The sequence below is a fragment of the Engystomops pustulosus genome, chromosome 7, assembly GCF_040894005.1.
Source record: "Engystomops pustulosus chromosome 7, aEngPut4.maternal, whole genome shotgun sequence".
Taxonomy (NCBI): Eukaryota; Metazoa; Chordata; class Amphibia; order Anura; family Leptodactylidae; genus Engystomops; species Engystomops pustulosus.
Genome location: NC_092417.1, coordinates 178,367,973 through 178,611,765, shown reverse-complemented (window position 1 = coordinate 178,611,765; position 243,793 = coordinate 178,367,973). Strand labels below are relative to the sequence as shown.

General features: G+C 48.6%; 3 protein-coding genes and 2 long non-coding RNA genes across 6 annotated transcripts; 4 read left to right on the top strand and 1 right to left on the bottom strand.

The window, feature by feature from the left end:
* Window positions 1-6,583: 6,583 nt before the first annotated feature.
* APIP (APAF1 interacting protein) lies at window positions 6,584-14,829 on the bottom strand. Its single transcript, XM_072119061.1, has 7 exons — window positions 14,599-14,829; window positions 13,268-13,368; window positions 13,113-13,161; window positions 9,480-9,597; window positions 8,125-8,260; window positions 7,879-8,046; window positions 6,584-6,906 (listed from the first exon to the last, which is right to left on the bottom strand). The coding sequence occupies exons 1-7, from the start codon at window positions 14,644-14,646 to the stop codon at window positions 6,807-6,809; spliced, it is 720 nt and encodes a 239-aa protein (XP_071975162.1). The 5' UTR covers window positions 14,647-14,829; the 3' UTR covers window positions 6,584-6,806.
* A 332-nt stretch (window positions 14,830-15,161) lies between these two features.
* On the top strand, window positions 15,162-98,060 carry LOC140071385 (pyruvate dehydrogenase protein X component, mitochondrial-like). Of its 2 annotated transcripts, none has more exons than XM_072119058.1 (11): window positions 15,162-15,417; window positions 22,985-23,068; window positions 24,136-24,236; window positions 44,792-44,979; window positions 48,644-48,742; window positions 75,319-75,493; window positions 77,012-77,159; window positions 83,736-83,794; window positions 85,880-86,038; window positions 97,144-97,208; window positions 97,677-98,060. In XM_072119058.1, exons 1-11 carry the CDS (start codon window positions 15,300-15,302, stop codon window positions 97,939-97,941), a joined length of 1,461 nt encoding a protein of 486 aa, XP_071975159.1. In that variant the 5' UTR covers window positions 15,162-15,299; the 3' UTR covers window positions 97,942-98,060. The 2 variants fall into 2 exon arrangements, with proteins under 2 accessions (XP_071975159.1, XP_071975160.1); XM_072119059.1 differs by lacking the exon at window positions 15,162-15,417 and adding an exon at window positions 22,160-22,272.
* Window positions 98,061-98,396: 336 nt separating this feature from the next.
* LOC140069078 (uncharacterized) lies at window positions 98,397-129,205 on the top strand. The gene is made up of 3 exons (XR_011848711.1): window positions 98,397-98,479; window positions 128,321-128,385; window positions 128,856-129,205. It is a non-coding gene; the product is annotated as an uncharacterized lncRNA (long non-coding RNA).
* A 372-nt stretch (window positions 129,206-129,577) lies between these two features.
* LOC140069077 (uncharacterized) lies at window positions 129,578-170,339 on the top strand. Its single transcript, XR_011848710.1, has 3 exons — window positions 129,578-129,660; window positions 169,468-169,532; window positions 170,003-170,339. It is a non-coding gene; the product is annotated as an uncharacterized lncRNA (long non-coding RNA).
* A 45,512-nt stretch (window positions 170,340-215,851) lies between these two features.
* Window positions 215,852-218,169, top strand: LOC140070281 (pyruvate dehydrogenase protein X component, mitochondrial-like). The gene is made up of 3 exons (XM_072116634.1): window positions 215,852-215,869; window positions 217,257-217,321; window positions 217,792-218,169. The coding sequence occupies exons 1-3, from the start codon at window positions 215,852-215,854 to the stop codon at window positions 218,054-218,056; spliced, it is 348 nt and encodes a 115-aa protein (XP_071972735.1). The 3' UTR covers window positions 218,057-218,169.
* Window positions 218,170-243,793: the final 25,624 nt, after the last annotated feature.

The following is a 243,793-nucleotide window of genomic DNA, read 5'->3' as shown; positions in this document are numbered from 1 at the left end:
TCACAGCAGTGTGAGGTCTGATTAAACATCTCTCCAGGGACAATACATAACACTGGCTGCAGAGAGCACAGAGCACAGCAGTGTGAGGTCTGATTACACATCTCTCCAGGGACAATACATAACACTGGCTGCAGAGAGCACAGAGCACAGCAGTGTGAGGTCTGATTACATCTCTCCAGGGACAATACATAACACTGGCTGCAGAGAGCACAGAGCACAGCAGTGTGAGGTCTGATTACACATCTCTCCAGGGACAATACATAACACTGGCTGCAGATGTTAGATGCTGACACATTCCCTTTAAGCAAGTGCTTTTGCACGTTTTCTCTGTGCATTGTACATGTCCGTGTCATGAGTTCTGCTTGTCCTTGCTCTCAGCTGCTCATCATTGTGGGGCCCCTCGGTCCCCGGCGGAGGGCCCATTTAACATCCTGCTCCAAACCCTTCCCATGTGATTGGAGAATTAATGAGCAGGAGCCTCGTTAATGTCATTTCCAGTAACTTTACAACAGTCACATTTATGTAAATCCCTAAGTACATATTTACTCCATGGAGGACGAAAATAAACCTATGGCGATCATCCTCCCAAATAACGGAGATAGGATCAGCGCGGGGACAATGCTGCAGTGTGTGGTGTCCCTGGCAGGGGCAGGCGGCCACATTCTGCCCCCTACTGGTGCAAACATGACAATTCCTACAAATAACCAATTATTAGTAACACGGAGGACCATGGGGGGGGGGGGGATTATACTACGAGACCCTCCCCCATAGAAATGATCCTTTCCCTGGGGCCCCAATACAGTTATATAGGGGGCCCCTAAGGCTCTTCTCTGAATGGAGTCTAGATCTCTCTGCTTTGCAGTAGTTTTTCACACCGATTTCAAGGGGCCCCATGACTTGCTTAGACTCCTTATAGTAAATCCAGCCCCTATAGACACGTATATGTCCTGCATGTACAGACCTTTCCTCTCACATGTTAACAAAGTCATCAGAATTAACTTTTCGGGTCAAATATTAGAATTAAGAATTCTCAGGGAAAAAAACCCGATACATTTGATACAATTTAACGCAATGTATCTCTGATGCCACCTAGTGGAGGAAAGAGCCTGAGCGCCACCTATGGGTTACACTGGAGCGGGTGTGCATTTTTTACATTGCATCCCCTTTAACGGCCCTACAGAGACTCCTGGGGTCTTATAGGACGTCCTGGATGTCCCATTCACTACGGTCCAGTTCAGAGGGACTTTTGGAGGTCCTAGAATCCCTGGAGATCATATTGGGGGTATACTTGGCATATCTAGAATAGTGGACGCCTATACAGCGGTTTTAGGGTTTCCCTACAAGTGTATAGGACTCCCTACTCGAGCTGTGAGGTCATGTGGGTGGAGACTTTGCCCCCTGTGACCCCACTGACACTTGTTGCCCAATTCCATATACATCACAACCTTCTCCCTTTTCCGATGCTTCTGCTCCTCTCCAGCACTTGGCAGCGGTGCCCGACCTGAGCCATTAGCCTTGTGCCCGCTGCAGCAGGATGTGCCCGATGCCTCGGGGGGACGTGAGGATCAGGAAATGTGCGCGACTATAATAAACACGATTTTACGAAGGTTCATTGTTAGAGGCGCTTGTTTACTCTCCATCCGGGGCGGGGGCCATTATACTATGCAAATGTCTGGATGTTGTGCAAATTCCAGGGCAGCGGGTGCCAGCTGTGCCCTCTGTGTCTGAAGGGCTGGGGGTCCCTGCTGTGCCCGAGGGCTGCTGGGTGCCAGCTATGCCCCTGTGCCTGAGGGACTACAAGGTGCCGGCCATGCCTCCTATGTCTGAGGGGCTTCAGGCTGTGCCCCCTGTGTCTGAGGGGCTAGGGGGGTGCCTGCTGTACCCTGTGTGCCTGAGGGGCTAGGGGGTGGTGCCAGCTGTGCCCCTTGTGCCTGAGGGGCTGGAGGGTGGTGCCAGCTGTGCCTGAGGGTCTGGGGGGGTGGTGCCAGCTGTGCCCCCTGTGCCTGAGGGGCTGCGGGGTGCCAGCTGTACCCCCTGTGCCTGAGGGGCTAGGGAAGGGGGGTACCAGCTGCGTCCCCTGTGTCTGCAGCAGGTGTGAACACGTGTGACATATTATTCTTGGCTGTGGTCGGGTTGTGCAATGATCGCGGTGTCACATGTTGTGTAACATTACAGGTCACCGATTATTCTGTTCTCTCCTGACGTCACAAATATCTAAAAGTTTCATCATTGGAAGAGAAGGTTCTGCTGTTATTGGCACCGGGAGAGACGCGTCATTTACTGCAGACAACACACCTGCAATGGAAAAACTGATCTTTAGCCAGAACCATAGGTTCACCAAGTGCACTGGGGGTGTGTCCTCACACTGCTGTGCTCTGTGCTCCCTGCAGCTAGTGTTCTGTATTGTCCCTGGAGAGATGTGTAATCAGACCTCACACTTCTGTGCTCTGTGCTCTCTGCAGCCAGTGTTATGTATTGTCCTCACACTGCTGTGTTCTGTGCTCTCTGCAGCCAGTGTTATGTATTGTCCTCACACTGCTGTGTTCTGTGCTCTCTGCAGTCAGTGTTATGTATTGTCCCTGGAGAGATGTGTAATCAGACCTCACACTGCTGTGCTCTCTGCAGCCAGTGTTATGTATTGTCCCCGGAGAGATGTGTAATCAGACCTCACACTGCTGTGCTCTGTGCTCTCTGCAGCCAGTGTTATGTATTGGCCCCGTAGAGATGTGTAATCAGACCTCACACTGCTGTGCTCTGTGCTCCCTGCAGCTAGTGTTCTGTATTGTCCCAGGATAGATGTGTAATCAGACCTCACACTGCTGTGCTCTGTGCTCTCTGCAGCCAGTGCTATGTATTGTCCCTGGAGAGATGTGTAATCAGACCTCACACTGCTGTGCCCTGTGCTCTCTGCAGCCAGTGTTATGTATTGTCCCTGGAGAGATGTGTAATCAGACCTCACACTGCTGTGCTCTGTGCTCTCTGCAGCCAGTGTTATGTATTGTCCCTGGAGAGATGTGTAATCAGACCTCACACTGCTGTGCTCTGTGCTCCCTGCAGCCAGTGTTATGTACTGTCCCTGGAGAGATGTGTAATCAGACCTCACACTGCTGTGCTCTGTGCTCTCTGCAGCCAGTGTCATGTATTGTCCCTGGAGAGATGTGTAATCAGACCTCACACTGCTGTGCTCTGTGCTCTCTGCAGCCAGTGTTATGTATGGACCCTGGAGAGATGTGTAATCAGACCTCACACTGCTGTGCTCTGTGCTCTCTGCAGCCAGTGTTATGTATGGTCCCTGGAGAGATGTGTAATCAGACCTCACACTGCTGTGCTCTGTGCTCCCTGCAGCCAGTGTTATGTATTGTCCCTGGATAGATGTGTAATCAGACCTCACACTGCTGTGCTCTGTGCTCCCTGCAGCCAGTGTTCTGTATTGTCCCTGGAGAGATGTGTAATCAGACCTCACACTGCTGTGCTCTGTACTCTCTGCAGCCAGTGTTATGTATTGTCCCTGGAGAGATGTGTAATCAGACCTTTGTGTATGTTGTTAGTAGCAGCAGGACTGTGATTTATGGATTTATATTCCAGGATTGTAGCTTCTCCTAGTGCACTGGTGCCGTTTCCCCACACTGCTGTACTCTGTGCTCCCTGCAGTCAGTGCCTGGAGAGACTTTTCATTTGAGCTTTCTGTATGTCTATAGTAGCAGCAGGACTGTGATATATGGTTTTTTTTTTTTTAATTCCATGATTGTAGCATCTCCAAGTAAACTGGGGAGATGTCCTCACACTGCTGTGCTCTGTGCTCCCTGCAGTCAGTTCCTGGAGAGATGTGTAATGTGATCTTTCTGTATAGTAGCAGCAGGACTGTGATCTATGGATTTATATTCCGGGATTGTAGCTCCTCACACTGCTGTGCTCTGTACACTGAGATGCAGGGCCTCTCCTGAATGATCCCACATGATGTCACTACATGTCAAACCTGATAGCGGATGTCCCTGGTACCGTGTCCTAACAGCCTTATGGGTCGCTCACGGTCCCAATCCTACCAGGGGGTTGCATCAGGGAGGGGAGCTCTTGGCTTATGGGCAGGATCCCTTTAAGTGTCTGCGCGCCCTCCCCTCACCCACCTGTCAGCGTTCCCGGCCGTGTTGACATTGTGTGACAGACTGAAGCCTCAGCCGAGCTCCGGTTTGTATTGTTGGGCGGAGGCGACAGGTTGGGAATAATTTATAGACGAGCGCGGTCTCTGCCAGAACTTGTAAATCTCTGGGCCAAGATCCTCTCCGAAATAAACACGTTCTACGAGAGGGAGAGGGAATCAGATTATACACCGCCTCCAAAAACTACAGAAAAACTAATATCCCATCCAACCCCTTACTGAATAGAGACACAACCCCCAGGCAAAATAAAAGGTTAGCGTCTCTCTGACCAATGCACAGAGAGGAGTCACTTTTTGCCTGAGATGAGTCACTTTTCGAGGGGCGAAATGCAAGTGCCACTTCAGACATGGCATCTGGAGCAGCTAGAACCTGTCATTCCAGTGTCATTGAAAGATGAAATTTTTAACTTTACAAACTTCAAAAATTGGATCTCCTCCTGCAGGTCACATCCCCTACAAGGTGTTTATTTGCCCACAGAATAAAAATCCGGGGGTTGCGATTTATTATAGGGGGAAGGTTGTGCCCGTGCATCCTGGAGTAAACAGGAAGACAACACAGGCCTTAAAGGGTTGTACCAGACTTTACATTCACCCCACCCCCCTATTCCATAGCAGAGGCTCCCATAGGAGGAGGACTCCTAGAAGTCAATGGAGTGAAGGACACAGCCAGATTGGGAGTCCTGATAGTATTGGGGAAGGTCTGGGGGTCGTGTGATCCTCGATTTTGTTGGCTGTGAATAGGATAGAATATATAAGTTCTGAGTTTAGTGGTTTTGCTCTGCTCGAGGATGTACAAGGTCAGAGTAACACCTGCAAAGGGGCAAGTTGAAAACTCACTGAGCTCTCATATCCATGGAACAACCACTGAGCTCTGAACCTGCAGGACTACAAGCAGGGAGCAGCCACTGAGCTCTGAACCTGCAGGACTACAAGCAGGGAGCAGCCACTGAGCTCTGAACCTGCAGGACTACAAGCAGGGAGCAGCCACTGAGCTCTGAACCTGCAGGACTACAAGCAGGGAGCAGCCACTGAGCTCTGAACCTGCAGGACTACAAGCAGGGAGCAGCCACTGAGCTCTGAACCTGCAGGACTACAAGCAGGGAGCAGCCACTGAGCTCTGAACCTGCAGGACTACAAGCAGGGAGCAGCCACTGAGCTCTGAACCTGCAGGACTACAAGCAGGGAGCAGCCACTGAGCTCTGAACCTGCAGGACTACAAGCAGGGAGCAGCCACTGAGCTCTGAACCTGCAGGACTACAAGCAGGGAGCAGCCACTGAGCTCTGAACCTGCAAGACTACAAACAGGGAGCACCCACTGAGCTCTGAACCTGCAGGACTACAAGCAGGGAACAGCCACTGAGCTCTGAACCCGCAGGACTACAAGCAGGGAGCAGCCACTGAGCTCTGAACCTGTAGGACTACAAGCAGGGAGCAGCCACTGAGCTCTGAACCTGCAGGACTACAAGCAGGGAGCAGCCACTGAGCTCTGAACCTGCAGGACTACAAGCAGGGAGCACCCACTGAGCTCTGAACCTGCAGGACTACAAACAGGGAGCACCCACTGAGCTCTGAACCTGCAGGACTACAAACAGGGAGCACCCACTGAGCTCTGAACCTGCAGGACTACAAACAGGGAGCACCCACTGAGCTCTGAACCTGCAGGATTACAAACAGGGAGCACCCACTGAGCTCTGAACCTGCAGGATTACAAACAGGGAGCACCCACTGAGCTCTGAACCTGCAGGATTACAAACAGAGAGCACCCACTAAGCTCTGAACTTTAAGATTCCCAAGCAAAGAACACCGAATAGGCTCTGAACCGGCAGATACACAGTGAGGGTACAATCACAGAGATCTGAACGTCCATATACCACTGTGCCCTGAACTTGCAGCTCCACAAGGAGGAAACATCCACTGAGCTCTGAATTTGCAGCTTGGATAGGAGATACAAGGTTAACCTGATGCAACCCTTTTAAACAATGCAGCCACCTATCTCCCATCTTATGCATCTGTATCATCACAGTCACTGTAGCTCAGCTCCCATTTACATATAAAGCAGTATTTGTCTCCATGGTAACAGACTACAAACAAATACTGTGCAGTCAGCAATTACACCAATCAGCCTCTGTTTGGGGCAAATGTTTATTCCCCACATTTCAGTGCACTTTGTGTCTTCAGGGAGGGCGGAAAGAGCAGACAGAACAGGGAAGACAGTGTAACAGCCTGTGAAGCTACAGCATAGAGGGGCTCTGGTAACACCCCAGGACAATTTTAAAAGTGCATTTTAGAAGGAAGAAGGACGTTGAGGGTGGCGTAGCCACTGGCTACGGTGGATTATTAGGGGGGACCCCACTCCTCCCCATTACCCCGTATATAACACCACTATGTGCATGACTGGGGGCAGATCAGCAGCAGGCACACACCACATACCTCCTTCAAAAGTTTATTAAAAACGTCACTGGCCGCATCTCGGACGACGCGACATCGGGAATCGCCGGCGGATGTTACTAAGTAATGGACGAGGATGAGAGGAGCCGAGAGCCGGATGTAGGAACTAGAAATAAAATCACAGTGAGAGATGAACGTTGTGCGGGGCCTCGCAGGTCTCCTGCGCAGGGGCTCATGAGTCGGGGAGTCCAGGGGGAGGGGCTTAGACTATTCCATTCTCCTCTGCAGGAAGAGCCGCGGGGTCCAGGCCGAGTTGTTTCATCTGCACCGCAACGTCAAAGAGGTAATCGTAACACTCGCACCTGGGAGGGGGGAGACATAAGGGGGGGGGGGGGGGTTAGAGGGGGTCTCCACACCTGCACATACCCGCAGCCCACCACCTATACAAAGCATCTCACACCCCCCTTTAGTAGTTGGGGTCTGTTCCTATCACTGCACACCTGATGGAACATTAATAATGTGTTACTATGGAATCCTCCCACCATAGCGAGACCCCCCCCCTAACAAGTGACTGGCTCCGGGGTCTCCTCCTACATCATCGGGGCAGGAGAAGTTCTTCTTTTTACAGATATTAACCTCTGATGGGCAGGAGACAGACACCACCAATCAGCTGTGAGCTCCATACTAAGAACAGCGCCACTCCTTGTATAGTGGGCGTCCTAGGTATTGCAGCTCAGTCTGATTCATTTTGGAAGTGCACCGTGCAAGACTTTGCCCAATACGATTATTGATGACCGATCATTAGGATAGACCATCAAAAAAATTTGGATTGAGGAGTTGGATCAGTTTGGCAGTGGGGTCCTCCAGTCTAGATCTATAGGTGTGGGGGTGGATATACAAGGCTTAGTGAGCAGCGCCCTCTATAGGTGTGGGGGTGGATATACAAGGCTTAGTGAGCAGCGCCCTCTATAGGTGTGGGGGGTGGATATACAAGGCTTAGTGAGCAGCGCCCTCTATAGGTGTGGGGGTGGATATACAAGGCTTAGTGAGCAGCGCCCTCTATAGGTGTGGGGGTGGATATACAAGGCTTAGTGAGCAGCGCCCTCTATAGGTGTGGGGGTGGATATACAAGGCTTAGTGAGCAGCGCCCTCTATAGGTGTGGGGGTGGATATACAAGGCTTAGTGAGCAGCACCCTCTATAGGTGTGGGGGTGGATATACAAGGCTTAGTGAGCAGCGCCCTCTATAGGTGTGGGGGTGGATATACAAGGCTTAGTGAGCAGCGCCCTCTATAGGTGTGCGGTGGATTAGTGTATGGCTTGGGCATTACATACATTGTCTTTGCCTTCTCCCACGTCTCCCCCCAGACGTAGACCCCGTGGCGTCGGACCAGCACAGCGCAGGAGTCGGGATACTCTTCCATGGCTCTCGCCATTCGCTCTTTCAGGTCTTTCTCTTCGGGGGTGTTCTCCACGATGGGGACCACCAGCAGGTCGTCGTATCTAGGAGACCGGAGCCTAAAATGTATCACCTTACATTCTGCATTCCCTGGATAGTAAATATCAGCCGCCCCCCATTACCTGTAATACCCCCCGCTGCTGCACTTCCGGATTCCTTTGATCATCTCCTGGTGCGTGATCCGGAATTCCTTCCCGGGATATAACAGCGTGGCCAGGACCGCCGCCTTAGAGTGCGTGTGGATCACAGCGCCGGCACCTGCAAGGACACGAGACCCTCAGAACACCTGGCGGAAGGAGAACGGGGGCCAGACAGGTGTAACGTTCCGGATTGGAGAGAAAATCGGAGACATCTTATGGAACTTGTACAATACGGATCAAGCCGCGCCAAAACTTCAGTAGGAAGAGCGAAGAATTGTAACAATATTATATTGTAAGAATACGAGGGACATTTATAAGTTATAGGTTGTAGTGTCACATTGTAGTCTCTAGACAAGGGGCATAACCTGGTGAATGTGGGGGGCAGCAGGAATGGGGGTTCTACCCTAATAAAGAAGCAGGTGAAACGCATTGGCCTCTGCCCACATCCCTGCTCAGCCCTTAACTACTGCTGGTCTGGGGCTTCACAGGCTGTTACACTGTCTCCCCCTAAGCACTTCGCCCCTTCCTCTGCCTGATTTAATGTCACACAGAGGGAGGAGGAAAGTGCTCCGTCACAGTGTAATAGCCAGTGAAGCGACAGCACGGAGGGGTTCTGGTAACGCTCCCCGGAACCCTTCAGGCTCATTAGTATAATTATGTAGGTTTTGGCATTTTCTATTTTCTGCAGTTTAAAAAAAAAAATATATATATATTTTTTTTTTAATCACTTATGGGTTTAAAAGGAAAACATCACAATCCATCCTGATAAACCAGGGACATTACTCCTAGATCCAGGCACCGGGACTGTGGGATCTTCTTATATGTGTTATCCATGGCCTCCTCCCTTCCAATATCAACTTTTACAATTATGCTAATAAGCCTGAAAGACTCTGGTGGTATTACCAGAGCCCCTCCATGCTGTAGCTTCACTGGATTTTTCACCCCCCCTCCCCCAGCACTTAAAATCCTAACCCCTCACTGCTAGATGTAAACTCACACAGTGGAAGGGTGGAAGCGCTCCTGCACAGTGTAACAGCCTGTGAAGCTACAGTACAGAGGAGCTCTGGTAACACCCCAGTAGCCCTTCTCGCTTATTAACATAAATATAACAGTTGATTTTAGAAGGAAGAAGTCCATGGATCCCACAGTCCCGGTGCCTGGATCTAGGAGTAATGTCCCTGGTTTATCAGGATGGATTGTGATGGGAGATTTCCTTTACGGCTACATGTTCTCACAGCCGGTGACCTCACTATATATTATATATCTATATCCCTCTATTATATCTTACATCACCACCTGTAAAACCTGTAAGATAAAAGCGGATGAAAGCTACTTACCTCTCAGGGTGTACGCGTTCATGAACAGAGGGGTGCACTGACTTTTCTTCAGATTCTTGTAGGGCGGGGGGCAGCTGATGTCACGCTCATCGATATCGCAGATAAAGAGGTCATCTGGCTGCAGGAAGGGAATGTAGCGAGAGGTCAGTGTGTGGCCCGGGGTCATCTGCATCGTCTAGGGGGACGGTCATACATCACGATAGCCATAGAGCACAACTATTTAAAAGGACATTTAAAGGACCTTGAGAATGCAGCAGCTACACTGATGCAGAAACATATCTTGTTCATTCCCTGAGCTGAGCCGTTTTGCTGAAAAATCAGTAATAATATTAAGGATCTTGGGAAAGCTGGATTGCTTCAGCCTGCACGTTACACACTGAGCTTCTTCAGCTGCCCAGACAGGGCTAATCAACCTGGGCCAGATGACTCACACAGCAGCTGAGGGATGGTGCAGCAATTACTTCTGCCTGTCAGGGACAACATCATACCATTCCCTGAAGCAGTGAATACTTAAAGGATATCTACCACCCGGATGAAAGATTGCATGCAAATGAGCCTGAGGGGCTCCACTCTCCATTAACACCTATGGAGCCTGGAGCCCCTCAGCCTCATTTGCATAGAGTTCTTCATCCTGGTGGTCGATGCCCTTTTATGTGAAAGAAGAAGCGCCGAGCCCAAGCACAGAAGCGACAGAGCTTCATTATCATAATTTCATAATTGTTTTTTCAGCAAAACCACTCAGATTAAACAAGATATGTCTCTGCATCAGCATTCTCAAGGTATGTTTCGTTCATAATGCACGAAATCTAATTCTGCTTCCAGTGCTGTCATCTGACATAATGTGAGGGGGGGGGGGGGGGGGTGCTCCTGAACATTGTATCAGCCTGTGAAGCAACAGCACGGAGGAGCTCTAGTAAAATCCCCCCACCTCAGATGCCTTTCTGGTTCATTTGCATAATTATAAAAGTTGATTTTAGAAGGAAGGAGACCATGGATATCACATATAAGGAGATACCACAGTCCCGGTGCCTGGATCTAGGAGTAATGTCCCTGGTTTATCAGGATGGATTCTGATGGGAGTTTTCGAGGGACCCTCCTTGCTTCACTCCCCTCCCCATATATCTAGCTAAGCCTATAAAGGAAGATGGGCCTCATATACTTAAACCACAGTGGAACTACAATTCCCAGCAAGCCCTGGATGTTGCTACATGACGCCATAGAAGATGATGAGGTCACTGGGTGACAACCTGCAGATGTGGTAGAAAAACTAATAAAAACACTAAATCTCCAGAATTTGATGCGGCTTCTATGTTTCCATGATTTTGGGGGAGAAGGACGCGTCAGGACCACCCCCCCCCCCCCACTGGGGCTTCGCAGCCTCTCCTGAGATGACGCCATTGTGACGGCTGGACCGCCATAACAATAGTTGAGTCCGTGTAGATGTCACGGCCGGAGGTCGGACCTGTCACCCTGTATTATCGTTGTCGCCCTCCTCTTATATTTATATCCGTCCTCTGCTGCCGGCGCCGTATGCAAATGAGGACAAACTCGCAATTATCCGGTGATATCAGCACAATAATATCAAAGGCTCAGCTCCGGACACTACACGACCGTCATTGTACGGTTCATGTAGGAAGTTGTAATCGCCCCCTCCCCTGTGCATGTGCAGCGCGTGGCCAGGAAAGGGTTAACTATACAGAACCTGCGGCTAGAGGTCACATCCTGCTGATAGATTCATTACTGTGCTCCATGGGGGCTGTAAGAATCCACAGACAGCCGGCTCCCCCTAGTGGCAGCACCAGGTGACAACAGGAATGTATTTTTTCTATCTTTGCAAGTTACAGAAGTTTTGCAAGAATTTCTTCCCTTCCTTCCCTCATTGCTTTGTGCAGAGAGTGAGAGACACTTATTTACCTGCAGAGCAGCCTCTGCCCGGATTTCACTACCTCGAGGCCTTAAATTATTAATCCCATGATGCTTCAGCCCAGAAGTTCACTACCTTATTAATCCCATGATGCTTCAGCCCAGAATTTAACTACCTTATTAATCCCATGATGCTTCAGCCCAGAATTTCACTACTTTATTAATCCCATAATGCTTCAGCCCAGAATTTCACTACCTTATTAATCCCATGATGCTTCAGCCCAGAAGTTCACTACTTTATTAATCCCATAATGCTTCAGCCCAGAATTTCACTACCTTATTAATCCCATGATGCTTCAGCACATAATTTCACTACTTTATTAATCCCATAATGCTTCAGCCCAGAATTTCACTACCTTATTAATCCCATGATGCTTCAGCACATAATTTCACTATGTTAATAATCCCATGATGCTTCAGCACAGAATTTCACTACTTTATTAATCCCATAATACTTCAGCCCAGAATTTCACTACTTTATTAATCCCATAATGCTTCAGCCAAGAAGTTCACTACCTTATTAATCCCATGATGCTTCAGCCCAGAAGTTCACTACCTTATTAATCCCATGATGCTTTAGCCCAGAAGTTCACTACCATATTAATCCCATGATGCTTCAGCCCAGAAGTTCACTACCATATTAATCCCATGATGCTTCAGCCCAGAATTTCACTACTTTATTAATCCCATGATGCTTCAGCCCAGAATTTCACTACTTTATTAATACCATGATGCTTCAGCCCAGAATTTCACTACCTTATTAATCCCATAATGCTTCAACCCAGAATTTCACTACTTTATTAATCCCATGATGCTTCAGCCCAGAATTTCACTACTTTATTAATCCCATAATGCTTCAGCCCAGAATTTCACTACCTTATTAATCCCATGATGCTTCAGCACATAATTTCACTATGTTAATAATCCCATGATGCTTCAGCACAGAATTTCACTACTTTATTAATCCCATAATGCTTCAGCCCAGAAGTTCACTACCTTATTAATCCCATAATGCTTCAGCCCAGAATTTCACTACCTTATTAATCCCATGATGCTTCAGCCCAGAATTTCACTACTTTATTAATCCCATAATGCTTCAGCCCAGAATTGCACTACCTTATTAATCCCATGATGCTTCAGCCCAGAATTTCACTACCTTATTAATCCCATAATGCTTTAGCCCAGAATTTCCCTACCTTATTAATCCCATGATGCTTCAGCACAGAATTTCCCTACCTTAATAATCCCATGATGCTTCAGCACAGAATTTCCCTACCTTAATAATCCCATGATGCTTCAGCACAGAATTTCACTACCTTATTAATCCCATGATGCATCAGCACAGAATTTCACTACCTTATTAATCCCATGATGCTTCAGCACAGAATCACATTAGCAGCTACAAGCGGTATCATCTCTGTCTGTTGGGACGATGAGTGCAAGCATCTTACTCATCATAGATACCATAAGTATACAGTCAGGGAGGATATGCCCTATCCAATTGCTGGCACCCAGGGGGGTCTGGAGGTCTCCTAGGGTGCCCCATGTGAATGTGGTGCAGGCGGCGCACACATAACTAGTGCTCCAGTCACTTCTATGCAGATCCTGCACAATGCTGCGGTGCAGGGTTGTCTGTACGGTAGGTATCGCTGCACAGGGCAGTTGCGGAAAGCTACGGGATCAGCGACCCTGCGCCGGGACGCCTCCTACCTGGATCCTTTCTTTCTGGACTCCGGAAGGTGCGATGTAAATTTCATCCCTGTTGACATGAAACAAAAGGCAGGAAGCGTTACAATGAGCACAGACATCGCTCAGCAGGGGAGCTGCATACACCACATAATAGGATTGGGGGGTTTACAACTTACTCATATTTAATGCTGACCCCTCCTCCGGTTCCGGTGACCCATCCCAGATTGTAGAACTGTCTGCACAGCTCCGGGATCAGGTTTCTTGGGTGTCCCTTCTCCTGGAAGATAAAAAAAAAAAATCATCTCAATCATCCAATTATTGAAAACATAAGAGAAGTTATAGGGGGGGGGGGGGGGGCAGAGCGCCCAAAACTAGGGGGGGCAGACTAGACCTGCAAAGATCTATAGGGGGCTGCATCAGAACCACCACTGCCGTCTGTATTCACTCATCACTATCAGACAGGGGTCCCATTAATAATAAACCTACCACTTACCCTTAAACCCAGGCCCTGGGACTGTGGTATCTTCTTATATTTGTTATCTATGGCCTCCTCCCTTCTAAAATCAACTTTCAAAATGATGGCGTTACCAGAGTCCCTCTGTGCTGTAGCTTCAAAAGGTTGTTAAACTGTAAAAGGAGCACTTCCCCCTCCCACTGTGTGAGATTACAGCAGGCAGAGGGAAAGGGAAGTGCTGAGGTCACAGAGGGGGAGACAGTGTAACAGCCTTTGAAGCTACAACACAGAGGGGCTTTGGTAACACCTCAGGAGCCCTTCTGGCTCATTAGCCTAATTATAAAAGTTGATTTTAGAAGGAAGACGACCATGGATAATAAATATAAGAAGATATCACAGTCCCGGTGCCTGGATCTAGGAGTAATGTCCCTGATTTATCAGGATGGATTGTGATGGGAGATTTCTTTTAAAGGGATTGCCCAGGATTAGACACACACATCCACCATCTTCTTAAAACAGCGCCACGCTTGTCTGCAGGTTGTGACAGATATTACAGCCCAGTTCTCTTGAAGTGGAAGGGGCTGAGGTGTAGACGCCATACGTTTTTCCCCATTGTGGACATCCCCTTTAAGCTCTCTCTGGACGGAGAGCGACGTCTTCGCCACAGGGAGCGGTTCTGCCCAATTCCTAAAGGTGATCGGGTAATAATTAGCATAACTAGGGTTAAATACAACAATAACCGGCACACACTTTCTAGATTTTGGGGCGGCCTTTACCTCCCGTCTACCCATGAGGCTGATGTAACCGACCACCGGCCTCAGCGGAGGAGCTGCGCTGTCCGGCAGGTGACCGCTGAGGCCAGTGATTGCCTGCATCGCTCAGGAGGGTGCGCGGCGCCTCAACCGTGCAGATAAATCACCTATTTTACATGTAATGTAACATTTTCCTTCTAATCCCAGGAATTCCTGCAACCGCAGCTTCCGGAACATCATCGCCCCGGCCGCTATTGGCGCCGATGAGGTTTCTGACACCCACAGATCCTTTTTACGGTACCTTGGCGTTATCGGTCTGGTTGCAGTTGTCCCCATTGCAGTAGTACATGTCTCCCAGGATTGTCGCTGCTCGGCCTGTGATATTGTGCTTGTAGTCTGTGCTGTGCTGGGCACCGGGTGTTACATGCCAGGGCAGTGTGTGCTGCCTCTAACCTGGGCTCTGGCCGCTGTCACTCTCCTATTACCGCAGTAAAGCAATCACTGCTGCAAAATGTACAGAAACCACACACTCACGCACTAGAGGTCGCACAATCACCTAACTGCAGTCTCCAGCGCCACCAAGGGTGGGTTTCATAGCATTTGTATCACATTTGGTCTTCAACAAAATGGCGCCCGAGCCTAGATTAACGCTGCGGGGATGAGGACATTTTTCATAGTATTTGTAAGAGAGTTGGTCTTCAACAAAATGGCGTCCGTATAGAGATTAACACTGCGGTGATGAGGACATTTTCGCATGAACCTCTTATTGATCACTTTGCCCCTAGTGTTCGAAATTGGAATTATATGTCCACATAAAACGTTAATTTTAACATTATAATTATAAGACGAGCGTTATCAGGTTTCTATGGATTTGATACGAGGCGGAGTTGTGGGGGAAGCGGCTGTTGTTTTGTGAAGGGCAGCCATATTTATGAGGAGATATCCAGTCAGGCGCGGGGGTGACAGCTCCTGACAGGGACCTGCGGGCGGTGGTGCAGGAAGATGGCGGCCTCCTTGAGACTTGGCTGCCAGGGGATCTTCAGGTCACTGGTCGCGGGTGTCAGGAGCCGGGGTCGGGTCGGAGGTTTCAGGCTTCTTCACACGACTGAGAGGCAATGGGGTAAGATGTGCAGAGCTGTCAGTCATAGCCAGAGAGGATGCTGGGACTTGTAGTCTTAGAGCAGGAGGTGGCGGGAATTGTATGATACAACCTAACTGTGTGGGAGAAGTGGTCCCAGAGCAACCAATCACATAGGTGCTTTCATTTCCAGTGGAGAGAGCTAAGATCCGATTGGTTGGTACGTTCCTTAGAGATGGAGTCTGATTGTGTAAAATATGAGAGCAGGAGTCTTATTGGTCAATTCGGACTGTTGAAATGAGAGCAGGAATCTGGTTGGTTGCTATGTGCGTCTCTATGAATGAGAGATACAATATGATTGGGTGTTTCGGTCGTTTGACGGAATGACAGTTGGAATATGATTGGTTTGTATGGGACGCTCAAAATATAGCTGGAATCTGATTGGTTGTTATTCACCTGTGAACCAATAAGAACAGAAATCTGCTTTGTACAGACCTGTTTAGCATGAGAGCTGGAATCTGATTGGTTGATCGGAACATCTGTATAAATAGGTTTTTTTTTAGGACCTTGAAGTAATGAGAGCTGGAATGGTATTGGTTGGTATTGAGCGGTGTAGTATGAGACCTAGAATATGGTTGACACCTGAACCTCTACCCTAAGGGTGCTGGCACATGTTTGAACGCGTTTTTGGCCCGTTTTTAAGCAGTCCGTCAAAAAAAGCATTCGTTTGAATTAAGATAATTGGTCAAACCTGTCAAAAAACGGATCCGTTATTAACGGACCAAAAACGCGTTCAAAACCGCACGTGTGCCACCACCCTTATGTGAGCTGGACTGTGATTGGTTCATGCCTGAAAATAATGGAGCTGGAATCTGATAGGTTGCATTGGCCTGAAATAATGAATAAATATTCATATGTACAAATATATTTATATAAAAAATAATGAAAATTAACGGGAGAAGATTCACTTTAAAGGACATCTACCACCAGGATGAAGAGCTGTATGCAAATGAGCCTGAGGGGCTCCAGGCTGCATTAACGCCTATGAAACCTGGAGCCCCTCAGGCTCATTTGCATCCAATCCTTCACCCTTGAAGCTTGATTCTGATTGGTTGCTCTGGGCCTCTGTGTAAATAGGAAATTCAGTCTTATTGGTTGTTATGAAGAAATGAGAGCTTGATTCCCATAGGTTCCTTCAAACCAGTGTAATACAGAGCCAAAACCTGATTGGTTGCTGAAAATTTTAGACCTAAAATCTTATTGGTTGTTAAAAATAGGAGAGAGACTATCTAACAAATGTGAACTGTAATGTGATAGATTTGCATGGACCTGTGTGATATGAGAGATGGAATCTGATTGGTGGCTATATTAACGGGATAAGGGTTAAACTGCCTGAACTGCCAGTATATATATATATATATATATATATATATATATACTGTCCAATGGTTGCATGAAGTCATGGAGGCGGAGAGTTTAGTCCTGAAGACAAGACAAAACACCTCCTCCTCTGTGATTGATATCAGGAGATCTGGTTAGTGATGTCTCTGGATGCAGAACCAGCAATTACAGTGAAAGGAGAGCTTGACTTCAGACTTAAACTCCTCCTCCTTGACTTTATACAATCAATTTACATCTCACTTCAAAGTAGATTTCCTGGATGATGCCACCGCACCGGACCATGAAAGAAACCTGACCTGGAAGGTGTTCAGCTGCTTAATAATTCTTTATTTGTATAGCGCCTACAGATTCCGCAGCGCTGCACAAAGCTTTACATATCGGTGCCTGTCCCCATGGGGCTCACAATCTAATCACCCTACCAGTGTGTTTTGGAGTGTGGGAGGAAACCGGAGGACCCGGAGGAAACCCACGCAAACACGGAGAGAACATACAAACTCTTTGCAGATGTTGACCTAGGTGGGATTAGAACACAGGACCCCAGCGCTGCAAGGCTGTAGTCCTAACCACCGAGCCAACGTGCTGGTGTAGAACCTCACACCTTGACGCCCCTGCACGCATAGTAACCATGATTCAATTGTTACTAATAATTTTGGCTATTTTGTTGCCCAGTCTTTAAAATATATTAAAAAAATTTTTTAATCTATTTAAATGTTCACATTTCAGGCAGTTTAACCCTTATCTTAGAACGTAAATTCTCCATATTTTTGACACAAATGTTTAAAATTTTCTATAAGTGAGATATGTCTCGTAATTAGTGCTGGAATCTGGTTGGTTGGTAAGAGCGGTGAAATATTTGAGGGCTGGAATCTCATTGGCTGCTGTGGTCGGATGTATAAATGAGATGTAATTGGATGTGATTGTTGTGTATAGGGGCAGATATTTTAGCTTCTTCATTTATTTAAAGGTCCAGAACAACCATTCAGATTGTCTCTCTCAGTAACCAATCGGATTCCAGAGCTATTTGTTAAAAAGCTCCTAACGACCAACCAGATTCCAGTTCTCACATTGATAACAGCCATATAGACCGGGGTGGGGGGGGAGGGGGGTGCGGAGGTGGGGATAGAGACCATTTTATGCTCTGGGGCGATAAAATGGACAGACCAAAGAGACCCCCGGAGCAGACAGCAATAGCCCCGGAGACCCCCCCCCCCCCCCCCCCCGGAGCAGAGAGAAATAGCCCCGGAGAAACCCCCCCCCCCCCCCCCGGAGCAGACAGCAATGGTCCCAGAGACCCCCCGGAGCAGACAACTGTCCACAGCCATAGCTGTCTGCTCCGGGGGGGGGGTGTGTCTCTTAGCTATTGCTGTCTGCTCCGGGGGGGTCTCCGGGGCTATTGCTGTCTGCTCCGGGGGGGGGGGGGGGTCTCCGGGGCTATTGCTGTCTGCTCCGGGGGGGGGGGGGGGGGAGTCTCCGGGGCTATTGCTGTCTGCTCCGGGGGGGGGGGGGGGGGGGGGTCTCCGGGGCTATTGCTGTCTGCTCCGGGGGTCTCTTTGGTCTGTCCATTTTATCGCCCCAGAGCATAAAATGGTCTCTATCCCCACCTCCGCACCAACACCCCCCCCCCGGTCTATATGGCAGTTATCAATGTGAGAACTGGAATCTGGTTGGTTACTGAGAGAGACAATCCGAATGGTTGTTCTGGACCTTTAAATAAATGAAGACGCTAAAATAACCAATAACTGGAATCTAATTGTCTTCAATGTGGGAAACTAAAAATATATAAAAACTGGAATCTGATTGATTGGTTAACGCAGATGACGGAGACAGATGACCAAGAGACGGAGTCTGATTGGTTATTCTTGGCCTCGATTAATGAGAGACACAATCCAATTGGTCCTTTGATCAATTGTAAGGCAGGCTCTGACCCCCTGCAATCCTTCCCTATTTGACCCGGACTAGGTAGGTTTCCAGTAACAGCGCCTCCCCTGTCCTCATGTAACGTCTGGTATTGCTGCTGAATTCTAACAGAAGGAAGTTTGTCTAATCTGTAATACCGCACCCGACCTGTGCACAGAGGTGGCGCTATATATCCATAAGTAAACAGCCTTGTATTTCTATCCTTTTACAGCTGTAACGCCTCTTTCTCACCACTAGATGGCGCCGTGTGCCCAGTGTGTGTGAGCGGCCTGCGGGGGATGTGATATAATGAGGTCAGTCCTCAGTAGGTCGGCAGCACAGCAGGGGGCTCAGCAGGGTACAAAACACTGCGCCAGAACATCACCTGTGACCCGCACCAGCCCCAATCATATAAATGTCTCATTGGAACTTTTTGTTCTCCTTCTGTCGCCCCTTCATTCATAGTCGTCAGAACTCGCCCTGACAGGGTGTACATGGGCACCCGGCAGCATCAGCGGCTCGTGCTGCCTCCACCTGACGTGTGCAGCCATTCATTCACCTGCCAGCAGACAGACGCGGCTCTTCTTAAAGGCGCAGCCACGCTATAGAACTCCTGAGACTGCTCAGTACTCAGCCCGGGCCCAATCGGGTCAGAATCCAATGTTACACATTCCAGGGAATCGCAACAAAATATTTCATTGCAAAAAAAAAAAATTCTTGGTGTTTTTGAATTACTGTAAGTACACCTGCACTCACTGACCTCTAATAAGGCTCCTATAGAAGGGATTCCCTATGGATCATTCCCCACATACCTAGGTTCCTCACACTGCTGTGCTCTGTACTCTCTGCAGCCAGTGTTATGTATTGTCCCTGGAGACATGTATAATCAGACCTCACACTGCTGTGCTCTGTGCTCTCTGCAGCCAGTGTTATGTATTGTCCCTGGAGAGATGTGTAATCAGACCTCACACTGCTGTGCTCTGTGATCTCTGCAGCCAGTGTTATGTATTATCCCTGGAGAGATGTGTAATCAGACCTCACACTGCTGTGCTCTGTACTCTCTGCAGCCAGTGTTATGTATTGTCCCTGGAGACATGTATAATCAGACCTCACACTGCTGTGCTCTGTGCTCTCTGCAGCCAGTGTTATGTAGTGTCCCTGGAGAGATGTATAATCAGACCTCACACTGCTGTGCTCTGTGCTCTCTGCAGCCAGTGTTATGTACTGTCCCTGGAGAGATGTATAATCAGACCTCACACTGCTGTGCTCTGTGCTCTCTGCAGCCAGTGTTATGTATTGTCCCTGGAGAGATGTGTAATCAGACCTCACACTGCTGTGCTCTGTGCTCTCTGCAGCCAGTGTTATGTATCATCCCTGGAGGGATGTGTAATCAGACCTCACACTGCTGTGCTCTGTGCTCTCTGCAGCCAGTGTTATGTATCATCCCTGGAGGGATGTGTAATCAGACCTCACACTGCTGTGCTCTGTACTCTCTGCAGCCAGTGTTATGTACTGTCCCTGGAGAGATGTGTAATCAGACCTCACACTGCAGAGAGCACAGAGCACAGCAGTGTGAGGTCTGATTACACATCTCTCCAGGGAGTATACATAACACTGGCTGCAGAGAGCACCGAGCCCAGCAGTGTGAGGTCTGATTACACATCTCTCCAGGGACAATACATAACACTGGCTGCAGAGCGCACAGAGCACAGCAGTGTGAGGTCTGATTACACATCTATCCAGGGACAATACATAACACTGGCTGCAGAGAGCACAGAGCACAGCAGTGTGAGGTCTGATTACACAGCTCTCCAGGGACAATACATAACACTGGCTGCAGAGAGCACAGAGCACAGCAGTGTGAGGTCTGATTACACAGCTCTCCAGGGACAATACATAACACTGGCTGCAGAGAGCACAGAGCACAGCAGTGTGAGGTCTGATTACACATCTCTCCAGGGACAATACATAACACTGGCTGCAGAGAGCACAGAGCACAGCAGTGTGAGGTCTGATTACACAGCTCTCCAGGGACAATACATAACACTGGCTGCAGAGAGCACAGAGCACAGCAGTGTGAGGTCTGATTACACATCTCTCCAGGGACAATACATAACACTGGCTGCAGAGAGCACAGAGCACAGCAGTGTGAGGTCTGATTACACATCTCTCCAGGGACAATACATAACACTGGCTGCAGAGAGCACAGAGCACAGCAGTGTGAGGTCTGATTACACAGCTCTCCAGGGACAATACATAACACTGGCTGCAGAGAGCACAGAGCACAGCAGTGTGAGGTCTGATTACACATCTCTCCAGGGACAATACATAACACTGGCTGCAGAGAGCACAGAGCACAGCAGTGTGAGGTCTGATTACACATCTCTCCAGGGACAATACATAACACTGGCTGCAGAGAGCACAGAGCACAGCAGTGTGAGGTCTGATTACACATCTCTCCAGGGACAATACATAACACTGGCTGCAGAGAGCACAGAGCACAGCAGTGTGAGGTCTGATTACACATCTTTCCAGGGAGTATACATAACACTGGCTGCAGAGAGCACAGAGCACAGCAGTGTGAGGCCTGATCACACATCTCTCCAGGGACAATACATAACACTGGCTGCAGAGAGCACAGAGCACAGCAGTGTGAGGTCTGATTACACATCTCTCCAGGGACAATACATAACACTGGCTGCAGAGAGCACAGAGCACAGCAGTGTGAGGTCTGATTACACATCTCTCCAGGGACAATACATAACACTGGCTGCAGAGAGCACAGAGCACAGCAGTGTGAGGTCTGATTACACAGCTCTCCAGGGACAATACATAACACTGGCTGCAGAGAGCACAGAGCACAGCAGTGTGAGGTCTGATTACACAGCTCTCCAGGGACAATACATAACGCTGGCTGCAGAGAGCACAGAGCACAGCAGTGTGAGGTCTGATTACACATCTCTCCAGGGACAATACATAAGGGTGATGCCACACGTTGCGTTTTTGGTACGTTTTAAAGCATGCGTTTTCTGTCCGTTTTTAAAACGCATGCGTTTTTGAATGTTTATCATGCGTTTGGCTGCTTTGAACCTGTTTATCTTCATTTCTAGAAGTCTTGGCAGCTGTGAAACAGAGTAATGGCAGCCAGACGCATGGTAAATGGTCAAAAACGTATGAGTTTTTTTTTAAACGGACTGAAAACGCACGCTTTAAAACAGTCCAAAAACAGGACGTGTGGCATCACCCTAACACTAGCTGTAATCTGTATGGTCACACCTGCTGACGGGTTCCCTTTAATTTGGCATTCGGAGGCTGTGACCTCCTGACTTCTCTGTATCCTGCCCCTAGTGTTAGACTCTCAGAGACTGCACTGAAATGTGACAAGTAGTTGCGCCCGTGGCTAGTGTCCGGGGCGACGCCATCGTCCTGGGTCAATGTCACGGAGGACGCGCGTCGGATGCCATTACGCGGAGCGGCGAGTGATGTGACACGATGTGAGGGGTCATCCGCTGCATGTGCAGATCCTGTGCTTTTGACCTGCTAAGACCGGTTACATGTAATCCCCCTCATCCAATTACACGGCTGCCTCCCTGCGAGCAGGTAGAACGCCGCGCGCCTGCCCCACATGGCTGCTTAACAATGGGGGGAGGGGCCCCGTGCCAGGGAGCGTCCACCAATCACACGCTCCGTGCGGGAAGGAAACAATCCCGTTATCTTGCCCAGTTTGTTGCGATTTTCCATACTTTGGCTGCTACTATTCTCTGTTATCAGCCCATAAAGGTCGGGTCCTGACTACATCCCCTGCTCACTGTAGCTCCTATAGAAATAAATGACACACAGAAAACCATGCTTTAAGCGATATGCAAATTAGACTGCAAGTGCCTAGTGGGCGGTCCTTATTGTGGCAAGTGCTCGTGCTCCTCCCCTCCTTCGTCCTTCCTTGTGCTTCTACCTCTTCATTGGCGGACGGGTCATGTTTAAGTGATCTCTGATGGCAAAGGAAGCGAGCACTTGTCACAATAGGCCCCGCCCTCTGGGCACTTGCATGTTTGGATTGCATTGTTTGGTCCTCCTGGCACAGAGAGCGATAGATGAAGATTTAACTTTGAATGAAGTTTATGAAGTCTCCATGGCAACAGACTACAATGAAGTACTGTGTAGTCAGATGCAGTTGTCCTGGTGATATAGTGATGTGTATGCCCCCCACTAGTCCTCTATAGATGCTATTGTCACGAGATCCTCAGCTGTTTATGGCTGATGGGTGTATTATATGACTATTTGCACTTGCTGATGTGGTCCATGTGTCTTGCAGGGGCGCCGTCCGTCCAGGTCTGTATGCCGGCGCTGTCCCCCACTATGGAGGAAGGAAACATTGTCAAGTGGCTGAAGAAGGAAGGTGAGAAGAGACTCTGATAAAGCCTAAAACCCAGTGCGGACCCCGTTATCTGGATGAGAAGTCTCACAGCTGAGGTTTTGCTACAGTTGCATCCAGTCATCAGCAACAGTAGCCTAAATCCCCTTCTTGATGTGACAGTTTGCTACAATGTATCAGCTCTGCAGTGCATTCTGCCAGCAGCCAGCAGGGGGCAGCGTGACATCGAGTCATCAGGATTCTGTTTTTTTCACATTTACTTTTTTAGCTTAATTTTTAACCCCTTGTGCTTTGGTTTTTACTTAACACAAAGACTCCTCCAACCAGGGAGCTGCAGAGGGTACACGGGGGGGGGGGGGGGGGGGGTCTTATACACAACAAACATCACAAACCATGGAAGCTCCCCCCCCCCGATAGAGAGATCACCCAGCTTTCCGAAGACCCTGAATAGTTGATAAGTCTAAGGGCTCATTTTTGATGTCCGTACACTATAAATTTTTTTTTTTTTTTTGGGGCGCATGGCATATGGACCCATTTATTCCTATGGGTCTGTTCACACATTAGTTATTTTTTACCGATGCGCAGACATTGCTGCATGCGCCACTTGCAGACCACGGGCCTCCATGGAAGATAATGGATCCGCAAAAAAAAAAAAAACGGATGACCTCCATATTTTGGTCCGTTTTTTTTTCTCAAATGTTGCTAGATTACTATTTTTTTTTTCTGGATGTGAAAAAAACTGATGTGGATACAACACGGACTGAACACAGATATCACACATCCGCTGAATAAGCCCTGAGAGTTGCTTTCCATATATCTGCTGATGTACAGAGTTTGTAAAAAGCGGTTTCTTCCAAAATTGCGCCCCACCTGCCTACAGTTGGTATTACAGCTCACACTGCTGTGCTCTGTGCTCTGTGCATAGTCCTTCTGCTGCGGTATCCAGACATGAGCATGCTCCAGCGTTCATTACTGGAGCTACAGTGTAGCACAGTGCAAAGCAGTGTGAGGACATGTCAGATACTTTACAGACTCCCTTTAAGAAATTTTGCCTCTTCATTAGTGACATGCGCCTATTCCTTCTTCCGCAGGCGAGACGGTGAGCGCAGGAGACGCCCTGTGCGAGATCGAGACCGATAAAGCGGTGGTCACTATGGAGTCCAGCGACGATGGGATCCTGGCAAAGATTATGGTGAGAGCTGTCGCCTTGTTTGTCTAATCCTGGACAACCCCTTTAAGATGGGGTGGGGAATGGGGACCCCTGGGGAATTATTCATGAGGACATCACCACCACAGCACGCTACAGCGCCACCACAGGGCAGTGCAGGCATTACACAGCTCCCAGTGCAGTCAGTCATTGTGTGCGCCCCCTAGTGGCCGGGCAGTACAGTAGCCCCCGGGTGCAGGCTGTGATGTGTCGGCCTGTGCTGCTCCGGGTCTGTTCCTGATCCGCGGTTCCTCCCTTTGTATTATTCATGTCGCTGTAATGAAAGCTGCAGATCTCGGCCGCTTCCCTCCGGAGGGACATTTATTCATATTGTGCCGCAGATCCGACCCTCCGTCTTCTGGAGGAAAGGATTAAAGATGCAGAAGAGTATTACATGATCTTATGTACCCGCTCACCCCGAAACCATGAATAACGCCCAAGACTGTGCAGGGAGGGGGTAAAGGGAACCTGTCAGCAGGAGAGACCTTACAGACTGCAGCCAGTGTTATGTATTGTTCCTGGAGAGATGTGTAATCAGACCTTTGTACACTGGCTGCAGAGAGTACAGAGCACAGCAGTGTGAGGTCTGATTACACATCTCTCCAGGGACAGTACATAACACTGGCTGCAGAGAGCACAGAGCACAGCAGTGTGAGGTCTGATTACACATCTCTCCAGGGACAATACATAACACTGGCTGCAGAGAGTACAGAGCACAGCAGTGTGAGGTCTGATTACACATCTCTCCAGGGACAATACATAACACTGGCTGCAGAGAGCACAGAGCACAGCAGTGTGAGGTCTGATTACACATCTCTCCAGGGACAATACATAACACTGGCTGCAGAGAGCACAGAGCACAGCAGTGTGAGGTCTGATTACACATCTCTCCAGGGACAATACATAACACTGGCTGCAGAGAGCACAGAGCACAGCAGTGTGAGGTCTGATTACACATCTCTCCAGGGACAATACATAACACTAGCTGCAGAGAGCACAGAGCACATCAGTGTGAGGTCTGATTACACATCTCTCCAGGGACCATACATAACACTAGCTGCAGAGAGCACAGAGCACAGCAGTGTGAGGTCTGATTACACATCTCTCCAGCGACAGTACATAACACTGGTTGCAGAGAGCACAGAGCACAGCAGTGTGAGGTCTGATTACACATCTCTCCAGGGACAATACATAACACTGGCTGCAGAGAGCACAGAGCACAGCAGTGTGAGGTCTGATTACACATCTCTCCAGGGACAATACATAACACTGGCTGCAGAGAGCACAGAGCACAGCAGTGTGAGGTCTGATTACACATCTCTCCAGGGACAATACATAACACTGGCTGCACAGAGCACAGAGCACAGCAGTGTGAGGTCTGATTACACATCTCTCCAGGGACAATACATAACACTGGCTGCAGAGAGCACAGAGCACAGAAGTGTGAGGTCTGATTACACATCTCTCCAGGGACAATACATAACACTGGCTGCAGAGAGCACAGAGCACAGCAGTGTGAGGTCTGATTACACATCTCTCCAGGGACAATACATAGCACTGGCTGCAGAGAGCACAGAGCACAGCAGTGTGAGGTCTGATTACACCTCTCTCCAGGGACAATATCTAGCTCTGACTGCAGTCTCTTCCTTACTGGCTGATGAGGGGTTAATAATTCTCCACTTCTGTGCGTAGTTCTGCCTCGGAGGTGACGTGTAGCTTTGTATATGAAGATGTTTTGTGCCTTTTGTTGCTATTTGCAGCTGTTTTTCTGCTGTCTCTGCGCTTCCCTTTATCTCGTGTGTGTGACTCCTCCGCTGCTGGATGTTCTTACTCTCCCGCTTTTATCTACCATAGAACAGACGTGGCCAGAGCCTCTGTACTCCGTGTAATGGCCTGAGAGGAGGAGCCTCTGTACTCTGTGTAATGGCCTGAGAGGAGGAGCCTCTGTACTCTGTGTAATGGCCTGAGAGGAGGAGCCTCTGTACTCTGTGTAATGGCCTGAGAGGAGGAGCCTCTGTACTCCGTGTAATGGCCTGAGAGGAGGAGCCTCTGTACTCCGTGTAATGGCCTGAGAGGAGGAGCCTCTGTACTCCGTGTAATGGCCTGAGAGGAGGAGCCTCTGTACTCTGTGTAATGGCCTGAGAGGAGGAGCCTCTATGCTCCGTGTAATGGCCTGAGAGGAGGAGGCTCTATGCTCCGTGTAATGGCCTGAGAGGAGGAGGCTCTATGCTCCGTGTAATGGCCTGAGAGGAGGAGCCTCTGTACTCTGTGTAATGGCCTAAGAGGAGGAGCCTCTGTACTCTGTCTAATGGCCTGAGAGGAGGAGCCTCTGTACTCTGTGTAATGGCCTGAGAGGAGCAGCCTCTGTACTCTGTGTAATGGCCTGAGAGGAGGAGCCTCTGTACTCTGTGTAATGGCCTGAGAGGAGGAGCCTCTGTGTAATGGCCTGAGAGGAGGAGCCTCTGTACTCTGTGTAATGGCCTGAGAGGAGGAGCCCCTGTACTCTGTGTAATGGCCTGAGAGGAGGAGCCCCTGTACTCTGTGTAATGGCCTGAGAGGAGGAGCCCCTGTACTCTGTGTAATGGCCTGAGAGGAGGAGCCTCTGTACTCTGCGTAATGGCCTGAGAGGAGGAGCCCCTGTACTCTGTGTAATGGCCTGAGTGGAGGAGCCTCTGTACCTAGCTGCAGTGACTCGCTGCTCCCCCTCCTCTCCCCATAGACCTCTATAACATACTGGTAGGAGACCTAGCTGCTGTGACTCATGGCTCCCTCTCCCCTTCTCAGATATAGCCACTATACAGCGTATGGCACTGTAGCTCAGTCCGACTACAATTAATGGGTTTGAGATGTAATACCAATCACAGCCACTGTACTTTGAATGGCACTGTAGCTTAGATGGTGTTAATGGTGTTGAGGAACAGCCACTATACAATGCACATCGCTGTGACGCCGGGCAGGACAGTCCTCCAGGGCACGTGACACTGGGGTAACCAACCAAGTTGCAAGGTACTATACTGACAAGTGGGTGGGCCAGGGGCGGGGCTTAGCAGAAGTTTTGCAGATGAGGTGCGCCTCACGATGTGACTCGTGATTCGTTGCCTCCCCTCTGTGCACCGTCGGCAATTTTTTGAGCAAAAATTAGCATTTTCTAAGAAGTTTTTGTTTTAATCTTCACTCGGAGGTGACAGCGATCGCGCGTTGCGGTTATTTTGTTGGGGTTTTTTTTGCAATTTTTTCTTTTATTTTACAAGATGGCAGATCTTGCAGATAAAGGAGGGTCTGACATGTTGGATTTCAGTTCCTTAGACCATAGAGAACACATGCATGCTCTGCCGAGAGTGCGTGTACGTGGAGGAAGTCACAGGGAATAGCTGATATTACAGGTCGCATTGGCCCGCAGATCTAGAGGGTCTTCTTGGATGTCAGCCGACACATGACGTCTCTCTGTAGGACTTTGATGGTCATGTCAGTCCGGCAGAGCCGGTCCCGCATCTTAAAGGGGTTGGCCAGAAATAGTAAAACATGACTTCTTTCTTCCAAAACCAGCGCCCCACCTGCCCATGGCCGGTGCCGGTATTGCACCTCAGCTGTACAGAGATGAATGGAGCCGAGTTATAATACCAGCCATGTTTTTTAACCTCTGGACAATCCCTTTAAATACAAAGGAAACCTCCGACTATGACATGGATTTTAAGGCTCCTGTGGTGTCTCCGGGGAAGGATTCCCTTTAACCGCTCACATCCCTCTCTGTGTGTGATTGATCCGGTCTGATCCGGTTGCGGCAGGCGGTATTGGCTATCGTCAGCCGGTGTCAGCGGGTCAATAGGAGCCATTCATCAGATCTCTCCGAGCAGGAGGACGATCGATAGTCTCATTATGTGCGGCAGATGCTACTGCGACGACACCTCTCCTCTCCTGCTCCCTGCTCCCTCATTGTGTGATGGAATCTATTGTGCAGGTTATTTCTGGAGGCGGCCAGATCACAAGAAACCGGTTATGTGAAGAGGTGAAGACTCTCCAAGGGGTTTTCTGGCCCCCTGTACTATTAACCAATCGTATTCCCCACAGGCACCGCTCTCATTATAGTCAATGAAATGAGTCACTAATGGAGGCTAAAAACTCTTCAGAATAGGATTATATTATCTATCTCATATCTATCTATCTATCTCATATCTATCTATCTCATATCTATCTATCTCCTGTCTATCTATCTCCTGTCTATCTATCTCCTGTCTATCTATCTCCTGTCTATCTATCTCCTGTCTATCTATCTCCTGTCTATCTATCTCCTATCTATCTATCTATCTATCTATCTATCTATCTATCTATCTATCTATCTATCTCTCTCCTGTCTATCTATCTCCTATCTATCTATCTATCTATCTATCTATCTATCTCCTATCTATCTATCTCCTGTCTATCTATCTCCTGTCTATCTATCTCCTATCTATCTATCTCCTATCTATCTATCTCCTATCTATCTATCTATCTATCTATCTATCTATCTATCTATCTATCTATCTCTCTCCTATCTATCTATCTCCTGTCTATCTATCTCCTATCTATCTATCTATCTATCTATCTATCTATCTATCTATCTATCTATCTATCTATCTCTCTATCTCCTGTCTATCTATCTCCTGTCTATCTATCTCCTGTCTATCTATCTATCTATCTATCTATCTATCTATCTATCTATCTATCTATCTATCTATCTCTCTATCTCCTGTCTATCTATCTCCTGTCTATCTATCTCCTGTCTATCTATCTCCTGTCTATCTATCTCCTATCTATCTATCTATCTATCTATCTATCTATCTCTCTATCTCCTGTCTATCTATCTCCTATCTATCTATCTATCTATCTATCTATCTATCTATCTATCTATCTATCTATCTCTCTATCTCCTGTCTATCTATCTCCTGTCTATCTATCTCCTGTCTATCTATCTATCTATCTATCTATCTATCTATCTATCTATCTATCTATCTCTCTATCTCCTGTCTATCTATCTCCTGTCTATCTATCTCCTGTCTATCTATCTCCTATCTATCTATCTATCTATCTATCTATCTATCTATCTCTCTATCTCCTGTCTATCTATCTCCTATCTATCTATCTATCTATCTATCTATCTATCTATCTATCTATCTATCTCTCTATCTCCTGTCTATCTATCTCCTGTCTATCTATCTCCTGTCTATCTATCTCCTGTCTATCTATCTCCTATCTATCTATCTATCTATCTATCTATCTATCTATCTATCTATCTCTCTCTCTCCTGTCTATCTATCTCCTGTCTATCTATCTCCTGTCTATCTATCTCCTGTCTATCTATCTCCTGTCTATCTATCTCCTATCTATCTATCTCCTATCTATCTATCTCCTATCTATCTATCTATCTATCTATCTATCTATCTATCTATCTATCTATCTCTCTATCTCCTGTCTATCTATCTCCTGTCTATCTATCTCCTGTCTATCTATCTCCTGTCTATCTATCTCCTGTCTATCTATCTATCTATCTATCTATCTATCTATCTATCTATCTATCTCTCTATCTCCTGTCTATCTATCTCCTGTCTATCTATCTCCTGTCTATCTATCTCCTGTCTATCTATCTCCTATCTATCTATCTATCTATCTATCTATCTATCTCTCTATCTCCTGTCTATCTATCTCCTATCTATCTATCTATCTATCTATCTATCTATCTCTCTATCTCCTGTCTATCTATCTCCTGTCTATCTATCTCCTGTCTATCTATCTCCTGTCTATCTATCTCCTATCTATCTATCTATCTATCTATCTATCTATCTATCTATCTATCTATCTCTCTATCTCCTGTCTATCTATCTATCTCTCTATCTCCTGTCTATCTATCTCCTGTCTATCTATCTCCTGTCTATCTATCTCCTGTCTATCTATCTCCTGTCTATCTATCTCCTGTCTATCTATCTCCTATCTATCTATCTCCTATCTATCTATCTCCTATCTATCTATCTATCTATCTATCTCTCTATCTCCTGTCTATCTATCTCCTGTCTATCTATCTCCTGTCTATCTATCTCCTATCTATCTATCTATCTATCTATCTATCTATCTATCTATCTCTCTATCTCCTGTCTATCTATCTCCTGTCTATCTATCTCCTGTCTATCTATCTCCTATCTATCTATCTATCTATCTATCTATCTATCTATCTATCTATCTCTCTCTCTCTCTCCTATCTATCTATCTCCTGTCTATCTATCTCCTGTCTATCTATCTCCTATCTATCTATCTATCTCCTGTCTATCTATCTCCTGTCTATCTATCTCCTGTCTATCTATCTCCTGTCTATCTATCTCCTGTCTATCTATCTATCTATCTATCTATCTATCTATCTATCTATCTATCTCTCTCCTGTCTATCTATCTATCTCCTATCTATCTCCTATCTATCTATCTATCTATCTATCTATCTATCTATCTATCTATCTATCTCTCTCCTGTCTATCTATCTATCTCCTATCTATCTATCTATCTATCTATCTATCTATCTATCTCTCTATCTCCTGTCTATCTATCTCCTGTCTATCTATCTCCTGTCTATCTATCTATCTATCTATCTATCTATCTATCTATCTATCTATCTATCTATCTATCTATCTCTCTATCTCCTGTCTATCTATCTCCTGTCTATCTATCTCCTGTCTATCTATCTCCTGTCTATCTATCTCCTGTCTATCTATCTCCTGTCTATCTATCTATCTATCTATCTATCTATCTCTCTATCTCCTGTCTATCTATCTCCTATCTATCTATCTATCTATCTATCTATCTATCTATCTATCTCTCTATCTCCTGTCTATCTATCTCCTGTCTATCTATCTCCTATCTATCTATCTATCTATCTATCTTTCTATCTCTCTCTCTCCTGTCTATCTATCTCCTGTCTATCTATCTCCTGTCTATCTATCTCCTGTCTATCTATCTCCTGTCTATCTATCTCCTGTCTATCTATCTCCTATCTATCTATCTCCTATCTATCTATCTATCTATCTATCTATCTATCTATCTATCTATCTCTCTATCTCCTGTCTATCTATCTCCTGTCTATCTATCTCCTGTCTATCTATCTCCTGTCTATCTATCTCCTGTCTATCTATCTCCTGTCTATCTATCTCCTGTCTATCTATCTCCTATCTATCTATCTATCTATCTATCTATCTATCTATCTATCTATCTATCTCTCTCTCTCCTATCTATCTATCTCCTGTCTATCTATCTCCTGTCTATCTATCTCCTATCTATCTATCTCCTGTCTATCTATCTCCTGTCTATCTATCTCCTGTCTATCTATCTCCTATCTATCTCCTATCTATCTATCTCCTATCTATCTCTCTCCTGTCTATCTATCTGTCTATCTATCTAATTCCACAAATAGGCAGCACTCCTGGTTAGTGTTCAAAAGCGGTGGGGTATCTTTATTCCACGTGCAACGTTTCAGCTCACGCAGAGCCTTTATCAAGCATAGTGTGTATGGCCAGTGGACAAACATATAAGGGCCAAGATTACATCTCATTGGTCCACAACCGGACCGTGCCAATTACATTCAATAGGTTACAAAACATGATAAAGTACTTAGTACAAGTGCAAGGGTAATACATCAAAACTAATCAATAGTTGGTACTGTGAAAATATAGCATTAAATCAGTGAACAATGCAAAAGTATGTGTAGTTAAGTGAGTAAATACCCTCCCATCTGGGATCGGACCGCCTATCTATCTCATATCTATCTATCTCCTATCTATCTATCTATCTCCTATCTCATATCTATCTATCTCCTATCTATCTATCTATCTATCTATCTATCTATCTCCTATCTGTCTATCTCCTATCTATCTATCTCCTATCTATCTATCTCCTATCTATCTATCTCCTATCTATCTCCTATCTATCTATCTATCTATCTCCTATCTATCTATCTCATATCTATCTCCTATCTATCTATCTATCTATCTCCTATCTCCTATCTATCTATCTATCTATCTATCTATCTATCTATCTATCTCCTATCTATCTATCTCATATCTATCTCCTATCTATCTATCTATCTCATATCTATCTCCTATCTATCTATCTCCTATCTATCTATCTATCTCCTATCTCATATCTATCTATCTATCTATCTATCTATCTATCTATCTATCTATCTATCTATCTATCTATCTCCTATCTATCTATCTATCTCATATCTATCTCCTATCTATCTATCTCCTATCTATCTATCTATCTATCTCCTATCTATCTATCTATCTCATATATATCTATCTCCTATCTATCTATCTCATATCTATCTCCTATCTATCTATCTCATATCTATCTCCTATCTATCTATCTCATATCTATCTCCTATCTATCTATCTCATATCTATCTCCTATCTATCTATCTCATATCTATCTCCTATCTATCTATCTCATATCTATCTCCTATCTATCTATCTCATATCTATCTCCTATCTATCTATCTCCTATCTATCTATCTCCTATCTATCTATCTCCTATCTATCTATCTCCTATCTATCTATCTCCTATCTATCTATCTATCTCCTATCTCCTATCTATCTATCTATCTATCTATCTATCTATCTATCTATCTCCTATCTATCTATCTCATATCTATCTCCTATCTATCTATCTATCTATCTATCTATCTATCTATCTATCTATCTATCTCCTATCTATCTATCTATCTATCTATCTATCTATCTCCTATCTATCTATCTATCTATCTCCTATCTATCTCATATCTATCTCCTATCTATCTATCTCCTATCTATCTCATATCTATCTCCTATCTATCTATCTCCTATCTATCTATCTATCTCCTATCTATCTCCTATCTATCTCCTATCTATCTCCTATCTATCTATCTCATATCTATCTATCTCCTATCTATCTCCTATCTATCTATCTATCTATCTCCTATCTATCTATCTCATATCTATCTATCTCCTATCTATCTCCTATCTATCTATCTCATATCTATCTATCTCCTATCTATCTCCTATCTATCTCCTATCTATCTCCTATCTATCTCCTATCTATCTATCTCATATCTATCTATCTCATATCTATCTATCTCCTATCTATCTATCTATCTATCTATCTCCTATCTATCTATCTATCTATCTATCTATCTCCTATATCTATCTATCTATCTATCTATCTATCTATCTCCTATCTATCTATCTCCTGTCTATCTATCTATCTATCTATCTATCTATCTCATATCTATCTATCTCCTATCTATCTCCTATCTATCTATCTCATATCTATCTATCTCCTATCTATCTCCTATCTATCTATCTATCTATCTCCTATCTATCTATCTCATATCTATCTATCTCCTATCTATCTCCTATCTATCTATCTCATATCTATCTATCTCCTATCTATCTCCTATCTATCTCCTATCTATCTCCTATCTATCTCCTATCTATCTATCTCATATCTATCTATCTCATATCTATCTATCTCCTATCTATCTATCTATCTATCTATCTCCTATCTATCTATCTATCTATCTATCTATCTATCTCCTATATCTATCTATCTATCTATCTATCTATCTATCTCCTATCTATCTATCTCCTGTCTATCTATCTCCTGTCTATCTATCTCCTGTCTATCTATCTCCTGTCTATCTATCTCCTGTCTATCTATCTCCTGTCTATCTATCTCCTGTCTATCTATCTATCTATCTATCTCCTATCTATCTCCTATCTATCTATCTATCTATCTATCTATCTATCTATCTATCTATCTCTCTCCTGTCTATCTATCTATCTCCTATCTATCTATCTATCTATCTCTCTATCTCCTGTCTATCTATCTCCTGTCTATCTATCTCCTGTCTATCTATCTCCTGTCTATCTATCTATCTATCTCTCTATCTCCTGTCTATCTATCTCCTGTCTATCTATCTCCTGTCTATCTATCTCCTGTCTATCTATCTCCTGTCTATCTATCTCCTATCTATCTATCTATCTATCTATCTATCTATCTCTCTATCTCCTGTCTATCTATCTCCTGTCTATCTATCTCCTATCTATCTATCTATCTATCTATCTATCTATCTATCTATCTATCTATCTCTCTCTCTCCTGTCTATCTATCTCCTGTCTATCTATCTCCTGTCTATCTATCTCCTGTCTATCTATCTCCTGTCTATCTATCTCCTGTCTATCTATCTCCTGTCTATCTATCTCCTGTCTATCTATCTCCTGTCTATCTATCTCCTATCTATCTATCTCCTATCTATCTATCTCCTATCTATCTATCTATCTATCTATCTCTCTATCTCCTGTCTATCTATCTCCTGTCTATCTATCTCCTGTCTATCTATCTCCTATCTATCTATCTATCTATCTATCTATCTATCTATCTCTCTCTCTCCTATCTATCTATCTCCTATCTATCTATCTCCTATCTATCTATCTATCTATCTATCTATCTATCTCTCTATCTCCTGTCTATCTATCTCCTGTCTATCTATCTCCTGTCTATCTATCTCCTGTCTATCTATCTCCTGTCTATCTATCTCCTGTCTATCTATCTCCTATCTATCTATCTATCTATCTATCTATCTATCTATCTATCTATCTCTCTCTCTCCTATCTATCTATCTCCTGTCTATCTATCTCCTGTCTATCTATCTCCTGTCTATCTATCTCCTATCTATCTATCTATCTATCTATCTATCTATCTATCTATCTATCTATCTATCTATCTATCTCTCTCTCTCCTATCTATCTATCTCCTATCTATCTATCTCCTGTCTATCTATCTCCTATCTATCTATCTCCTGTCTATCTATCTCCTGTCTATCTATCTATCTATCTATCTATCTATCTCTCTCCTGTCTATCTATCTATCTATCTATCTATCTATCTATCTATCTATCTATCTCCTATCTATCTCTCTCCTGTCTATCTATCTCCTATCTATCTATCTCCTATCTATCTATCTCCTATCTATCTCTCTCCTGTCTATCTATCTGTCTATCTATCTAATTCCACAAATAGGCAGCACTCCTGGTTAGTGTTCAAAAGCGGTGGGGTATCTTTATTCCACGTGCAACGTTTCAGCTCACGCAGAGCCTTTATCAAGCATAGTGTGTATGGCCAGTGGACAAACATATAAGGGCCAAGATTACATCTCATTGGTCCACAACCGGACCGTGCCAATTACATTCAATAGGTTACAAAACATGATAAAGTACTTAGTACAAGTGCAAGGGTAATACATCAAAACTAATCAATAGTTGGTACTGTGAAAATATAGCATTAAATCAGTGAACAATGCAAAAGTATGTGTAGTTAAGTGAGTAAATACCCTCCCATCTGGGATCGGACCGCCTATCTATCTCATATCTATCTATCTCCTATCTATCTATCTATCTCCTATCTCATATCTATCTATCTCCTATCTATCTATCTATCTATCTATCTATCTATCTATCTATCTCCTATCTGTCTATCTCCTATCTATCTATCTCCTATCTATCTATCTCCTATCTATCTATCTCCTATCTATCTCCTATCTATCTATCTATCTATCTCCTATCTATCTATCTCATATCTATCTCCTATCTATCTATCTCATATCTATCTCCTATCTATCTATCTCATATCTATCTCCTATCTATCTATCTCCTATCTATCTATCTCCTATCTATCTATCTATCTATCTCCTATCTATCTATCTATCTATCTATCTCCTATCTCCTATCTATCTATCTATCTATCTATCTATCTATCTATCTATCTATCTCCTATCTATCTCATATCTATCTCCTATCTATCTATCTATCTCCTATCTATCTATCTATCTATCTATCTATCTCCTATCTCCTATCTATCTATCTATCTATCTATCTATCTATCTATCTATCTCCTATCTATCTCCTATCTATCTCCTATCTATCTCCTATCTATCTCCTATCTATCTCCTATCTATCTCCTATCTATCTCCTATCTATCTCCTATCTATCTATCTCCTATCTATCTCCTATCTATCTATCTCCTATCTATCTATCTCCTATCTATCTATCTCATATCTATCTATCTCCTATCTATCTCCTATCTATCTCCTATCTATCTCCTATCTATCTCCTATCTATCTCCTATCTATCTATCTCCTATCTATCTCCTATCTATCTATCTCCTATCTATCTCCTATCTATCTATCTATCTATCTCCTATCTATCTATCTCATATCTATCTCCTATCTATCTATCTCCTATCTATCTATCTCCTATCTATCTATCTATCTATCTCCTATCTATCTATCTATCTATCTATCTCCTATCTCCTATCTATCTATCTATCTATCTATCTATCTATCTATCTATCTATCTCCTATCTATCTATCTCATATCTATCTCCTATCTATCTATCTATCTATCTCCTATCTATCTATCTATCTATCTATCTCCTATCTCCTATCTATCTATCTATCTATCTATCTCCTATCTATCTATCTCCTATCTATCTATCTCCTATCTATCTCCTATCTATCTCCTATCTATCTCCTATCTATCTCCTATCTATCTCCTATCTATCTATCTCCTATCTATCTCCTATCTATCTATCTCCTATCTATCTATCTCCTATCTATCTATCTCATATCTATCTATCTCCTATCTATCTCCTATCTATCTCCTATCTATCTCCTATCTATCTCCTATCTATCTCCTATCTATCTATCTCCTATCTATCTCCTATCTATCTATCTCCTATCTATCTCCTATCTATCTATCTCCTATCTATCTCCTATCTATCTATCTATCTATCTATCTCCTATCTATCTATCTCCTATCTATCTATCTCATATCTATCTATCTCCTATCTATCTCCTATCTATCTCCTATCTATCTCCTATCTATCTCCTATCTATCTATCTCATATCTATCTATCTCATATCTATCTATCTCCTATCTATCTATCTCCTATCTATCTATCTCCTATCTATCTCCTATCTATCTCCTATCTATCTCCTATCTATCTATCTATCTATCTATCTATCTATCTATCTATCTATCTATCTCCTATCTATCTATCTATCTATCTATCTCCTATCTATCTATCTATCTATCTATCTCCTATCTATCTATCTATCTATCTATCTATCTCCTATCTATCTATCTCCTGTCTATCTATCTCCTGTCTATCTATCTCCTGTCTATCTATCTCCTGTCTATCTATCTCCTGTCTATCTATCTCCTGTCTATCTATCTATCTATCTATCTCCTATCTATCTATCTATCTATCTATCTATCTATCTATCTATCTATCTATCTATCTATCTCCTGTCTATCTATCTATCTATCTATCTATCTATCTCTCTCCTGTCTATCTATCTATCTCCTATCTATCTCCTATCTATCTATCTATCTATCTATCTATCTATCTATCTATCTATCTATCTATCTATATATCTCCTATCTATCTCTCTCCTGTCTATCTATCTCCTATCTATCTATCTCCTATCTATCTATCTCCTATCTATCTCTCTCCTGTCTATCTATCTGTCTATCTATCTAATTCCACAAATAGGCAGCACTCCTGGTTAGTGTTCAAAAGCGGTGGGGTATCTTTATTCCACGTGCAACGTTTCAGCTCACGCAGAGCCTTTATCAAGCATAGTGTGTATGGCCAGTGGACAAACATATAAGGGCCAAGATTACATCTCATTGGTCCACAACCGGACCGTGCCAATTACATTCAATAGGTTACAAAACATGATAAAGTACTTAGTACAAGTGCAAGGGTAATACATCAAAACTAATCAATAGTTGGTACTGTGAAAATATAGCATTAAATCAGTGAACAATGCAAAAGTATGTGTAGTTAAGTGAGTAAATACCCTCCCATCTGGGATCGGACCGCCTATCTATCTCATATCTATCTATCTCCTATCTATCTATCTATCTCCTATCTCATATCTATCTATCTCCTATCTATCTATCTATCTATCTATCTATCTATCTATCTATCTATCTCCTATCTGTCTATCTCCTATCTATCTATCTCCTATCTATCTATCTCCTATCTATCTATCTCCTATCTATCTCCTATCTATCTATCTATCTATCTATCTCCTATCTATCTATCTCCTATCTATCTATCTATCTATCTCCTATCTGTCTATCTCCTATCTATCTATCTATCTATCTATCTATCTATCTCCTATCTGTCTATCTCCTATCTATCTATCTCCTATCTATCTATCTCCTATCTATCTATCTCCTATCTATCTCCTATCTATCTATCTATCTCCTATCTATCTATCTCATATCTATCTCCTATCTATCTATCTCATATCTATCTCCTATCTATCTATCTCATATCTATCTCCTATCTATCTATCTCCTATCTATCTATCTCCTATCTATCTATCTCCTATCTATCTATCTATCTATCTCCTATCTATCTATCTATCTATCTATCTCCTATCTATCTATCTCATATCTATCTCCTATCTATCTATCTATCTCATATCTATCTCCTATCTATCTATCTCCTATCTATCTATCTATCTATCTCCTATCTATCTATCTATCTATCTATCTCCTATCTCATATCTATCTATCTATCTATCTATCTATCTATCTATCTATCTATCTATCTATCTCCTATCTATCTATCTATCTCATATCTATCTCCTATCTATCTATCTCCTATCTATCTATCTATCTATCTCCTATCTATCTATCTATCTCATATATATCTATCTCCTATCTATCTATCTCATATCTATCTCCTATCTATCTATCTCCTATCTATCTCCTATCTATCTATCTCATATCTATCTCCTATCTATCTATCTCATATCTATCTCCTATCTATCTATCTCATATCTATCTCCTATCTATCTATCTCATATCTATCTCCTATCTATCTATCTCATATCTATCTCCTATCTATCTATCTCATATCTATCTCCTATCTATCTATCTCATATCTATCTCCTATCTATCTATCTCATATCTATCTCCTATCTATCTATCTCATATCTATCTCCTATCTATCTATCTCATATCTATCTCCTATCTATCTATCTCATATCTATCTCCTATCTATCTATCTCATATCTATCTCCTATCTATCTATCTCATATCTATCTCCTATCTATCTATCTCATATCTATCTCCTATCTATCTATCTCATATCTATCTCCTATCTATCTATCTCATATCTATCTCCTATCTATCTATCTCCTATCTATCTATCTCCTATCTATCTATCTATCTATCTCCTATCTATCTATCTATCTATCTATCTATCTATCTCCTATCTATCTCATATCTATCTCCTATCTATCTATCTCATATCTATCTCCTATCTATCTATCTCATATCTATCTCCTATCTATCTATCTCCTATCTATCTATCTATCTCCTATCTATCTATCTATCTATCTATCTATCTATCTATCTATCTCCTATCTATCTATCTCATATCTATCTATCTCCTATCTATCTCCTATCTATCTCCTATCTATCTCCTATCTATCTATCTCATATCTATCTATCTCCTATCTATCTCCTATCTATCTATCTATCTATCTATCTCCTATCTATCTATCTCATATCTATCTATCTCCTATCTATCTCCTATCTATCTATCTATCTATCTATCTATCTATCTATCTATCTCCTATCTATCTATCTCATATCTATCTATCTCCTATCTATCTCCTATCTATCTCCTATCTATCTCATATCTATCTATCTCATATCTATCTATCTCATATCTATCTATCTCCTATCTATCTCCTATCTATCTCCTATCTATCTCCTATCTATCTCCTATCTATCTCCTATCTATCTATCTATCTATCTATCTATCTATCTATCTATCTATCTATCTATCATCTATCTATCTATCTATCTCCTATCTATCTATCTATCTATCTATCTATCTCCTGTCTATCTATCTCCTGTCTATCTATCTCCTGTCTATCTATCTCCTGTCTATCTATCTCCTGTCTATCTATCTCCTGTCTATCTATCTCCTGTCTACCTATCTATCTATCTATCTCCTATCTATCTATCTATCTATCTATCTCCTGTCTATCTATCTATCTATCTATCTATCTCCTATCTATCTATCTATCTATCTATCTCCTGTCTATCTATCTATCTATCTATCTATCTATCTATCTATCTCTCTCCTGTCTATCTATCTATCTCCTATCTATCTATCTATCTATCTATCTATCTATCTATCTATCTCCTATCTATCTCTCTCCTGTCTATCTATCTCCTATCTATCTATCTCCTATCTATCTATCTCCTATCTATCTCTCTCCTGTCTATCTATCTGTCTATCTATCTAATTCCACAAATAGGCAGCACTCCTGGTTAGTGTTCAAAAGCGGTGGGGTATCTTTATTCCACGTGCAACGTTTCAGCTCACGCAGAGCCTTTATCAAGCATAGTGTGTATGGCCAGTGGACAAACATATAAGGGCCAAGATTACATCTCATTGGTCCACAACCGGACCGTGCCAATTACATTCAATAGGTTACAAAACATGATAAAGTACTTAGTACAAGTGCAAGGGTAATACATCAAAACTAATCAATAGTTGGTACTGTGAAAATATAGCATTAAATCAGTGAACAATGCAAAAGTATGTGTAGTTAAGTGAGTAAATACCCTCCCATCTGGGATCGGACCGCCTATCTATCTCATATCTATCTATCTCCTATCTATCTATCTATCTCCTATCTCATATCTATCTATCTCCTATCTATCTATCTATCTATCTATCTATCTATCTATCTATCTATCTATCTCCTATCTGTCTATCTCCTATCTATCTATCTCCTATCTATCTATCTCCTATCTATCTATCTCCTATCTATCTCCTATCTATCTATCTATCTATCTATCTATCTATCTCCTATCTATCTATCTATCTCATATCTATCTCATATCTATCTATCTCCTATCTATCTATCTATCTATCTCCTATCTATCTATCTATCTCATATATATCTATCTCCTATCTATCTATCTCATATCTATCTCCTATCTATCTATCTCATATCTATCTCCTATCTATCTATCTCATATCTATCTCCTATCTATCTATCTCATATCTATCTCCTATCTATCTATCTCATATCTATCTCCTATCTATCTATCTCATATCTATCTCCTATCTATCTCATATCTATCTCCTATCTATCTATCTCATATCTATCTCCTATCTATCTATCTCCTATCTATCTATCTCCTATCTATCTATCTATCTATCTATCTATCTCCTATCTATCTATCTATCTATCTATCTCCTATCTATCTATCTCCTATCTATCTATCTATCTATCTATCTATCTATCTATCTCCTATCTATCTATCTCATATCTATCTCCTATCTATCTATCTCATATCTATCTCCTATCTATCTATCTCCTATCTATCTATCTATCTCCTATCTATCTATCTATCTATCTCCTATCTATCTATCTATCTATCTCCTATCTATCTATCTCCTATCTATCTCCTATCTATCTCCTATCTATCTCCTATCTATCTATCTATCTATCTATCTCCTATCTATCTATCTATCTATCTATCTCCTATCTATCTATCTCATATCTATCTATCTCCTATCTATCTCCTATCTATCTCCTATCTATCTATCTCCTATCTATCTCCTATCTATCTATCTATCTATCTATCTATCTATCTCCTATCTATCTATCTCATATCTATCTATCTCCTATCTATCTCCTATCTATCTCCTATCTATCTCCTATCTATCTATCTCATATCTATCTATCTCATATCTATCTATCTCATATCTATCTATCTCATATCTATCTATCTCATATCTATCTATCTCCTATCTATCTCCTATCTATCTCCTATCTATCTATCTATCTATCTATCTATCTATCTATCTCCTATCTATCTATCTCCTATCTATCTATCTATCTATCTATCTATCTATCTATCTCCTATCTATCTATCTATCTATCTATCTATCTATCTCCTATCTATCTATCTCATATCTATCTATCTCCTATCTATCTCCTATCTATCTATCTCCTATCTATCTCCTATCTATCTCCTATCTATCTCCTATCTATCTCCTATCTATCTATCTCCTATCTATCTATCTATCTATCTATCTATCTATCTCCTATCTATCTATCTCATATCTATCTATCTCCTATCTATCTCCTATCTATCTCCTATCTATCTCCTATCTATCTCCTATCTATCTATCTCATATCTATCTCCTATCTATCTATCTATCTATCTATCTATCTATCTATCTCCTATCTATTTCCTATCTATCTATCTATCTATCTATCTATCTCCTATCTATCTATCTATCTATCTCCTATCTATCTATCTATCTATCTATCTATCTATCTATCTATCTATCTATCTATCTCCTATCTATCTATCTATCTATCTATCTCCTATCTATCTATCTCATATCTATCTATCTCCTATCTATCTCCTATCTATCTATCTCCTATCTATCTCCTATCTATCTCCTATCTATCTCCTATCTATCTCCTATCTATCTCCTATCTATCTATCTATCTATCTATCTCCTATCTATCTATCTCCTATCTATCTCCTATCTATCTCCTATCTATCTCCTATCTATCTCCTATCTATCTCCTATCTATCTATCTCATATCTATCTCATATCTATCTCCTATCTATCTATCTATCTATCTATCTCCTATCTATTTCCTATCTATCTATCTATCTATCTATCTATCTATCTATCTCCTATCTATCTATCTATCTCATATCTATCTATCTCCTATCTATCTATCTATCTCCTATCTATCTATCTATCTCCTATCTATCTATCTCCTATCTATCTATCTCCTATCTATCTCTCTCCTATCTATCTATCTATCTATCTATCTATCTCCTATCTATCTCCTATCTATCTATCTCCTACCTATCTATCTATCTATCTATCTATCTATCTATCTATCTATCTCCTATCTATCTCCTATCTATCTCCTATCTATCTCCTATCTATCTCCTATCTATCTCCTATCTATCTATCTATCTCCTATCTATCTCCTATCTATCTATCTATCTATCTATCTATCTATCTATCTATCTCCTATCTATCTCCTATCTATCTATCTCCTATCTATCTATCTATCTCCTATCTATCTATCTATCTATCTATCTCCTATCTATCTATCTCCTATCTATCTATCTATCTATCTATCTATCTCATATCTATCTATCTCCTATCTATCTCCTATCTATCTCCTATCTATCTCCTATCTATCTCCTATCTATCTCCTATCTATCTCCTATCTATCTATCTATCTATCTATCTATCTCCTATCTATCTATCTCCTATCTATCTATCTATCTATCTCCTATCTATCTATCTATCTCCTATCTATCTATCTATCTCCTATCTATCTATCTCCTATCTATCTCCTATCTATCTCTCTCATATCTATCTATCTCTCTATCTATCTATCTATCTATCTCCTATCTATCTCATATCTATCTATCTCCTATCTATCTATCTATCTCCTATCTATCTATCTATCTATCTATCTCCTATCTATCTATCTATCTATCTATCTATCTATCTCCTATCTATCTATCTATCTATCTATCTCCTATCTATCTATCTCCTATCTATCTATCTATCTCCTATCTATCTATCTCCTATCTATCTATCTATCTATCTATCTATCTATCTCCTATCTATCTATCTATCTATCTATCTATCTATCTCCTATCTATCTATCTATCTATCTATCTATCTATCTATCTATCTATCTATCTCCTATCTATCTATCTATCTATCTATCTCCTATCTATCTATCTCCTATCTATCTATCTATCTATCTCCTATCTATCTATCTCCTATCTATCTATCTATCTATCTATCTATCTCCTATCTATCTATCTATCTATCTATCTATCTCCTATCTATCTATCTATCTATCTATCTATCTATCTATCTATCTATCTCCTATCTATCTATCTATCTCCTATCTATCTATCTATCTCCTATCTCTCTCCCTCTCCCCTCACACTGTGTTGGCCCCTGTATAAATCATGTATGAGGTTGGGGGCAGTATATGAGAATAGAAATGTTGGAGTAAATTATTGATGAGATATAACTGGATGCCGGTGTCCTGTGTGTTATCTACATTGTGATGTCTGGAGGGGGAGGGGGATGGGGGTCCGGTGGTGTGATGGAGGGGGGGACAGAACAAGTCACACTATCTAAGCTGCTGTATCCTCACAGTGTCTACAGGGGGCGTGACATGGGATCAAAAGGTCCATAGAAGAAATTCCACATGGAGAACCTTCTGGTGGTCCTCCAGGGTCATGATGAAGCTTCATCACGGATATGAATATCTCTATAGGTCACCTGGTTAGGGGATCTCCTGGAGGTCCACAACTCCTAACAGGGCGGTGGGGAAGGTGTCATTGGTCCTTATGTCCCTGAGGTTCTTCTCCTACAGGTTCATGAAGGCAGCAGGAACATACGACTTGGATCATTGATCGCTCTGATGGTGGATGAAGGACAGGACTGGACACAGGTGGAGATCCCAAGCGTCCAGAGCCCAACACCCCCAAGTGCCACAACCACAGGCCCTGCTGAAGTCACCGCTCCACCACCCAAGGTCCCAACCCAGCCTGGAAAACTCGGGTAGGTTTCATTATCTATACATAACATGTAGGTTATTATTATAGATATTATTAATCCAACTGTGTGCTCCCCCACAGTAATTATCCAGCTGTCTGCCCCCCATAGTAATAATCCAGCTGTCTGCCCCCCATAGACATAATACGAACCTGTGCCCCCCATAGTAATAATCCAGCTGTCTGCCCCCCATAGTAATAATCCAGCTGTCTGCCCCCCATAGACTTAATACGAACCTGTGCCCCACATAGTTATAATCCAGCTTTTTGCCCCCCATAGTAATAATCCAGCTGCCTGCCCCCCATAGTAATAATCCAGCTGCCTGCCCCCCATAGTAATAATCCAGCTGCCTGCCCCCCATAATAATAATTTGAACCTCTGCCCCCCATAGTAATAATCCAGCCGACTGCCCCCCATAATAATAATTTGAACCTCTGCCCCCCATAGTAATAATCCAACCGGGTGCCCCCATAGAAAACTTCTACACATCTCTGGTTAGAAAGTCCCTCTGTTGACGTAAGTCCCTGCTATTTCTCTGGAATTTCAGCCCTAAGATTCCAGGAGACGCCTGTTCCTCTTTTTTTATTTTTAGTTTTTCATTCATATTTTTTTCCCTTTTCCACCCTGATCTAATTGTGGGCGTCAGCAGCGGCCAGATAGCGAGTCACAGAGGATAATGGATATGATCAGCGACATCACTGGCACAGACTCCGCAGTGAATGACTTCCAAAAACAAGAGGTTAAAAAAAAAAAAAAAAAAAAAAAAAGCACAAGATCCAGTGAATGTATGTGGCAACTAGCAGGCCTCATCCATCCCCGTCCACAAATACATGAACACCTGACAACAGAAAGGGTAGAAAAAATCAGTCTCCTTCCCCCTCAGGCAGCTCTTAGGGGCTGCTGGAGGTGCACTGTACAGAATCAGTCTCCTTCCCCTTCTACAGCTGCTGGGGGAGCTCGGCACAAAACCGGTTTCCTTCCCCCTCTACAGCTGCTGGGGGAGCTCTGTACAGAATCAGTCTCCTTCCCCCTGTACAGCTGCTGGGGACAGGCTCTGCACAAAACCGGTTTCCTTCCCCCTCTACAGCTGCTGGGGGCGCTCTGCACAGAACTGGTCTCCTTCCCCCTCTACAGCTGCTGGGGGCGATCTACACAGAACTGGTCTCCTTCCCCCTCTACAGCTGCTGGGGGAGCTCGGCACAAAACCGGTTTCCTTCCCCCTCTACAGCTGCTGGGGGAGCTCTGTACAGAATCAGTCTCCTTCCCCCTCTACAGCTGCTGGGGACTGGCTCTGCACAAAGCCGGTTTCCTTCCCCCTCTAAAGCTGCTGGGGGCGCTCTGCACAAAACCGGTTTCCTTCCCCCTTTACATCTGCTGGGGGAGCTCTGTACAGAATCAGTCTCCTTCCCCCTCTACAGCTGCTGGGGACAGGCTCTGTACAGAATCAGTCTCCTTCCCCTTCTACAGCTGCTGGGGACAGGCTCTGCACAAAACCGGTTTCCTTCCCCCTCTAGAGCTGCTGGGGGAGCTCTGTACAGAATCAGTCTCCTTCCCCTTCTACAGCTGCTGGGGGCAGGCTCTGCACAAAATCAGTCTCCTTCCCCTTCTACAGCTGCTGGGGGCAGGCTCTGCACAAAATCAGTCTCCTTCCCCTTCTACAGCTGCTGGGGGCAGGCTCTGCACAAAATCAGTCTCCTTCCCCTTCTACAGCTGCTGGGGGCGCTCTGCACAAAACCGGTTTCCTTCCCCCTCTAGAGCTAATGGGGGCAGAGGCTCTGCTCCTGTCCTGACAAGCAGGCCAGAGAGTTATTCCTAATGGGTGGGGATCTGGGTAGCGCCAAAACAGGAGCGGAAAGAAATCCTCTAGTATTTTTGTACTTTTTAGATTTTGCTAAACCCATTGGGGCAGATTTACTTACCCGGTCCTGTCGCGTTCCCGCGGCGCATTGTCCGACGAGGATTCGTGCATCCGTCGTTTCTGCCCCAAGGTCCGCCGGAGTTCACCTGCTTCTTCCCGGTGCATGTGAGTGCTTGATCATGCGACACAATTTTAAATGTTAAATCCCGCGCGTTGTCCGAATCCGTCTGGTTGTCCCCCCGTTTTGTGTCGCGTGCAAGCCGGCGCCGATGCGACACAATCCGATCGCGTGCGCCAAAATCCCGGGGCAATTCGGCGCAAAACGGAAATCGTCAGGAAACCCGAAGAAAATGCGTCCGACGGACCCTTAGCAAATGAGCCCCATTATGTTCATGAGGACCCCCACTCAGTGCATTGAGTACATGTCATATTTATGGAGTGTACCGTTTTTTACCCTGGAGTGTTGCGCGAGGTTTCGCTCACATGTCGTTCCGTTGCGCTCAGACGTGTGAGAATCACAATCGCTCCTTCTAATTGCGGCCCTGAGCCAAGTGCCGGAGCCGGAGCGTGCGCCACTAATGACGTGCGTCCAGCTGTCTCCCTGCTCCGGATCGTGCTGGCCCTGGGCGACCCGGGGGGACTAGAAAAGACACGAAAATCACACGGAAAAGGTCATGACGACACTGCCCGTCCCTGCCGCACTCCCCGCACTGGTGGTGTCTCTACAGCCGTCACTAGCCATGTGTATCATATCATAGGGAACCTGTCAGCAGCTGTGACCATAGACAGCAGACAGTGTTATGTATGGAGAGATGTGTAATCAGACCTTCATGTACATTGTTAGTAGCAGCAGGACTGTGATATATGGATTTATATTCCAGGATTGTACTGGTGACCTCTCCTCTCACTGCTGTGCTCTCTGCAGCCAGTGCCAGGTATTGTCCTTGGAGAGGTGTGTAATCCTAACGTTGTAAAGGTTTTTAGGAGCAGCAGGACTGTGAAATATGTATCTTCACCAAGTGCTCATGAGGTGTTTCCTCACACTGCTGTGCTCTGTGCATTGATCTGACCTACAGACGCTCCCAAAAGTTAGAGCAGAGGTTAGAGGCTGTGGACCTCTTCAATACACAGAGCACAGCAGTGTAAGGACGTAACCCCAGTGCCCTTGGAGAAGCTAAAACTATGCTATATTGATCCATATATCACAGTCCTGCTGCTACTAATAACATACACAAAGGTCTGATTATACACCTCTGCAGGGACAATACCTAACACAGAGCACAGCAGTGTGAGGACACCCCCCAGCCCCCCAGTGCACTTGGAGAAGCTACAATTCTGGAATATAAATCCATATATCACAGTCCTGCTTCTACTAACAACCTACGCAAAGGTCTGATTACTCATTCCTCCAGGAACAATGCATAATACATGGCTGCAGAGAGCACAGAGCACAGCAGTGTAAGGACACGCCCCAGTGCACATGAATTAAACCTCCTTTTTTCGGCTGTTGTTCCTGTGCAGTATACAGCGATGCATTGGAGCAGTATATACAGTAGTGGTCATGTCTCGGGGCTCTGCTTGCTGTCAGTGAATGTGGAGGCTGAATATTTACTGCAGTTACCCGGGGATCTTGTAATTACTTGAGGTCGGTGAACACATCCTAATCTGCTTAAGGGATCAGCTCTAATGAAAGTGTAATTCCCCTTTAACTCGTCAAATACTGCTCAGGGGGGGACGTTGCATAAACAGAGCCACGTGTCCGGCCCCCTGACCCCCGACCTCTGACCCTCATACTTGTCTTCTCTATTCCAGGGTCCGTATAAGCCCCGCAGCGCGACACATCCTGGACACGCACCGGATCGACCCGAAAATCGTCACCCCCTCCGGCCCCCGGGGGATCATCACAAAAGAGTAAGTGTATAGTGTCCCCTCTGTACCTACCTCCACCAACCGAGAGTCCACAGTGGCTGACTACGACTACACGCAGAACCGCAGCCATGCTGGACACAATGAAAAGGTCCTGTAACTATATATCTAGTGGAGGTTCCTTTGCGCGAGGCTCCGCCTACATGCGGGTGATCGCTCTATTCATCACCGGTAATATTCCAGGATTGTAGCTTTTTCAAGTGCTGCGGAGGCATGTCCTCACACTGTGTTAATTATTGACCTTAGAGACAGATGTGTAATCAGACCTTTGTCTATGTTCTTAGTAGCAGCAGGACTGTGATATATGGATTTATATTTTAGGATTGTAACTTATCCAAATGCACTGGGAGAGCGTCCTCACACTGCTGTGCTCTTAAGTTCTGGACACTTTTTTTTTTGTTTGTTTTTTGCTTTGTAACTGCTCTAGTATTAAACCAGACCCATGTTATGCAAAGCAGGGAAATAAGCTGTAAATCGGTTTAATGCACAGAGCACAGCAGTGTGAGGATGCACCTCCAATGCAATTGGACAAACTACAATCCTGGAATATTAAACCATATATCACAGTCCTGCTGCTACTAACAACATATAAAGTTCTGATTACACATCTCTCCAGGGACAATACCGGAGGACACTCCTGCCCCTAAACATTAGGTGAAGTCACCCCCACGCATTACATGGGTGTCCCCGGCGTTGGGGGTACATACTCGGGCTGTACAGCTGGGCTGCTGGGCCCCTGTGCCGGGCCCCGCTCTTGCACAGACACGTGTGGACATGCTTGTCTCTGTGCCCGGGACATTGGGTGTAGAGGATGGCAGAGGTCAGAGGGCGGCTCCATAGATCCATCACCGGTTCCGATGTGTTGGTTCCTCTCCCTGGTCCGGGAGGACACGGTCGCTCCTTGCCGCCGCTGACAGATATTTTGGTATTTTTAGATATTTGGGTGATGGCGCTAATGACTCTCCTGCAGGAAGTGGTGATGTAACCCATATACAGCGAGAAGCCGGAGCCCACACCACCATGTACCCCCAAATCACAGGACCCCCAGAATGTAACCAGGTCCAGGATAGTGAAGAGATCCCATTATAATCCCTGGTGGTGTAGGGTAATGAGGGGGTTACTAGTATAATCCCTGGTGGTGTAGGGTAATGAGGGGGTTACTAGTATAATCCCTGGTGATGTAGGGTAATGAGGGGGTTACTATTATTCTTGGTGAAGCTCATATCCTGGAATATAAATCCATATATCACAGTTCTGCTGCTACTAACAACTTATATGAAGGTCTGATTACACATCTCTCCAGGGACAATACATAACACTGGCTGCAGAGAGCACAGAGCACAGCAGTGTGAGGTCTGATTACACATCTCTCCAGGGACAATACATAACACTGGCTGCACAGAGCACAGAGCACAGCAGTGTGAGGTCTGATTACACATCTCTCCAGGGACAATACATAACACTGGCTGCACAGAGCACAGCAGTGTGAGGTCTGATTACACATCTCTCCAGGGACAATACATAACACTGGCTGCAGAGAGCACAGAGCACAGCAGTGTGAGGTCTGATTACACATCTCTCCAGGGACAATACATAACACTGGCTGCAGAGAGCACAGAGCACAGCAGTGTGAGGTCTGATTACACATCTCTCTAGGGACAATACATAACACTGGCTGCAGAGAGCACAGAGCACAGCAGTGTGAGGTCTGATTACACATCTCTCCGGGGACAATACATAACACTGGCTGCAGAGAGCACAGAGCACAGCAGTGTGAGGTCTGATTACACATCTCTCCAGGGACAATACATAACACTGGCTGCAGAGAGCACAGAGCACAGCAGTGTGAGGTCTGATTACACATCTCTCCAGGGACAATACATAACACTGGCTGCACAGAGCACAGCAGTGTGAGGTCTGATTACACATCTCTCCAGGGACAATACATAACACTGGCTGCAGAGAGCACAGAGCACAGCAGTGTGAGGTCTGATTACACCTCTCTCTAGGGGTAATACATAACACTGGCTGCAGAGAGCACAGAGCACAGCAGTGTGAGGTCTGATTACACATCTCTCCAGGGACAATACATAACACTGGCTGCAGAGAGCACAGAGCACAGCAGTGTAATGACTCACAGCTACAATTACACATTAGCCAGTAAACATGATATTGATTAGAGGATTTGTTACACGTTGCTCTTGGTGCAATTAATTATCATAATCTAATTACCTCCACTCTCCTTAGCCCCTCCCCCACCCAAGAACAAGAAAACCAATATGTTCTTGTTGCCATAGTGATGATAAGCGGTGCCGCACGTTCTGCGTTATTTTCCCTTTTTCATGTTTTTCTCGCCTTGTCGGGGGATGGAGCTCGTTTTGATCCCTCGAAACAGAAAATCGTTTTTAGCGAGTTGCGCTTATTTATAGCGTCCGTGTCGTCCGTGCGTTAGTCATCGCCTCCGCGTTCTTGTAGCTGTCACTTTACATTCCGCACAACCACCCGCTGTGTAACCCCTTCCTCCCCGGACGCCTCCGGCAGCCGCTCTGGCGGCAGAGGTGCGATCAGCGGGGAGAGGGTTAATGCGGCGCAGCTGATCACCGCGCAGATGGCGCGAGCTTCTCGCACAGTAAAAAGCTTTTTCCTAATTTGGGCGCCTCGGGGGTCCGGCGTTACTTCCAGATGAATCGCTAATGAGACCGGAAATTATTTTTAGAATCCAAGAAAAAAAATTCCTATTTCTGTGATTCTGAGGTCTTTGTCTTTATTTACTTTTATTTGGTGAGAGGAAGAGACCGGACCCCCCCCCCAACAGCGAGACGCGAGACCCCCCCCCATATATACACGAGAGAGCGAGACTGTCCCCCCCCCGTATATACATGAGAGAGCGAGACTGTCCCCCCCATATATACATGAGAGAGCGAGACTGTCCCCCCCATATATACATGAGAGAGCGAGACTGTCCCCCACCATATATACATGAGAGAGCGAGACTGTCCCCCCCCCATATATACATGAGAGAGCGAGACTGTCCCCCACCATATACACATGAGAGAGCGAGACTGTCCCCCCCATATATACATGAGAGAGCGAGACTGTCCCCCCCATATATACATGAGAGAGCGAGACTGTCCCCCCCATATATACATGAGAGAGCGAGACTGTCCCCCACCATATACACATGAGAGAGCGAGACTGTCCCCCCCATATATACATGAGAGAGCGAGACTGTCCCCCCCATATATACATGAGAGAGCGAGACTGTCCCCCCCATATATACATGAGAGAGCGAGACTGTCCCCCCCATATATACATGAGAGAGCGAGACTGTCCCCCCCATATATACATGAGAGAGCGAGACTGTCCCCCCCCCCCATATATACATGAGAGAGCGAGACTGTCCCCCCCCCCATATATACATGAGAGAGCGAGACTGTCCCCCCCCCCATATATACATGAGAGAGCGAGACTGTCCCCCCCCCCCATATATACATGAGAGAGCGAGACTGTCCCCCCCCCCCCATATATACATGAGAGAGCGAGACTGTCCCCCCCCCCCATATATACATGAGAGCGAGACTGTCCCCCCCCATATATACATGAGAGAGCGAGACTGTCCCCCCCCATATATACATGAGAGAGCGAGACTGTCCCCCCCCATATATACATGAGAGAGCGAGACTGTCCCCCCCCCCCATATATACATGAGAGAGCGAGACTGTCCCCCCCCATATATACATGAGAGAGCGAGACTGTCCCCCCCCCATATATACATGAGAGAGCGAGACTGCCCCCCCCCCCCATATATACATGAGAGAGCGAGACTGTCCCCCCCCCATATATACATGAGAGAGCGAGACTGTCCCCCCCCCATATATACATGAGAGAGCGAGACTGTCCCCCCCATATATACATGAGAGAGCGAGACTGTCCCCCCCATATATACATGAGAGAGCGAGACTGTCCCCCCCCATATATACATGAGAGAGCGAGACTGCACCCCCCCATATATACATGAGAGAGCGAGACTGCACCCCCCCATATATACATGAGAGAGCGAGACTGTCCCCCCCCCATATATACATGAGAGAGCGAGACTGTCCCCACCATATATACATGAGAGAGCGAGACTGTCCCCCCCCCCCCCCATATATACATGAGAGAGCGAGACTGTCCCCCCCCCCCCATATATACATGAGAGAGCGAGACTGTCCCCCCCCCATATATACATGAGAGAGCGAGACTGTCCCCCCCCCATATATACATGAGAGAGCGAGACTGTCCCCCCCCATATATACATGAGAGAGCGAGACTGTCCCCCCCATATATACATGAGAGAGCGAGACTGTCCCCCCCCCATATATACGTGAGAGAGCGAGACTGTCCCCCCCCCCATATATACATGAGAGAACGAGACTGTCCCCCCCATATATACATGAGAGAGCGAGACTGTCCCCCCCATATATACATGAGAGAGCGAGACTGTCCCCCCCCATATATACATGAGAGAGCGAGACTGTCCCCCCCCCCATATATACATGAGAGAGCGAGACTGTCCCCCCCCCATATATACATGAGAGAGCGAGACTGTCCCCCCCCCCCCCCCATATATACATGAGAGAGCGAGACTGTCCCCCCCCCCATATATACATGAGAGAGCGAGACTGTCCCCCCCCCCCCATATATACATGAGAGAGCGAGACTGTCCGTCCCATATATACATGAGAGAGCGAGACTGTCCCCCACCATATATACATGAGAGAGCGAGACTGTCCCCCACCATATATACATGAGAGAGCGAGACCTCCCCCCCCCATATATACATGAGAGAGCGAGACTGTCCCCCCCCCATATATACATGAGAGCGAGACTGTCCCCCCCCCATATATACATGAGAGCGAGACTGTCCCCCCCCCATATATACATGAGAGAGCGAGACTGTCCCCCACCATATACACATGAGAGCGAGACTGTCCCCCCCCCATATATACATGAGAGCGAGACTGTCCCCCCCCATATATACATGAGAGCGAGACTGTCCCCCCCCCATATATACATGAGAGAGCGAGACTGTCCCCCACCATATATACATGAGAGAGCGAGACTGTCCCCCCCCCCATATATACATGAGAGAGCGAGACTGTCCCCCCCATATATACATGAGAGAGCGAGACTGTCCCCCCCCCATATATACATGAGAGAGCGAGACTGTCCCCCCCCCCATATATACATGAGAGAGCGAGACTGTCCCCACCATATATACATGAGAGAGCGAGACTGTCCCCCCCATATATACATGAGAGAGCGAGACTGCACCCCCCCATATATACATGAGAGAGCGAGACTGTCCCCCCCCCCCCCATATATACATGAGAGAGCGAGACTGTCCCCCCCCCCATATATACATGAGAGAGCGAGACTGTCCCCCACCATATATACATGAGAGAGCGAGACTGTCCCCCTCCCCCCCATATATACATGAGAGAGCGAGACTGTCCCCCCCATATATACATGAGAGAGCGAGACTGTCCCCCACCATATATACATGAGAGAGCGAGACTGTCCCCCACCATATACACATGAGAGAGCGAGACTGTCCCCCCCCCATATATACATGAGAGAGCGAGACTGTCGTCCCCCCCCCCCCATATATACATGAGAGAGCGAGACTGTCCCCCCCCCCATATATACATGAGAGAGCCAGACTGTCCCCCCCCCATATATACATGAGAGAGCCAGACTGTCCGTCCCATATATACATGAGAGAGCGAGACTGTCCCCCCCCCCATATATACATGAGAGAGCGAGACTGTCCCCCCCCCCATATATACATGAGAGAGCCAGACTGCCCCCCCCCCCTTATATACATGAGAGAGCGAGACTGTCCCCCCCACCATATATACATGAGAGAGCGAGACTGTCCCCCCCCATATATACATGAGAGAGCGAGACTGTCCCCCCCACCATATATACATGAGAGAGCGAGACTGTCCCCCCCCATATATACATGAGAGAGCCAGACTGTCCGTCCCATATATACATGAGAGAGCGAGACTGTCCCCCCCCCCATATATACATGAGAGAGCGAGACTGTCCCCCCCCCCATATATACATGAGAGAGCCAGACTGCCCCCCCCCCATATATACATGAGAGAGCGAGACTGTCCCCCCCACCATATATACATGAGAGAGCGAGACTGCACCCCCCCCATATATACATGAGAGAGCGAGACTGTCCCCCCCCCCCCCATATATACATGAGAGAGCGAGACTGTCCCCCCCCATATATACATGAGAGAGCGAGACTGTCCCCACCATATATACATGAGAGAGCGAGACTGCACCCCCCCCATATATACATGAGAGAGCGAAACTGTCCCCCCCCCATATATACATGAGAGAGCGAGACTGTCCCCCCCCATATATACATGAGAGAGCGAGACTGTCCCCCCCCCATATATACATGAGAGAGCGAGACTGCCCCCCCCCATATATACATGAGAGAGCGAGACTGTCCCCCCCCATATATACATGAGAGAGCGAGACTGTCCCCCCCCATATATACATGAGAGAGCGAGACTGTCCCCCCCATATATACATGAGAGAGCGAGACTGCACCCCCCCATATATACATGAGAGAGCGAGACTGTCCCCCCCCCATATATACATGAGAGAGCGAGACTGTCCCCCCCCCCCATATATACATGAGAGAGCGAGACTGTCCCCCACCATATATACATGAGAGAGCGAGACTGTCCCCCTCCCCCCCATATATACATGAGAGAGCGAGACTGTCCCCCCCATATATACATGAGAGAGCGAGACTGTCCCCCACCATATATACATGAGAGAGCGAGACTGTCCCCCACCATATACACATGAGAGAGCGAGACTGTCCCCCCCCCATATATACATGAGAGAGCGAGACTGTCCCCCCCCCCCCCCATATATACATGAGAGAGCGAGACTGTCCCCCCCCCCATATATACATGAGAGAGCCAGACTGTCCCCCCCCCATATATACATGAGAGAGCCAGACTGTCCCCCCCCCATATATACATGAGAGAGCGAGACTGTCCCCCCCCCCATATATACATGAGAGAGCGAGACTGTCCCCCCCCCCATATATACATGAGAGAGCCAGACTGCCCCCCCCCCATATATACATGAGAGAGCGAGACTGTCCCCACCATATATACATGAGAGAGCGAGACTGTCCCCCCCCATATATACATGAGAGAGCGAGACTGTCCCCCCCCCATATATACATGAGAGAGCGAGACTGTCCCCCCCCCATATATACATGAGAGAGCGAGACTGTCCCCACCATATATACATGAGAGAGCGAGACTGTCCCCCACCATATATACATGAGAGAGCGAGACTGTCCCCCACCATATACACATGAGAGAGCGAGACTGTCCCCCCCCCATATATACATGAGAGAGCGAGACTGTCGTCCCCCCCCCCCCATATATACATGAGAGAGCGAGACTGTCCCCCCCCCCATATATACATGAGAGAGCCAGACTGTCCCCCCCCCATATATACATGAGAGAGCCAGACTGTCCGTCCCATATATACATGAGAGAGCGAGACTGTCCCCCCCCCCATATATACATGAGAGAGCGAGACTGTCCCCCCCCCCATATATACATGAGAGAGCGAGACTGCCCCCCCCATATATACATGAGAGAGCGAGACTGTCCCCCCCATATATACATGAGAGAGCGAGACTGTCCCCCCCCATATATACATGAGAGAGCGAGACTGTCCCCCCCCCATATATACATGAGAGAGCGAGACTGTCCCCCCCCCATATATACATGAGAGAGCGAGACTGTCCCCACCATATATACATGAGAGAGCGAGACTGTCCCCCACCATATATACATGAGAGAGCCAGACTGCCCCCCCCCATATATACATGAGAGAGCGAGACTGTCCCCCCCATATATACATGAGAGAGCGAGACTGTCCCCCCCATATATACATGAGAGAGCGAGACTGTCCCCCCCATATATACATGAGAGCGAGACTGTCCCCCCCATATATACATGAGAGAGCGAGACTGTCCCCCCCATATATACATGAGAGAGCGAGACTGTCCCCCACCATATACACATGAGAGAGCGAGACTGTCCCCCACCATATATACATGAGAGAGCGAGACTGTCCCCCCCATATATACATGAGAGCGAGACTGTCCCCCCCATATATACATGAGAGAGCGAGACTGTCCCCCCCATATATACATGAGAGAGCGAGACTGTCCCCCACCATATATACATGAGAGAGCGAGACTGCACCCCCCCATATATACATGAGAGAGCGAGACTGTCCCCCCCATATATACATGAGAGAGCGAGACTGTCCCCCCCCCATATATACATGAGAGAGCGAGACTGTCCCCCCCATATATACATGAGAGCGAGACTGTCCCCCCCATATATACATGAGAGAGCGAGACTGTCCCCCACCATATACACATGAGAGAGCGAGACTGTCCCCCACCATATATACATGAGAGAGCGAGACTGTCCCCCCCATATATACATGAGAGAGCGAGACTGTCCCCCCCATATATACATGAGAGAGCGAGACTGTCCCCCCCATATATACATGAGAGCGAGACTGTCCCCCCCATATATACATGAGAGAGCGAGACTGTCCCCCCCATATATACATGAGAGAGCGAGACTGTCCCCCACCATATACACATGAGAGAGCGAGACTGCCCCCCCATATATACATGAGAGAGCGAGACTGTCCCCCCCCATATATACATGAGAGAGCGAGACTGTCCCCCCCCATATATACATGAGAGAGCGAGACTGTCCCCCCCCATATATACATGAGAGAGCGAGACTGTCCCCCCCCCATATATACATGAGAGAGCGAGACTGTCCCCCCCCCCATATATACATGAGAGAGCGAGACTGTCCCCCCCCCATATATACATGAGAGAGCGAGACTGTCCCCCCCCCATATATACATGAGAGAGCGAGACTGTCCCCCCCCCCATATATACATGAGAGAGCGAGACTGTCCCCACCCCCATATATACATGAGAGAGCGAGCCTTTCCCCCCCCATATATACATGAGAGAGCGAGACTGTCCCCCCCCCATATATACATGAGAGAGCGAGACTGTCCCCCCCCATATATACATGAGAGAGCGAGACTGTCCCCCCCCCATATATACATGAGAGAGCGAGACTGCACCCCCCCATATATACATGAGAGAGCGAGACTGTCCCCCCCCCCCATATATACATGAGAGAGCGAGACTGTCCCCCCCCCCCATATATACATGAGAGAGCGAGACTGTCCCCCCCCCATATATACATGAGAGAGCGAGACTGTCCCCCCCATATATACATGAGAGAGCGAGACTGTCCCCCCCCCATATATACATGAGAGAGCGAGACTGCACCCCCCCATATATACATGAGAGAGCGAGACTGTCCCCCCCCCCCCCCATATATACATGAGAGAGCGAGACTGTCCCCCCCCCCCATATATACATGAGAGAGCGAGACTGTCCCCCCCCCCCCCCCATATATACATGAGAGAGCGAGACTGTCCCCCCCCCCCATATATACATGAGAGAGCGAGACTGTCCCCCCCCCCCATATATACATGAGAGAGCGAGACTGTCCCCCCCCATATATACATGAGAGAGCGAGACTGCACCCCCCCATATATACATGAGAGCGAGACTGTCCCCCCCCATATATACATGAGAGAGCGAGACTGCCCCCCCCATATATACATGAGAGAGCGAGACTGTCCCCCCCATATATACATGAGAGCGAGACTGTCCCCCCCCATATATACATGAGAGAGCGAGACTGCCCCCCCCATATATACATGAGAGAGCGAGACTGTCCCCCCCATATATACATGAGAGAGCGAGACTGTCCCCCCCCCCCCATATATACATGAGAGAGCGAGACTGTCCCCCCCCATATATACATGAGAGAGCGAGACTGTCCCCCCCCCCCCATATATACATGAGAGAGCGAGACTGTCCCCCCCATATATACATGAGAGAGCGAGACTGTCCCCCCCCCATATATACATGAGAGAGCGAGACTGTCCCCCCCATATATACATGAGAGAGCGAGACTGTCCCCCCCATATATACATGAGAGAGCGAGACTGTCCCCCCCATATATACATGAGAGAGCGAGACTGTCCCCCCCATATATACATGAGAGAGCGAGACTGCCCCCCCCCATATATACATGAGAGAGCGAGACTGTCCCCCCCCATATATACATGAGAGAGCGAGACTGTCCCCCCCATATATACATGAGAGAGCGAGACTGTCCCCCCCATATATACATGAGAGAGCGAGACTGTCCCCCACCATATATACATGAGAGAGCCAGACTGCCCCCCCCCCATATATACATGAGAGCGAGACTGTCCCCCCCATATATACATGAGAGAGCGAGACTGTCCCCCCCCATATATACATGAGAGAGCGAGACTGCCCCCCCCCATATATACATGAGAGAGCGAGACTGTCCCCCCCATATATACATGAGAGAGCGAGACTGCCCCCCCCCCATATATACATGAGAGAGCGAGACTGTCCCCCCCCCATATATACATGAGAGAGCGAGACTGTCCCCCCCCCATATATACATGAGAGAGCGAGACTGTCCCCCCCCATATATACATGAGAGAGCGAGACTGTCCCCCCCCATATATACATGAGAGAGCGAGACTGTCCCCCCCCCCATATATACATGAGAGAGCGAGACTGTCCCCCCCCCCCATATATACATGAGAGAGCGAGACTGTCCCCCCCCATATATACATGAGAGAGCGAGACTGTCCCCCCCCCCATATATACATGAGAGAGCGAGACTGCCCCCCCCCCCCATATATACATGAGAGAGCGAGACTGTCCCCCCCCCATATATACATGAGAGAGCGAGACTGTCCCCCCCCCATATATACATGAGAGAGCGAGACTGTCCCCCCCATATATACATGAGAGAGCGAGACTGTCCCCCCCATATATACATGAGAGAGCGAGACTGTCCCCCCCCATATATACATGAGAGAGCGAGACTGCACCCCCCCATATATACATGAGAGAGCGAGACTGTCCCCCCCCCATATATACATGAGAGAGCGAGACTGTCCCCCCCCCATATATACATGAGAGAGCGAGACTGCCCCCCCCCATATATACATGAGAGAGCGAGACTGTCCCCCCCCATATATACATGAGAGAGCGAGACTGTCCCCCCCATATATACATGAGAGAGCGAGACTGTCCCCCCCCATATATACATGAGAGAGCGAGACTGCACCCCCCCATATATACATGAGAGAGCGAGACTGTCCCCCCCCCATATATACATGAGAGAGCGAGACTGTCCCCCCCCCATATATACATGAGAGAGCGAGACTGCCCCCCCCCATATATACATGAGAGAGCGAGACTGTCCCCCCCCATATATACATGAGAGAGCGAGACTGTCCCCCCCATATATACATGAGAGAGCGAGACTGTCCCCCCCATATATACATGAGAGAGCGAGACTGTCCCCCACCATATATACATGAGAGAGCCAGACTGCCCCCCCCCCATATATACATGAGAGCGAGACTGTCCCCCCCATATATACATGAGAGAGCGAGACTGTCCCCCCCCATATATACATGAGAGAGCGAGACTGCCCCCCCCCATATATACATGAGAGAGCGAGACTGTCCCCCCCATATATACATGAGAGAGCGAGACTGCCCCCCCCCCATATATACATGAGAGAGCGAGACTGTCCCCCCCCCATATATACATGAGAGAGCGAGACTGTCCCCCCCCCATATATACATGAGAGAGCGAGACTGTCCCCCCCCATATATACATGAGAGAGCGAGACTGTCCCCCCCCATATATACATGAGAGAGCGAGACTGTCCCCCCCCCCATATATACATGAGAGAGCGAGACTGTCCCCCCCCCCCATATATACATGAGAGAGCGAGACTGTCCCCCCCCATATATACATGAGAGAGCGAGACTGTCCCCCCCCCCATATATACATGAGAGAGCGAGACTGCCCCCCCCCCCCATATATACATGAGAGAGCGAGACTGTCCCCCCCCCATATATACATGAGAGAGCGAGACTGTCCCCCCCCCATATATACATGAGAGAGCGAGACTGTCCCCCCCATATATACATGAGAGAGCGAGACTGTCCCCCCCATATATACATGAGAGAGCGAGACTGTCCCCCCCCATATATACATGAGAGAGCGAGACTGCACCCCCCCATATATACATGAGAGAGCGAGACTGTCCCCCCCCCATATATACATGAGAGAGCGAGACTGTCCCCCCCCCATATATACATGAGAGAGCGAGACTGTCCCCACCATATATACATGAGAGAGCGAGACTGTCCCCCCCCCATATATACGTGAGAGAGCGAGACTGTCCCCCCCCCATATATACATGAGAGAGCGAGACTGTCCCCCCCCCCCATATATACATGAGAGAGCGAGACTGTCCCCCCCCCATATATACATGAGAGAGCGAGACTGTCCCCCCCCCATATATACATGAGAGAACGAGACTGTCCCCCCCATATATACATGAGAGAGCGAGACTGTCCCCCCCATATATACATGAGAGAGCGAGACTGTCCCCCCCCATATATACATGAGAGAGCGAGACTGTCCCCCCCCCCATATATACATGAGAGAGCGAGACTGTCCCCCCCCCATATATACATGAGAGAGCGAGACTGTCCCCCCCCCCCCCATATATACATGAGAGAGCGAGACTGTCCCCCCCCCCCATATATACATGAGAGAGCGAGACTGTCCCCCCCCATATATACATGAGAGAGCGAGACTGTCCCCCCCCATATATACATGAGAGAGCGAGACTGTCCCCCCCCCCATATATACATGAGAGAGCGAGACTGTCCCCCCCCCATATATACATGAGAGAGCGAGACTGTCCCCCCCCCCCCATATATACATGAGAGAGCGAGACTGTCCCCCCCCCCCATATATACATGAGAGAGCGAGACTGTCCCCCCCCCCCATATATACATGAGAGAGCGAGACTGTCCGTCCCATATATACATGAGAGAGCGAGACTGTCCCCCACCATATATACATGAGAGAGCGAGACTGTCCCCCACCATATATACATGAGAGAGCGAGACTGTCCCCCTCCCCCCCATATATACATGAGAGAGCGAGACTGTCCCCCCCCCCCATATATACATGAGAGAGCGAGACTGTCCCCCTCCCCCCCATATATACATGAGAGAGCGAGACTGTCCCCCCCCCCATATATACATGAGAGAGCGAGACTGTCCCCCCCATATATACATGAGAGAGCGAGACTGTCCCCCCCCCATATATACATGAGAGAGCGAGACTGTCCCCCCCCCCATATATACATGAGAGAGCGAGACTGTCCCCACCATATATACATGAGAGAGCGAGACTATCCCCCCCATATATACATGAGAGAGCGAGACTGCACCCCCCCATATATACATGAGAGAGCGAGACTGTCCCCCCCCCCCATATATACATGAGAGAGCGAGACTGTCCCCCACCATATATACATGAGAGAGCGAGACTGTCCCCCCCATATATACATGAGAGAGCGAGACTGTCCCCCACCATATATACATGAGAGAGCGAGACTGTCCCCCACCATATACACATGAGAGAGCGAGACTGTCCCCCCCCCCATATATACATGAGAGAGCGAGACTGTCGTCCCCCCCCCCCCATATATACATGAGAGAGCGAGACTGTCCCCCCCCCCATATATACATGAGAGAGCCAGACTGTCCCCCCCCCATATATACATGAGAGAGCCAGACTGTCCGTCCCATATATACATGAGAGAGCCAGACTGTCCCCCCCCCCATATATACATGAGAGAGCGAGACTGTCCCCCCCCCCATATATACATGAGAGAGCCAGACTGCCCCCCCCCCATATATACATGAGAGAGCGAGACTGTCCCCACCATATATACATGAGAGAGCGAGACTGTCCCCCCCCATATATACATGAGAGAGCGAGACTGTCCCCACCATATATACATGAGAGAGCGAGACTGCACCCCCCCCATATATACATGAGAGAGCGAGACTGTCCCCCCCCATATATACATGAGAGAGCGAGACTGTCCCCACCATATATACATGAGAGAGCGAGACTGCACCCCCCCCATATATACATGAGAGAGCGAAACTGTCCCCCCCCCATATATACATGAGAGAGCGAGACTGTCCCCCCCCATATATACATGAGAGAGCGAGACTGTCCCCCCCCATATATACATGAGAGAGCGAGACTGCCCCCCCCCATATATACATGAGAGAGCGAGACTGTCCCCCCCCATATATACATGAGAGAGCGAGACTGTCCCCCCCCATATATACATGAGAGAGCGAGACTGTCCCCCCCATATATACATGAGAGAGCGAGACTGCACCCCCCCATATATACATGAGAGAGCGAGACTGTCCCCCCCCCCCCATATATACATGAGAGAGCGAGACTGTCCCCCCCCCCCATATATACATGAGAGAGCGAGACTGTCCCCCACCATATATACATGAGAGAGCGAGACTGTCCCCCTCCCCCCCATATATACATGAGAGAGCGAGACTGTCCCCCTCCCCCCCATATATACATGAGAGAGCGAGACTGTCCCCCCCATATATACATGAGAGAGCGAGACTGTCCCCCACCATATATACATGAGAGAGCGAGACTGTCCCCCACCATATACACATGAGAGAGCGAGACTGTCCCCCCCCCATATATACATGAGAGAGCGAGACTGTCCCCCCCCCCCCCCATATATACATGAGAGAGCGAGACTGTCCCCCCCCCCATATATACATGAGAGAGCCAGACTGTCCCCCCCCCATATATACATGAGAGAGCCAGACTGTCCCCCACCATATACACATGAGAGCGAGACTGTCCCCCCCCATATATACATGAGAGAGCGAGACTGTCCCCCCCCCCATATATACATGAGAGAGCGAGACTGTCCCCCCCCCCATATATACATGAGAGAGCGAGACTGTCCCCCCCCCCATATATACATGAGAGAGCGAGACTGTCCCCACCATATATACATGAGAGAGCGAGACTGTCCCCCACCATATACACATGAGAGCGAGACTGTCCCCCCCCATATATACATGAGAGAGCGAGACTGTCCCCCCCCCCATATATACATGAGAGAGCGAGACTGTCCCCCCCCCCATATATACATGAGAGAGCGAGACTGTCCCCCCCCCCATATATACATGAGAGAGCGAGACTGTCCCCCCCCCCATATATACATGAGAGAGCGAGACTGTCCCCACCATATATACATGAGAGAGCGAGACTGTCCCCCCCCATATATACATGAGAGAGCGAGACTGTCCCCACCATATATACATGAGAGAGCGAGACTGTCCCCCATATATACATGAGAGAGCGAGACTGTCCCCACCATATATACATGAGAGAGCCAGACTGTCCCCCCCCCATATATACATGAGAGAGCCAGACTGTCCGTCCCATATATACATGAGAGAGCGAGACTGTCCCCCCCCCCATATATACATGAGAGAGCGAGACTGTCCCCCCCCCCATATATACATGAGAGAGCGAGACTGTCCCCCCCCCCATATATACATGAGAGAGCGAGACTGCCCCCCCCATATATACATGAGAGAGCGAGACTGTCCCCCCCATATATACATGAGAGAGCGAGACTGTCCCCCCCCCATATATACATGAGAGAGCGAGACTGTCCCCACCATATATACATGAGAGAGCGAGACTGTCCCCCACCATATATACATGAGAGAGCCAGACTGCCCCCCCCCCCATATATACATGAGAGAGCGAGACTGTCCCCCCCATATATACATGAGAGAGCGAGACTGTCCCCCCCATATATACATGAGAGAGCGAGACTGTCCCCCCCATATATACATGAGAGCGAGACTGTCCCCCCCATATATACATGAGAGAGCGAGACTGTCCCCCCCATATATACATGAGAGAGCGAGACTGCCCCCCCATATATACATGAGAGAGCGAGACTGCCCCCCCATATATACATGAGAGAGCGAGACTGTCCCCCCCCATATATACATGAGAGAGCGAGACTGTCCCCCCCCATATATACATGAGAGAGCGAGACTGTCCCCCCCCATATATACATGAGAGAGCGAGACTGTCCCCCCCCATATATACATGAGAGAGCGAGACTGTCCCCCCCCCCCATATATACATGAGAGAGCGAGACTGTCCCCCCCATATATACATGAGAGAGCGAGACTGCCCCCCCCCCATATATACATGAGAGAGCGAGACTGTCCCCCCCCCCATATATACATGAGAGAGCGAGACTGTCCCCCCCCATATATACATGAGAGAGCGAGACTGTCCCCCCCCCCATATATACATGAGAGAGCGAGACTGTCCCCCCCCCATATATACATGAGAGAGCGAGACTGTCCCCCCCCCATATATACATGAGAGAGCGAGACTGTCCCCCCCCCATATATACATGAGAGAGCGAGACTGTCCCCCCCCCATATATACATGAGAGAGCGAGACTGTCCCCCCCATATATACATGAGAGAGCGAGACTGTCCCCCCCCCATATATACATGAGAGAGCGAGACTGCACCCCCCCATATATACATGAGAGAGCGAGACTGTCCCCCCCCCCCATATATACATGAGAGAGCGAGACTGTCCCCCCCCCCCATATATACATGAGAGAGCGAGACTGTCCCCCCCCCATATATACATGAGAGAGCGAGACTGTCCCCCCCCATATATACATGAGAGAGCGAGACTGTCCCCCCCCCATATATACATGAGAGAGCGAGACTGCACCCCCCCATATATACATGAGAGAGCGAGACTGTCCCCCCCCCCCCCCATATATACATGAGAGAGCGAGACTGTCCCCCCCCCCCCATATATACATGAGAGAGCGAGACTGTCCCCCCCCCCCCCCCATATATACATGAGAGAGCGAGACTGTCCCCCCCCCCCATATATACATGAGAGAGCGAGACTGTCCCCCCCCCCCATATATACATGAGAGAGCGAGACTGTCCCCCCCCCCCATATATCATGAGAGAGCGAGACTGTCCCCCCCCATATATACATGAGAGAGCGAGACTGCACCCCCCCATATATACATGAGAGCGAGACTGTCCCCCCCCATATATACATGAGAGAGCGAGACTGCCCCCCCCATATATACATGAGAGAGCGAGACTGTCCCCCCCATATATACATGAGAGAGCGAGACTGTCCCCCCCCCCCCATATATACATGAGAGAGCGAGACTGTCCCCCCCCATATATACATGAGAGAGCGAGACTGTCCCCCCCATATATACATGAGAGAGCGAGACTGTCCCCCCCCCCCCCATATATACATGAGAGAGCGAGACTGTCCCCCCCATATATACATGAGAGAGCGAGACTGTCCCCCCCCCATATATACATGAGAGAGCGAGACTGTCCCCCCCATATATACATGAGAGAGCGAGACTGTCCCCCCCATATATACATGAGAGAGCGAGACTGTCCCCCCCATATATACATGAGAGAGCGAGACTGTCCCCCCCATATATACATGAGAGAGCGAGACTGCCCCCCCCATATATACATGAGAGAGCGAGACTGTCCCCCCCCATATATACATGAGAGAGCGAGACTGTCCCCCCCATATATACATGAGAGAGCGAGACTGTCCCCCCCCATATATACATGAGAGAGCGAGACTGTCCCCCCCATATATACATGAGAGAGCAAGACTGTCCCCCCCATATATAATGAGAGAGCGAGACTGCCCCCCCCCCATATATACATGAGAGCGAGACTGTCCCCCCCATATATACATGAGAGAGCGAGACTGTCCCCCCCCATATATACATGAGAGAGCGAGACTGCCCCCCCCATATATACATGAGAGAGCGAGACTGTCCCCCCCATATATACATGAGAGAGCGAGACTGTCCCCCCCCCATATATACGTGAGAGAGCGAGACTGTCCCCCCCCCATATATACATGAGAGAGCGAGACCTGCCCCCCCCCATATATACATGAGAGAGCGAGACTGTCCCCCCCCCATATATACATGAGAGAGCGAGACTGTCCCCCCCCATATATACATGAGAGCGAGACTGTCCCCCCCCATATATACATGAGAGAGCGAGACTGTCCCCCCCCATATATACATGAGAGAGCGAGACTGTCCCCCCCCATATATACATGAGAGAGCGAGACTGTCCCCCCCCCCCCCATATATACATGAGAGAGCGAGACTGTCCCCCCCCCCCCCCATATATACATGAGAGAGCGAGACCTCCCCCCCCCCATATACACATGAGAGAGCGAGAGGCAGAGGGTGAGTAACATCTGGTGGGGGTCATGGGGTCAGTAACATCTGGTGGGGGTCAGGGGGTCAGTAACATCTGGTGGGGGTCAGTAACATCTGGTGGGGGTCAGTAACATCTGGTGGGGGTCAGGGGGTCAGTAACATCTGGTGGGGGTCAGGGGGTCAGTAACATCTGGTGGGGGTCAGTAACATCTGGTGGGGGTCAGGGGGTCAGTAACATCTGGTGGGGGTCAGGGGGTCAGTAACATCTGGTGGGGGTCAGTAACATCTGGTGGGGGTCAGGGGGGTCAGTAACATCTGGTGGGGGTCAGGGGGTCAGTAACATCTGGTGGGGGTCAGTAACATCTGGTGGGGGTCAGGGGGGTCAGTAACATCTGGTGGGGGTCAGGGGGTCAGTAACATCTGGTGGGGGTCAGTAACATCTGGTGGGGGTCAGGGGGTCAGTAACATCTGGTGGGGGTCAGTAACATCTGGTGGGGGTCAGGGGGTCAGTAACATCTGGTGGGGGTCAGGGGGTCAGTAACATCTGGTGGGGGTCAGTAACATCTGGTGGGGGTCAGGGGGTCAGTAACATCTGGTGGGGGTCAGGGGGTCAGTAACATCTGGTGGGGGTCAGGGGGTCAGTAACATCTGGTGGGGGTCAGTAACATCTGGTGGGGGTCAGGGGGTCAGTAACATCTGGTGGGGGTCAGGGGGTCAGTAACATCTGGTGGGGGTCAGGGGGTCAGTAACATCTGGTGGGGGTCAGTAACATCTGGTGGGGGTCAGTAACATCTTGTGGGGGTCAGGGGGGTCAGTAACATCTGGTGGGGGTCAGGGGGGTCAGTAACCTCTGGTGGGCGTCAGGGGGTCAGTAACCTCTGGTGGGGGTCAGGGGGTCAGTAACCTCTGGTGGGGGTCAGGGGGTCAGTAACATCTGGTGGGGGTCAGGGGGTCAGTAACATCTGGTGGGGGTCAGTAACATCTGGTGGGGGTCAGGGGGTCAGTAACATCTGGTGGGGGTCAGGGGGTCAGTAACATCTGGTGGGGGTCAGTAACATCTGGTGGGGGTCAGGGGGTCAGTAACATCTGGTGGGGGTCAGGGGGTCAGTAACATCTGGTGGGGGTCAGTAACATCTGGTGGGGGTCAGGGGGTCAGTAACATCTGGTGGGGGTCAGGGGGTCAGTAACATCTGGTGGGGGTCAGTAACATCTGGTGGGGGTCAGGGGGGTCAGTAACATCTGGTGGGGGTCAGGGGGTCAGTAACATCTGGTGGGGGTCAGTAACATCTGGTGGGGGTCAGGGGGGTCAGTAACATCTGGTGGGGGTCAGGGGGTCAGTAACATCTGGTGGGGGTCAGTAACATCTGGTGGGGGTCAGGGGGTCAGTAACATCTGGTGGGGGTCAGGGGGTCAGTAACATCTGGTGGGGGTCAGTAACATCTGGTGGGGGTCAGGGGGTCAGTAACATCTGGTGGGGGTCAGTAACATCTGGTGGGGGTCAGTAACATCTGGTGGGGGTCAGTAACATCTGGTGGGGGTCAGGGGGTCAGTAACATCTGGTGGGGGTCAGGGGGTCAGTAACATCTGGTGGGGGTCAGTAACATCTGGTGGGGGTCAGGGGGTCAGTAACATCTGGTGGGGGTCAGGGGGTCAGTAACATCTGGTGGGGGTCAGGGGGTCAGTAACATCTGGTGGGGGTCAGGGGGTCAGTAACATCTGGTGGGGGTCAGGGGGTCAGTAACATCTGGTGGGGGTCAGGGGGTCAGTAACATCTGGTGGGGGTCAGTAACATCTGGTGGGGGTCAGTAACATCTTGTGGGGGTCAGGGGGGTCAGTAACATCTGGTGGGGGTCAGGGGGGTCAGTAACCTCTGGTGGGCGTCAGGGGGTCAGTAACCTCTGGTGGGGGTCAGGGGGTCAGTAACATCTGGTGGGGGTCAGGGGGTCAGTAACATCTGGTGGGGGTCAGGGGGTCAGTAACATCTGGTGGGGGTCAGTAACATCTGGTGGGGGTCAGGGGGTCAGTAACATCTGGTGGGGGTCAGGGGGTCAGTAACATCTGGTGGGGGTCAGTAACATCTGGTGGGGGTCAGGGGGTCAGTAACATCTGGTGGGGGTCAGTAACATCTGGTGGGGGTCAGTAACATCTGGTGGGGGTCAGGGGGTCAGTAACATCTGGTGGGGGTCAGGGGGTCAGTAACATCTGGTGGGGGTCAGTAATATCTGCTGTCTCTGATCACTAATCAGTGTCCTGTTCTGTAATCATCTGATCGATACGTTTCCCATACAACGGAATCTTCATGTCCGCAAAACAACAGATGATCAGTAACCATGTTTATGTTGCGATTTGTAACATTTTAATTCCAGGATTGTAGCTTCTCCGTGTGTAATGGGAGCGTGTCCTCACACTGCTGTGCTCTGTGCTCTCTATGCCGAGTTGCTCCACAACCCCTTCGCACTGTTTGAAAGCTGTAGCTGGCTAGTTGAATGACTCGGCTCACTTTGATCCAAGGGGCTGTGGAACAGCTCAATGTACAGAGCACAGCAGTGTGAGGATACTCCCTGATGCTACAATTTTGGAATATAAATCCATATATCACAGTCCTGCTGCTACTAATAACATACACAAAGGTCTGATTACACATCTCACCAGGGACAATACAGAACACTGGCTGCAGAGAGCACAGAGCACAGCAGTGTGAGGTATGATTACACATCTCTCCAGGGACAATACATAACACTGGCTGCAGAGAGCACAGAGCACAGCAGTGTGAGGTCTGATTACACATCTCTCCAGGGACAATACATAACACTGGCTGCAGAGAGCACAGAGCACAGCAGTGTGAGGTCTGATTACACAGCTCTCCAGGGACAATACATAACACTGGCTGCAGAGAGCACAGAGCACAGCAGTGTGAGGTCTGATTACACATCTCTCCAGGGACAATACATAACACTGGCTGCAGAGAGCACAGAGCACAGCAGTGTGAGGTCTGATTATACCTCTCTCCAGGGACAATACATAACACTGGCTGCAGAGAGCACAGAGCACAGCAGTGTGAGGTCTGATTACACATCTCTCCAGGGACAATACATAACACTGGCTGCAGAGAGCACAGAGCACAGCAGTGTGAGGTCTGATTATACCTCTCTCCAGGGACAATACATAACACTGGCTGCAGAGAGCACAGAGCACAGCAGTGTGAGGTCTGATTACACATCTCTCCAGGGACAGTACATAACACTGGCTGCAGAGAGCACAGAGCACAGCAGTGTGAGGTGTGATTACACATCTCTCCAGGGACAATACATAACACTGTCTGCAGAGAGCACAGAGCACAGCAGTGTGAGGACTGATTACACATCTCTCCAGGGACAATACATAACACTGGCTGCAGAGAGCACAGCAGTGTGAGGTCTGATTACACATCTCTCCAGGGACAATACATAACACTGGCTGCAGAGAGCACAGAGCACAGCAGTGTGAGGTCTGATTACACATCTCTCCAGGGACAATACATAACACTGGCTGCACAGAGCACAGAGCACAGCAGTGTGAGGTCTGATTACACATCTCTCCAGGGACAATACATAACACTGGCTGCAGGGAGCACAGAGCACAGCAGTGTGAGGTCTGATTACACATCTCTCCAGGGACAGTACATAACACTGGCTGCAGAGAGCACAGAGCACAGCAGTGTGAGGTCTGATTACACATCTCTCCAGGGACAATACATAACACTGTCTGCAGAGAGCACAGAGCACAGCAGTGTGAGGACTGATTACACATCTCTCCAGGGACAATACATAACACTGGCTGCAGAGAGCACAGAGCACAGCAGTGTGAGGTCTGATTACACATCTCTCCAGGGACAATACATAACACTGGCTGCAGAGAGCACAGAGCACAGCAGTGTGAGGTCTGATTACACATCTCTCCAGGGACAATACATAACACTGGCTGCAGAGAGCACAGAGCACAGCAGTGTGAGGTCTGATTACACATCTCTCCAGGGACAATACATAACACTGGCTGCACAGAGCACAGAGCACAGCAGTGTGAGGTCTGATTACACACCTCTCCAGGGATAATACATAACACTGGCTGCAGAGAGCACAGAGCACAGCAGTGTGAGGTCTGATTACACATCTCTCCAGGGACAATACATAACACTGGCTGCAGAGAGCACAGAGCACAGCAGTGTGAGGTCTGATTACACATATCTCCAGGGACAATACATAACACTGGCTGCAGTCTGTATGGTCACACCTACTGATAGGTTCCCTTTGACCTTAATCAGATCCTTACTGGATTCGGATATATTGGACTCTGTACGGATCTTGGTATTGTGCACATTTGGATGAGTTCTCCTCTTCTCGGCGCTGACCTCTGCCCCCGGGTAGATCTCTGGTTCTGATCGGATTGTGTACATGCCGGAGCGTTGTCATTGGAAATCTATAGTATCCGGAGACGAGTTGTCTATTGATCCCTGTAAATGGTTCATTGGAGGCGGCCATCGTCCTGCGCTTCCCCCCGCCTCCAGCAGGTGGCAGTATGAGCGTTTTGTGGTTGCAGACCGTTTCGCCTGCTTTGCTCTCTGATAAATGGATCGACTTGTTTACTGTTTCACATCTGAGAAGCGAAGACAAGGAGGATGTGTAAATAATCTGCAGACTCCATCCTCAGGCGCTACACGAGGGGCATGACCCAGATGTGCTGCCGGGCGCGGTGCCGCCTGTCAGGTCCGCAGCTTGTTACAGGTTCTGCTAATAAAGCTCAATCCTGGCGTAGAAGTCCATACAATAGTCCAATCTACTTTATGTATCCAGTGTATTTAAAGGGAACCTATCAGCAGCTGTGACCATATAGACTGCAGCCAGTGTTATGTATTGTCCCTGGAGAGATGTGTAATCAGACCTCACACTGCTGTGCTCTGTGCTCCCTGCAGCCAGTGTTATGTATTGTCCCTGGAGAGATGTGTAATCAGACCTCACACTGCTGTGCTCTGTGCTCTCTGCAGCCAGTGTTATGTATTGTCCCTGGAGAGATGTGTAATCAGACCTCACACTGCTGTGCTCTCTGCAGCCAGTGTTATGTATTGTCCCTGGAGAGATGTGTAATCAGACCTCACACTGCTGTGCTCTGTGCTCTCTGCAGCCAGTGTTATGTATTGTCCCTGGAGAGCTGTGTAATCAGACCTCACACTGCTGTGCTCTGTGCTCTCTGCAGCCAGTGTTATGTATTGTCCCTGGAGAGATGTGTAATCAGACCTCACACTGCTGTGCTCTGTGCTCTCTGCAGCCAGTGTTATGTATTGTCCCTGGAGAGATGTGTAATCAGACCTCACACTGCTGTGCTCTGTGCTCTCTGCAGCCAGTGTTATGTATTGTCCCTGGAGAGATGTGTAATCATTCCTCACACTGCTGTGCTCTGTGCAGCAAGTGTTATGTATTGTCCCTGGAGAGATGTGTAATCAGACCTCACACTGCTGTGCTCTGTGCTCTCTGCAGCCAGTGTTATGTATTGTCCCTGGAGAGATGTGTAATCAGACCTCACACTGCTGTGCTCTGTGCTCTCTGCAGCCAGTGTTATGTATTGTCCCTGGAGAGATGTGTAATCAGACCTCACACTGCTGTGCTCTGTGCTCTCTGCAGCCAGTGTTATGTATTGTGCCTGGAGAGATGTGTAATCAGACCTCACACTGCTGTGCTCTGTGCTCTCTGCAGCCAGTGTTATGTATTGTGCCTGGAGAGATGTGTAATCAGACCTCACACTGCTGTGCTCTGTGCTCTCTGCAGCCAGTGTTATGTACTGTCTCTAAAGAGATGTGTAATCAGACCTCACACTGCTGTGCTCTGTGCTCTCTGCAGCCAGTGTTATGTACAGTCCCTGGAGAGATGTGTAATCAGACCTCACACTGCTGTGCTCTGTGCTCTCTGCAGCCAGTGTTATGTACAGTCCCTGGAGAGATGTGTAATCAGTCCTCACACTACTGTGCTCTGTGCTCTCTGCAGCCAGTGTTATGTATTGTCCCTGGAGAGATGTGTAATCAGACCTCACACTGCTGTGCTCTCTGCAGCCAGTGTTATGTACTGTCCCTGGAGAGATGTGTAATCAGACCTCACACTGCTGTGCTCTGTGCTCTCTGCAGCCAGTGTTATGTATTGTCCCTGGAGAGATGTGTAATCAGACCTCACACTGCTGTGCTCTGTGCTCTCTGCAGCCAGTGTTATGTATTGTCCCTGGAGAGATGTGTAATCAGACCTCACACTGCTGTGCTCTCTGCAGCCAGTGTTATGTATTGTCCCTGGAGAGATGTGTAATCAGACCTCACACTGCTGTGCTCTGTGCACTCTGCAGCCAGTGTTATGTATTGTCCCTGGAGAGATGTGTAATCAGACCTCACACTGCTGTTCTCTGTGCTCTCTGCAGCCAGTGTTATGTATTGTCCCTGGAGAGATGTGTAATCAGACCTCACACTGCTGTGCTCTGTGCTCTCTGCAGCCAGTGTTATGTATTGTCCCTGGAGAGATGTGTAATCAGACCTCACACTGCTGTGCTCTGTGCTCTCTGCAGCCAGTGTTATGTACTGTCTCTAAAGAGATGTGTAATCAGACCTCACACTGCTGTGCTCTGTGCTCTCTGCAGCCAGTGTTATGTATTGTCCCTGGAGAGATGTGTAATCAGACCTCACACTGCTGTGCTCTGTGCTCTCTGCAGCCAGTGTTATGTATTGTCCCTGGAGAGATGTGTAATCAGACCTCACACTGCTGTGCTCTGTGCTCTCTGCAGCCAGTGTTATGTATTGTCCCTGGAGAGATGTGTAATCAGACCTCACACTGCTGTGCTCTGTGCTCTCTGCAGCCAGTGTTATGTACAGTCCCTGGAGAGATGTGTAATCAGACCTCACACTGCTGTGCTCTGTGCTCTCTGCCGCCAGTGTTATGTATTGTCCCTGGAGAGATGTGTAATCAGACCTCACACTGCTGTGCTCTGTGCTCTCTGCAGCCAGTGTTATGTGTTGTCCCTGGAGAGATGTGTAATCAGACCTCACACTGCTGTGCTCTGTGCTCTCTGCAGCCAGTGTTATGTACAGTCCCTGGAGAGATGTGTAATCAGACCTCACACTGCTGTGCTCTGTGCTCTCTGCAGCCAGTGTTATGTACAGTCCCTGGAGAGATGTGTAATCAGACCTCACACTGCTGTGCTCTGTGCTCTCTGCAGCCAGTGTTATGTACAGTCCCTGGAGAGATGTGTAATCAAACCTCACACTGCTGTGCTCTGTGCTCTCTGCAGCCAGTGTTATGTACAGTCCCTGGAGAGATGTGTTATCAGACCTCACACTGCTGTGCTCTATGCTCTCTGCAGCCAGTGTTATGTATTGTCCCTGGAGAGATGTGTAATCAGACCTCACACTGCTGTGCTCTGTGCTCTCTGCAGCCAGTGTTATGTATTGTCCCTGGAGAGATGTGTAATCAGACCTCACACTGCTGTGCTCTGTGCTCTCTGCAGCCAGTGTTCTGTATTGTCCCTGGAGAGATGTGTAATCAGACCTCACACTGCTGTGCTCTGTGCTCTCTGCAGCCAGTGTTATGTATTGTCCCTGGAGAGATGTGTAATCAGACCTTACACTGCTGTGCTCTGTGCTCTCTGCAGCCAGTGTTATGTATTGTCCCTGGAGAGATGTGTTATCTCTCCAGGGACAAAGCTTAATACTGGCAGAGGAGAGCAAAGCAGTGTGAGGACATACGCCCAGTTAAATATAGATTTATATTCCAAGATTGTAGCTTCTCTAAGTGCACAGTCCTGCTGCTACTAAAAACACACACAAAGGTATAAATTCTGCCTGTGTCTCAGAAATGTTAGTACAGGGGAGCCTTTCCTCACACTGCTGTGCACAGAGCTAAGAGCACAGCAGTGTGAGGACACCCCCAATCCTGAAATATAAATCTATATATCACAGTCCTGCTGCTACTAACCACATACAGAAAGTTCTGATTACACATCTCTTCAGGATATATACATAACACTGGCTGCAGTCTACCTGACTTTAAAGGGGTTGGCTGTGGTGACAGGACCCCTTAAAATGCGTCTGTATAATATTATAGCACTAACCAAGCGTTCTGTTGTCTCATACAGGGACGCTCTGCGAGTTGTATCACAGAAGGGGGACACGGCGGGGAAGGTGGTGCAGCCGGGCCCTGCCATACAACCTGCAGCAGCAGTAACCCCGCAGCAGCCTGCGCCTCCAGCAGTGGGTCTCCAGCGCCCCGCAGAGCCTCCTATATCAATCCCTGGGAAGCCCCCAGCTCCGGTAAGAAATCCTGCAAACATCTATTAGATCTATTATCGTCTATGTATCACATCTGTTATACTACAAGAATAACCTGAAACCATTAACTAAATCTTGATAAAGTTGCATGATGGTGCATTTTTCTGAAGTTAAAACTGTTATACAACAAAATTCAGTGCAGGGATTTCATAAATTACTGATAGGTGAATGTCCACCCTGTTGAATCTAATCACCCATCAGTTACACTTCAATAACAACCTAAAAAAAGTTAATAAAATCAAGTGAATGTTGCATGAAGGTGCATTTTTGTGCCATTAAAGCCGTTGCATAACATAATTTAGTGCATAGCTGATGGGTGAAGGTTCACCCTATTTATGCAGTCACCCATCAGTTATACTTTAAGAAAAACCTAAAAGAATAAAGTCAAGTGAAAGTTGCATGAAGGTACATTTCCTGAAATCAAAGCGGTTTCTTAAACCTCTGAAGGGAGAAGGTTTACTTTCTTGATTACGATCATCCATCAGTTACACTTGAAATGAAAGCCAAAAGAATAGACAAAATCAAGTAAAAGTTGCATGAAGGTACATTTTTCTTCAGATATGTAAGATATTTTACACAATGTCAGTTCTGTGTATAGCTTATATGGTATTTCATAAACCAATGATTGGTTAAGGCCTGTTCTAACTTTTGCTACTGTACATACGGTATAATACAAAGGTGGCGCTAAATAGCAAGTTGCATGACGGTTTGTTTAGTTCAAGCATTTCCAAACTGAAATCTGTGCTGCTGAAATGGCAAGATAGGCCTTCACCTATCTTAATGAAGGCAGACTTGTATCTTATTTAATAAAATAGACCTACAAAATAAAGAAAATATTGTGCATGTTGCATGACGGTTGTTTAATTAAAACTTTCTCTAATCTATGCAGCTGAAAGCAATTAAAAAAAAAAACTGCAAGAGGAGTTCAGTTGTGTTCAATAAACACAGACCACATGTGCTGTATTACAAAAGTGACCTACAAAATAAATAAAATGATGTACAAGTTGCATGAGGGTTTGTTTAGTTAAAGCTTTTACACATCTGTGCAGCTGAAAGCATTAAAAAAAAAAAACCCTTTGGGTGAAGCTCTAATATTTTGATGGCGCCTATTTATGTTACATGACCAAAGTGTATTAAATAAGATGCAAGTTGCATGACGGCGCACTTTCTGGTTGTTAAAGCTTTGTTCTGTATGTAATAAGATGCTGATTTTAGGATGTCTTTTCTAATGCTGGCGGCTACCGCATGTCTGTTATACTACTAGGATGCCCTTAAGAGAATAAGAAAAATCCTGTACATATTGCAGGATGGCGCACATATATACGTAGACATAGGGAATAGAGGCCAGCAGACAGTATCTTTCCTGTATCACCAGCTCTCACTGTCCCTTTAAGTGTTGTATTGCCGGAGGTGTCCGCTGACTACGACCACGCGCGACGCCCGCTGCGCTGACGTTTTTTGTGAATATTTTATCTTTCTCGCTCTAATTTTTGCTTCCAGGGAACATTCACTGAAATACCAACCAGCAACATCCGAAAGGTCATCGCCAAGAGGCTCACGGAATCCAAATCCACCATCCCGCACGCCTACGCCAGCGCCGACTGCGACCTGGGGGCCGTCCTCAGGCTCAGGAAGGAGCTGGCCAAAGGTCAGTCAGCGGCTCCTTAAAGGGAGTGCGGTGCCAGCAAAACTGTTAAGATCAGTGTTTTGTACGAAAAGTGAGCCCCTAGTGGCCAAACTTGAGAGATCTGATTGGGTACTGCTTAAAGGGTGCGTCCTCTTAAAGGGGTTCTCTCAAAATATTGACTTATTACCTCTACTGAAGGAAGGAGTCTAATCACTAACCATGAGAATGGAGCGATGCTTGTGAATCTAGGGATAACCCAAGAGGGAGGTCGGGAGAGAGCAAAATAATAATAATAATAATGTAACTCCACTTATGTGGGTTCAGAAAGCAATATATACAGAGCTAAGAGCACAGCAGTGTGAGGACACGCCCCCAGTGCACTTTGTGAAGTTTTAATCCTGGAATATAAATACATATCTAACAGTTCTGCTGCTACTAACAACATACACAAAGGTCTGATTATACATCTCTCCAGGGACAATATATAACACTGGCTGCAGAGAGCACAGAGCACAGCAGTGTGAGGTCTGATTACACATCTCTCCAGGGACAATACATAACACTGGCTGCAGAGAGCACAGAGCACAGCAGTGTGAGGTCTGATTACACATCTCTCCAGGGACAGTACATAACACTGGCTGCAGAGAGCACAGAGCACAGCAGTGTGAGGTCTGATTACACATCTCTCCAGGGACAATACATAACACTGACTGCAGAGAGCACAGAGCACAGCAGTGTGAGGTCTGATTACACATCTCTCCAGGGACAATACATAACACTGGCTGCAGGGAGCACAGAGCACAGCAGTGTGAGGTCTGATTACACATCTCTCCAGGGACAATACATAACACTGGCTGCAGAGAGCACAGAGCACAGCAGTGTGAGGTCTGATTACACATCTCTCCATGGGCAATACATAACACTGGCTGCAGAGAGCAGAGAGCACAGCAGTGTGAGGTCTGATTACACATCTCTCCAGGGACAATACATAACACTGGCTGCAGAGAGCACAGAGCACAGCAGTGTGAGGTCTGATTACACATCTCTCCAGGGACAATACATAACACTGGCTGCAGAGAGCACAGAGCACAGCAGTGTGAGGTCTGATTACACATCTCTCCAGGGACAATACATAACACTGGCTGCAGAGAGCACAGAGCACAGCAGTGTGAGGTCTGATTACACATCTCTCCAGGGACAATACATAACACTGGTTGCAGAGAGTACAGAGCACAGCAGTGTGAGGTCTGATTACACATCTCTCCAGGGACAATACATAACACTGGCTGCAGAGAGCACAGAGCACAGCAGTGTGAGGTCTGATTACACATCTCTCCAGGGACAATACATAACACTGGCTGCAGAGAGCACAGAGCACAGCAGTGTGAGGTCTGATTACACATCTCTCCAGGGACAATACATAACACTGACTGCAGAGAGCACAGAGCACAGCAGTGTGAGGACACGGTCCCTGTATACTAATAGAAGCTACAATCCTGGAATATAAATCTGTATCTGTTGGCTGCAGTTTAAAGTCCAGGTTGGTCTCTTACTGTAAGGCAATTGGCTCCATTTGGGATCCACTTAAAGACTCCGCCCACATGGTCATGTGATATTACTCCCAATAAGTCATTTTTGGCTGGACCTCCCCTTTAAGGTTAGAGGAAAGTTTGCAAATCAAACACAAAGCAAAATACCCATTTGTTTAGCAGCTAAGACCTAAAATCTTCCCCTTTAATGCGCCGTCCAGGAAGGGGTTACTATGAATAGAGATTTGCCTCCATACATTGTAGATTATTCCATCAGATTATTCCGTATAATGTGATGTATAATCCGAGCGCTGGGCTCAGGGCTAATGGAGGCTTTACCCTCCCGCTGCTGCCATCTACTAGAGGCGCAATGTATCAGGTGACGGGACGCAGCCAAAGACCCCAGACTGCACGGAGCGGAGCCGGAACAGCAGAAATCCTAAATCCATGTGTCTCCCCTTCCCCCCCCCCCCCACCTTCCCACAAGATTCCTCAATATTACAGGGCAAAACACATTCCCCACACGTGAGGCATCTAACGAGAGCGAATGATAGTTCTCTTGGGGTATGGGAATAAGAAAAAATTAAATGGGCGCTCCAGATGATTCCTAGTGTGTTTTAAAGGGATCTGTCAGCAGATGTGACCATACAGACTGCAGCCAGTGTTATGTATTGTCCCTGGAGAGATGTGTAATCAGACCTCACACTGCTGTGCTCTGTGCTCTCTGCAGCCAGTGTTATGTATTGTCCCTGGAGAGATGTGTAATCAGACCTCACACTGCTGTGCTCTGTGCTCTCTGCAGCCAGTGTTATGTATTATCCCTGGAGAGATGTGTAATCAGACCTCACACTGCTGTGCTCTGTGCTCTCTGCAGCCAGTGTTATGTATTGTCCCTGGAGAGATGTGTAATCAGACCTCACACTGCTGTGCTCTGTGCTCTCTGCAGCCAGTGTTATGTATTGTCCCTGGAGAGATGTGTAATCAGACCTCACACTGCTGTGCTCTGTGCTCTCTACAGCCAGTGTTATGTACTGTCACTAGAGAGATGTGTAATCAGACCTCACACTGCTGTGCTCTGTGCTCTCTGCAGCCAGTGTTATGTATTGTCCCTGGAGAGATGTGTAATCAGACCTCACACTGCTGTGCTCTGTGCTCTCTGCAGCCAGTGTTATGTATTGTCCCTGGAGAGATGTGTAATCAGACCTCACACTGCTGTGCTCTGTGCTCTCTGCAGCCAGTGTTATGTATTGTCCCTGGAGAGATGTGTAATCAGACCTCACACTGCTGTGCTCTGTGCTCTCTGCAGCCAGTGTTATGTATTGTCCCTGGAGAGATGTGTAATCAGACCTCACACTGCTGTGCTCTCTGCAGCCAGTGTTATGTATTGTCCCTGGAGAGATGTGTAATCAGACCTCACACTGCTGTGCTCTGTGCACATGTCCTGATGCTACTTATAACATACACAAAGGTCTGATTACACATCTCTCCAGGGACAGTACATAACACTGGCTGCAGAGAGCACAGAGCACAGCAGTGTGAGGTCTGATTACACATCTCTCCGGGGACAATACATAACACTGGCTGCAGAGAGCACAGAGCACAGCAGTGTGAGGTCTGATTACACATCTCTCCAGGGACAATACACAACACTGGCTGCAGAGAGCACAGAGCACAGCAGTGTGAGGTCTGATTACACATCTCTCCAGGGACAATACATAACACTGGCTGCAGAGAGCACAGAGCACAGCAGTGTGAGGTCTGATTACACATCTCTTCAGGGACAATGCATAACACTGGCTGCAGAGAGCACAGAGCACAGCAGTGTGAGGTATGATTACACATCTCTCCAGGGACAATACATAACACTGGCGGCAGAGAGCACAGAGCACAGCAGTGTGAGGTCTGATTACACATCTCTCCAGGGGTAATACATAACACTGGCTGCAGAGAGCACAGAGCACAGCAGTGTGAGGTCTGATTACACATCTCTCCAGGGACAGTACATAACACTGGCTGTAGAGAGCACAGAGCACAGCAGTGTGAGGTCTGACTACACATCTCTCCAGGGACAGTACATAACACTGGCTGCAGAGAGCACAGAGCACAGCAGTATGAGGTCTGATTACACATCTCTCCAGGGACAGTACATAACACTGGCTGCAGAGAGCACAGAGCACAGCAGTGTGAGGTCTGATTACACATCTCTCCAGGGACAGTACATAACACTGGCTGCAGAGAGCACAGAGCACAGCAGGGTGATGTCTGATTACACATCTCTCCAGGGACAATACATAACACTGGCTGCAGAGAGCACAGAGCACAGCAGTGTGAGGTCTGATTACACATCTCTCCAGGGACAATACATAACACTGGCTGCAGAGAGCACAGAGCACAGCAGTGTGAGGTCTGATTACACATCTCTCCAGGGACAATACATAACACTGGCTGCAGAGAGCACAGAGCACAGCAGTGTGAGGTCTGATTACACATCTCTCCAGGGACAATACATAACACTGGCTGCAGAGAGCACAGAGCACAGCAGTGTGAGGTATGATTACACATCTCTCCAGGGACAATACATAACACTGGCTGCAGAGAGCACAGAGCACAGCAGTGTGAGGTCTGATTACACATCTCTCCAGGGACAATACATAACACTGGCTGCGGAGAGTACAGAGTACAGCAGTGTGAGGTCTGATTACACATCTCTCCAGGGACAGTACATAACACTGGCTGTAGAGAGCACAGAGCACAGCAGTGTGAGGTCTGATTACACATCTCTCCAGGGACAGTACATAACACTGGCTGCAGAGAGTACAGAGCACAGCAGTGTGAGGTCTGATTACACATCTCTCCAGGGACAGTACATAACACTGGCTGTAGAGAGCACAGAGCACAGCAGTGTGAGGTCTGATTACACATCTCTCCAGGGACAGTACATAACACTGGCTGTAGAGAGCACAGAGCACAGCAGTGTGAGGTCTGATTACACATCTCTCCAGGGACAGTACATAACACTGGCTGTAGAGAGTACAGAGCACAGCAGTGTGAGGTCTGATTACACATCTCTCCAGGGACAGTACATAACACTGGCTGTAGAGAGCACAGAGCACAGCAGTGTGAGGTCTGATTACACATCTCTCCAGGGACAGTACATAACACTGGCTGTAGAGAGCACAGAGCACAGCAGTGTGAGGTCTGATTACACATCTCTCCAGGGATAATACATAACACTGGCTGCAGAGAGCACAGAGCACAGCAGTGTGAGGTCTGATTACACATCTCTCCAGGGACAATACATAACACTGGCTGCAGAGAGCACAGAGCACAGCAGTGTGAGGTCTGATTACACATCTCTCCAGGAACAATACATAACACTGGCTGCAGAGAGCACAGAGCACAGCAGTGTGAGGTCTGATTACACATCTCTCCAGGAACAATACATAACACTGGCTGCAGAGAGCACAGAGCACAGCAGTGTGAGGTCTGATTACACATCTCTCCAGGAACAATACATAACACTGGCTGCAGAGAGCACAGAGCACAGCAGTGTGAGGTCTGATTACACATCTCTCCAGGAACAATACATAACACTGGCTGCAGAGAGCACAGAGCACAGCAGTGTGAGGTCTGATTACACATCTCTCCAGGAACAATACATAACACTGGCTGCAGAGAGCACAGAGCACAGCAGTGTGAGGTCTGATTACACATCTCTCCAGGGACAATACATAACACTGGCTGCAGAGAGCACAGAGCACAGCAGTGTGAGGAATAACACCCCCAGTGCACTTGGAGAAACTAAAACTGTGGAATATAAATCCATATATCACAGTCCGGCTGCTACTAACGTGTGTATTGTGATTCCTTTAAATCAGCTGATGGGTGGGGGTCGCCTCAAGACCCCTCCAATCTGTTGCTTCTCCTATGGATACGGGATCAATAAGTAAATCCCTGGATATCCCTTTAAACATAAACGTAATTTCCGGGGCCTTATGTCCCAAAAAAAATGGGTTAAATGGAGGAGATTTCATGACTGGTGACGGATCAGAACCGCTGGCAGCTCCTGCAGTCAGTCCTCGGACCCCCAGACCCTGTGGTCATTTATCAGTGTCCCTGAACGGGTCACTGGCTCTGGGTGACAGCTAGTAAATAGAGAAGGTTCTGACCCGCTGAGGACTGGGTAGGACGCCATGGAGGGGGGAGATTATTGTGTAAGCGCTCCCAGCGATGCAATGTTCTTTTCTGCCCAGATTAGAGATTACAGGATTAACTCCTCCACTGCCGGGATCTGCGCCTCATCTCTTATATCATCACACACTGTGACGCTTCTTCACCTGTGTTCACACTGCACAGAATCCGTGTAAAACCTGATGCGATGTCATTTGTTTTATGCAGATTATCGCATTTTAAGAGGTTTCCCAGTCCATAGGGGGGACCATCCCTTTAAGAGCGGGCCATCAGCTCATTTGGGATGCAGTGACCCAATTTGACCAGAAGTGGTCGCTGTTATCTAGCTTTACATTTTGTGTTCATTCCCAACACTTGTGTAACACATAATCGTGTCAGACCGTGATCGATTGGATTTTATGGTCATCGATTTTTAAAAGCTGGACATCCCCTTTAATAAGTCACGGTTCTTTTTTAATTCCGTACCAATCACATCTCCTAATCTAGGAAGTCCAAATCCTTAGGAAAGACATAAGGGATAGATAAAAGTATTCCTTCTTCCTGCAGCCACCACTAGGGGGAGCTCAGGAGCTGACTGCAGACTGATGAGCAGTAATACCATGGAATGTGTCAGTCTTCACTGTATTTGTGTATTTGTGTTCTCCGGCCCCGAAAATTCTTTAAACAAGTGGAAAATAACGAGTCAGAGGTTACAGCCTAATAAATAAATTGGAAAACCCGACTCATTCCCGTGATTGATGTCTTCACATCGCACGAGGCGGCAGCAGTGTATGAGGCCGCCCCCCTATGATGTCATCAAAGCCCCGCCCCCTGACGTCACAGCCGCAGATGATGTCATTAACACTTTTTTTTCTCTCTCTCTCTTCTCCTAATTCAGATAATATTAAGGTTTCTGTGAATGATTTCATCATCAAAGCCACGGCCGTCACTCTCAAGGTAAGTGGGTCCTGCCGCCACGTGCCACGTGATGAGATCAGGGGTGGGCAGGCTGCAGGGCATGCTGGGAGATGTAGTGTATGCCACCGGTTTCTAGATAACTCTATAGGGCAGATTTACTTGCCCGGTCCAGTCGCGTTCTCCGATGCTGATTCGGGTCCGTCCGGGATTCACTAAGGTAGTGCGGCCGATGTCCACTAGGTGTCGCTGCTGCACCGAGGTCCGCCGGAGTTCACCATTCTATTTCTTGGTGCAGGTAAGTGGGTGTCAAGCAACCCCTTTTTGTTTTTTTGTTTTTTTAATTCCGAATTCGCCGGGTTTTTCCGACTCCCACGCCCCCGATTACCGTTGCATGCATGCCGGCGCGGGAGCGCCACAATCCGATCTCGTGCGCCAAAAATCCGGGACAGCTCTCGCTTCAAACCAGAACCTGGAAGATCATTCGGATTACAATCCAGACCCCCGAATTCATTAAGACCCCAGACCAGAATTTCGAATCGGTTCAGACCCCCAGACCCTGCAATTAGCAAGCTGTAGACAGGGGGTTCGGGCTGCCCATGGGGGGGGGGGGGGTTGGCTGGGGCTTGGGCTGCCCATGGGGGGGTAGGGGGCAGCCTGCGAGGTTTTGGATGTTGCAGTGCGTTACATCAGGCGCTGTGCGGCCTCCCTCATTATCACATGACATCTGCCTCGCGCTGCACCTGTCTCCACCAATTAGTATTTCCTGATGCAACAGTACATCTCCGTACAGCGCGGCGACCCGAGATTTCATACACATTATATCAAGGAAGGAAATCATCCGGAACCAGAGTCCGATAATCCGGCAGGTTTCCCAGTCTCGGCCACTGAGGATTGGTTTTATGGGATATTCACTGCAGGGGGTCCAGTAGTGGTTCTGCTATGATTACCACTATCTGATCTCATCCGGACCCCAGACCTCAGAACACATCCCTGTATTCATTCACACACCAGACCCGAGAAATCATTCAGTCCCCAGAACCTGAGTCTGGAACTCCGGAACCTGCAATTCATTCGGACCCCAGAACTCATTCAGTCCTCACACCAGAACCTGGAATTCCAGACTGGACAATTCATTCAGACCCCAGACCATATCCCTGTATGCAATGAATCCCCAGAAATTAGTCAGTTTTTTTCAGACCAGAACAGTTCATTTAGACTCCTCCAGACCCCGGACCCGACTTCAGAATCCATTCGAACCCAAGATCGGGCCTCGTAGTTCATTCAATTCCCAGACCAGACGCCTGAATTCTTTCAGACCCCAAACCAGACAATAAGATGTTTCATCGTTTTTGATGTTTTTAGTTTTTTTATTGGGTTTTTCTGGAAATTGCTGCAGAATTTCGGTAAAAGGCCCTTGACATCAGACGAAACCACAGACCTGGGTCCCTCGGAGCAGCGCATGGTCCTGGTAGCAGAGCTGTGACCCTGCTGAGTGCATATAGTTACTATATATCAGATTTCGGTGATATACAGCAGCCCCCCCACCCCTCACTGCGGCCTCTGCCGGCTTCACCTGTTTTCGGGAGCGCAGTGTGGACCATGGGAGTTGTGGTCTGGGCACAGGTGGCCGCTCCCTCTGCCCGTGTGTACTGGCCGGGAAAATTCCTCCTGCCGGCGCTCGCTCCGTCCTTCTGCCCGCTCCCTGGGGGGCTCCGCTTGACTTGCTCTATTGTGTGACTCGCTCTGTGTCGCCGTCGCTCTGCTGTTCTGCTGTCACAGACGCCGCGTGCAGGGAATTGCCCATGTGCTGCAGCCGCTGTTATCACAGATTTTTTAGGGGTTTTGCTGTGCAAAAGGTCTGTGAACCCAGTCTGATCCATAAAGGGCCCCGTCACATAAAAACTGAAATTTATGTATGTGCAAATGAGTGTTTAGGTGCTTAAAGGGAGGGGCCACTACGTCCTTTGCACTTCACCTGTTTCATCACCCGGCTCCTCATACACCCTGTTGATTGACAGTTCTCGTACCTGGGTGCACAGGACCTTGTGGCTCCGCCCATAGTGCACTGTAGAGCTTGTCACAATGTGTCCTCTATGTCGCCTCAGCCTCTCTTCTCGCCCCCAGCAAATGCCTGAGGTGAATGTCACATGGAGCGGCGAGGGGCCCCGGCAGCTGGAGTCCATCGACATCTCTATCGCCGTGGCAACAGACCGAGGCCTAATCACCCCCATAATAAAGCAGGCCGGCAGCAAGGGGGTTCAAGAGATCGCTGACACTGCAAAGGTAAGGGGGAGGGGTCTACAGAGGGGGAGGGGTCTGCTCAATGGTGTCACATGTCCAGCCTCCTATACGGAGATCACATGACGTGCCGCCTCCTCCTATACGGAGATCACATGACGTGTCCCCTCCTCCTATACGGAGATCACATGACGTGTCCCCTCCTCCTATACGGAGATCACATGACGTGTCCCCTCCTCCTGTACGGAGATCACATGACGTGTCCCCTCCTCCTGTACGGAGATCACATGACGTGTCCCCTCCTCCTGTACGGAGATCACATGACGTGTCCCCTCCTCCTGTACGGAGATCACATGACGTGTCCCCTCCTCCTGTACGGAGATCACATGACGTGTCCCCTCCTCCTGTACGGAGATCACATGACGTGTCCCCTCCTCCTGTACGGAGATCACATGACGTGTCCCCTCCTCCTGTACGGAGATCACATGACGTGTCCCCTCCTCCTGTACGGAGATCACATGACGTGTCCCCTCCTCCTGTACGGAGATCACATGACGTGTCCCCTCCTCCTGTACGGAGATCACATGACGTGCTGCCTCCTCCTGTACGGAGATCACATGACGTGTTCCCTCCTCCTGTACCGAGATCACATGACGTGTTCCCTCCTCCTGTACCGAGATCACATGACGTGTTCCCTCCTCCTGTACCGAGATCACATGACGTGTTCCCTCCTCCTGTACCGAGATCACATGACGTGTTCCCTCCTCCTGTACCGAGATCACATGACGTGTTCCCTCCTCCTGTACCGAGATCACATGACGTGTTCCCTCCTCCTGTACCGAGATCACATGACGTGTTCCCTCCTCCTGTACCGAGATCACATGACGTGCTGCCTCCTCCTGTACCGAGATCACATGACGTGCTGCCTCCTCCTGTACCGAGATCACATGACGTGCTGCCTCCTCCTATACGGAGATCACATGACGTGCTGCCTCCTCCTATACGGAGATCACATGACGTGCTGCCTCCTCCTATAGGAAAACACATGACGTGCTGCCTCCTCCTATACGGAGATCACATGACGTGCTGCCTCCTCCTATACGGAGATCACATGACGTGCTGCCTCCTCCTATACGGAGATCACATAACGTGTCCCCTCCTCCTGTACGGAGATCACATGACGTGTCCCCCTCCTCCTGTACGGAGATCACATGACGTGTCCCCTCCTCCTGTACGGAGATCACATGACGTGTCCCCCTCCTCCTGTACGGAGATCACATGACGTGTCCCCCTCCTCCTGTACGGAGATCACATGACGTGTCCCCTCCTCCTGTACGGAGATCACATGACGTGTCCCCCTCCTCCTATACGGAGATCACATGACGTGTCCCCTCCTCCTGTACGGAGATCACATGGCGTGTCCCCTCCTCCTGTACGGAGATCACATGACGTGTCCCCCTCCTCCTATACCGAGATCACATGACGTGTCCCCTCCTCCTGTACGGAGATCACATGGCGTGCTGCTTCCTCCTATACCGAGATCACATGACGTGTCCCCTCCTCCTGTACGGAGATCACATGACGTGTCCCCTCCTCCTGTACGGAGATCACATGGCGTGCTGCTTCCTCCTATACCGAGATCACATGACGTGTCCCCCTCCTCCTGTACGGAGATCACATGACGTGTCCAGACATCTTCTCGTTGTACGTGATCTGACGTCTCGGCTTTCGGGAAATGAAAGGGATTGTGCAGAGAGACATTAATTATCTGCATCATCCTGGAGCCTCATCACTCGCACCCTGTGATGTCATCACTCGCACCCTGTGATGTCATCACAGCTCAGGACTAATCTGTAATGTACTACAACTCTCAGCATCCACTTCTAGTAACATAGTTACTTACTAGGTGATCAACAGGGGTTAACCATTACACAGCCGCTCACTGTACACAGGGAGACATAATGGACCTGACCGCGCACAGATTGGGCTCAGAACCGGATGAGATCATCAGATCAATGAGCCGAACCACCGGGCAGTCCTGATGTTACCTGATTCCCCCAACATTGTCCTGCTGTCACCTCATCACATCACAGCTTTCTACACATATTACATGATTTACCCTGTATTATACCCCAGAGCTGCACTCACTATTCTGCTGCTGGTGCAGTCACTGTGTACATACATGACATTACTTATCCTGTACTGATCCTGAGTTACATCCTGTATTATACCCCAGAGCTGCACTCACTATTCTGCTGCAGGTACAGTCACTGTGTACATACATGACATTACTTATCCTGTACTGATCCTGAGTTACATCCTGTATTATACCCCAGAGCTGCACTCACTATTCTGCTGCTGGTGCAGTCACTGTGTACATACATGACATGACTTATCCTGTACTGATCCTGAGTTACACCCTATATTATACCCCAGAGCTGCACTCACTATTCTGCTGCTGGTGCAGTCACTGTGTACATACATGACATTACTTATCTTGTACTGATCCTGAGTTACATCCTGTATTATACTCCAGAGCTGCACTCACTATTCTGCTGCTGGTGCAGTCACTGTGTACATACATGACATTACTTATCCTGTACTGATCCTGAGTTACATCCTGTATTATACTCCAGAGCTGCACTCACTATTCTTCTGCTGGTGCAGTCACTGTGTACATACATGACATTACTTATCCTGTACTGATCCTGAGTTACATCCTGTATTATACCCCAGAGCTGCACTCACTATTCTGCTGCTGGTGCAGTCACTGTGTACATACATGACATTACTTATCCTGTACTGATCCTGAGTTACATCCTGTATTATACCCCAGAGCTGCACTCACTATTCTGCTGCTGGTGCAGTCACTGTGTACATACATGACATTACTTATCCTGTACTGATCCTCAGTTACATCCTGTATTATACTCCAGAGCTGCACTCACTATTCTGCTGCTGGAGTAGTCACTGTGTACATACATGACATTACTTATCCTGTACTGATCCTGAGTTACATCCTGTATTATACCCCAGAGCTGCACTCACTATTCTGCTGCTGGTGCAGTCACTGTGTACATACAGGACATTACTTATCCTGTACTGATCCTGAGTTACATCCTGTATTATACCTCAGAGCTGCACTCACTATTCTGCTGCTGGTGCAGTCACTGTGTACATACATGACATTACTTATCCTGTACTGATCCTGAGTTACATCCTGTATTATACTCCAGAGCTGCACTCACTATTCTGCTGCTGGTGCAGTCACTGTGTACATACATGACATTACTTATCCTGTACTGATCCTGAGTTACATCCTGTATTATACTCCAGAGCTGCACTCACTGTTCTGCTGCTGGTGCAGTCACTGTGTACATACATGACATTACTTATCCTGTACTGATCCTGAGTTACATCCTGTATTATACCCCAGAGCTGCACTCACTATTCTGCTGCTGGTGCAGTCACTGTGTACATACATGACATTACTTATCCTGTACTGATCCTGAGTTACACCCTGTATTATACCCCAGAGCTGCACTCACTATTCTGCTGGTGGTGCAGTCACTGTGTACATACATGACATTACTTATCCTGTACTGATCCTGAGTTACATCCTGTATTATACCCCAGAGCTGCACTCACTATTCTGCTGCTGGTGCAGTCACTGTACATACATGACATTACTTATCCTGTACTGATCCTGAGTTACATCCTGTATTATACCCCAGAGCTGCACTCACTATTCTGCTGCTGGTGCAGTCACTGTGTACATACATGACATTACTTATCCTGTACTGATCCTGAGTTACATCCTGTATTATACCCCAGAGCTGCACTCACTATTCTGCTGCTGGTGCAGTCACTGTGTACATACATGACATTACTTATCCTGTACTAATCCTGAGTTACACCCTATATTATACCCCAGAGCTGCACTCACTATTCTGCTGCTGGTGCAGTCACTGTGTACATACATGACATTACTTATCCTGTACTGATCCTGAGTTACATCCTGTATTATACCCCAGAGCTGCACTCACTATTCTGCTGCTGATGCAGTCACTGTGTACATACATGACATGACTTATCCTGTACTGATCCTGAGTTACATCCTGTATTATACCCCAGAGCTGCACTCACTATTCTGCTGGTGGTGCAGTCACTGTGTACATACATGACATTACTTATCCTGTACTGATCCTGAGTTACATCCTGTATTATACCCCAGAGCTGCACTCACTATTCTGCTGCTGGTGCAGTCACTGTGCACATACATGACATTACTTATCCTGTACTGATCCTGAGTTACATCCTGTGTTATACTCCAGAGCTGCACTCACTATTCTGCTGCTGGTGCAGTCACTGTGTACATACATGACATTACTTATCCTGTACTGATCCTGAGTTACATCCTGTATTATACCCCAGAGCTGCACTCACTATTCTGCTGCTGGTGCAGTCACTGTGTACATATATGACATTACTTATCCTGTACTGATCCTGAGTTACACCCTGTATTATACCCCAGAGCTGCACTCGCTATTCTGCTGGTGGTGCAGTCACTGTGTACATATATGACATTACTTATCCTGTACTGATCCTGAGTTACACCCTGTATTATACCCCAGAGCTGCACTCACTATTCTGCTGGTGGTGCAGTCACTGTGTACATACATGACATTACTTATCCTGTACTGATCCTGAGTTACATCCTGTATTATACCCCAGAGCTGCACTCACTATTCTGCTGCTGGTGCAGTCACTGTGTACATACATGACATTACTTATCCTGTACTGATCCTGAGTTACATCCAGTATTATACCCCAGAGCTGCACTCACTATTCTGCTGCTGCTGGTGCAGTCACTGTGTACATACATGACATTACTTATCCTGTACTGATCCTGAGTTACATCCTGTATTATACCCCAGAGCTGCACTCACTATTCTGCTGCTGATGCAGTCACTGTGTACATACATGACATTACTTATCCTGTACTGATCCTGAGTTACGTCCTGTATTATACCCCAGAGCTGCACTCACTATTCTGCTGCTGATGCAGTCACTGTGTACATATATGACATTACTTATCCTGTACTGATCCTGAGTTACATCCTGTATTATACCCCAGAGCTGCACTCACTATTCTGCTGCTGGTGCAGTCACTGTGTACATACATGACATTACTTATCCTGTACTGATCCTGAGTTACATCCTGTATTATACCCAGAGCTGCACTCACTATTCTGCTGCTGGTGCAGTCACTGTGTACATACATGACATTACTTATCCTGTACTGATCCTGAGTTACATCCTGTATTATACCCCAGAGCTGCACTCACTATTCTGCTGCTGGTGCAGTCACTGTGTACATACATGACATTACTTATCCTGTACTGATCCTGAGTTACATCCTGTATTATACCCCAGAGCTGCACTCACTATTCTGCTGCTGATGCAGTCACTGTGTACATACATGACATTACTTATCCTGTACTGATCCTGAGTTACATCCTGTATTATACCCCAGAGCTGCACTCACTATTCTGCTGCTGGTGCAGTCACTGTGTACATACATGACATTACTTATCCTGTACTGATCCTGAGTTACACCCTGTATTATACCCCAGAGCTGCACTCGCTATTCTGCTGGTGGTGTCGTATACTGTATTATTCACTCTTCCCAGTACCCTGCAGTTATATTTGGCTCTTATCCTATAGGACCATACATCATCCTGACTCCATACATTGAATTTTCTCCCCCTCCTCTATGATGTCATCAGGTCACCGCACCCCTAAGTATAATATTGTATCACTGCTGGGACCCCTGGTTGTCATCACTGTCACCTCTCCCCTCCTTGTCCTGTGAGAAGGGTCCGGCCATGGTTCAGGGAGTCACCAGTGGTGGAGGATGAGGCGTAAATCAGGGCATCACCTGGGGAACAATAACTCCCAGCATGCCTGGTCCTTACAGCTGTAAACCCGTCAATAGCACAAAGCTCTCTACGCATTTGTTACAATGTGTCAGTTTGCAGTGCAGTTTCTTTGATTCACAGAGGAATGTTATGACTGGATACAAATGTAGCAAACCCTCAGCTGTGATAATAAAGTGTTTTCAGGTTATGTTTCTATTCATTGACATCAAGCAGAACATCTGGTAATAACTGCAGATATTGAACTGCTGATGATGCAGTGCACTGTATCGCCTCTAGGGGAGGTTATATGTATGTATGATCACTAACCCCGTGAGCTGACAATCGGAGCCGCACCTTCCCCTGCAGCCTCATGACTGGATCCAGGATGCAATCTCTGCCTCTCGTAATGGGCGTCCTCCGTGCCAGGACACGTTCCCCTCCGCCCGCGCCGCTGCACCCTCGCTGCTTCTTTGTACTTTACCTTTAAGTGGAGATAAAAAAATCTTTAAAGGATTGTGATGAGTGGAAAATCTGCATCTCCCAGAGCATCATGGGATATATACTCCACTAGGTCTCCCTGCCAGATACAAAGAGATTCCAGTCATTGCTGGACACGGGGAGTGACCTCTAAGTGACCCTCCGGACCACCCATAGTGTACGGAGCAAGGGGGCTGTGTTCTAAATTATCTCACACATGACCCTAAGATGGACTTCCGTGACCCTGAATGTCCTAAATATAAACTAGGGGTCAGAAGAAGGGTCGTTGACCTGCAGGATTTAGTCCATAGAGAGGTCAGTAGCTCCGCTCCAGAAGTGCCCCCTATAGGTAACTATGTAGTCAATGTCTGACCTATTGAGGACCCTTGGAACCTGGCAGGAGATATCAGCCTTCGCTTAGAGGACCCTATGTAGAAGGTGCAATTTCTTGCTCCTCCTCGGCGCAGAGCAGGGTCTGGTTGTCTCAGATGTTTTGGAAGAAATTCTTGGTTCCCCTTGTAAGAGATTAAAGTGTTGATGATCCCTCCTTCAGTATCCATCATTATGGCAGATACTTCTCTCACTTCCTAGACCTTGGCGTGACTTCCATTGATCCCATGGCCTGGTGACAGTGCAGGTCCAATCAAGTAAATTAGACTGCTGCAGTACTATACATGGTTAACAGGACCAGCAGAGGTCCAATAAGTTGTATCTCCACTGATCACTGGATTCCTGGACCACTGCCTAATATATGGCCTGTACTATAGCACTTTCCAGCAACCTCGGGTCTTTCAATGGTCCCAACTTATGGACATCAACCGATGTTCTAGATTAATCTACTAGGAGATGGAGTCTGGACCTTCACCAAACATCAGGGCCAGGGTTCTTCCAAGCTTCTCCTTGGAATTCCTGTTAAACCGGTCCATGAATGACCAATGTCTGTAGACAAAGTACCATTGAAAGCCCCAACTTATGGTCCTCAGCCAATTTTTACTCAACTGCAAGGGAATCAGATGTTCACCAAACATCATAACCACACTTCTTCCAAGCTTCTCCTACCAGCAAGGACTATGGATACCAGAAAGGACCATGGGCTGTAGATCCTTCCAAGAATAGATCTTCCTCCCAGCAGGTGGTCTTCACCTTCACCAAACATCAAGCTTCTCCTACCAGCAAGGACTATAGATACCAGGAAGAACCAATGGCTGTAGATCCTTCCAAGAATAGATCTACCTCCCAGCAGGTGGTCTTCACCAAACATCAAGCTTCTCCTACCAGCAAGGACTATAGATATCAGAAAGGACCATGGGCTGTAGATCCTTCCAAGAATAGATCTTCCTCCCAGCAGGTGGTCTTCACCAAACATCAAGCTTCTCCTACCAGCAAGGACTATAGATACCAGGAAGAACCATGGGCTGTAGATCCTTCCAAGAATAGATCTACCTCCCAGCAGGTGGTCTTCACCTTCACCAAACATCAAGCTTCTCCTACCAGCAAGGACTATAGATACCAGGAAGAACCATGGGCTGTAGATCCTTCCAAGAATAGATCTACCTCCCAGCAGGTGGTCTTCACCTTGACCAATGTTACATTGTGTAACTTTCTTCCTTATCGGAAAGGACTGTGGATGACCAGTGTCTATAGATCTTTCTAAGAATGGGTGAAGGCCCCAAGTCATGGACCTCAACTGGTGTTCAATATTTACATACCGGCAGTGGGCCTGGACCTTCACCAGACATAATGGCTTCTCCTTCTGTATAACAGTCTTACTAGAACTTTTTATGGGTGACGAGAGCTGCGGATCTTCAAAGAATTTGTGATGGTCCAACTCGTTGACCTTAACCACTGATCTAGGTTTACCTACCAGCAGAAGATCTTCATCTTCATCAAACATCACGACAATGGCCTTGCTTATGGGAAAGGACCATCTTTGACCATTGGCTGAAGATCCTTCCAAGAACTGGTAGATGTCTAACTCATGGATATCTACCGGCCATCTAGATTCACCTCCCTGCAGGGGTGTCCTCTTCACCAGACCATCTTAGCAGAGTCTTTCCAAACTTCTCCCCACTGTGTGGGTGTGGGTGACCAAGAATCGTGAAGGTCCCAACTTATAGACTGCTATAACCAGTCCATTTCGGGAACTGTGTGTGTGTCTAATGCAATAAAACCTAAAGGTTTCCTGCAAAATGTGAACGTGCAATGCTAGAGCCGACCACACAGGGATGGGGGCGCTAGTATATAATCGGAATATGGCCAGTTGTATTTATGGTAAATATAACCGTAATATCTTAGCGCCCCCCCTAGGCCAGCACATTGTAGTGGACAGTATTAGTTATACACAACATTTTTGGCTCTTCCCATCGGTTCCTCGCGGTTTTATATTTACTCTCTAGCGAATAATATGGTTGTAAAAGTGAAGTTTGAGAGAAAGAAGAATTCTCCTCCAACCTCATGTGATTTCTCAAGTTTCCACCCCGAGACCCCCGAGTCAAATAATCGTTCCATTGTGCGTCCGGAGAAGGTCCTAGGAGATGAATGCACCTCTGTCTTAGGAAGATGCGACTGTGGAGAATCCTGATCTGCAGATCCCATGTGTTACCCAGAGAGGGATGCGAGGAATTCCCTGTAAAACCAGATCAATGGCGACCTGGAATGTGGCCCGACACGTAAAATTATCCCACGGGGGCTCGTAAAATGCATGAAGATGCGGCCTGGAGAGCGAGAGGAGCTTTGTGTGAAGGTCCACCTCCCCCCAGTGCTACATTGTTCCACTGTGTCGGTCTACACTGCGGTCCTGGCTTTCTATTCTGCCATGTAGTAATGCTGCATCGGGGTCAGGTCACGTTACCCTCCGGTGATACTATGACGTTTTCACTATTTATAGATGTGATTGGGTAATATCAGGGTGTAATCGAGCATGGGAGATCGGATAATGATGTACAGTACTTACAGGATGTAATGAGTCGCCTACACCCTGGATGAGGGATTGATTTATCCTTTACAAAAAATGCTATATGTTCTAGGTATAGCGCCACCATGGTCCAAAGGTGGTGTGAGGTATTGCAGCCGAGATGTAATACCACTAACATACTATGGTCAGGGGTGGCGCTGTTACCCAAGCAAAGCATCTAAGATTTCTTAATCCAGGGTCATGCAGTAATCATAGAGGGTCTTCTGCTTCCTGTAACCTTAGTATAACCCCATTTGTCCCATTAGGATATGTAAATATTCATTGTAGGGTCCCCTGCTCATCATCCCTCCCTTATTCCAGTCCAGAGCCCCTGCTCTGCTCTGGAGGACTCAGCCCAACCATATATTACATGACTAGTTATGAACATGTAATGCCACCTTTCGCCTATAGAGGCCGCTGTTGGGAAATTGTATCTCTGGATAATATTCCCTGGACCAGCAGCGATCAACTGATCATTGATTCAATCTCTTAAAGAATCTACTTAAAGATAGAAAATGATAACACAGGCTAAGTTGAGGGGTATTGACCAACCTCGGAGGGTTAACATTACTTCAAGTTTAACATTTTTGATTGGGGTTGTCGGGAAGATTGTCCCTATAAACATGGAGGACTCGGCCTGGCCATTGCTTGGTTGACTCCACATGTAATGCTGCATTTCACCTGTAGAGACTGCTGTTGGGAAGATGTGACCTGAATCGGTAGCAAATAACTGATCAGTCATTTAAAGGAGCCACTATCTATGTCTATTATAACAAAAATTATAACCCATAGCCGAGGGGCTACCAAGCTTGGGGGCCTCATTGAGTAAATTTTGGCAATTTTTGCCTGGAAGATTATCCCTGGCGTCCCATCAGTCTGGAGGACCCATCCTCACCATGGTTGTCTATGTATCAGCATGTAATACCCACTTTCTCCTGTAGAGGCTGCTGTTGGGAACGTGTGTGTGTGTGTCTGGAAGAAATTTCCAAGAATTTAATCGGCAGCGATCAACTGATCAGCAAGAGAGATCCTTAAAGGAGCAATGACATAACACTGCCCAGGGATGACTAATCTTCTGGTTTTCTTAAAGGGAAAGTCCATACAAGCATAAATATAATGTAATCCGGTCTCCGCTCGCTGTAAGACGGATACATTTGTTACTTTCTCTCTCTCTTCTGGCGTCTGGCTTCCCAGGCCTCTCCCGCCTGATCCGGGCCGGTGCACGGAGGTGTGGACCTCGGCGGCAGGGGAGCTGTTAGCACCATGTTTAACAGATGTAGCAGCTTGACGGCGTCCCAGAGCAGCAGAGCTCAGTCTGCGACAAGCGCCGGCAGCTGCCAACCCTTCCTCGTACATCGTCAGGATGAGACATTTGCAGAGTTGAGACATTTCGGGTCTATTAATAGTGACACAGATGTCACCTAGCTGATTACTGGTGCGTCACCGCGGCAGATGTGTAAGGCCTGGGACTCGCTGTGTGGTCCTAGGTATGATCTGTTGTATTATATATACTGTATATACGGTATATTGTGTATATTACAGTATATACGGTATATTGTGTATATTACAGTATATACGGTATATTGTGTATATTACAGTATATACGTTCTACATGGTATAGTGTGTATATGCTGTGGACCTCAAATTCCCTTCTGGGAAATCCTATACTACCTGCAGCCACCACTAGGGGGAGCTCAGGAGCTTCCTGTATACAGTTCAATAGATTTAGGTGTGTTTAACTATTCAACAAACTTTACATAAATCATTTTTTGTAAATAAATGTTGTTGTTGTTTTTTAGGTTTTGGCCCAAAAGGCAAGAAATGGAAAACTGTTACCGGAGGAATACCAAGGGGGATCCTTCAGGTATATTTGTGTGACTGTGCACGTTTTGTAGCACAGTCAAGTCTGATACACTGTTGTTATGGCCTTGATATGTGCCGTTTCGTGTACACAGCTCCTCTGCAAAGCTACTTTCCCCCATTCCAGACCTGGTCTGTGGTCTTATCCTGCGGTCATGTGGTGTTTTCACCATTTTCTCCAAAAATTAATACCTAAAGGCGGAGTCAGACTACAGTAACGTGCTTGTAGTCTGTTACTATGACAACATGTTAATAATTTATTAAATACAGTGTTGCAGCAAGCTTTAAATTGATATTTAACACCACAAAATCCTCAGACTTAAGTTCATGTTTGAGCTTGTAAGAGTCCAGTTAGTTAGCTACACGCATAGGCACGCACTGGAGCTGTATACACAAAACGGCAGCGTTTCATATAAAAATAACTTTTAGATGAGTGAAAAATGATAACTCTTTTTCTTCCTCTGGGGTGCAGCATCTCTAACCTTGGCATGTTTGGCATCACGGGGTTCAGTGCAGTCATTAACCCCCCGCAGTCCTGTATCCTGGCGGTGGGACGCTCCAGGACAGAGTTGGCTCTAGAGGAAGACGAAGAGGGGAACCCGGAGGTGAAGAGGAAGGAGATGCTGAATGTGACCCTGTCCAGTGACGGCCGCCTGGTCAGCGATGATCTGGCATCCATGTTCCTCGATCGTTTCCGAACCAACCTGGAAAACCCAATGAACTCTGCCCTGCTGTGAGGGGCCGCACGTTGTGATCTGATAGTGGGGGGTCCGGAGCGGCCGCGTACTCCCCCCACAGGAGAGAACAAACCTTATAGGATGGATTAATAATAAAGATTAACTTATTAGAACCCAAAGTGTGAGACTCTTCCTATTCTTCCCAGTATTAGAGATCACAGGGAGATGTAGGCCCGAAGCCTGAGGCTGTAGTAATGGGAGAATCCAATGGAAAGTGTTGTCATGGAGACATAGCACCGTTCTGAGACGGAAACCAATCACAGTGCAGAAACTAAAATGAAAGCCATGCTGTGGTTGGTTGAGGCTCAGTTTGGGGATCTGAATACAATGGGGGAGATTTATCTTAAGTTTCTGAGGTAAAACTGTTCTAGTTGCCCATAAAAACCAATCAGAGCTCAGCTGTAATTTTATAAACAGCTGTGGGAAAATGAAAGCTGAGCTCTGATTGGTTACCATGGGTAACTAGAACAGCTCTGCTCTAAGAGACTTCTGATAAATCTCCCCCAATATTTTGCTACCTACCTGCGTTTACTTACAGGTAAATCTATGAATGGGGTGATTTGGATTTACATAAATCTCACAGTATTAGGCAGCTGTGTGGCGGTAATGACTGCGTCTCCGTGGTTACAGACTACAAACAGTCCCTCAATGTAGTCGGATGGGTCGTGGTGACTTCTCTCTGTACTTTTATGTTTCTGGACTGAATTTGTACCTGAAAAAACACATGAATGTTTAATCAGACAACATGGGGCTTGTTGGTAGTCTGTAACCATGGAGACATATAGATCTGAATACACAAAACCAAACTGGGTTATTTTTTTCGTTTTTGTTTTTAAAGCTTCAGCGTCTGAGGTAAAACTGTTCTGGTTTCCCATGGAAACCAATCAGAGCTCAGCTTTCATTTTATAAACAGCTGTGGGAAAATGGAAGCTGAGCTCTGATTGGTTGCAATGGACAACTAGAACGGTTCTGCTCTCAGATGTTTCTGATAAATCTCCTTAAATAACTTCATTAAGTCCGGGACGCTGCGCTCTTCTCTTCCTGGACGGGTTCTGTTCCATCTGTACATTTAGGATGATGCCACACGCTAAGCAGTCCGTCAAAAAACGCATGCGTTTTTGACCACTTTGATTTAAGATAATTGGTCAAACCCCTTATGGGGTGACAATGGACGCCCGTTTTTCTCGATGTGGCGCCACACCCGTCCTCAGGTCACATGCGGGATTGCAGCTCGGCTCCACTTTGAGTCATTACCAGAGACCACCTGTAGACAGACGCGGGGGCTATTTATGGGGGGTTATTTAACACTTTCAGTCCGTCCCTTTAATGTTGCAGCAGGTTAAAATCTCAACCTGCCCCCTACATCAGTGTATCCAGGACCCCCACTCAATTCATGATGGTCCCAGCAAATATGGGATGTTGTGTCCATCTCATTAATTCTTGTGTATATAATACAAGTCCAGGATTTTTTATTCATTTATTATTTTTATTTTTCCCCATTTATTTCACACATTTTAATACCATTATATATACATATAGTATTCGTCTTCTGGGATAAAATAAGAAATACAGTTTTCATATGTTCTGAATATTCATGAAACCCCGACCCATATATATATATATATTTAGCGGTCCCCGACTTACAGACGACCCCTAGTTACAAACAGACCCCTAGATGTTGGTAATGTCCAGTGCCTTAGCCTACAATAAACAGCTATAACAGTTATCACAGGTGTCTGCAATTAAGCTTTATTAATTTGTCTTGGGCTACAATTATAAAATATACAGTTCCGACTTACATACAAATTCAACTTAAGAACAAACCTCCAGAACCTATTTTATATATAATATGATGAAGAAATATGGCAGCACTCCAGAGTTGTGAAGCAAAGTACTGGTTTATTCCAACATGTGCAAAACAGCTATGTTTCGGCTCCTATGGCCTGGAGCCTTCTTCAATCTCCTGTGTGTGTATATTGTGTATATTCTTTTGTACGTGTGTGTATAATGTATATGTGTGTATAATGTATATGTGTGTATAATGTATATGTGTGTTTTATACACTGGAGATAAAAAAAAAACTACAGAACAAGGTCTGATCACTGGATTTTTACAGGAATAATATCATCTCCATTAATGAACATGTGATGGATGTACGGGGTCTCCAGGTCACTACAACAGGGTTCTACACAACTACAAAGTATCAACATAAAAATTTTATTTTACAAAAAAACCTGATTTACCTGTTTTGCTGTGTGATGGGGCTTTACCCAGCATGGAAATTGCTGCTGATTGAGTGAATCGCACAAGGAAGGAGCCGTGTGTTGTAGAAGAAGGTTCTGATACTTGTATTCCCTCTGCCATGTAGCTTTATGAGAGGTCCTGCTGCAGAAAACATTCCCCAAACCATGACACTTCCTCCACCACATATCACTGACTTCTTTGCACACTTTGGGTTCAGTCTTTACGAGTTTTTCGATGAACATAAAATCCAAATAAATGAATCTTTCTTTCGTCCCTAAACCTGTACACCACTTCTCCTCAACACAACCCGCTCCTCAGTAAAGGCCAGTCTCGACCTTTGATTCTTTCTGCTAACCTCCCACCATGGCTGATGATGTAAGAGTGACATAGAACCTCCCACCAAGGCTGACGATGTCCCAGTGACATAGAACCTCCCACCATGGCTGGCGATGTTACAGTGACATAGAACCTCCCACCATGGCTGATGATGTCACAGTGACATAGAACCTCCCACCATGGCTGACGATGTTACAATGACATAGAACCTCCCACCATGGCTGACGATGTTACAGTGACATAGAACCTCCCACCATGGCTGACGATGTCCCAGTGACATAGAACCTCCCACCATGGCTGACGATGTTACAGTGACATAGAACCTCCCACCATGGCTGACGATGTTACAGTGACATAGAACCTCCCACCATGGCTGACGATGTTAGTGACATAGAACCTCCCACCATGGCTGACGATGTTACAGTGACATAGAACCTCCCACCATGGCTGACGATGTTACAATGACATAGAACCTCCCACCTTGGCTGTCGATGTTACAGTGACATAGAACCTCCCACCATGGCTGACGATGTTACAATGACATAGAACCTCCCACCATGGCTGGCGATGTTACAATGACATAGAACCTCCCACCATGGCTGTCGATGTTACAGTGACATAGAACCTCCCACCATGGCTGGCGATGTTACAATGACATAGAACCTCCCACCATGGCTGACGATGTTACAGTGACATAGAACCTCCCACCATGGCTGACGATGTCCCAGTGACATAGAACCTCCCACCATGGCTGACGATGTTACAATGACATAGAACCTCCCACCATGGCTGACGATGTTACAGTGACATAGAACCTCCCACCATGGCTGACGATGTTACAGTGACATAGAACCTCCCACCATGGCTGACGATGTTACAATGACATAGAACCTCCCACCATGGCTGACGATGTTACAGTGACATAGAACCTCCCACCATGGCTGACGATGTTACAGTGACATAGAACCTCCCACCATGGCTGTCGATGTTACAGTGACATAGAACCTCCCACCATGGCTGGCGATGTTACAATGACATAGAACCTCCCACCATGGCTGACGATGTTACAGTGACATAGAACCTCCCACCATGGCTGACGATGTCCCAGTGACATAGAACCTCCCACCATGGCTGACGATGTTACAATGACATAGAACCTCCCACCATGGCTGACGATGTTACAGTGACATAGAACCTCCCACCATGGCTGACGATGTTACAGTGACATAGAACCTCCCACCATGGCTGACGATGTCCCAGTGACATAGAACCTCCCACCATGGCTGACGATGTTACAATGACATAGAACCTCCCACCATGGCTGACGATGTTACAGTGACATAGAACCTCCCACCATGGCTGACGATGTTACAGTGACATAGAACCTCCCACCATGGCTGACGATGTTACAGTGACATAGAACCTCCCACCATGGCTGACGATGTTACAGTGACATAGAACCTCCCACCATGGCTGACGATGTTACAGTGACATAGAACCTCCCACCATGGCTGACGATGTTACAGTGACATAGAACCTCCCACCATGGCTGACGATGTCCCAGTGACATAGAACCTCCCACCATGGCTGGCGATGTTACAGTGACATAGAACCTTCCACCATGGCTGACGATGTTACAGTGACATAGAACCTCCCACCATGGCTGACGATGTTACATTGACATAGAATCTCCCACCATGGCTGATGATGTTACAGTGACATAGAACCTCCCACCATGGCTGACGATGTCCCAGTGACATAGAACCTCCCACCATGGCTGACGATGTTACAGTGACATAGAACCTCCCACCATGGCTGATGATGTCACAATGACATAGAACCTCCCACCATGGCTGATGATGTCACAATGACATAGAACCGCCCACCATGGCTGATGATGTCACAATGCCACGTAGATAACTGACCAATCAGGAGCAAGATAGTTTAGCCCCGCCCACTCACCAGGGTATAAAAGCCCGCGCACAGTGCCCACCTGCTCATTCTCTCCTGAGCCATGGAGAGAGCAACATCTCCTACTAGCCTTATGGAGCAAGCCATCCTGGACGAGTATGACCAGATCCAGGAGCAACTGCAAGGCTTGGAGGATGCCATATACAATGAGTATAAGGATGCAACATCTACCATTACCAGCCCTGTAGAGCCGCCCATCCTGGAGGACAACACCCAGGAGCAGCTCCAAGGCTTGGAGGATGCCATATACAATGAGTATAATGGTGCAACATCTACCATGACCAGCCCTGTAGAGCCGCCCATCCTGGATGAAAACACCCAGGAGCAGCTCCAAGGCTTGGATACCCTGTACACCCAGGACTGTGGTGCACAGGAGGAGGACAACCGACATGGAGGAAACCCACTGGAGAACATTAACACTGAGGATGGAGAACCAGAGGAAGAGAAGGAACCAGGGAAGAAGAAATCCAAGAGAGGTAAAAAGAGCAAGTTCTTAGCCTGGATCCTGAAACCTTGGAGATGGATCTCTAGTCTCAACCAAAGAGGGACCTACCACATCAAGGAAGACCCTGCTAGTGAGATCCCAGGACCCAGCCACATGGTGGACACCAGAGGTATGAGAAAATCCAGACCCGTGCAGGATGCCCACCCTGACTCCAGCTCTCTAGACACTAACACACCAGAGGAGCTTCACAGGTCCTCACCAACATCTGAGAGCAGAAGCTGCCAGAACATAGGCAGTGACCACCGCTCTCTAGACCTAAACCCACCAGAGATGCTCCAAAGGTCTGTGTCATCATCTGAGAGCAGCGGCGTCTGGAACATCTCCATTGACCAAAGCTACGCAGACCCTGAGACAGGAGAGGAGCTCCGAAGGTCTGTGTCATCATCTAAAAGCAGAATGTTCTTTATAGGTGATCCGTCATCTAACAAAGATGGGGGGAACACTGCTAACACTTCGAGCAGAAAGATTGCCAGAAAATCCAAACCTGTGCAGGATGCCCACCCTGACTCCAGCTCTCTAGACACTAACACACCAGAGGAGCTTCACAGGTCCTCGCCAACATTAGAGAGCAGAAGCTGCCAGAACATAGGCAGTGACCACCGCTCTCTAGACCTAAACCTAACAGAGATGCTCCAAAGGTCTGTGTCATCATCTGAGAGCAGCGGCGGCTGGAATATCTCCATTGACCAAAGCTACGCAGACCCTGAGACAGGAGAGGAGCTCCGAAGGTCTGAGCCATCATCTAAAAGCAGAATGTTCTTTATAGATGATCCGCAATCTAACAGAAAATCCAGACCTGTGCAGGATGCCTGCCCTGACTCCAGCTCTCTAGACACTAACCCACCAGAGGAGCTCTGCAGGTCTGTGTCACCATCTAAAAGCAGAATGTTCTTTATAGATGATCCGTCATCTAACAGAAAATCCAGACCTGTGCAGGATGCCCGACCTGTCTCCAGCTCTCTAGACACTAACCCACCAGAGGAGCTCTGCAGGTCTGTGTCACCATCTAAAAGCAGAATGTTCTTTATAGATGATCCGCAATCTAACAGAAAATCCAGACCTGTGCAGGATGCCTGCCCTGACTCCAGCTCTCTAGACACTAACACACCAGAGGAGCTCCGCAGGTCTGTGTCACCATCTAAAAGCAGAATGTTCTTTATAGATGATCAGTCATCTAACAGAAAATCCAGACCTGTGCAGGATGCCTGCCCTGACTCCAGCTCTCTAGACATTAACACACCAGAGGAGCTCCGCAGGTCTGTGTCACCATCTAAAAGCAGAATGTTCTTTATAGATGATCAGTCATCTAACAGAAAATCCAGACCTGTGCAGGATGCCTGCCCTGACTCCAGCTCTCTAGACACTAACACACCAGAGGAGCTATGCGTCATGCAGTCTATGTCATCATCTAAAAGCAGAAGGTGCCAGGACATTAAAACCATCAAAGCCGTAACCTCCGTGGAAGAAGCCAGCGCTTCTGCAGGACCATCAGCTGCCACAGTGCCCTTATCACTTGGGTGCTTCAACTTCCACCAGAAACTGGGTCAAGGAGGCTTTGGAAATGTCTACTTTGCGACAGACAACTTCCTCAAAGAGCGTGTCGCCATCAAAGTGATGGACAAAGCAGTTTATACAACACATCGCTTCAGTCTTGTAGAGCATCAAATCCTCCAGATGTCACATGGAAGCCCGTATCTCATCCATGGCCTGGCTGCTTTCCACACCAGGAACTTTGTCTATTACGTGATGGAGCTGGCTGATAGAGGGGACTTGAATCGTTTCTTCCGAGGACTTCGTCCTGACATCGCAACTGTAAAATTCATCGCAGCAGAAGTGGTCTGTGGTGTAGAATTCCTACACAAGCAAGGAATTCTCCATCGTGACCTAAAGCTAAATAACATACTCCTGACCACTGAAGGCCACATAAAAATCACTGACTTTGGCCTTGCTGTGACTGATGCATTCAATGGTACTAAAAGCCGTTGCAGAGGTCACCCTGGATATGCAGCCCCAGAACTGATTCTCGGCTTGCCCCATGGGAGAGGAGCTGACTACTTTGCCATTGGCATGATCCTCTACAGACTCCTCACATCACAGAGTGCATTCCCTGGAACTACTCGTAGAGAACGTGAGCAAGCTGTCCTCCATCATACTCCAGTCTTCCCAGAGTCTCTAACTCCCGACCAAGTCAGCATCTTGGAAGGCCTGTTGTGTAAAGACCAGTACCAGCGCCTGGGAGTCAGTGGAGATGTCCGTACACATCCATTCTTCTCCGATATAAACTGGGAAGATGTGGAGGCCAGGAGAATGGAACCACCATTCATCCTGAGGAGACTCCGTCTTGACCTGAATACTGAAGAATCCCTGCACTACGCTGAACCAATCCTCAGAAGAAGAATCCCACAGAGGAAGTTTCAGCAGTTCAGCTACGTATGTCCAGCATGGTCAAAGCAATATTATCCTATCATCACAGAGACCAGAGAGAGCTGGATCAGCAGACTCTTCAACAGTTTGTCATGCATAAAGTAGGAACTATGGTCAATATATAGACAGCTCCTTCCCTGATTCTCCAAGCAAGTCTCCTGCTACCTCCGAAGTACGACACCATTATTGGACTTTTACCCACCGGTCTTGTCCTCTTGAAGAGTAGCGTCTCGCTTCTTCATCATGCATCCATAGACCTTCTGAAGGTTGCATCTTGCGCCTTCAGTCACTGGACTTGTCCGCTTGAAGAGTAGTAACGTCTTGCGCCTTCAAGCACTGCAAATGGACTGCCTGAAGGTAGCGTCTCGCTTCTTCAGCATGCATCCATAGACCTTCTGAAGGTTGCGTCTTGCGCCTTCAGTCACTGGACTTGTCCGCTTGAAGAGTAGCGTCTTGCGCCTTCAAGCACTGGAAAATGGACTGCCTGAAGTTAGCGTCTTGCTTCTTCAGCATGCATCCATAGACCTTCTGAAGGTTGCGTCTTGCGCCTTCAGTCACTGGACTTGTCCGCTTGAAGAGTAGCGTCTTGCGCCTTCAAGCACTGCAAATGGACTGCCTGAAGTTAGCGTCTTGCTTCTTCAGCATGCATCCATAGACCTTCTGAAGGTTGCGTCTTGCGCCTTCAGTCACTGGACTTGTCCGCTTGAAGAGTAGCGTCTTGCGCCTTCAAGCACTGGAAAATGGACTGCCTGAAGTTAGCGTCTTGCTTCTTCAGCATGCACCCATAGACCTTCTGAAGGTTGCGTCTTGCGCCTTCAGTCACTGGACTTGTCCGCTTGAAGAGTAGCGTCTTGCGCCTTCAAGCACTGCAAATGGACTGCCTGAAGTTAGCGTCTTGCTTCTTCAGCATGCATCCATAGACCTTCTGAAGGCTGCATCTTGCGCCTTCAGTCACTGGACTTGTCCGCTTGAAGAGTAGCGTCTTGCGCCTTCAAGCACTGGAAAATGGACTGCCTGAAGTTAGCGTCTTGCTTCTTCAGCATGCACCCATAGACCTTCTGAAGGTTGCGTCTTGCGCCTTCAGTCACTGGACTTGTCCGCTTGAAGAGTAGCGTCTTGCGCCTTCAAGCACTGCAAATGGACTGCCTGAAGTTAGCGTCTTGCTTCTTCAGCATGCATCCATAGACCTTCTGAAGGTTGCGTCTTGTGCCTTCAGTCACTGGACTTGTCCGCTTGAAGAGTAGCGTCTTGCGCCTTCAAGCACTGGAAAATGGACTGCATGAAGTTAGCATCTTGCTTCTTCAGCATGCACCCATAGACCTTCTGAAGGTTGCGTCTTGCGCCTTCAGTCACTGGACTTGTCCGCTTGAAGAGTAGCGTCTTGCGCCTTCAAGCACTGCAAATGGACTGCCTGAAGGTAGCGTCTTGCTTCTTCAGCATGCATCCATAGACCTTCTGAAGGTTGCATCTTGCGCCTTCAGTCACTGGACTTGTCCGCTTGAAGAGTAGCGTCTTGCGCCTTCAAGCACTGGAAAATGGACTGCATGAAGTTAGCATCTTGCTTCTTCAGCATGCACCCATAGACCTTCTGAAGGTTGCGTCTTGCGCCTTCAGTAACTGGACTTGTCCGCTTGAAGAGTAGCGTCTTGCGCCTTCAAGCACTGCAAATGGACTGCCTGAAGTTAGCGTCTTGCTTCTTCAGCATGCATCCATAGACCTTCTGAAGGTTGCGTCTTGCGCCTTCAGTCACTGGACTTGTCCGCTTGAAGAGTAGCGTCTTGCGCCTTCAAGCACTGGAAAATGGACTGCCTGAAGGTAGCGTCTCGCTTCTTCAGCATGCATCCATAGACCTTCTGAAGGTTGCGTCTTGCGCCTTCAGTCACTGGACTTGTCCACTTGAAGAGTAGCGTCTTGCGCCTTCAAGCACTGCAAATGGACTGCCTGAAGTTAGCGTCTTGCTTCTTCAGCATGCATCCATAGACCTTCTGAAGGTTGCATCTTGCGCCTTCAGTCACTGGACTTGTCCGCTTGAAGAGTAGCGTCTTGCGCCTTCAAGCACTGGAAAATGGACTGCCTGAAGTTAGCGTCTTGCTTCTTCAGCATGCACCCATAGACCTTCTGAAGGTTGCGTCTTGCGCCTTCAGTCACTGGACTTGTCCGCTTGAAGAGTAGCGTCTTGCGCCTTCAAGCACTGCAAATGGACTGCCTGAAGTTAGCGTCTTGCTTCTTCAGCATGCATCCATAGACCTTCTGAAGGTTGCGTCTTGCGCCTTCAGTCACTGGATTTGTCCGCTTGAAGAGAAGCGTCTTGCGCCTTCAAGCACTGGAAAATGGACTGCATGAAGTTAGCATCTTGCTTCTTCAGCATGCACCCATAGACCTTTTGAAGGTTGCGTCTTGCGCCTTCAGTCATTGGACTTGTCCGCTTGAAGAGTAGCGTCTTGCGCCTTCAAGCACTGGAAAATGGACTGCATGAAGTTAACATCTTGCTTCTTCAGCATGCACCCATACACCTTCTGAAGGTTGCGTCTTGCGCCTTCAGTAACTGGACTTGTCCGCTTGAAGAGTAGCGTCTTGCGCCTTCAAGCACTGCAAATGGACTGCCTGAAGTTAGCGTCTTGCTTCTTCAGCATGCATCCATAGACCTTCTGAAGGTTGCGTCTTGCGCCTTCAGTCACTGGACTTGTCCGCTTGAAGAGTAGCGTCTTGCGCCTTCAAGCACTGCAAATGGACTGCCTGAAGGTAGCGTCTCGCTTCTTCAGCATGCATCCATAGACCTTCTGAAGGTTGTGTCTTGCGCCTTCAGTCACTGGACTTGTCCGCTTGAAGAGTAGCGTCTTGCGCCTTCAAGCACTGGAAAATGGACTGCCTGAAGTTAGCGTCTTGCTTCTTCAGCATGCACCCATAGACCTTCTGAAGGTTGCGTCTTGCGCCTTCAGTCACTGGACTTGTCCGCTTGAAGAGTAGCGTCTTGCGCCTTCAAGCACTGCAAATGGACTGCCTGAAGGTAGCGTCTCGCTTCTTCAGCATGCATCCATAGACCTTCTGAAGGTTGCGTCTTGCGCCTTCAGTCACTGGACTTGTCCGCTTGAAGAGTAGCGTCTTGCGCCCTCAAGCACTGGAGAATGGACTGCCTGAAGTTAGCGTCTTGCTTCTTCAGCATGCATCCATAGACCTTCTGAAGGTTGCGTCTTGCGCCTTCAGTCACTGGACTTGTCCGCTTGAAGAGTAGCGTCTTGCGCCTTCAAGCACTGCAAATGGACTGCCTGAAGTTAGCGTCTTGCTTCTTCAGCATGCATCCATAGACCTTCTGAAGGTTGCGTCTTGCGCCTTCAGTCACTGGACTTGTCCGCTTGAAGAGTAGCATCTTGCGCCTTCAAGCACTGCAAATGGACTGCCTGAAGGTAGCGTCTCGCTTCTTCAGCATGCATCCATAGACCTTCTGAAGGCTGCGTCTTGCACCTTCAGTCACTGGACTTGTCCGCTTGAAGAGTAGCGTCTTGCGCCTTCAAGCACTGCAAATGGACTGCCTGAAGGTAGCGTCTTGCTTCTTCAGCATGCATCCATAGACCTTCTGAAGGCTGCGTCTTGCGCCTTCAGTCACTGGACTTGTCCGCTTGAAGAGTAGCGTCTTGCGCCTTCAAGCACTGCAAATGGACTGCCTGAGGGTAGCGTCTTGCTTCTTCAGCATGCATCCATAGACCTTCTGAAGGTTGTGTCTTGCACCTTCAGTCACTGGGCTTGTCCTCTTGAAAAGTAGCATCCTGTGCCTTCAAGTACTGCAAATGGACTACCTGAAGGCAGCTGCACAGGTCCTCTTCAACATCTGAGAGCAGAAGCTGCCAGAACATAGGCAGGGACCACCAATCTCTAGACCTAAACCCATCAGTGGAGCTCCATGGGTCCACACCAACATCTGAGAGCAGAAGCTGCCAGAACATAGGGAGTCACCACTGCTCTCTAGACCTAAATCCACCCGAGAAGCTCCACGGGTCCTCAAACACATCTGAGAGCAGAAGTTGCCAAAACAAAGGCAGTCAACACCGCTCTTTAGACCTAAACCCAAGAGAGGAGATCCACAGTTCCTCACCAGCATCTGAGAGCAGAAGCTGCAAGTACAAATGCAGTCAACACCGCTCTTTAGACCTAAACCCACCAGAGGAGCTCCACGGGTCCTCACCAGCATCTGAGAACAGATGGTGCCAGAACATAGGCAGTCATCACCACTCTCTAGACCTAAACCCACTAGAGGAGCTCCACGGGTCCTCACCAACATCTGAGAACTGAAGGTGCCAGAACATAGGCAGTCACCACCACTCTCTAGACCTAAACCCACCAGAGGAGGTCCACAGGTCCTCACCAACATCTGAGAGCAGAAGTTGCCACAACGTAGACAGTGACCACGGCTCTCTAGACCTAAACCCTCCAGAGGAACTCCACAGGTGCTCACCAACATCTGTTAGCAGAAACTGCCAGAACATAGGCAGTGACACTGCACTCAAGAACTAAACCCAGCGGAGGAGCTCCACGGGTCCTCACCAACATCTGAGAGCATAATCTGCCAGAACCTAGGCATTGACCACCACTCTCTAGACCTAGGCCACAGGAGCTCCACGGGTTCTCACCAACATCTGAGAGCAGAAGCTGCCAGAACATATGTAGTGACCACCGCTCTTTAGACCTAAACCCACGAGAGGAGCTCGTCCTCACCAGCATCTGAGAGCAGAAGCTGCAAGTACAAACGCAGTCAACACCGCTCTTTAGACCTAAACCCACCAGAGGAGCTCCATGGGTCCTCACCAACATCTGAGAACAGAAGGTGCCAGAACATAGGCAGTGACAACCGCTCTCTAGACGTAAACCCACTAGAGGAGCTCCACAGTTCCTCACCAACATCTGAGAGCAGAAGCTGCCAGAACATAGGCAGTCACCACAGCTCTCTAGACCTAAACCCACCAGAGGAGCTCAACGTGTTCTCATCAACATCTGAGAGCAGAAGGTGTCAGAACATAGAAAGTGACAATTCCTCTTTAGACCTAAACCACCACAGGAGCTCCACAGGTGCTCACCAACATCTCAGGGCAGAAGCTGCAAGTACAAACGCAGTCAACACCGCTCTTAGGACCTAAACCCACCAGATGAGCTCCACAGGTCCTCACCAACATCTGAGAGCAGAAGCTTCCAGAACATGGGCAGTCACCACCGCTCTCTAGACCTAAACCACCCAGAGGAGCTACACAGGTGCTCACCAACATCTGAGAGCAAAAACTGCCAGAACATAGGCAGTGACTACCACTCTCTAGACCTAAACCCACCAGAGGAGCTCCACAGGTCCTCACCAACATCTTAGAGCAGAAGCTGCCAGAACACAAACAGTGGCTACCACTCTCTAGACCTAAACCTACCAGAGGAGCTCCACAGGTCCTCACTGACATCTGAAAGCAGAAGCTGCCAGATCATAGGCAGTCACCACCGCTCTCCAAACCTAAACCCACCAGAGGAGCTCAACGGGACCTCATCAACATCTGAGAGAAGAAGCTGCCAAAACAAAGGGAGTGGCCACCGCTCTCTAGACCTAAACCCACCAGAGGAGCTCCACAGGTCCTCACCAACTCTGAGAGCAGAAGCTGCCAGAACAAAGGGAGTGGCCACCGCTCTCTAGACCTAAACCCACTAGAGGAGCTCCACAAGTGCTCAGCAACATCTGAGAGCAGAAGCTGCCAGAACATAGGCAGTGACCACAGCTCTCTAAACCTAGGCACACCAGAGGAGTTTCCCGGGTCTCCACCAACATCTGAGAGCAGAAGCTGCCAGAACATAGACAGTGACCAGCGGTCTTTAGATCTAAACCCATCAGAGAAGCTCCATAGGCACTCACCAACATCTGAGAGCAGTAGCTGCCAGAACATAGGCAGTGACCACCGCTCTCTAGAGCTAAACCTACCAGAGGAGCTCCACAGGACCTCATCAACATTAGAGAGCAGTAGGTGTCAGAACATAGGCAGTGACCATCGCTCTTTAGACCAAAATGCACCAGAGAAGCTCCACGGGTTGTCACCAAAATCTGAGACCAGAAGCTGCCAGAACATAGGCAGTCACCGCGCTCTCTAGACCTAAACCCACCAGAGGAGCTCCATGGGTCCTCACCAACATCTGAGACCAGAAGCTGCCAGAACATAGGCAGTGACCACATCTCTCTAGACCTAAACCCACCAGAGGAGCTCCACCGGCCCTCCTTAACAGCTGAGAGCAGAAGCTGCCAGAACATAGGAAGTGTCCACCACTTTCTAGACCTAAACCCACCAGAGGAGCTCAACGTGTTCTCATCAACATCTGAGAGCAGAAGGTGTCAGAACATAGAAAGTGACAACTCCTCTTTATACCTAAACCACCAGAGGAGCACCACAGGTGCTCACCAACATCTTAGAGCAGAAGCTGCAAGTACAAACGCAGTCAACACCGCTCTTAGGACCTAAACCCACCAGATGAGCTCCACAGGTCCTCACCAACATCTGAGAGCAGAAGCTTCCAGAGCATAGGCAGTCACCACCGCTCTCTAGACCTGAACCAACCAGAGGAGCTCCACAGGTGCTCACGAACATCTGAGAGCAAAAACTGCCAGAACATAGGCAGTGACCACCTCTCTCTGGAACTAAACCCACCAGAGGAGCTCCACAGGTCCTCACCAACATCTGAGAGCAAAAGCTGCCAGAACATAGACAGTGACTATCACTCTCTAGACCTAAACCCACCAGAGGAGCTCCATAGGTCCTGACCAACATCTGAGAGCAGAAGCTGCCAGAACAAAGGGAGTGGCCACCGCTCTCTAGACCTAAACCCACCAGAGGAGCTCCACAAGTGCTCAGCAACATCTGAGAGCAGAAGCTGCCAGAACATAGGCAGTGACCACTGCTCTCTAAACCTAGGCACGCCAGAGGAGCTTCCCGGGTCTTCACCAACATCTGAGAGCAGAAGCTGCCAGAACACAGACAGTGACCAGCGGTCTTTAGACCTAAACCCACCAGAGAAGCTCCACAGGCCCTCACCAACATCGGAGAGCAGTAGCTGCCAGAACATAGGCAGTCACCACCGCTCTCTAGAGCTAAACCCACCAGAGGAGCTCCACAGGTCCTCATCAACATTAGAGAGCAGTAGGTGTCAGAACATAGGCAGTGACCATCGCTCTTTAGACCTAAAAGCACCAGAGAAGCTCCATGGGTTCTCACCAAAATCTGAGACCAGAAGCTGCCAGAACATAGGCAGTTACAACGCTCTCTAGACCTAAACCTACCAGAAGAGCTCCATGGGTCCTCACCAACATCTGAGAGCAGAAGCTGACAGAACATAGGCAGTGACTATCACTCTCTAGACCTAAACCCACCAGAGGAGCTCCACCGGCCCTCCTTAACAGCTGAGAGCAGAAGCTGCCAGAACATAGGAAGTGTCCACCGCTTTCTAGACCTAAACCCACCAGAGGAGCTCAACGTGTTCTCATCAACATCTGAGAGCAGAAGGTGCCAGAACATAGGCAGTGACAACCGCTCTCTAGACGTAAACCCACTAGATGAGCTCCACAGTTCCTCACCAACATCTGAGAGCAGAAGCTGCCAGAACATAGGCAGTCACCACAGCTCTCTAGACCTAAACCCACCAGAGGAGCTCAACGTGTTCTCATCAACATCTGAGAGCAGAAGGTGTCAGAACATAGAAAGTGACAACTCCTCTTTAGACCTAAACCACCACAGGAGCTCCACAGGTGCTCACCAACATCTTAGGGCAGAAGCTGCAAGTTCAAACGCAGTCAACACCGCTCTTAGGACCTAATCCCACCAGATGAGCTCCACAGGTCCTCACCAACATCTGAGAGCAGAAGCTTCCAGAACATGGGCAGTCACCACCGCTCTCTAGACCTAAACCACCCAGAGGAGCTACACAGGTGCTCACCAACATCTGAGAGCAAAAACTGCCAGAACATAGGCAGTGACTACCACTCTCTAGACCTAAACTCACCAGAGGAGCTCCACAGGTCCTCACCAACATCTGAGAGCAGAAGCTGCCAGAACACAAACAGTGGCTACCACTCTCTAGACTTAAACCTACCAGAGGAGCTCCATGGGTCCTCACCAACATCTGAGAGCAAAAACTGCCAGAACATAGGCAGTGACCACCACTCTCTGGAACTAAACCCACCAGAGGAGCTCCACAGGTCCTCACCAACATCTGAGAGCAGAAGCTTCCAGAACATGGGCAGTCACCACCGCTCTCTAGACCTAAACCACCCAGAGGAGCTACACAGGTGCTCACCAACATCTGAGAGCAAAAACTGCCAGAACATAGGCAGTGACTACCACTCTCTAGACCTAAACTCACCAGAGGAGCTCCACAGGTCCTCACCAACATCTGAGAGCAGAAGCTGCCAGAACACAAACAGTGGCTACCACTGTCTAGACTTAAACCTACCAGAGGAGCTCCATGGGTCCTCACCAACATCTGAGAGCAAAAACTGCCAGAACATAGGCAGTGACCACCACTCTCTGGAACTAAACCCACCAGAGGAGCTCCACAGGTCCTCACCAACATCTGAGAGCAGAAGCTGCCAGAACATAGACAGTGACTACCACTCTCTAGACCTAAACCCACCAGAGGAGCTCCACAGGTCCTGATCAACATCTGAGAGCAGAAGCTGCCAGAACAAAGGGAGTGGCCACCGCTCTCTAGACCTAAACCCACCAGAGGAGCTCCACAAGTGCTCAGCAACATCTGAGAGCAGAAGCTGCCAGAACATAGGCAGTTACCACACTCTCTAGACCTAAACCCACCAGAGGAGCTCCATGGGTCCTCACCAACATCTGAGAGCAGAAGCTGCCAGAACATAGGCAGTGACCACGGTTCTTTAGACCTAAACCCACCAGAGGAGCTCCACCAGCCCTCCTTAACAGCTGAGAGCAGAAGCTGCCAGAACATAGGAAGTGTCCACCGCTTTCTAGACCTAAACCCACCAGAGGAGCTCAACGTGTTCTCATCAACATCTGAGAGCAGAAGGTGTCAGAACATAGAAAGTGATAATTTCTCTTTAGACCTAAACCAACAGAGGAGCTCCACAGGTGCTCACAACCATCTTAGAGCAGAAGCTGCAAGTACAAACGCAGTCAACACCGCTCTTAGGACCTAAACCCACCAGATAAGCTCCATAGGTGCTCACCAACATCTGAGAGCAAAAACTGCCAGAACATAGGCAGTGACCACCGCTCTCTGGAACTAAACCCACCAGAGGAGCTCCACAGGTCCTCACCAACATCTGAGAACAGAAGCTGCCAGAACATAGACAGTGACTACCACTCTCTAGACCTAAACCCACCAGAGGAGCTCCACAGGTCCTCACCAACATCTGAGAGCAGAAGCTGCCAGAACAAAGGGAGTGGCCACCACTCTCTAGACCTAAACCCACAAGAGGAGCTCCACAGGTCCTCAACAACTCTGAGAGCAGAAGCTGCCAGAACAAAGGGAGTGGCCACCGCTCTCTAGACCTAAACCCACCAGAGGAGCTCCACATGTGCTCAGCAACATCTGAGAGCAGAAGCTGCCGGAACATAGGCAGTGACCACTGCTCTCTAAACCTAGGCACACAAGAGGAGCTTCCCGGGTCTTCACCAACATCTGAGAGCAGAAGCTGCCAGAACATAGACAGTGACCAGCGGTCTTTAGACCTAAACGCACCAGAGAAGCTCCCGGGTTCTCACCAAAATCTGAGACCAGAAGCTGCCAGAACATAGGCAGTCACCGCGCTCTCTAGACCTAAACCCACCAGAGGAGCTCCACAGGTCCTCACCAACATCTGAGAGCAGAAGCTGCCAGAACAGAGGCAGTGACCACAGCTCTCTAGACCTAAACCCACCAGAGGAGCTCCACCAGCCCTCCTAAACAGCTGAGAGCAGAAGCTGCCAGAACATAGGAAGTGTCCACCGCTTTCTAGACCTAAACCCACCAGAGGAGCTCCACATGTTCTCACCAACATCTGAGAGCAGAAGCTGCCTATGTTCTGGCAGCTTCTACTCTCAGTTGTTGGTGAGGACCCGGGGAGCTCTGTTGGGTTTCGGTCTAGAGAGCGGTGGTCACTGTGTATGTTCTGGCAGCTTTTGCTCTCAGATGTTGGTGAGCACCTTTGTTGCTCCACTGGTAGGTTTAGGTCTAGAGAGCTTTGGTCACTGCTTATGTTCTGGAAGATGATGCTGTTCTGGCAGCTTCTGCTCTCAGATGTTGGTGAGAACCTTTGGAGCTCTGGTGGGTTTTGGTCTAGAGAGTGGTGGTCACTGCTTATGTTCTGGCAGCTTTTGCCCACCAGAGGAGCTCCACGGGTCCTCACCAACACCTGAGAGCTGAAGCTGCCAAAACTTAGGCATTGACCACCAGTATCTAGACCTAAACCCACCAGAGGAGCTCCACTGGACCTCACCAACAACTGAGAGCAGAAGCTGCCAGAAGAAAGGGAGTGGCCACCGCTTTCTAGACCTAAACCCACCAGAGGAGCTCCACAGGTCCTCAACAACTCTGAGAGCAGAAGTTGCCAGAAGATAGGCAGTGACCACTGCTCTCTAAACCTAGGCACACCAGAGGAGGTTCCAGGGTCTTCACCAACATCTGAGAGCAGAAGCTGCCAGAACATAGACAGTGACCAGCGGTCTTTAGACCTAAACCCACCATCGAAGCTCCACAGGCACTCACCAACATCGGAGAGCAGTAGGCAGTCACCACCGCTCTCTAGAGCTAAACCCACCAGAGGAGCTCCACAGGTCCTCATCAACATCTGAGAGCAGTAGGTGTCAGAACATAGGCAGTGACCACCGCTCTTTAGACCTACATCACCACGGGTTCTCACCAAAATCTGAGACCAGAAGCTGCCAGAACATAGGCAGTCACCGTGCTCTCTAGACGTAAACCCACCAGAGGAGCTCCATGGGACCTCACCAACATCTGAGAGCAGAAGCTGCCAGAACATAGGCAGTGACCACAGCTCTCTAGAGCTAAACCCACCAGAGTAGCTCCACAGGTCCTCATCAACATCTGAGAGCAGTAGGTGTCAGAACATAGGCAGTGACCACCGCTTTCTAGACCTAAACCCACCAGATGAGCTCAACGTGTTCTCATCCACATCTGAGAGCAGAAGGTGTCAGAACATAGAAAGTGACAACTCCTCTTTAGACCTAAACCACCAGAGGAGCTCCACAGGTGCTCACCAACATCTGAGAGCAGAAGCTGCAAGTACAAGCGCAGTCAACACCGCTCTTAGGACCTAAACCCACCAGATGAGCTCCACAGGTCCTCACCAACATCTGAGAGCAGAAGCTGCCAGATCATAGGCAGTGACCACCGCTCTCTGCAACTAAACCCACCAGAGGAGCTCCACTGGTCCTCACCAACATCTGAGAGCAGAAGCTGCCAGAACATAGACAGTGACTACCACTCTCTGGATCTAAACCCACCAGAGGAGCTCCACAGCTCCTCACCAACATCTGAGAGCAGAAGCTGCCAGATCATAGGCAGTCACCACCGCTCTCCAAACCTAAACCCACGGGAGGAGCTCAACGGGTCCTCATCAACATCAGAGAGCAGAAGCTGCGAGAACATAGGCAGTCACCACCACTCTCTAGAGCTAAACCCACCAGAGGAGCTCCACGGGTACTCACCAACATCTGAGAGCAGAAGCTGCCAGAACAAAGGGAGTGGCCACCGCTCTCTAGACCTAAACCCACCAGAGGAGCTCCACAGGTCCTCACCAACTCTGAGAGCAGAAGCTGCCAGAACAAAGGGAGTGGCCACCGCACTCTAGACCTAAACCCAGCAGAGGAGCTCCGCAAGTGCTCAGCAACATCTGAGAGCAGAAGCTGCCGGAACATAGGCAGTGACCACTGCTCTCTAAACCTAGGCACACCAGAGGAGCTTCCCAGGTCTTCACCAACATCTGAGAGCAGAAGCTGCCAGAACATAGACAGTGAGCAGCGGTCTTTAGACCTAAACGCACTAGAGAAGCTCCACGGGTTCTCACCAAAATCTGAGACCAGAAGCTGCCACAACATAGGCAGTCACCGCGCTCTCTAGACCTAAACCCACCAGAGGAGCTCCATGGGTCCTCAACAACATCTGAGAGCAGAAGCTGCCAGAACATAGGCAGTGACCACAGCTCTCTAGACCTAAACCCACCAGAGGAGCTCCACCAGCCCTCCTTAACAGCTGAGAGCAGAAGCTGCCAGAACATAGGAAGTGTCCACCGCTTTCTAGACCTAAACCCACCAGAGGAGCTCCACATGTTCTCACCAACATCTGAGAGCAGAAGCTGCCTATGTTCTGGCAGCTTCTGGTCTCAGATGTTGGTGAGGACCTGGGGTGCTCTGGTGGGTTTCGGTCTAGAGAGCGGTGGTCTCTGCTTATGTTCTGGCAGCTTTTGCTCTCAGATGTTGGTGAGCACCTTCGTTTCTCTTCTGGTAGGTTTAGACCTAGAGAGCTTTGGAAGATTATGCCTATGTTCTGGAAGATTATGCTTTTCTGGCAGCTTCTGCTCTCCGGTGTCGGTGAGGACCTTTGGAGCTCTGGTGGGTTTTAGTCTAGGGACTGGTGGTCACTGACTATGTTCCGGCAGCTTTTGCCCACCAGAAGAGCTCTACGGGTCCTCACCAACATCTGACAGCAGAAGCTGCCAGAACATAGGCATCCACCACCGCTCTCTAGACCTAAACCCACTAGAGGAGCTCCACGGTTCCTCACCAACATCAGAGAGCAGAAGCAGCCAGAACATAGGCAGTGACTAGCCCTCTCTAGACCTAAACCCACCAGAGGAGCTCCATGGGTCCTCACCAACATCTGAGAGCAGAATCTGCCAGAACATAGGCAGTCACCACAGCTCTCTAGACCTAAACCCACCAGAGGAAACCTATAGGACCTCACCAACAATTGAGAACAGAAGCTGTCAGAACACAGGCAGTGACAACCGCTCTATGCACCTAAACCCACCAGAGGAGCTCCACACGTGCTTACCCACATCTGAAAGCAGAAGATGCCTGAACATAGGCAGTCACCACCGCTCTCCAGACCTAAACCCACCAGAGGAGCTCCACAGTTCCTCACCCACATCTGAGAGCAGAAGCTGCAAGTACAAATGGAGTTAACACCACTCTTTAGAACTAAACCCACCAGAGGAGCTCCACAGGTCTTCACCAACATCTGAGAGCAGATGCTGCCAGAACACAGGGAGTGACCACCACTCTCTAGACCTCTACCCACCACAGGAGCTCCACAGGTGCTCACCAACATCTGAGAGCAGAAGCGGCCAGAACATAGGCAGTCACCACCGCTCTCTAGACCTAAACCCAACTAAGGAGCTCCACAGGTCCTAACCAACATCTGAGAGCAGAAGCTGCCAGAACATAGGGAGTGACCACCACTCTCTAGACCTCTACCCACCAGAGGAGCTCCAAGGTGCTCACCAACATCTGAGAGCAGAAGCTGCAAAAACATAGGCAGTGACCACCGCTCTCTAGACCTAAACCCACCAGAGGAGCTTTGCGGGTCATCACCAACATCTGAGAGCAGAAGCTGCCACAAAAGAGGCAGTGTCCATCGTTTCTAGATCTAAAGCCACCAGAGAAGCTCCACAGGTCCTCACCAACATCTGAGAGCAGAAGCTGCCATAACATAGGCAGTCACCACCGCTGTCTAGACCTAAACACACCAGAGGAGCTCCACGGGTCCTCACCCACATTGGAGAGCAGAAGCTGCCAGAACATAGGCAGTCAGCACCGTTCTCTAGACCTAAACCCACCAGAGGAGCTCCACAGGTCCTCACCAACATCTCTGAGCAGAAGCTGCCAGAAAAAAGGGAGTAACCACCGCTCTCTAGACCTAAACCCACCAGTGGAGCTCCACAAGTGCTCAACAACATCTGATTGCAGAAACTGCCAGCACATAAGCAGTCACCACCGCTCTCTAGACGTAAACCCACCAGAGGAGCTCAACGGGTCCTCATCAACATCTGAGAGCAGTAGGTGTCAGAACATAGGCAGTGACCACCGCTCTTTAGACCTAAACCCACCAGAGAAGCTCCATGGGTTCTCACCAAAATCTGAGACCAGAAGCTGCCAGAACAAGAGGGGGGGGGGGGCACTGCTGGACCTTATCCTTACCAACAGACCTGATAGGGTATCAAAACTACAGGTTGGGGGGAACCTGGGGAATAGTGATCATAATATTATTGATTTTGTATTATGCTTTACTAAGAGCGTTAGTGAAGGGGCAACCAACACTCTAAACTTCAGGAGGGCAAATTTTCAGCAACTAAGGGAAGACCTTAAAGGCATAGACTGGGATAATGTTCTCAAAGACAAAAGTACACCCCAAAAATGGGACTTTTTCTTATATATTCTGAAAAAGTCCTGTGAGAAACATATACCTTATGGGAAAAAGCATAAAAGGAACAAGAAAAACCCTATGTGGCTAACTAGTCTTGTAAGGAAAGCAATAAGCGAGAAAGATAAAGCGTTTAAGGTGCTAAAACGTGAAGGTAGCGATGAGGCATTAGAGGATTATAGAGAGAAAAATAAATCCTGTAAAAAGCAGATAAAGGCCGCAAAAATAGAGACTGAGAGAAATATTGCCAGGGAGAGCAAAAATAATCCCAAATTATTTTTCAAGTATATAAATGATAAGAAACTAAAAACAGAGAGTGTGGGTACCCTTAGAAATAACATGGGGGTCATGGTGGAAGGAGATGAGGAAAGGGCCAATCTACTGAATGTCGCCTTCTCAACTGTCTTTACCCAGGAAAATCCCCTGGTGGAAGACACAATGAGGAATAATGTTAATTCTTTTTATAATGTCAACAGTTTAACCCAGGAAGAGGTACGGCGCCGCCTCGCAACCACTAAGATAGATAAATCACCTGGGCCAGATGACATACACCCCCGGGTTCTGCATGAATTATGTACGGTGATAGACAAACCGTTATTTTTAATATTTGAAGATTCACTGAGGACTGGTTATGTTCCACAGGACTGGCGCATAGCAAATGTGGTACCAATATACAAAAAAGGATCAAATAGCGATCCTGGAAACTACAGACCTGTGAGTCTAACTGCTGTGGTTGGGAAAATATTTGAGGGGTTTATTAGAGATGCTATCCTGGAGTATCTCACTGTGCACAACCGTATAACACAGCGTCAGCATGGGTTTATGAGAGATCGCTCCTGTCAGACTAATCTGATTGGTTTCTACGAGGAGGTAAGTTCAAGACTGGATCTGGGGGACGCTGTGGATGTTGTATATCTGGACTTTTCAAAGGCATTTGACACCGTGCCACATAAAAGGTTGGTATATAAAATGAGACTGCTGGGAATAGGAGAAAATCTGTGTATTTGGGTAAGTAATTGGCTTAGTGATAGAAAACAGAGGGTGGTCATTAATGGCACATTATCAGATTGGGTTGATGTTACCAGTGGAGTGCCACAGGGGTCAGTATTGGGGCCACTTCTTTTTAATATTTTTATTAATGACCTTGTAGTGGGTTTACACAGTCAAGTTTCAATATTTGCAGATGATACTAAGCTGTGTAAAGTAATAAATACTGAGGTCGATAGTTTAGCATTACAGAGGGATTTGTGGAAGCTTGAGGGATGGGCAGAGAAATGGTTGATGAGGTTTAATGTAGATAAATGTAAAGTTATGCACTTGGGCCATGGAAACAAAAAGTATAATTATGTTCTAAACGGTCAATTACTTAGTAAAACTGAAGCTAAAAAGGACTTGGGGGTATTGGTGGATGGTAAACTTAATTTTAGTGACCAGAGCCAGGCGGCTGCTGCTAAAGCAAATAAAATAATGGGATGTATCAAGAGAGGAATAGATTCTCATGATAAAGACATAGTTTTGCCCTTATACAAATCCCTGGTCAGACCACACATGGAATATTGTGTACAGTTTTGGGCACCAGTGTATAAAAAGGATATAGTATAGCTGGAACGGGTGCAGAGGAGAGCAACCAGGATTATTAGGGGAATGGGGGAACTAGAATACACTGACAGATTAAAAAATTTGGGATTATTCAGTTTAGAAAAAAGACGACTGAGGGGAGACCTCATTACAATGTACAAATACCTGAACGGACAGTACAAGGATCTCTCCAAAGATCTTTTTATACCTCGGCCTGTGACCAGGACAAGGGGGCATCCTCTACGCCTAGAGGAGAGGCGATTTTACCATCAACATAGACAAAGGTTCTTTACTGTAAGAGCAGTGAGACTATGGAACTCTCTGCCCCAGGAGGTTGTTTTGACGGACTCTATGTACATGTTCAAGAGAGGCCTGGATAACTTTCTGGAGAGAAAAAATATCACGGGTTAAGGGGATAAAACATTTATTTAATTCTTAAAGGTTGGACTTGATGGACTTGCGTCTCCTTCCAGCCTTATATACTATGATACTATGATACTATGAACATAGGCAGTCACCACCGCTCTCCAGATCTAAACCCTCCAGAGGAGCTCCACATGTTCTCACCAACATCTGAGAGCAGAAGCTGCCTATGTTCTGGCAGCTTCTGGTCTCAGATGTTGGTGAGGACCTGGGGTGCTCTGGTGGGTTTCGGTCTAGAGAGCGGTGGTCTCTGCTTATGTTCTGGCAGCTTTTGCTCTCAGATGTTGGTGAGCACCTTCGTTTCTCTTCTGGTAGGTTTAGACCTAGAGAGCTTTGGTCACTGCCTATGTTCTGGAAGATTATGCTTTTCTGGCAGCTTCTGCTCTCCGGTGTCGGTGAGGACCTTTGGAGCTCTGGTGGGTTTTAGTCTAGGGACTGGTGGTTACTGACTATGTTCCGGCAGCTTTTGCCCACCAGAAGAGCTCTACGGGTCCTCACCAACATCTGACAGCAGAAGCTGCCAGAACATAGGCATCCACCACCGCTCTCTAGACCTAAACCCACTAGAGGAGCTCCATGGGTCCTCTCCAACATCTGAGAGCAGAATCTGCCAGAACATAGGCAGTCACCACAGCTCTCTAGACCTAAACCAACCAGAGGAGCTCCATAGGTCCTTCTTAACAGCTGAGAGCAGTAGCTGCCAGAACATAGCAAGTGACCACTGTTCTCAAGACCTAAACCCACCAGAGGAGCTCCATGTGTCCTCACCAACATCTGGCAGCAGAAGCTGCCAGTAAATAGGCAGTGACCACTGCTCTCTAGACCTAAACCCACCAGAGGAGCTCCACAGGTCCTTGTCAACATCTAAGAGCAGAAGTTGCCAGAACATAGACATTTCCCACCGCTCTCTAGATCTAAACCCACCAGAGGTGCTCCATGGGTCCTCACCAATATCTGAGAGCAGAAGCTGCCAGAACATAGACAGTGACCTCCGCTCTCTAGACCCAAACCCACCAGAGCAGCTCAACAGGCCCTCACCAACATCTGAGAGCAGAAGCTGACAGAACATAGGCAGTGACCACTGTTTTCTAGACCTAAACCCACCAGAGGAGCTCCACGGGTCCTAACCAACATCTGAGAGAAGAAGCCGCCAGAACATAGGCAGTCACCACCGCTCTCCAGACCTAAACCCACCAGAGGATCTCAACGGGTCCTCATCAACATCGCAGAGCAGAAGGTGTCAGAACATAGGCAACCACCGCTCTCCAGACCTAAACCCACCAGAGGAGCTCAACGGGTTCTTATCAACATCGCAGAACAGAAGGTGTCAGAACATAGGCAACCACCGATCTCCAGAACTTATCCCACCAGAGGAGCTCCACAGGTCCTCACCAACATCTGAGAGCAGAAGCTGCCAGAACATAAACAGTGACCACCGATCTCCAGATCTAAACCCACCAGGGGAGCTCTGCAGGTCTGTGGCAGCCTTTAATGCCATAACATCTGAATGATTCAAGCTCCGTATTAGACCCTGAGACTGAATAGGTCATCATCTCAAAGCAGCAGGTGCTAGAACAATGGGGCTTATTTACTAATGGTCCATCGGACGCATTTTCGTCGGGTTTCCCGTCGATTCCCGTTTGGGGCGCAAAATTGTCCCGGCATTTTGGCGCACACGATCGGATTTGGGTGCTTCGGCGCCGGCTTGCATGCATGGGGCGGGCCGTCGGACTACCCGACGGATTCGGACCAAGCACGGAATTTAAAAAAGGATTTGTGTCGCAAGATCAAGCATTTACATGCACCAGGAAGAAGAAGGTGAACTCCGGCGGACCTCGGCGCAGAAGCAACACATGCAGGAACTCGGACGCACGATCTTAGTGAATCGCGCCGGACCCGAATCCTCGTCGGACAACGCACCGCGGGATCGCAACGGGACCGGGTAAGTAAATCTGCCCCAATAAGTCCACCACAGCAATAACCACTTTGGAAGACCATCCGCTGCCACCGCGCCACTATCATTGGCGCGCTTCAATTTCCACCGGAGACGTTGCATCATCTTGACACAGAGGGGCTCATTTACTAAAGGAGCACATTTTCCCGACGATTTCCGTTTTGCGCCGGATTGCCCCGGGTTTTTGGCACACACGATCGGATTTTGGCGCATCAGTGCCGGCTTACAGAAGACAGAAATCGGGGGGCGGGCCGTTGAACAACCCGACGGATTCGGACAACGCGCAAGATTTAACATTTAGAATTGTGTCACAAGACACACACTTACAAGCACCGGAAAGAAGAAGTTGAACTCTGGCGGACCTCGGCGGGGAAGCGACGTATGCGGGAACTTGGGCGCACGATCTTCATGAATCGCACCAGAATTCATCCTCGTCGGACCGTCCGAATCAACAGGACCGGGTAAGTAAGTTTGCCACAAACACAAGGAATTCTCCCACGTGACCTGATGCCACGGAATGTACCACTGAAGGCCATATAAAAATTACTGACTTTACCCTTGCTGTGACTGGACATTCTATGGCACAAAAAGCCTTTGCTGAGGTACCTCAAGATATGCAGCTCCAGAAATGGTCCTTAACTTGCGCTATGGGAGGGGGTTGACTACTTTACCATCTATGTCATTCTCTATAGATTCCTGACATCACAGGCCGATTTCCATGGAAGAAATCAAAGAGGTTGTGAGCAATCTGTCCTCCATCACTCTCCAGTTTTCCTAGATTCTCGAACTCCTGACCAAGTCAGCATCTTAGAAGGCTTACTGTGTGAAGACCAGTACCAGCGCCTGGGAGTCAAAGGAGACATCCGGACACATCCATTCTTCTCCAGTAATCACCATACATCCTGAGGAGAGACTCTCTTGATCTGAATACTGAAGAATTCTTGTACTGAGCTGAACCAACCATCAACACAGGAATTTTCAGCAGTTCAGTTCTGTTCATCCAGTATGGTCAAAGCATAAAGCTTTGACCATACTGAAAGCTGGATCAGCAGACATTTCCCTAGTTTCTCATGAATACAATGGCAACTTTTGTGAATTGTTGATACGGGTGGACGGCTCATTAATCCTTTCCTTATTCATCACCCTAGTCTCCTGCAACCTCCAATAGACAACACCATTATCGGACTTTCAACCACCAGACTTGAACTCTTGACGGTTGCATCTTGCCCCTTCAGCCTCCGGACTTGACCTCTTGAAGGTTGTGTCTTACGCCTTCTATAAGTGTCCAAGGACCTTCAACTGCTGGATTTGGCTGTCAAAAAATAAAAAAAACAATAAAAGTATAAAAAATATCTGGAGAGTGTGTCTAAATTATTTGCATAATTTAAAGAACTGCAAGAGAACCTACCATTTAAATGATCCCACCCAAAATAAATACCTAATTAATAACTATAATTAAAAATAATTGCCCTTATCTCTAAATGGTTCATTTCCGCGGCTGCAATGTTAAAATATCAGTTTTTAAATTGTATGCAGTTCACCTGACGTGGGCCTATGAGTGAGTTCTGCATATGGTATTTTACTTGCACTGCTCCGCCTTCTTCTTCCTGATTGAGAGGTCTCACTGCTGGGGTATGCTGCTGTATGGAACACTGAGAGAGAGCTCTGTTATATCATTGAGCACTTCATGTCATGTGGCCCGGTTGATGTCATATAAGGTCCTTTATTCAGTTACAATTACAATGTCTACTCCAAATATGTATCTGATCACATGAAATCACAGCAGCCTCCATGAACTTCTACTCCTCCCCATCCTCCATGGAGGCTGCTCTCATTTCATGTGATCAGATACACACATGGGGTAGACTTTGCCAGTCTTTCTAGGTAAACGACCCTTCATGACATCACCCTGGTCACATGATATTAAGTGCTGAATGCTGAGAAGAGGCATGTGTGATGGGGATGGTCAGTTCCCAATATTATTAACATGTCAGGTTGGCTCCAGATTTGGGTCATTTCCTTTGTGCGGGATCCTATAGCGGCACAAGGTCGGCAGTGACCATCACACAACATCTTATATGGAGGTAATATAACACTGGAGATTGGGATCTCCTAAGCCTCATGACAGGACTGGCTCCTTCAAATCCAATTACAATTCAATTCAAATTCTATTCAAATATAAGCGGCTTGAGAAAGGCTCCAGGCCATAAGAGCCGAAACGTAGCTGTTTGGCACATGTTGGAATAAACCAGTACTTTGCTTCACAAAGTACTTCACAAATCTCCTGTGTGTGTATATTGTGCATATTCTTTTGTACATGTGTGTATAATGTATATGTGTGTATAATGTATATGTGTGTATTATACACTGGAGATAAGAAACTACAGAACAAGGTCTGATCACTGGATTTTTACAGGAATAATATCATCTCCATTAATGAACATGTGATGGATGTACGGGGTCTCCAGGTCACTACAACAGGGTTCTACACAATTACAAAGTATCACCATAAAAACTTTATTTTACGAAAAAAACTTGATTTACCTGTTTTGCTGTGTGATGGGGCTTTACCCAGCATGGAAATTGCTGCTGATTGAGTGAATCGCACAAGGAAGGAGCCGTGTGTTTTAGAAGAAGATTATGATACTTGTATTCCCTCTGCCATGTAGCTGTATGAGAGGTTCTGCCGCAGAAAACATTCCCCAAGCCATGACACTTCCTCCATGACACTGACTTCTTTGCACACTTTGGGTTCAGTCTTTACGAGTTTTTCGATGAACATAGAATCCAAATAAATTAATAATAAGCCATGGCTGATAATGTTACAGTGACATAGAACCTCCCACCATGGCTGATGATGTCACAGTGATACTGAACCTCCCACCATGGCTGATGATGTCACAGTGACATAGAAAGTCCCACCATGGCTGATGATGTCACAATGACATAGAACCTCCCACCATGGCTGATGAGGTTACAGTGACATAGAACCTCCCACCATGGCTGATGAGGTTACAGTGACATAGAACCTCCCACCATGGCTGATGATGCCACAGTGACATAGAACCTCCCACCATGGCTGATGATGTCACAGTGACATAGAACCTCCCACCATGGCTGATGATGTCACAGTGACATAGAACCTCCCACCATGGCTGATGATGTTACAGTGATATAGAACCTCCCACCATGGCTGATGATGTTACAGTGACATAGAACCTCCCACCATGGCTGATGATGTCAAATGATACAGAACCTCCCACCATGGCTGATGATGTCAAAGTGATATGGAACCTCCCACCATGGCTGATGATGTTACAGTGACATAGAACCTCTCACCATGGCTGATGATGTCAAATGATACAGAACCTCCCACCATGGCTGATGATGTCAAAGTGATATGGAACCTCCCACCATGGCTGATGATGTCACAGTGACATAGAACGTCCCACCATGGCTGATGTTGTCACAATGACATAGAACCTCCCACCATGGCTGATGATGCCACAGTGACATAGAACCTCCCACCATGGCTGATGATGTCACAGTGACATAGAACCTCCCACCATGGCTGATGATGTCACAGTGACATAGAACCTCCCACCATGGCTGATGATGTTACAGTGACATAGAACCTCTCACCGTGGCTGCTGATGTTGTCAAATGATACAGAACCTCCCACCATGGCTGATGATGTCAAAGTGATATGGAACCTCCCACCATGGCTGAGGATGTCACAGTGACATAGAACGTCCCACCATGGCTGATGATGTCACAATGACATAGAACCTCCCACCATGGCTGATGATGTTACAGTGACATAGAACCTCCCACCATGGCTGATGATGCCACAGTGACATAGAACCTCCCACCATGGCTGATGATGTCAAAGTGACATAGAACCTCCCACCATGGCTGATGATGTTACAGTGACATAGAACCTCTCACCATGGCTGATGATGTCAAATGATACAGAACTCCCCACCATGGCTGATGATATTACAGTGACATAGAACCTCCCACCATGGCTGATGATGTCAAAGTGATACAGAACCTCCCACCATGGCTGATGATGTTACAGTGACATAGAACCTCCCACCATGGCTGATGATGTCAAAGTGATACAGAACCTCCCATCATGGCTGATGATGTCAAAGTGATATGGAACCTCCCACCATGGCTGATGATGTCAAAGTGATATGGAACCTCCCACCATGGCTGACGATGTCAAAGTGACACAGAACCTCTCACCATGGCTCTATGTATACTGTATATACGGTATATTGTATATATTACAGTATATACATTCTTCATGGTATAGTGTGTATATGCTGTGGACCTCAAATTCCCTTCTGGGAAATCCTATACTACCTGCAGCCACCACTAGGGGGAGCTCAGGAGCTTCCTGTATACAGTTCAATAGATTGGGACTGAGCTGCAATACCAGGGACAGCCCCTTTATTTGTTAACCTATTTTAGGTGTTTAACTATTCAACAAACTTTACTTAAATCATTTTTTATAAATAAATGTTGTTGTTGTTTTTTAGGTTTTGGCCCAAAAGGCAAGAAATGGAAAACTGTTACCGGAGGAATACCAAGGGGGATCCTTCAGGTATATTTGTGTGACTGTGCACCTTTTTGTAGCACAGTCATGTCTGATACACTGTTGCTACGGACTTGATATGGGCCGTTTTGTATACACAGCTCCTCTGCAAAGCTACTTTCCTTCATTCCTGACCATGTCTGTGGTATTATCCTGCGGTCATGTGGTGTTTTCACCATTTTCTCCATGAAATAACTCCTAAAGGTGGAATCAGACTACACTTCTAATGTTTGTAGTCTGTTACTATGACAACACGTACATAATGCATTAAATACAGTGTAAGAAGCTTTAAATTGATATTTAACACCACAAAATCCACAGACTTAAGTTCATGTTTGAGCTTGTAAGAGTCTAGTTAAACTTAGCTACATGCATAGGCTCGCACTGGAGCTGCATAAACAAAACGGTGGTGTTTTATATAAAAAATAACTCTTAGACGAGTGAAAAATTATAAATTTTTTCTTCCTTTGGGGGTGCAGCATCTCTAACCTTGGCATGTACGGCATCACGGGGTTCAGCGCAGTCATTAACCCCCCGCAGTCCTGTATCCTGGCGGTGGGACGCTCCAGGACAGAGTTGGCTCTAGAGGAAGATGAAGAGGGGAACCCGGAGGTGAAGAGGAAGGAGATGCTGAATGTGACCCTGTCCAGTGACGGCCGCCTGGTCAGCGATGATCTGGCATCCATGTTCCTGGATCGTTTCCGAACCAACCTGGAAAACCCAATGAACTCTGCCCTAGTGTGAGGGGCCGCACGTTGTGATCTGATAGTGGGGGGTCCGGAGCGGCCGTGTACTCCCGCCACAGGAGAGAACAAACCTTATAGGATGGATTAATAATAAAGATTAACTTATTAGAACCCAAAGTGTGAGACTCTTCCTATTCTTCCCAGTATTAGAGATCACTGGGAGATGTAGGCCCGAAGCCTGAGGCTGTAGTATAATGGGAGAATCCTATGGAAAGTGTTGTCATGGAGACATAGCACCATTCTGAGACGGAAACCAATCACAGTGCAGAAACTAAAATGAAAGCCATGCTGTGATTGGTTGAGGCTCAGTTTGGGGATCTGAATACAATGGGGGAGATTTATCTTAAGTTTCTGAGGTAAAACTGTTCTAGTTGCCCATGGAAACCAATCAGAGCTCAGCTGTAATTTTATAAACAGCTGTGGGAAAATGAAAGCTGAGCTCTGATTGGTTACCATGGGTAACTAGAACAGCTCTGCTCTAAGAGACTTCTGATAAATCTCCCCCAATATTTTGCTACCTACCTGCGTTTACTTACAGGTAAATCTATGAATGGGGTGATTTGGATTTACATAAATCTCACAGTATTAGGCAGCTGTGTGGCGGTAATGACTGCGTCTCCGTGGTTACAGACTACAAACAGTCCCTCAATGTAGTCGGATGGGTCGTGGTGACTTCTCTCTGTACTTTTATGTTTCTGGACTGAATCTGTACCTGAAAAAACACATGAATGTTTAATCAGACAACATGGGGCTTGTTGGTAGTCTGTAACCATGGAGACATATAGATCTGAATACACAAAACCAAACTGGGTTATTTTTTTCATTTTTGTTTTTAAAGCTTCAGCGTCTGAGGTAAAACTGTTCTGGTTTCCCATGGAAACCAATCAGAGCTCAGCTTTCATTTTATAAACAGCTGTGGGAAAATGGAAGCTGAGCTCTGATTGGTTGCAATGGACAACTAGAACGGTTCTGCTCTCAGATGTTTCTGATAAATCTCCCCAAATGACTTCATTAAGTCCGGGACGCTGCGCTCTTCTCTTCCTGGACGGATTCTGTTCCATCTGTACATTTAGGATGATGCCACACGCTAAGCAGTCCGTCAAAACACGCATGCATTTTTGACCACTTTGATTTAAGATAATTGGTCAAACCCCTTATGGGGTGACAATGGACGCCCGTTTTTCTCGATGTGGCGCCACACCCGTCCTCAGGTCACATGCGGGATTGCAGCTCGGCTCCACTTTGAGTCATTACCAGAGACCACCTGTAGACAGACGCGGGGGCTTTTTATGGGGGGTTATTTAACACTTTCAGTCCGTCCCTTTAATGTTGCAGCAGGTCAAAATCTCAACCTGCCCCCTACATCAGTGTATCCAGGACCCCCACTCAATTCATGATGGTCCCAGCAAATATGGGATGTTGTGTCCATCTCATTAATTCTTGTGTATATAATACAAGTCCAGGATTTTTTATTCATTTATTATTTTTATTTTTCCCCATTTATTTCACACATTTTAATACCATTATATATACATATAGTCATCCGTCTTCTGGGATAAAATAAGAAATACAGTTTTCATATGTTCTGAATATTCATGAAACCCCGACCCATATATATATATATTTAGCGGTCCCCGACTTACAGACGACCCCTAGTTACAAACAGACCCCTAGATGTTGGTAATGTCCAGTGCCTTAGCCTACAATAAACAGCTATAACAGTTATCACAGGTGTCTGCAATTAAGCTTTATTAATTTGTCTTGGGCTACAATTATAAAATATACAGTTCCGACTTACATACAAATTCAACTTAAGAACAAACCTCCAGAACCTATTTTATATATAATATGATGAAGAAATATGGCAGCACTCCAAAGTTGTGAAGCAAAGTACTGGTTTATTCCAACATGTGCAAAACAGCTATGTTTCGGCTCCTATGGCCTGGAGCCTTCTTCAATCTCCTGTGTATGTATATTGTGTATATTCTTTTGTACGTGTGTGTATAATGTATATGTGTGTATAATGTATATGTGTGTTTTATACACTGGAGATAAAAAAAAACTACAGAACAAGTTCTGATCTCTGGATTTTTACAGGAATAATATCATCTCCATTAATGAACATGTGATGGATGTACGGGGTCTCCAGGTCACTACAACAGGGTTCTACACAACTACAAAGTATCAACATAAAAATTTTATTTTACAAAAAAACTTGATTTACCTGTTTTTCTGTGTGATGGGGCTTTACCCAGCATGGAAATTGCTGCTGATCGAGTGAATCGCACTAGGAAGGAGCCGTGTGTTGTAGAAGAAGGTTCTGATACTTGTATTCCCTCTGCCATGTAGCTTTATGAGAGGTCCTGCTGCAGAAAACATTCCGCAAACCATGACACTTCCTGCACCACATATCACTGACTTCTTTGCACACTTTGGGTTCAGTCTTTACGAGTTTTTTGATGAACATAAAATCCAAATAAATGAATCTTTCTTTCGTCCCTAAACCTGTGCACCACTTCTCCTCAACACAAACTGCTCCTCAGTAAAGGCCAGTCTCGACCTTTGATTCTTTCTGCTAACGAGAGGTCACTTTCATTCCAAATGCTCTTAAACATTGTAGCACTGTCAGGTCAAATTTATGCAGAATTATGAAAAAAAGTTTTTTTTTCTCATGACTATAAATATATGTAATCACATACAACATAGAATCTATATTATATTGATGTAAATGTAGTATCCTGGCCATGGCTGATAATGTCACAGTGACGTAGAAACTCCCACCATGGCTGATGATGTCACAGTGACATAGAACCTCCCACCATGGCTGATGATGTCACAGTGACATAGAACCTCCCACCATGGCTGATGAAGTCCTGACGATGTTACAGTGACATAGAACCTCCCACCATGGCTGATGATGTTACAGTGACATAGAACCTCCCACCATGGCTGATGATGTTACAGTGACATAGAACCTCCCACCGTGGCTGATGATGTCACAATAACATAGAACCTCCCACCATGGCTGATGATGTCACAATGACATAGAACCTCACACCATGGCTGATGATGTCACAATGACATAGAACCTCCCACCATGGCTGATGATGTCACAATGACATAGAACCGCCCACCATGGCTGATGATGTCACAATGACATAGAACCTCTCACCATGGCTGATGATGTCACAATGACATAGAACCTCCCACCATGGCTGATGATGTCACAATGACATAGAACCGCCCACCATGGCTGATGATGTCACAATGCCACGTAGATAACTGACCAATCAGGAGCAAGATAGCTTAGCCCCGCCCACTCACCAGGGTATAAAAGCCTGCGCGCAGTGCCCACCTGCTCATTCTCTCCTGAGCCATGGAGAGAGCAACATCTCCTACTAGCCTTATGGAGCAAGCCATCCTGGACGAGTATGACCAGATCCAGGAGCAACTCAAAGGCTTGGAGGATGCCATATACAATGAGTATAAGGATGCAACATCTACCATTACCAGCCCTGTAGAGCCGCCCATCCTGGAGGACAACACCCAGGAGCAGCTCCAAGGCTTGGAGGATGCCATATACAATGAGTATAATGGTGCAACATCTACCATGACCAGCCCTGTAGAGCCGCCCATCCTGGAGAAAAACACCCAGGAGCAGCTCCAAGGCTTGGAGGATGCCATATACAATGAGTATAATGGTGCAACATCTACCATGACCAGCCCTGTAGAGCCACCCATCCTGGAGGACAACACCCAGGAGCAGCTCCAAGGCTTGGAGGATGCCATATACAATGAGTATAATGGTGCAACATCTACCATGACCAGCCCTGTAGAGCCGCCCATCCTGGAGGACAACACCCAGGAGCAGCTCCAAGGCTTGGAGGATGCCATATACAATGAGTATAATGGTGCAACATCTACCATGACCAGCCCTGTAGAGCCGCCCATCCTGGAGGAAAACACCCAGGAGCAGCTCCAAGGCTTGGAGGATGCCATATACAATGAGTATAATGGTGCAACATCTACCATGACCAGCCCTGTAGAGCCACCCATCCTGGATGAAAACACCCAGGAGCAGCTCCAAGGCTTGGAGGATGCCATATACAATGAGTATAATGGTGCAACATCTACCATGACCAGCCCTGTAGAGCCGCCCATCCTGGAGGACAACACCCAGGAGCAGCTCCAAGGCTTGGATACCCTGTACACCCAGGACTGTGGTGCACAGGAGGAGGACAACTGACATGGAGGAAACCCACTGGAGAACATTAACACTGAGGATGGAGAACCAGAGGAAGAGAAGGAACCAGGGAAGAAGAAATCCAAGAGAGGTAAAAAGCGCAAGTTCTTAGCCTGGATCCTGAAACCGTGGAGATGGATCTCTAGTCTCAACCAAAGAGGGACCTACCACATCAAGGAAGACCCTGCTAGTGAGATCCCAGGACCCAGCCACATGGTGGACACCAGAGGTATGAGAAAATCCAGACCTGTGCAGGATGCCCGCCTTGACTCCAGCTCTCTAGACATTAACACACCAGAGGAGCTTCACAGGTCCTCACCAACATCTGAGAGCAGAAGCTGCCAGAACATAGGCAGTGACCACCGCTCTCTAGACCTAAACCCACCAGAGATGCTCCAAAGGTCTGTGTCATCATCTGAGAGCAGCGGCGGCTGGAACATCTCCATTGACCAAAGCTACGCAGACCCTGAGACAGGAGAGGAGCTCCGCAGGTCTGTGTCATCATCTAAAAGCAGAATGTTCTTTATAGGTGATCCGTCATCTAACAAATATGGGGGGAACACTGCTAACACTTCGAGCAGAAAGATTGCCAGAAAATCCAAACCTGTGCAGGATGCCCACCCTGACTCCAGCTCTCTAGACACTAACACACCAGAGGAGCTTCACAGGTCCTCGCCAACATTAGAGAGCAGAAGCTGCCAGAACATAGGCAGTGACCACCGCTCTCTAGACCTAAACCTAACAGAGATGCTCCAAAGGTCTGTGTCATCATCTGAGAGCAGCGGCGGCTGGAACATCTCCATTGACCAAAGCTACGCAGACCCTGAGACAGGAGAGGAGCTCCGAAGGTCTGAGCCATCATCTAAAAGCAGAATGTTCTTTATAGATGATCCGCAATCTAACAGAAAATCCAGACCTGTGCAGGATGCCCACCCTGACTCCAGCTCTCTAGACACTAACCCACCAGAGGAGCTCTGCAGGTCTGTGTCACCATCTAAAAGCAGAATGTTCTTTATAGATGATCCGCAATCTAACAGAAAATCCAGACCTGTGCAGGATGCCCGCCCTGACTCCAGCTCTCTAGACACTAACCCACCAGAGGAGCTCTGCAGGTCTGTGTCACCATCTAAAAGCAGAATGTTCTTTATAGATGATCCGTCATCTAACAGAAAATCCAGACCTGTGCAGGATGCCTGCCCTGACTCCAGCTCTCTAGACACTAACACACCAGAGGAGCTATGCGTCATGCAGTCTATGTCATCATCTAAAAGCAGAAGGTGCCAGGACATTAAAACCATCAAAGCCGTAACCTCAGTGGAAGAAGCCAGCGCTTCTGCAGGACCATCAGCTGCCACAGTGCCCTTATCACTTGGGTGCTTCAACTTCCACCAGAAACTGGGTCAAGGAGGCTTTGGAAATGTCTACTTTGCGACAGACAACTTCCTCAAAGAGCGTGTCGCCATCAAAGTGATGGACAAAGCAGTTTATACAACACATCGCTTCAGTCTTGTAGAGCATCAAATCCTCCAGATGTCACATGGAAGCCCGTATCTCATCCATGGCCTGGCTGCTTTCCACACCAGGAACTTTGTCTATTACGTGATGGAGCTGGCTGATAGAGGGGACTTGAATCATTTCTTCCGAGGACTTCGTCCTGACATCGCAACTGTAAAATTCATCGCAGCAGAAGTGGTCTGTGGTGTAGAGTTCCTACACAAGCAAGGAATTCTCCATCGTGACCTAAAGCTAAATAACATACTCCTGACCACTGAAGGCCACATAAAAATCACTGACTTTGGCCTTGCTGTGACTGATGCATTCAATGGTACTAAAAGCCGTTGCAGAGGTCACCCTGGATATGCAGCCCCAGAACTGATTCTCGGCTTGCCCCATGGGAGAGGAGCTGACTACTTTGCCATTGGCATGATCCTCTACAGACTCCTCACATCACAGAGTGCATTCCCTGGAACTACTCGTAGAGAACGTGAGCAAGCTGTCCTCCATCATACTCCAGTCTTCCCAGAGTCTCTAACTCCCGACCAAGTCAGCATCTTGGAAGGCCTGTTGTGTAAAGACCAGTACCAGCGCCTGGGAGTCAGTGGAGATGTCCGTACACATCCATTCTTCTCCGATATAAACTGGGAAGATGTGGAGGCCAGGAGAATGGAACCACCATTCGTCCTGAGGAGACTCCGTCTTGACCTGAATACTGAAGAATCCCTGCACTACGCTGAACCAATCCTCAGAAGAAGAATCCCACAGAGGAAGTTTCAGCAGTTCAGCTACGTATGTCCAGCATGGTCAAAGCAATATTATCCTATCATCACAGAGACCAGAGAGAGCTGGATCAGCAGACTCTTCAACAGTTTGTCATGCATAAAGTAGGAACTCTATGGTCAATATATAGACAGCTCCTTCCCTGATTCTCCAAGCAAGTCTCCTGCTACCTCCGTAGTACGACACCATTATTGGACTTTTACCCACCGGTCTTGTCCTCTTGAAGAGTAGCGTCTCGCTTCTTCATCATGCATCCATAGACCTTCTGAAGGTTGCATCTTGCGCCTTCAGTCACTGGACTTGTCCGCTTGAAGAGTAGTAACGTCTTGCGCCTTCAAGCACTGCAAATGGACTGCCTGAAGGTAGCGTCTCGCTTCTTCAGCATGCATCCATAGACCTTCTGAAGGTTGCGTCTTGCGCCTTCAGTCACTGGACTTGTCCGCTTGAAGAGTAGCGTCTTGCGCCTTCAAGCACTGGAAAATGGACTGCCTGAAGTTAGCGTCTTGCTTCTTCAGCATGCATCCATAGACCTTCTGAAGGTTGCGTCTTGTGCCTTCAGTCACTGGACTTGTCCGCTTGAAGAGTAGCGTCTTGCGCCTTCAAGCACTGCAAATGGACTGCCTGAAGTTAGCGTCTTGCTTCTTCAGCATGCATCCATAGACCTTCTGAAGGTTGCGTCTTGCGCCTTCAGTCACTGGACTTGTCCGCTTGAAGAGTAGCGTCTTGCGCCTTCAAGCACTGGAAAATGGACTGCCTGAAGTTAGCGTCTTGCTTCTTCAGCATGCACCCATAGACCTTCTGAAGGTTGCGTCTTGCGCCTTCAGTCACTGGACTTGTCCGCTTGAAGAGTAGCGTCTTGCGCCTTCAAGCACTGCAAATGGACTGCCTGAAGTTAGCGTCTTGCTTCTTCAGCATGCATCCATAGACCTTCTGAAGGTTGCGTCTTGCGCCTTCAGTCACTGGACTTGTCCGCTTGAAGAGTAGCGTCTTGCGCCTTCAAGCACTGGAAAATGGACTGCATGAAGTTAGCAACTTGCTTCTTCAGCATGCACCCATAGACCTTCTGAAGGTTGCGTCTTGCGCCTTCAGTCACTGGACTTGTCCGCTTGAAGAGTAGCGTCTTGCGCCTTCAAGCACTGCAAATGGACTGCCTGAAGGTAGCGTCTTGCTTCTTCAGCATGCATCCATAGACCTTCTGAAGGTTGCATCTTGCGCCTTCAGTCACTGGACTTGTCCGCTTGAAGAGTAGCGTCTTGCGCCTTCAAGCACTGGAAAATGGACTGCCTGAAGTTAGCGTCTTGCTTCTTCAGCATGCACCCATAGACCTTCTGAAGGTTGCGTCTTGCGCCTTCAGTCACTGGACTTGTCCGCTTGAAGAGTAGCGTCTTGCGCCTTCAAGCACTGCAAATGGACTGCCTGAAGTTAGCGTCTTGCTTCTTCAGCATGCATCCATAGACCTTCTGAAGGTTGCGTCTTGCGCCTTCAGTCACTGGACTTGTCCGCTTGAAGAGTAGCGTCTTGCGCCTTCAAGCACTGGAAAATGGACTGCATGAAGTTAGCATCTTGCTTCTTCAGCATGCACCCATAGACCTTCTGAAAGTTGCGTCTTGCGCCTTCAGTAACTGGACTTGTCCGCTTGAAGAGTAGCGTCTTGCGCCTTCAAGCACTGCAAATGGACTGCCTGAAGTTAGCGTCTTGCTTCTTCAGCATGCATCCATAGACCTTCTGAAGGTTGCGTCTTGCGCCTTCAGTCACTGGACTTGTCCGCTTGAAGAGTAGCGTCTTGCGCCTTCATGCACTGCAAATGGACTGCCTGAAGGTAGCGTCTCGCTTCTTCAGCATGCATCCATAGACCTTCTGAAGGTTGCGTCTTGCGCCTTCAGTCACTGGACTTGTCCGCTTGAAGAGTAGCGTCTTGCGCCTTCAAGCACTGCAAATGGACTGCCTGAAGTTAGCGTCTTGCTTCTTCAGCATGCATCCATAGACCTTCTGAAGGTTGCGTCTTGCGCCTTCAGTCACTGGACTTGTCCGCTTGAAGAGTAGCGTCTTGCGCCTTCAAGCACTGGAAAATGGACTGCCTGAAGGTAGCGTCTCGCTTCTTCAGCATGCATCCATAGACCTTCTGAAGGTTGCGTCTTGCGCCTTCAGTCACTGGACTTGTCCGCTTGAAGAGTAGCGTCTTGCGCCTTCAAGCACTGCAAATGGACTGCCTGAAGTTAGCGTCTTGCTTCTTCAGCATGCATCCATAGACCTTCTGAAGGTTGCATCTTGCGCCTTCAGTCACTGGACTTGTCCGCTTGAAGAGTAGCGTCTTGCGCCTTCAAGCACTGGAAAATGGACTGCATGAAGTTAGCATCTTGCTTCTTCAGCATGCACCCATAGACCTTCTGAAGGTTTTGTCTTGCGCCTTCAGTCACTGGACTTGTCCGCTTGAAGAGTAGCGTCTTGCGCCTTCAAGCAATGCAAATGGACTGCCTGAAGGTAGCGTCTTGCTTCTTCAGCATGCATCCATAGACCTTCTGAAGGTTGCATCTTGCGCCTTCAGTCACTGGACTTGTCCGCTTGAAGAGTAGCGTCTTGCGCCTTCAAGCACTGGAAAATGGACTGCCTGAAGTTAGCGTCTTGCTTCTTCAGCATGCACCCATAGACCTTCTGAAGGTTGCGTCTTGCGCCTTCAGTCACTGGACTTGTCCGCTTGAAGAGTAGCGTCTTGCGCCTTCAAGCACTGCAAATGGACTGCCTGAAGTTAGCGTCTTGCTTCTTCAGCATGCATCCATAGACCTTCTGAAGGTTGCGTCTTGCGCCTTCAGTCACTGGACTTGTCCGCTTGAAGAGTAGCGTCTTGCGCCTTCAAGCACTGCAAATGGACTGCCTGAAGGTAGCGTCTCGCTTCTTCAGCATGCATCCATAGACCTTCTGAAGGTTGCGTCTTGCGCCTTCAGTCACTGGACTTGTCCGCTTGAAGAGTAGCGTCTTGCGCCTTCAAGCACTGGAAAATGGACTGCCTGAAGTTAGCGTCTTGCTTCTTCAGCATGCATCCATAGACCTTCTGAAGGTTGCGTCTTGTGCCTTCAGTCACTGGACTTGTCCGCTTGAAGAGTAGCGTCTTGCGCCTTCAAGCACTGCAAATGGACTGCCTGAAGTTAGCGTCTTGCTTCTTCAGCATGCATCCATAGACCTTCTGAAGGTTGCGTCTTGCGCCTTCAGTCACTGGACTTGTCCGCTTGAAGAGTAGCGTCTTGCGCCTTCAAGCACTGGAAAATGGACTGCCTGAAGTTAGCGTCTTGCTTCTTCAGCATGCACCCATAGACCTTCTGAAGGTTGCGTCTTGCGCCTTCAGTCACTGGACTTGTCCGCTTGAAGAGTAGCGTCTTGCGCCTTCAAGCACTGCAAATGGACTGCCTGAAGTTAGCGTCTTGCTTCTTCAGCATGCATCCATAGACCTTCTGAAGGTTGCGTCTTGCGCCTTCAGTCACTGGACTTGTCCGCTTGAAGAGTAGCGTCTTGCGCCTTCAAGCACTGGAAAATGGACTGCATGAAGTTAGCAACTTGCTTCTTCAGCATGCACCCATAGACCTTCTGAAGGTTGCGTCTTGCGCCTTCAGTCACTGGACTTGTCCGCTTGAAGAGTAGCGTCTTGCGCCTTCAAGCACTGCAAATGGACTGCCTGAAGGTAGCGTCTTGCTTCTTCAGCATGCATCCATAGACCTTCTGAAGGTTGCATCTTGCGCCTTCAGTCACTGGACTTGTCCGCTTGAAGAGTAGCGTCTTGCGCCTTCAAGCACTGGAAAATGGACTGCCTGAAGTTAGCGTCTTGCTTCTTCAGCATGCACCCATAGACCTTCTGAAGGTTGCGTCTTGCGCCTTCAGTCACTGGACTTGTCCGCTTGAAGAGTAGCGTCTTGCGCCTTCAAGCACTGCAAATGGACTGCCTGAAGTTAGCGTCTTGCTTCTTCAGCATGCATCCATAGACCTTCTGAAGGTTGCGTCTTGCGCCTTCAGTCACTGGACTTGTCCGCTTGAAGAGTAGCGTCTTGCGCCTTCAAGCACTGGAAAATGGACTGCATGAAGTTAGCATCTTGCTTCTTCAGCATGCACCCATAGACCTTCTGAAAGTTGCGTCTTGCGCCTTCAGTAACTGGACTTGTCCGCTTGAAGAGTAGCGTCTTGCGCCTTCAAGCACTGCAAATGGACTGCCTGAAGTTAGCGTCTTGCTTCTTCAGCATGCATCCATAGACCTTCTGAAGGTTGCGTCTTGCGCCTTCAGTCACTGGACTTGTCCGCTTGAAGAGTAGCGTCTTGCGCCTTCATGCACTGCAAATGGACTGCCTGAAGGTAGCGTCTCGCTTCTTCAGCATGCATCCATAGACCTTCTGAAGGTTGCGTCTTGCGCCTTCAGTCACTGGACTTGTCCGCTTGAAGAGTAGCGTCTTGCGCCTTCAAGCACTGCAAATGGACTGCCTGAAGTTAGCGTCTTGCTTCTTCAGCATGCATCCATAGACCTTCTGAAGGTTGCGTCTTGCGCCTTCAGTCACTGGACTTGTCCGCTTGAAGAGTAGCGTCTTGCGCCTTCAAGCACTGGAAAATGGACTGCCTGAAGGTAGCGTCTCGCTTCTTCAGCATGCATCCATAGACCTTCTGAAGGTTGCGTCTTGCGCCTTCAGTCACTGGACTTGTCCGCTTGAAGAGTAGCGTCTTGCGCCTTCAAGCACTGCAAATGGACTGCCTGAAGTTAGCGTCTTGCTTCTTCAGCATGCATCCATAGACCTTCTGAAGGTTGCATCTTGCGCCTTCAGTCACTGGACTTGTCCGCTTGAAGAGTAGCGTCTTGCGCCTTCAAGCACTGGAAAATGGACTGCATGAAGTTAGCATCTTGCTTCTTCAGCATGCACCCATAGACCTTCTGAAGGTTTTGTCTTGCGCCTTCAGTCACTGGACTTGTCCGCTTGAAGAGTAGCGTCTTGCGCCTTCAAGCAATGCAAATGGACTGCCTGAAGGTAGCGTCTTGCTTCTTCAGCATGCATCCATAGACCTTCTGAAGGTTGCATCTTGCGCCTTCAGTCACTGGACTTGTCCGCTTGAAGAGTAGCGTCTTGCGCCTTCAAGCACTGGAAAATGGACTGCCTGAAGTTAGCGTCTTGCTTCTTCAGCATGCACCCATAGACCTTCTGAAGGTTGCGTCTTGCGCCTTCAGTCACTGGACTTGTCCGCTTGAAGAGTAGCGTCTTGCGCCTTCAAGCACTGCAAATGGACTGCCTGAAGTTAGCGTCTTGCTTCTTCAGCATGCATCCATAGACCTTCTGAAGGTTGCGTCTTGCGCCTTCAGTCACTGGACTTGTCCGCTTGAAGAGTAGCGTCTTGCGCCTTCAAGCACTGCAAATGGACTGCCTGAAGGTAGCGTCTCGCTTCTTCAGCATGCATCCATAGACCTTCTGAAGGTTGCGTCTTGCGCCTTCAGTCACTGGACTTGTCCGCTTGAAGAGTAGCGTCTTGCGCCTTCAAGCACTGGAAAATGGACTGCCTGAAGTTAGCGTCTTGCTTCTTCAGCATGCACCCATAGACCTTCTGAAGGTTGCGTCTTGCGCCTTCAGTCACTGGACTTGTCCGCTTGAAGAGCAGCGTCTTGCGCCTTCAAGCACTGCAAATGGACTGCCTGAAGGTAGCGTCTCGCTTCTTCAGCATGCATCCATAGACCTTCTGAAGGTTGCGTCTTGCGCCTTCAGTCACTGGACTTGTCCGCTTGAAGAGTAGCGTCTTGCGCCTTCAAGCACTGGAAAATGGACTGCCTGAAGTTAGCGTCTTGCTTCTTCAGCATGCATCCATAGACCTTCTGAAGGTTGCGTCTTGCGCCTTCAGTCACTGGACTTGTCCGCTTGAAGAGTAGCGTCTTGCGCCTTCAAGCACTGCAAATGGACTGCCTGAAGTTAGCGTCTTGCTTCTTCAGCATGCATCCATAGACCTTCTGAAGGTTGCGTCTTGCGCCTTCAGTCACTGGACTTGTCCGCTTGAAGAGTAGCGTCTTGCGCCTTCAAGCACTGGAAAATGGACTGCATGAAGTTAGCATCTTGCTTCTTCAGCATGCACCCATAGACCTTCTGAAGGTTTTGTCTTGCGCCTTCAGTCACTGGACTTGTCCGCTTGAAGAGTAGCGTCTTGCGCCTTCAAGCACTGCAAATGGACTGCCTGAAGGTAGCGTCTTGCTTCTTCAGCATGCATCCATAGACCTTCTGAAGGTTGCATCTTGCGCCTTCAGTCACTGGACTTGTCCGCTTGAAGAGTAGCGTCTTGCGCCTTCAAGCACTGGAAAATGGACTGCCTGAAGTTAGCGTCTTGCTTCTTCAGCATGCACCCATAGACCTTCTGAAGGTTGCGTCTTGCGCCTTCAGTCACTGGACTTGTCCGCTTGAAGAGTAGCGTCTTGCGCCTTCAAGCACTGCAAATGGACTGCCTGAAGTTAGCGTCTTGCTTCTTCAGCATGCATCCATAGACCTTCTGAAGGTTGCGTCTTGCGCCTTCAGTCACTGGACTTGTCCGCTTGAAGAGTAGCGTCTTGCGCCTTCAAGCACTGCAAATGGACTGCCTGAAGGTAGCGTCTCGCTTCTTCAGCATGCATCCATAGACCTTCTGAAGGTTGCGTCTTGCGCCTTCAGTCACTGGACTTGTCCGCTTGAAGAGTAGCGTCTTGCGCCTTCAAGCACTGGAAAATGGACTGCCTGAAGTTAGCGTCTTGCTTCTTCAGCATGCACCCATAGACCTTCTGAAGGTTGCGTCTTGCGCCTTCAGTCACTGGACTTGTCCGCTTGAAGAGTAGCGTCTTGCGCCTTCAAGCACTGCAAATGGACTGCCTGAAGGTAGCGTCTCGCTTCTTCAGCATGCATCCATAGACCTTCTGAAGGTTGCGTCTTGCGCCTTCAGTCACTGGACTTGTCCGCTTGAAGAGTAGCGTCTTGCGCCTTCAAGCACTGGAAAATGGACTGCCTGAAGTTAGCGTCTTGCTTCTTCAGCATGCATCCATAGACCTTCTGAAGGTTGCGTCTTGCGCCTTCAGTCACTGGACTTGTCCGCTTGAAGAGTAGCGTCTTGCGCCTTCAAGCACTGCAAATGGACTGCCTGAAGGTAGCGTCTCGCTTCTTCAGCATGCATCCATAGACCTTCTGAAGGTTGCGTCTTGCGCCTTCAGTCACTGGACTTGTCCGCTTGAAGAGTAGCGTCTTGCGCCTTCAAGCACTGGAAAATGGACTGCCTGAAGTTAGCGTCTTGCTTCTTCAGCATGCACCCATAGACCTTCTGAAGGTTGCGTCTTGCGCCTTCAGTCACTGGACTTGTCCGCTTGAAGAGTAGCGTCTTGCGCCTTCAAGCACTGCAAATGGACTGCCTGAAGGTAGCGTCTCGCTTCTTCAGCATGCATCCATAGACCTTCTGAAGGTTGCGTCTTGCGCCTTCAGTCACTGGACTTGTCCGCTTGAAGAGTAGCGTCTTGCGCCTTCAAGCACTGGAAAATGGACTGCCTGAAGTTAGCGTCTTGCTTCTTCAGCATGCATCCATAGACCTTCTGAAGGTTGCGTCTTGCGCCTTCAGTCACTGGACTTGTCCGCTTGAAGAGTAGCGTCTTGCGCCTTCAAGCACTGCAAATGGACTGCCTGAAGTTACCGTCTTGCTTCTTCAGCATGCATCCATAGACCTTCTGAAGGTTGCGTCTTGCGCCTTCAGTCACTGGACTTGTCCGCTTGAAGAGTAGCGTCTTGCGCCTTCAAGCACTGCAAATGGACTGCCTGAAGGTAGCGTCTCGCTTCTTCAGCATGCATCCATAGACCTTCTGAAGGCTGCGTCTTGCACCTTCAGTCACTGGACTTGTCCGCTTGAAGAGTAGCGTCTTGCGCCTTCAAGCACTGCAAATGGACTGCCTGAAGGTAGCGTCTTGCTTCTTCAGCATGCATCCATAGACCTTCTGAAGGCTGCGTCTTGCGCCTTCAGTCACTGGACTTGTCCGCTTGAAGAGTAGCATCTTGCGCCTTCAAGCACTGCAAATGGACTGCCTGAGGGTAGCGTCTTGCTTCTTCAGCATGCATCCATAGACCTTCTGAAGGTTGCCTCTTGCACCTTCAGTCACTGGGCTTGTCCTCTTGAAAAGTAGCATCCTGTGCCTTCAAGTACTGCAAATGGACTACCTGAAGGCAGCTGCACAGGTCCTCTTCAACATCTGAGAGCAGAAGCTGCCAGAACATAGGCAGGGACCACCGCTCTCTAGACCTTAACCTAGCAGAGGAGCTCCACAGGTCCTCACCAACATCTGAGAGCAGAAGCTGCCAGAACATAGGGAGTCACCACTGCTCTCTAGACCTAAATCCACCCGAGAAGCTCCACGGGTCCTCGAATACATCTGAGAGCAGAAGTTGCCAAAACAAAGGCAGTCAACACCGCTCTTTAAACCTAAACCCAAGAGAGGAGATCCACAGGTCCTCACCAGCATCTGAGAGCAGAAGCTGCAAGTACAAATGCAGTCAACACCGCTCTTTAGACCTAAACCCACCAGAGGAGCTCCACGGGTCCTCACCAGCATCTGAGAACAGATGGTGCCAGAACATAGGCAGTCATCACCACTCTCTAGACCTAAACCCACTAGAGGAGCTCCACGGGTCCTCACCAACATCTGAGAACAGAAGGTGCCAGAACATAGGCAGTCACCACCACTCTCTAGACCTAAACCCACCAGAGGAGGTTCACAGGTCCTCACCAACATCTGAGAGCAGAAGTTGCCACAACATAGACAGTGACCACCGCTCTCTAGACCTAAACCCTCCAGAGGAACTCCACAGGTGCTCACCAACATCTGTTAGCAGAAACTGCCAGAACATAGGCAGTGACCACTGCACTCAAGAACTAAACCCACCGGAGGAGCTCCACGGGTCCTCACCAACATCTGAGAGCATAATCTGCCAGAACCTAGGCATTGACCACCACTCTCTAGACCTAGGCCACAGGAGCTCCACGGGTTCTCACCAACATCTGAGAGCAGAAGCTGCCAGAACATATGTAGTGACCACCGCTATTTAGACCTAAACCCACGAGAGGAGCTCGTCCTCACCAGCATCTGAGAGCAGAAGCTGCAAGTACAAACGCAGTCAACACCGCTCTTTAGACCTAAACCCACCAGAGGAGCTCCATGGGTCCTCACCAACATCTGAGAACAGAAGGTGCCAGAACATAGGCAGTGACAACCGCTCTCTAGACGTAAACCCACTAGAGGAGCTCCACAGTTCCTCACCAACATCTGAGAGCAGAAGCTGCCAGAACATAGGCAGTCACCACAGCTCTCTAGACCTAAACCCACCAGAGGAGCTCAACGTGTTCTCATCAACACCTGAGAGCAGAAGGTGTCAGAACATAGAAAGTGACAACTCCTCTTTAGACCTAAACCACCACAGGAGCTCCACAGGTGCTCACCAACATCTTAGGGCAGAAGCTGCAAGTACAAACGCAGTCAACACCGCTCTTAGGACCTAAACCCACCAGATGAGCTCCACAGGTCCTCACCAACATCTGAGAGCAGAAGCTTCCAGAACATGGGCAGTCACCACCGCTCTCTAGACCTAAACCACCCAGAGGAGCTACACAGGTGCTCACCAACATCTGAGAGCTAAAAAATAGCCAGAACATAGGCAGTGACTACCACTCTCTAGACCTAAACCCACCAGAGGAGCTCCACAGGTCCTCACCAACATCTTAGAGCAGAAGCTGCCAGATCATAGGCAGTCACCACCGCTCCCCAAACCTAAACCCAACAGAGGAGCTCAACGGGACCTCATCAACATCTGAGAGCAGAAGCTGCCAAAACAAAGGGAGTGGCCACCGCTCTCTTGACCTAAACCCACCAGAGGAGCTCCACAGGTCCTCACCAACTCTGAGAGCAGAAGCTGCCAGAACAAAGGGAGTGGCCACCGCTCTCTAGACCTAAACCCACTAGAGGAGCTCCACAAGTGCTCAGCAACATCTGAGAGCAGAAGCTGCCAGAACATAGGCAGTGACCACAGCTCTCTAAACCTAGGCACACCAGAGGAGTTTCCCGGGTCTCCACCAACATCTGAGAGCAGAAGCTGCCAGAACATAGACAGTGACCAGCGGTCTTTAGATCTAAACCCATCAGAGAAGCTCCATAGGCACTCACCAACATCTGAGAGCAGTAGCTGCCGGAACATAGGCAGTGACCACCGCTCTCTAGAGCTAAACCTACCAGAGGAGCTCCACAGGTCCTCATCAACATTAGAGAGCAGTAGGTGTCAGAACATAGGCAGTGACCATCGCTCTTTAGACCAAAATGCACCAGAGAAGCTCCACGGGTTGTCACCAAAATCTGAGACCAGAAGCTGCCAGAACATAGGCAGTCACCGTGCTCTCTAGACCTAAACCCACCAGAGGAGCTCCATGGGTCCTCACCAACATCTGAGACCAGAAGCTGCCAGAACATAGGCAGTGACCACAGCTCTCTAGACCTAAACCCACCAGAGGAGCTCCACCGGCCCTCCTTAACAGCTGAGAGCAGAAGCTGCCAGAACATAGGAAGTGTCCACCGCTTTCTAGACCTAAACCCACCAGAGGAGCTCAACGTGTTCTCATCAACATCTGAGAGCAGAAGGTGTCAGAACATAGAAAGTGACAACTCCTCTTTATACCTAAACCACCAGAGGAGCTCCACAGGTGCTCACCAACATCTTAGAGCAGAAGCTGCAAGTACAAACGCAGTCAACACCGCTCTTAGGACCTAAACCCACCAGATGAGCTCCACAGGTCCTCACCAACATCTGAGAGCAGAAGCTTCCAGAGCATAGGCAGTCACCACCGCTCTCTAGACCTGAACCAACCAGAGGAGCTCCACAGGTGCTCACCAACATCTGAGAGCAAAAACTGCCAGAACATAGGCAGTGACCACCTCTCTCTGGAACTAAACCCACCAGAGGAGCTCCACAGGTCCTCACCAACATCTGAGAGCAGAAGCTGCCAGAACATAGACAGTGACTACCACTCTCTAGACCTAAACCCACCAGAGGAGCTCCATAGGTCCTCACCAACATCTGAGAGCAGAAGCTGCCAGAACATAGGCAGTTACAACGCTCTCTAGACCTAAACCTACCAGAAGAGCTCCATGGGTCCTCACTAGAGATGAGCGAACACTAAAATGCTCGGGTACTCGTTATTCGAGACGAACTTTTCCCGATGCTCGAGTGCTCGTCTCGAATAACGAACCCCATTGAAGTCAATGGGAGACTCGAGCATTTTTCAAGGGGACCAAGGCTCTGCACAGGGAAGCTTGGCCAAACACCTGGGAACCTCAGAAAAGGATGGAAACACCACGGAAATGGACAGGAAACAGCAGGGGCAGCATGCATGGATGCCTCTGAGGCTGCCTAATCGCACCATTATGCCAAAATTATGGGCAACAGCATGGCCATGACAGAGTGACAGAATGAAGCTAGATAGCATCTAAAACATCCAATAATTGACCCTGACACTATAGGGGACGGCATGCAGAGGCAGCGGCAGCAGGCTAGAGAGTGGCATGGCGACATACCCTAAATGGACTCAGGCTTCAAACCAATGGGTGTCAGAGAGGAACCAAAGGAGGTGAGCAAGAAGCGCTCAAATAATATCGGTACATGATAAAAGTTTGCCAGTATATTTTGTGGATTACACAGCAGGGTGGCGACAAAGTTAACAACTTTGATGTGGAATGCCCTGTAATAGCTCTTGGGCGGTGTGCCTTTTATCGCCTAGGCTCAGCAGTTTGAGCACCGCCTGCTGTCGCTTAGCGACGGCACTGCTGCTGTGCCTAGAGCTACCGGCTGATGGCGCCATGCCCACGGATGGTAATTCGGAGGAGGAGGAGGTGGAGGAGGGTTGGGAGGAGGTATAGTAGGCCTTTGAGACCTGGACCGAGGTAGGCCCCGCAATTCTCTGCGTCGGCAGTATATGACCAGCCCCAGGGTCAGACTCGGTCCCAGCCTGCACCAAGTTAAGTGTAGTAGCGTTCTTATAAGTTTGGGATATGGCGGGTGAGGGGAATGTAAACAGATGCGCAAGAAGCGCATGATGCGCATGGAGCTGGCGCTCCGCTGCCAGGCGAGCTTTCGCCAATCCAAGCCCCTGTCTCTAGGCTACTCCCCAAACAGCACTTCTAAGAACCTTTTGTATAAGATCAAGTGTAGTAGCGTTCTTATAAGTTTAGGATATGCCGGGTGAGGGGAATGTAAACAGATGCGCAAGAAGCGCTGAAATAATATCCCTAAATGGTAAAAGTTTGCCAGTATATTTTGTGGATAACACAGCAGGGTGGCGACAAAGTTAACAACTTTGATGTGGAATCCATGAAAACAACCCAAATTTCTGCCTGACACACCTCGTTTGATAAAGGGACGATGTATGGAGGCAGCTATATGGACGACTTTTGGAGGTAGCAATGGAGACAACGTGTGGAGGCTGCTATGGAGACAATTTAATTTGGATAGTGCCTGTATGTGGCAGTCCCAAACATTTTTCAAACCAGAGGAGCAGGTAGGTGGCCCTCCAGTAAAATGGAATAGATTGAGTGCCTGTATGTGGCAGTCCCAAAAATTTTTCAAACCAGAGGAGCAGGTAGGTGGCCCTCCAGTAAAATGGAATAGATTGAGTGCCTGTATGTGGCAGTCCCAAAAATTTTTTAAAACAGAGGACCGGGTAGGTGGCCCTCCAGAAAAATGGAATAGATTGAGTGCCTGTATGTGGCAGTCCCAAAAATTTTTCAAACCAGAGGAGCAGGTAGGTGGCCCTCCAGTAAAATGGAATAGATTGAGTGCCTGTATGTGGCAGTCCCAAAAATGTTTCAAACCAGAGGAGCAGGTAGGTGGCCCTGCAGTAAAATGGAATAGATTGAGTGCCTGTATGTGGCAGTCCCAAAAATTTTTCAAACCAGAGGAGCAGGTAGGTGGCCCTCCAGTAAAATGGAATAGATTGAGTGCCTGTATGTGGCAGTCCCAAAAATGTTTCAAACCAGAGGAGCAGGTAGGTGGCCCTGCAGTAAAATGGAATAGATTGAGTGCCTGTATGTGGCAGTCCCAAAAATTTTTCAAACCAGAGGAGCAGGTAGGTGGCCCTCCAGTAAAATGGAATAGATTGAGTGCCTGTATGTGGCAGTCCCAAAAATGTTTCAAACCAGAGGAGCAGGTAGGTGGCCCTGCAGTAAAATGGAATAGATTGAGTGCCTGTATGTGGCAGTCCCAAAAATTTTTCAAACCAGAGGAGCAGGTAGGTGGCCCTCCAGTAAAATGGAATAGATTGAGTGCCTGTATGTGGCACTCACAAAAATTGTTTCAAACAGAGGACCGGGTAGGTGGCCCTCCAGAAAAATTAAATGCATGAAGTACTATAGCAAGAGCCAGTGGGCCCTGTCAAAAAATAGCCATTTTCCTCTGCTTTACTGTACAAAGAGGAGGAGAAGGAGGAAAATGAGGAGGAGGAGGAGTGGATCAATTATTCAGGTTGAGCTTCCTTCACCTGGTGGAGATTGGAAATTCTGAGAAATCCAGCCTTTATTCATTTTAATAAGCGTCAGCCTGTCAGCGCTGTCAGTCGACAGGCGTGTACGCTTATCGGTGATGATGCCACCAGCTGCACTGAAAACCCGCTCGGACAAGACGCTAGCGGCAGGGCAGGCAAGAACCTCCAAGGCGTACAGCGCCAGTTCGTGCCACATGTCCAGCTTTGAAACCCAGTAGTTGTAGGGAGCTGTGTGATCATTTAGGACGATGGTATGGTCAGCTACGTATTCCCTCACCATCTTTCTGTAAAGATCAGCCCTACTCTGCCGAGACTGGGGACAGGTGACAGTGTCTTGCTGGGGTGACATAAAGCTGGCAAAAGCCTTGTAAAGCGTACCCTTGCCAGTGCTGGACAAGCTGCCTGCTCGCCTACTCTCCCTCGCTACTTGTCCCGCAGAACTACGCACTCTGCCGCTAGCGCTGTCAGAAGGGAAATACTGTTTCAGCTTGTGCACCAGGGCCTGCTGGTATTCATGCATTCTCACACTCCTTTCCTCTGCAGGGATGAGAGTGGGAAGATTTTGCTTGTACCGTGGGTCCAGGAGAGTGAACACCCAGTAATCGGTGCTGGAATAAATTCTTTGAACGCGAGGGTCACGGGATAGGCAGCCTAGCATGAAATCTGCCATATGCGCCAGAGTACCAACGCGTAAGAATTCACTCCCCTCACTGGCCTGACTGTCCATTTCCTCCTCCTCCAACTCCTCCAACTCCTCTTCTTCTGCCCATACACGCTGAACAGTGAAGGACTCAACAATGGTCCCCTCTTGTGTCTCGCCAACATTCTCCTCCTCTTCCTCCTCATCCTCCTCCACCTCCACCTCCTCCGATATGCGCTGAGAAACAGACCTGAGGGTGCTTTGGCTATCAACAAGGGAATATTCTTCCCCTGTCTCTTGTGACGAGCGCAAAGCTTCCGACTTCATGCTGACCAGAGAGTTTTTCAACAGGCCAAGCAGCGGGATGGTGAGGCTGATGATGGCGGCATCGCCACTGACCATCTGTGTTGACTCCTCAAAGTTACTCAGCACCTGACAGATATCAGACATCCACGTCCACTCCTCATTGTAGACTTGAGGAAGCTGACTGACCTGACTACCAGTTCTGGTGGAAGTTGACATCTGGCAGTCTACAATCGCTCTGCGCTGCTGGTAAACTCTGGATAACATGGTCAGTGTTGAATTCCACCTCGTGGGCACGTCGCACAACAGTCGGTGAGCGGGCAGTTGGAGGCGGCGCTGCGCTGCCCTGAGAGTGGCAGCATCTGGGCTGGACTTCCTGAAATGCGCACAGATGCGGCGCACCTTCGTGAGCAAATCAGACAGATTGGGGTATGTCTTGAGGAAACGCTGAACTATCAGATTTAACACATGGGCCAGGCATGGCACATGTGTCAGTCTGCCGAGTTGCAGAGCCGCCACCAGGTTACGGCCGTTGTCACACACAACCATTCCCGGCTTGAGGTTCAGCGGTGCCAGCCACAGATCAGTCTGCGCCGTGATGCCCTGTAATAGCTCTTGGGCGGTGTGCCTTTTGTCGCCTAGGCTCAGCAGTTTGAGCACCGCCTGCTGTCGCTTAGCGACGGCACTGCTGCTGTGCCTAGAGCTACCGACTGATGGCGCCGTGCCCACGGATGGTAGTTCGGAGGAGGAGGTGGAGGAGGGGTGGGAGGAGGAGGAGGCATAGTAGGCCTGAAACACCTGGACCGAGGTAGGCCCCGCAATCCTCGGCGTCGGCAGTATATGAGCAGCCCCAGGGTCAGACTCGGTCCCAGCCTCCACCAAGTTAACCCAATGTGCCGTCAGCGATATATAGTGGCCCTGCCCGGCAGCACTCGTCCACGTGTCCGTGGTCAGGTGGACCTTGTCAGAAACGGCGTTGGTCAGGGCACGGATGATGTTGTCTGACACGTGCTGGTGCAGGGCTGGGACGGCACATCGGGAAAAGTAGTGGCGGCTGGGGACCGAATACCGAGGGGCGGCCGCCGCCATGAGGTTGCGAAAGGCCTCGGTCTCTACTAGCCTATAGGGCAGCATCTCCAGGCTAAGCAATCTGGAGATGTGCACATTAAGGGCTTGGGCGTGCGGGTGGGTTGCACTATATTTGCGTTTCCGCTCCAGCGTCTGGGGTATGGAGAGCTGAACACTGGTGGATGCTGTGGAGGATCGTGGAGGCGACGATGGGGTTTTTGTGGCAGGGTCCTGGGCAGGGGGCTGACTAGCAGCTGACACAGGGGAAGGAGCAGTGGTGTGCACGGCCGGAGGTGAACGGGCTTGTTGCCACTGAGTGGGGTGTTTAGCATTCATATGCCTGCGCATACTGGTGGTAGTTAAGCTAGTAGTGGTGGAACCCCTGCTGAGCCTGGTTTGGCAAATGTTGCACACCACAGTCCGTCGGTCATCCGGTGTTTCCTTAAAGAACCTCCAGACTTCTGAAGATCTAGCCCTCGCCGCAAGAGCCCTCGCCACGGGAGCTTCACTAGTTGACACATTTGGCGCTGATGCACCAGCTCTGGCCCTGCCTCTCCGTCTGGCCCCACCACTGCCTCTTCCAACCTGTTCTGGTCGAGGACTCTCCTCCGTCTCAGAAGCACTGTGTTCACCCGGCCTCTCAACCCAGCTTGGGTCTGTCACCTCATCATCCTCCGATCCCTCAGTCTGCTCCCCCCTCGGACTTCCTGCCCTGACAACAACTTCCCCACTGTCTGACAACCGTGTCTCCTCATCGTCGGACACCTCTTTACACACTTCCACTACGTCAAGAAGGTCATCATCACCCACAGACTGTGACTGGTGGAAAACCTGGGCATCGGAAAATTGCTCAGCAGCAACCGGACAAGTGGTTTGTGACTGTGGGAAGGGTCCAGAAAACAGTTCCTCAGAGTATGCCGGTTCAAATGCCAAATTTTCCTGGGAGGGGGCAGACTGGGGGGGAGGAGGCTGAGGTGCAGGAGCTGGAGGAGTGGCGATTTCGGTGACATGGGTGGACTGCGTGGAAGACTGACTGGTGGTGGACAAATTGCTCGAAGCATTGTCAGCAATCCACGACATCACCTGTTCGCACTGTTCTGGCCTCAACAGTGCTCTACCACGAGTCCCAGTAACTTCAGACATGAACCTAGGGAGTGTAGCTCTGCGGCGTTCCCCTGCTCCCTCATCAGCAGGTGGTGTCTCACCCCGCCCAGGACCACGGCCTCTGACCCCTGCAGTAGTTGGACGCCCACGTCCCCGCCCTCGTCCTCTACCCCTAGCCCTCGGGTTAAACATTTTTAAAATGAGAGTTATAACTTTAACTTTTAACTTTTTTTTGTTTTTTTTTGTGTTTTTTGTTTTTTTTTGTGTTTTTTGTTTTTTTTTTGAGTTTTTAAAACCAAACAATGCTATCCTATTGCTATGGCTATTTTCTAGCCAAGTATCAAAGCACACTACTATGCCAGATGAGATGACACTGAGTTAGTGCCTAATTGAAATCCAACCCCTACTAAATTTTCCCACTTCGGTCTTTGCTCTGGATATGTGCGTCACTAAGCGCAGAACACAGCGGTCGCAAGTCTCACTACAAATTGCTCAGAATTGGCTAGTACATGCACTGCAGAATGTACAGCCACCAGCAGATCAACCAGAAATCAAATATATAGAACGCTACTGTAGGCGTAAGTAAGCTCTTTGTATTCTCCTATGGCTATTTTCTAGCCAAGTATCAAAGCACACTACTATGCCAGATGAGATGACACTGAGTTAGTGCCTAATTGAAATCCAACCCCTACTAAATTTTCCCACTTCGGTCTTTGCTATGGATATGTGCGCCACTAAGCGCAGAACACAGCGGTCGCAAGTCTCACTACAAATTGCTCAGAATTGGCTAGTACATGCACTGCAGAAAGTACAGCCACCAGCAGATCAACCAGAAATCAAATATATAGAACGCTACTGTAGGCGTAAGTAAGCTCTTTGTATTCTCCTATGGCTATTTTCTAGCCAAGTATCAAAGCACACTACTATGCCAGATGAGATGACACTGAGTTAGTGCCTAATTGAAATCCAACCCCTACTAAATTTTCCCACTTCGGTCTTTGCTATGGATATGTGTGCCACTAAGAGCTAAACACAACGGTAGCAAGTCCCCCTGCTAATTCCTCACAAAATGGTACTAGATGCAAATTAAAATAAAAAAAGTAGAACGTTATTGTAGCCCTAAGAAGGGCTGTTGGGTTCTTTGAGAATCACTCCTGCCTAACAGTAAGCTAATAGAACACCCTAACGCTTTCCCTGACCAGCAGCAGCTCTCTCCCTAGCGGCATCCAGACACAGAATGATCCGAGCAGCGCGGGCAGCGGCTAGTCTATCCCAGGGTCACCTGATCTGGCCAGCCAACCACTGCTATCGACGTGTAAGGGTACCACGTCATGCTGGGTGGAGTGCAGAGTCTCCTGGCTTGTGATTGGCTCTGTTTCTGCCCGCCAAAAAGCAAAACGGCGGGAGCTGCCATTTTCTCGAGCGGGCGAAGTATTCGTCCGAGCAACGAGCAGTTTCGAGTACCCTAATGCTCGACCGAGCATCAAGCTCGGACGAGCATGTTCGCTCATCTCTAGTCCTCACCAACATCTGAGAGCAGAAGCTGACAGAACATAGGCAGTGACCACGGCTCTCTAGACCTAAACCCACCAGAGGAGCTCCACCGGCCCTCCTTAAAAGCTGAGAGCAGAAGCTGCCAGAACATAGGAAGTGTCCACCGCTTTCTAGACCTAAACCCACCAGAGGAGCTCAACGTGTTCTCATCAACATCTGAGAGCAGAAGGTGCCAGAACATAGGCAGTGACAACCGCTCTCTAGACGTAAACTCACTAGAGGAGCTCCACAGTTCCTCACCAACATCTGAGAGCAGAAGCTGCCAGAACATAGGCAGTCACCACAGCTCTCTAGACCTAAACCCACCAGAGGAGCTCAACGTGTTCTCATCAACATCTGAGAGCAGAAGGTGTCAGAACATAGAAAGTGACAACTCCTCTTTAGACCTAAACCACCACAGGAGCTCCACAGGTGCTCACCAACATCTTAAGGCAGAAGCTGCAAGTTCAAACACAGTCAACACCGCTCTTAGGACCTCAACCCACCAGATGAGCTCCACAGGTCCTCACCAACATCTGAGAGCAGAAGCTTCCAGAACATGGGCAGTCACCACCGCTCTCTAGACCTAAACCACCCAAAGGAGCTACACAGGTGCTCACCAACATCTGAGAGCAAAAACTGCCAGAACATAGGCAGTGACTACCACTCTCTAGACCTAAACCCACCAGAGGAGCTCCACAGGTCCTCACCAACATCTGAGAGCAGAAGCTGCCAGAACACAAACAGTGGCTACCACTCTCTAGACTTAAACCTACCAGAGGAGCGCCATGGGTCCTCACCAACATCTGAGAGCAAAAACTGCCAGAACATAGGCAGTGACCACCGCTCTCTGGAAATAAACCCACCAGAGGAGCTCCACAGGTCCTCACCAACATCTGAGAGCAGAAGCTGCCAGAACATAAACAGTGACTACCACTCTCTAGACCTAAACCCACCAGAGGAGCTCCACAGGTCCTGATCAACATCTGAGAGCAGAAGCTGCCAGAACAAAGGGAGTGGCCACCGCTCTCTAGACCTAAACCCACCAGAGGAGCTCCACAAATGCTCAGCAACATCTGAGAGCAGTAGCTGCCAGAACATAGGCAGTGACCACTGCTCTCTAAACCTAGGCACACCAGAGGTGCTTCCCGGGTCTTCACCAACATCTGAGAGCAGAAGCTGCCAGAACATAGACAGTGACCAGCGGTCTTTAGACCTAAACCCACCAGAGAGGCTCCACAGGCCCTCACCAACATCGGAGAGCAGTAGCTGCCAGAACATAGGCAGTCACCACCGCTCTCTAGAGCTAAACCGACCAGAGGAGCTCCACAGGTCCTCATCAACATTAGAGAGCAGTAGGTGTCAGAACATAGGCAGTGACCATCGCTCTTTAGACCTAAAAGCACCAGAGAAGCTCCACGGGTTCTCACCAAAATCTGAGACCAGAAGCTGCCAGAACATAGGCAGTTACCACACTCTCTAGACCTAAACCCACCAGAGGAGCTCCATGGGTCCTCACCAACATCTGAGAGCAGAAGCTGCCAGAACATAGGCAGTGACCACGGTTCTCTAGACCTAAACCCACCAGAGGAGCTCCACCGGCCCTCCTTAACAGCTGAGAGCAGAAGCTGCCAGAACATAGGAAGTGTCCACCGCTTTCTAGACCTAAACCCACCAGAGGAGCTCAACGTGTTCTCATCAACATCTGAGAGCAGAAGGTGTCAGAACATAGAAAGTGATAATTTCTCTTTAGACCTAAACCAACAGAGGAGCTCCACAGGTGCTCACGACCATCTTAGAGCAGAAGCTGCAAGTACAAACGCAGTCAACACCGCTCTTAGGACCTAAACCCACCAGATGAGCTCCACAGGTCCTCACCAACATCTGAGAGCAGAAGCTTCCAGAACATAGGCAGTCACCACCGCTCTCTAGACCTAAACCACCCAGAGGAGCTCCACAGGTGCTCACCAACATCTGAGAGCAAAAACTGCCAGAACATAGGCAGTCACCACCGCTCTCTGGAACTAAACCCACCAGAGGAGCTCCACAGGTCCTCACCAACATCTGAGAACAGAAGCTGCCAGAACATAGACAGTGACTACCACTCTCTAGACCTAAACCCACCAGAGGAGCTCCACAGGTCCTCACCAACATCTGAGAGCAGAAGCTGCCAGAACAAAGGGAGTGGCCACCACTCTCTAGACCTAAACCCACCAGAGGAGCTCCACTGGTCCTCACCAACAACTGAGAGCAGAAGCTGCCAGAACAAAGGGAGTGGCCACCGCTCTTTAGACCTAGGCACACAAGAGGAGCTTCCCGGGTCTTCACCAACATCTGAGAGCAGAAGCTGCCGGAACATAGGCAGTGACCACTGCTCTCTAAACCTAGGCACACAAGAGGAGCTTCCCGGGTCTTCACCAACATCTGAGAGCAGAAGCTGCCAGAACATAGACAGTGACCAGCGGTCTTTAGACCTAAACGCACCAGAGAAGCTCCCGGGTACTCACCAAAATCTGAGACCAGAAGCTGCCAGAACATAGGCAGTCACCGCGCTCTCTAGACCTAAACCCACCAGAGGAGCTCCACAGGTCCTCACCAACATCTGAGAGCAGAAGCTGCCAGAACATAGGCAGTGACCACAGCTCTCTAGACCTAAACCCACCAGAGGAGCTCCACCAGCCCTCCTAAACAGCTGAGAGCAGAAGCTGCCAGAACATAGGAAGTGTCCACCGCTTTCTAGACCTAAACCCACCATGAGGAGCTCCACATGTTCTCACCAACATCTGAGAGCAGAAGCTGCCTATGTTCTGGCAGCTTCTACTCTCAGTTGTTGGTGAGGACCCGGGGAGCTCTGTTGGGTTTCGGTCTAGAGAGCGGTGGTCACTGTTTATGTTCTGGCAGCTTTTGCTCTCAGATGTTGGTGAGCACCTTTGTTGCTCCACTGGTGGGTTTAGGTCTAGAGAGCTTTGGTCACTGCTTATGTTCTGGAAGATGATGCTGTTCTGGCAGCTTCTGCTCTCAGATGTTAGTGAGAACCTTTGGAGCTCTGGTGGGTTTTGGTCTAGAGAGTGGTGGTCACTGCTTATGTTCTGCCAGCTTTTGCCCACCAGAGGAGCTCCACGGGTCCTCACCAACACCTGAGAGCTGAAGCTGCCAAAACTTAGGCATTGACCACCAGTATCTAGACCTAAACCCACCAGAGGAGCTCCACTGGTCCTCACCAACAACTGAGAGCAGAAGCTGCCAGAAGAAAGGGAGTGGCCACCGCTTTCTAGACCTAAACCCACCAGAGGAGCTCCACAGGTCCTCAACAACTCTGAGAGCAGAAGTTGCCAGAAGATAGGCAGTGACCACTGCTCTTTAAACCTAGGCACACCAGAGGAGGTTCCAGGGTCTTCACCAACATCTGAGAGCAGAAGCTGCCAGAACATAGACAGTGACCAGCGGTCTTTAGACCTAAACCCACCATCGAAGCTCCACAGGCACTCACCAACATCGGAGAGCAGTAGCTGCCAGAACATAGGCAGTCACCACCGCTCTCTAGAGCTAAACCCACCAGAGGAGCTCCACAGGTCCTCATCAACATCTGAGAGCAGTAGGTGTCAGAACATAGGCAGTGACCACCGCTCTTTAGACCTACATCACCAGAGAAGCTCCATGGGACCTCACCAACATCTGATACCAGAAGCTGCCAGAACATAGGCAGTCACCGCGCTCTCTAGACGTAAACCCACCAGAGGAGCTCCATGGGACCTCACCAACATCTGAGAGCAGAAGCTGCCAGAACATAGGCAGTGACCACAGCTCTCTAGACCTAAACCCACCAGAGGAGCTCCACCAGCCCTCCTTAACAGCTGAGAGCAGAAGCTGCCAGAACATAGGAAGTGTCCACCGCTTTCTAGACCTAAACCCACCAGAGGAGCTCAACGTGTTCTCATCAACATCTGAGAGCAGAAGGTGTCAGAACATAGAAAGTGACAACTCCTCTTTAGACCTAAACCACCAGAGGAGCTCCACAGGTGCTCACCAACATCTGAGAGCAGAAGCTGCAAGTACAAACGCAGTCAACACCGCTCTTAGGACCTAAACCCACCAGATGAGCTCCACAGGTCCTCACCAACATCTGAGAGCAGAAGCTGCCAGATCATAGGCAGTGACCACCGCTCTTTGCAACTAAACCCACCAGAGGAGCTCCACTGGTCCTCACCAACATCTGAGAGCAGAAGCTGCCAGAACATAGACAGTGACTACCACTCTCTGGATCTAAACCCACCAGAGGAGCTCCACAGGTCCTCACCAACATCTGAGAGCAGAAGCTGCCAGATCATAGGCAGTCACCACCGCTCTCCAAACCTAAACCCACGGGAGGAGCTCAATGGGTCCTCATCAACATCAGAGAGCAGAAGCTGCGAGAACATAGGCAGTCACCACCACTCTCTAGAGCTAAACCCACCAGAGGAGCTCCATGGGTACTCACCAACATCTGAGAGCAGAAGCTGCCAGAACAAAGGGAGTGGCCACCGCTCTCTAGACCTAAACCCACCAGAGGAGCTCCACAGGTCCTCACCAACTCTGAGAGCAGAAGCTGCCAGAACAAAGGGAGTGGCCACCGCACTCTAGACCTAAACCCAGCAGAGGAGCTCCGCAAGTGCTCAGCAACATCTGAGAGCAGAAGCTGCCGGAACATAGGCAGTGACGACTACTCTCTAAACCTAGGCACACCAGAGGAGCTTCCCAGGTCTTCACCAACATCTGAGAGCAGAAGCTGCCAGAACATAGACAGTGAGCAGCGGTCTTTAGACCTAAACGCACTAGAGAAGCTCCACGGGTTCTCACCAAAATCTGAGACCAGAAGCTGCCACAACATAGGCAGTCACCGCGCTCTCTAGACCTAAACCCACCAGAGGAGCTCCATGGGTCCTCAACAACATCTGAGAGCAGAAGCTGCCAGAACATAGGCAGTGACCACAGCTCTCTAGACCTAAACCCACCAGAGGAGCTCCACCAGCCCTCCTTAACAGCTGAGAGCAGAAGCTGCCAGAACATAGGAAGTGTCCACCGCTTTCTAGACCTAAACCCACCAGAGGAGCTCCACATGTTCTCACCAACATCTGAGAGCAGAAGCTGCCTATGTTCTGGCACCTTCTGGTCTCAGATGTTGGTGAGGACCTGGGGTGCTCTGGTGGGTTTCGGTCTAGAGAGCGGTGCTCTCTGCTTATGTTCTGGCAGCTTTTGCTCTCAGATGTTGGTGAGCACCTTCGTTTCTCTTCTGGTAGGTTTAGACCTAGAGAGCTTTGGAAGATTATGCCTATGTTCTGGAAGATTATGCTTTTCTGGCAGCTTCTGCTCTCCGGTGTCGGTGAGGACCTTTGGAGCTCTGGTGGGTTTTAGTCTAGGGACTGGTGGTCACTGACTATGTTCCGGCAGCTTTTGCCCACCAGAAGAGCTCTACGGGTCCTCACCAACATCTGACAGCAGAAGCTGCCAGAACATAGGCATCCACCACCGCTCTCTAGACCTAAACCCACTAGAGGAGCTCCACGGTTCCTCACTAACATCAGAGAGCAGAAGCAGCCAGAACATAGGCAGTGACTAGCCCTCTCTAGACCTAAACCCACCAGAGGAGCTCCATGGGTCCTCACCAACATCTGAGAGCAGAATCTGCCAGAACATAGGCAGTCACCACAGCTCTCTAGACCTAAACCCACCAGAAGTAACCTATAGGACCTCACCAACAATTGAGAACAGAAGCTGTCAGAACACAGGCAGTGACAACCGCTCTATGCACCTAAACCCACCAGAGGAGCTCCACACGTGCTTACCCACATCTGAAAGCAGAAGAAGCCTGAACATAGGCAGTCACCACCGCTCTCCAGACCTAAACCCACCACAGGAGCTCCACAGTTCCTCACCCACATCTGAGAGCAGAAGCTGCAAGTACAAATGGAGTTAACACCGCTCTTTAGAACTAAACCCACCAGAGGAGCTCCACAGGTCTTCACCAACATCTGAGAGCAGATGCTGCCAGAACACAGGGAGTGACCACCACTCTCTAGACCTCTACCCACCACAGGAGCTCCACAGGTGCTCACCAACATCTGAGAGCAGAAGCGGCCAGAACATAGGCAGTCACCACCGCTCTCTAGACCTAAACCCAACTGAGGAGCTCCACAGGTCCTAACCAACATCTGAGAGCAGAAGCTGCCAGAACATAGGGAGTGACCACCACTCTCTAGACCTCTACCCACCAGAGGAGCTCCAAGGTGCTCACCAACATCTGAGAGCAGAAGCTGCAAAAACATAGGCAGTGACCACCGCTCTCTAGACCTAAACCCACCAGAGGAGCTTTGCGGGTCTTCACCAACATCTGAGAGCAGAAGCTGCCACAAAAGAGGCAGTGTCCATCGTTTCTAGATCTAAAGCCACCAGAGAAGCTCCACAGGTCCTCAACAACATCTGAGAGCAGAAGCTGCCATAACATAGGCAGTCACCACCGCTGTCTAGACCTAAACACACCAGAGGAGCTCCACGGGTCCTCACCCACATCGGAGAGCAGAAGCTGCCAGAACATAGGCAGTCAGCACCGTTCTCTAGACCTAAACCCACCAGAGGAGCTCCACATGTCCTCACCAACATCTGTGAGCAGAAGCTGGCCGAAAAAAGGGAGTAACCACCGCTCTCTAGACCTAAACCCACTAGAGGAGCTCCACGGTTCCTCACCAACATCAGAGAGCAGAAGCAGCCAGAAGATAGGCAGTGACTAGCCCTCTCTAGACCTAAACCCACCAGAGGAGCTCCATGGGTCCTCACCAACATCTGAGAGCAGAATCTGCCAGAACATAGGCAGTCACCACAGCTCTCTAGACCTAAACCCACCAGAAGAAACCTATAGGACCTCACCAACAATTGAGAACAGAAGCTGTCAGAACACAGGCAGTGACAACCGCTCTATGCACCTAAACCCACCAGAGGAGCTCCACACGTGCTTACCCACATCTAAAAGCAGAAGATGCCTGAACATAGGCAGTCACCACCGCTCTCCAGACCTAAACCCACCACAGGAGCTCCACAGTTCCTCACCCACATCTGAGAGCAGAAGCTGCAAGTACAAATGGAGTTAACACCGCTCTTTAGAACTAAACCCACCAGAGGAGCTCCACAGGTCTTCACCAACATCTGAGAGCAGATGCTGCCAGAACACAGGGAGTGACCACCACTCTCAAGACCTCTACCCACCACAGGAGCTCCACAGGTGCTCACCAACATCTGAGAGCAGAAGCGGCCAGAACATAGGCAGTCACCACCGCTCTCTAGACCTAAACCCAACTGAGGAGCTCCACAGGTCCTAACCAACATCTGAGAGCAGAAGCTGCCAGAACATAGGGAGTGACCACCACTCTCTAGACCTCTACCCACCAGAGGAGCTCCAAGGTGCTCACCAACATCTGAGAGCAGAAGCTGCAAAAACATAGGCAGTGACCACCGCTCTCTAGACCTAAACCCACCAGAGGAGCTTTGCGGGTCTTCACCAACATCTGAGAGCAGAAGCTGCCACAAAAGAGGCAGTGTCCATCGTTTCTAGATCTAAAGCCACCAGAGAAGCTCCACAGGTCCTTAACAACATCTGAGAGCAGAAGCTGCCATAACATAGGCAGTCACCACCGCTGTCTAGACCTAAACACACCAGAGGAGCTCCACGGGTCCTCACCCACATCGGAGAGCAGAAGCTGCCAGAACATAGGCAGTCAGCACCGTTCTCTAGACCTAAACCCACCAGAGGAGCTCCACAGGTCCTCACCAACATCTGTGAGCAGAAGCTGGCCGAAAAAAGGGAGTAACCACCGCTCTCTAGACCTAAACCCACTAGAGGAGCTCCACGGTTCCTCACCAACATCAGAGAGCAGAAGCAGCCAGAACATAGGCAGTGACTAGCCCTCTCTAGACCTAAACCCACCAGAGGAGCTCCATGGGTCCTCACCAACATCTGAGAGCAGAATCTGCCAGAACATAGGCAGTCACCACAGCTCTCTAGACCTAAACCCACCAGAAGAAACCTATAGGACCTCACCAACAATTGAGAACAGAAGCTGTCAGAACACAGGCAGTGACAACCGCTCTATGCACCTAAACCCACCAGAGGAGCTCCACACGTGCTTACCCACATCTGAAAGCAGAAGATGCCTGAACATAGGCAGTCACCACCGCTCTCCAGACCTAAACCCACCAGAGGAGCTCCACAGTTCCTCACCCACATCTGAGAGCAGAAGCTGCAAGTACAAATGGAGTTAACACCGCTCTTTAGAACTAAACCCACCAGAGGAGCTCCACAGGTCTTCACCAACATCTGAGAGCAGATGCTGCCAGATCACTGGGAGTGACCACCACTCTCTAGACCTCTACCCACCACAGGAGCTCCACAGGTGCTCACCAACATCTGAGAGCAGAAGCGGCCAGAACATAGGCAGTCACCACCGCTCTCTAGACCTAAACCCAACTGAGGAGCTCCACAGGTCCTAACCAACATCTGAGAGCAGAAGCTGCCAGAACATAGGGAGTGACCACCACTCTCTAGACCTCTACCCACCAGAGGAGCTCCAAGGTGCTCACCAACATCTGAGAGCAGAAGCTGCAAAAACATAGGCAGTGACCACCGCTCTCTAGACCTAAACCCACCAGAGGAGCTTTGCGGGTCTTCACCAACATCTGAGAGCAGAAGCTGCCACAAAAGAGGCGGTGTCTATCGTTTCTAGATCTAAAGCCACCAGAGAAGCTCCACAGGTCCTCACCAACATCGGAGAGCAGAAGCTGCCAGAACATAGGCAGTCAGCACCGTTCTCTAGACCTAAACCCACCAGAGGAGCTCCACAGGTCCTCACCAACATCTGTGAGCAGAAGCTGCCAGAAAAAAGGGAGTAACCACCGCTCTCTAGACCTAAACCCACCAGTGGAGCTCCACAAGTGCTCAACAACATCTGATTGCAGAAACTGCCAGCACATAGGCAGTCACCACCGCTCTCTAGACGTAAACCCACCAGAGGAGCTCAACGGGTCCTCATCAACATCGGAGAGCAGTAGGTGTCAGAACATAGGCAGTGACCACCGCTCTTTAGACCTAAACCCACCAGAGAAGCTCCATGGGTTCTCACCAAAATCTGAGACCAGAAGCTGCCAGAACATAGGCAGTCACCACCGCTCTCCAGACCTAAACCCTCCAGAGGAGCTCCACATGTTCTCACCAACATCTGAGAGCAGAAGCTGCCTATGTTCTGGCAGCTTCTGGTCTCAGATGTTGGTGAGGACCTGGGGTGCTCTGGTGGGTTTCGGTCTAGAGAGCGGTGGTCTCTGCTTATGTTCTGGCAGCTTTTGCTCTCAGATATTGGTGAGCACCTTCGTTTCTCTTCTGGTAGGTTTAGACCTAGAGAGCTTTGGTCACTGCCTATGTTCTGGAAGATTATGCTTTTCTGGCAGCTTCTGCTCTCCGGTGTTGGTGAGGACCTTTGGAGCTCTGGTGGGTTTTAGTCTAGGGAGTGGTGGTCACTGACTATGTTCCGGCAGCTTTTGCCCACCAGAAGAGCTCTACGGGTCCTCACCAGCATCTGACAGCAGAAGCTGCCAGAACATAGGCATCCACCACCGCTCTCTAGACCTAAACCCACTAGAGGAGCTCCATGGTTCCTCACCAACATCAGAGAGCAGAAGCAGCCAGAACATAGGCAGTGACTAGCCCTCTCTAGACCTAAACCCACCAGAGGAGCTCCATGGGTCCTCTCCAACATCTGAGAGCAGAATCTGCCAGAACATAGGCAGTCACCACAGCTCTCTAGACCTAAACCAACCAGAGGAGCTCCATAGGTCCTTCTTAACAGCTGAGAGCAGTAGCTGCCAGAACATAGCAAGTGACCACTGTTCTCAAGACCTAAACCCACCAGAGGAGCTCCATGTGTCCTCACCAACATCTGGCAGCAGAAGCTGCCAGTAAATAGGCAGTGACCACTGCTCTCTAGACCTAAACCCACCAGAGGAGCTCCACAGGTCCTTGTCAACATCTAAGAGCAGAAGTTGCCAGAACATAGACATTTCCCACCGCTCTCTAGACCCAAACCCACCAGAGCAGCTCAACAGGCCCTCACCAACATCTGAGAGCAGAAGCTGACAGAACATAGGCAGTGACCACTGTTTTCTAGACCTAAACCCACCAGAGGAGCTCCACGGGTCCTCACCAACATCTGAGAGAAGAAGCCGCCAGAACATAGGCAGTCACCACCGCTCTCCAGACCTAAACCCACCAGAGGATCTCAACGGGTCCTCATCAACATCGCAGAGCAGAAGGTGTCAGAACATAGGCAGCCACCACCGCTCTCCAGACCTAAACCCACCAGAGGAGCTCAACGGGTTCTTATCAACATCGCAGAACAGAAGGTGTCAGAAAATAGGCAACCACCGCTCTCCAGACCTAAACCCACCAGAGGAGCTCCACAAGTCCTCACCAACATCTGAGAGCAGAAGCTGACAGAACAAAGGGAGTGACCACTGCTCTCTAAACCTAGACCCACCAGTGGAGCTTCCCGGGTTCTCACCAACATCTGAGAGCCGAAGCTGCTAGAACATAAGCAGTGACCACCGATCTCCAGAACTTATCCCACCAGAGGAGCTCCACAGGTCCTCACCAACATCTGAGAGCAGAAGCTGCCAGAACATAAACAGTGACCACCGATCTCCAGATCTAAACCCACCAGGGGAGCTCTGCAGGTCTGTGGCAGCCTTTAATGCCATAACATCTGAATGATTCAAGCTCCGTATTAGACCCTGAGACTGAATAGGTCATCATCTCAAAGCAGCAGGTGCTAGAACAATGGGGCTTATTTACTAATGGTCCATCGGACGCATTTTCGTCGGGTTTCCCGTCGATTCCCGTTTGGGGCGCAAAATTGTCCCGGCATTTTGGCGCACACGATCGGATTTTGGTGCTTCGGCGCCGGCTTGCATGCATGGGGCGGGCCGTCGGACAACCCGACGGATTCGGACCAAGCACGGAATTTAAAAAAGGATTTGTGTCGCAAGATCAAGCATTTACATGCACCAGGAAGAAGAAGGTGAACTCCGGCGGACCTCGGCGCAGAAGCAACACATGCAGGAACTCGGACGCACGATCTTAGTGAATCGCGCCGGACCCGAATCCTCGTCGGACAAAGCACCGCGGGATCGCAACGGGACCGGATAAGTAAATCTGCCCCAATAAGTCCACCACAGCCATAACCACTTTGGAAGACCATCCGCTGCCACCGCGCCACTATCATTGGCGTGCTTCAATTTCCACCGGAGACGTTGCATCATCTTGACACAGAGGAGCTCATTTACTAAAGGAGCACATTTTCCCGACGATTTCCGTTTTGCGCCGGATTGCCCCGGGTTTTTGGCACACACGATCGGATTTTGGCGCATCAGTGCCGGCTTACATAAGACAGAAATCGGGGGGCGGGCCGTTGAACAACCCGACGGATTCGGACAACGCGCAAGATTTAACATTTAGAATTGTGTCACAAGACACACACTTACAAGCACCGGAAAGAAGAAGTTGAACTCTGGCAGACCTCGGCGGGAAAGCGACGCATGCGGGAACTTGGGCGCACGATCTTCATGAATCGCACCAGAATTCATCCTCGTCGGACCGTCCGAATCAACAGGACCGGGTAAGTAAGTTTGCCACAAAGACAAGGAATTCTCCCACGTGACCTGATGCCACGGAATATACCACTGAAGGCCATATAAAAATTACTGACTTTAGCCTTGCTGTGACTGGACATTCTATGGCACAAAAAGCCTTTGCTGAGGTACCTCAAGATATGCAGCTCCAGAAATGGTCCTTAACTTGCGCTATGGGAGGGGGTTGACTACTTTACCATCTATGTCATTCTCTATAGATTTCTGACATCACAGGCCGATTTCCATGGAAGAAATCAAAGAGGTCGTGAGCAATCTGTCCTCCATCACTCTCCAGTTTTCCTAGATTCTCGAACTCCTGACCAAGTCAGCATCTTAGAAGGCTTACTGTGTGAAGACCAGTACCAGCGCCTGGGAGTCAAAGGAGACATCCGGACACATCCATTCTTCTCCAGTAATCACCATACATCCTGAGGAGAGACTCTCTTGATCTGAATACTGAAGAATTCTTGTACTGAGCTGAACCAACCATCAACACAGGAATTTTCAGCAGTTCAGTTCTGTTCATCCAGTATGGTCAAAGCAATATTATCCTATCACCACAGAGAGCAGAAAGCTGGATCAGCAGACATTTCCCTAGTTTCTCATGAATACAATGGCAACTTTTGTGAATTGTTGATACGGGTGGACGGCTCATTAATCCTTCCCTTATTCATCACCCTAGTCTCCTGCAACCTCCAATAGACAACACCATTATCGGACTTTCAACCACCAGACTTGAACTCTTGACGGTTGCATCTTGCCCCTTCAGCCTCCGGACTTGACCTCTTGAAGGTTGTGTCTTACGCCTTCTATAAGTGTCCAAGGACCTTCAACTGCTGGATTTGGCTGTCAAAAAATAAAAAAAACAATAAAAGTATAAAAAATATCTGGAGAGTGTGTCTAAATTATTTGCATAATTTAAAGAACTGCAAGAGAACCTACCATTTAAATTATCCCACCCAAAATAAATACCTAATTAATAACTATAATTAAAAATAATTGCCCTTATCTCTAAATGGTTCATTTCCGCGGCTGCAATGTTAAAATATCAGTTTTTAAATTGTATGCAGTTCACCTGACGTGGGCCTATGAGTGAGTTCTGCATATGGTATTTTACTTGCACTGCTCCGCCTTCTTCTTTCTGATTGAGTGATTTCTCACTGCTGGGGTATGCTGCTGTATGGAACACTGAGAGAGAGCTCTGTTATATCATTGAGCACTTCATGTCATGTGGCCCGGGTGATGTCATATAAGGTCCTTTATTCAGTTACATTTACAATGTCTACTCCAAATATGTATCTGATCACATGAAATCACAGCAGCCTCCATGAACTTCTACTCCTCCCCATCCTCCATGGAGGCTGCTCTCATTTCATGTGATCAGATACACACATGGGGTAGACTTTGCCAGTCTTTCTAGGTAAACGACCCTTCATGACATCACCCTGGTCACATGATATTAAGTGCTGAATGCTGAGAAGAGGCATGTGTGATGGGGATGGTCAGTTCCCAATATTATTAACATGTCAGGTTGGCTCCAGATTTGGGTCATTTCCTTTGTGCAGGATCCTATAGCGGCACAAGGTCGGCAGTGACCATCACACAACATCTTATATGGAGGTAATATAACACTGGAGATTGGGATCTCCTAAGCCTCATGACAGGACTGGCTCCTTCAAATCCAGTTACAATTCAATTCAAATTCTATTCAAATATAAGCGGCTTGAGAAAGGCTCCAGGCCATAAGAGCCGAAACGTAGCTGTTTGGCACATGTTGGAATAAACCAGTACTTTGCTTCACAAAGTACTTCACAAATCTCCTGTGTGTGTATATTGTGCATATTCTTTTGTACATGTGTGTATAATGTATATGTGTGTATAATGTATATGTGTGTATTATACACTGGAGATAAGAAACTACAGAACAAGGTCTGATCACTGGATTTTTACAGGAATAATATCATCTCCATTAATGAACATGTGATGGATGTACGGGGTCTCCAGGTCACTACAACAGGGTTCTACACAATTACAAAGTATCACCATAAAAACTTTATTTTACGAAAAAAACTTGATTTACCTGTTTTGCTGTGTGATGGGGCTTTACCCAGCATGGAAATTGCTGCTGATTGAGTGAATCGCACAAGGAAGGAGCCGTGTGTTTTAGAAGAAGATTATGATACTTGTATTCCCTCTGCCATGTAGCTGTATGAGAGGTTCTGCCGCAGAAAACATTCCCCAAACCATGACACTTCCTCCATGACACTGACTTCTTTGCACACTTTGGGTTCAGTCTTTACGAGTTTTTCGATGAACATAGAATCCAAATAAATTAATAATTAGCCATGGCTGACGATGTTACAGTGACATAGAACCTCCCACCATGGCTGATGATGTCACAGTGATACTGAACCTCCCACCATGGCTGATGATGTCACAGTGACATAGAAAGTCCCACCATGGCTGATGACGTCACAATGACATAGAACCTCCCACCATGGCTGATGAGGTTACAGTGACATAGAACCTCCCACCATGGCTGATGAGGTTACAGTGACATAGAACCTCCCACCATGGCTGATGATGCCACAGTGACATAGAACCTCCCACCATGGCTGATGATGTCACAGTGACATAGAACCTCCCACCATGGCTGATGATGTCACAGTGACATAGAACCTCCCACCATGGCTGATGATGTTACAGTGATATAGAACCTCCCACCATGGCTGATGATGTTACAGTGACATAGAACCTCCCACCATGGCTGATGATGTCAAATGATACAGAACCTCCCACCATGGCTGATGATGTCAAAGTGATATGGAACCTCCCACCATGGCTGATGATGTTACAGTGACATAGAACCTCTCACCATGGCTGATGATGTCAAATGATACAGAACCTCCCACCATGGCTGATGATGTCAAAGTGATATGGAACCTCCCACCATGGCTGATGATGTCACAGTGACATAGAACGTCCCACCATGGCTGATGATGTCACAATGACATAGAACCTCCCACCATGGCTGATGATGCCACAGTGACATAGAACCTCCCACCATGGCTGATGATGTCACAGTGACATAGAACCTCCCACCATGGCTGATGATGTCACAGTGACATAGAACCTCCCACCATGGCTGATGATGTCACAATGACATAGAACCTCCCACCATGGCTGATGATGTTACAGTGACATAGAACCTCCCACCATGGCTGATGATGCCACAGTGACATAGAACCTCCCACCATGGCTGATGATGTCAAAGTGACATAGAACCTCCCACCATGGCTGATGATGTTACAGTGACATAGAACCTCTCACCATGGCTGATAATGTCAAATGATACAGAACTCCCCACCATGGCTGATGATGTTACAGTGACATAGAACCTCCCACCATGGCTGATGATGTCAAAGTGATACAGAACCTCCCACCATGGCTGATGATGTTACAGTGACATAGAACCTCCCACCATGGCTGATGATGTCAAAGTGATATGGAACCTCCCACCATGGCTGATGATGTCAAAGTGATATGGAACCTCCCACCATGGCTGACGATGTCAAAGTGACACAGAACCTCTCACCATGGCTCTATGTATACTGTATATACGGTATATTGTATATATTACAGTATATAAGGTATTTTGTGTATATTACAGTATATACGGTATATTGTGTATATTACAGTATATACATTCTTCATGGTATAGTGTGTATATGCTGTGGACCTCAAATTCCCTTCTGGGAAATCCTATACTACCTGCAGCCACCACTAGGGGGAGCTCAGGAGCTTCCTGTATACAGTTCAATAGATTGGGACTGAGCTGCAATACCAGGGACAGCCCCTTTATTTGTTAACCTATTTTAGGTGTTTAACTATTCAACAAACTTTACTTAAATCATTTTTTATAAATAAATGTTGTTGTTGTTTTTTAGGTTTTGGCCCAAAAGGCAAGAAATGGAAAACTGTTACCGGAGGAATACCAAGGGGGATCCTTCAGGTATATTTGTGTGACTGTGCACCTTTTTGTAGCACAGTCATGTCTGATACACTGTTGCTATGGACTTGATATGGGCCGTTTTGTGTACACAGCTCCTCTGCAAAGCTACTTTCCTTCATTCCTGACCATGTCTGTGGTATTATCCTGCGGTCATGTGGTGTTTTCACCATTTTCTCCATGAAATAACTCCTAAAGGTGGAATCAGACTACACTTCTAATGTTTGTAGTCTGTTACTATGACAACACGTACATAATGCATTAAATACAGTGTAAGAAGCTTTAAATTGATATTTAACACCACAAAATCCACAGACTTAAGTTCATGTTTGAGCTTGTAAGAGTCTAGTTAAACTTAGCTACATGCATAGGCTCGCACTGGAGCTGCATAAACAAAACGGTGGTGTTTTATATAAAAAATAACTCTTAGTCGAGTGAAAAATTATAAATTTTTTCTTCCTTTGGGGGTGCAGCATCTCTAACCTTGGCATGTACGGCATCACGGGGTTCAGCGCAGTCATTAACCCCCCGCAGTCCTGTATCCTGGCAGTGGGACGCTACAGGACAGAGTTGGTTTTAGAGGAAGATGAAGAGGGGAACCCAGAGGTGAAGAGGAAGGAGATGCTGAATGTGACCCTGTCCAGTGACGGCCGCCTGGTCAGCGATGATCTGGCATCTATGTTCCTGGATCGTTTCCGAACCAACCTGGAAAACCCAATGAACTCTGCCCTACTGTGAGGGGCCGCACGTTGTGATCTGATAGTGGGGGGTCCGGAGCGGCCGTGTACTCCCGCCACAGGAGAGAACAAACCTTATAGGATGGATTAATAATAAAGATTAACTTATTAGAACCCAAAGTGTGAGACTCTTCCTATTCTTCCCAGTATTAGAGATCACAGGGAGATGTAGGCCCGAAGCCTGAGGCTGTAGTATAATGGGAGAATCCTATGGAAAGTGTTGTCATGGAGACATAGCACCGTTCTGAGACGGAAACCAATCACAGTGCAGAAACTAAAATGAAAGCCATGCTGTGATTGGTTGAGGCTCAGTTTGGGGATCTGAATACAATGGGGGAGATTTATCTTAAGTTTCTGAGGTAAAACTGTTCTAGTTGCCCATGGAAACCAATCAGAGCTCAGCTGTAATTTTATAAACAGCTGTGGGAAAATGAAAGCTGAGCTCTGATTGGTTACCATGGGTAACTAGAACAGCTCTGCTCTAAGAGACTTCTGATAAATCTCCCCCAATATTTTGCTACCTACCTGCGTTTACTTACAGGTAAATCTATGAATGGGGTGATTTGGATTTACATAAATCTCACAGTATTAGGCAGCTGTGTGGCGGTAATGACTGCGTCTCCGTGGTTACAGACTACAAACAGTCCCTCAATGTAGTCGGATGGGTCGTGGTGACTTCTCTCTGTACTTTTATGTTTCTGGACTGAATCTGTACCTGAAAAAACACATGAATGTTTAATCAGACAACATGGGGCTTGTTGGTAGTCTGTAACCATGGAGACATATAGATCTGAATACACAAAACCAAACTGGGTTATTTTTTTCATTTTTGTTTTTAAAGCTTCAGCGTCTGAGGTAAAACTGTTCTGGTTTCCCATGGAAACCAATCAGAGCTCAGCTTTCATTTTATAAACAGCTGTGGGAAAATGGAAGCTAAGCTCTGATTGGTTGCAATGGACAACTAGAACGGTTCTGCTCTCAGATGTTTCTGATAAATCTCCCCAAATAACTTCATTAAGTCCGGGACGCTGCGCTCTTCTCTTCCTGGACGGATTCTGTTCCATCTGTACATTTAGGATGATGCCACACGCTAAGCAGTCCGTCAAAAAACGCATGCGTTTTTGACCACTTTGATTTAAGATAATTGGTCAAGCCCCTTATGGGGTGACAATGGACGCTCGTTTTTCTCGATGTGGCGCCACACCCGTCTTCAGGTCACATGCTGGATTGCAGCTCGGCTCCACTTTGAGTCATTACCAGAGACCACCGGTAGACAGACGCGGGGGCTTTTTATGGGGGGTTATTTAACACTTTCAGTCCGTCCCTTTAATGTTGCAGCAGGTCAAAATCTCAACCTGCCCCCTACATCAGTGTATCCAGGACCCCCACTCAATTCATGATGGTCCCAGCAAATATGGGATGTTGTGTCCATCTCATTAATTCTTGTGTATATAATACAAGTCCAGGATTTTTTATTCATTTATTATTTTTATTTTTCCCCATTTATTTCACACATTTTAATACCATTATATATACATATAGTCATTCGTCTTCTGGGATAAAATAAGAAATACAGTTTTCATATGTTCTGAATATTCATGAAACCCCGACCCATATATATATATATTTAGCGGTCCCCGACTTACAGACGACCCCTAGTTACAAACAGACCCCTAGATGTTGGTAATGTCCAGTGCCTTAGCCTACAATAAACAGCTATAACAGTTATCACAGGTGTCTGCAATTAAGCTTTATTAATTTGTCTTGGGCTACAATTATAAAATATACAGTTCCGACTTACATACAAATTCAACTTAAGAACAAACCTCCAGAACCTATTTTATATATAATATGATGAAGAAATATGGCAGCACTCCAAAGTTGTGAAGCAAAGTACTGGTTTATTCCAACATGTGCAAAACAGCTATGTTTCGGCTCCTATGGCCTGGAGCCTTCTTCAATCTCCTGTGTGTGTATATTGTGTATATTCTTTTGTACGTGTGTGTATAATGTATATGTGTGTATAATGTATATGTGTGTTTTATACACTGGAGATAAAAAAAAACTACAGAACAAGGTCTGATCACTGGATTTTTACAGGAATAATATCATCTCCATTAATGAACATGTAATGGATGTACGGGGTCTCCAGGTCACTACAACAGGGTTCTACACAACTACAAAGTATAAACATAAAAATTTTATTTTACAAAAAAACCTGATTTACCTGTTTTTCTGTGTGATGGGGCTTTACCCAGCATGGAAATTGCTGCTGATTGAGTGAATCGCACAAGCAAGGAGCCGTGTGTTGTAGAAGAAGGTTCTGATACTTGTATTCCCTCTGCCGTGTAGCTGTATGAGAAGTCCTGCTGCAGAAAACATTCCGCAAACCATGACACTTCCTCCACCACATATCACTGACTTCTTTGCACACTTTGGGTTCAGTCTTTACGAGTTTTTCGATGAACATAAAATCCAAATAAATGAATCTTTCTTTCGTCCCTAAACCTGTGCACCACTTCTCCTCAACACAACCCGCTCCTCAGTAAAGGCCAGTCTCGACCTTTGATTCTTTCTGCTAACCTCCCACCATGGCTGATGATGTAAGAGTGACATAGAACCTCCCACCAAGGCTGATGATGTCACAATGACATAGAACCTCCCACTATGGCTGATGATGTCACAATGACATAGAACCTCCCACCATGGCTGATGATGTCAAAGTGATACAGAACCTCCCACCATGGCTGGCGATGTTACAGTGAGATAGAACCTCCCACCATGGCTGATGATGTCACAGTGACATAGAACCTCCCACCATGGCTGATGATGTGACAATGACATAATACCTCCGACCATAGCTGATGATGTTACAGTGACATAGTACCTCCCACAATGGCTGACGATGTTACAGTGACATAGAACCTCCCACCATGGCTGACGATGTTACAGTGACATAGAACCTCCCACCATGGCTGACGATGTTACAGTGACATAGAACCTCCCACCATGGCTGACGATGTTACAGTGACATAGAACCTCCCACCATGGCTGATGATGTCACAGTGACATAGAACCTCCCACCATGGCCGACGATGTCAGAATGACATAGAACCTCCCACCATGGCTGACGATGTCACAGTGACATAGAACCTCCCACCATGGCTGACGATGTCACAATGACATAGAACCTCCCACCATGGCTGACAATGTCACAGTGACATAGAACCTCCCACCATGGCTGGCGATGTTACAGTGACATAGAACCTCCCACCATGGCTGACGATGTCCCAGTGACATAGAACCTCCCACCATGGCTGACGATGTTACAATGACAAAGAACCTCCCACTATGGCTGACGATGTTACAGTGACATAGAACCTCCCACCATGGCTGACGATGTCCCAGTGACATAGAACCTCCCACCTTGGCTGTCGATGTTACAGTGACATAGAACCTCCCACCATGGCTGATGATGTCCCAGTGACATAGAACCTCCCACCATGGCTGACGATGTTACATTGACATAGAACCTCCCACCATTGCTGACGATGTTACAGTGACATAGAACCTCCCACCATGTCTGATGATGTCACAATGACATAGAACCTCTCACCATGGCTGATGATGTCACAATGACATAGAACCTCTCACCATGGCTGATGATGTCACAATGACATAGAACCTCCCACTATGGCTGACGATGTCCCAGTGACATAGAACCTCCCACCATGGCTCACGATGTTACAGTGACATAGAACCTCCCACCATGGATGATGAAGTCACAGGGACATAGAACCTCCCACCATGGCTGGCGATGTTACAGTGACATAGAACCTCCCACCATTGCTGACGATGTCCCAGTGACATAGAACCTCCCACCATGGCTGACGATGTTACAATGACATAGAACCTCCCACCATGGCTGACGATGTTACAGTGACATAGAACCTCCCACCATGGCTGACGATGTTACAGTGACATAGAACCTCCCACCATGGCTGACGATGTCCCAGTGACATAGAACCTCCCACCATGGCTGATGATGTTACAATGACATAGAACCTCCCACCATGGCTGATGATGTTACAGTGACATAGAACCTCCCACCATGGCTGACGATGTTACAGTGACATAGAACCTCCCACCATGGCTGACGATGTCCCAGTGACATAGAACCTCCCACCATGGCTGGCGATGTTACAGTGACATAGAACCTCCCACCATGGCTGGCGATGTTACAATGACATAGAACCTCCCACCATGGCTGACGATGTTACAGTGACATAGAACCTCCAACCATGGCTGACGATGTCCCAGTGACATAGAACCTCCCACCATGGCTGACGATGTTACAGTGACATAGAACCTCCCACCATTGCTGACGATGTTACAGTGACATAGAACCTCCCACCATGGCTGACGATGTTACAGTGACATAGAACCTCCCACCATGGCTGATGATGTCACAATGACATAGAACCTCCCACCATGGCTGATGATGTCACAATGACATAGAACCGCCCCCCATGGCTGATGATGTCACAATGCCACGTAGATAACTGACCAATCAGGAGCAAGATAGCTTAGCCCCGCCCACTCACCAGGGTATAAAAGCCCGCGCGCAGTGCCCACCTGCTCATTCTCTCCTAAGCCATGGAGAGAGCAACATCTCCTACTAGCCTTATGGAGCAAGCCATCCTGGACGAGTATGACCAGATCCAGGAGCAACTCCAAGGCTTGGAGGATGCCATATACAATGAGTATAATGATGCAACATCTACCATTACCAGCCCTGTAGAGCCGCCCATCCTGGAGGACAACACCCAGGAGCAGCTCCAAGGCTTGGAGGATGCCATATACAATGAGTATAATGGTGCAACATCTACCATGACCAGCCCTGTAGAGCCGCCCATCCTGGAGGACAACACCCAGGAGCAGCTCCAAGGCTTGGAGGATGCCATATACAATGAGTATAATGGTGCAACATCTACCATGACCAGCCCTGTAGAGCCGCCCATCCTGGATGAAAACACCCAGGAGCAGCTCCAAGGCTTGGAGGATGCCATATACAATGAGTATAATGGTGCAACATCTACCATGACCAGCCCTGTAGAGCCGCCCATCCTGGAGGACAACACCCAGGAGCAGCTCCAAGGCTTGGATACCCTGTACACCCAGGACTGTGGTGCACAGGAGGAGGACAACCGACATGGAGGAAACCCACTGGAGAACATTAACACTGAGGATGGAGAACCAGAGGAAGAGAAGGAACCAGGGAAGAAGAAATCCAAGAGAGGTAAAAAGAGCAAGTTCTTAGCCTGGATCCTGAAACCTTGGAGATGGATCTCTAGTCTCAACCAAAGAGGGACCTACCACATCAAGGAAGACCCTGCTAGTGAGATCCCAGGACCCAGCCACATGGTGGACACCAGAGGTATGAGAAAATCCAGACCCGTGCAGGATGCCCACCCTGACTCCAGCTCTCTAGACACTAACACACCAGAGGAGCTTCACAGGTCCTCACCAACATCTGAGAGCAGAAGCTGCCAGAACATAGGCAGTGACCACCGCTCTCTAGACCTAAACCCACCAGAGATGCTCCAAAGGTCTGTGTCATCATCTGAGAGCAGCGGCGGCTGGAACATCTCCATTGACCAAAGCTACGCAGACCCTGAGACAGGAGAGGAGCTCCGAAGGTCTGTGTCATCATCTAAAAGCAGAATGTTCTTTATAGGTGATCCGTCATCTAACAAAGATGGGGGGAACACTGCTAACACTTCGAGCAGAAAGATTGCCAGAAAATCCAAACCTGTGCAGGATGCCCACCCTGACTCCAGCTCTCTAGACACTAACACACCAGAGGAGCTTCACAGGTCCTCGCCAACATTAGAGAGCAGAAGCTGCCAGAACATAGGCAGTGACCACTGCTCTCTAGACCTAAACCTAACAGAGATGCTCCAAAGGTCTGTGTCATCATCTGAGAGCAGCGGCGGCTGGAACATCTCCATTGACCAAAGCTACGCAGACCCTGAGACAGGAGAGGAGCTCCGAAGGTCTGAGCCATCATCTAAAAGCAGAATGTTCTTTATAGATGATCCGCAATCTAACAGAAAATCCAGACCTGTGCAGGATGCCCGCCCTGACTCCAGCTCTCTAGACACTAACACACCAGAGGAGCTCCGCAGGTCTATGTCACCATCTAAAAGCAGAATGTTCTTTATAGATGATCCATCATCTAACAGAAAATCCAGACCTGTGCAGGATGCCCGACCTTTCTCCAGCTCTCTAGACACTAACACACCAGAGGAGCTATGCGTCATGCAGTCTATGTCATCATCTAAAAGCAGAAGGTGCCAGGACATTAAAACCACCAAAGCCGTAACCTCTGTGGAAGAAGCCAGCGCTTCTGCAGGACCATCAGCTGCCACAGTGCCCTTATCACTTGGGTGCTTCAACTTCCACCAGAAACTGGGTCAAGGAGGCTTTGGAAATGTCTACTTTGCGACAGACAACTTCCTCAAAGAGCGTGTCGCCATCAAAGTGATGGACAAAGCGGTTTATACAACACATCGCTTCAGTCTTGTAGAGCATCAAATCCTCCAGATGTCACATGGAAGCCCGTATCTCATCCATGGCCTGGCTGCTTTCCACACCAGGAACTTCGTCTATTACGTGATGGAGCTGGCTGATAGAGGGGACTTGAATCATTTCTTCCAAGGACGTCGGCCTGACGTCGCAACTGTAAAATTCATTGCAGCAGAAGTGGTCTGTGGCGTAGAGTTCCTACACAAGCAAGGAATTCTCCATCGTGACCTAAAGCTAAATAACATACTCCTGACCACTGAAGGCCACATAAAAATCACTGACTTTGGCCTTGCTGTGACTGATGCATTCAATGGTACTAAAAGCCGTTGCAGAGGTAACCCAGGATATGCAGCCCCAGAACTGATTCTCGGCTTGCCCCATGGGAGAGGAGCTGACTACTTTGCCATCGGCATGATCCTCTACAGACTCCTCACATCACAGAGTGCATTCCCTGGAAATAATCGTAGAGAACGTGAGCACGCTGTCCTCCATCATACTCCAGTCTTCCCAGAGTCTCTAACTCCCGACCAAGTCAGCATCTTGGAAGGCCTGTTGTGTAAAGACCAGTACCAGCGCCTGGGAGTCAGTGGAGATGTCCGTACACATCCATTCTTCTCCGATATAAACTGGGAAGATGTGGAGGCCAGGAGAATGGAACCACCATTCGTCCTGAGGAGACTCCGTCTTGACCTGAATACTGAAGAATCCCTGCACTACGCTGAACCAATCCTCAGAAGAAGAATCCCACAGAGGAAGTTTCAGCAGTTCAGCTACGTATGTCCAGCATGGTCAAAGCAATATTATCCTATCATCACAGAGACCAGAGAGAGCTGGATAAGCAGACTCTTCAACAGTTTGTCATGCATAAAGTAGGAACTATGGTCAATATATAGACAGCTCCTTCCCTGATTCTCCAAGCAAGTCTCCTGCTACCTCCGTAGTACGACACCATTATTGGACTTTTACCCACCGGTCTTGTCCTCTTGAAGAGTAGCGTCTCGCTTCTTCATCATGCATCCATAGACCTTCTGAAGGTTGCATCTTGCGCCTTCAGTCACTGGACTTGTCCGCTTGAAGAGTAGTAACGTCTTGCGCCTTCAAGCACTGCAAATGGACTGCCTGAAGGTAGCGTCTAGCTTCTTCAGCATGCATCCATAGACCTTCTGAAGGTTGCGTCTTGCGCCTTCAGTCACTGGACTTGTCCGCTTGAAGAGTAGCGTCTTGCGCCTTCAAGCACTGGAAAATGGACTGCCTGAAGTTAGCGTCTTGCTTCTTCAGCATGCATCCATAGACCTTCTGAAGGTTGCGTCTTGCGCCTTCAGTCACTGGACTTGTCCGCTTGAAGAGTAGCGTCTTGCGCCTTCAAGCACTGCAAATGGACTGCCTGAAGTTAGCGTCTTGCTTCTTCAGCATGCATCCATAGACCTTCTGAAGGTTGCGTCTTGCGCCTTCAGTCACTGGACTTATCCGCTTGAAGAGTAGCGTCTTGCGCCTTCAAGCACTGCAAATGGACTGCCTGAAGTTAGCGTCTTGCTTCTTTAGCATGCATCCATAGACCTTCTGAAGGTTGCGTCTTGCGCCTTCAGTCACTGGACTTGTCCGCTTGAAGAGTAGCGTCTTGCGCCTTCAAGCACTGGAAAATGGACTGCATGAAGTTAGCATCTTGCTTCTTCAGCATGCACCCATAGACCTTCTGAAGGTTGCGTCTTGCGCCTTCAGTCACTGGACTTGTCCGCTTGAAGAGTAGCGTCTTGCGCCTTCAAGCACTGCAAATGGACTGCCTGATGGTAGCGTCTTGCTTCTTCAGCATGCATCCATAGACCTTCTGAAGGTTGCATCTTGCGCCTTCAGTCACTGGACTTGTCCGCTTGAAGAGTAGCGTCTTGCGCCTTCAAGCACTGGAAAATGGACTGCCTGAAGTTAGCGTCTTGCTTCTTCAGCATGCACCCATAGACCTTCTGAAGGTTGCGTCTTGCGCCTTCAGTCACTGGACTTGTCCGCTTGAAGAGTAGCGTCTTGCGCCTTCAAGCACTGCAAATGGACTGCCTGAAGTTAGCATCTTGCTTCTTCAGCATGCATCCATAGACCTTCTGAAGGTTGCGTCTTGCGCCTTCAGTCACTGGACTTGTCCGCTTGAAGAGTAGCGTCTTGCGCCTTCAAGCACTGGAAAATGGACTGCATGAAGTTAGCATCTTGCTTCTTCAGCATGCACCCATAGACCTTCTGAAGGTTGCGTCTTGCGCCTTCAGTAACTGGACTTGTCCGCTTGAAGAGTAGCGTCTTGCGCCTTCAAGCACTGCAAATGGACTGCCTGAAGTTAGCGTCTTGCTTCTTCAGCATGCATCCATAGACCTTCTGAAGGTTGCGTCTTGCGCCTTCAGTCACTGGACTTGTCCGCTTGAAGAGTAGCGTCTTGCGCCTTCAAGCAATGCAAATGGACTGCCTGAAGGTAGCGTCTCGCTTCTTCAGCATGCATCCATAGACCTTCTGAAGGTTGCGTCTTGCGCCTTCAGTCACTGGACTTGTCCGCTTGAAGAGTAGCGTCTTGCGCCTTCAAGCACTGGAAAATGGACTGCCTGAAGTTAGCGTCTTGCTTCTTCAGCATGCATCCATAGACCTTCTGAAGGTTGCGTCTTGCGCCTTCAGTCACTGGACTTGTCCGCTTGAAGAGTAGCGTCTTGCGCCTTCAAGCACTGCAAATGGACTGCCTGAAGGTAGCGTCTTGCTTCTTCAGCATGCATCCATAGACCTTCTGAAGGCTGCGTCTTGCACCTTCAGTCACTGGACTTGTCCGCTTGAAGAGTAGCGTCTTGCGCCTTCAAGCACTGCAAATGGACTGCCTGAAGGTAGCGTCTTGCTTCTTCAGCATGCATCCATAGACCTTCTGAAGGCTGCGTCTTGCGCCTTCAGTCACTGGACTTGTCCGCTTGAAGAGTAGCGTCTTGCGCCTTCAAGCACTGCAAATGGACTGCCTGAAGGTAGCGTCTTGCTTCTTCAGCATGCATCCATAGACCTTCTGAAGGCTGCGTCTTGCGCCTTCAGTCACTGGACTTGTCCGCTTGAAGAGTAGCGTCTTGCGCCTTCAAGCACTGCAAATGGACTGCCTGAAGGTAGCGTCTTGCTTCTTCAGCATGCATCCATAGACCTTCTGAAGGCTGCGTCTTGCGCCTTCAGTCACTGGACTTGTCCGCTTGAAGAGTAGCGTCTTGCGCCTTCAAGCACTGCAAATGGACTGCCTGAGGGTAGCGTCTTGCTTCTTCAGCATGCATCCATAGACCTTCTGAAGGTTGCCTCTTGCACCTTCAGTCACTGGGCTTGTCCTCTTGAAAAGTAGCATCCTGTGCCTTCAAGTACTGCAAATGGACTACCTGAAGGCAGCTGCACAGGTCCTCTTCAACATCTGAGAGCATAAGCTGCCAGAACATAGGCAGGGACGACCGCTCTCTAGACCTTAACCTAGCAGAGGAGCTCCACAGGTCCTCACCAACATCTGAGAGCAGAAGCTAGCAGAACATAAGCAGTGACCACCAATCTCTAGACCTAAACCCATCAGAGGAGCTCCATGGGTCTACACCAACATCTGAGAGCAGAAGCTGCCAGAACATAGGGAGTCACCACTGCTCTCTAGACCTAAATCCACCCGAGAAGCTCCACGGGTCCTCAAATACATCTGAGAGCACAGGTTGCCAAAACAAAGGCAGTCAACACCGCTCTTTAGACCTAAACCCAAGAGAGGAGATCCACAGGTCCTCACCAGCATCTGAGAGCAGAAGCTGCAAGTACAAATGCAGTCAACACCGCTCTTTAGACCTAAACCCACCAGAGGAGCTCCACGGGTCCTCACCAGCATCTGAGAACAGATGGTGCAAGAACATAGGCAGTCACCACCACTCTCTAGACCTAAACCCACCAGAGGAGGTCCACAGGTCCTCACCAACATCTGAGAGCAGAAGTTGCCACAACATAGACAGTGACCACCGCTCTCTAGACCTAAACCCTCCAGAGGAACTCCACAGGTGCTCACCAACATCTGTTAGCAGAAACTGCCAGAACATAGGCAGTGACCACTGCACTCAAGAACTAAACCCACCGGAGGAGCTCCACGGGTCCTCACCAACATCTGAGAGCATAATCTGCCAGAACCTAGGCATTGACCACCACTCTCTAGACCTAGGCCACAGGAGGTCCACGGGTTCTCACCAACATCTGAGAGCAGAAGCTGCCAGAACATATGTAGTGACCACCGCTCTTTAGACCTAAACCCACGAGAGGAGCTCGTCCTCACCAGCATCTGAGAGCAGAAGCTGCAAGTACAAACGCAGTCAACACCGCTCTTTAGACCTAAACCCACCAGAGGAGCTCCATGGGTCCTCACCAACATCTGAGAACAGAAGGTGCCAGAACATAGGCAGTGACAACCGCTCTCTAGACGTAAACCCACTAGAGGAGCTCCACAGTTCCTCACCAACATCTGAGAGCAGAAGCTGCCAGAACATAGGCAGTCACCACAGCTCTCTAGACCTAAACCCACCAGAGGAGCTCAACGTGTTCTCATCAACATCTGAGAGCAGAAGGTGTCAGAACATAGAAAGTGACAACTCCTCTTTAGACCTAAACCACCACAGGAACTCCACAGGTGCTCACCAACATCTTAGGGCAGAAGCTGCAAGTACAAACGCAGTCAACACCGCTCTTAGGACCTAAACCCACCAGATGAGCTCCACAGGTCCTCACCAACATCTGAGAGCAGAAGCTTCCAGAACATGGGCAGTCACCACCGCTCTCTAGACCTAAACCACCCAGAGGAGCTACACAGGTGCTCACCAACATCTGAGAGCAAAAACTGCCAGAACATAGGCAGTGACTATCACTCTCTAGACCAAAACCCACCAGAGGAGCTCCACAGGTCCTCACCAACATCTTAGAGCAGAAGCTGCAAGTACAAACGCAGTCAACACCGCTCTTAGGACCTAAACCCACCAGATGAGCTCCACAGGTCCTCACCAACATCTGAGAGCAGAAGCTTCCAGAACATGGGCAGTCACCACCGCTCTCTAGACCTAAACCACCCAGAGGAGCTACACAGGTGCTCACCAACATCTGAGAGCAAAAACTGCCAGAACATAGGCAGTGACTACCACTCTCTAGACCAAAACCCACCAGATGAGCTCCACAGGTCCTCACCAACATCTGAGAGCAGAAGCTTCCAGAACATGGGCAGTCACCACCGCTCTCTAGACCTAAACCACCCAGAGGAGCTACACAGGTGCTCACCAACATCTGAGAGCAAAAACTGCCAGAACATAGGCAGTGACTACCACTCTCTAGACCTAAACCTACCAGAGGAGCTCCACAGGTCCTCACTGACATCTGAAAGCAGAAGCTGCCAGATCATAGGCAGTCACCACCGCTCTCCAAACCTAAACCCACCAGAGGAGCTCAACGGGACCTCATCAACATCTGAGAGCAGAAGCTGCCAAAACAAAGGGAGTGGCCACCGCTCTCTAGACCTAAACCCACCAGAGGAGCTCCACAGGTCCTCACCAACTCTGAGAGCAGAAGCTGCCAGAACAAAGGGAGTGGCCACCGCTCTCTAGACCTAAACCCACTAGAGGAGCTCCACAAGTGCTCAGCAACATCTGAGAGCAGAAGCTGCCAGAACATAGGCAGTGACCACAGCTCTCTAAACCTAGGCACACCAGAGGAGTTTCCCGGGTCTCCACCAACATCTGAGAGCAGAAGCTGCCAGAACATAGACAGTGACCAGCGGTCTTTAGATCTAAACCCATCAGAGAAGCTCCATAGGCACTCACCAACATCTGAGAGCAGTAGCTGCCAGAACATAGGCAGTGACCACCGCTCTCTAGAGCTAAACCTACCAGAGGAGCTCCACAGGTCCTCATCAACATTAGAGACCAGTAGGTGTCAGAACATAGGCAGTGACCATCGCTCTTTAGACCAAAATGCACCAGAGAAGCTCCACGGGTTGTCACCAAAATCTGAGACCAGAAGCTGCCAGAACATAGGCAGTCACCGCGCTCTCTAGACCTAAACCCACCAGAGGAGCTCCATGGGTCCTCACCAACATCTGAGACCAGAAGCTGCCAGAACATAGGCAGTGACCACAGCTCTCTAGACCTAAACCCACCAGAGGAGCTCCACCGGCCCTCCTTAACAGCTGAGAGCAGAAGCTGCCAGAACATAGGAAGTGTCCACCGCTTTCTAGACCTAAACCCACCATAGGAGCTCAACGTGTTCTCATCAACATCTGAGAGCAGAAGGTGTCAGAACATAGAAAGTGACAACTCCTCTTTATACCTAAACCACCAGAGGAGCTCCTCAGGTGCTCACCAACATCTTAGAGCAGAAGCTGCAAGTACAAACGCAGTCAACACCGGTCTTAGGACCTAAACCCACCAGATGAGCTCCACAGGTCCTCACCAACATCTGAGAGCAGAAGCTTCCAGAGCATAGGCAGTCACCACCGCTCTCTAGACCTGAACAAACCAGAGGAGCTCCACAGGTGCTCACCAACATCTGAGAGCAAAAACTGCCAGAACATAGGCAGTGACCACCTCTCTCTGGAACTAAACCCACCAGAGGAGCTCCACAGGTTCTCACCAACATCTGAGAGCAGAAGCTGCCAGAACATAGACAGTGACTACCACTCTCTAGACCTAAACCCACCAGAGGAGCTCCATAGGTCCTGACCAACATCTGAGAGCAGAAGCTGCCAGAACAAAGGGAGTGGCCACCGCTCTCTAGACCTAAACCCACCAGAGGAGCTCCACAAGTGCTCAGCAACATCTGAGAGCAGAAGCTGCCAGAACATAGGCAGTGACCACTGCTCTCTAAACCTAGGCACGCCAGAGGAGCTTCCCGGGTCTTCACCAACATCTGAGAGCAGAAGCTGCCAGAACATAGACAGTGACCAGCGGTCTTTAGACCTAAACCCACCAGAGAAGCTCCACAGGCCCTCACCAACATCGGAGAGCAGTAGCTGCCAGAACATAGGCAGTCACCACCGCTCTCTAGAGCTAAACCCACCAGAGGAGCTCCACAGGTCCTCATCAACATTAGAGAGCAGTAGGTGTCAGAACATAGGCAGTGACCATCGCTCTTTAGACCTAAAAGCACCAGAGAAGCTCCATGGGTTCTCACCAACATGTGAGACCAGAAGCTGCCAGAACATAGGCAGTTACAACGCTCTCTAGACCTAAACCTTCCAGAAGAGCTCCATGGGTCCTCACCAACATCTGAGAGCAGAAGCTGACAGAACATAGGCAGTGACCACGGCTCTCTAGACCTAAACCCACCAGAGGAGCTCCACCGGCCCTCCTTAACAGCTGAGAGCAGAAGCTGCCAGAACATAGGAAGTGTCCACCGCTTTCTAGACCTAAACCCACCAGAGGAGCTCAACGTGTTCTCATCAACATCTGAGAGCAGAAGGTGCCAGAACATAGGCAGTGACAACCGCTCTCTAGACGTAAACCCACTAGAGGAGCTCCACAGTTCCTCACCAACATCTGAGAGCAGAAGCTGCCAGAACATAGGCAGTCACCACAGCTCTCTAGACCTATACCCACCAGAGGAGCTCAACGTGTTCTCATCAACATCTGAGAGCAGAAGGTGTCAGAACATAGAAAGTGACAACTCCTCTTTAGACCTAAACCACCACAGGAGCTCCACAGGTGCTCACCAACATCTTAGGGCAGAAGCTGCAAGTTCAAACGCAGTCAACACCGCTCTTAGGACCTAAACCCACCAGATGAGCTCCACAGGTCCTCACCAACATCTGAGAGCAGAAGCTTCCAGAACATGGGCAGTCACCACCGCTCTCTAGACCTAAACCACCCAGAGGAGCTACACAGGTGCTCACCAACATCTGAGAGCAAAAACTGCCAGAACATAGGCAGTGACTACCACTCTCTAGACCTAAACTCACCAGAGGAGCTCCACAGGTCCTCACCAACATCTGAGAGCAGAAGCTGCCAGAACACAAACAGTGGCTACCACTCTCTAGACTTAAACCTACCAGAGGAGCTCCATGGGTCCTCACCAACATCTGAGAGCAAAAACTGCCAGAACATAGGCAGTGACCACCGCTCTCTGGAACTAAACCCACCAGAGGAGCTCCACAGGTCCTCACCAACATCTGAGAGCAAAAACTGCCAGAACATAGGCAGTGACCACCGCTCTCTGGAACTAAACCCACCAGAGGAGCTCCACAGGTCCTGATCAACATCTGAGAGCAGAAGCTGCCAGAACAAAGGGAGTGGCCACCGCTCTCTAGACCTAAACCCACCAGAGGAGCTCCACAAGTGCTCAGCAACATCTGAGAGCAGAAGCTGCCAGAACATAGGCAGTGACCACTGCTCTCTAAACCTAGGCACACCAGAGGTGCTTCCCGGGTCTTCACCAACATCTGAGAGCAGAAGCTGCCAGAACATAGACAGTGACCAGCGGTCTTTAGACCTAAACCCACCAGAGAGGCTCCACAGGCCCTCACCAACATCGGAGAGCAGTAGCTGCCAGAACATAGGCAGTCACCACCGCTCTCTAGAGCTAAACCGACCAGAGGAGCTCCACAGGTCCTCATCAACATTAGAGAGCAGTAGGTGTCAGAACATAGGCAGTGACCATCGCTCTTTAGACCTAAAAGCACCAGAGAAGCTCCACGGGTTCTCACCAAAATCTGAGACCAGAAGCTGCCAGAACATAGGCAGTTACCACACTCTCTAGACCTAAACCCACCAGAGGAGCTCCATGGGTCCTCACCAACATCTGAGAGCAGAAGCTGCCAGAACATAGGCAGTGACCACGGTTCTCTAGACCTAAACCCACCAGAGGAGCTCCACCAGCCCTCCTTAACAGCTGAGAGCAGAAGCTGCCAGAACATAGGAAGTGTCCACCGCTTTCTAGACCTAAACCCACCAGAGGAGCTCAACGTGTTCTCATCAACATCTGAGAGCAGAAGGTGTCAGAACATAGAAAGTGATAATTTCTCTTTAGACCTAAACCAACAGAGGAGCTCCACAGGTGCTCACGACCATCTTAGAGCAGAAGCTGCAAGTACAAACGCAGTCAACACCGCTCTTAGGACCTAAACCCACCAGATGAGCTCCACAGGTCCTCACCAACATCTGAGAGCAGAAGCTTCCAGAACATAGGCAGTCACCACCGCTCTCTAGACCTAAACCACCCAGAGGAGCTCCACAGGTGCTCACCAACATCTGAGAGCAAAAACTGCCAGAACAAAGGGAGTGGCCACCACTCTCTAGACCTAAACCCACCAGAGGAGCTCCACAGGTCCTCACCAACATCTGAGAGCAGAAGCTGCCAGAACAAAGGGAGTGGCCACCACTCTCTAGACCTAAACCCACCAGAGGAGCTCCATAGGTCCTCAACAACTCTGAGAGCAGAAGCTGCCAGAACAAAGGGAGTGGCCACCGCTCTCTAGACCTAGACTGGCGAAATGCATAAGCACATTCTCCTTATACTCCCGGGGCACTTTCTTGAATAACCCACATAAAACACCATTTTCCTGAAATAATTGACACTGAGGCTCATGTTGGGTGGTGGAAACCGGTCACAGCTTTACTATCACATATCTTGATATAAATAGTTATAAAACTCAAATTTCAGCATTATACACATTTTAATGTAAATCGCCACAGCGAAGAAAACGGCTCGACTGCACTATGGCCATCCGGACTCCCAGATGACAAGTCGACCAGACGAGCAAAGCAGCATTCCATTATTTCTCCATTTCTCTCCGCCAGCTGTGACTTCGTTATGAAACCCGGAAATCTCATCATATACCTTCCAAAGTAAATCTCCACAGTGAAACACATGGCTCAAATGCACATCTGGACTCCCAGATGACACCATTATTTCTCCATTTCTCACTTACTTATAAAAGCGGTAATCTCAACAGCATACACATTTTTAGGTAAATCTACATAAGAAAAACGGCTCGTACTGCACTATGCCCATCCGGACTCCCAGATGACAAGTCGGCCAGACGAGCAAAGCAGTATTGCATTATCTCTCCATTTCTCACTTCTTTATAAAACCTGGAAATCTCATCATACACATTTTTAGGTAGATCTCTAAGAAAAACAGCTCGTACTGCACTATGCCCATCTGGACTCCCAGATGACAAGTCGGCCAGATGAGCAGCACATCCATCCTCTCTCCATTTCTCTCCACCATCTGTGACTTCAGGGCTATAAAACATGGAAAATATTAACAGTACAACATAAAACTGCAACTTGTAGGGAGGGAGGGTGGGACTGCTTTGGTGCCGCAGATCAAAGAGGAAGAGGAGTAGCTGACAGCCCCTTATAAAACCAGGAAACAGGAAGCAGAGGGGAGGAGAAAACACTCTAGCAACACCCAGCTCAATAAAGTGCCAAGTTAACCCTATAGTGCAGAGACTAACCTAAAAACAGCATTCACCAGTCCAGGTGCACCTTCCCTAATTGGTCAGGAGTACACCACAGACTGGCGAAATGCATAAGCACATTCTCCTTATACTCCCGGGGCACTTTCTTGAATAACCCACATAAAACACCATTTTCCTGAAATAATTGACACTGAGGCTCATGTTGGGTGGTGGAAACCGGTCACAGCTTTACTATCACATATCTTGATATAAATAGTTATAAAACTCAAATTTCAGCATTATACACATTTTAATGTAAATCGCCACAGCGAAGAAAACGGCTCGACTGCACTATGGCCATCCGGACTCCCAGATGACAAGTCGACCAGACGAGCAAAGCAGCATTCCATTATTTCTCCATTTCTCACCGCCACCAGTAGCTCCGTGTACCCCTACACGGAGCTACGACCACCACCCAACAAGACCGCGCCTGCTCCACACCCTCCTGCAAAACTGTCAATTTTAACCAAAAGCCATTGTCGGGTCTGAGCAAGGCAATGTTGCCACCCACTGGCTCCCGAATCCCACACACTTTCACCTCACAAACCATGCCATCTCAATGACGCCAGAGCAGCGGGACCTCTCCACCGCTGCTGTGTCCCCGATTCCGCACCACCCTTTGTGCGGAACATTTTCCAACCATAATAGTTCAACTCCCAAGAAATGCAACAAACACACTACAGAATGTTATACATGAAAGTAAGGAGCACAACCAAGCACAGAAAACCAAGAGATTAACCCAAATAGATCCCCACAATTCTCATCCAGACCATGAACCTGCTGAAAGGCCCAAATAACGACCGTGGCACAGCCGCCAAATAAAAGTGCTATGTACAACCACAACGTGCCGTCCTGTTGAGATCTGTCCCCAGGAAAACAGGGAATAGCAATAGCCCCACCAATTTCTTCCCGCTATCAGAAAATCCTACCAAACTCGCCAAACTCGCGAATCAGTATGCTTGGGCTCCGAGAGACAGATACCCCGTTTCGGCAAAAGAGATGACTAAAAATATCCGACCCATATCATGACACCCAAACAGCCCCACAAGGACTGCATGCGGTGAAAACAACCTACATAAAAGCACAAAAACCCACAACCCGGGCCAACAACTCCTCCGATTTGTCCAGCAGAAGGCAAACACAATATCGACACCGATCCAAACAAGCCAAAAATACCTACCAAATATCAAACATCTTATAAGGAGACTGGTGACTAAACTCAAGAGGCGGAAGCCTTGGATGACTCTGCAAACAACGGAAAGTAAACACATTGACGATTTAGGCATCAGCGCCACCCTACAATAGCTGACAAAACGCCCTGTGAAAACTATGAAACAGAAGTCTCCCGGGTAAAAACAAATCATCACCTGACGAGTCCCTTGAAAAACTGTGTGGAGAATGAGCATAATTATTTCTCACCCGGTTCTTAGATTCAGACAACGGGCAAATCACACCCCCTAACATCATGCAACACTCCTCAGTAACCATTCTGGGTACTCTGTTATGTACAAAAGCGTCTACGCAGCCCCTCGACCTCGCACATAAGATGGAGGCTGATGACTGGTGCAATCAGCAGCATCGTATATATTACACTACTTCATGCCATTCCCTTATGAAATGGCAGGACCAGTATACAAGCTCCTATACTACATGCGTCTCCCTTTCATCCTCACAGACTGTAAGCTCTGGTGAGCAGTATACAAGCTCCTATACTACATGTGTCCCCCCTTCATCCTCACCGACTGTGAGCTCTGGTGAGCAGTATACAAGCTCCTATACTACATGTGTCCCCCCTTCATCCTCACAGTCTATAAGCTCTGGTGAGCAGTATACAAGCTCCTATACTTCATGTGTCCCCCCTTCATCCTCACCGACTGTAAGCTCTGGTGAGCAGGGCCGACAATCAGATTGTGTTGTATGACTTGTATTCCGTAATGTAGTAATTGGTTTGCATACGTTCCCTAAACTCCAAAGTGCTACAGAAATTGACGGCATTACATAAATAATGGACATTACCATCATAAAATTAAGGAGAGAATCACCAATTTGGGATCTATCCAAATCATATCCCTAAAACCACAATACATTCCCTGGTGAACTTAAAGGTTTCCAGCAAAACCCCAAGTGCTCTGTATATAGAAAGGAAAACCACCCCTAAGCCCTGCTGCAGCTGCCCGACGCCTCTTTATCGAGATACAGGTCGGGCCATGGCACCATCTCTAGGAGACTCATCCGCATCTTTATGCTCCGAGGGAAATTCAGACATCGACCCCGGCTGTTACCAAAAAGAAAAACAAGAACAACTGTATCCGTTGTGAACCAACCAGCATGCCACGGGTGTCCGGAGACACCAATAAAGAGTGGCTAACTCTAAGACCCTAGTGAGGAGAGCTGACAAAACCTTGGTGACACCATAAGGCGCAATAACAGCAGCCACCTACACACTTCTCCCCATCGCATGCTGCAGCGCCAAGCGCCGCCTGAAATGTACAGCGTAACGTCACCATGTACTACCGCCATGAGTCTTATGATCCATGACAGACCCACAACAGAGAAAGCCGGAATCTTATTATTAATTGAAATAATTAATATTCTGCGCCTTCTTGTCCTGAGGCCAAGTGGTAGCCATCACCTGTCTCTGGCTAACCATATGCTGATCAACAGACGCCAGCGACCAAATATCTATGTGTGAATTAGCCCAAATCTTCTCTCACACCTCAGCGTCCAGCTGTGCACCAAGCATAATGCTACAATATACAGAGTCCATCTGTGCTACGAGCAGAGTAATGCTACAATATACAGAGTCCATCTGTGCTACGAGCAGAGTAATGCTACAATATACAGAGTCCATCTGTGCTACGAGCAGAGTAATGCTACAATATACAGAGTCCTTGTGTATCCCCGCCAGGGGGGTTGTTCTGTCCCCACATGAGATGAGTGAAGGTAACTGGCTGGTAGACTGGGAGACTTAACTACCTTCATATCCAGAATGTGGAGCAGACAGGACCAGAGCTCAGGGGATAAGATGCAGTAACTCAGATGTAAAGAAGGACTCTGGTCATTACCTCAGATACAGCCATAGCCTCTGACTGGCTGTGATGTGAGTAGTCACTGATACAATATTACCGGCTGTGATGTGAGGAGTCACTGATACAGTATTACTGGCTGTGATGTGAGGAGTCACTGATACAGTATTACTGGCTGTGATGTGAGGTAAGGCCTGGGCTATTCTCCTCAGATACATCTGTAGTCGCTGATACATTATTGTGCTCGCTCTGAGATTGTTGCTCGCTGTAGTAGCTGCTCCTGCTGGAGCTATCGTCACCCATTGGTCAGAAATTGATGCTTCAGTGGCCCAAAACATGTGTCATCCCAGTTACAGGCAACCTAAAATGGCTGCCACAGGAAAACCAGGGCTCCAGAAACACACCCACTTAGAAAACTATCACCCTGAGCAGAGGGAGCGCATGTACCTCCTGACCAGCAGATGGCAGCATAGCACCATTATATGTCACATATAACAAGAGTGGAGGCAGAATACAATACAGTAATGTGAACAGCTGCATAACAATATATATATATAACTGAGGAGAACTCACAGGGGAACAGAAGACACCGAACGGAAAGTCGCTGGAACAGGGGGGGTGATGGGGGAGGATAATGATCTAGCAACAACCTAATGGAAGCTACTGAATCAGAACTTATAGTAACACCCTCCCCAGCACCCCACAGACTTGAAATTACCTTGCTCTGGAGCACCCGTGGCAGAAACCACGGGCAACGACGCTCGCACCGCCGGAACCAGGCTGGCTGCCCTGGATGACCCACTGCGGTCCCGCTGCTGCCGTACACGGCGACATGGACCAGGCCTCCCTGAGGGGCTCAAACCGTCCGAAATGACAGGGAGCGCAACCTCAACGCCCTGGATATCCGCTGAGTTCTAGACGACCTGGAGCGGTCACTGTTATGGGAAAAATTGCTCCGCAAAGCCGCGGCAACTGCGCCAGCGGTTCTCCCGGGAGGATGACAGAGAGCGCCTAATGCGCCGGGACCCGTGGCAGGATGGAGGTGGTATAGTACTGGGAGCCCCTGCGGGCAGTGCATAAGGCAGAGAGGGAGCTCCGGGGGGGGGGGGGGGGGGGGGCGGGGGACGGGTTGGGAACTACAGAGGAGCAGCAGGGAGAACATGTGTCTGCACTCCTGAAGCCCCCAGCCGGGCAAGGCAGCGGAGGGCATAACAGGGGCATCCAGCCCAGCAGAAAAGCCAGTAGGCTCGCTGGTGAACCCCACAACCTCCTGAGAAGGAGGGGGGTATCAGTGGAGGAAGGGGCAGATGCTGTGGCTAACAGGGCAAATGCCCAGGGACAGGGAGCTTGCATATGCGGTGCATGCCTGAGACCGGATAAAACCAGTCCAGGGGACGAAGCCTAACTCCATAACCGCATCAGCGATAGGAGCGCGCGCAACAGGGCTAAAAACGCCATAAGGACATAGGAGCGGGCGCAAGGGGCGGGGGGAGGAGAAAGGGCGGAGCTAAGGTGCACCGGCGGTCTGTAGACAAGGCCATATCATTGAGCAGCCGCGCTATGTATAAGAGGCAGGTGAGAGGTGATAGAGGAGGAAGCCAGGGCAGATGGAAGCTGGGACATCAGGTAAAAGAACCTGAGCCAGCTAAGGGAGTCATCCATACAAGTTACCAGTCACTGGATACTGGGAGCTCTCAGCGCACACCAACTGCTTTGGTGCCGCAGATCAAAGAGGAAGAGGAGTAGCTGACAGCCCCTTATAAAACCAGGAAACAGGAAGCAGAGGGGAGGAGAAAACACTCTAGCAACACCCAGCTCAATAAAGTGCCAAGTTAACCCTATAGTGCAGAGACTAACCTAAAAACAGCATTCACCAGTCCAGGTGCACCTTCCCTAATTGGTCAGGAGTACACCACAAACCCACCAGAGGAGCTCCACAAGTGCTCAGCAACATCTGAGAGCAGAAGCTGCCGGAACATAGGCAGTGACCACTGCTCTCTAAACCTAGGCACACAAGAGGAGCTTCCCAGGTCTTCACCAACATCTGAGAGCAGAAGCTGCCAGAACATAGACAGTGACCAGCGGTCTTTAGACCTAAACGCACCAGAGAAGCTCCCGGGTTCTCACCAAAATCTGAGACCAGAAGCTGACAGAATATAGGCAGTCACCGCGCTCTCTAGACCTAAACCCACCAGAGGAGCTCCACAGGTCCTCACCAACATCTGAGAGCAGAAGCTGCCAGAACATAGGCAGTGACCACAGCTCTCTAGACCTAAACCCACCAGAGGAGCTCCACCAGCCCTTCTAAACAGCTGAGAGCAGAAGCTGCCAGAACATAGGAAGTGTCCACCGCTTTCTAGACCTAAACCCACCAGAGGAGCTCCACATGTTCTCACCAACATCTGAGAGCAGAAGCTGCCTATGTTCTGGCAGCTTCTACTCTCAGTTGTTGGTGAGGACCCGGGGAGCTCTGTTGGGTTTCGGTCTAGAGAGCGGTGGTCACTGTTTATGTTCTGGCAGCTTTTGCTCTCAGATGTTGGTGAGCACCTTTGTTGCTCCACTGGTAGGTTTAGATCTAGAGAGCTTTGGTCACTGCTTATGCTCTGGAAGATGATGCTGTTCTGGCAGCTTCTGCTCTCAGATGTTGGTGAGAACCTTTGGAGCTCTGGTGGGTTTTGGTCTAGAGAGTGGTGGTCACTGCTTATGTTCTGGCAGCTTTTGCCCACCAGAGGAGCTCCACGGGTCCTCACCAACACCTGAGAGCTGAAGCTGCCAAAACTTAGGCATTGACCACCAGTATCTAGACCTAAACCCACCAGAGGAGCTCCACTGATCCTCACCAACAACTGAGAGCAGAAGCTGCCAGAAGAAAGGGAGTGGCCACCGCTTTCTAGACCTAAACCCACCAGAGGAGCTCCACAGGTCCTCAACAACTCTGAGAGCAGAAGTTGCCAGAACATAGGCAGTGACCACAGCTCTCTAGACCTAAACCCACCAGAGGAGCTCCACCAGCCCTCCTAAACAGCTGAGAGCAGAAGCTGCCAGAACATAGGAAGTGTCCACCGCTTTCTAGACCTAAACCCACCAGAGGAGCTCAACGTGTTCTCATCAACATCTGAGAGCAGAAGGTGTCAGAACATAGAAAGTGATAATTTCTCTTTAGACCTAAACCAACAGAGGAGCTCCACAGGTGCTCACGACCATCTTAGAGCAGAAGCTGCAAGTACAAACGCAGTCAACACCGCTCTTAGGACCTAAACCCACCAGATGAGCTCCACAGGTCCTCACCAACATCTGAGAGCAGAAGCTTCCAGAACATAGGCAGTCACCACCGCTCTCTAGACCTAAACCACCCAGAGGAGCTCCACAGGTGCTCACCAACATCTGAGAGCAAAAACTGCCAGAACAAAGGGAGTGGCCACCACTCTCTAGACCTAAACCCACCAGAGGAGCTCCACAGGTCCTCACCAACATCTGAGAGCAGAAGCTGCCAGAACAAAGGGAGTGGCCACCACTCTCTAGACCTAAACCCACCAGAGGAGCTCCATAGGTCCTCAACAACTCTGAGAGCAGAAGCTGCCAGAACAAAGGGAGTGGCCACCGCTCTCTAGACCTAAACCCACCAGAGGAGCTCCACAAGTGCTCAGCAACATCTGAGAGCAGAAGCTGCCGGAACATAGGCAGTGACCACTGCTCTCTAAACCTAGGCACACAAGAGGAGCTTCCCAGGTCTTCACCAACATCTGAGAGCAGAAGCTGCCAGAACATAGACAGTGACCAGCGGTCTTTAGACCTAAACGCACCAGAGAAGCTCCCGGGTCCTCACCAACACCTGAGAGCTGAAGCTGCCAAAACTTAGGCATTGACCACCAGTATCTAGACCTAAACCCACCAGAGGAGCTCCACTGATCCTCACCAACAACTGAGAGCAGAAGCTGCCAGAAGAAAGGGAGTGGCCACCGCTTTCTAGACCTAAACCCACCAGAGGAGCTCCACAGGTCCTCAACAACTCTGAGAGCAGAAGTTGCCAGAACATAGGCAGTGACCACAGCTCTCTAGACCTAAACCCACCAGAGGAGCTCCACCAGCCCTCCTAAACAGCTGAGAGCAGAAGCTGCCAGAACATAGGAAGTGTCCACCGCTTTCTAGACCTAAACCCACCAGAGGAGCTCAACGTGTTCTCATCAACATCTGAGAGCAGAAGGTGTCAGAACATAGAAAGTGATAATTTCTCTTTAGACCTAAACCAACAGAGGAGCTCCACAGGTGCTCACGACCATCTTAGAGCAGAAGCTGCAAGTACAAACGCAGTCAACACCGCTCTTAGGACCTAAACCCACCAGATGAGCTCCACAGGTCCTCACCAACATCTGAGAGCAGAAGCTTCCAGAACATAGGCAGTCACCACCGCTCTCTAGACCTAAACCACCCAGAGGAGCTCCACAGGTGCTCACCAACATCTGAGAGCAAAAACTGCCAGAACAAAGGGAGTGGCCACCACTCTCTAGACCTAAACCCACCAGAGGAGCTCCACAGGTCCTCACCAACATCTGAGAGCAGAAGCTGCCAGAACAAAGGGAGTGGCCACCACTCTCTAGACCTAAACCCACCAGAGGAGCTCCATAGGTCCTCAACAACTCTGAGAGCAGAAGCTGCCAGAACAAAGGGAGTGGCCACCGCTCTCTAGACCTAAACCCACCAGAGGAGCTCCACAAGTGCTCAGCAACATCTGAGAGCAGAAGCTGCCGGAACATAGGCAGTGACCACTGCTCTCTAAACCTAGGCACACAAGAGGAGCTTCCCAGGTCTTCACCAACATCTGAGAGCAGAAGCTGCCAGAACATAGACAGTGACCAGCGGTCTTTAGACCTAAACGCACCAGAGAAGCTCCCGGGTTCTCACCAAAATCTGAGACCAGAAGCTGACAGAATATAGGCAGTCACCGCGCTCTCTAGACCTAAACCCACCAGAGGAGCTCCACAGGTCCTCACCAACATCTGAGAGCAGAAGCTGCCAGAACATAGGCAGTGACCACAGCTCTCTAGACCTAAACCCACCAGAGGAGCTCCACCAGCCCTTCTAAACAGCTGAGAGCAGAAGCTGCCAGAACATAGGAAGTGTCCACCGCTTTCTAGACCTAAACCCACCAGAGGAGCTCCACATGTTCTCACCAACATCTGAGAGCAGAAGCTGCCTATGTTCTGGCAGCTTCTACTCTCAGTTGTTGGTGAGGACCCGGGGAGCTCTGTTGGGTTTCGGTCTAGAGAGCGGTGGTCACTGTTTATGTTCTGGCAGCTTTTGCTCTCAGATGTTGGTGAGCACCTTTGTTGCTCCACTGGTAGGTTTAGGTCTAGAGAGCTTTGGTCACTGCTTATGCTCTGGAAGATGATGCTGTTCTGGCAGCTTCTGCTCTCAGATGTTGGTGAGAACCTTTGGAGCTCTGGTGGGTTTTGGTCTAGAGAGTGGTGGTCACTGCTTATGTTCTGGCAGCTTTTGCCCACCAGAGGAGCTCCACGGGTCCTCACCAACACCTGAGAGCTGAAGCTGCCAAAACTTAGGCATTGACCACCAGTATCTAGACCTAAACCCACCAGAGGAGCTCCACTGATCCTCACCAACAACTGAGAGCAGAAGCTGCCAGAAGAAAGGGAGTGGCCACCGCTTTCTAGACCTAAACCCACCAGAGGAGCTCCACAGGTCCTCAGCAACTCTGAGAGCAGAAGTTGCCAGAAGATAGGCAGTGACCACTGCTCTCTAAACCTAGGCACACCAGAGGAGGTTCCAGGGTCTTCACCAACATCTGAGAGCAGAAGCTGCCAGAACATAGACAGTGACCAGCGGTCTTTAGACCTAAACCCACCATCGAAGCTCCACAGGCACTCACCAACATCGGAGAGCAGTAGCTGCCAGAACATAGGCAGTCACCACCGCTCTCTAGAGCTAAACCCACCAGAGGAGCTCCACAGGTCCTCATCAACATCTGAGAGCAGTAGGTGTCAGAACATAGGCAGTGACCACCGCTCTTTAGACCTACATCACCAGAGAAGCTCCACGGGTTCTCACCAAAATCTGAGACCAGAAGCTGCCAGAACATAGGCAGTCACCGCGCTCTCTAGACGTAAACCCACCAGAGGAGCTCCATGGGACCTCACCAACATCTGAGAGCAGAAGCTGCCAGAACATAGGCAGTGACCACAGCTCTCTAGACCTAAACCCACCAGAGGAGCTCCACCAGCCCTCCTTAACAGCTGAGAGCAGAAGCTGCCAGAACATAGGAAGTGTCCACCGCTTTCTAGACCTAAACCCACCAGAGGAGCTCAACGTGTTCTCATCAACATCTGAGAGCAGAAGGTGTCAGAACATAGAAAGTGACAACTCCTCTTTAGACCTAAACCACCAGAGGAGCTCCACAGGTGCTCACCAACATCTGAGAGCAGAAGCTGCAAGTACAATTGCAGTCAACACTGCTCTTAGGACCTAAACCCACCAGATGAGCTCCACAGGTCCTCACCAACATCTGAGAGCAGAAGCTGCCAGATCATAGGCAGTGACCACCGCTCTCTGCAACTAAACCCACCAGAGGAGCTCCACTGGTCCTCACCAACATCTGAGAGCAGAAGCTGCCAGAACATAGACAGTGACTACCACTCTCTGGATCTAAACCCACCAGAGGAGCTCCACAGGTCCTCACCAACATCTGAGAGCAGAAGCTGCCAGATCATAGGCAGTCACCACCGCTCTCCAAACCTAAACCCACGGGAGGAGCTCAACGGGTCCTCATCAACATCAGAGAGCAGAAGCTGCGAGAACATAGGCAGTCACCACCACTCTCTAGAGCTAAACCCACCAGAGGAGCTCCACGGATACTCACTAACATCTGAGAGCAGAAGCTGCCAGAACAAAGGGAGTGACCACCGCTCTCTAGACCTAAACCCACCAGAGGAGCTCCACAGGTCCTCACCAACTCTGAGAGCAGAAGCTGCCAGAACAAAGGGAGTGGCCACCGCACTCTAGACCTAAACCCAGCAGAGGAGCTCCGCAAGTGCTCAGCAACATCTGAGAGCAGAAGCTGCCGGAACATAGGCAGTGACCACTGCTCTCTAAACCTAGGCACATCAGAGGAGCTTCCCAGGTCTTCACCAACATCTGAGAGCAGAAGCTGCCAGAACATAGACAGTGAGCAGCGGTCTTTAGACCTAAACGCACTAGAGAAGCTCCACGGGTTCTCACCAAAATCTGAGACCAGAAGCTGCCACAACATAGGCAGTCACCGCGCTCTCTAGACCTAAACCCACCAGAGGAGCTCCATGGGTCCTCAACAACATCTGAGAGCAGAAGCTGCCAGAACATAGGCAGTGACCACAGCTCTCTAGACCTAAACCCACCAGAGGAGCTCCACCAGCCCTCCTTAACAGCTGAGAGCAGAAGCTGCCAGAACATAGGAAGTGTCCACCGCTTTCTAGACCTAAACCCACCAGAGGAGCTCCACATGTTCTCACCAACATCTGAGAGCAGAAGCTGCCTATGTTCTGGCAGCTTCTGGTCTCAGATGTTGGTGAGGACCTGGGGTGCTCTGGTGGGTTTCGGTCTAGAGAGCGGTGGTCTCTGCTTATGTTCTGGAAGCTTTTGCTCTCAGATGTTGGTGAGCACCTTCGTTTCTCTTCTGGTAGGTTTAGACCTAGAGAGCTTTGGAAGATTATGCCTATGTTCTGGAAGATTATGCTTTTCTGGCAGCTTCTGCTCTCCGGTGTCGGTGAGGACCTTTGGAGCTCTGGTGGGTTTTAGTCTAGGGACTGGTGGTCACTGACTATGTTCCGGCAGCTTTTGCCCACCAGAAGAGCTCTACGGGTCCTCACCAACATCTGACAGCAGAAGCTGCCAGAACATAGGCATCCACCACCGCTCTCTAGACCTAAACCCACTAGAGGAGCTCCACGGTTCCTCACCAACATCAGAGAGCAGAAGCAGCCAGAACATAGGCAGTGACTAGCCCTCTCTAGACCTAAACCCACCAGAGGAGCTCCATGGGTCCTCACCAACATCTGAGAGCAGAATCTGCCAGAAAATAGGCAGTCACCACAGCTCTCTAGACCTAAACCCACCAGAGGAAACCTATAGGACCTCACCAACAATTGAGAACAGAAGCTGTCAGAACATAGCAGTGACAACCGCTCTATGCACCTAAACCCACCAGAGGAGCTCCACACGTGCTTACCCACATCTGAAAGCAGAAGATGCCTGAACATAGGCAGTCACCACCGCTCTCCAGACCTAAACCCACCAGAGGAGCTCCACAGTTCCTCACCCACATCTGAGAGCAGAAGCTGCAAGTACAAATGGAGTTAACACCGCTCTTTAGAACTAAACCCACCAGAGGAGCTCCACAGGTCTTCACCAACATCTGAGAGCAGATGCTGCCAGAACACAGGGAGTGACCACCACTCTCTAGACCTCTACCCACCACAGGAGCTCCACAGGTGCTCACCAACATCTGAGAGCAGAAGCGGCCAGAACATAGGCAGTCACCACCGCTCTCTAGACCTAAACCCAACTGAGGAGCTCCACAGGTCCTAACCAACATCTGAGAGCAGAAGCTGCCAGAACATAGGGAGTGACCACCACTCTCTAGACCTCTACCCACCAGAGGAGCTCCAAGGTGCTCACCAACATCTGAGAACAGAAGCTGCAAAAACATAGGCAGTGACCACCGCTCTCTAGACCTAAACCCACCAGAGGAGCTTTCCGGGTCTTCACCAACATCTGAGAGCAGAAGCTGCCACAAAAGAGGCAGTGTCCATCGTTTCTAGATCTAAAGCCACCAGAGAAGCTCCACAGGTCCTCACCAACATCTGAGAGCAGAAGCTGCCATAACATAGGCAGTCACCACCGCTGTCTAGACCTAAACACACCAGAGGAGCTCCACGGGTCCTCACCCACATCGGAGAGCAGAAGCTGCCAGAACATAGGCAGTCAGCACCGTTCTCTAGACCTAAAGCCACCAGAGGAGCTCCACAGGTCCTCACCAACATCTGTGAGCAGAAGCTGCCGGAAAAAAGGGAGTAACCACCGCTCTCTAGACCTAAACCCACCAGTGGAGCTCCACAAGTGCTCAACAACATCTGATTGCAGAAACTGCCAGCACATAGGCAGTCACCACCGCTCTCTAGACGTAAACCCACCAGAGGAGCTCAACGGGTCCTCATCAACATCGGAGAGCAGTAGGTGACAGAACATAGGCAGTGACCACCGCTCTTTAGACCTAAACCCACCAGAGAAGCTCCATGGGTCCTCACCAAAATCTGAGACCAGAAGCTGCCAGAACATAGGCAGTCACCACCGCTCTCCAGACCTAAACCCTCCAGAGGAGCTCCACATGTTCTCACCAACATCTGAGAGCAGAAGCTGCCTATGTTCTGGCAGCTTCTGGTCTCAGATGTTGGTGAGGACCTGGGGTGCTCTGGTGGGTTTCGGTCTAGAGAGCGGTGGTCTCTGCTTATGTTCTGGCAGCTTTTGCTCTCAGATGTTGGTGAGCACCTTCGTTTCTCTTCTGGTAGGTTTAGACCTAGAGAGCTTTGGTCACTGCCTATGTTCTGGAAGATTATGCTTTTCTGGCAGCTTCTGCTCTCCGGTGTTGGTGAGGACCTTTGGAGCTCTGGTGGGTTTTAGTCTAGGGAGTGGTGGTCACTGACTATGTTCCGGCAGCTTTTGCCCACCAGAAGAGCTCTACGGGTCCTCACCAACATCTGACAGCAGAAGCTGCCAGAACATAGGCATCCACCACCGCTCTCTAGACCTAAACCCACTAGAGGAGCTCCATGGTTCCTCACCAACATCAGAGAGCAGAAGCAGCCAGAACATAGGCAGTGACTAGCCCTCTCTAGACCTAAATCCACCAGAGGAGCTCCATGGGTCCTCTCCAACATCTGAGAGCAGAATCTGCCAGAACATAGGCAGTCACCACAGCTCTCTAGACCTAAACCAACCAGAGGAGCTCCATAGGTCCTTCTTAACAGCTAAGAGCAGTAGCTGCCAGAACATAGCAAGTGACCACTGTTCTCAAGACCTAAACCCACCAGAGGAGCTCCATGTGTCCTCACCAACATCTGGCAGCAGAAGCTGCCAGTAAATAGGCAGTGACCACTGCTCTCTAGACCTAAACCCACCAGAGGAGCTCCACAGGTCCTTGTCAACATCTAAGAGCAGAAGTTGCCAGAACATAGACATTTCCCACCGCTCTCTAGATCTAAACCCACCAGAGGTGCTCCATGGGTCCTCACCAATATCTGAGAGCAGAAGCTGCCAGAACATAGACAGTGACCTCCGCTCTCTAGACCCAAACCCACCAGAGCAGCTCAACAGGCCCTCACCAACATCTGAGAGCAGAAGCTGACAGAACATAGGCAGTGACCACTGTTTTCTAGACCTAAACCCACCAGAGGAGCTCCACGGGTCCTCACCAACATCTGAGAGAAGAAGCCGCCAGAACATAGGCAGTCACCACCGCTCTCCAGACCTAAACCCACCAGAGGATCTCAACGGGTCCTCATCAACATCGCAGAGCAGAAGGTGTCAGAACATAGGCAGCCACCACCGCTCTCCAGACCTAAACCCACCAGAGGAGCTCAACGGGTTCTTATCAACATCGCAGAACAGAAGGTGTCAGAACATAGGCAACCACCGCTCTCCAGACCTAAACCCACCAGAGGAGCTCCACAAGTCCTCACCAACATCTGAGAGCAGAAGCTGACAGACCAAAGGGAGTGACCACTGCTCTCTAAACCTAGACCCACCAGTGGAGCTTCCCGGGTTCTCACCAACATCTGAGAGCCGAAGCTGCTAGAACATAAGCAGTGACCACCGATCTCCAGAACTTATCCCACCAGAGGAGCTCCACAGGTCCTCACCAACATCTGAGAGCAGAAGCTGCCAGAACATAAACAGTGACCACCGATCTCCAGATCTAAACCCACCAGTGGAGCTCTGCAGGTCTGTGGCAGCCTTTAATGCCATAACATCTGAATGATTCAAGCTCCGTATTAGACCCTGAGACTGAATAGGTCATCATCTCAAAGCAGCAGGTGCTTGAACAATGGGGCTTATTTACTAATGGTCCATCGGACGCATTTTCGTCGGGTTTCCCGTCGATTCCCGTTTGGGGCGCAAAATTGTCCCGGCATTTTGGCGCACACGATCGGATTTTGGTGCTTCGGCGCCGGCTTGCATGCATGGGGCGGACCGTCGGACAACCCGACGGATTCGGACCAAGCACGGAATTTAAAAAAGGATTTGTGTCGCAAGATCAAGCATTTACATGCACCAGCAAGAAGAAGGTGAACTCCGGCGGACCTCGGCGCAGAAGCAACACATGCAGGAACTCGGACGCACGATCTTAGTGAATCGCGCCGGACCCGAATCCTCGTCGGACAACGCACCGCGGGGTCTCAAAGGGACCGGGTAAGTAAATCTGCCCCAATAAGTCCACCACAGCCATAACCACTTTGGAAGACCATCACCTGCCACCGCGCCACTATCATTGGCGTGCTTCAATTTCCACCGGAGACGTTGCATCATCTTGACACAGAGGGGCTCATTTACTAAAGGAGCACATTTTCCCGACGATTTCCGTTTTGCGCCGGATTGCCCCGGGTTTTTGGCACACACAATCGGATTTTGTCGAATCAGTGCCGGCTTACAGAAGACAGAAATCGGGGGGCGGGCCGTTGAACAACCCGACGGATTCGGACAACGCGCAAGATTTAACATTTAGAATTGTGTCACAAGACACACACTTACAAGCACCGGAAAGAAGAAGTTGAACTCTGGCGGACCTCGGCGGGGAAGCGACGTATGCGGGAACTTGGGAGCACGATCTTCATGAATCGCACCAGAATTCATCCTCGTCGGACCGTCCGAATCAACAGGACCGGGTAAGTAAGTTTGCCACAAAGACAAGGAATTCTCCCACGTGACCTGATGCCACGGAATATACCACTGAAGGCCATATAAAAATTACTGACTTTAGCCTTGCTGTGACTGGACATTCTATGGCACAAAAAGCCTTTGCTGAGGTACCTCAAGATATGCAGCTCCAGAAATGGTCCTTAACTTGCGCTATGGGAGGGAGGTTGACTACTTTACCATCTATGTCATTCTCTATAGATTCCTGACATCACAGGCCGATTTCCATGGAAGAAATCAAAGAGGTCGTGAGCAATCTGTCCTCCATCACTCTCCAGTTTTCCTAGATTCTCGAACTCCTGACCAAGTCAGCATCTTAGAAGGCTTACTGTGTGAAGACCAGTACCAGCGCCTGGGAGTCAAAGGAGACATCCGGACACATCCATTCTTCTCCGGTAATCACCATACATCCTGAGGAGAGACTCTCTTGATCTGAATACTGAAGAATTCTTGTACTGAGCTGAACCAACCATCAACACAGGAATTTTCAGCAGTTCAGTTCCGTTCATCCAGTATGGTCAAAGCAATATTATCCTATCACCACAGAGAGCAGAAAGCTGGATCAGCAGACATTTCCCTAGTTTCCCATGAATACAATGGCACCTTTTGTGAATTGTTGATACGGGTGGACGGCTCATTAATCCTTCCCTTATTCATCACCCCAGTCTCCTGCAACCTCCAATAGACAACACCATTATCGGACTTTCAACCACCAGACTTGAACTCTTGACGGTTGCATCTTGCCCCTTCAGCCTCCGGACTTGACCTCTTGAAGGTTGTGTCTTACGCCTTCTATAAGTGTCCAAGGACCTTCAACTGCTGGATTTGGCTGTCACAAAATAAAAAAAAACAATAAAAGTATAAAAAATATCTGGAGAGTGTGTCTAAATTATTTGCATAATTTAAAGAACTGCAAGAGAACCTACCATTTAAATGATCCCACCCAAAATAAATTCATAATTAATAACTATAATTAAAAATAATTGCCCTTATCTCTAAATGGTTCATTTCCGCGGCTGCAATGTTAAAATATCAGTTTTTAAATTGTATGCAGTTCACCTGAGGTGGGCCTATGAGTGAGTTCTGCATATGGTATTTTACTTGCACTGCTCCGCCTTCTTCTTCCTGATTGAGAGGTCTCACTGCTGGGGTATGCTGCTGTACTGAACACTGAGAGAGAGCTCTGTTACATCATTGGGCACTTCATGTCATGTGGCCCGGGTGATGTCATATAAGGTCCTTTATTCAGTTACATTTACAATGTCTACTCCAAATATGTATCTGATCACATGAAATCACAGCAGCCTCCATGAACTTCTACTCCTCCCCATCCTCCATGGAGGCTGCTCTCATTTCATGTGATCAGATACACACATGGGGTAGACTTTGCCAGTCTTTCTAGGTAAACGACCCTTCATGACATCACCCTGGTCACATGATATTAAGTGCTGAATGCTGAGAAGAGGCATGTGTGATGGGGATGGTCAGTTCCCAATATTATTAACATGTCAGGTTGGCTCCAGATTTGGGTCATTTCTAGAGATGAGCGAACATGCTCGTCCGAGCTTGATGCTCGGTCGAGCATTAGGGTACTCGAAACTGCTCGTTGCTCGGACGAATACTTCGCCCGCTCGAGAAAATGGCAGCTCCCGCCGTTTTGCTTTTTGGCGGCCAGAAACAGAGCCAATCACAAGCCAGGAGACTCTGCACTCCACCCAGCATGACGTGGTACCCTTACACGTCGATAGCAGTGGTTGGCTGGCCAGATCAGGTGACCCTGGGATAGACTAGCCGGTGGCCGCGCTGCTCGGATCATTCTGTGTCTGGATGCCGCTAGGGAGAGAGCTGCTGCTGGTCAGGGAAAGCGTTAGGGTGTTCTATTAGCTTACTGTTAGGCAGGAGTGATTCTCCAAGAACCCAACAGCCCTTCTTAGGGCTACAATAACGTTCTACTTTTTTTATTTTAATTTGCATCTAGTACCATTTTGTGAGGAATTAGCAGGGGGACTTGCTACCGTTGTGTTTAGCTCTTAGTGGCACACATATCCATAGCAAAGACCGAAGTGGGAAAATTCAGTAGGGGTTGGATTTCAATTAGGCACTAACTCAGTGTCATCTCATCTGGCATAGTAGTGTGCTTTGATACTTGGCTAGAAAATAGCCATAGGAGAATACAAAGAGCTTACTTACGCGTACAGTAGCGTTCTATATATTTGATTTCTGGTTGATCTGCTGGTGGCTGTACTTTCTGCAGTGCATGTACTAGCCAATTCTGAGCAATTTGTAGTGAGACTTGCGACCGCTGTGTTCTGCGCTTAGTGACGCACATATCCATAGCAAAGACCGAAGTGGGAAAATTTAGTAGGGGTTGGATTTCAATTAGGCACTAACTCAGTGTCATCTCATCTGGCATAGTAGTGTGCTTTGATACTTGGCTAGAAAATAGCCATAGGAGAATACAAAGAGCTTACTTACGCGTACAGTAGCGTTCTATATATTTGATTTCTGGTTGATCTGCTGGTGGCTGTACTTTCTGCAGTGCATGTACTAGCCAATTCTGAGCAATTTGTAGTGAGACTTGCGACCGCTGTGTTCTGCGCTTAGTGGCGCACATATCCATAGCAAAGGCTGAAGTGGCAAAATTCAGTAGGGGTTGGATTTCAATTAGGCACTAACTCAGTGTCATCTTATCTGGCATAGTAGTGTGCTTTGATACTTGGCTAGAAAATAGCCATAGCAATAGGATAGCATTGTTTGGTTTTAAAAACTCAAAAAAAAAAAAAAAAACACAAAAAAAAACAAAAAACACAAAAAAAAACAAAAAAAAGTTAAAAAAAAAATAAAGTTATAACTCTCATTTTAAAAATGTTTAACCCGAGGGCTAGGGGTAGAGGACGAGGGCGGGGACGTGGGCGTCCAACTACTGCAGGGGTCAGAGGCCGTGGTCCTGGGCGGGGTGAGACACCACCTGCTGATGAGGGAGCAGGGGAACGCCGCAGAGCTACACTCCCTAGGTTCATGTCTGAAGTTACTGGGACTCGTGGTAGAGCACTGTTGAGGCCAGAACAGTGCGAACAGGTGATGTCGTGGATTGCTGACAATGCTTCGAGCAATTTGTCCACCACCAGTCAGTCTTCCACGCAGTCCACCCATGTCACCGAAATCGCCACTCCTCAAGCTCCTGCACCTCAGCCTCCTCCCCCCCAGTCTGCCCCCTCCCAGGAAAATTTGCCATTTGAACCGGCATACTCTGAGGAACTGTTTTCTGGACCCTTCCCACAGTCACAAACCACTTGTCCGGTTGCTGCTGAGCAATTTTCCGATGCCCAGGTTTTCCACCAGTCACAGTCTGTGGGTGATGATGACCTTCTTGACGTAGTGGAAGCGTGTAAAGAGGTGTCCGACGATGAGGAGACACGGTTGTCAGACAGTGGGGAAGTTGTTGTCAGGGCAGGAAGTCCGAGGGGGGAGCAGACTGAGGGATCGGAGGATGATGAGGTGACAGACCCAAGCTGGGTTGAGAGGCCGGGTGAACACAGTGCTTCTGAGACGGAGGAGAGTCCTCGACCAGAACAGGTTGGAAGAGGCAGTGGTGGGGCCAGACGGAGAGGCAGGGCCAGAGCTGGTGCATCAGCGCCAAATGTGTCAACTAGTGAAGCTCCCGTGGCGAGGGCTCTTGCGGCGAGGGCTAGATCTTCAGAAGTCTGGAGGTTCTTTAAGGAAACACCGGATGACCGACGGACTGTGGTGTGCAACATTTGCCAAACCAGGCTCAGCAGGGGTTCCACCACTACTAGCTTAACTACCACCAGTATGCGCAGGCATATGAATGCTAAGCACCCCACTCAGTGGCAACAAGCCCGTTCACCTCCGGCCGTGCACACCACTGCTCCTTCCCCTGTGTCAGCTGCTAGTCAGCCCCCTGCCCAGGACCCTGCCACAAAAACCCCATCGTCGCCTCCACGATCCTCCACAGCATCCACCAGTGTTCAGCTCTCCATACCCCAGACGCTGGAGCGGAAACGCAAATATAGTGCAACCCACCCGCACGCCCAAGCCCTTAATGTGCACATCTCCAGATTGCTTAGCCTGGAGATGCTGCCCTATAGGCTAGTAGAGACCGAGGCCTTTCGCAACCTCATGGCGGCGGCCGCCCCTCGGTATTCGGTCCCCAGCCGCCACTACTTTTCCCGATGTGCCGTCCCAGCCCTGCACCAGCACGTGTCAGACAACATCATCCGTGCCCTGACCAACGCCGTTTCTGACAAGGTCCACCTGACCACGGACACGTGGACGAGTGCTGCCGGGCAGGGCCACTATATATCGCTGACGGCACATTGGGTTAACTTGGTGGAGGCTGGGACCGAGTCTGACCCTGGGGCTGCTCATATCCTGCCGACGCCGAGGATTGCGGGGCCTACCTCGGTCCAGGTGTTTCAGGCCTACTATGCCTCCTCCTCCTCCCACCCCTCCTCCACCTCCTCCTCCGAACTACCATCCGTGGGCACGGCGCCATCAGTCGGTAGCTCTAGGCACAGCAGCAGTGCCGTCACTAAGCGACAGCAGGCGGTGCTCAAACTGCTGAGCCTAGGCGACAAAAGGCACACCGCCCAAGAGCTATTACAGGGCATCACGGCGCAGACTGATCTGTGGCTGGCACCGCTGAACCTCAAGCCGGGAATGGTTGTGTGTGACAACGGCCGTAACCTGGTGGCGGCTCTGCAACTCGGCAGACTGACACATGTGCCATGCCTGGCCCATGTGTTAAATCTGATAGTTCAGCGTTTCCTCAAGACATACCCCAATCTTTCTGATTTGCTCACGAAGGTGCGCCGCATCTGTGCGCATTTCAGGAAGTCCAGCCCAGATGCTGCCACTCTCAGGGCAGCGCAGCGCCGCCTCCAACTGCCCGCTCACCGACTGTTGTGCGACGTGCCCACGAGGTGGAATTCAACACTGACCATGTTATCCAGAGTTTACCAGCAGCGCAGAGCGATTGTAGACTGCCAGATGTCAACTTCCACCAGAACTGGTAGTCAGGTCAGTCAGCTTCCTCAAGTCTACAATGAGGAGTGGACGTGGATGTCTGATATCTGTCAGGTGCTGAGTAACTTTGAGGAGTCAACACAGATGGTCAGTGGCGATGCCGCCATCATCAGCCTCACCATCCCGCTGCTTGGCCTGTTGAAAAACTCTCTGGTCAGCATGAAGTCGGAAGCTTTGCGCTCGTCACAAGAGACAGGGGAAGAATATTACCTTGTTGATAGCCAAAGCACCCTCAGGTCTGTTTCTCAGCGCATATCGGAGGAGGTGGAGGTGGAGGAGGATGAGGAGGAAGAGGAGGAGAATGTTGGCGAGACACAAGAGGGGAGCATTGCTCAGACCTTCACTGTTCAGCGTGTATGGGCAGAAGAAGAGGAGTTGGAGGAGTTGGAGGAGGAGGAAATGGACAGTCAGGCCAGTGAGGGGAGTGAATTCTTACGCGTTGGTACTCTGGCGCATATGGCAGATTTCATGCTAGGCTGCCTATCCCGTGACCCTCGCGTTCAAAGAATTTATTCCAGCACCGATTACTAGGTGTTCACTCTCCTGGACCCACGGTACAAGCAAAATCTTTCCACTCTCATCCCTGCAGAGGAAAGGAGTGTGAGAATGCATGAATACCAGCAGGCCCTGGTGCACAAGCTGAAACAGTATTTCCCTTCTGACAGCGCTAGCGGCAGAGTGCGTAGTTCTGCGGGACAAGTAGCGAGGGAGAGTAGGCGAGCAGGCAGCTTGTCCAGCACTGGCAAGGGTACGCTTTACAAGGCTTTTGCCAGCTTTATGTCACCCCAGCAAGACACTGTCACCTGTCCCCAGTCTCGGCAGAGTAGGGCTGATCTTTACAGAAAGATGGTGAGGGAGTACGTAGCTGACCATACCATCGTCCTAAATGATCACACAGCTCCCTACAACTACTGGGTTTCAAAGCTGGACATGTGGCACGAACTGGCGCTGTACGCCTTGGAGGTTCTTGCCTGCCCTGCCGCTAGCGTCTTGTCCGAGCGGGTTTTCAGTGCAGCTGGTGGCATCATCACCGATAAGCGTACACGCCTGTCGACTGACAGCGCTGACAGGCTGACGCTTATTAAAATGAATAAAGGCTGGATTTCTCAGAATTTCCAATCTCCACCAGGTGAAGGAAGCTCAACCTGAATAATTGATCCACTCCTCCTCCTCCTCCTCATTTTCCTCCTTCTCCTCCTCTTTGTACAGTAAAGCAGAGGAAAATGGCTATTTTTTGACAGGGCCCACTGGCTCTTGCTATAGTACTTCATGCATTTAATTTTTCTGGAGGGCCACCTACCCGGTCCCCTGTTTGAAACAATTTTTGTGAGTGCCACATACAGGCACTCAATCTATTCCATTTTTCTGGAGGGCCACCTACCCGGTCCTCTGTTTTAAAAAATTTTTGGGACTGCCACATACAGGCACTCAATCTATTCCATTTTACTGGAGGGCCACCTACCTGCTCCTCTGGTTTGAACAATTTTTGGGACTGCCACATACAGGCACTCAATCTATTCCATTTTACTGCAGGGCCACCTACCTGCTCCTCTGGTTTGAACAATTTTTGGGACTGCCACATACAGGCACTCAATCTATTCCATTTTACTGGAGGGCCACCTACCTGCTCCTCTGGTTTGAAAAATGTTTGGGACTGCCACATACAGGCACTCAATCTATTCCATTTTACTGGAGGGCCACCTACCTGCTCCTCTGGTTTGAAACATTTTTGGGACTGCCACATACAGGCACTCAATCTATTCCATTTTACTGGAGGGCCACCTACCTGCTCCTCTGGTTTGAACAATTTTTGGGACTGCCACATACAGGCACTCAATCTATTCCATTTTACTGGAGGGCCACCTACCTGCTCCTCTGGTTTGAACAATTTGTGGGACTGCCACATACAGGCACTCAATCTATTCCATTTTACTGGAGGGCCACCTACCTGCTCCTCTGGTTTGAAAAATGTTTGGGACTGCCACATACAGGCACTCAATCTATTCCATTTTACTGCAGGGCCACCTACCTGCTCCTCTGGTTTGAAACATTTTTGGGACTGCCACATACAGGCACTCAATCTATTCCATTTTACTGGAGGGCCACCTACCTGCTCCTCTGGTTTGAAAAATGTTTGGGACTGCCACATACAGGCACTATCCAAATTAAATTGTCTCCATAGCAGCCTCCACACGTTGTCTCCATTGCTACCTCCAAAAGTCGTCCATATAGCTGCCTCCATACATCGTCCCTTTATCAAACGAGGTGTGTCAGGCAGAAATTTGGGTTGTTTTCATGGATTCCACATCAAAGTTGTTAACTTTGTCGCCACCCTGCTGTGTTATCCACAAAATATACTGGCAAACTTTTACCATTTAGGGATATTATTTCAGCGCTTCTTGCACATCTGTTTACATTCCCCTCACCCGCCATATCCCAAACTTATAAGAACGCTACTACACTTGATCTTATACAAAAGGTTCTTAGAAGTGCTGTTTGGGGAGTAGCCTATAGACAGGGGCTTGGATTGGCGAAAGCTCGCCTGGCAGCGGAGCGCCAGCTCCATGCCAAGATCCAACTAACATAGTTTTAACTGCAGCACCTTTAATCTACTACTAGTTCACTGCCTCCATACATGGTCCCCTTATCAAACGAGCTGTGTCAGGCAGAATTTTGGGTTGTTTTCATGGCTTCCATGTTAACTTTGTCGCCACCCTGCTGTGTAATCCACAAAATATACTGGCAAACTTTTATCATGTACCGATATTATTTGAGCGCTTCTTGCTCACCTCCTTTGGTTCCTCTCTGCCACCCATTGGTTTGAAGCCTGAGTCCATTTAGGGTATGTCGCCATGCCACTCTCTAGCCTGCTGCCGCTGCCTCTGCATGCCGTCCCCTATAGTGTCAGGGTCAATTATTGGATGTTTTAGATGCTATCTAGCTTCATTCTGTCACTCTGTCATGGCCATGCTGTTGCCCATAATTTTGGCATAATGGTGCGATTAAGCAGCCTCAGAGGCATCCATGCATGCTGCCCCTGCTGTTTCCTGTCCATTTCCGTGGTGTTTCCATCCTTTTCTGAGGTTTCCAGGTGTTTGGCCAAGCTTCCCTGTGCAGAGCCTTGGTCCCCTTGAAAAATGCTCGAGTCTCCCATTGACTTCAATGGGGTTCGTTATTCGAGACGAGCACTCGAGCATCGGGAAAAGTTCGTCTCGAATAACGAGCACCCGAGCATTTTAGTGTTCGCTCATCTCTAGTCATTTCCTTTGTGCAGGATCCTATAGCGGCACAAGGTCGGCAGTGACCATCACACAACATCTTATATGGAGGTAATATAACACTGGATAACACTGGGATCTCCTAAGCCTCATGACAGGAATGGCTCCTTCAAATCCAATTACAATTCAATTCAAATTCTATTCAAATATAAGCTAGAGATGAGCGAACATGCTCGTCCGAGCTTGATGCTCGGTCGAGCATTAGGGTACTCGAGACGGCTCGTTGCTCGGACGAGTATTTCCCCTGCTCGAGATCGAGCATTTAATTAAAAAAAAACACAGTGAAGAACAATGAAGAATAGAATAAAAACAGTGAACACAGGATCATTTAAGATAAAAACACAGTGCAGAACACAGTGCAGAATAGATTACAGATGTTCGGCACATCTGCTTACTTGTCGGGAGATACGCGCGGAACGGCGCGAACAAAATAGCATGTGAAGAACAATATATATGTGTGTAAAGAACACATTGCAGATGTTTCCATACATCTGCAATGTCTTCTTCACACATATATATTGTTCTTCACATGCTATTTTGTTCGCGCCGTTCCGCGCGTATCTCCCGACAAGTAAGCAGATGTGCCGAACATCTGTAATCTATTCTGCACTGTGTTCTGCACTGTGTTTTATCTTAAATGATCCTGTGTTCACTGTGTTCACTGTGTTCACTGTTTTTATTCTATTCTTCACTGTTCTTTACATCTGCTAACTTGTCGGGAGATAATATACGCGCGGAACAGTGAAGAATAGATCGCAGATGTTTGCAAATTATCAGAAGACATTATTTTTCAATTAAATAACACATTTTATTCCTGAACCATGGTCCCTTTGAAAAATGCTCGGGTCTCCCATTGACTTCAATGGGGCTCGTTACTCGAAACGAGCACTCGAGCATCTGGAAATGTTCGGCTCGAGTAACGAGCACCCGAGCATTTTAGTGCTCGCTCATCTCTAATATAAGCGGCTTGAGAAAGGCTCCAGGCCATAAGAGCCGAAACGTAGCTGTTTGGCACATGTTGGAATAAACCAGTACTTTGCTTCACAACTTTGGAGTGCTGCCATTGTTCTTCATCCTGAATTGAGAGGGGCCCATTGTCTGTGTCCTGGGATGTGCACCCAACCTATATCTTTTATTCAGAACTTCTTATATATATATATATATATATATATATATATATATATATATATATCTCCTGTGTGTGTATATTGTGCATATTCTTTTGTACGTGTGTGTATAATGTATATGTGTGTATAATGTATATGTGTGTATTATACACTGGAGAACAAGGTCTGATCACTGGATTTTTACAGGAATAATATCATCTCCATTAATGAACATGTGATGGATGTACGCAGGGCCGGATTATAGGCGGGGCTTCCGGGGCTCGAGCCCCGGGGCCTCCACCATCTTGCCCCCCTTAGGGGCCCCCACCAGATCGCACCTCCCGTGCCCCCCCTCATGAGCCGAACGCCGCCCTCCGCCTCCGGGCATAGGTGAGCGCCTCCCCGGCGATCCAGCCCCTGCATAAACTGCCCGCCCACTCATCCTGCTGCATGGGGATCCGCTCCCCGCTCCGCTCGCTCACCACACCCCGCTCCCCGCTCCGCTCGCTCACCACCCCCGCTCCGCTCGCTCACCACCACCCGCTCCCCGCTCCGCTCGCTCACCACCACCCGCTCCTCTCGCTCACCACCCCCCGCTCCTCTCGCTCACCACCCCCCCGCTCCCCGCTCCTCTCGCTCACCACCCCCCGCTCCGCTCGCTCACCGCTCCCCGCTCCACTCGCTGACCACTCCCCCCCCCCCCCCGCACGAAACTTGCTCCCGCCAACCCCCCCCCCCCTTCCCGGCCGAATAAGCGACCGACTCCCCCCCCCCCCCCCCTGGCGAACAAGCACTGGCAAGACCCCCCAACCCGCCCGAACAAACAGGCACTCGGTCAACCGTAACAGGTAAGTATATACATATGTGTTTTTCTGTGTGTATATATGTATATACAGTGTATATGTGTATATATGTATATACAGTGTATATGTGTATATATGTATATACAGTGAATATATGTATATACAGTGTATATACAGTGTATATGTGTATATATGTATATACTGTGTATGTATGCATCTACTGTGTATATATGTATATGCTGTGTATATATGCATTTACTGTGTATATGTGTATATATGTATATGCTGTGTATATATGCATCTACTGTGTATATGTGTATATATGTATATACTGTGTATATATGCATCTACTGTGTATATGTGTATATATGTATATACTGTGTATATATGCATCTACTGTGTATATGTGAATATATGTATATACTGTGTATATATGCATCTACTGTGTATATGTGTATATATGTATATACTGTGTATATATGCATCTACTGTGTATATGTGTATATATGTATATACTGTGTATATATGCATCTACTGTGTATATGTGTATATATGTATATACTGTGTATATATGCATCTACTGTGTATATGTGTATATACCGTGTATTTATGCATCTACTGTGTATATGTGTATATACTGTGTATATATTAATCTACTGTGTATATATGTATATACTGTGTATTTATGCATCTACTGTGTATATGTGTATATACCGTGTATTTATGCATCTACTGTGTATATATGTATATACTGTGTATTTATGCATCTACTGTGTATATATGTATATATGTATATACTGTGTATTTATGCATCTACTGTGTATATGTGTATATACTGTGTATTTATGCTTCTATTGTGTATATGTGTATATACTGTGTATTTATGCATCTACTGTGTATAGATGCATATACTGTGTTTATACACGCATATATTTATATAAGCATATATGTGTGTACATTTATATATATATGTGAATGATGTGGTTTTTGTATATAGTGTGTATATGGAATGTATGTATATACTCTATATATATATATATATACATATGTAAATATATATATATATATATGTTTCGTGCTGTCGCCGCTGTATGTAGCTGTGTTACTGGGGGTGAGGCGGCTGTATGTAGCTGTGTTACTGGGGATGAGGCGGCTGTATGTAGCTGTGTTACTGGGGGTGAGGCGGCTGTGTGTAGCTGTGTTACTGGGGATGAGGCGGCTGTATGTAGCTGTGTTACTGGGGGTGAGGCGGCTGTATGTAGCTGTGTTACTGGGGATGAGGCGGCTGTATGTAGCTGTGGTACTGGGGATGAGGCGGCTGTATGTAGCGGTGTTACTGGGGATGAGGCGGCTGTGTGTAGCTGTGTTACAGGGGATGAGGCGGCTGTATGTAGCGGTGTTACTGGGGATGAGGCGGCTGTATGTAGCGGTGTTACTGGGTATGATGCGGCTGTATGTAGCTGTGTTACTGGGGGTGAGGCAGCTGTATGTAGCTGTGTTACTGGGTATGATGCGGCTGTATGTAGCTGTGTTACTGGGGGCGAGGCGGCTGTATGTAGCAGTGTTACTGGGGGCGAGGCGGCTGTATGTAGCTGTGTTACTGGGGGCGAGGCAGCTGTATGTAGCTGTGTTACTGGGTATGATGCGGCTGTATGTAGCTGTGTTACTGGGGGCGAGGCGGCTGTATGTAGCAGTGTTACTGGGGATGAGGCGGCTGTATGTAGCTGTGTTACTGGGGATAAGGCGGCTGTATGAAGCTGTGTTACTGGGGATGATGCGGCTGTATGTAGCTGTGTTACTGGGGATGAGGCGGCTGTATGTAGCTGTGTTACTGGGGGTGAGGCGGCTGTATGAAGCTGTGTTACTGGGGATGAGAAGGCAGTATGTAGCTGTGTTACTGGGGATGAGGCGGCTGTATTTAGCTGTGTTACTGGGGGTGAGGCGGCTGTATGAAGCTGTGTTACTGGGGATGATGTGGCTGTATGTAGCTGTGTTACAGGGGATGAGGCGGCTGTATGTAGCGGTGTTATTGGGGATGAGGCAGCTGTATGTAGCTGTGTTACTGGGGATGAGGCGGCTGTATATAGCGGTGTTATTGGGGATGAGGCGGCTGTATGTAGCTGTGTTACTGGGGGTGATGCGGCTGTATGTAGATGTGTTACTGGAGGTGAGGCGGCTGTATGTAGCTGTGTTACTGGGGATGAGGCGGCTGTATGTAGCGGTGTTATTGGGGATGAGGCGGCTATATGTAGCTGTGTTACTGGGGATGAGGCGGCTGTATATAGCGGTGTTATTGGGGATGAGGCGACTGTATGTAGCTGTGTTACTGGGGATGAGGCGGCTGTATGTAGCTGTGTTACTGGGGATGATGCGGCTGTATGTAGCTGTGTTACAGGGGACGAGGCGGCTGTATGTAGCTGTGTTACTGGGGGTGAGGCAGCTGTATGTAGCTGTATTACTGGGGATGAGGCGGCTGTATGTAGCTGTGTTACTGGGGATGAGGCGGCTGTATGTAGCTGTGTTACTGGGGGTGAGGCAGCTGTATGTAGCTGTGTTACTGGGGATGAGGCGGCTGTATGTAGCTATGTTACTGGGGATGAGGCGGCTGTATGTAGCTGTGTTTCTGGGGGTGATGCGGCTGTATGTAGCTGTGTTACTGGGGGTGATGCGGCTGTATGTAGCTGTGTTACTGGGGGTGATGCGGCTGTATGTAGCTGTGTTACTGGGGTGAGGTGGCTGTATGTAGCTGTGTTACTGGGTATGAGGCGGCTGTGTATAGCTGTGTTACTGGCAGTGAGGCGGTTGTATGTAGCAGGAGGACGTGTGTGTACGCTACACTTAGTGGGGGCCTCCACCAGATTTTGCCCAAGGGCCCCCACCAACTTTAATCTGGCCCTGGATGTACGGGGTCTCCAGGTCACTACAACAGGGTTCTACACAACTACAAAGTATCAACATAAAAACTTTATTTTACGAAAAAAACCTGATTTACCTGTTTTGCTGTGTGATGGGGCTTTACCCAGCATGGAAATTGCTGCTGATTGAGTGAATCGCACAAGGAAGGAGCCGTGTGTTGTAGAAGAAGGTTCTGATACTTGTATTTCCTCTGCTATGTAGCTGTATGAGAAGTCCTGCTGCAGAAAACATTCCCCAAACCATGACACTTCCTCCATGACACTGACTTCTTTAAACACTTTGGGTTCAGTCTTTACGAGTTTTTCGATGAACATAAAATCCAAATAAATTAATAATTAGCCATGGCTGATAATGTTACAGTGACATAGAACCTCCCACCATGGCTGATGATATCACAGTGACATAGAACCTCCCACCATGGCTGATGATGTCAAAGTGATACTGATCCTCCCACCATGGCTGATGATGTCACAGTGACATAGTACGTCCCACCATGGCTGATGACGTCACAATGACATAGAACCTCCCACCATGGCTGATGATGTTACAGTGACATAGAACCTCCCACCATGGCTGATGATGCCACAGTGACATAGAACCTCCCACCATGGCTGATGATGTCACAGTGACATAGAACCTCCCACCATGGCTGATGATGTCACAGTGACATAGAACCTCCCACCATGGCTGATGATGTTACAGTGACATAGAACCTCCCACCATGGCTGATGATGTCACAGTGACATAGAACCTCCCACCATGGCTGATGATGTCACAGTGACATAGAACCTCCCACCATGGCTGATGATGTTACGGTGACATAGAACCTCCCACCATGGCTGATGATGTCACAGTGACATAGAACCTCCCACCATGGCTGATGATGTTACAGTGACATAGAACCTCCCACCATGGCTGATGATGTCACAGTGACATAGAACCTCCCACCATGGCTGATGATGTCACAGTGACATAGAACCTCCCACCATGGCTGATGATGTTACAGTGACATAGAACCTCCCACCATGGCTGATGATGTCACAGTGACATAGAACCTCCCACCATGGCTGATGATGTCACAGTGACATAGAACCTCCCACCATGGCTGATGATGTTACAGTGACATAGAACCTCCCACCATGGCTGATGATGTCAAAGTGATATGGAACCTCCCACCATGGCTGATGATGTCACAGTGACATAGAACGTCCCACCATGGCTGATGATGTCACAATGACATAGAACCTCCCACCATGGCTGATGATGTTACAGTGACATAGAACCTCCCACCATGGCTGATGATGCCACAGTGACATAGAACCTCCCACCATGGCTGATGATGTTACAGTGATATGGAACCTCCCACCATGGCTGATGATGTCAAAGTGATATGGAACCTCCCACCATGGCTGGCGATGTCAAAGTGATACAGAACCTCTCACCATGGCTCTATGTATACTGTATATACGGTATATTGTGTATATTACAGTATATAAGGTATTTTGTGTATATTACAGTATATACGGTATATTGTGTATATTACAGTATATAAGGTATATTGTGTATATTACAGTATATACGTTCTACATGGTATAGTGTGTATATGCTGTGGACCTCAAATTCCCTTCTGGGAAATCCTATACTACCTGCAGCCACCACTAGGGGGAGCTCAGGAGCTTCCTGTATACAGTTCAATAGATTGGGACTGAACTGCAATACCAGGGACAGCCCCTTTATTTGTTAACCTATTTTAGGTGTTTAACTATTCAACAAACTTTACTTAAATCATTTTTTATAAATAAATGTTGTTGTTGTTTTTTAGGTTTGGGCCCAAAAGGCAAGAAATGGAAAACTGTTACCGGAGGAATACCAAGGGGGATCCTTCAGGTATATTTGTGTGACTGTGCACCTTTTTGTAGCACAGTCATGTCTGATACACTGTTGCTATGGACTTGATATGGGCCGTTTCGTGTACACAGCTCCTCTGCAAAGCTACTTTCCTTCATTCCTGACCATGTCTGTGGTATTATCCTGCGGTCATGTGGTGTTTTCACCATTTTCTCCATGAAATAACTCCTAAAGGCGGAATCAGACTACACTTCTAATGTTTGTAGTCTGTTACTATGACAACACGTACATAATGCATTAAATACAGTGTAAGAAGCTTTAAATTGATATTTAACACCACAAAATCCACAGACTTAAGTTCATGTTTGAGCTTGTAAGAGTCAAGTTAAACTTAGCTACACGCATAGGCACGCACTGGAGCTGCATAAACAAAACGGTGGTGTTTTATATAAAAAATAACTCTTAGACGAGTGAAAAATTATACATTTTTTCTTCCTTTGGGGGTGCAGCATCTCTAACCTTGGCATGTACGGCATCACGGGGTTCAGCGCAGTCATTAACCCCCCGCAGTCCTGTATCCTGGCGGTGGGACGCTCCAGGACAGAGTTGGCTCTAGAGGAAGATGAAGAGGGGAACCCGGAGGTGAAGAGGAAGGAGATGCTGAATGTGACCCTGTCCAGTGACGGCCGCCTGGTCAGCGATGATCTGGCAGCCATGTTCCTGGATCATTTCCGAACCAACCTGGAAAACCCAATGAACTCTGCCCTGCTGTGAGGGGCCGCACGTTGTGATCTGATAGTGGGGGGTCCGGAGCGGCCGCGTACTCCCCCCACAGGAGAGAACAAACCTTATAGGATGGATTAATAATAAAGATTAACTTATTAGAACCCAAAGTGTGAGACTCTTCCTATTCTTCCCAGTATTAGAGATCACAGGGAGATGTAGGCCCGAAGCCTGAGGCTGTAGTAATGGGAGAATCCAATGGAAAGTGTTGTCATGGAGACATAGCACCGTTCTGAGACGGAAACCAATCACAGTGCAGAAACTAAAATGAAAGCCATGCTGTGATTGGTTGAGGCTCAGTTTGGGGATCTGCATACAATGGGGGAGATTTATCTTAAGTTTCTGAGGTAAAACTGTTCTAGTTGCCCATGGAAACCAATCAGAGCTCAGCTGTAATTTTATAAACAGCTGTGGGAAAATGAAAGCTGAGCTCTGATTGGTTACCATGGGTAACTAGAACAGCTCTGCTCTAAGAGACTTCTGATAAATCTCCCCCAATATTTTGCTACCTACCTGCGTTTACTTACAGGTAAATCTATGAATGGGGTGATTTGGATTTACATAAATCTCACAGTATTAGGCAGCTGTGTGGCGGTAATGACTGCGTCTCCGTGGTTACAGACTACAAACAGTCCCTCAATGTAGTCGGATGGGTCGTGGTGACTTCTCTCTGTACTTTTATGTTTCTGGACTGAATTTGTACCTGAAAAAACACATGAATGTTTAATCAGACAACATGGGGCTTGTTGGTAGTCTGTAACCATGGAGACATATAGATCTGAATACACAAAACCAAACTGGGTTATTTTTTTCGTTTTTGTTTTTAAAGCTTCAGCGTCTGAGGTAAAACTGTTCTGGTTTCCCATGGAAACCAATCAGAGCTCAGCTTTCATTTTATAAACAGCTGTGGGAAAATGGAAGCTGAGCTCTGATTGGTTGCAATGGACAACTAGAACGGTTCTGCTCTCAGATGTTTCTGATAAATCTCCCCAAATGACTTCATTAAGTCCGGGACGCTGCGCTCTTCTCTTCCTGGACGGGTTCTGTTCCATCTGTACATTTAGGATGATGCCACACGCTAAGCAGTCCGTCAAAAAACGCATGCGTTTTTGACCACTTTGATTTAAGATAATTGGTCAAACCCCTTATTGGGTGACAATGGACGCCCGTTTTTCTCGATGTGGCGCCACACCCGTCCTCAGGTCACATGCGGGATTGCAGCTCGGCTCCACTTTGAGTCATTACCAGAGACCACCTGTAGACAGACGCGGGGGCTATTTATGGGGGGTTATTTAACACTTTCAGTCCGTCCCTTTAATGTTGCAGCAGGTCAAAATCTCAACCTGCCCCCTACATCAGTGTATCCAGGACCCCCACTCAATTCATGATGGTCCCAGCAAATATGGGATGTTGTGTCCATCTCATTAATTGTTGTGTATATAATACAAGTCCAGGATTTTTTATTCATTTATTATTTTTATTTTTCCCCATTTATTTCACACATTTTAATACCATTATATATACATATAGTATTCGTCTTCTGGGATAAAATAAGAAATACAGTTTTCATATGTTCTGAATATTCATGAAACCCCGACCCATATATATATATATTTAGCGGTCCCCGACTTACAGACGACCCCTAGTTACAAACAGACCCCTAGATGTTGGTAATGTCCAGTGCCTTAGCCTACAATAAACAGCTATAACAGTTATCACAGGTGTCTGCAATTAAGCTTTATTAATTTGTCTTGGGCTACAATTATAAAATATACAGTTCCGACTTACATACAAATTCAACTTAAGAACAAACCTCCAGAACCTATTTTATATATAATATGATGAAGAAATATGGCAGCACTCCAAAGTTGTGAAGCAAAGTACTGGTTTATTCCAACATGTGCAAAACAGCTATGTTTCGGCTCCTATGGCCTGGAGCCTTCTTCAATCTCCTGTGTGTGTATATTGTGTATATTCTTTTGTACGTGTGTGTATAATGTATATGTGTGTATAATGTATATGTGTGTTTTATACACTGGAGATAAAAAAAAACTACAGAACAAGGTCTGATCACTGGATTTTTACAGGAATAATATCATCTCCATTAATGAACATGTGATGGATGTACGGGGTCTCCAGGTCACTACAACAGGGTTCTACACAACTACAAAGTATAAACATAAAAATTTTATTTTACAAAAAAACCTGATTTACCTGTTTTCCTGTGTGATGGGGCTTTACCCAGCATGGAAATTGCTGCTGATTGAGTGAATCGCACAAGCAAGGAGCCGTGTGTTGTAGAAGAAGGTTCTGATACTTGTATTCCCTCTGCCGTGTAGCTGTATGAGAAGTCCTGCTGCAGAAAACATTCCGCAAACCATGACACTTCCTCCACCACATATCACTGACTTCTTTGCACACTTTGGGTTCAGTCTTTACGAGTTTTTCGATAAACATAAAATCCAAATAAATGAATCTTTCTTTCGTCCCTAAACCTGTGCACCACTTCTCCTCAACACAACCCGCTCCTCAGTAAGAGCCAGTCTCGACCTTTGATTCTTTCTGCTAACCTCCCACCATGGCTGATGATGTAAGAGTGACATAGAACCTCCCACCAAGGCTGATGATGTCACAATGACATAGAACCTCCCACTATGGCTGATGATGTCACAATGACATAGAACCTCCCACCATGGCTGATGATGTCAAAGTGATACAGAACCTCCCACCATGGCTGGCGATGTTACAGTGAGATAGAATTTCCCACCATGGCTGATGATGTCACAGTGACATAGAACCTCCCACCATGGCTGATGATGTGACAATGACATAATACCTCCGACCATAGCTGATGATGTTACAGTGACATAGTACCTCCCACAATGGCTGACGATGTTACAGTGACATAGAACCTCCCACCATGGCTGACGATGTTACAGTGACATAGAACCTCCCACCATGGCTGACGATGTTACAGTGACATAGAACCTCCCACCATGGCTGACGATGTTACAGTGACATAGAACCTCCCACCATGGCTGATGATGTCACAGTGACATAGAACCTCCCACCATGGCCGACGATGTCAGAATGACATAGAACCTCCCACCATGGCTGACGATGTCACAGTGACATAGAACCTCCCACCATGGCTGACGATGTCACAATGACATAGAACCTCCCACCATGGCTGACAATGTCACAGTGACATAGAACCTCCCACCATGGCTGGCGATGTTACAGTGACATAGAACCTCCCACCATGGCTGACGATGTCCCAGTGACATAGAACCTCCCACCATGGCTGACGATGTTACAATGACAAAGAACCTCCCACTATGGCTGACGATGTTACAGTGACATAGAACCTCCCACCATGGCTGACGATGTCCCAGTGACATAGAACCTCCCACCTTGGCTGTCGATGTTACAGTGACATAGAACCTCCCACCATGGCTGATGATGTCCCAGTGACATAGAACCTCCCACCATGGCTGACGATGTTACATTGACATAGAACCTCCCACAATGGCTGACGATGTTACAGTGACATAGAACCTCCCACCATGGCTGACGATGTCACAGTGACATAGAACCTCCCACCATGGCTCACGATGTTACAGTGACATAGAACCTCCCACCATGGATGATGAAGTCACAGGGACATAGAACCTCCCACCATGGCTGGCGATGTTACAGTGACATAGAACCTCCCACCATGGCTGGCGATGTTACAGTGACATAGAACCTCCCACCATGGCTGGCGATGTTACAGTGACATAGAACCTCCCACCATGGCTGACGATGTCCCAGTGACATAGAACCTCCCACAATGGCTGACGATGTTACAATGACATAGAACCTCCCACCATGGCTGACGATGTTACAGTGACATAGAACCTCCCACCATGGCTGACGATGTTACAGTGACATAGAACCTCCCACCATGGCTGACGATGTCCCAGTGACATAGAACCTCCCACCATGGCTGACGATGTTACAATGACATAGAACCTCCCACCATGGCTGACGATGTTACAGTGACATAGAACCTCCCACCATGGCTGACGATGTTACAGTGACATAGAACCTCCCACCTTGGCTGTCGATGTTACAGTGACATAGAACCTCCCACCATGGCTGACGATGTTACAGTGACATAGAACCTCCCACCATGGCTGACGATGTCCCAGTGACATAGAACCTCCCACCATGGCTGACGATGTTACAATGACATAGAACCTCCCACCATGGCTGACGATGTTACAGTGACATAGAACCTCCCACCATGGCTGACGATGTCCCAGTGACATAGAACCTCCCACCATGGCTGACGATGTTACAGTGACATAGAACCTCCCACCATGGCTGACGATGTTACAGTGACATAGAACCTCCCACCATGGCTGACGATGTTACAGTGACATAGAACCTCCCACCATGGCTGATGATGTCACAATGACATAGAACCTCCCACCATGGCTGATGATGTCACAATGACATAGAACCGCCCCCCATGGCTGATGATGTCACAATGCCACGTAGATAACTGACCAATCAGGAGCAAGATAGCTTAGCCCCGCCCACTCACCAGGGTATAAAAGCCCGCGCGCAGTGCCCACCTGCTCATTCTCTCCTGAGCCATGGAGAGAGCAACATCTCCTACTAGCCTTATGGAGCAAGCCATCCTGGACGAGTATGACCAGATCCAGGAGCAACTCCAAGGCTTGGAGTATGCCATATACAATGAGTATAATGATGCAACATCTACCATTACCAGCCCTGTAGAGCCGCCCATCCTGGAGGACAACACCCAGGAGCAGCTCCAAGGCTTGGAGGATGCCATATACAATGAGTATAATGGTGCAACATCTACCATGACCAGCCCTGTAGAGCCGCCCATCCTGGATGAAAACACCCAGGAGCAGCTCCAAGGCTTGGAGGATGCCATATACAATGAGTATAATGGTGCAACATCTACCATGACCAGCCCTGTAGAGCCGCCCATCCTGGATGAAAACACCCAGGAGCAGCTCCAAGGCTTGGAGGATGCCATATACAATGAGTATAATGGTGCAACATCTACCATGACCAGCCCTGTAGAGCCGCCCATCCTGGAGGACAACACCCAGGAGCAGCTCCAAGGCTTGGATACCCTGTACACCCAGGACTGTGGTGCACAGGAGGAGGACAACCGACATGGAGGAAACCCACTGGAGAACATTAACACTGAGGATGGAGAACCAGAGGAAGAGAAGGAACCAGGGAAGAAGAAATCCAAGAGAGGTAAAAAGAGCAAGTTCTTAGCCTGGATCCTGAAACCTTGGAGATGGATCTCTAGTCTCAACCAAAGAGGGACCTACCACATCAAGGAAGACCCTGCTAGTGAGATCCCAGGACCCAGCCACATGGTGGACACCAGAGGTATGAGAAAATCCAGACCCGTGCAGGATGCCCACCCTGACTCCAGCTCTCTAGACACTAACACACCAGAGGAGCTTCACAGGTCCTCACCAACATCTGAGAGCAGAAGCTGCCAGAACATAGGCAGTGACCACCGCTCTCTAGACCTAAACCCACCAGAGATGCTCCAAAGGTCTGTGTCATCATCTGAGAGCAGCGGCGGCTGGAACATCTCCATTGACCAAAGCTACGCAGACCCTGAGACAGGAGAGGAGCTCCGAAGGTCTGTGTCATCATCTAAAAGCAGAATGTTCTTTATAGGTGATCCGTCATCTAACAAAGATGGGGGGAACACTGCTAACACTTCGAGCAGAAAGATTGCCAGAAAATCCAAACCTGTGCAGGATGCCCACCCTGACTCCAGCTCTCTAGACACTAACACACCAGAGGAGCTTCACAGGTCCTCGCCAACATTAGAGAGCAGAAGCTGCCAGAACATAGGCAGTGACCACTGCTCTCTAGACCTAAACCTAACAGAGATGCTCCAAAGGTCTGTGTCATCATCTGAGAGCAGCGGCGGCTGGAACACCTCCATTGACCAAAGCTACGCAGATCCTGAGACAGGAGAGGAGCTCCGAAGGTCTGAGCCATCATCTAAAAGCAGAATGTTCTTTATAGATGATCCGCAATCTAACAGAAAATCCAGACCTGTGCAGGATGCCCGCCCTGACTCCAGCTCTCTAGACACTAACACACCAGAGGAGCTCCGCAGGTCTATGTCACCATCTAAAAGCAGAATGTTCTTTATAGATGATCCATCATCTAACAGAAAATCCAGACCTGTGCAGGATGCCCGACCTTTCTCCAGCTCTCTAGACACTAACACACCAGAGGAGCTATGCGTCATGCAGTCTATGTCATCATCTAAAAGCAGAAGGTGCCAGGACATTAAAACCACCAAAGCCGTAACCTCTGTGGAAGAAGCCAGCGCTTCTGCAGGACCATCAGCTGCCACAGTGCCCTTATCACTTGGGTGCTTCAACTTCCACCAGAAACTGGGTCAAGGAGGCTTTGGAAATGTCTACTTTGCGACAGACAACTTCCTCAAAGAGCGTGTCGCCATCAAAGTGATGGACAAAGCGGTTTATACAACACATCGCTTCAGTCTTGTAGAGCATCAAATCCTCCAGATGTCACATGGAAGCCCGTATCTCATCCATGGCCTGGCTGCTTTCCACACCAGGAACTTCGTCTATTACGTGATGGAGCTGGCTGATAGAGGGGACTTGAATCATTTCTTCCAAGGACGTCGGCCTGATGTCGCAACTGTAAAATTCATCGCAGCAGAAGTGGTCTGTGGCGTAGAGTTCCTACACAAGCAAGGAATTCTCCATCGTGACCTAAAGCTAAATAACATACTCCTGACCACTGAAGGCCACATAAAAATCACTGACTTTGGCCTTGCTGTGACTGATGCATTCAATGGTACTAAAAGCCGTTGCAGAGGTAACCCAGGATATGCAGCCCCAGAACTGATTCTCGGCTTGCCCCATGGGAGAGGAGCTGACTACTTTGCCATCGGCATGATCCTCTACAGACTCCTCACATCACAGAGTGCATTCCCTGGAAATAATCGTAGAGAACGTGAGCACGCTGTCCTCCATCATACTCCAGTCTTCCAAGAGTCTCTAACTCCCGACCAAGTCAGCATCTTGGAAGGCCTGTTGTGTAAAGACCAGTACCAGCGCCTGGGAGTCAGTGGAGATGTCCGTACACATCCATTCTTCTCCGATATAAACTGGGAAGATGTGGAGGCCAGGAGAATGGAACCACCATTCGTCCTGAGGAGACTCCGTCTTGACCTGAATACTGAAGAATCCCTGCACTACGCTGAACCAATCCTCAGAAGAAGAATCCCACAGAGGAAGTTTCAGCAGTTCAGCTACGTATGTCCAGCATGGTCAAAGCAATATTATCCTATCATCACAGAGACCAGAGAGAGCTGGATAAGCAGACTCTTCAACAGTTTGTCATGCATAAAGTAGGAACTATGGTCAATATATAGACAGCTCCTTCCCTGATTCTCCAAGCAAGTCTCCTGCTACCTCCGTAGTACGACACCATTATTGGACTTTTACCCACCGGTCTTGGCCTCTTGAAGAGTAGCGTCTCGCTTCTTCATCATGCATCCATAGACCTTCTGAAGGTTGCATCTTGCGCCTTCAGTCACTGGACTTGTCCGCTTGAAGAGTAGTAACGTCTTGCGCCTTCAAGCACTGCAAATGGACTGCCTGAAGGTAGCGTCTCGCTTCTTCAGCATGCATCCATAGACCTTCTGAAGGTTGCGTCTTGCGCCTTCAGTCACTGGACTTGTCCGCTTGAAGAGTAGCGTCTTGCGCCTTCAAGCACTGGAAAATGGACTGCCTGAAGTTAGCGTCTTGCTTCTTCAGCATGCATCCATAGACCTTCTGAAGGTTGCGTCTTGCGCCTTCAGTCACTGGACTTGTCCGCTTGAAGAGTAGCGTCTTGCGCCTTCAAGCACTGCAAATGGACTGCCTGAAGTTAGCGTCTTGCTTCTTCAGCATGCATCCATAGACCTTCTGAAGGTTGCGTCTTGCGCCTTCAGTCACTGGACTTGTCCGCTTGAAGAGTAGCGTCTTGCGCCTTCAAGCACTGGAAAATGGACTGCATGAAGTTAGCATCTTGCTTCTTCAGCATGCACCCATAGACCTTCTGAAGGTTGCGTCTTGCGCCTTCAGTCACTGGACTTGTCCGCTTGAAGAGTAGCGTCTTGCGCCTTCAAGCACTGGAAAATGGACTGCATGAAGTTAGCATCTTGCTTCTTCAGCATGCACCCATAGACCTTCTGAAGGTTGCGTCTTGCGCCTTCAGTAACTGGACTTGTCCGCTTGAAGAGTAGCGTCTTGCGCCTTCAAGCACTGCAAATGGACTGCCTGAAGTTAGCGTCTTGCTTCTTCAGCATGCATCCATAGACCATCTGAAGGTTGCGTCTTGCGCCTTCAGTCACTGGACTTGTCCGCTTGAAGAGTAGCGTCTTGCGCCTTCAAGCACTGCAAATGGACTGCCTGAAGTTAGCGTCTTGCTTCTTTAGCATGCATCCATAGACCTTCTGAAGGTTGCGTCTTGCGCCTTCAGTCACTGGACTTATCCGCTTGAAGAGTTGCGTCTTGCGCCTTCAAGCACTGGAAAATGGACTGCATGAAGTTAGCATCTTGCTTCTTCAGCATGCACCCATAGACCTTCTGAAGGTTGCGTCTTGCGCCTTCAGTCACTGGACTTGTCCGCTTGAAGAGTAGTGTCTTGCGCCTTCAAGCACTGCAAATGGACTGCCTGATGGTAGCGTCTTGCTTCTTCAGCATGCATCCATAGACCTTCTGAAGGTTGCGTCTTGCGCCTTCAGTCACTGGACTTGTCCGCTTGAAGAGTAGCGTCTTGCGCCTTCAAGCACTGGAAAATGGACTGCATGAAGTTAGCATCTTGCTTCTTCAGCATGCACCCATAGACCTTCTGAAGGTTGCGTCTTGCGCCTTCAGTAACTGGACTTGTCCGCTTGAAGAGTAGCGTCTTGCGCCTTCAAGCACTGCAAATGGACTGCCTGAAGTTAGCGTCTTGCTTCTTCAGCATGCATCCATAGACCTTCTGAAGGTTGCGTCTTGCGCCTTCAGTCACTGGACTTGTCCGCTTGAAGAGTAGCGTCTTGCGCCTTCAAGCACTGGAAAATGGACTGCATGAAGTTAGCATCTTGCTTCTTCAGCATGCACCCATAGACCTTCTGAAGGTTGCGTCTTGCGCCTTCAGTAACTGGACTTGTCCGCTTGAAGAGTAGCGTCTTGCGCCTTCAAGCACTGCAAATGGACTGCCTGAAGTTAGCGTCTTGCTTCTTCAGCATGCATCCATAGACCTTCTGAAGGTTGCGTCTTGCGCCTTCAGTCACTGGACTTGTCCGCTTGAAGAGTAGCGTCTTGCGCCTTCAAGCAATGCAAATGGACTGCCTGAAGGTAGCGTCTCGCTTCTTCAGCATGCATCCATAGACCTTCTGAAGGTTGCGTCTTGCGCCTTCAGTCACTGGACTTGTCCGCTTGAAGAGTAGCGTCTTGCGCCTTCAAGCACTGGAAAATGGACTGCCTGAAGTTAGCGTCTTGCTTCTTCAGCATGCATCCATAGACCTTCTGAAGGTTGCGTCTTGCGCCTTCAGTCACTGGACTTGTCCGCTTGAAGAGTAGCGTCTTGCGCCTTCAAGCACTGGAAAATGGACTGCATGAAGTTAGCATCTTGCTTCTTCAGCATGCACCCATAGACCTTCTGAAGGTTGCGTCTTGCGCCTTCAGTAACTGGACTTGTCCGCTTGAAGAGTAGCGTCTTGCGCCTTCAAGCACTGCAAATGGACTGCCTGAAGTTAGCGTCTTGCTTCTTCAGCATGCATCCATAGACCTTCTGAAGGTTGCGTCTTGCGCCTTCAGTCACTGGACTTGTCCGCTTGAAGAGTAGCGTCTTGCGCCTTCAAGCAATGCAAATGGACTGCCTGAAGGTAGCGTCTCGCTTCTTCAGCATGCATCCATAGACCTTCTGAAGGTTGCGTCTTGCGCCTTCAGTCACTGGACTTGTCCGCTTGAAGAGTAGCGTCTTGCGCCTTCAAGCACTGGAAAATGGACTGCCTGAAGTTAGCGTCTTGCTTCTTCAGCATGCATCCATAGACCTTCTGAAGGTTGCGTCTTGCGCCTTCAGTCACTGGACTTGTCCGCTTGAAGAGTAGCGTCTTGCGCCTTCAAGCACTGCAAATGGACTGCCTGAAGTTAGCGTCTTGCTTCTTCAGCATGCATCCATAGACCTTCTGAAGGTTGCGTCTTGCGCCTTCAGTCACTGGACTTATCCGCTTGAAGAGTTGCGTCTTGCGCCTTCAAGCACTGGAAAATGGACTGCATGAAGTTAGCATCTTGCTTCTTCAGCATGCACCCATAGACCTTCTGAAGGTTGCGTCTTGCGCCTTCAGTCACTGGACTTGTCCGCTTGAAGAGTAGTGTCTTGCGCCTTCAAGCACTGCAAATGGACTGCCTGATGGTAGCGTCTTGCTTCTTCAGCATGCATCCATAGACCTTCTGAAGGTTGCGTCTTGCGCCTTCAGTCACTGGACTTGTCCGCTTGAAGAGTAGCGTCTTGCGCCTTCAAGCACTGGAAAATGGACTGCATGAAGTTAGCATCTTGCTTCTTCAGCATGCACCCATAGACCTTCTGAAGGTTGCGTCTTGCGCCTTCAGTAACTGGACTTGTCCGCTTGAAGAGTAGCGTCTTGCGCCTTCAAGCACTGCAAATGGACTGCCTGAAGTTAGCGTCTTGCTTCTTCAGCATGCATCCATAGACCTTCTGAAGGTTGCGTCTTGCGCCTTCAGTCACTGGACTTGTCCGCTTGAAGAGTAGCGTCTTGCGCCTTCAAGCACTGGAAAATGGACTGCATGAAGTTAGCATCTTGCTTCTTCAGCATGCACCCATAGACCTTCTGAAGGTTGCGTCTTGCGCCTTCAGTAACTGGACTTGTCCGCTTGAAGAGTAGCGTCTTGCGCCTTCAAGCACTGCAAATGGACTGCCTGAAGTTAGCGTCTTGCTTCTTCAGCATGCATCCATAGACCTTCTGAAGGTTGCGTCTTGCGCCTTCAGTCACTGGACTTGTCCGCTTGAAGAGTAGCGTCTTGCGCCTTCAAGCAATGCAAATGGACTGCCTGAAGGTAGCGTCTCGCTTCTTCAGCATGCATCCATAGACCTTCTGAAGGTTGCGTCTTGCGCCTTCAGTCACTGGACTTGTCCGCTTGAAGAGTAGCGTCTTGCGCCTTCAAGCACTGGAAAATGGACTGCCTGAAGTTAGCGTCTTGCTTCTTCAGCATGCATCCATAGACCTTCTGAAGGTTGCGTCTTGCGCCTTCAGTCACTGGACTTGTCCGCTTGAAGAGTAGCGTCTTGCGCCTTCAAGCACTGGAAAATGGACTGCATGAAGTTAGCATCTTGCTTCTTCAGCATGCACCCATAGACCTTCTGAAGGTTGCGTCTTGCGCCTTCAGTAACTGGACTTGTCCGCTTGAAGAGTAGCGTCTTGCGCCTTCAAGCACTGCAAATGGACTGCCTGAAGTTAGCGTCTTGCTTCTTCAGCATGCATCCATAGACCTTCTGAAGGTTGCGTCTTGCGCCTTCAGTCACTGGACTTGTCCGCTTGAAGAGTAGCGTCTTGCGCCTTCAAGCAATGCAAATGGACTGCCTGAAGGTAGCGTCTCGCTTCTTCAGCATGCATCCATAGACCTTCTGAAGGTTGCGTCTTGCGCCTTCAGTCACTGGACTTGTCCGCTTGAAGAGTAGCGTCTTGCGCCTTCAAGCACTGGAAAATGGACTGCCTGAAGTTAGCGTCTTGCTTCTTCAGCATGCATCCATAGACCTTCTGAAGGTTGCGTCTTGCGCCTTCAGTCACTGGACTTGTCCGCTTGAAGAGTAGCGTCTTGCGCCTTCAAGCACTGCAAATGGACTGCCTGAAGGTAGCGTCTTGCTTCTTCAGCATGCATCCATAGACCTTCTGAAGGCTGCGTCTTGCACCTTCAGTCACTGGACTTGTCCGCTTGAAGAGTAGCGTCTTGCGCCTTCAAGCACTGCAAATGGACTGCCTGAAGGTAGCGTCTTGCTTCTTCAGCATGCATCCATAGACCTTCTGAAGGCTGCGTCTTGCGCCTTCAGTCACTGGACTTGTCCGCTTGAAGAGTAGCGTCTTGCGCCTTCAAGCACTGCAAATGGACTGCCTGAAGGTAGCGTCTTGCTTCTTCAGCATGCATCCATAGACCTTCTGAAGGCTGCGTCTTGCACCTTCAGTCACTGGACTTGTCCGCTTGAAGAGTAGCGTCTTGCGCCTTCAAGCACTGCAAATGGACTGCCTGAAGGTAGCGTCTTGCTTCTTCAGCATGCATCCATAGACCTTCTGAAGGCTGCGTCTTGCGCCTTCAGTCACTGGACTTGTCCGCTTGAAGAGTAGCGTCTTGCGCCTTCAAGCACTGCAAATGGACTGCCTGAGGGTAGCGTCTTGCTTCTTCAGCATGCATCCATAGACCTTCTGAAGGTTGCCTCTTGCACCTTCAGTCACTGGGCTTGTCCTCTTGAAAAGTAGCATCCTGTGCCTTCAAGTACTGCAAATGGACTACCTGAAGGCAGCTGCACAGGTCCTCTTCAACATCTGAGAGCATAAGCTGCCAGAACATAGGCAGGGACGACCGCTCTCTAGACCTTAACCTAGCAGAGGAGCTCCACAGGTCCTCACCAACATCTGAGAGCAGAAGCTAGCAGAACATAAGCAGTGACCACCAATCTCTAGACCTAAACCCATCAGAGGAGCTCCATGGGTCCACACCAACATCTGAGAGCAGAAGCTGCCAGAACATAGGGAGTCACCACTGCTCTCTAGACCTAAATCCACCCGAGAAGCTCCACGGGTCCTCAAATACATCTGAGAGCAGAAGTTGCCAAAACAAAGGCAGTCAACACCGCTCTTTAGACCTAAACCCAAGAGAGGAGATCCACAGGTCCTCACCAGCATCTGAGAGCAGAAGCTGCAAGTACAAATGCAGTCAACACCGCTCTTTAGACCTAAACCCACCAGAGGAGCTCCACAGGTCCTCACCAGCATCTGAGAACAGATGGTGCCAGAACATAGGCAGTCACCACCACTCTCTAGACCTAAACCCACCAGAGGAGGTCCACAGGTCCTCACCAACATCTGAGAGCAGAAGTTGCCACAACATAGACAGTGACCACCGCTCTCTAGACCTAAACCCTCCAGAGGAACTCCACAGGTGCTCACCAACATCTGTTAGCAGAAACTGCCAGAACATAGGCAGTGACCACTGCACTCAAGAACTAAACCCACCGGAGGAGCTCCACGGGTCCTCACCAACATCTGAGAGCATAATCTGCCAGAACCTAGGCATTGACCACCACTCTCTAGACCTAGGCCACAGGAGGTCCACGGGTTCTCACCAACATCTGAGAGCAGAAGCTAGCAGAACATAAGCAGTGACCACCAATCTCTAGACCTAAACCCATCAGAGGAGCTCCATGGGTCCACACCAACATCTGAGAGCAGAAGCTGCCAGAACATAGGGAGTCACCACTGCTCTCTAGACCTAAATCCACCCGAGAAGCTCCACGGGTCCTCAAATACATCTGAGAGCAGAAGTTGCCAAAACAAAGGCAGTCAACACCGCTCTTTAGACCTAAACCCAAGAGAGGAGATCCACAGGTCCTCACCAGCATCTGAGAGCAGAAGCTGCAAGTACAAATGCAGTCAACACCGCTCTTTAGACCTAAACCCACCAGAGGAGCTCCACAGGTCCTCACCAGCATCTGAGAACAGATGGTGCCAGAACATAGGCAGTCACCACCACTCTCTAGACCTAAACCCACCAGAGGAGGTCCACAGGTCCTCACCAACATCTGAGAGCAGAAGTTGCCACAACATAGACAGTGACCACCGCTCTCTAGACCTAAACCCTCCAGAGGAACTCCACAGGTGCTCACCAACATCTGTTAGCAGAAACTGCCAGAACATAGGCAGTGACCACTGCACTCAAGAACTAAACCCACCGGAGGAGCTCCACGGGTCCTCACCAACATCTGAGAGCATAATCTGCCAGAACCTAGGCATTGACCACCACTCTCTAGACCTAGGCCACAGGAGGTCCACGGGTTCTCACCAACATCTGAGAGCAGAAGCTGCCAGAACATATGTAGTGACCACCGCTCTTTAGACCTAAACCCACGAGAGGAGCTCGTCCTCACCAGCATCTGAGAGCAGAAGCTGCAAGTACAAACGCAGTCAACACCGCTCTTTAGACCTAAACCCACCAGAGGAGCTCCATGGGTCCTCACCAACATCTGAGAACAGAAGGTGCCAGAACATAGGCAGTGACAACCGCTCTCTAGACGTAAACCCACTAGAGGAGCTCCACAGTTCCTCACCAACATCTGAGAGCAGAAGCTGCCAGAACATAGGCAGTCACCACAGCTCTCTAGACCTAAACCCACCAGAGGAGCTCAACGTGTTCTCATCAACATCTGAGAGCAGAAGGTGTCAGAACATAGAAAGTGACAACTCCTCTTTAGACCTAAACCACCACAGGAACTCCACAGGTGCTCACCAACATCTTAGGGCAGAAGCTGCAAGTACAAACGCAGTCAACACCGCTCTTAGGACCTAAACCCACCAGATGAGCTCCACAGGTCCTCACCAACATCTGAGAGCAGAAGCTTCCAGAACATGGGCAGTCACCACCGCTCTCTAGACCTAAACCACCCAGAGGAGCTACACAGGTGCTCACCAACATCTGAGAGCAAAAACTGCCAGAACATAGGCAGTGACTACCACTCTCTAGACCAAAACCCACCAGAGGAGCTCCACAGGTCCTCACCAACATCTTAGAGCAGAAGCTGCAAGTACAAACGCAGTCAACACCGCTCTTAGGACCTAAACCCACCAGATGAGCTCCACAGGTCCTCACCAACATCTGAGAGCAGAAGCTTCCAGAACATGGGCAGTCACCACCGCTCTCTAGACCTAAACCACCCAGAGGAGCTACACAGGTGCTCACCAACATCTGAGAGCAAAAACTGCCAGAACATAGGCAGTGACTACCACTCTCTAGACCAAAACCCACCAGATGAGCTCCACAGGTCCTCACCAACATCTGAGAGCAGAAGCTTCCAGAACATGGGCAGTCACCACCGCTCTCTAGACCTAAACCACCCAGAGGAGCTATACAGGTGCTCACCAACATCTGAGAGCAAAAACTGCCAGAACATAGGCAGTGACTACCACTCTCTAGACCTAAACCTACCAGAGGAGCTCCACAGGTCCTCACTGACATCTGAAAGCAGAAGCTGCCAGATCATAGGCAGTCACCACCGCTCTCCAAACCTAAACCCACCAGAGGAGCTTAACGGGACCTCATCAACATCTGAGAGCAGAAGCTGCCAAAACAAAGGGAGTGGCCACCGCTCTCTAGACCTAAACCCACCAGAGGAGCTCCACAGGTCCTCACCAACTCTGAGAGCAGAAGCTGCCAGAACAAAGGGAGTGGCCACCGCTCTCTAGACCTAAACCCACTAGAGGAGCTCCACAAGTGCTCAGCAACATCTGAGAGCAGAAGCTGCCAGAACATAGGCAGTGACCACAGCTCTCTAAACCTAGGCACACCAGAGGAGTTTCCCGGGTCTCCACCAACATCTGAGAGCAGAAGCTGCCAGAACATAGACAGTGACCAGCGGTCTTTAGATCTAAACCCATCAGAGAAGCTCCATAGGCACTCACCAACATCTGAGAGCAGTAGCTGCCAGAACATAGGCAGTGACCACCGCTCTCTAGAGCTAAACCTACCAGAGGAGCTCCACAGGTCCTCATCAACATTAGAGAGCAGTAGGTGTCAGAACATAGGCAGTGACCATTGCTCTTTAGACCAAAATGCACCAGAGAAGCTCCACGGGTTGTCACCAAAATCTGAGACCAGAAGCTGCCAGAACATAGGCAGTCACCGCGCTCTCTAGACCTAAACCCACCAGAGGAGCTCCATGGGACCTCACCAAGATCTGAGACCAGAAGCTGCCAGAACATAGGCAGTGACCACAGCTCTCTAGACCTAAACCCACCAGAGGAGCTCCACCGGCCCTCCTTAACAGCTGAGAGCAGAAGCTGCCAGAACATAGGAAGTGTCCACCGCTTTCTAGACCTAAACCCACCATAGGAGCTCAACGTGTTCTCATCAACATCTGAGAGCAGAAGGTGTCAGAACATAGAAAGTGACAACTCCTCTTTATACCTAAACCACCAGAGGAGCTCCTCAGGTGCTCACCAACATCTTAGAGCAGAAGCTGCAAGTACAAACGCAGTCAACACCGCTCTTAGGACCTAAACCCACCAGATGAGCTCCACAGGTCCTCACCAACATCTGAGAGCAGAAGCTACCAGAGCATAGGCAGTCACCACCGCTCTCTAGACCTGAACAAACCAGAGGAGCTCCACAGGTGCTCACCAACATCTGAGAGCAAAAACTGCCAGAACATAGGCAGTGACCACCTCTCTCTGGAACTAAACCCACCAGAGGAGCTCCACAGGTCCTCACCAACATCTGAGAGCAGAAGCTGCCAGAACATAGACAGTGACTACCACTCTCTAGACCTAAACCCACCAGAGGAGCTCCATAGGTCCTGACCAACATCTGAGAGCAGAAGCTGCCAGAACAAAGGGAGTGGCCACCGCTCTCTAGACCTAAACCCACCAGAGGAGCTTCACAAGTGCTCAGCAACATCTGAGAGCAGAAGCTGCCAGAACATAGGCAGTGACCACTGCTCTCTAAACCTAGGCACGCCAGAGGAGCTTCCCGGGTCTTCACCAACATCTGAGAGCAGAAGCTGCCAGAACATAGACAGTGACCAGCGGTCTTTAGACCTAAACCCACCAGAGAAGCTCCACAGGCCCTCACCAACATCGGAGAGCAGTAGCTGCCAGAACATAGGCAGTCACCACCGCTCTCTAGAGCTAAACCCACCAGAGGAGCTCCACAGGTCCTCATCAACATTAGAGAGCAGTAGGTGTCAGAACATAGGCAGTGACCATCGCTCTTTAGACCTAAAAGCACCAGAGAAGCTCCATGGGTTCTCACCAACATCTGAGACCAGAAGCTGCCAGAACATAGGCAGTTACAACGCTCTCTAGACCTAAACCTTCCAGAAGAGCTCCATGGGTCCTCACCAACATCTGAGAGCAGAAGCTGACAGAACATAGGCAGTGACCACGGCTCTCTAGACCTAAACCCACCAGAGGAGCTCCACCGGCCCTCCTTAACAGCTGAGAGCAGAAGCTGCCAGAACATAGGAAGTGTCCACCGCTTTCTAGACCTAAACCCACCAGAGGAGCTCAACGTGTTCTCATCAACATCTGAGAGCAGAAGGTGCCAGAACATAGGCAGTGACAACTGCTCTCTAGACGTAAACCCACTAGAGGAGCTCCACAGTTCCTCACCAACATCTGAGAGCAGAAGCTGCCAGAACATAGGCAGTCACCACAGCTCTCTAGACCTATACCCACCAGAGGAGCTCAACGTGTTCTCATCAACATCTGAGAGCAGAAGGTGTCAGAACATAGAAAGTGACAACTCCTCTTTAGACCTAAACCACCACAGGAGCTCCACAGGTGCTCACCAACATCTTAGGGCAGAAGCTGCAAGTTCAAACGCAGTCAACACCGCTCTTAGGACCTAAACCCACCAGATGAGCTCCACAGGTCCTCACCAACATCTGAGAGCAGAAGCTTCCAGAACATGGGCAGTCACCACCGCTCTCTAGACCTAAACCACCCAGAGGAGCTACACAGGTGCTCACCAACATCTGAGAGCAAAAACTGCCAGAACATAGGCAGTGACTACCACTCTCTAGACCTAAACTCACCAGAGGAGCTCCACAGGTCCTCACCAACATCTGAGAGCAGAAGCTGCCAGAACACAAACAGTGGCTACCACTCTCTAGACTTAAACCTACCAGAGGAGCTCCATGGGTCCTCACCAACATCTGAGAGCAAAAACTGCCAGAACATAGGCAGTGACCACCGCTCTCTGGAACTAAACCCACCAGAGGAGCTCCACAGGTCCTCACCAACATCTGAGAGCAAAAACTGCCAGAACATAGGCAGTGACCACCGCTCTCTGGAACTAAACCCACCAGAGGAGCTCCACAGGTCCTGATCAACATCTGAGAGCAGAAGCTGCCAGAACAAAGGGAGTGGCCACCGCTCTCTAGACCTAAACCCACCAGAGGAGCTCCACAAGTGCTCAGCAACATCTGAGAGCAGAAGCTGCCAGAACATAGGCAGTGACCACTGCTCTCTAAACCTAGGCACACCAGAGGTGCTTCCCGGGTCTTCACCAACATCTGAGAGCAGAAGCTGCCAGAACATAGACAGTGACCAGCGGTCTTTAGACCTAAACCCACCAGAGAGGCTCCACAGGCCCTCACCAACATCGGAGAGCAGTAGCTGCCAGAACATAGGCAGTCACCACCACTCTCTAGAGCTAAACCGACCAGAGGAGCTCCACAGGTCCTCATCAACATTAGAGAGCAGTAGGTGTCAGAACATAGGCAGTGACCATCGCTCTTTAGACCTAAAAGCACCAGAGAAGCTCCACGGGTTCTCACCAAAATCTGAGACCAGAAGCTGCCAGAACATAGGCAGTTACCACACTCTCTAGACCTAAACCCACCAGAGGAGCTCCATGGGTCCTCACCAACATCTGAGAGCAGAAGCTGCCAGAACATAGGCAGTGACCACGGTTCTCTAGACCTAAACCCACCAGAGGAGCTCCACCAGCCCTCCTTAACAGCTGAGAGCAGAAGCTGCCAGAACATAGGAAGTGTCCACCGCTTTCTAGACCTAAACCCACCAGAGGAGCTCAACGTGTTCTCATCAACATCTGAGAGCAGAAGGTGTCAGAACATAGAAAGTGATAATTTCTCTATAGACCTAAACCAACAGAGGAGCTCCACAGGTGCTCACGACCATCTTAGAGCAGAAGCTGCAAGTACAAACGCAGTCAACACCGCTCTTAGGACCTAAACCCACCAGATGAGCTCCACAGGTCCTCACCAACATCTGAGAGCAGAAGCTTCCAGAACATAGGCAGTCACCACCGCTCTTTAGACCTAAACCACCCAGAGGAGCTCCACAGGTGCTCACCAACATCTGAGAGCAAAAACTGCCAGAACATAGGCAGTCACCACTGCTCTCTGGAACTAAACCCACCAGAGGAGCTCCACAGGTCCTCACCAACATCTGAGAACAGAAGCTGCCAGAACATAGACAGTGAATACCACTCTCTAGACCTAAACCCACCAGAGGAGCTCCACAGGTCCTCACCAACATCTGAGAGCAGAAGCTGCCAGAACAAAGGGAGTGGCCACCACTCTCTAGACCTAAACCCACCAGAGGAGCTCCACAGGTCCTCAACAACTCTGAGAGCAGAAGCTGCCAGAACAAAGGGAGTGGCCACCGCTCTCTAGACCTAAACCCACCAGAGGAGCTCCACAAGTGCTCAGCAACATCTGAGAGCAGAAGCTGCCGGAACATAGGCAGTGACCACTGCTCTCTAAACCTAGGCACACAAGAGGAGCTTCCCGGGTCTTCACCAACATCTGAGAGCAGAAGCTGCCAGAACATAGACAGTGACCAGCGGTCTTTAGACCTAAACGCACCAGAGAAGCTCCCGGGTTCTCACCAAAATCTGAGACCAGAAGCTGACAGAATATAGGCAGTCACCGCGCTCTCTAGACCTAAACCCACCAGAGGAGCTCCACAGGTCCTCACCAACATCTGAGAGCAGAAGCTGCCAGAACATAGGCAGTGACCACAGCTCTCTAGACCTAAACCCACCAGAGGAGCTCCACCAGCCCTTCTAAACAGCTGAGAGCAGAAGCTGCCAGAACATAGGAAGTGTCCACCGCTTTCTAGACCTAAACCCACCAGAGGAGCTCCACATGTTCTCACCAACATCTGAGAGCAGAAGCTGCCTATGTTCTGGCAGCTTCTACTCTCAGTTGTTGGTGAGGACCCGGGGAGCTCTGTTGGGTTTCGGTCTAGAGAGCGGTGGTCACTGTTTATGTTCTGGCAGCTTTTGCTCTCAGATGTTGGTGAGCACCTTTGTTGCTCCACTGGTAGGTTTAGGTCTAGAGAGCTTTGGTCACTGCTTATGTTCTGGAAGATGATGCTGTTCTGGCAGCTTCTGCTCTCAGATGTTGGTGAGAACCTTTGGAGCTCTGGTGGGTTTTGGTCTAGAGAGTGGTGGTCACTGCTTATGTTCTGGCAGCTTTTGCCCACCAGAGGAGCTCCACGGGTCCTCACCAACACCTGAGAGCTGAAGCTGCCAAAACTTAGGCATTGACCACCAGTATCTAGACCTAAACCCACCAGAGGAGCTCCACTGATCCTCACCAACAACTGAGAGCAGAAGCTGCCAGAAGAAAGGGAGTGGCCACCGCTTTCTAGACCTAAACCCACCAGAGGAGCTCCACAGGTCCTCAACAACTCTGAGAGCAGAAGTTGCCAGAACATAGGCAGTGACCACAGCTCTCTAGACCTAAACCCACCAGAGGAGCTCCACCAGCCCTCCTAAACAGCTGAGAGCAGAAGCTGCCAGAACATAGGAAGTGTCCACCGCTTTCTAGACCTAAACCCACCAGAGGAGCTCCACATGTTCTCACCAACATCTGAGAGCAGAAGCTGCCTATGTTCTGGCAGCTTCTACTCTCAGTTGTTGGTGAGGACCCGGGGAGCTCTGTTGGGTTTCGGTCTAGAGAGCGGTGGTCACTGTTTATGTTCTGGCAGCTTTTGCTCTCAGATGTTGGTGAGCACCTTTGTTGCTCCACTGGTAGGTTTAGGTCTAGAGAGCTTTGGTCACTGCTTATGTTCTGGAAGATGATGCTGTTCTGGCAGCTTCTGCTCTCAGATGTTGGTGAGAACCTTTGGAGCTCTGGTGGGTTTTGGTCTAGAGAGTGGTGGTCACTGCTTATGTTCTGGCAGCTTTTGCCCACCAGAGGAGCTCCACGGGTCCTCACCAAAACCTGAGAGCTGAAGCTGCCAAAACTTAGGCATTGACCACCAGTATCTAGACCTAAACCCACCAGAGGAGCTCCACTGATCCTCACCAACAACTGAGAGCAGAAGCTGCCAGAAGAAAGGGAGTGGCCACCGCTTTCTAGACCTAAACCCACCAGAGGAGCTCCACAGGTCCTCAGCAACTCTGAGAGCAGAAGTTGCCAGAAGATAGGCAGTGACCACTGCTCTCTAAACCTAGGCACACCAGAGGAGGTTCCAGGGTCTTCACCAACATCTGAGAGCAGAAGCTGCCAGAACATAGACAGTGACCAGCGGTCTTTAGACCTAAACCCACCATCGAAGCTCCACAGGCACTCACCAACATCGGAGAGCAGTAGCTGCCAGAACATAGGCAGTCACCACCGCTCTCTAGAGCTAAACCCACTAGAGGAGCTCCACAGGTCCTCATCAACATCTGAGAGCAGTAGGTGTCAGAACATAGGCAGTGACCACCGCTCTTTAGACCTACATCACCAGAGAAGCTCCACGGGTTCTCACCAAAATCTGAGACCAGAAGCTGCCAGAACATAGGCAGTCACCGCGCTCTCTAGACGTAAACCCACCAGAGGAGCTCCATGGGACCTCACCAACATCTGAGAGCAGAAGCTGCCAGAACATAGGCAGTGACCACAGCTCTCTAGACCTAAACCCACCAGAGGAGCTCCACCAGCCCTCCTTAACAGCTGAGAGCAGAAGCTGCCAGAACATAGGAAGTGTCCACCGCTTTCTAGACCTAAACCCACCAGAGGAGCTCAACGTGTTCTCATCAACATCTGAGAGCAGAAGGTGTCAGAACATAGAAAGTGACAACTCCTCTTTATACCTAAACCACCAGAGGAGCTCCACAGGTGCTCACCAACATCTGAGAGCAGAAGCTGCAAGTACAAACGCAGTCAACACTGCTCTTAGGACCTAAACCCACCAGATGAGCTCCACAGGTCCTCACCAACATCTGAGAGCAGAAGCTGCCAGATCATAGGCAGTGACCACCGCTCTCTGCAACTAAACCCACCAGAGGAGCTCCACTGGTCCTCACCAACATCTGAGAGCAGAAGCTGCCAGAACATAGACAGTGACTACCACTCTCTGGATCTAAACCCACCAGAGGAGCTCCACAGGTCCTCACCAACATCTGAGAGCAGAAGCTGCCAGATCATAGGCAGTCACCACCGCTCTCCAAACCTAAACCCACGGGAGGAGCTCAACGGGTCCTCATCAACATCAGAGAGCAGAAGCTGCGAGAACATAGGCAGTCACCACCACTCTCTAGAGCTAAACCCACCAGAGGAGCTCCACGGATACTCACTAACATCTGAGAGCAGAAGCTGCCAGAACAAAGGGAGTGACCACCGCTCTCTAGACCTAAACCCACCAGAGGAGCTCCACAGGTCCTCACCAACTCTGAGAGCAGAAGCTGCCAGAACAAAGGGAGTGGCCACCGCACTCTAGACCTAAACCCAGCAGAGGAGCTCCGCAAGTGCTCAGCAACATCTGAGAGCAGAAGCTGCCGGAACATAGGCAGTGACCACTGCTCTCTAAACCTAGGCACATCAGAGGAGCTTCCCAGGTCTTCACCAACATCTGAGAGCAGAAGCTGCCAGAACATAGACAGTGAGCAGCGGTCTTTAGACCTAAACGCACTAGAGAAGCTCCACGGGTTCTCACCAAAATCTGAGACCAGAAGCTGCCACAACATAGGCAGTCACCGCGCTCTCTAGACCTAAACCCACCAGAGGAGCTCCATGGGTCCTCAACAACATCTGAGAGCAGAAGCTGCCAGAACATAGGCAGTGACCCCAGCTCTCTAGACCTAAACCCACCAGAGGAGCTCCACCAGCCCTCCTTAACAGCTGAGAGCAGAAGCTGCCAGAACATAGGAAGTGTCCACCGCTTTCTAGACCTAAACCCACCAGAGGAGCTCCACATGTTCTCACCAACATCTGAGAGCAGAAGCTGCCTATGTTCTGGCAGCTTCTGGTCTCAGATGTTGGTGAGGACCTGGGGTGCTCTGGTGGGTTTCGGTCTAGAGAGCGGTGGTCTCTGCTTATGTTCTGGCAGCTTTTGCTCTCAGATGTTGGTGAGCACCTTCGTTTCTCTTCTGGTAGGTTTAGACCTAGAGAGCTTTGGAAGATTATGCCTATGTTCTGGAAGATTATGCTTTTCTGGCAGCTTCTGCTCTCCGGTGTCGGTGAGGACCTTTGGAGCTCTGGTGGGTTTTAGTCTAGGGACTGGTGGTCACTGACTATGTTCCGGCAGCTTTTGCCCACCAGAAGAGCTCTACGGGTCCTCACCAACATCTGACAGCAGAAGCTGCCAGAACATAGGCATCCACCACCGCTCTCTAGACCTAAACCCACTAGAGGAGCTCCACGGTTCCTCACCAACATAAGAGAGCAGAAGCAGCCAGAACATAGGCAGTGACTAGCCCTCTCTAGACCTAAACCCACCAGAGGAGCTCCATGGGTCCTCACCAACATCTGAGAGCAGAATCTGCCAGAACATAGGCAGTCACCACAGCTCTCTAGACCTAAACCCACCAGAGGAAACCTATAGGACCTCACCAACAATTGAGAACAGAAGCTGTCAGAACATAGCAGTGACAACCGCTCTATGCACCTAAACCCACCAGAGGAGCTCCACACGTGCTTACCCACATCTGAAAGCAGAAGATGCCTGAACATAGGCAGTCACCACCGCTCTCCAGACCTAAACCCACCAGAGGAGCTCCACAGTTCCTCACCCACATCTGAGAGCAGAAGCTGCAAGTACAAATGGAGTTAACACCGCTCTTTAGAACTAAACCCACCAGAGGAGCTCCACAGGTCTTCACCAACATCTGAGAGCAGATGCTGCCAGAACACAGGGAGTGACCACCACTCTCTAGACCTCTACCCACCACAGGAGCTCCACAGGTGCTCACCAACATCTGAGAGCAGAAGCGGCCAGAATATAGGCAGTCACCACCGCTCTCTAGACCTAAACCCAACTGAGGAGCTCCACAGGTCCTAACCAACATCTGAGAGCAGAAGCTGCCAGAACATAGGGAGTGACCACCACTCTCTAGACCTCTACCCACCAGAGGAGCTCCAAGGTGCTCACCAACATCTGAGAACAGAAGCTGCAAAAACATAGGAAGTGACCACCGCTCTCTAGACCTAAACCCACCAGAGGAGCTTCCCGGGTCTTCACCAACATCTGAGAGCAGAAGCTGCCACAAAAGAGGCAGTGTCCATCGTTTCTAGATCTAAAGCCACCAGAGAAGCTCCACAGGTCCTCACCAACATCTGAGAGCAGAAGCTGCCATAACATAGGCAGTCACCACCGCTGTCTAGACCTAAACACACCAGAGGAGCTCCACGGGTCCTCACCCACATCGGAGAGCAGAAGCTGCCAGAACATAGGCAGTCAGCACCGTTCTCTAGACCTAAAGCCACCAGAGGAGCTCCACAGGTCCTCACCAACATCTGTGAGCAGAAGCTGCCGGAAAAAAGGGAGTAACCACCGCTCTCTAGACCTAAACCCACCAGTGGAGCTCCACAAGTGCTCAACAACATCTGATTGCAGAAACTGCCAGCACATAGGCAGTCACCACCGCTCTCTAGACGTAAACCCACCAGAGGAGCTCAACGGGTCCTCATCAACATCGGAGAGCAGTAGGTGTCAGAACATAGGCAGTGACCACCGCTCTTTAGACCTAAACCCACCAGAGAAGCTCCATGGGTTCTCACCAAAATCTGAGACCAGAAGCTGCCAGAACATAGGCAGTCACCACCGCTGTCCAGACCTAAACCCTCCAGAGGAGCTCCACATGTTCTCACCAACATCTGAGAGCAGAAGCTGCCTATGTTCTGGCAGCTTCTGGTCTCAGATGTTGGTGAGGACCTGGGGTGCTCTGGTGGGTTTCGGTCTAGAGAGCGGTGGTCTCTGCTTATGTTCTGGCAGCTTTTGCTCTCAGATGTTGGTGAGCACCTTCGTTTCTCTTCTGGTAGGTTTAGACCTAGAGAGCTTTGGTCACTGCCTATATTCTGGAAGATTATGCTTTTCTGGCAGCTTCTGCTCTCCGGTGTTGGTGAGGACCTTTGGAGCTCTGGTGGGTTTTAGTCTAGGGAGTGGTGGTCACTGACTATGTTCCGGCAGCTTTTGCCCACCAGAAGAGCTCTACGGGTCCTCACCAACATCTGACAGCAGAAGCTGCCAGAACATAGGCATCCACCACCGCTCTCTAGACCTAAACCCACTAGAGGAGCTCCATGGTTCCTCACCAACATCAGAGAGCAGAAGCAGCCAGAACATAGGCAGTGACTAGCCCTCTCTAGACCTAAACCCACCAGAGGAGCTCCATGGGTCCTCTCCAACATCTGAGAGCAGAATCTGCCAGAACATAGGCAGTCACCACAGCTCTCTAGACCTAAACCAACCAGAGGAGCTCCATAGGTCCTTCTTAACAGCTGAGAGCAGTAGCTGCCAGAACATAGCAAGTGACCACTGTTCTCAAGACCTAAACCCACCAGAGGAGCTCCACAGGTCCTCACCAACATCTGAGAGCAGAAGCTGCCATAACATAGGCAGTCACCACCGCTGTCTAGACCTAAACACACCAGAGGAGCTCCACGGGTCCTCACCCACATCGGAGAGCAGAAGCTGCC

Excerpts from the sequence above, each read along its gene's own strand:
- LOC140071385 (XM_072119058.1), top strand. The coding sequence starts at position 15,300 with ATGGCGGCCTCCTTGAGACTTGGCTGCCAGGGGATCTTCAGGTCACTG. Across the intron at positions 24,237-44,791 it reads GGATCCTGGCAAAGATTATG|GTTCATGAAGGCAGCAGGAA; the intron begins GTGAGAGCTGTC and ends CTTCTCCTACAG. Across the intron at positions 48,743-75,318 it reads CGGGGGATCATCACAAAAGA|GGACGCTCTGCGAGTTGTAT; the intron begins GTAAGTGTATAG and ends TGTCTCATACAG.
- LOC140070281 (XM_072116634.1), top strand. Across the intron at positions 217,322-217,791 it reads TACCAAGGGGGATCCTTCAG|CATCTCTAACCTTGGCATGT; the intron begins GTATATTTGTGT and ends TTGGGGGTGCAG.
- APIP (XM_072119061.1), bottom strand. The coding sequence starts at position 14,646 with ATGTACTACTGCAATGGGGACAACTGCAACCAGACCGATAACGCCAAG. Across the intron at positions 8,261-9,479 it reads GAACGCGTACACCCTGAGAG|GTGCCGGCGCTGTGATCCAC; the intron begins GTAAGTAGCTTT and ends GTGTCCTTGCAG. Across the intron at positions 8,047-8,124 it reads AGCAGCGGGGGGTATTACAG|ATACGACGACCTGCTGGTGG; the intron begins GTAATGGGGGGC and ends CCGGTCTCCTAG.